Here is a 288,358-nt window from a genome sequence, read left to right on the forward strand (position 1 = left end):
TTATTGCCTCATGGCAAGAGGACAACTGCAGCTCTAGTCAACCTAAATGTTTCTCTCATAAGTTCAGAAGAAGGATTCTAGTTTGATGCCATCATGAACCCATATTATGCTTTCTCCGCTCTGCCTTTGCAGCATGTTGCCTTTGACCTTGAGCTTGTCCCTTCATGGTTGAAAGATGGCTGCAGCTGCTCCAAGATTCTCAGGTCAAACATCAATGGTGAGAGGTCAGAAAAAAGAATGTTCCTTTCCTAATTCCCCTTTCAGAATATGGAACACTTCCCTAGAAACCCTACACAAGGCTTTTCTTTATATATTGTTGGTTAGATATTCTTAATCACTAATAAGAGGAATAGAATTATAAGCATTGGATTGGATAAATAAAATATCACTCCCTGTAGGTGGAAAGGGACCTCGCCTTCCCTGAAGTATGTGGCCATCTGTTAATAAAAGGAATAAGGAGAGAAATGGGCAAAAAATTTTTTTGCCATAGAAAACTTCCCTTATCCTAGATATTGAACAAAGAGGGGAATTGAAGTTGCACAGTCCTGATTTTTTTTAGAGTTTTTTTAAATGAAAATACCCAAACATTGCAAATACTTTACAGTAAACACCTATATATCCATCATGTAGAATCTACCTTTACCATTTTACTATCCTTGTCTTATCACAATCCAATCATGTATCTGTTCCTTTATCCATCCATCATTTCATTTTAGTTTTTGGTACATTTCAAAGTAAACTGCAGACAATAATACACTTCATCCTAAATACTTCAGCAATCATGTCACTAGAGTTCAGTCTTTTGCCTGTGTTATTTTTCTTTTGGAATGCAATTTATATACAGTGAACTGCACATATTTTCAGTGCACATTCACTGAGTTTTGGTAAATGTATACACATATAACCTGTGTAACCCAAACAGCTATTGAGATAGAGACCATTAATATTACATGAACGTTCCCTTGGGATCTTTTCAAGTCCATCCCCACCTCTAGGCTTTCATAGGGAACCACTGTTCTGACTTTTTCCCACATAGATTAGGTTTTTCTATTCTATAACTTCATATGACTAAAATAACAGAATATTTTCTCTTTTACATAAAGCTTCTTTCAAACAGTATGACGCTTTTGAGATTTATCTGTTGTTTTTGTGTAGTAGTAGCTCATTCATTGTTACTCATGAATAATAATACTTTGTATGAATATACCACATTTTATGTTTCTACTACCCTATCAATGGGTATGTGGAGTATTTCTAGTTTTTGAAAGTTATGAATAAAGCAAGTCTGAAGATTCTTTTCTGATTCATTGGAATTGGTAGCTAGAATCAGAATTTGGTGGCTCATAAGGTAGGAATATGTTTAATTTTGTAAGAAATTGTTGGATTTTTTCCCCTAAATTGGTTGTACATTTTATAATTCCACTAATAATGTATTATGGAGTCAGCTTTTTGGCACTGTTTTAGAAATCATATAGCCTTGGAAATGTGGGTTTATTTCTGGTTCTCTATTCTGTTCTGTTGATCTATTTGTCATTCCTTATGCAGACGGCACACTTTCTTGAATAATGCTTTTTAATAGAAAATCTTGACATCAGAGAATATTAATCTCTGAATTTCTTCTTTTTCAATATGCTTTGGGTATTCTATGTTCTTCACATTTTAATATATATTTTAGAATTAGCTTATCAATGTCTCCAAAAAGCCTGTTAAGATTTTCATTTGGATTGCTTTAAATTTATAGATCAATTTGAGAGTAAATAAATTAAAAACATCCAATCTTTAAAAAAAAAAAAGTCTTTTTAATCCATTAACATGATACATCTCTCCATTTATTTAGTTAGTCTTTAATATCTTTTAGGTCCTCTTTGCAGTTTCCAGTGTAGAGGCATTAAACATCTTTCATTAACTTTATTTTATTGATTTTAATTTATTTGATTGATTTTAATGCTATTGTAAATGGAGTTAAAAAAAATCTTCTTCTCTGATTGTTTACTGCTAATTACAGAAACCAGAATATTTTTGTGTATGATCTTTTATCCTACAGCACTGCTAAATTCATTTATCAGGTGTGTAAGTTTTTTATAGTTTTTGTTTTGTTGTTTCACTGGGGCTTTTTATACAAACAATCATGCTATCTGTAAATAAGGGCAGTTTTACTTTTTATTTTCTAATTACATGGATTTTATTTCTTTTTATTGCCTTATTGCACTGGCTAGGATCTCCAGTAAAATATTACATGATGTGATGAGAGCTAACATCTGTGCTTTGCTCCTGATGTTACATAGAAAGCATTGAACCTTTCACAATTGGGTGTGATGTTAGCTGTAGGGTTCAGAGGCTCTTAATTAGGTTTAGAAGTTTTCTTCTATTCACAGTTTTCTGAGTTTTTCTCAGCAATGGAAGTTGAGTTTGGTCAATTTCTTTTTTTCCTGCACCTATTGAAAAAATCATACAAATTTTCCTCTGTTATTCTACCATTCTCATCATCATGGTTATCTGGGTCCCAGTGTCTCCAGGTTCCTGCTCACAAGAAGGGGAACAAATACAGGGGGGGTGCTTGCAATGGAATGGCAAAGGTCTACTTTCTATTGTGACCCCTTATCAGATGCCCACACCCAGCTACTACTAGGGAGCAAGGGAAAAGTGGTCCTATATCTCCATCTATAACTCAATTAGCACACAAGAGGGGAGAGCAGAACCTGACGGATAAGAGGAAAGAAACCATCTAGCTTCTGTTTGAATCTCTCCAGTGATGGGAAACTCACTAATGACTAAGCAGCCAACTTCCTCCTTACAAAATTCTGAAATGAAGTTTCCCCTTTGAGTAGGCCCAAGTCTGTCTGCTTATAGCTTCCCCCAATTCTTTTGAGTTTTATACCAAGACAGTTTATGTCACTTACATCAAATAGGTCCTAAATCATTTCATTCTAAAACAAGTGATGTTAGTCCACCACTTACAAGACCTCAAGAGCCTTCTGTTCCCTATCTAAATTAGCCCAAACCCTTTGGCCTGGTAGCAGTGGTCTCTGTATCAGAGGGAGAGGAATGCAAAGAGCCAGGCACACTGGGGCTTCATGTTATCCTAAGAGCAGGCATAGAGACCTCACAAGACAGCAGTGAAGTTGGCTACTGACCGAGGTCCAGGTCCCAAGGTCTGCATCTGTCATGGCAGTTTCTGCCTTCTTCAATTAAGTCAGCTTTATCTTCAAGCTGGTTTCCACTTAATCCTAAGATAGATGCAGTAGTTCTAGGAAAAACAGATAGGATACCCTCCACTCAACAGTATCTCTTTTGCCATTTTGCTATGTTTCCTGAAACACCATCATTCACTTTTCATTTCTCTGGGTTAAGGTGTGGCTCCTTCCAATGTGCAAATCAAGATTTAGATAAGACTAATAAATGTTCACATTGATTGATTAGCTGGAGGAATTGCAGACAAGCATGGCCATATTAGGTAATTCTCAGTAATTATAAGTTTAGTGTGATTCATTTTCTTTAAAAAATGAGGCTTAGAGACACTACAAGAGATTTGACTAATGCCACTCAGAAATTTGATAACAGAGCTGTGCAATCTGTGCTCCTTAACTTTAAATAGTGGGCTTGTATGTGCACATTTGTTCATTTGTGCTCTCCTTTAGGTGTATGGTTAATGTCATAGCTTGAGAAAGTGCTAAGAACAGGCCATGCAAACATCTTTTTGCTGGATGAGGGAATTCCCCATGACTAAAACAGCAACCTCCTCAGTTTTACTATGGAGTTGTGAGGTCAGACAGACCTCAAGTTTAATCCCACTTTCTTCATTTACTGATCTTTGGGAGATGATTTAGTATCTCTGAGCTTTAGTTTCCCCATCTGGACAACAGAGTATTTCATAAGCCAGGTTTTCTCAGTCTTGACATTATTGACATTTTGGACTAGATAATTTTTTGTTGTGGGGCAGGCTGAGCTGTATTAAACATCCTGTGTAGATGTTTAGCAGCATCCCTGGTTTCTATCCATTAAATACCAGTAGCATACCCCCCACACTCTCAAATGATGACAACCCAAAATAGCTCCAGGTATTGCCTAATGTCCCCTGAGAACACCACAGCAAGTATTAACTAACACATGTTCAAAGTCTTCACACAGTGCCTGGCTCAGTGCAACTATTCACAGGTGTTAGTGTTACTACCTCTTCCCTGATCCCCATACCCTTCACCCTTGGTCAATTCCATCTACCATCATTCCTCTATTTTGAGACCCTGTAGTCATGTCTGTGAGAGGAGAGATTTGCTGGGGTTGGAACAGACAATGGATCAGCTCTTTGAGTATGCTTCTTAGTCACCAAAATGGATGAAAATTGAAAGCACACCTGATGGTATCATTTTCAAAGCTGCCTCAAATACTGCATTTCCCTTCACAATTTAATGGACTCATTCACAAATTGCAGGTACAGCCAAAAAATAACATGTATTATGCTTGATAACTGTGATTTTATTTGTTGGGGAAGGCAGTGATTTTTTTTTTTAAACCCAGAAGCAAATGCATGGTTAAAATGTGGATTTGGGGTGCAACCAGTAGATTTGGGATATATTGCAGAGAAAACTAAGCCAGTATAAGGTCACTGATTGCTGAGTGTAGAACAAAAGGCCCACTGTAGAAGGATTTCAAAGCTCCTGATAAAAATGCAGTCCCCATGAAGTGGGGACAGTGAACATACAGGTACTGGTTTTGATTTTCAATGGTGGTGGAAGAAAGACCCACACTCAGGAGTGATTGAATTGAAGGCTACCTTGAGAAGTGAATGGCGTGGCGATCAGAGCTCCCAAGGTTCACAGGGAAGCTCTGAGGTTCAGCCTGCCGGGAAAATGGGTTTGAGGCCTGGGTGGGCATCTGGCTCTGGTCATCAAAGCAGAGGTATAGATCTGGGCTCATCCATCATATTCAACCCAGGTAGGGGTAGATCTGGGGTGTGATTTAGAAATCATGGTTGTGATGATAAAACTAGAAACCAGTTTGGAGGAAAAGCCTCAGGTAGTAGGGACCTGATCATAATCTGGACATCTCTGTTTTTAATAAATCTTCCTGGATGCAGACCAAAAAAAAAATCTTCCCAGACTCTCTGATGAGTGTGCTTTGTGTAAATCTCAGAAGCATCATTAATACTGGAGGGCTGTGTATTGGATAGCTACTTGGTGCTGGATTCAGCCAGCAGAAGGCCTTGATGACAACTACATTATCATACTTCAAATATGTAATTCCAGCCTTAAAATGCCTAAGAGGTATATATTTTAGTACTTATATCACAGATAAGAAAATTGAGTCTCAAAATAGCCAATGGTGATAAGCTATAAAGAGTAGATTCAAACTCAGTTCTGTTTTCTCTCCACCACACAAAAGCTATGCTAAGCCTGTCTGGTTGGGTGGGAAAGCCCAGTTACAACTAGATTTCAGGTAAGGAGAAGTTTGTTTCACGGGGATAATATAGCCACATCTATATATCCAGTGCCTCTCCATCCTGTGACACTGAGAGTCCGTTCACAGGGTCCTCTGAGGCTTCTCAAACCAAAAAGTCCCTGTGATTCCCAAACCTCAGTGCTGGCTGACTGCACACAAATTACCTAGGGTGCCTGTTCAAATGGAGATCCCAGGACCCTCCCTAGAGCTTCTGACCCAGTGGGCATGGGGACAGGGCACCTCTGGACAACCACATCTATGAAAAGTTCAGACAGATTGGATACCCCACCAGCTCCCATTCATGTCCTTTCCCCTCTGTGTGGGACACCTCTCGCCACCCCTCACCCAGCTGAGTCCTCCTCATCCTCAGTTCAACTCACTCCTCCAGCTGACTCAGCAGATTGAGCTTAGAGACCCTCCTTGTGCTCTCAAGGGCGCCCACCTCAAATTCTAGTTCCCATCTCAGTAGGTAGTAAACTGCATATTGAAATCATGTCTCCTTGTTTATCTCTGCTACTTTCTAGGACAGTGGTTCTCCACTGGGGGTGATTCTACCACATTTGACAATGTCTGGAGACATATTTGATTGTTACAACTCAGAAAGGGGTGCTACTGGCATCCAGTTGGTAGAAGCCAGGGATACTGCTAATCATCCTGTAATGCACAGAAAAGCCCTGCAACAAAGAATGATCCATTCCCAACTGTCAATAGTGCTGCAGTGGAAAAGCTTTAATATCAAACTCCTTCTCTCTATTTACTAGCTGTGTACCCCAAGCAGGTTTCTCACCTTCTCTGTGGCTGGCATCTCCATCTGTAGCATGGGTTCACTGAGAGCACCTGCATCGTAGCTGTAGAAGGATTAAATGAGTTAGTAAATGCAAAGTGCTTATAACAATGCCTGGGAGGCAGCAGGTCAGTGATGGTTCACTAGACACACAACCATATTCCAGTGGAGTTTAGGGCCTTTGGAGAGTCATAGCCCTGCTGACCACACTCCATGCAGCATCCACTCTGCTGGACTCAACCCCACCCTGTGAGGATCCTTTTCCTCTGTACCATGTTTACATTTCAAGCTCACCTGGCCAGTTGGGAGTTGGCCTTCAGTGGGTTTAACCTTGAACTACTGGTTAACTCCCCTCCAGAAAGCAAGGCAGGTAGACACTTAATCACTTCAGAGCCTCCATGGGTGGATTTATTTAGGTTATGTAGGCTCCTCCTTCCCACTCCAGGCCTGTTTGGAGGCAGATGTCCTGTGACCCCTCCCCCGGTGCCATGGGTGCCTCCAGCCACCTTCAAAATGTGCCCTGAGCCCTTCCTCGTCAGGCCCTTTGCTATAACCTGGTGATACAAAGCAAAATAAGACGTACCCAATGTTTGCCCATAGGAAACTTGCAGACAAGCTGATTACACCAAATAGGTGTTAGTGCTCACAACAGGATGCCTCCTCAGTCATCTAACTTCTAGAATCTGGGCCTGAAATTCTGGAGCTGAAAGTCTGGCTGGACAAGAGGATGCCAGCTCATATGCACTCCTACTGTGTTGGGTATACCACTGAACTTCATAAATATCACACTCACAACAGCTCTGGGTACAGTTGTTATTGTCCCCCCTTCACCACTGAGAAACTAAAGCTCAGAGAGCTTAAGTAACTTGCCCAAGGGAGAGGGACATGAGAGTGCCTCTCTTTCCACACATGACAGTAAAAATGACCCCTACCTCTTTGCCTACCTCTTCCTGCTCTTGTGTTTGAGCATCTTGGGGCCCTCCCAGGGAGGAACTTCCCACCATCCTTCTCTGTGCCTGGTGGTCACCCATGATCCCGTGTGTATGTCCGTTTAAGGATCATACCATCTGCCCCACCCCAGTCAGCCTCGACCATGCTGGCTTGGTCAGTTTGCTTGGAAGGTAGTCTGGCCCTTGCCTCCAGAGGTAAACTGCTTCCCCCCACCCACCTTTGCTGTTGATCTGGCTGGTTTGTTCAGTGCTCCGAACCTTGCAAATCATTGCCCAGGGTTGTCCTTGGCGCCGTCAAACCTGCTTATCTGACTAGGAAGCCTGGAGGAGCCAGACCATAAAATTAAATGAAATTATTGCAGTGAAATTATTGCAGTGACAATGAGGTGGAATTATAACTTGGAGAATGGCAAGGGAGGTTTATGACACCCCAATGCCTATCTATGAAGTCATTATTCAAAAGGCTCCTGTTTTCCCTAATGTCCAGGCTTAATATCGTCCTTTGCCAGCTACAGGGGAGCTTAACTGAGCTCTGCATAATGTTCTTCTCAGGTGAATAGAATTTGAACATTGGAAGGGTCTCTGTTTCAACTAGCTCAACCCTCTCATTATATGGATGGAGAAGCTGAGGCTCAGACTGGTGTCAAGGTCACCTCACTGTTCCAAGATTAGGTGAGTGACAGAAATAATAGTCAAGCTCAGATCCCTTGGTTCATAGTCTAGTGGTCCCTTTCCTGTCATTTTGGAGCCTTTTGTAATATTAAAAAAACTATCCACACACCACTGTGAATTAGTATTTAAACACAGACAGAACTAGGGAACAGGAGTAAGACACTAGGGAGTATAGGGCTGCAATGAGATCAGTGACATGAGGTTTCAACCATGTTCACTGTGTCACATTCTCTCCCTCTTCAAGGAACTTCCAGACTGAGCCAGACCTCAAAAACCTGCCCTGGCCACCCAAATCTTGCATCAATAAGCACTTTTCTTCTGGTGCCAATTTTTTTTTTACTGGATCTTAGGAGAACAGAAAGCATAAGGCACAGTGCCTGCCCTCAGTGAGTTCTGAGTCCACTGGGGAAACAAGCCAGTAAGCAAATTATCTCCTAAATGGATGCCATGTGCAAAGACAGAAATGTGCAGAGAACTGGGGGGACAGAAATGCTCACAAGAGTAGTTGTTATCTGTGGCTGTCTGGGGAAAGCTTCCTGGAAGAGGTGTTTCCTGATCAGGAAAGCGTTCTCGCCTGGTCTGACATGGACACCTCATTATCTTGAACTGTGGCTTTTCTTGCATAGTGTATTGCTTCTTTCCTTGGTATGATGGCCAGCATCCTGAGGAGTAGGACAAGATCTTCCCTTGTACATTTTTGGGTCGTCATCAGATCACAGCTCACATTCATATACCTTTAGGTGTACAAAATGGACAGATCAATGGTGCATCGTCATGTAGAACATGGTCTTGAGCTCATCGGATGTCAAATGGAGATGACCATGCTTACCCTGAAGGGTCATGGGACTTTAAATCCTACGAAACTCCTGGAATAGTTCTTGGCATAGAGAAGATGTGTGTTTGAGTTCTCAGGCACAGTTGTAATGTAACTTCATTTCATGGCAATAGGCATGCTGTTAGTTACAGTGCCTAATAGCATGTTGTCGGGGTCACAAAGTTTTTCTTTTTCTTTTAAGAAATAACAAGTCTGGAATCCTTTCACAAAGCTATTCTGGATTAATGGGAACAGCTGGTGGAGGAGCTGTCTGCATGGGGTGTCCCTGATGGCACTCGTTGAAGAGGAAGTGGAAGAGCAGCCTCTGTCTTTCTCCAGGCAATGAAATCCTGCTGTGGGACCTGGTGCAGTTAATCTCCACCAAGCTTTCTGGTTTCAGGGGATCCATGGTGAGACTTCAGTCCAGTGAGCTTTCAAACTTAGCTGGAATTTGTAGAAAATGCTGTGCATGAGATTTAATTCATGATGGCCTGGAACAGCTCTGACCAAATCAATGTCTGTGGAAGGAGAACTTGTGGGAAAAGCATGGATTTGAGTTGCGCTGGGTGGATTCAAATTCTAAACTAACCACACAGAGATAGAAAGATTCTGGCAATTCCTTAAGCTCTGAGTCTCAGACTCCTCATCTACAAAATCAGGATATAAACACTGACTGTGTAATCATTGTGCAGATTGTATGAGATGGCATGTGTACTTGGCTCACAATACCAATGGCCCCACTCCCTGTGTCCTCACTTACAAGGCTTGTCATTTCCTTACACCACTAACAATAAGTCCCTCCACAGGCTGGCTTGCAGAGGATCATCCCCGAGCCCAGTTTTGTACCAGGGCTTCTCTCACATGTCTCAGATGTGCTCTGATCCTAAGCTCTGGATGAGAGAGAGCACTGGGCAAGGAGTCCACCAGCTTGGCTTTGGAGTCCCTGTCAGCCTCCTCCACGTTGGCAGGAGGACCTGGACTCAGTATGTGCTCCTGGCCGCCCAGACATATACTAACACACACCAACACTTCTTGGCTTTTCTAGTCTCTTGCAGGGGAAAGGCACCAGTTAAAAGGGAATTTTCAGGCAATATCACAATTAGCTTTGAAAATGGTTAGGCCATTCCATTGCAAGAAATTTTAAAAAAGCTAAAAACCAAAACACAAAAACTTAATCGCTCTCCTAATTTTGAGGGTACTTTTGCTTTGGGACCCAAGATGGATGGTTCTCTTACCCTCGGCCATCTCTCCTCGGAGTTCAAGAAACTCCTTCGGTGAACATCTATTTTTCCCCCAGCGACTCTTCTAATTATTCCCTGAACCTGCCTTGGAGGGTTTTATGGTGTCAAGAGAGAGACAAGCAGGTGTGACTGAGCTACGACAGAGGAAGGCACTGGGTCAGGGTAACCTCCTAGTTCCCTTCTAGGACAGACTTTAGAGAAAGGCTCACCACCACTGAAACAACCAGAGAATTACAAATTTATTCATTTGGGTACCTTGGAGATGCCTTATGTGACATTCTGACCCAGTTTTTCAGGTAAAGAATAGTTCTACAGACAGGTGGTGAACATATGAATGAGAACAAACTGTAGGCCCCAAGTGTAGAAACTCTTTCCCAGCTTTTCTCCCAACACAGGTGCCCTCGCCTCACAGAACTTGTCTTTCACAAATGGCTTTTTTAGATCTCAGAAAGTCCCTAAAATTATCAGGTTTTCATTGCTTCAGTTATAATTATGAATAACTTAGGAAAAAAATGTTCTAGGAAAGGGAGAAGTAGAATTAGAGCTATCTGTAGGTTTCTTAAGGATGGTTGTGTGTTGGAGCAGGAATAATTCTTATTTGGGAATTATGTTATATGGATGACAGTCCCTGTCCTGCCTCCTTACTGGCTGGGGAAACTGGACATCTTTGAACTTTTCTGGGCTTCACACTCTTCATATATGAATGAGGGTATTTTTCACCTAGCCATATGTCATAGGGATTTACCTATGTCAAGACATTGTCTACTTTATTCACTTTAGTGACTATTAATGTATTTCCAAGAATCTATGTACCATAATTTATTTAACAATTCTCTTATTGATAGCTGTCTTTCATTTTCTATCCAAAACAATTGTCCAATGATGTAGCTTATCTATAAACCTATGGAAAGTTTGGAGAGCATTTTTCTAGAATAGATTCAAAGTAATTGATTTGTTGGTTAAATGACAGGGACATTTAATATTCTAATAGTTTCTACAAATTGTCCCCCAATGGTGTTGTATCTAATTACACTTTATCTGCCTATACAGTTCAATTTCCCACAGCATAGTAAGCTCTATGTTATCATGTCCATTTTAAAGATGAGGGGAACTGGAGTCAGAGAGGTTAAGTAAGGTTTCCAAGGCATTAAATTCTCCAACCGGGATTTGACCGAGGTCAGCTTCTGTTTGTTTCACTGTCCATGCTATACAGCTTCTCTCCAGGTCACTGGTTTTCATGACCCATGGAAAGTAAGAGTTCACTCATGATAGAATGAGAGAAGGCAGCAGGGATTCTGGAGAATACCCATTAGGACTGGAAAAATAACATCATGGGGGCCACATAAGGCCACAACTATCCAAGTCTTTTTTATTAAATATTAGATAAAAATAATATTTATGGAATATGCATAATAAATATAAAATAACACAACAAATGCCAACATATCCCCCACACAGTTTAAGAAACAGAACATTACCATGATCTTTGAAGCCCAGTGAGTAACTGTTTCTAACCCCATCTTCTCTTTCCCCAGAGGTAGCAACGCTACAGAATGCATGTTTTTTCTTGCATCTCTTCAGTTTAAACAACTACGGATGTGTCTGGAGCAAGGCCACCACATAATGCGTTAGAGCGTATGCACCGTGAGCTGCCAGGGCTTATTTGCCGACATGGTGCAGCACAGAGCTGGCTCAGCTCTGACTTGCAGCCCCCAAATAAAATAGTGCTTAGTGCTGCAAATTTTAAACTTTACTTAGATGGAATTGTACCATATGTACTCATCTGCAGCTTGCTTTATACTGCTCAGTGTACTCTTCTGAGAGTGAGTCACCAGATGCTCATGGCTGTAGTTAATTTATTTTCACTCTGTACAGTACCGTGTGGTACTAATGTACCAGTCTCTATGCATTCTCCTATCTTTGGGCATTTGGCTTAATTCTGAGGTTTTGCTATTATACAGTGCTGCTATGAACATTTTGTAGATATTTCCCAGAGCAATATGTATGCAAGTGCTTCCATTCAACCCCAGGTAAAGAATGCCTGTATCTTGAGAGTGCACAACTTCAATTTTACTAGATAATGCCAGATTGTTACCCCACAGCAGTAGATGGGTTTTTCCGAACATCCCTGCCAAAACTTGATTTTGTCAGACTTGGGAAATTCTGCCAATCCGATGGGTGTAAAATGGCATATGATTGTGGTTTTTATTTGAATTTTCCTAATTAAACATGAGTTGAACATTTTTTCATATTTTCATTAGCCATTGGAGTTTTTTTTTTTTTTCCAAAGTATTCTTTCAAGTCTTTTGCACATTTCTCTTTTGGATTATCTTTTTCCTGTTGATTTATAGCAGTTCTTTAAGTAATTTGTATTCTAATTCTTCGTCAGTTATATATGCTGCAAATATGTTTTCCCAATTTGTGGCTTGTGTACATTTTTACAATGGTTTCTTATGATGAAGAGAAGTTCTTATTTTTAATATGTTTACATTTATTTTTTTCTTTACGATTTGCCTTTTTGGAATCTTAAGAAATCCATTCCTATCCTGCAGTCATAAAGATAGTCTTCCATATGGTATTCTAAGATGTTTATAACCTCATGTTATACATTTACATCTTTAAAACATCTGGAATTAATTTTTATGTATGATATGAGGTAATACTCCAATTTCTTTCTTTCTTTTTTCTCCTTATGTGGATAACTGATTGTCTTAGGATAGATTAGAGAAAAGCTCATGCTTTCTCCTTGTTGTTATGCATCACATTTTTCATATGCAAAGATCTCTGTGTGTGGGCTTTTTCTCCTGCTTAGTCTGTTTACTAAGGCACCAGTGCCACACATTCTTAGTTATCATGACTTTTTAATAAATCAGGTGAGGTAGGACTCCTTACCAGGGTTCTTCTTTAGGGGTATGTTGCTGATTCTTCCTCCTTAGGTCTTCCATATACGTTTTAGAAACTGCTTGTCAAGTACCACAAAATAACTGAAGATTTGAATTGGATTTGCACTGAACTATCATTTTGGAAATAATTGGTATCTTTAAACAGTGCAGTTTTCTGAGCCATGAAAATGGTCTATTCATTTATTTGGATCTTCCTTTATATATTTTAGTATAGTTTTATAATTTAGTTTACAAAAAACGTAAGATCTTGTGCTAAATTTGTTCATAGGAACTTTATAATTTCAAGGTATTTAAATAGTGTTTTATTTAGTTATAGTTTTAAAATGTTTGCTGCTATTGTGTATATATTTAAATCAACCTACTGTGTTAAGTGTATTTTTTAATTATAATAATTTATCTACTTTAACAATTGCATTATCTACAGTTTCCTCTCTCCCTCCTTTCTCTCTCTCTTTCCTCCCTCCCTCCCCCTCCCGTTCTTCCTCCTTCCCTTCTTCCCCTCCTCTTTTCCTTCCATTCCTTTTTTCCTTCCTTCCTTCTCTCTCTCTCTCTTTCTTTTCATATTCTTTGTACTTCTTTATCTTATTGCATGGTAAATCACCAGCATAAGTTGACTAGAAATGGTAATAAGAGGCACCTTTCCTTTTCCTGTTCATAAAGGAAATGATTACAGCATTTTTTTTGTTGTTGTTTAGTATGATGCTTGTTTGAAGGTGTTTGTGGATATATTTTGCCAGCTTCAGAAAATTCACTTCTACTTTCAGTTTGCTAAGTATTAATTTTTAAAACATAAATGGAATTTTCTTTTCACCAAACAAAAATTCTTTGTTCTCTTTTAAACTGTTAACATAGAATTTACCTAACTGATTTCTATGTTAAATTACCCTGCATCCCTATTGACATATTGTATTACCTTTTCCATACATTTTGGATTCAGTTTGCTAACATTTATTTGAATTTTTTGCATAAATTCATGAAATGAGCTTATAATTTTGTTTTCTCATAAAATGAGTTGTAAATTATTTCCTCTGTTTTATCCTCCATAATATTGGTTTAAGATTATTTGTCCCTTGACAGAACTAATAGGGACAAACAACTGGAAACCTATATTTTCTTTGTAGAAAGACATCTAGCTGCTTATTTAATTTATCAAATATTTATAGGATTATTTACATTTTCTATTTCTTCTGGTGTTGATTTTTGTTATATTTTTAAGTAATTTGTCCATTTGATACATCTTCAAATTTATCAGCTAAAGTTAGTCATGAAATATTTTTACTTTGTGCAAATCTGCAGTTATATGCATTTGCTATTTCTAACACTGACTATTTCTTCCATTAATGTTACAAAGTATCTGTAAGTTTTTAATTGGATTACTCTCTGGTCTGTATTTCCTTCTTTCCATTTACATTGTAATCTCTCAATCTGGATTCTTTGCTCATTAAATTTCATTTTTTTTAGTTTTATAATATAAGTTATTAGGTTATATATTTCCCTCTAAATACTGTTCTAGCTGAATTCCACAATTTTGTTAAGCTATAGTTTCATTATTGATCAATTGGGTGTATTTTTAACATAACTATGTTTTATTTGATCCATAAATTATTTAAGCTGTATATTAAAAATAATTTTTGTTTATCTTTTTTATTGCTTTCTAATTTGTAAGAGTATAAAGATATATGAGAAATTCTAATTTCTAAAGATATCAAGAATTTTTAAGTTTATCTTTTTTGTTATTGATATCTAATTATATTAATTTTCTGATGTTTGAATTGTGGTCCTGTTGATCAATTTTTATGTGTTACATAGTTGCCTAATAAAGACATATTCTCTACTGGCTGTGTTAATATGCTAGCTAAGTGTGTTTAAGTTTACTAGTTGCATTATTCAAATTCTGTTTATGAATACTGATTATTTTTTCCTGATATATCTTTCATTAACTGTGAAAATTGTGTTAAAATCAATCGCTATGATTTTGTTGTTGATGATGATGATGGTGATGATGATGAATGATTTTTTTCTGTATAGTCCTTTAGTCCTTTCAATTTCTGCTTATTATGTTTTAGGCTATGTTGTGTGCATACAATTTTACAATTACTATATCTTCCTTGAGAATTTTTTATTTTATTTTATTATGTTATGTTAGTCACCATACAATACATCATTTGTTTTTGATGTAGTGATCCACGATTCACTGTTTTCATATAACACCCAGTGCTCCATGCAGTACATGTCCTCCTTAATACCCATCACTGGACTAACCCATCCCTCCACCCCCCTCCCCTCTAAAACCCTCAGATTGTTTCTCAGAGTCCATAGTCTCTCATGGTTCATCTCTCCCTCTGATTTCCCCCCCTTCATTTTTCCCTTCCTTCTCCTAATGTCCTCCATGCTATTCCTTATGTTCCACAGATAAGTGAAATCATACGATAATTGACTTTCTCTGTTTGACTTATTTCACTTAGCATAATCTCCTCCAGTCCCATCCATGTTGATGTAAAAGTTGGGTATTCATCCTTTCTGATGGCTGAGTAATATTCCATTGTGTACATGGACCACATCTTCTTTATCCATTCATCTGTTGAAGGGCACTTCAGCTCTTTCCACAGTTTGGCTATTGCGGACATTGCTGCTAGAACATTGGGGTGGATATGGTCCTTCTTTTCACTACATCTGTGTCTTTGGGGTAAATACCCAAGAGTGCAATTGCTGGGGCATAGGGTAGCTCTATTTTTAATTTTTTGAGACACCTCCACACTGTTTTCCAAAGTGGCTGTACCAACTTGCATTCCCACCAACAGTGTAAGAAGGTTCCCCTTTCTCCACAAGTTCTCCAACATTTTTTGTTTCTTGCCTTGTCAATTTTTGCCATTCTACCTGGTGTAAGGTGATATCTCAATGTGGTTTTGATTTGAATTTCCCTGATGGCTAATGATGATGAGCATTTCCTTGAGAATTAAACTTTTAATTGTTTAATAGTGATTCTCTGTTAGTGCTTTATGCCTTAAAGTCTGACCTTTGTACTATGATTGTAGCTATGCATTTGTTTTGGTTAGTACTAGCCTGGTATAATTTTCTGCATTCTTTGACTATTATTCTTTCTAATACTTATGACTTAGAAATGTTTCTTACAAATAGCATAACATTAGCTTTTATTTGTCTGGTTTAGAAATCTTTTTAATTCTTTAAATTTTGTTGCATTTATTCTAATTATTATTATTACATGTATATCTATTATCTTCTTGTGTATTATACATTTCCCATGCTTTTTTCTTTCCTTCCCCCCTTTTTGATTTTTAAGCATATTTTCTCACTGCAATATTACCTCTCTACTATTTTGTAACTGATTATTTCTATTTATTTCTTGTTCTGTTAATGGTTACCTTAGAAAATTGAGGATGCTTACTATCGTTACTTATCTACTGGATAATTCAAGAACTGAATAATAAATTAACTGTAATCTTACTCTTTACTTATGATATATTATTTTGGGTAAGAGTTTTAGATCTGTTTTATTATCCCTCTTACTCTTGATAGACAGTAATATTTTTGTCGTATATAGTCAATATCTGAATAAATTTACCTTCATATTTACCATTTTCTTTGTTCTTCATTTATTCTTACATCTCAGATCTTCCATCTGATTGCTTTAATTTTGTCAACTGAATAAACTTTGCAATATCATAAGTGAAGGTCTTTTAAGTACAGTGCTCGGTTTTTGTCTGAATCTTTCTTTTTCTTTCTTTCTTTCTTTCTTTCTTTCTTTCTTTCTTTCTTTCTTTCTTTCTTTCTTCTTTCTTTCTTTCTTCTTTCTTCCTTTCTTCTTTCTTCCTTTCTTCTTTCTTCCTTTCTTCTTTCTTTCTTTCTTTCTTTCTTTCTTTCTTTCTTTCTTTCTTTCTCTCTCTTTCCTCTCTCTCTTTCTTTCTTTAAGTTCATCTCCTTTCAGAAAGATATTTTTACTAGGTAAATTTATTTTTCTCATGGCACATTCGAAGTATTATTCCACTGTCTTCTGACTTCCATTTGCTTTTTGTCATTCCTTTATTGATAATCTATCTTTTCTCTGAAGAATTTTAAGATGGTCTCTTTCTCCCTTTGGTATTGCGCAGTTTCACAGTTCTATTTCTAAGTGTGGATTTAATTTTTTTTAAATTTTTATTCTATCTGAGATACACTTGCTTTTATAATATAAGTAGCAATGTCTTTTATCAGTTCTGAAGTATTTCACTCATAGTTTTTTCAGATATCACTCCCCATCTCTCACAGCACCCTTCTGGACCTCCAGTCAGACAAATACTAGACTTCTTTATTCTCCATGTCTTCTCATTCTCCTTTGTTATTTCCTGACTCTGATTTCTCTACTGCATTATAGAAAATGCCTTTAGATCTAACTTTCGTTTTATTAAATATCTCTTCAACTTCTAAAATTTTCTGTTAAAACCATCCATTAGGCTATTTAATTGTTATACATTCTTGGGCACCCTGGTGGGTGGACATTTTTAATAGTCTCTCATTATTTGTCCCTCTTCTCAAACACTATTTTTTCTTTGAACCCATTAAATACACATATTTTATATTCTTGCTGGTAATTCTGAATCTGAAGTCGGTGTAAATGTGTTACTTCCTGCTATTACTGCCAATTCTCAGGGTACATGTTTCGCGCATGCAGGCGCATGCGCGCACGCGTGTATATGTGTGTGTGTATTTTGACTGTGAAATCACAATCCTTGGCAGTTCATTTGGGGGAACTCTACCAAGCTTGTGTTGCATATTTGCTTTTACTGGTTATCTGGAATTGATATTTTATTTTATTTATTTATTTATTTTTTTAAAGATTTTATTTATTTATTTGACAGAGACACAATGAGAGAGGGAACACAAGCAGGGGGAGTGGGAGAGGGAGGAGCAGGCTTCCCGCGGAGCAGGGAGCCCGATGCGGGGCTCGATCCCAAGACCTCTGGGATCATGACCTGAGCCAAAGGCAGATGCTTAACGACTGAGCCACCCAGGCGCCCCTGGAATTGATATTTTAAACTGAGCTTTCAGCTTGAGTTTTTTCAGACCTCTCAGGTAGTGTTGATTGATGCTGCAATTTAAGTGAGAACAAGATTTTGTTAATAGATTTAGGATAGATTTTTTTTCTTCACTCAGTGCTGTGACTCAGACAGGTGTGTTTCATTGTTTTCCTTCCAGTAGATGTGGGCCTGAGTAAGTGGCAATCAGTGCAGAATATGTGTTTATTTCTTGTTCACACTTACAGTGAAGGTGTAGCACTTCAAGTTCCAGCTTCATGGAATTAGGTTTCTCACCTAGGCAGACTCCAGGCTTTGTATCTTGATCCCTGAATCCTGTAGTGTCATTAATGGGCACTTAATGTCCTCAAGGAGAAAGGTTGCTTCTGTGTTTGACTTAACTCTCTCTGGATTTCATTTGGCTTTTGGCATTTGAATTACTTTTACTTTTCTGCCAGATAGTCAATGTATTAAAAAAAAATCTCAATATTTTGTTCAGCATTTTTACTCTTTTCTTTTTCCTCCTCTTTTGGAGGGTTGTTAAGTGCTTCTATCCTCTCATAGTATCTGCAATACAAGTCTTGAAGTAGGTCTGAATTGAGCACTTACTATGTGCAAGACATTGAAAATCATAATGTGTAAATCTGATATCTGACCTCAGAGAGCTTATAGTCTAGCTGTAAGCAGTAGGAAACATACCTGAAGGAAGTAGTTAAAGAACAGCATAAGGCACGCTGAAATTAATTTCTGAGGTCTGCACAAGTGAATGTGAGCACTAACAGGGTTCAGAAGAGAGGCAGAAATCTCCTCTAGAGACGAAGCTGGAGAAAATGAGCTTGAAGTATGGGGAGTATCTCTATAGGCAGAATGGCAAGAAGAGAGAATATTCCTTGTTTGAGCAAAGACAATGTGAAAGACATTAGGAAGGAAGAATTCATATGACAGCCTGGCTTTGGTAGTGGGGTGTTGAATGGTAGATGCTGAGTGTAGTTGCTCATGGGCATAGGCCTGGACATAAGGCCAATGTGTGATTGTGAGCAGAGTTGATGCCCAGGGTGGAGAGTCTGAGTCTCTCTTGCAAGCTGTTGGGAGGAGTTCTGAATAGGAAAGCCACAGGAAGGATGGACAGAGCTTAGGGCACACTCTGGTGGCCCATGAGTCAAATCTAGCCAGAAGGTGTCTGGCAAACCTAGTCTGCTGAGAACATTTGATTATTTTTCCCCTTAATACTCATCAGGTTCTACATTAGAAATCCAGATGCATCTTTTCTTGAATAGTTGGACCCATGGCTTGCAGTTCTGTGGGCAGTGCCTGGCTGGGAAGAGCAGCACTTGCCCTTGGATTGTGGTAGGTGTTCCTGGCTCTCTAGTTCCCACTTCCTTTATTATCCAGCATGTGTTAACTTCCAGGCATTTCCATGGCTCTTGTTCTTCTAATAAATCTGGAATCGTAAGATATTCCTTATTTGTATGTCTCTATTAAAAGTGTGAAGATGAAAGGCAGACAGAGACCCAAGTGTTTCCAGAAAACTAGAAGAGAACATATTATCTTACCCAAGTGAAGACTATTCTTACTCACTTACACACAATAAAGTGTCTAGATCTAAAGATTACATCTTAAAATACAGTTGCAGGGAACAATCTGCATAATTTGTTTACATACATTCCTTTGGTCCTCCTGAATGAGACAGTGAGGAACTGGAAACAGTGGGGCAAAAAGAGGGTTGAGTCAGTCACTCAGGTGTGGCCTGTCAAAACCCTGTAAGAGTGGTGTCTACCCTTGAAGACAAGACAGAAGTATAGAGGCAGATGCACACCAATGACGATTCCCCAGTAGATGGAGTGGGATTGTCCCTGTGGGGATTTCCACCTCACAGGGCCCATCAGTAGTGAGTGCTCACTTCCAGATATGCAGTCCAGAGATGGTGAAAGCCTACCCAGAGCCAGACCTCTATTCCAGAGCCTCCCTCTGCCTCACATCCACAGACTTCTTAGGACAGCTGATTAGGGAAAAGGGTCTTGAACATTTGGAGAAGGAGTGGGGGGAAACCTGGGATGAAGGGGATTCTGGGCACTCTTCTGTGGATGATTCCCCTAAAAGGTAAAAGTACATACTTGCAAGTGGCTTGTCTCTGGAAGGTGTCACAAGGTTGGATATGGGATTCAATTAAAAAAGTCAAGTGAGGGTGGGGTTTTTCCTTCGCTTAATTTCAGCAGGAATGACAGACATGATTGCTGTGTGCAAGACACAGTTTTTCTACGGGGGAGGACAAGAAGGGAAAGTGCATTCATTGAATGCTACATGCTCCATTGAGTCTGTGTCACAGCCCTGGCAGTGGCTATAGCTGTCATCCCATTTGACAGACAAGCGCAGGGCTGGGCGGGACTCTGCACATAGAGCCCACATAAATGGGACCTCTCTGACACCAAATCATCCACTTTCCCCTTCCACACCCTGGCTCTCAGGGGATCTGCAGACCAAACTCAGGGTTTGAAAAGTGGTTAGGCACTTTGACTTGCTTGTGAGGACTGACTGAGTCAATTGCTTTACAATGGGAGAACTGCCCCCAAACTGCTAAAAAAATTGCCCTTTCCTCCCATTTTTTAATGCAGTTTTTCTTAAAGCCATGTGGCACACATTGAATATGAATATTTACTTTTTAGAAGATTGTCCTTGGAGGAGAGGAGAGGAGCTAGAGAGAGAGAGTGAAAGGCATAGTTGAAAATGAACTATATTTAATAGGAAACTAATCATTTAATGGGTGTTTTTTTACTTGGAGACTCTTCTGATTTATGAATATGTTATTCAGGAGCCCAGGGAAAGCCTCATGACTGGGCTCCTGCAAGCTTACGGGACACATTTCACAAAGAACAAATGTCTTTAATTAGGAGTGTGAATGTTAATGGAGTCCATAATTAGCTGTTTGCAATAAACATGCTCTGTTTGTGACAGTCTCAGGAAATCCAAGGAAGTGACATTGCCACCTCGTGTTTGCATGTGTATTTATTTTGTGGAATGAGAAATGAATCCTGGAGGAAGATTCCTTCTTCCAGAAGCTCAGCAGACTAGCAAACTCCTTTGTTTATTCTTTCCTAGTGTCAAATGTTTCATTCTTTCTTTATTCCATATGTTCATGGAGAACTTTCCATCTGGTCACTGGGACTGGTCACTCTTAGCTGATAAGGGCTAGCAGGAGGAAGGGAGTGTGCATCTATTAAATACTTACTGATTACAAGTCACTGCCCAGAGCTCAGCACAAAGTTAATCTCTTTTAATGTTTACAACAATTTAGTTAGAAGTCTGAAACTTCTAAAAGTATTTATAAGGGTTTGGTGTTGCCAAACTTTAATTTTTGCAGTTTTGCTGGATATCTCCTCGTGGTTTTAATTTGCATTTCTGCAATGAATAATGACATGTGCTAATTGGATATTAATATATCTTATTTTCTTAAGAATCTGTTCAAATCTTTTGCTCATTTTTATAGGGTTGTTTCTCTTCCTATTATTGAGTGTTAAGAGTCTTTATATATTCTACACACAAGCCGTTGTCAATTATGTGTTTTGTGAACACTTCCCATTTTGTGATTTGCCTTTTCATTTTCTTAACTATGTCTTTTGAATAACAAAATTTTCAGTTTTGATGGAATTTAATATATCTTTTTTATGCTTTTCATTTTTGTGTCCTTTCTAAAAATTCCATCTTTACTCCAAGGTCATGAAGATACTCTTTTACGTATTTTTTTTCCAGAAGCTTCACTCTTTTAATATTTGCATTTAAGGCAATGATCCTTCTTGAATAAATTTTGTGTATAGTGGGACACAAGGGTCAAGATTAATTTTCTTTTTATGGGCGTACAGTTTATTCCAGTGCCTTGGCACCTTTGTTGAAAATTGATTAATCATAAGTGTGTGGTTTTATTCCTGGACTCTCTTCTATTGGAACTCTGGACTCTATTCCATTTTTAATATTGGCTATTCTTGTATCAATACCGCACTGTCATATTATTGTATCTTTAAAGGAAGTTTTGAATTAAAGAAGTGTGTGTTCTCCTACTTTGTCCTTTTATCAAGATTGTTTTGTCTATTGTAAATCTTTTAGCTTTCCATATAAATTCTATAGTCAGCTTTTCTATTTCTATGGACTAGCCTATGAGGATTTCAATTGAGATTGCACTGAATCTGTATCAAGCTGTGGAGAATAGACATATTAACAATATTCAATCTTGTAATCCATGGCCATGTCATGCCTCTCCATTTAGGTCATCTTTAATATACTTTAGCAATGTTTTGTGTTTTGCAATGCATGGCTGTTGTACTTTTACTAAATTTATTCCTAAATATTTTGTGGTTTTCATGCAAATGTAGATGACATATTTTAAAATTTCATTTTTCATCATGTAATGGTATGTAACAGTCAGGGTTCAATCAGAGGAGCAGAATTGAAAGTAATGTAGAATGAGGAATTAATTATAGTTATTGGACTTTATGCAGTTATAGTAGGTTGTTAAGCAATGTGTAGAGCTGTTACCTCTGTGTCTGGTACAGGGCTTCAGTTATGCAGGGCTGGTGGTTGAGCAAGGAATATAGACATGGAATAGGAGAAACGGGATGATCCAGAAACTGTCATAACAAAATGGAACTGTCTGTCTCTCACTCCTTGGACTGAATTGTGTCACCTCAAAATTCGTATGTTGAAATCTTAACCCCCAATGTGACCATATTTGGAGATGGTCTTTTATAAGATAATTAAGGTTAAATGAAGTCATAAGTGTGGGGTCCTAATTTAATAGGATTGGTGGCCTTGTAAAAAAAGGTAAAGAGAGAGATGGGAAGGCAGCCATCTACAAGCCAGGAGAGCTCTCATCAGGAACTGACCTACTGGCACCCTGACCTTGGACATCCCAGCTTCCGTAACTATGAGAAATAAATTTCTGTTGATTAAGCCACTCAGTCTATGGTATTTTGTTATGGCATCTTGAGCAGACTAAAACAACATCCCATCTTTATGATTCAAATGACTTGAAGGATAAGCTATGCAGCTGCTCACACAATTGACCCAGGATTTGCAGAAGCTTGATAGAGATATTGTGCAAGCTGCAGAAGTTGTAGGTCCAGCTGTTGCTTCCTCCAACAAAGTAGATCAGCAGATAATTAGCAACATGTGTGAGCTCTAACAACCCCTTCCTTCTATTTCTGGGTATAAAAGTGGTACTCTTTCACTTCCATCTTCAAAATATCATATAAAATTATGTTGTAGTCCTTTAATGAGTTTAGCTAATTTGACATAGTACAAAGCCAACACATCTTTTGCTGCTAGCAGGCAGAAGTACAAAATAGGGTTTTATCTTGACACTTTATCCTATGACTTTTGAAATTGACTTATTTAAATTTTTAGTCTTTGTTGATCCTTTTGGACTTCACATGCATAACCATTGCTTCTGTTAATAAAGAAAATGTCGCTTTTTTAAATAAGTATGATCTTTATTTTTCTTGCCATATTGCACTAGGTAGCATCCACCCCCCCTCCCCCCATCCTAATACAATATTGAATGGAAGTGGTGAGGACAGATGTCCTTAGTGTCCTTGAACATACAAGGATATTATTTGGTCTTTTACCATCAAGTATAGGTTTCACATGATGTCTTTTTCAGATTAAGAAAGTTCCCTTCCATTTCTACTTGGCTAATAGTTTTTATCATGGGAAATTATTTAATTTTATCAATTTTTTCCATGTATTAAAATAATTATATGTTTTCTCATTATTTATTATATTTTATTCTCATTTGTTAATGTAAAGAATAATAGTGATTAATTTTATAATATTAAATCACCTTACATTCCTGGGATAATCCCAAATCAATCATATTGTGTTGTGTTTCTTAAAGATTGTGAGATTTTATTTGCTACTATTTTATTAAAGATTTTTGTATTCATGTATGTGAATGTAATTGGTCATTTTTTTATTGCTGTTTTTGGTGGTGTGGTAACTGTGTCAGATGTTGTGGGGTTATGCTGCCCTAATACATTTGGAAAATGTTCCTTCCTCCTTTGCTTTCTGAAAGTGTCGATGTAAAGTTGCTATTTCTTCCTAAATGTTTGATCTAATTCACTAATGAACTCATTGGGGCCTGAACATTTTGACTATCAATTTAGTTTCCTAATGTATATGTTTACTTATATTTTTAATAAATATTTTCTGGATATCTGTAAAAATATGCCACATATATTATATCTCTATATATGTATTTGCATATATGTTATAAATGTCTTAATAAATATGTCTATTTAAATATATTATTCCTTCTTTTGTCAGGTAAATTATGTTTTTAATAAATGCCAAATTTATTGGAATAGTGTTAATCATAATATTCCTTTATTATGTTTTAAGTCTATTTGCAATAAGTAGTGATATACCTTCTTCTATTCCCCAAATTTATAATTTGTGCTTTTTCTCTTATTTTTTTTTCTGGATAAGTCTTTAAGGGTTTTTATCAATTTTATTTATTATTTAAAAAAATTCTTTTAAAAGTTACATTAGTTTTTCTATTTTTTGTCTCTATTTGATGTATTTTTTGTCCCTTTTGCAATATTTATTTATTTTTGACAAAAATTGTATATATTTAAGGTATACAACATGGTGTTTTGATGTATGTATACATTGTGAGATGATCACCACAGTCAAACTAATTAATACATCCAGCATCTCACATAGCTACCTTTTTTTGTGTGTGTGTGATGAGAACAATTGAGATTTACTATCTTAGAAAATTTCAAGTGTATAAAATGTTACTGCTAACTACAGTCATAATACTGTACATTAGGTCACCAGACTTAATTCGTCTTATAACAGAAAGTTTACACCCTTGGATCCTTTGATCAATATCTCTCCTCCTCCTACCACCCTAGCCTCTGATATTCACTACTCTACTCTCTGTTACTATGTGTGGCTGGCTTGCTTGCTTCCTTGCTTGCTTGCTTGCTTTCTTTCTTTCTTCTTCCTTCCTTCCTTCCTTCCTTCCTTCCTTCCTTCCTTCCTTCCTTTCTTTCTTTCTTCTTCTTCTTTCTTCTTTCTTTCTTTCTTTTCTTTCTTTCTTTCTTTCTTCTTTCTTTTTCTTTCTTCTTTCTTTTTCTTCTTTCTTTCTTTCTTTCTTTCTTTTCTTTCTTTCTTTCTTTCTTTCTTTCTTTCTTTCTTTCTTTCTTTCTTTCTTTCTTTCTTTCTTTCTTTCTTTCTTTCTTTCTTTCTTTCTTTCTTTCTTTCTTTCTTTCTCCTTCCTTCCTTCCTTCCTTCCTTCCTTCCTTCCTTCCTTCCTTCCTTCCTTCCTTTCTTTTTGTTTCGGAGGTAGAGTTTAGTGATTCATCAGTTGCGTATAACACCCAATACTCATTAAGGAGGGCACTTGATGTAATGGCCACTGAGTGTGGCTTTTTTTCTTTAATACATATTTTTTAGATTCAACATATAAGTAGATATGTTATATCTGTCTTTCTGTGTCGGGCTTAGTTCACTTGCTATAATATCCTCCAGGTTTATCCATGTTGTTACAAATGACACAATTTCTTTTTTAAGGTTGAATAATATTCCATTGTATACTTCTATATCACGTTTTTTTATCCACTCATTTCTTGACAACACTGTTTGTTTCCATATCTTGGCTATTGTAAATAATGTTGCAATGAACATGGGAATGCACATAGCTCTTTGAGATAATGATTTTATTTCCTTTGGATGTATACCCAGAACTGGGATTGTTGGATCATATGGTGGTTCTATTTTTATTTTTTTGAGGAATTCCATACTCTTTCATAATGGCTGTAGCAATTTATATTCCCACCAACTGTGTAAAAGGGTTCCCTTTACTTCAAATCCTCACAAACACATTTTTTTGCCTTTTTGATAATAGTCATCCTAACAGGTAGGAGGTGATACCTCATTTGTAGTTTTGATTTGCATCTCCCTGATGATTAGTGATATTTCCATTTACCTTTTGGCCTTTTGTATGTCTTCCTTGGATGAATATCTATCTATTCAGGCCCTTTCCCATATTCTGTGTTGTTTTTTTGCTATTGAGTGTATGAGTTATTTATGTATTTTGGATATTAAACCCTTATCAGATATATGGTTTGCAAATATTGTCCCCTTTTCCATAGGTTGCCTTTTCATTTTGTTGATTGTTTTCTTTGCTGTAAAGAACCTTTAGTTTGATGTAGTCCACTTATTTATTTTTGCTTTTGTTTCCTGTGCTTTTTTTTTTTTTATCAATTCCAAAAAATTATTGCCAAGACTAATGTCAAGGAGCTATCACCCCATTTTCTTGTAGAAGTTTTATGTTATGCTTAAGTCTTTAATCCATTTTGAGCTGATTTTTTTGTGCAACGTGTAAGTTAGGGGTCCATTTTCATTATTTTACATGTAGATATTCAATATACCCAACATCATTTATTGAAGAGATTATCCTTACCCTATCATGTGTTTTTGGCATTTTTTTTAGAATAAGTTGACTGTATATGCATGGGTTATTTCTGGATGCTTTGTTCTATTTCATTGGTCTATGTGTCTGTTTTTATACCAGTACCATACTGTTTTGATTCCTAAAGCTTTGTAATATAGCTTGAAGTCAGGAGGTTTGATGCCTCCAGCTTTGCTCTTCTTTGTCAAGATTTCTTTAGCTATTTAAGGTCTTCTGTAGTTCCATAAAAATTTTAGGACTTTTTCCCCCATTTCTGTGAATAATGCAATTAGAATTTTGATAGGGATTGCATTGAATCTATATATTGTTTTGTACAGAATGGACATTTTAACAATATGAGTTCTTCCAATCCACAAAATAGGATATGTTTTATTTGCTTGTGTTTTCTTCAGTTTCTTTGATCTATGTTTTAAGGTTTTCAGTGTACAAATTTTTCACTGCCTTGGTTAAATTTATTCTTAACTATTTATTCTTTTTGGTACTATTGCAAATGGGATTGTTTTCTTAATGTCTTTTTTTTTTTTTTTAGGTAGTTCATTGTTAATATATAGAAATGCAACTGGTTTTTGTATATTGATTTTGTGTTCTGTAACTTTTCTGAATTTATTTATGAGTTTTAACAGGATTTATTGGGTGGAGTCTTTAGGGTTTTCTATATAGAAATCATGCCATCTGCCGATAGAAACAATATTACTTCTTGTTTTCCAATTTGGAGGCATTTTTTTTTTCCTTCCCTGATTTCTCTGGTTAGGACTTCCAGTATTATGTTGAATAAAAGAGTTGAAAGTGGACACCATTGTCTTGTTCTTGATTTTACAGGAAAAGCTTTCAGCTTTTCACCATTGAATGGTGAAAAGTTAGTTGTAAGCTTGACATATAGAGCTTTTATTATATTGAGGTACAGTCCTTCCATACCTAGTTTGTTGAGAGTTTTTATCAGAAAGGATATTAATTTTTTCAAATGCTTTTTCTGCATTTATTGAGAGGATCATATGATTTTTATCATTCATCTTGTTAATGTGGTATATCACATTTATTGATTTGTTTATGTTGAACCATCCTTGCAACCTAGGGATGAAGCACACATGATTATAGTATATAATTCTTTTAATATGATGTTGAATTTGGCTTGCCTGCATTTTATTGGGGATATTTACAATTTACAACTATACTTATCAGGGATATTGACCTTAATTTTTTATTCTTGTAATGTCCTCAGCTGGCTTTGATATCACGTAGTGCTGGCCTCATGAAATGAGCTTGGAAGTGTTTCCTCCTCCTCAAAGTTTTGGAAGAGCTTAAAAGGATTAATATTAACTCATCTTGAAATGTTTGGTAGAATTCACCAATGAAACCATCTGGTTCCATACTGATTTAATCTCCTAATTCATATTGGTCTATTTAAAATTTCTGTTTCTTCATGATTCAGTCTCATAAGATTGTATATTTCTAGGATTATATCCATTTCTCCTGAGTCATTCAATTTGTTGGCATATAATTATTCATAGCATTCTCTTATGATCCTCTGTAATTCTGTGGTATCAGTTGTAAAGTCTCCTCTTTATTTTCTGATTTTATCTTCTCTTTTTTTTCCTCAGTCTAGCTAATGTTTATCAACTTTGTCTATCCTTTCAAAAAACCAGCTCTTAGTTTCATTGATCTTTTCTATTGTCTTTCTAGTCTCTATTTCATTTATTTCTGCTCTGCTCTTTGTCATTTCCATTTTACTATTAACTTTGGGCTTAGTTTTTTTTTCCCTTTTTTTTCCCTTAGTTTTTTGAGGTGTAAACTCAGGTTGTTTATTTGAGATCTTTTTTTCCCTGTTAACATTTTAATTTTTTCAAGGTACCAGGAACTGTATATAAATGACAGTAGATCTTTGCTTCTTTATTTTTATCTAAATAAATGACTCAAGATGAATTCTCAAGAAAAAAAAAAGCTCTGTACATAAGGGGTTATATCTTCCTTCATCATCTACTTGGAACAAATAGTTGTGTTGCTTCATAGAATCAGGGAAGAGGTTGTGATAAATTGGAAGAGGTACACAGGCTGCTGTTATCATTTTACCACAAAATCACCTGCCAGGTTGGATGGGATACAGAGATTGAGGATGATGTGATTGAAGAATATAATAAACATGGAAGAGTTATTCATATTTATGTTGAAATCTTTTGTTTTCTTACACTTATTGCTATGAACTTCCCTCTTAGGTCTGCTTTTGCTGCATCCTATATATTTTAGTACATTATGTTTTCATTTTTGTTTGTCTCAAGACATTTTTTGATTTTCCCTTTTATTTCTTTTTTGACTCTTTGGTTGTTCAGGAGCATGTTGTTCAATTTCCACATATTTATAAATTTTCCAGCTTTCCTCCTATTATTGATTTCTAGTTGCATACCATTATGGTCAGGATAGGTACCTGATATGATTTTAATTTTCTCAAATTTGTTTAGATTTATTTTGTGGCCTAAATATGATATATCCTGGAGAATGTTCCATGGGTGCTTAAAAAGAGTGTGTATCCTACTGCTGTCAGATGGAACATTCTGAATGTTTGTTATGTCTCTTTGGTCTAAGATTTAGTTCAAATCCAAGGTTTCCTTATTGAATTTTTTTGACTGGGGTTGTTGCTGTACATTCCTGTAGCTGCAGGGGAGTTAACCATGTGTGCAATGTTTGGTGGCCAACTGCATGCACTTGTGTGGTCATGGGAGCCTGGGAGGGCAGTGAATATAGTGGCTGTGATGAGTCCTGGGGTTCAGGGTGTCCACAGCATTGGCTGGGTGGCTCTGGCAGGTTGGGGGAGACTCAGCTTGCTGGAGTCTGAAATGCAAAAACCTGTGGGACCCTCAGTGGCAAAAGCTGCAAGGGATCCTTGGCAGCTCTGTTGGTTATTGGTTTCTTTGGCAGCAGAAGCTGCTGGGATCTTTTGTGGAGTGGTCGTCTGGGGTCTGTGATGGAGTCCTCAATTTTGAAAACTGTGGGGATATTGCATTATCCACAAGGGCTGTTGAAGTCCTCAGTGGTGAAGGATGCTGGGGTCCTCTGCAGAGCAGGCCATGGGCAACCTTCGTTGCTCCTACTGCATGGCTGATACTGATAATCCCTATCCTTCTTTGTCACTGCCTCTAGACATCCTAGCTATGCCAGTCTCCCCTGTGTTCTGGGTGGGGTGCAGTGCCCCATAAGTTGGGGAAACTGCTCACTCACCCAGTAAAGGGAACTCTCTTGGGCCAGGGAGTTCCCTCCTGGCATTGAGCAGAACCAGCCTGAGGAATGGGATGATGCCAGCAAAATGAAACCCTTCTTCTTACTCTATTTGTGTGGATTTTCAGGTTTATTGCTGCATTGCATTCCTGAAGCTTCTTAAGTGGGCCCCTGAGGTTTCTCAGAGCTATTTTCATGAATAAAAATATTATTCATTCAATATTATTCATGAATAGTGTCTAATTGTTCTTTGTAGGGGGCAAAGGAGCTGGGATCGCCTGCTCCACTGTCCTGCTAACTCTATTTTATTAATTTCTGATTTTGTCTTTGTTATTTCTCTCTTTCTATTTAATTTGGTATAATTTGCTCTTTTTCCACCAGCTTGTAATGAGAATTTAGATTATTGACAATTAAACTTTCTTCCTCTGTAATAAAATAATTTAAAATACAAATTTCTCTCTATGCACTGCTTAACCTATAACCCACATGTTTTGGTGTATTCTTTAATCACTAATCTGAGATGTTTTCTATTTTTCATTTGATTCAAGAATTATTTATTATTACTGCTTACTTTTAAATATTTAGTGAATATATATATATAAATTTTTGTTTATTGTAATATAATTCTTTTCTGAGAACATATTCTGCAAAATTTCAATTGTTTTTAAACTTACTGAAACTATTACATGGGCTCTCATATGGTCTAATTAGGGAAATACTTCATGTGCACTTGAAAATAATGCTAATTCTGCAGTTGTTAGGTATAGCTTTCTAATGTAATGGTCAAGCTGTTTGGTATGTTGTTTCAGTCTTCTATGTCCTTATTGATTTTATGTCTGCTTGTTCTTTTTTTTTTTTTTTGAGAGAGAAGAGTGATCAAATCTCTATAATTTTGGATATATCTACTTCTTTCAGTTCTGTTGATTTCTGCTTCATGTATTTTAAAGCTTTGTAATTAGACATTTGCAGTTCTTTTTAAGAAAACAATGCCATTTATTTATTTATTTATTTATTTATTTATTTTTATTATTATGTTATTTTAATCACCATACATTACATTAGTTTTTTTTTAAATTTTTTATTGTTATGTTAATCACCATATATTACATCATTAGTTTTTGATGTAGTGTTGATGTAGTGTTCCATGATTCATTGTTTGCATATAACACCCAGTGCTCCATGCACAGTGTGCCCTCTTTAGTACCCATCACCAGGCTAATCCATTCCCCCACACCCTCCCCTTTAGAACCCTCAGTTTGTTTTTCAGAGTCCATATCTCTCATGGTTCGTCTCCCCCTCAGATTTCCCCCCCTTCATTCTTCCCCTCCTGCTAGCTTCTTCTTTTTTTTTTTTTTAACATAAAATGTATTATTTGTTTCAGAGGTACAGGTCTGTGATTCAACAGTCTTACACAATTCACAGTGCTCACCATAGCACATACCCTCCCCAGTGTCTATCACCCAGCCACCCCATCTCTCCCACCCCCCACCACTCCAGCAACACTCAGTTTGTTTCCTGAGATTAAGAATTCCTCATATCAGTGAGGTCATATGATACATGTCTTTCTCTGATTGACTTATTTCGCTCAGCATAATACCCTCCAGTTCCATCCATGTCATTGCAAATGGCAAAATTTCATTCCTTTTGATGGCTGCATAATATTCCATTGTGTATGTATGTATGTGTGTGTGTGTGTGTGTGTGTATATATATATATATATATATATATATATATATATATATATATATCTCACATCTTCTTTATCCATTCATCTGTCGATGGACCTCTTGGCTCTTTCCACAGTTTGGCTATTGTGGACATTGCTGCTATAAACATCGGGGTGCATGTACCCCTTGAGATCCCTACATTTGTATCTTTGGAGTAAACACCCAGTAGTGCAATTGCTGGGTCATATGGTAGCTTTATTTTCAACTTTTTGAGGAACCTCCATACTGTTTTCCAGAGTGGCTGCACCAGCTTGCATTCCCACCAACAGTGTAGGAGGGTTCCCCTTTCTCCGCATCCCCACCAACATCTGTCATTTCCTGACTTGTTAATTTTAGCCATTCTGAGTGGTGTGAGGTGATATCTCATGGAGGTTTTGATTTGGATTTCCCTGATGCCGAGTGATGCTGAGCACTTTTTCATGTGTCTGTTGGCCATTTGGATGTCTTCTTTGGAAAAATGTCTGTTCATGTCTTCTGCCTATTTCTTGATTGGATCATTTGTTCTTTGGGTGTTGAGTTTAAGAAGTTTGCAGTTTTTATGTTACCTTGTGAATTAACCCTTTTTGTTATCATGACCAGGAAAATACTCAAGTACCTTCTCTTGCTTCTCTTTTAAGAATTATCTGATTTATGCATCAGTGGAAGCACGACTGTAAACTCTAACAAAGAATCTAATACACATATTTCTTTTTCTCTGATAATGATCCTCTCTTAACATATACATTTCTGATAATAATATAGCTACACCAGCTTTCTTATGCTTATTATTTTCATGACACATCCTTTTTTTCCCATTCTTTTACTTTCACTCCATCTATGTCTTTATATTTAAAGTTTATTTCTTGTGATAAAATATAAATGTGTTTTGTTTTTATATGCATATGCCAGTCCGCCTCTTAATTGTATTGTTTAGTCTATGTATGTTCTATATAATTATTTAATTAGTTGGATTTAAGTTCACTTCCTTGCTTTTTCATGTGTTACATATGAGTTTTTGTTTTTCTCTCCTTTTGAGTTAATTATATATTTCCTTCAAATATTCAAATATACCAAATATTTTTTCACATAGTCAAAATTTTCAAGTATTTATTTCAAATATTTGAATTATTTATTCCATCTTCCATTTATAATGGCTTTTCAGCTATAATTTTATATTTATATATATATATATATATAGTTTTATATTATTATTGACTGGTTACTCTAGGAATTATAGTATATAATGTAATCTTATCAAGGTCTCCTTAGATTTAACATTATATCTTTTTCTTAAATATTCAGAACCTTATTACACTTCCATTCCATATACCACCTCTTATATTTTGTATTTTATTGTTATATATTTAACATATACATACACTCTCAACCCAGAAAGAAAGTATTATTTTTGCTTTAAACCATTAGTTTCCTTTTTATAAGAAAAAGTCTATTTTGCCAACATATTTATCACTTCTTGTTTTCATTTTCCCCATAGATCTTTCTATCTTTTGTCATTTTTCTTCGGCCTGATACAATTATTTTATTCTTATTGTTCAGATCTGCTTATGACAAATTCTGTCAGTTATTAAGTGAGAATGTCTTTATTTTTGCCAGATAAGGAATTAAAGAATATTTTGCTTACATATAGAATTCTTTGTTGACAGTTTTTCTCTTAACACTTTATAGATGTCATTCCATTGTCTTCTGATCTCATTTTTTTTCTCCTGAGAAGCAGTCAGTTATAATTTCTACCATTATCTGTGTGTAATGGTTACATTATATCATCTATTTATTTTTAAGATTTGCTCTTTATCTTTAATCTTCAGCTTTTTGACTCTTATCGATGCATGTATGGATATGCTGGCAGTCATTATGCTTGGTGTAGCATTTGCTGCAGGTCTCAGATCTATTAGTTGATGAATTTCACCAAATTTGGGACTTCAAAAATTATTTTATCATTTAGTTTTCTATTCTAATCTCTCTTTTCTCTCCTTTCAGAACTCCAGTTATATGTTTGTTAGACTACTTGGCGCTGTCCTAGAATCCCTGAAGTTTTGTTCATTTTGTTCAATCTTTGCTTCTCTCTTTTTACAATACAAAGTAGTTTTTGAGTTCATTTTTCATCTTTTACTTCCAATATATTGTTAAGTCCAACCAATTAGTTTTCTCCCTTTACATATTGTTCATGTTAGTTCTAGAATTTCCATTTGGTTATGTTTAATTTTCAATTCTCTGCTGACATTCCACATCTGTTTACACATTGTGTCTCATTCTTTTCTTTAAATCTGAACAAATTTATATTAGCTGACTTAAAGTCCTTTTCTACTAATTCCAACATCTTTATCATCTCACTGTTTATTGACTAAACTTTTTTCTTTGAACCTGGCTCATATTTTCCTATTATTTATATAAGTAGGATTTATTGTTTGATGGAAATTGCAAATTGTGCATTTTATGGAGTTTAGATTATATTGCTTTGCTCCCAGTGGTTTTCTTTAATATATATTTTACACAAATAAAATTAACCTTTTTAAAAATGTATAATTCTGTGAAGATTGACAAAAGCATGCAGGTAAGTAAACACCATGGCAATCATAATATAGAACATAATTTCCAGCCCCCTTAAAATTCCTTGTTCCTTTTTGTAAATGACTTTTATCCTCACCACCAGGTTCTGGCAGCCATTGGTCTATTTCTCTTTTCTATAGTTTGCCTTTACCAGAAGATCATAGAAATGGAATCATATGACTTATTGCCTTTTGAAACTGGCTTCTTTTACTTAGCACGATGCATATGAGATTCGTTTATGTTGTGTGTATTGGTATTTTTTCTATTTAATTGATGAGTAGTATTCCATTGTATGGACGTGCCACACTATTAGTTCCTTAGGAGAAATTTGAGTTTTACAAGTTTGGGGGAATTGCAAATAAAACCACTTTAAACATGATTGTACAAGTTTTTGTACAAAAGTTTCCATTTCAACTAAGGTAAATACCAAGAAGGGGGATTGCTGGACCATAAAATAAATCTATATTTAACTGTAAAATACTACAAAATTATTTTTCAAACTGTCTCTACCATTTTGCATTCCTCTCAAACAAATGTAAGTGTTGTAATAATTATACAACATTGTCAGAACATGGAATTATCAGAGTTTTTTCATTATAATTATTTTATCTTTTCTAAAGGTGTATAGTCATATCTCATTACGGTTTTACTTTGCTTTTCCCTCATAACTAATAATATTGATCATCTTTTTAACTGTTTTGCCATTCATATGTATTTTTGATGGTTTTTATTCTTATCTGATCTGCATCTATTAATAGGGTTGTTTGCTTTCATATTTTTGAATCTGTATAGAAACTTTATTAGATATGTGATTTGCAAATATTTTCTCCCAGCCTATGGCTTGTCGTTTTATTTTTCAAAGCACAGATGATATCTATCTTATCAATTTGTATGTGGTTTGAGAAAAGGTTTAATATTATTTTATTCTGCATATAGATATTTGACTGTTCCAGTACTATCTGTAAAAAAAAATATTCTTTTTCCAAGGAAATATTTTGGATCTTTGCAAAACATCAATTGATTACATATGTGTGGGGCTAACTTGGGACTTTTTATTCTGTTCAATTGGCCTATGAGTTTATCTTGCTTCTAATATTCTACTATCTTCATTAATGTAGGTTTATATGGAGTCTTGAACTGGTATTGAGACTCCTCTAAATTGGATCCACTTTTTACAAATTATTTTGGTGATTCTAGCTTATTTACCTTTTTTAAATTTTATTTTATTATGTTATGTTAGTCACCATAAAAAACAGATATATAGACCAAGGGAACAGAATAGAGAGCCCAGATATGGACCCTCAACTCTTATGGTCAAATAATCTTTGACAAAGCAGGAAAAAATATGCAATGGAAAAAAGACAGTCTCTTCAATAAATGGTGCTGGGAAAATTGGACAGCTATATACAGAAGAATGAAACTCAACCATTCTCTAACACCATACACAAAGATAAATTCAAAATGGATAAAAGACCCCAATGTGAGACAGGAATCCATCAAAATCCTATAGGAGAACATAGGCAATAACCTCTTTGACATCAGCTACAGCAACTTCTTTCATGATACATCTCCAAAAGCTAGTGAAACAAAAGCAAAAATGAACTTTTGGGACTTCATCAAGATAAAAAGCTTCTGCACAGCAAAGGAAGCAGTCAACAAAACCAGGAGGCAACCCACAGAATGGGAGAAGATATTTGCAAATGACACTACAGATAAAGGTCTGGTATCCAATATCTATAAAGAACTTCTCAAACTCAATATCATTTATCTTTTTTTAAAAAGATTTTATTTATTTATTTGACAGAGAGACACAGCTAGAGAGGGAACACAAGCAGGGGAAGTGGGAGAGGGAGAAGCAGGTTTCCCATGGAGCAGGGAGCCCAATGCGGGGCTCGATGCAGGGCTTGATCCCAGGACCCTGGGATCATGACCTGAGTGGAAGGGAGACGCTTAACGACTGAGCCACCCAGGCACCCCAATCATTTACCTTTCTATATATATTTTAGAATCACTTTTTCTATGTCTAAAATAGCATGCTGGAATTTTTATTGGTGTTGAGTTGTATATGTTGTTCAATTTGAAGATGATTGACTTACAATAGTAAGTCTTCTAATCCATTAGCAAGACATATCTCACCCTTTAATTAAGTTACCTTGATTTTTAAAAATAAGTATTTTATAGTTTTTACCATAAGATCTTATAAATTCTTATTAGATTTATATCTAAGTGTTTCATATTTTTGGCAGTTCTCTAAATGACTTTAAAATTTCTATTTCTAGTTTTTCATTGCTAGGACATAGGAATGCAATTATTTTTGTATATTGACGCTGTATCCAGCAACTAATCTAAATTCACTTATTACTTATGGTAGTATTTTGGTAAATTCTTTGCCATTTTCTACGTAGATAATTTGTCTGTGAATAGAGTTTTATTTCTTTCTTTACAAACTAAGCTGTTTAATTTCCTGTCGTATTGGGTAGTGTATCAATTATGATATTGAATAAGAATTGTTAAGTGTAGACCTTGTCACACTGTTCATATTAGTGGAAAAGCATTCACTCCATCCTTTTTTGTTGCCTCAAAGTCAACAAGAGAGAGAAATTCTAGCAAGTAGAGTGATACAATATTATGTAGTATAATCACATACATCCTATCATCATTGTCATATTCTGTTGGTTAGAAGTAAGTTACAAGTTATGCCCATACTTAGGTGGAAAGGATCCGGCAAAGGTATGAACGCTAGGAAATGGGGATCCTGGGGCCCACCTTAAAAGCAATCTGCTGCAGCAATTGTTGCTTTGGAGTTTATAATTAGTATCCTCTACTTCTAATTGTCTAACTATAAGTAACAATATTTCACATATAGTATAAGAAATTTGCAACAGCATACTTCTGTATTTAATTACTGGCCTTTGTGCTTGTTGCTGTCATACATTTTATTTTTATGCATTTTGTTTATTACACAATACTTTGCTATTATTCTTAAGCAAACTGTTACGTTTTAAAGAGATTTTTAAATTAAAAAAATATCTTTTTTTTTTAAACTCACATACTTATCATCTCTAGAGTTCTTCATTCATTTACACAGATCAAGCTTTCTATCTGGTATCATTTTTCTTCTGCTGAAAGGATTTCCTTTAACATTTTTTGAAGTTCAGATCAGCTAATGATGAATTCTCATGGCTTTTGAATGTCTTTGAAAGTCTTGATTTCACTTTTGTTTTCAAAAGATATTTTTGCTGCATCTAGTACAGTAGATTGTTTTTTCTTTCTTTCTACACTTCAATGATGTTGCTCTACTATTTTTTATCAACAAGGAGACTTCTGTCATTTTTATCTTTATTCTTCTGTATTTAAGGAAACGTTTTTCTCTGGGTGTTTTTAATATTTTCTCTTTTTCAGTGGTTTTGAGAAATTCAATTATGATATGCCTTGGTACAGTTTTTTTTTCCATATTTCTTGTGCTTGTGGCTCCTTGAAATTCTAGGATTTGTAGACTTGTGACTTTCATCCAATTTGGATATTTTGGGGCAATTATTTCTTCAAATATATCTTTTTCTGTTTCTGTCCTCCTCTCTACTTTTCTTTAGGAATTCAAATTACACATGTATTAGGCTACTTGAAGTTGTCCTACAGCTCACTGATGCACTTTTCAATTTTTTAAGATGGTTTCTGTGTTTCATTTTATACAGTTTTTATTTTTCTGTTTTCAAGCTCATTAAACTTTTCTTCTATAGTGTATGATCTGTTTTTAATCCCATCCATGATATTTTTTCATTACCAACATTATATTTTTCATATCTAGAAATTTGATTTGGATCTTTTATACATGTTCCATATCTCTGCTTAATATGCTCACCTTTTCCTTTTTTCTTAATCATATGAAATAGTTTTAATAAATTATTTAATATCCTTGTTTTCTAATTATGTTACCTGTGACACTTCTAGGTCTATTTCTATTAATTGAATTTTCACCTTCCATTAGCATACACACATGAAATAGTTTTTTTTTCCCCAACAGCTGTTTCCCAGCTATCACAGGGGAGATTAGATTGTAGTATTATCAGTGTTCTCAGAGAGCAGTGGGAGTGGAAGGGAAATAAAGATGATCCACAGTGAAGATCAAGAAAGATTTCCCAGAGTAGAATAACACTTGAGCTCATTTACCAACTAAAAGTAAGTATTGACAAAGGGGGAAAAAAGAGGAAAATGAAATTCCCAGTGGACAAAGCACATATGCAAAGGCACATGAATGAGAAATGAATACATTAAAGGAATATCAGGGAGATCCCTATGGCTGAGTTATGAACAGGGAGTGGAGAGAGATAACAGACTAGTACATAGGACCAGCTTGTGATGGGACCTGCACTTGGCTGAAAAGCATAAAATTTAATAGCATGGCAAGATCTGGGAGGTCTTAAAAATTGTGGTAAAATATAAATAATATAAAAATTATCATCTTAACCATTTTTAAGTGTGTAGTTCAGAGGCATTAAATACCTTTACACTGTTGTGCAACTATTGCTGCCATCCAACTTCAGAATTTTTTCATATTTTCAAACTGAAACTCTGTACCCATTAAATTCTAACTCATTTCTCCCTCCCCTCAGCCCCTGGATAACACTATTCTAATTTCTGTCTCTATGAATTTAACTACTCCAGGTATCTCATATAAGTAGATTCATACACCTTTTCTGATTGACTTATTTCACTTGGTGTAATGTCTTCATGATTCATCCACACTGTAGAATCGGTCATAATTTCCCTCATTTTTAACTTTGAATAATATTCCATTGTATGTATATCATACATTGTTTGTCCATTCATAGGTTGATGGACATTGGGTTGCTTTCACCTTTTGGTTATTTTGAATAATGTTGTTATGAACATGGGTGTACAAATGATGTGCTTCAGTCCCTGCTTTCAATTCTTTTGGGTATATACCCAGAAGTGGAATTGCTGGATCATGTGGTAATTTTATGCTTAATTTTTTTGAGGAACCACCATACCACTTTCTACAGTGACTGCATCATTTTACTTTCCCCTTAGCAATGCAAAGGGGATTTTGAGTTCTTCACATCCTTACCAAAACTTATTATTTTCTATTTTTAAAATTTTATTTTTTAAAATATAATAGCCATCCTAATGTGTGTAAAATAGTATCTCACTGTAGTTTCGATTTGCACTTCCCTAATGATTAGTGAAGTTGAACACCTTTTCAGGTGCTTATTGGTTACTGTATATTTTCTCTCCAGAAATATCTATTCAAATCTTTTGATCATTTTAAATCAGGTTTTTTAGTTGTTGTTTTTAAGTTGTAAGAGTTCTTTATATATTCTGGATATTAATGTCTGATCAGATAGTTGCAAATATTTCCTCCCATTCTATGTATTGCCTTTTCACTCTGTTACTAGTGTCCATTGATGTTCAAGAGTTTTTAATTTTGATATGATTATTATTTTTTCTATTGTTTCTTGTGCTTTTGGTAGCATATCCAAGAAATCATTGCCAAATGCAATGTCAGAAATCTTTTCTCCTATGTTTTCTTATAAGAGTTTTATAGTTTTAGGTGTTACATTTAGGTCTTTGATCCATTTTGAGTTAATTTTTGTATATGATGCAAGATAAGGATTTAATTTCATTCTTTTTCATGTGGTTACTCTGTTTCCCCACCACTGGTTGAAAAGACTGTCCTTTCCTCATTGAATGGTCTTGATATCCTTGTCAAAAGTCATTTGATGATATATGTGAGGCCTTAATTCTAGGCTCTCTATTCTATTCCATTGGTGTACATGCCCTTCTTAGGGCTGGTACCACGTGATTTTGATTTCTGTAGCTTTGTAGTAAGTTCTGAAAGCAGGAAATCTGAGTCCTCCAAACTTGTTATTTTTCGAGATTGTCTAGGTAATTCCAGGTCCCTTGAGTTTCTATATGAATTTTAAGATGGATTTTCCTATTTCAGCAAAACTCTCATTCAGATTTTGAGGGATTGCTTTGAATCTGTAGCTTTGGGTAGTATTTAAATCTTAACAATATTAGTCATGTAATCCATGAACATAGGAACTTTTGTTAGTGTATTATTTAATTTTTTTCAACAATGTTTTGTAGTTTCACTGTACAAATCTCTTGCCTCCTTGGTTAAGTTTATTCCTACATATTTTATTTTTTGATGCTTTTTAAAAATGGAATTATTTTCTTAATTTCCTTTGTGGATTGTTTATTGATGGTGCATGAATTTTTTTGTGTGTGCTCATTTTGTAGCTTGCAACTTTGATTTTTTTTTTTTAATCAGTTCTAACAGGTTTTGTGTATGTGTGTAATCTGTAGGGCTTCCTACATTTAAGATTATGTGGAGTGTGAAAAGTGACAGTTTTACTCTTTCTTTTCCAATTTGGATGCCTTTCATTCCTTTTGTTCTGCCCATTTTCTCTGTCTAGAATTTTTGATATTATGCTGAATAATATAGGCAAAAGTGGTTATCCTTGTTTTGTTCCAATTTTGGAAGGTTTTAAGCAGGTAATCCACAGAGGCATTTCCAAATTTTCTGATGATCACTCTGGTTGCTGAATGGAGGATGGATGGAAAGGGCAAGACTGGAGGCAAAAACACTAATGAAAGAGACTTTCAATAGCTCATATAAGGGTGCTAATTTGCTTAGAGGGCAGTACAGTGAGCTAGTGAGAGTGACACCAAGTCCTCACTGACCTTGAACATATATAACAGGGTCTGATGGCCAATGAGCCACCCATTGCCATAGATAGAGGATGGTTTGAGGTTGGATCATGCCACATTCCTCTCTACATTCTCATTCAGGAGAGGGAAAATTAAAATCAAAACAAAGACACCCAGGATGCATGTCTGAGGAGAACTCCCTAAGATCAAATGTTCTAGCCCTGTGGTCTCTTTGTAGGCAGTGCTGATAACATAGCAGAAATGGAAGGCTGTAAAGGAAGCAAAACTCCATCTGGACCACAATTGTCTCTTTTCACACCCTCTTCACGCCAATACTATCTATAGAAAGTAGGAAAACAAAGCTCAGAGAAGCTTTTGATCTCAGAGTTCCAAGAAGCAAGTGGTAAGAAGTCATTCTTTCATGTCCTAAACTGGGAGTATGAGTTTCTGACATCTGTCAGGAGCTAGTGGAAGGGAACAATGTACCATTTGTAATGAACATAAATATCTTGCATCAAGACTCCACCCCAAAACTGCTAGAACTCATACAGGAATTCAGTCAAGTGGCAGGATATAAAATCAATGCACAGAAATCAGTGGCATTCCTACACACCAACAACGAGACAGAAGAAAGAGAAATTAAGGAGTCGATCCCATTTACAACTGCACCCAAAACCATAAGATACCTAGGAATAAATCTAACCAAAGAGGCAAAGAATCTGTACTCAGAAAACTATAAAATACTCATGAAAGAAATTGAGGAAGACACAAAGAAATGGAAAAGCGTTCCATGCTCATGGATTGGAAGAACAAATATTGTGAAGATGTCAATGCTACCTAGAGCAATCTACACATTCAATGCAATCCCTATCAAAATACCATCCACTTTTTTCAAAGAAATGGAACAAATCATCCTAAAATTTGTATGGAACTAGAAAAGACCCCGAATAGCCAGAGGAATATTGAAAAAGAAAAGCAAAGCTGGTGGCATCACAATAACAGACTTCAAGCTCTATTACAAAGCTGTAATCATGAAGATAGTATGGTACTGGCACAAAAACAGATACATAGATCAATGGAACAGAATAGAGAGCCCAGAAATGGACCCTCAACTCTATGGTCAACTCATCTTCAACAAAGCAGGATAGAATGTCCAGTGGAAAAAAGACAATCTCTTCAAAAAATGGTGTTGGGAAAATTGGACAGCCACATGTAGAAGAATGAAACTGGACCATTTCCTTACACCACATACAAAAATAGTCTCAAAATGGTTGAAAGACCTCAATGTGAGACAGGAGTCCATCAAAATCTTAAAGGAGAACACAGGCAGGAACCTCTTCGACCTCAGTCGCAGCGCCTTCTTCCTAGAAACAATGCCAACGGCAAGGGAATCAAGGGCAAAAATGAACTATTGGGACTTCATGAAGATAAAAAGCTTTTGCACAGCAAAAGAAACAGTCAACAAAACCAAAAGACAAGCAACAGAATGGGGGAAGATATTTGCAAATGACATATCAGATAAAGGGCTAGTATCCAAGATCTATAAAGAACTTATCAAACTCAACACCCAAAGAACAAATGATCCAATCAAGAAATGGGCAGAAGATATGAACAGACATTTTACCAAGAAGATATCCAAATGGCCAACATACACATGAAAAAGTGCTCAACATTGCTTGGCATCAGGGAAATCTAAATCAAAACCTCAATGCGATACCACCTCACACCAGTCAGAATGGCTAAAATTAACAAGTCAGGAAATGACAGATGTTGGCGATGGATGCAGAGAAAGGGGAACCCTCCTACACTGTTGGTGGGAATGCAAGCTGGTGCAGCCACTTTGGAAAAGAGTATGGAGGTTTCTCAAAAAGTTGAAATAGAGCTACCACACGACCCAGCAATTGCACTACTGGGTATTTACCCCAAGTATACAGCGTAGGGATCCGAACGGGTACATGCACCCTGATGTTTATAGCAGCAATGTCCACAATAGCCAAACTATGGAAAGAGCCCAGATGTCCATCGACAGATGAATGGATAAAGAAGATGTGGTATATATATACAATGGAATATTATGCAGCCATCTGAAGGAATGAAATCTTGTCATTTGCAATGATGTGGATGGAACTGGAGGGTATTATGCCGAGCAAAATAAGTCAATCAGAGAAAGACATGTATCATATGATCTCACAGATATGAGGAATTCTTTTTTTTTTTTTTAAAGATTTTATTTATTTGAGAGAGAGAGAATGAGAGAGAGCGAGCACATGAGAGGGGGGAGGGTCAGAGGGAGAGGCAGGCTCCCTGCCGAGCAGGGAGCCCGATGCGGGACTCGATCCAGGGACTCCAGGATCATGACCTGAGCCGAAGGCAGTCGCTTAACCAACTGAGCCACCCAGGCGCCCCAATATGAGGAATTCTTAATCTCAGGAAACAAACTGAGGGTTGCTGGAGTGGTGGGGGCTGGGAGGGATGGGGTGGCTGGTTGATAGACATTGGGGAGGTTATGTGCTATGGAGAGTGCTGTGAATTGTGTGAGACTGTTGAATCACAGACCTGTACCTCTGAAACAAATAATACATTATATGTTAAAAAAAAAAGAAGAAGAAGAAGAAGATAGCAGGAAGGGAAAAATGAAGGGGGGGGAAATCAGAGGGGGAGACGAACCATGAGAGACTATGGACTCTGAGAAACAAACAGGGTTCTAGAGGGGAGGTGGGGGGGGGATGGTTTAGCCTTGTGATGGGTATTAAAGAGGGCACATACTGCATGGAGCACTGGGTGTTATATGCAAACAATGAATCATGGAACACTACATCAAAAACTAATGATGTAATGTACGGTGATTAACATAACATAAAAAAAAAAAAGAGCCAGGACCATTAACAGAGCATCTTGGGTTATGAACACTCAACAAATACTTCTAAAACAGGAGCTTGACAGGAAAAAATACATCTTGCAGTGACCCATTCCGGATGCTGGAATCTTTACTATAGTAATCAGGTAGTCCAGAAATTGAGAATTGAATTCTAGTCTTTCCAAGTTGAAAGCCCACACTGTATTCAGTGTGGTCCTGGAGTCTTTGACTGATTGTCCTATTCTGCTCTCTTTCCTTGTCTGTCTGCATGGTATATAACTTTTAGCAAATTTTCTTAGACTGTCTACAATTGCTCAGTGTTCCTCCATAATTGACATTCTTTTTTAAGAAAAAGTTTTACACCAACCAGTGCCTTTGGAAAGCGTTTGACACAAATTGTGTATCTCAGGAATGGTTTTATTTTATTTGTTGTTACTGTAGTCAAATGGTTTTCTTTCCTCTGGTGTGATGTTTTCTGGCCAGTTGCTTCTATTCTTTCTCTGTGATGTGGCCAAGAGAGAATTAAAATTCCTTTCTGAAAACTGGTTGGGAGAAGAATATCCCTTTTCTGGTTCAAAATGACTACTGGGAATTAATATGAATGTCATAGTGGTGCCTCTACAGCCCCATCAAACATGGGGCCTGACTGCTGCAGTCAAAGATATGACTTGTTTGTGTTTTGCTCCTGCTGTCAAGAGAGCTGCACCAGAGCTGGTCATTCAAAAGCATGTTTTGAAGCTTAGGCCCCTCATGTGCAAGGGAATTGAAAAGAGGTTGAAAGAGGCAAAAATCAGAAGAAAACAATAAGGACATCTCAAATGTTGGCCAAATTTATTCTTGGAGTAGTGATAGGGGGTACTGAAAATCCTTGGTGTGGGATAAATTTCAGATCCCTGCTAACCAAAAATCAAACCCAGAAGAGACATTATGGACCCTGGACATGAGAATAGTAATGTGTGGCAATTCCCAGAAAGGAGTTCCTTTTATATTCATGTTGATGTTGAAACCTCAGTGAGCATGTTCTAACAATAGTAGAAATTCATGTCTAAGCATTTTTCTCCCAGGGACAGCTTATCCTGTGAGCTCTGTTCTCTGTTGATTATGGCATTTGGCCTTTGAAAACTTGCATAGAAAAAGGAAATATGCAAAAGAAGGGGTTCTTTTTTTTTTTAATTTAAATTTTACTTAGTTAACATGCAGTGCAATATTGGTTTCTGGAGTAGAATTCAGTAATTCATCACTTACATACAACACACAGTGCTTATCACAACAAGTGTGCAAAAGAGGGGCGTTCCTCTCCTAATTTAATATTTACATGCCCTTGCCATGCTTCTTTTAAATAAATTATTTTTGCTTTACAAATACTTCTTTAATTAATTTTGTTTTTCTCTGAGAGGAAAAGTACAAAGCAGAAATGGCCTATGAAATACTTGGTGACCATTAGACACCACAAGACATCTTCTGAGCCTTGGATGGCTCTGGTTCTGATTTGACCAGGAGGTGTCAGAACCAACTGGTGCTGGGAATGAACAGTTTCAAGTCCAAAGGGGACAGCAATGGCAGAGAGAGGATGCCAGGCTCATAGACTCAGGAAGATGATATAGATGAGGGCTAGAATCCAGAAGGGAAAACAGGGACCAGAAAACCTGGCTAGAAGCCTAGAAACCCAAGAAAATGGAACAGAGATGGAGGTAAACATAAGCAGTTAACAAGGAAATTCACCATCTAGGCCGGTGGTTCTTAAGCCTGGCCACACATTGCAATCATCTGGGGAGTGCCCTGTACTTCATCACATCCCAGATTTTTTTTTTTCAGGTTATTCAAATAGAACTTTTGTCCTCATACTCCAATTGAAACTTCCTTGCCAAGGTCAATAATGATCTCCATATTTCCAAATTTAAAGAATACTTTTATTTTTTTCTCACTCAACTTAAATTCCAACAGAATCCTATCCAGTCAATCCTCCTTCTCTAAACTCTTTCTTCTCTTGGCTTCAGTGACACCATTATTGCTCTAAAAAATAATAAACAAAAAAATTAAATAAATAAAAATAAATAAATAAGTAAAGGCAACTCATTTTTAGCATTTATTGCTAAGATTTTCCTTCCTAGGCTTCTCAGTGTTGAAATGTTCCAGGATCCCATTTCTGTCTCTCTCTTTCCTCTCCATCTCTCTTTACCCTTCCCTTCTCCCATCCTTTCTTTTCCTTTTCTTTCTCTTCTCTTTTTATTTATTTATTTATTTATTTATTTATCTATCTCTTTCTACTCATACTCATGTCCTAGGTGACTAGATCCTCTAATCAATCAATGCCTATGGCTTCAAATACCATCCACACACTCACAAGACTTTAATCAGTCAGCATAGCCTAGATTCTGCAGTACTAACAGACAATTTCAAATTTTATTAGCTTAGTGTAACCCAGGTTTATTTCTTGCTCATGTTACAGATCCAAAGTGTTAACAGGAGTTGTTCCTCATTGTAATCATTCATGTTGGAGTCATCTTGATAGATGCTCCTACTATCACATCAGCTGTGAGAGGGAATGTAGTGAATTACACAGTCCTCTATGAAAGGTTCTGCCTGAAACTAAGATAGGTGCTGTTATTCCATTTTCCAGGTGAGAAACTGAGGCATCAAGAGGCTAAAGTAAGGGATAGAACTGGGCTATGAATCCAGAGGTGTATTACTCTCACTGGTTTATGAATGAGTGAACTAGGTCAAGGTGAAGTTGACACTTGCCTAGGGTCACACTGTACTCTGGATAAGATCATATACGCATATAACTCTAGTCTGCTTGACAACTGAGCCCACATTCCCCATCACACTCTACTATCGATCACTGGAAGTCTCATTCCTGCTTGTGAAGGAATCTTTATTATCTTCCACGAAAGTGAAGTTTTATAAGAAGGAGTAACTTACTAACAATAGCTAGTGTGTGCAGCTGTCTTACAGGAATCAGCTTACTTGTTCCTTGTTAACAGCTCTGTGGAGTAGATATTATTATTATTCTCATTTCACAGTGGGGAACTCTAAACTCTGATTGTAGAGAAATAAGTACTTTTGCCAAGGCTATGCAACTTGGGGAGGTGGAGCAGGATTTGAGGCTGGATAGATGACCCCTGACCTGATCACACACCCTCAGACAATGCAGCCATAATGTGCTTTTCCAACCTGATACGCATTAGCTGTTGAAATCCATCTCCTACCTCAACACTAATGGGTGCCTTATGATTGGTGTATAATGTGGTCCAGTCTTATAGGTTTGATAGCCATAGATATAGAATGAGGCCTGGCTGAAATCCCTCAGTGGTCAATTTTGACAGCCAGAGACCCCTTCTTCCAGGGCAGTGGATCCTTTGTAGGTATGTGGCAGGGGAATTGTATTGTAGGGGCAGCCAACTGTAGTGACACAAAATCCTATCTCCTAAGTTGATGGCTGGTTGGCCCTGTAGTTATCATTTGAGCAAGACTTCCCTAACCTGGAGAAGAAGGGTCTCTTGGGATCCCTACTACCTACATGCTCAACTCCTGAGCATGTCTGCAGGATGCTGCCTCCTTTAGCAGCCTCATACTCTGCAAATACCCCCACATGTGTCCTCCATGCTCCATCACACTAGAACTACCAGGCCTTCCTAAACCTTCCCCCTCCTTCCCCTGATTTCATCCCAGTCACTGCCCTGGAATGTTGGTTTTGCTCATCCTGAAGTGTGACCCTCTTTCTACGTTTCTGCCACTGCTTCGGTCCCATTGTCTTCCCACTATGTGGCTTTGCATTTGAATCCTGTATGGCACAGGGCAAAAGTACACCCTTTGGGGTCAGACATATTTTTACTGGAACATTGACTTTTCCACTTACCAGGTGAGTGACCTTGCATGTGTCTCTTCAGTTCTCCAGACTCAGTCTCCACACTATGAATTCAGGAAGTCATATTAACCTTGCTGTAGGTAAGACTATGTATAAAGGTAGCACAGAGTCTCAAGTACAAGTGGCTGATTCACAAATGAAGGGAAGGTGATCTTTTAGCCCACTGATTATTGACCAATAACTCCACAGCAAATGCACATTTACATATGCTTGTAAATGGATACATCTGTGTTAAATGTATTTAGTGAGGCTGCATATGCATACATGCCACTGCCCTGATGGACAAATCAATTCTCCTCCCTTCCCCACAACCCAGCTAAGTTTCCCCAGGAGCTCCCACTTGGCCTGCTAATGGGGAACTGAAACTTGCCAGTTAAAAAACTTAGCTAAATTTCTTTTGAGTAGTGTAATTTTGTTTAAACGTATTTCTTTAGGTCAATACTGAGACTCTCAGAATCTGTTCTGTCCCTTCTCTACCCCAAGATGGGGATCTGTGTGTGTGTGTGTGTGTGTGTGTGTGTGTGTGTGTGTATGTGTACTCATAGTGATGGGGGAGAGGCATGTATTTGCTTGGAACTCTTGTGCTGTTCTCTTTGTGCTAACTGCTCCTTGCCGTTTTGGTCACCGACCCTATTGTGGACATTTGCTGTTGCTTGGCTGGTTGTTTTTCTTACAGGATGGCCAAGGTGGGTGGTCTAACCTCTGTCCTCCTCAGGGTTGTGTGCACTCCTGAGATCTGTCTGTGACTCTCCTTAGTAACCTTTCACCCCTTAAGCTAATCAACAGCATGTGACATGTCTTCTACATGATTGCACAAGATGGTAAGAAATTGTGGTTGCTTATCACCCTATGTAGTAATTCTGGTGTGACGAGGGAAAAGGGAGTAAGGAAGAGAAAGCGTTCTTGTTTCAGGAAGGGCGTGGGTTAAAAGAGTTTGGGGGACCTGACACATTTTTTTTAAAGTTTATTGAGAGAAGCCAGCAAAACTCCTTTCAACCAAAGAGATTCTAAAAATAATAAAGGCCTTTTTATCCAGTGGGGTCACGTAAATTTTTTATTCCTTTTGGAATAAAGCAAGCATGTGAATTTCTAGCTCCTTTTAATCTGTCACTCATGTATCATATGTCAAGGGGCTGGCGCTGAAAAGTGAATTACATAATGAGTGAGTGGAAGACGTTTTTTCCCTGACATAAGTATGCCTTAAATTACATATTGTTCATCTGGTTTTTAAAATATGGACTTCTATTTTTTGTGGTTGTCAAATATGTCTTGAAAAGCCTATAATTTCTCAGTAAGGATCAGAAAAACTTTTCTGCATAACAAAGTGGAAGCTACTCTTTTGGTTCTCAAGGTACCACTATTTGGAGATTAGTGAGGTTTATTTGTGTTTCATTAATCATTATTGCTGAGGGTGAATAATCATAATAATAGTGATAATAATATTCTGTGTCACTCTGAACTCTCTGCCTAAGAGGTGCCAAGAGGCGGATGGACATGCATACTGAAACCTTACGTCTGGATACACCGTGTGCCTGGGTGGAGGAGCTAGAATCTAAACACGTGAGGTCAGAAGCCCATGAAGACAACCTGTGTTCACACAGCCATGATAACTGAGGTCTGACATTTCTGTTCACAGCAACATGCTGAGAAAGGAAGAGGAGAAAGCAGACTCCCATGCACAGGGTAACATAAAGTAGCACTTCCAGCATACTAAGAAGGCAACGGCATCACCTGTAATGGGCCCTGTGTCCTTTTATCCTCACAACAGTGCTGTGAGGCTGGGGGGCCACATGGATCCTGTGACTCCGGACAGGTGAAGTCACAGGCCAGGGTCAGGCAGATGGTGAGTGATAGAGCCCTAATCTCTCTCTGTCCCTCTAGGCAGTGATCACAGCAACACTCAGGAAAGCCTTACTGTTCCATTTTTACAGTGAGGGTTACAGAAGTTAATAAAGCTGTCTGGCATTTCCAACTTTATTTCTTTTTCTGGCATCTTCTACTCAGTAAGTGACAAGGCTTGGATTTCACCTAGTTCTGATTGATGCCAAGTAAACCAAACTTTGTCCTCAGGAGAAATCTGTCATGGAACATCAATATGTAAAAAAAATGGATAAAAGAGCATTAGTATATGCTCATTTTATAAATCTATATTATAATATTTACTTATAAAATTATCAATAGAACAATTAGTCTATCAAGATGATCATAAAGACTGGAAACAATTTTAGATATAACTAATAGTTTTACCTTAGCTTCAGCATCCAATTTATTTTTCAGTTTCCTGTTATTTGAAAGTCTCAAATATTAAAATATAACCAGTTGAAAATGCTAAGTTATTTTTTAGTAACTCTGTTTTTGGTCTTAGGTTATTTAAACCAATCTAAAAGCTTGGAGATTAGAAGAAGGGCAACAGGAGTGTTTTGTTTCAAAGCTGATGTCTTAACAACATTTACTACTGGAAATATCTTATACTCCTAATGATTTCTCAGCTATCTAATTTTTCATAACCAGTAGGAAATAATTTGAATATCATGTAAAGTTCAATAGTGCAGGTATATGAAATCTAATATTCCTCATTGTTTCCCTCCCAAATAGCAACTTCAATGTGAAAATGGTCAATTCTTTTGTCCTATGTTCTATGTGGATTTAAACTTTGATGTTCAAGTTCACCCTTCACTTTATTTGCTGCCATGGGTGTGGTGATGCGCTGACTTTGCATTTCCAGTCTGTAGAGTGCAGTGTTGCCACTTTGCAGTTGTTATTGCATGCAAGACTGCCATGCCGTGAGGGAGCTATGCCCAGCGTGCAGCTGAGTGTGGCTCAAGTGTGCTGAGGACTATATTCACCTCTACAAATTATGTCAACAGACGTGCTGCTCAGACTTCAAATGAATATCACTACAGAATGGATCTCTTTCTGGTTGGTGATTAAATTTCAAGAAACTCATATATATGGTTGCGATGGTAAGAGAGGATTGTTACCCTGAGGTTAACTCAGCTGTCTATGTGAGCATGTCATAGACTCTTGTGCAAAATTTTGTTACATAATATATTTAAGTGTTTAAGTTTTATTGCAGCATAACTTACACACAAAAATATGTTAAATGGAATGAGAATTGGGTGCACCAAAAGATGCCAATATACTGGGTTTTGAATAATGAATAGGAGTTCTGGGAGGGAAAGAAAACAGGGACCTATGTATTATGGTCCTCTAGATCCAGTGCCTCTGATGGGTTTCTAAGGAACTTTCTCTCCCTTTCTATTGAAGGTCTGTAATCTTCTATCATTTTGATATTCTGGAGTTTCAAAAAAATGTGTTAATGTGGGAATTAATTTTTATATATTTTGCTCAGTTCATGATGCATGTTTTCAATTAGGTGACATGCCTCTCTCTAGCTCTGGGAAGTTATTTCATTATTTCTTCAAAAATGTATCACCTCCATCTTGTGCTATCTTCCTTAGAGCACCTGCTTTGAAACTCCCTGTCTCTGTGCTCTCATCTCCTTTGCCTCCTTGGCCTGAACAATTTCCTTAACATGATTTTCCAGGCATTCTAATGAGACACTTTGGGAAAACCCATTTTTTTCCTTCTTATTTAGCCCATAGCTTGTTCTTATTCTTTTTCCATTTTTCAATAGCATCCAATTCCTTTAAAAACTAAATCTAATATTTTATTTCAAATTTCTAGGGTAAAAAATGGAGTTTTCAAGTTCCCTTCTGTTCCCTGAACCATCTGCAATGGCAGGTTTGTTTTTTAGCTAAGAGGATGGTCTGTACATTATTGTGCCTGTGGCTGGCAGGATATAATTCAAGGTGAATGGAGAGAGCCATTCATTACTTCTTTCTACTCACTCCAGCCCCTGCCCCACTGCTGAAATCAGGTGGGCTTTGCCCATGACTCCAGCAGCCACAATAGAAGTGTGTTAGATCTCTTGTCTACTGATGAGTGCCTTCTCATGGTTCCATGTTTTAATATAGATATATTCCCATTTATGCTTCTGCCATCATTTTATGGTCTTAGGAGAGAAAACAAAACCAATGTATGTACTTAGCCATCTGGAATACAAGTCCTGTTGTGAGATGAATTGCTAGCTGTGTTGTAAAAATATAAGGTAGATGGACATCTGTGATGGAGTAGGGGGGTGGAGGAAGGTAGTGGAGAAATGGTGTGAGAACTGAGGCTTGAAGGGCGATCAGTGTTACGAAGGGCAGGGAGTGTTTGAGACGGGTGGGATGGGGACTCCTTGGGGCTCTGTGGGTGATGGTGGGACAGGAGCAGGGACTGATGAAACAGGAGAGACATGACCAGCAATGATCTTGTTCCCCACATACTGATCCCTCTCCTGCATTTTGATTTGATTTAGTGATTTGGTGCTGACTGAGCTTCTTCCTGAAGGTAGTGGGCACAGCCCTGAGTCTGCAGCAAGGTCCTGGAAAGGGAGTCCCAGGCTGATTTGCTGCCTGAAGTACTTCATGCATTGCAGCTCCTTCACCCTGCAAATGCCCCATCAGAAGAAATGATAAAGCATGTTTTAAACATGATGACGGTATCCAGTGATAATTTGTGGTAACACATCTGGTGTTATCAATAGCTCTGCACCTGCAATAGAAACACAGTGGGATGCTGTTTGCAAATATGTAAAGTCTTGTCAAAGGATGCCTTGTGCCAAAGTAGCAGAAAGTAGCTTCTTTGGAAGTGCTTCTGTAGCAGTAACAGCTATTATTGATTACCCAAAACTTTCAGAGGCTTGACGGCATTTAATTATCACAATATTGTGGTATGTATTATTGTTACATATCAGATACCTGAGTTCAGAGGAATTAAAGCACAAGATCATGCACCCATTTCTCATGCGCAGAGACAGGATCTGAACTTATGCCTGCCTGACTGCTTTTCACTGTCCCTCTGGGTGCTCTACACCACTACCCACCACAACCCACACCAGCACTTCTTTGAGTCTTGCTGCCTATGCTTATTTTCTCTGTAGCATTAGCTGCTGTAATACTGGAAGTATCTGAGGAAATCAGGGCCTCGCTGATGGGTCCAGTGTTGTGGCAATCAGGGGCAGCTAGGTACAGAAAAGCCTCAACACAGCAAACAGGGACCTTTCAGTGCCATGAAGGGATCTGGAGAAAGTACTCACTGGGACCTGACTCTTGGAGTTCCAGTAAGCCCCAGTGTGGCCTGTGGTCTCATCCTTGATCCTTCAACATAGAGAAGAGAGACACTGAGGTGGGACAAGTGAGACATAAAGAGAAAGGGAAGATGTATTAAAAAGACTGCAAAAGACATACACCACTCCCCATCCCCAGTGGGGAGCTTTACTTTTTAAAAGAAACACACATGCAGTATATATATAACCATTACATTTCACCTGAGCATATATATATATATATATCCATCACATTGTACTTCTCATACTGCATTGTAACTAATTTGTGAGTTTGACTAATTGAGCATCACTACATGCCAGATGCTGTTCTAGGCATTAAGGATATAGCAGTGAGTGAAACAAACAAAAATCCCTGCCCTTGGAGAAAATGTATGTATATATGTATGTATGTATGTATTTACTTATTAAGATTTTATTTATTTATTTGACACCCAGAGAGCAAGCACAAGTAGGCAGAATGCCAGGGAGAGGGAGGGAGAGAAGCAGGCTCTCCGCTGAGCAGGACCATGAGATCATGAACTGAGCCGAAGGCAAATGCTTAACCAACTGAGCCACCCAGGCGCCCCGAGAAACTGTATTTAAACAATTATACAGGAATATCAAATGCCAGAAGAGAAGGTAGCTATAAATGATTATATAAAATTCCCCAGAGAGTTTTTATTAAGTGATGCCATGGACAAAGGCAAATATTAAACAACAGACTGAGTAAACACAAACTGCCACTCATATACCAAAGGTTTATGTGTCATATACACTTACCAACTTATTTCATATCACAGCACGTATAAAAGTGGATGATGTGAGTTCAGTAACCTGGGGTAAATGAAAGGGGTTGTGTGCAGCCCGAGGAACAAGGCTGCCTGAGAACCAAAGTTGTCCACATTTCAGCATGCTTATAATCCATGTGTGGCATATACTATTGTGTGCCATTTGACAAGCTCTGTACTCAAAGCTCCTACAAATTGAAAAATGGATACTCCAATAGAATAATGGGAAAATATGATGAATTCACAGAGAAAACACCAAAGCCTAAAACTTATATGAAAAGATGCTCAACCTCACTAATAGCTAGAGAAACGTAAATGAAAACATCTTTCCTGTTGCCAAAGAACATCACATATTGCTAGTGATGTTGGAGAAATAGGTATGCTTAATCTTCCTGATGGAAATGTGAGTTTAATATTTCTGGAAAACAATCTAGTATGATGTATTGAAATAAAAAATATGCCTATTGCATATAAGGGGAGCCTTTTTGTAATGTCAAAGGACTGGAATGAATCAAAATACAATCCACTAGGGACTAGTAAAATAAAGATGCACCCAAGTACTGGAGTCCTGTGTGGTTGGGGAATGTCAGGAAGCCCCACCTTTATACTGGAATGAAAGTGTCAAGACATGATGTCAAGATAAGAAAGCAAAGTGTGTGGGCGCCTGGGTGGCTCAGTTGGTTAAGTGACTGCCTTCGGCTCAGGTCATGATCCTGGAGTCCCGGGATCGAGTCCCGCGTCGGGCTCCCTGCTCAGCAGGGAGTCTGCTTCTCCCTCTGACCCTCCCCCCTCTCATGTGCTCTCTCTCTCTCCTCTCATCCTCTCTCAAATAAATAAATAAAATCTTAAAAAAAAAAAAAAAAGAAAGCAAAGTGTGGATTCCTTGGTATGTCCATGTGTGTGGATGTTTGTAAAGTCCTGGAACTCCAGGGGCCCCCACAGAAACCGAGTTTTTTGTGCATCTGTGTCCCTTCAGAAGGTCGGCGCTGCCACGGGGACGCCAGGTATGAGCACGGACAGCAAAGTAATGAGCCTGTTTTCTGAACCATCCAGGGAAACGGAGGAGGTTTGCTCATGCGGGCCATGTAGGTCAAGCCTTTTCCTCACTCCACTCAGACCCTCCAGCATCCCCGAAAGCCAGGCCCGCTTTTACAAGGAGGCAGCTTATCAGATAGATGCAAGATGCCTGTTCAGGGGCAGGCAGGAGATCCTTTATGGTTTTCTTTTTTTTTTTTTTTTTTCTGTATATGTATATATTTTGAATGTAGTTAACAGATAATTTTGGATCTTGCTTTTTAAGGTAACATTATAATGTACATAATTATTGTGATATTATGAACTCTTTTAAATAACATATTTATCTTCACAAGTTTGACAGTCACAAAACACTTTTCATATAAATTATCTTCTTCAATCCTGACCTCTTTATTTATTCTTCTCCTGAGGGCAATGCACAAAGAGAGAAAAAGTATTTTAGCCAATCTGCCTATTGATAATTGAGCAGTCCATTTGATGGCTACTTAAGGTACTTCCTTAATCTTTTTCAGTGAACCTCATCAAACAAGAATTTCTGACCCACAATAAAACTTTGACAGATACAATCGATATTCTAAAGTAGCAGATGCAGAAATTTACAGTATATTTTAAAACCTAATTGATTTATAAAACCACATGGAAGGATTACCAAGGAAATCAATTCCTGTAATTTGCTGGGAGACCGGTATGGTCTCCTGAGAACAGCCTGAGGGGGACCAGGAGTTTTGTCTGCAGGAAAAGGTATACAGTTAAGACTCAGATTCTAGGCCTGACTCTGCCACTGTGTGGTCCAGGACCTCAGCCCTGGTCCCCTGGTGCCTCATCTGTGAGAGGGGACTTTGGCATGATTGCCCACAGCTTGACATACATTTGTACAGTAGTTTAAAAGTGTTCTAATTGCTTTCACACACTTCGACTTTATTTTTTATAGTGGCCCTGTGAAATAGCTAGACCATGATTTAGCATTTACAATAAGAAAAAAGTTATGGGAGTGGCGCCTGGGTGGCTCAGTCGTTAAGCGTCTGCCTTCGGCTCAGGTTATGATCCTGGGGTCCTGGGATCGAGCCCCTCATCGGGCTCCCTGCTCCACGGGAAGCCTGCTTCTCCCTCTCCCACTCCCCCTGCTTGTGTTCCCTCTCTCGCTGTGTCTCTCTCTGTCAAATAAATAAAGAAAATATAAAAAAAAAAGAAAGAAAAAAAAAGCTATGGGAGGTCCAGAGAAGTCCAGAGGCATGCCCAGTGTTGCATGGCCTGAGCAGGGTCTCCTGGCTTCTAGGACTGCTGCCATCCTGAGCTCTGAAGACACCCAGTGCTGTTCCAGAGGGACTTCCCATATGGAAGCAGATGTCTGCTCAGCCTCCTGACCAACAGTTCCACCAACCCTACAGTGCAGACCCTCCTAAAACAGGGCCAAAAGACTAAGGCAAGCCTAGAAGGGAAAGGCAGTAGGTGAGAATTACCAAATTTCATGTCTCCGATGCAAATTTTTGCTTCTGGTAGGGGAGGGGCTTTCTCAGTCAAAATAAAAGTGAGATGAAATTTCAAAAAATAAAAAATCATTTACTGTTGACAACAACTTTAGATTTTTCTGTTGTTGCTTTTAATGTAAGAGGATTATTGAGATATAACCCACATAACATACAATAGACCTAATGTATAATCACATGGCTTTTGGTATATTCACAGAGGTGTGCAAATATCATCACAACAAATTTAGAACATTTTCATCACCCAGAACGATACCCTGTAAGCACTTTTAAGCACTCCCATTCTTTCAAACCCCCTCCCTCCCACCAACCTACGCAATTACTAATCTGATTTCTGTCTCTCTATTTGCATATTCTGCATATTGCATATAAATGGGATAATATAATATGGCATCTTTTGTGACTGGCTTCTTTTACTTAGCAAAACAGTATCAAGGTTCACCTATGCTGTTGCATGTATTTGTACTTCCTTTATTTTATTGCCAAGTGATATTTGATTTATGGACATACCACGTTTTATTTATCCATTCATTAGTTGTTTTCACTTTTTGGCTATTATGAATAATGCTCTTATGAACATCTGTGTAAAAAGTTTTTGTGTAGATATAGGTCTTCATTTCTTTTGGCTAATGCCTAGGAGTAGATTTGCTGGATCAAATAATAACTCTTTGTTTAATTTTTAAGGAACTACCAAACTTTTTTCCAAAACATCTGCACCACTTTATATCCCCACCAGTGATGTCTCAGTGTTCCAATCTCTTCACATCCCCATCAACATACATTATTATGTCTTTTTGATTATAATCATCCTAGTGGGTGTGAAGTGGTATTTCATTGTGGTTTTAATTTCCATTTTCCTGATAGTTAATGATATTGAATGTTTTTTTTTTTAATGTTCTTATTGGGCATTTATGTGTCTTCTTTGAAGAAATGATCATTCAAATCCTTTGCCTATTTTTAAATTGGGTTATTTGTCTTATTATTGAGTTGTAAGGGTTCCTTATATATTCTAGGTACAAGTCCCTTATTATAGGTAGCATTTGCAAATATTTTCTCCCATTGTATGTGTTGTCTTTTCAGTTATTTGATGATGTCCTTTAAGACACGAGGTTTTAAATTTTTATGAAGTCTAATTTGTCTATTTTATCTTTTGTCATGTGAGTTTAAAGTCCCAAATCTAAGAAGGGGTTGCCTAACTCAAAGTCATTAAGATCCTGTTTTATAGTTTTAGCTCTTACATGTAGTTCTATGATCCAATGATCCATTTTGAGTCAAGTTTTGAAAAGTTTAACTTTATTCTTTTGCCTATAGATATCCAGTTATATTAATACCTTTTGTTGAAAAGACTGTTCCAATATCTTTTTGGAAAATGAGTTTACCTAATCTGCAGGGGCTTATTTTTGGACTTTCAATTTTATTCCATTTATCTCTATGTCTATTCTAATGCCAATACCATACTGCTTGAACTGTGTAGTTTTACAGTTAGTTTTAAACTGGGCAATTTGAGTCCTCCTATTTTTTCTTGCCTAAAATTTCTTTGGCTAGTCTGAGTGCCTTACATCTCTGTACAAATTTTAGGATTAGATCATCTATCTGCATTTTTGCTGGAATTTTGATAAAAATTTCCCTTAATGTGTAGATCGATTTGGAGATTATTGCTACTTTAACAATGTTATATCTTCCAATCCATGAACAAAGGATATCTTTCTATGTATTTAAGTTTTTAAAAATTTATTTCAAAAATGTTTCTTAGTTGTAAGTGTATAAATCATACACTTCTTTTGTTAAATATATTCCTAAATATTTTATTCTTTTTGGGCCTATTGAATATAGAATTGTTCCTTTAATTTTTAAATTGTTCATTGGAAGTGTATAGAAATACAATTGATTTGTGTATGTTGATTTTGTACCCTGTGATTTTGCTGACTTTATTATTAGTTCTAATGTTTTTTTAGTGAATTTCTTAGGATTTTCAATATACATGAACAGGTCATCTACAAGTACAATTTTACTTCCTTCTTTTAATCTGGATTCCACACATATATTTGACTAATTTCCTTGATGGGAACCTCCAGCACAATATTGCAAAGCGGTAAAAGCAAACATCCTTGTCTTATTCCCGATCTTTGTGTAGAAGCATTCAATCTTTCATCATTAAGTATGATGTTATCTGGATTTTCATACATGCCCGTTATTAGTTTGAGGAAGTTCTATTCTTAGTTAAGTTCCTTTTTTTTTTTTTAAATCATAACGTGGTGTTCAATTTGATCAAATGGTTTTTCTGTACCTATGTAGATGATCTCCAATTTTTGTCCTTTATTCTATTGATAGGATATATTACATTAATTGATTTCTGGATGTTAGACCAACTTTGAATTCCTGGGATAATTCTCATTTGGTCATGGTGTATGATCCCTTTCATACGTTGCTGGATTCAGTTTGCTAGTAATTTGTTGAAGATTTTTGTGTCTATATTCATAAGAGATATTGATCTATGGGTTTCTTTTCTTGTATTGTATTTTTCTGGTTTCATACCAGGGTAATACTAGTCTCCAAAAAATGAGTTGGGAAGCATCCTTTCCTAGTCTACCTTTTTTTTTTAGAAAATTTTGTGAGAATTGGCATTGATTATTAAATGTTTGATAGAATTCACCAGTGAATCATTCTGGGCCTGGGATTTTTTTGCAGGTATTTTTAAAATTGTTAATTTAATCTTTCTTATTCCTAAATCTATTCAAATTTTCTATTTCTCCTTGTCAATTTCAATAGTTTATGTCTTTTTGGGAATTTGTCTATTAAACTTAAGTCGTACATCCTGTTGGTATTGTTTTGTTTTCCAATTTTCTAGATAATAAGTAAATGGTCTTCTTAAACATTTCACTACTAGGTTTAATACTTTCATCTTGGCTTGGGGTAGTGTGTATAGTTTCTGGAGTGAGACAAACCTAGGTTCAAGCTCTATCCCTATTCCTCTAGTTCTCAGGAGTGAACTTTAACTTCTATAGATTTTAGCTTCCTTATTCAAACAATAAAAACAGTGAGAACAAATGAGTAGCCAAATTAAGAGAAAAGAGGTTTGGAAAAATCCCCACAGTCCTCAACATGGTAGATTGCATTTTTCAAAGAAATTATAAAATTTTCTTTTTCCATATACTTTTATAGAACTTCCCACTCTGCCACCAAAATGTGGAATCTATTTCTCCTCTTCTTGAATCTGAGTGGGCTTGTGACTCACTTGTAATCCATAGAATGTGATAGAATTGATGTTGTAAAACTCTTGAGGTGTCTTGTAAGACATCTGAGGTCCCAGCCAACACATAACATCAACTGCCAGATACCTGAGTAAAGATGCCTCCAGATTATTCAAGCCCCATCTGTTGATTGATCCATACTAAAAGTCCACATGCTGTGTAAAGACAAGTCATTATCTCTATGCTACATCTGATTCTTAAACCACATGTGCATAATAAAATTGTTAGAAAAGATGATCAGTTTGTGGAAGAGTATGATCACTTCAAACGTTTTCTCTATTGTAATAACTAAAATAACAATTGTAAGGTTATGAAATTTCATGAATTGTGGGAAATATGAGGGAATTATGGGAGGAAGGTCCTGGTCTTTTGGTTTCCCTCTGTGTGCACAAGGTCATCCTGCTAGGATTCTTGGATGCCTCATTAGCCCCTCTCTCTATGCTCTTATTTACACATCAACCTCACCTGCATGGACATCTTGGAGGTTCACAGATAGAAAGGACTGGCTGTCACCTGGGGTCTCCTCTTGTCTGAAATGTTTTTTTTCCTCTTTGTCTCCTTTGCTTGTCCCTTCTCAGTTTCCTGATTTCTGAACATCAGTCAACTTCAGGGCTCATCTATTCTTTTTCTACACTTACATCTTTGTGGTTTCACCTTGTACTGGTGCTTAAAATATCATATAAATGCTAACAACCAACATTTTTTTTTAAAGATGGGGGCTGGCAGAAAAGAGATTTTGAAGATAAATTTTAGTAAGGTGGTTCTTTGCAGAGGTGTGACAGTTAAAGGAACCAATACAAGATGTGGTGGCAGCATTACCCCTGAGGCTAGAGGGGCACAGGGAGCAAGCAGGAGAGCCAGAGGCTGAGGGGTGGTGTTGATATGTGATTAAAGTAGCTCCTGGCAGGTGTTGTGGCCAGAGGAGATAAAACAAGAGAATGAGTAAAGAAATATCCTGGTGTCTCTCCTTTCTCCCTATGATTGCTATTCTCTCCACTACAGAATTTAACCAAAAACCTTGTGTTCTGCTCACCTCCTATTCACTCCATTGGTGAGAGTGAGATTTCCTGCCCTAAATGGATGAACACATGACACCTGACACTGGACAGGTGAGATTTACAGCAGTTTGAGATGGATGAGATGGATGAACACATGACACCTGACACTGGACAGGTGAGATTTACAGCAGTTTACGACTCATGTATATTTACAGCATGGGGGAGAAAGATAGTACTGGGAAGCAGGGCCACTCAGGGGTTATACTAGAAAATAGAGTGAATAAACAGGGTTTATGGGAGGTAGGCTTTGTAGTAATAACTAGGTGGTAACCCCTAATTCCCTTGGGAAGATATGATTGCCTTGTTTGAATAGTTCTGAGGGCAGGCAGGAAAACTAAGTCAGGTTGAGGACTGGGTTAAACGCAGTTGGTCTTGCTGGTAGAACTCTCTGAGAGGGGAGCATCATTGATGGTACAGCAGCATGGGCTGTCACCCCAATAGTAGGCCCCGCTCAAGTGAGCTTTATTACTACTCAGAGAGAAGGGGTTTTCAAATAGTAAATAATATTAATGCTAATATAAATCTGATACTAATGTTAATAAAAATACTTATTCATTTTTCAGCAAATTTACTAGGCATCTAGTAAATAGATGACTATGCTAGACATCTGGACTATGCTAGGCACTGCCGTGTGAATAAAACAAGATCCATGCCCTTGTGGAACTTATATTCAGTGCCTGTTGTGGGGGCTGAGAACAGAGACAAATTATGAGCAAGAAGTCATTATAATTAAATGCACTATTCAGTATGTTATATAGTGTAGCATAAATATCAGTGAATGGCTACAAGATGAAACAATACAAAGCAGAGTAGAGCAGGTGGTATGAGTGTGGGAGGCTGTGGGAGCAAATTCTAAATAGGTGGGTCACTGAGCCTTTGTTATGTGATAAGGGTCATACTTCTTTTTTTTTTTTAATTTTTTTCTTGTTATGTTAATCCCCATACATTACATCATTAGTTTTAGATATAGTGTTCCATGATTCATTGTTTGTGCATAACACCCAGTGCTCCATGCAGAACGTGCCCTCCCCAATACCCATCACCAGGCTAACCCATCCTCCCACCCCCCTCCCCTCTAGAACCCTCAGTTTGTTTTTCAGAGTCCATCATCTCTCATGGTTCATCTACCCCTCCGATTTCCCCCCCCTTCATTCTTCCCCTCCTGCTACATTCTTCTTCTTTTTTTTTTTCTTTCTTAACATATATTGCATTATTTGTTTCAGAGGTACAGATCTGAGATTCAACAGTCTTGCACAATTCACAGCGCTTACCAGAGCACATACCCTCCCCAGTGTCTATCACCCAGCCATCCCATCCCTCCCACCCCAACCCCCACTCCAGCAACCCTCAGTTTGTTTCCTGAGATTAAGAATTCCTCATATCAGTGAGGTCATATGATACATGTCTTTCTCTGTTTGACTTATTTCGCTCAGCATAATACCCTCCAGTTCCATCCACGTCGTTGCAAATGGCAAGATCTCATTCCTTTTGATGGCTGCATAATATTCCATTGTATATATATACCACCTCTTCTTTATCCATTCACCTGTTGATGGACATCTTGGCTCTTTCCACAGTTTGGCTATTGTGGACATTGCTGCTATAAACATCGGGGTGCACATATCCTTTCGGATCCCTACTTTTGTATCTTTGGGGTCAATACCCAGTAGTGCAATTGCTGGGTCGTATGGTAGCTCTAATTTCAACTTTTTGAGGAATCTCCATACTGTTTTCCAGAGTAGCTGCACCAGCTTGCATTCCCACCAACAGTGTAGGAGGGTTCCCCTTTCTCTGCATCCCTGCCAACATCTGTCATTCCCTGACTTGTTAATTTTAGCCATTCTGACTGGTGTGAGGTGGTATCTCATTGAGGTTTGGATTTGGATTTCCCTGATGCCGAGCGATATTGAGCACTTTTTCATGTGTCTGTTGGCCCTTTGGTTGTCTTCTTTGGAAAAATGTCTGTTCATGTCTTCTGCCCATTTCTTGATTGGATTCTTTGTTCTTTTGGTGTTGAGTTTGATGAGTTCTTTATAGATTTTGGATACTAGCCCTTTATCTGATATGTCATTTGCAAATATATTCTCCCATTGTGTCAGTTGTCTTTTGGTTTTGTTGACTGTTTCCTTTGCTTTGCAAAAGCTTTTTATCTTGATGAAGTCCCAATAGTTCATTTTTGCCCTTGCTTCCCTTGCCTTTGGCGATGTTTCTAGGAAGAAGTTGCTGCGGCTGAGATTGAAGAGGTTGCTGCCTGTGTTCTCCTTTAGGATTTTGATGGACTCCTGTCTCACATTGAGGTCCTTCAACCATTTGGAGTCTATTTTTGTGTGTGGTGTAAGGAAATGGTCCAGTTTCATTCTTCTGCATGTGGCTGTCCAATTTTCCCAACACCATTTGTTGAAGAGACTCTCTTTTTTCCATTGGACATTCTTTCCTGCTTTGTCGAAGATTAGTTGACCATAGAGGTGAGGGTCCATTTCTGGGCTCTCTATTCTGTTCCATTGATCTATGTATCTGTTTTTGTGCCAATACCATACTGTCTTGATGATGACAGCTTTGTAATAGAGCTGGAAGTGTGGAATTGTGATGCCAGCAGCTTTGCTTTTCTTTTTCAACATTCCTCTGGCTATGCGGGGTCTTTTCTGGTTCCATACAAATTTTAGGATTATTTGTTCCATTTCTTTGAAAAAAATGGATGGTATTTTGATGGGGATTGCATTGAATGTGTAGATTGCTCTAGGTAGCATTGACATCTTCACAATATTTGTTCTTCCAATTCATGAGCATGGAACGTTTTTCCATTTCTTTATGTCTTCCTCAATTTCTTTCATGAGTATTTTATAGTTTTCTGAGTACAGATTCTTTGCCTCTTTGGTTAGATTTATTCCTAGGTATCTTATGGTTTTGGGTGCAATTGTAAATGGGATCGACTCCTTAATTTCTCTTTCTTCTGTCTTATTGTTGGTGTATAGGAATGCCACTGATTTCTGTGCATTGATTTTATATCCTGCCACTTGACTGAATTCCTGTATGAATTCTAGCAGTTTTGGGGTGGAGTTTTTTGGGTTTTCCACATAAAGTATCATATCTGCAAAGAGTGCGAGTTCGACTTCTTCTTTGCCAATTTGGATGCCTTTTATTTCTTTTTGTTGTCTGATTGCTGTGGCTAGGACTTCTAATACTATGTTGAATAGCAGTGGTGATAGTGGACATCCCTGCCGTGTTCCTGACCTTAGGGGGAAAGCTCTCAGTTTTTCCCCATTGAGAATGATATTCGCTGTAGGTTTTTCATAGATGGCTTTTATGATATTGAGGTATGTACCCTCTATGCCTATACTCTGAAGAGTTTTGATCAAGAAAGGATGCTGTACTTTGTCAAATGCTTTCTCTGCATCTATTGAGAGGATCATATGATTCTTGTTCTTTCTTTTGTTAATGTATTGTATCACGTTGATTGATTTGTGGATGTTGAACCAACCTTGCAGCCCAGGGATAAATCCGACTTGGTCGTGGTGAATAATCCTTTTAATGTACTGTTGGATCCTATTGGCTAGTATTTTGGTGAGAATTTTTGCATCCATGTTCATCAGGGATATTGGTCTGTAATTCTCCTTTTTGATGGGGTCTTTGTCTGGTTTTGGGATCAAGGTAATGCTGGCCTCATAAAATGAGTTTGGAAGTTTTCCTTCCATTTCTATTTTTTGGAACAGTTTCAGAAGAATAGGTATGAATTCTTCTTTAAATGTTTGGTAGAATTCCCCTGGGAAGCCATCTGGCCCTGGGCGTTTGTGTTTTGGGAGATTTTTGATGACTGCTTCAATTTCCTTAGTGGTTAGAAGTCTGTTCAGGTTTTCTATTTCTTCCTGGTTCAGTTTTGGTAGTTGATACATCTCTAGGAATGCATCCATTTCTTCTGGGTTATCTAATTTGCTGGCATAGAGTTGCTCATAATATGTTCTTATAATTGTTTGTATTTCTTTGGTGTTGGTGGTGATCTCTCCTCTTTCATTCATGATTTTGTTGATTTGGGTCATTTCTCTTTTCTTTTTGATAAGTCTGGCCAGGGGTTTATCAATCTTTTTTTTTTTTTTTAATTTTTTTATTGTTATGTTAATCCCCATACATTACATCATTAGTTTTAGATATAGTGTTCCATGATTCATTGTTTGTGCATAACACCCAGTGCTCCATGCAGAACGTGCCCTCCTCAATACCCATCACCAGGCTAACCCATCCTCCCACCCCCCTCCCCTCTAGAACCCTCAGTTTGTTTTTCAGAGTCCATTGTCTCTCATGGTTCTTCTCCCCCTTCGATTTCCCCCCCTTCATTCTTCCCCTCCTGCTACATTCTTCTTCTTTTTTTCTTTCTTAACATATATTGCATTATTTGTTTCAGAGGGGTTTATCAATCTTGTTAATTCTTTCAAAGAACCAGCTCCTTGTTTCATTGATCTGTTCTACTGTTCTTTTAGTTTCTATTTCATTGATTTCTGCTCTGATCTTTATTATTTCTCTTCTCCTGCTGGGTTTAGGCTTTATTTGCTGTTCTTTCTCCAGGTCCTTTAGGTGTAGGGTTAGGTTGTGTGTTTGAGACCTTTCTTGTTTCTTGAGAAAGGCTTGTATTGCTATATACTTTCCTCTTAGGACTGCTTTTGCTGCATCCCAAAGATTTTGAATAGTTGTGTCTTCATTTTCATTTGTTTCCATGAATTTTTAAAATTCTTCTTTAATTTCCTGGTTGACCCATTCATTCTTCAGTAGGATGCTCTTTAGCCTCCATGTATTTGAGTTCTTTCCAACTTTCATCTTGTGATTGAGTTCTAGTTTCAAAGCATTGTGGTCTGAAAATAGGCAGGGAATGATCCCAATCTTTTGGTACTGGTTGAGACCTGATTTATGACCTAGGATGTGATCCCTTCTGGAGAATGTTCCATGGGCACTAGAGAAGAATGTGTATTCCATTGCTTTGGGATGGAATGTTCTGAATATGTCTGTGAAGTCCATTTGGTCCAGTGTGTCATTTAAAGTCTTTATTTCCTTGTTGATCTTTTGCTTAGACGATCTGTCCATTTCAGTGAGGGGGGTGTTAAAGTCCCCCACTATTATTGTATTGTTGTCGATGTGTTTCTTTGCTTTTGTTATTAATTGCCTTATATAATTGGCTGCTCCCATGTTAGGGGCATAGATATTTACAATTGTTAGATCTTCTTGTTGGATAGACCCTTTAAGTAGGATATAGTGTCCTTCCTCATCTCTTATTACAGTCTTTGGTTTAAAATCTAATTTGTCTGATATAAGGATTGCCACCCCAGCTTTCTTTTGGTGTCCATTAGCATGGTAAATGGTTTTCCACCCCCCACTTTAAATCTGGGGGTGTCTTTGGATCTAAAATGAGTCTCTTGCAGACAGTATATCGATGGGTCTTGTTTTTTAATGCAATCTGATACCCTTTGTCTTTTGATTGGGGCATTTAGCCCATTTACATTCAGGGTAACTATTGAAAGATAGGAATTTAGTGCCATTGTATTGCCTGTAAGGTGACTGTTACTGTATATTGTCTGTGTTCCTTTCTGGTCTATGCTGCTTTTAGGCTCTCTCTTTGCCTAGAGGACCCCTTTCAAGATTTCTTGTAGGGCTGGTTTCGTGTTTGCAAATTCCTTTAGTTTTTGTTTGTCCTGGAAGCTTTTTATCTCTCCTTCAATTTTCAATGACAGCCTAGCTGGACATAGTATTCTTGGCTGCATATTTTTCTCATTTAGTGCTCTGAGTATATCCTGCCAGTCCTTTCTGGCCTGCCAGGTCTCTGTGGATAGGTTTGTTGCCAATCTAATGTTTCTACCATTGTAGGTTACATATCTCTTCTCCCGAGCTGCTTTCAGGATTTTCTCTTTGTCTCTGAGACTCGTAAGTTTTACTATTAGATGTCGGGTGTTGACCTATTTTTATTGATTTTGAGAGGGGTTCTCTGTGCTTCCTGGTTTGATGCCTGTTTCCTTCCCCAAATTAGGGAAGTTCTCTGCTATAATTTGCTGCATTATACCTTCTGCCCCTCTCTCTCTTTCTTCTTCTTCTGGGATCCCATTTATTCTAATGTTGCTTCGTCTTATGGTATTGTTTATCTCTCGAATTCTGCCCTCGTGATCCAGTAGTTGTTTATCTCTCTTTTTCTCAGTTTCTTTATTTTCCATCATTTAGTCTTCTATCTCACTGATTCTTTCTTCTGCCTCATTTATCCTAGCAGTTAGTGCCCCCATATTTGATTGCACCTCATTAGTAGCCTTTTTGATTTCTACTTGGTTCGATTTTAGTTCTTTTACTTCTCCAGAAAGGTTTCTCTAATAACTTCCATGCGTTTTTCAAGCCCAGCTAGTATCTTTAAAGTGATGATTCTGAACTCTAGATCTGACATCGTACTAATGTCCATATTGAGTAGGTCCCTGGCATTCAGTACTACCTCTTGTTCTTTTTGTTGAGGTGATTTTTTCTGTCTTGTCATTTTGTGCAGAGGAGAATAGATTAATGAGAGAACAAAATGCTAGCAGGGTACCAACGTCCCCAGAAAATATACTCTAAACAAATCAGAAAAGACCTGAAGCAGTGGGAAAAGAAAGGGAAAGAGAGAAAAAAGAAAAAGAAAAAAAAAAAAAAAGAAAAAGATAAAGATAAAAACAAACAAAAACAGAACAAAACAAAAGAAAACAAAAACAGAATGTGATCAAATATGATCAGGCTGGTTTATAGATCAGTGCCACACACTAGATTTTGGGTGTATTTTGGTCTGTTAAAAGAAAGTGCCTCCGAAAATTTTCAAGAAAGAAAAACTCATATATGTACAAAAATAAGGGTTGATATGATGAAGGGATGGAATATGACTGTAAAGATGAAAATTATAAAAAATTTTATAAAAGGAATTTATAAGTTTTTTGAAAAAAGAAAGAAGAGGATTTAAAAAAGAAAAAGAAGATTAAAAAAAGGGAGAGAATGTGATCAGGCAGGGGAGTAGGAAAAACCATACACTAGAGATTTAAAGTATATATATATATATTTTAAAGATTTTATTTATTTATTTGAGAGAGAGAGAATGAGAGAGAGCGAGTACATGAGAGGGGGGAGGGTCAGAGGGAGAAGCAGACTCCCTGCCGAGCAGGGAGCCTGATGCGGGACTCGATCCAGGGCCTCCAGGATCATGACCTGAGCCGAAAGCAGTTGCTTAACCAACTGAGCCACCCAGGCGCCCCTAGAGTATATTTTGATCTGTTAGAAGAAACTATCTCAAAATTTTAAAGAGAGAACAACTTATATATATATGCCAAAAATAGGGGTAACTACTATGAAGGGATAGAATATGACTCTAAAAATGAAAAATAAAAATGTTTTTTAAAAAAGGGATTGATAAGATGTTGGTTGAAAAAGGGAAAAAGAAAAATTCAAAAAAAAAAAAAAGACAGTTAAAAAAAAATAATTAACTTTGAAAGACTAAAGAATCATGGTAAAAAAGCCATGAATTCTATGTGCAGTATTCCCCTAGCGCTGGAGTTCTGCCGTTCTCATTGATCGGTAAACTTGGTCTTGGCTGGCTGTTCTCGCTGATCTTCTGGGGGAGGGGCCTGATGCCGTGGTTCCCAAATGTCTTTGCCGGAGGTGGAATTGCCCCGCCCTTGCCCGGTCTGGGCCAAGTAATCTGCTCGGGTTTGCTCTCCGGAGATTTTGTTCCCTGCAAGCTTTCCATTCAGCTTTGGAGGCGGAGAGTGAAAATGGTGGCCTCCCAATCTCCACCCCGGAGGAGCCGAGAACTCAGGGCCCCGCTCCTTGGTGCACCCCCAGAGAAAAGGCGTCAGTCACTCCCATGTCCCCGGTCTCCGGCCGCACTCTGTGCTCACCCGGGCTGTGACCACGCGTTTCTATCTCTGGCACCCGACTCCGTGTGGAGTCTCCAAACCCAGCAGATCCCTGAGGTGCGCTCCCGTGCCCCTCCTCCTGGGGGAGGATGGTGAGTCTCCCCGGATCTGCTGCTTGTTGGGTCCCTGCTGGAGGAGCAGTGGCCCGACTGTGCCGCAGATCACGGTTTATGGCAGCCCCGAGCTGAGAGTCTGCACCTGGGCTCCGTCTCTGCAGCCGGCTTCCCTGCTCCAATACCTGGGAGCTCTGCCGCACTCAGGCACCCCCGGTCTTTGTGACCCCGAGGGTCCTGAGACCACACTGTCCCGCGAGGGTTCCACCCCCCACTTCGCCACCAGAGTGACGTCCCTCAGCGGAGCAGACTTCTAAAAGTTCCGATTTTGTGCTCCGCGGCTCTATCACTTGCCAGAAGTGGCCCACGGAGGCCCCTCCCCCGCCGTCTATCCTCCCGAATTTCACCTCGGATTCACTTCTCTGCACGTCCTACCTTCCAGAAAGTGGTCGCTTTTCTGTTCAGAGAGTTGTTGCTATTCTTTTCTTCAATCTCCTGTTGAGTTTGTAGGTGTTCAGAATGGTTTGATCCCTATCCAGCTGAATTCCTGAGAGGAGAGGAAATCCAGGTCTCCTACTCTTCTGCCATCTTGCTCCGCCCCAAGGGTCATACTTCTCTTACATTACTTAATTCCAAGAAAAATGTCCTCATTTAAAAATAGGAAACTGATGCTTAAGGGGTTGTAACTTGGAACAGGTGGCACAGCCTTGCACCTAAAGCCCATCTCCATATGATACCTTTAGTGAGTTTTGCTTTTATGTAATACTAAACAAACAAACAAGCATGGCTACCATTTAATGGGTCTAGCATAAAAAAATCCTATGAGTTAGATCCTGTTATTCTATTTTGCTGATAAGAAACTAAGTCTCAGAACAGTATTTTCCCACAGTCTTTTCCAAGTTCACACCAGTCCTGTAGATGCCTCTCACCCCTATCCAACTCCTTCTCATTTTACCACTGCTCCCTTGGCTTTTCCAAGAGTCTTCTCCCTTCCATCTCTCCTCCACAGAATTCCACCGGCTTTTTGAAAAGAAAATTTGTCCACGTCACACCTCTGCTGAGCAAGATGTCACTCAAAAGGCTTCCCTCAAGCCTTATGGTCTTCACTGACCTGGACCAGGCTAATTTCCTGGCTTCTTCTCTGGCCCTAGAAGCACACTTTCTTTCTGCCTTAAGGAACTATGTATAGTTCCTCAAAGTATTGTTATGCTGCTTCAGGTCTCTGTAACTTCACATGTACTGCTCCCTCTGTCTAAATTTCTCTTCTACTTTGTTGTATTGAGTGCTGCTTACTCTTTGAATTCTTGCTCTTCCTTTCAACTTCATCTGATGCCTACTTTCTGAGACTCATCTGAGTGGCACTGTGGGGTGCTTACGCCTGTGGTTTATGTCCTATTTTTTGTCATGCTCTTAGGGCTGTTGACTTGTCTGCCTTCCCCTCTGGATTAAGAGTTCTTGGAAGGTAGATAACAGTGTGTACTAGGACCTAAGATGGTGTGCACTCCAGTATGCAGGCTTAATAAGTGGTTTTATTAGAGATGGTGTGAACACAAAGCAGTACACCTAGACAAAAGAGCACCTTCTCTTCTTGCCTTGGAACCCTTTTGGGCAAATCCCTGTAAATTGTCTTTATGCTTTACTGTCTTATTCAGACACCTGGCTGCAATCCATCAGAAACTTTTCATCCATTAAATATAATTATATGCTTTGTTAGAATAGCCAGATGTTAAGCACAGTGCAAAGCAGATGGCATTTCATCTGATGGAAAGGTTATAAACCTATTTACATTGGCAATCAACCACAAATATTTAAAAGATGGGTGAAATGGACAGGCCTCTTTGTTGGTAAACTCTGGAATTATGGTTCCTCTCAGGAGAAGGGCACTGGTGAGTCAGGACTGGGGTGAATTGGATTCCTGAAGGGTAGTAGTGACCTGGCAAATTGCATTACCTGCTTGAGATATGTTTTTGGTGATACATGAAAGTCGTTATCCCAGGAAAGCCATCCCAATGTTCCAGATTTTTCAAGGATTTAGACAGAACATGTTTTAAATGAGATTCCCCCTCTGTCTCAGATGGGGTGCTAGCATTCACCCAGGCATCCAGATTGGAAATATGGAAGTCAATTAGTCATCTGGTTCTGACCATTTTATTACCCAAATATTTCTTAAATATTCTTATTTCCATGCCTATTACTACTGCCCAAGTACACATACCTTTATCACCTCTTGGCTAAACTTCCTCCAGAAGACTTTGTAATTATTATCCTCTAATTGCAGGCCTTCACTTTCTATTCAATGGCTAGCAAGATCTATCATCTATCTATCATCTGTCTATCTATCATCTATCATCTATCTATCTATCTATCTATCATCCATCTATCCATCTATCCATCTATCTATCTATCTATCTATCTATCTATCTATCATCTATCTATCTATCATCTATCTATCTATCTATCTAACCATGTTCTTCTTCTGTTTAGAGGCTTCCAATGGTTCCCTAACATCCACTGGATTAAGTCCTTTGGTATGGTACACATCATTGTCATCTGCTGACTGTCCAGTCTCTTGACCTACAAATTCTGGCCTGGAAATGTCAGATTCTACTAAACTGAATTACGTGTAGATGCTTATAGTCATTCTCTTGTTTCTAAACTGCATTTCATTATTTGTGTTGATTCCACTAGGAATTCCCTTTTCACTGCCCCCAACCCCCAAATAGTTCCATTTACTTAAATATATATTGAATATAGATATATTCAATTGAGGTGAAATAATTGAGGTGAAATTTGTGTCTGGCTTCTTTCATAATGATTTTGAGATTTATCTATGTTGTAGCATATACAAGTACTTTATTCCTTTTTATGGCTGAGTAACATTCCATTGTATGTATACACAACAATTTGTCTTTGGTTATAGGCATCCTAGTGGAATATTATTTGGTTTGCATTTGTTTAATGACTAATAATATTGAAGGTCTTCATGTGCTTGTTGACCATTTGCATATCTTCTTTTTTTTTTAAAGATTTTATTTATTTATTTGAGAGAGAGAGAGAGAGAGCATAAGTGTGGGGCAGGGACAGAGGGAGAGGGAGAAGCAGACTCCCCTGACCTGGAAGCTGGACATGGGGCTCAATCCCAGGACCCTGAGATCATGACCTGAGCTGAAGGCAGACACTTAACCAACTGTGCCACCCAGGCATCCCTGCATATCTTCTTTTGATAAATATCTATGCAGGGGTTTTTTTGCCCATTTTTTTCTTAAATTTGGTTGTCCTTTTGTTTTTGAGTTGTAGATTTCTTTACATCTTTTGGATTACCAGACACTAAGTAGATATATCATTTTCAAATATTTTCTCCCACTGTGTAGATTGTATTTTCACTTACTTAATAATTTTCTTTGATGCAAAAAGTTTTAAATTGTGATGAAGTCCTATTTATATACATTCTTTCTTTTGTTACTCAAGCTTTTGGGGTCATATTTAAGAATCCACCAAAAAAATCAAAGGTGATGTCATTAAGATTTACTCCTATGTTTTCTTCTAAGTGTTTTATAGTTTTAGAACTTATATATAAGTTTTTGATCCATTTTGTATTAATTTTGTGTATGGCATAAACTATGCTTCATTGTTTTGCATCTGGATATCCAGTTGTTCTAGCATCATTTGTTGAAGAAACTATTCTCTCCTCATGGAATGATCTTGGCACACTTGTTTAAAAAAGTCAATTAACCATAGGTATGTGCTTTTGTTTCTAGACCCTTAATTCTTCTCCATTTGCCTGTCTGTCTTTCCTTATGTCAGAACTGCACTATTTTAATTACTATAGTTTGTAGTAAGTTTTCAAATTGGGAAGTGTAAGTCTTACAACTTTTTTTTTTTGAGGCCTACAACTTTATTCTTCTTTTCCCAAATTGTATTGACTATTCCAGAACCCTTGCAATTCCATATTAATTTGAGGATATACTTTTCCATTTCTATACAAAATACTGCTGGAATTTTGATAGTGATTGCACCGAATGTTTAGATTTATTTGGGTAGTATTCTTGGACTTTTCTTCTTTGGGAAGCATTTGAATACTGATTCAATCTCTTTACTTGTTATAGATTTGTTCAGATTTTATACTTCTCCTTGAGTCAGTAATTTTTGCATTTCTAGGAATCTGTCCACTTCATTTAGGTTATCTAAATATTATGATGCAATAAGTCTGGAAATCAGATTCTCCTGTCACCAGGGTTAGCTATTGTTGATTGTTGAGGACCATAGTTATCCATTTGTTTAGTGACTTTTCCAAGCTATTTGAGAAGACCATATTCCTTGTCATATGTAGTCATTGAAGTCTCTGTTCCATCATCTCAGCAGTCAGTCAATGATCTGACAAAAATTTCCATAAATGCCTTGATGCCATAATACAGGTATGTCCCTTCTCTTCTGCCCCTTCTCATAGATTGGCTTTCAGTTGAGGAACTCATTTAATGCTAAGGCTGGCCATTCATTTTTTTTAACTAACATATAATGTATTATTTGTTTCAGAGGTACAGGTCTGTGATTCATCAGTCTTACACAACTCACAGCGCTCACCATAGCACATACCCTCCCCAATGTCCATCACCCAGCCCATCCCTTCCACCCCCCTCTACTCTAGTAATCTTCAGTTTGTTTCCTGAGATTAAGAGTCTCTTATGGTTTGTCTCCTTCTCTGGTTTCATCTTGTTTCATTTTTCCCTCCCTTACCCTATGATCCTGTTTTGTTTCTCAAATTCCACATATCAGTGGGATCATATGATAATTGTCCTTCTCTGATTGACTTATTTTGCTTAACATAATACTCTCTAGTTCCATCCACATCATTGCAAATGGCAAGATTTCATTTTTCTTGATGGCTGCATAATATTCCATTGTATATATATATATATATATATATATATATATATATATATATATATACACACATATACCACATCTTCTTTATCCATTCATCTGTTGATGGACATCTAGGCTCTTTCCATAGTTTGGCTATTGTGGACATTGCTGCTATAAACATTGGGGTGCACATGTCCCTTTGGATCACTACATTTGTATCTTTTTGGTAAATACCTCATAGTGCAATTTCTGGGTTGTAGGGTAGGACATTCATTTTTACCTTCTATTTATGTAGAGCATAAAGATCTGCTAGAGGCGCAAGCTAGTGTCCTCTCAGGGATCTTCTGAGCATGCACCTGGCCCTGGGCATTTACACTGTATTGTGGACTCCCAACATACATGGTAGCACTTCAAAGGCCTTACTCCCCTAAGCATATTCCTCCTGATCCTCCTCCTTTTCTAGCTGTTAAGTTTGTCTGTTACTTGCCCAGTGCACCACCCCTTGCCTTAGATGATCATATGTAGCAGGCATTTTAAAGTGCTTTCCACAGATGCTGCCTGGAAGGCCACTCCACCCCAAGGTAGTAAAACAAAGGGACACCTCTGTGCTAGTCCCTCAGGTAATCATCAGGCAGTTAAAATGCACAATCACAAATTTTGAGAAAAGGGTCTACATTGCCCCTCTAACACCAGCAAGTCACATTAGGAATGTGGGTCATCACACCTACTGATGTTAATGCTGAGCTGAGGAAGAGAGAATGGCAGGCAAATGAATAAAAATGCTACAATAATTTATTACCCAATTTTAGTAACCATTTTCTTCATTAAACACTCTTTTTCTTACTGTAAGTCATTGACTAGGTTCCAGTATCCTAAAAAAAAAAAAAAGTTGTTTCTTTCAGTTTTTGCCAGCTTGATCATTTCAGTGGAGAGACCAATTCCTGAAGCACCATACACTACTATTGCTGTGACATCACTCCTCATTAACTTTTAAAATCTACTAGGTGGGAGGGAGGCAAGATGGTGGAAGAGTAGGGGACCTTGTTTCATCTGGTCCCTTGAGTTTAGCTATATAACTATCAAATTATTCTAAACACCTATGAATTCAGCTTGAGATCTAAGAAAAGAATTGCTAGAATTTTACAAATAGAAAAGCAACCACTTTTTGCAAGATAGGAGGTGCAGAGAAGTGAATCTGAGGGGATATATCAGAAGGTAAATGGTGGGGAGATGGAGCCTCTGAAAGCCAGCTATTGGAAAGTGATATAGCCGTGGAGTGCAAAATCAGAACTTTTAGAAGTCTGCTCCAGTGAGAGATGTCCCTGCCTGAAAGGTGCTCAGGTGGTGAAGTGGGGCAGAATCCTAGGTGGGACAGTGTGGTATCAGGATCCCTAGGGACACAGAAGAATGGGGGTGCCTGAGCCATCAGTGTTCCCAAGAATTGGAGTGGGGAAACCTGCTATGGTCAGTGAGCCCAGGAGTGGGCTTTCAGCTCGCTTTGCCATAAAACATGAACTGCAACATGATCAGGAGCCACTCTCCCTGAGGGGATCCTGCAAAGGGCAGAAACACAGAGACCCTCCACCTTTCCCCAGGAAGATCAGTGTGGGTGTGAACCAAAGGAGTCTGCAGACTTTGGCGCAAACCAAAGTGAAGATTGCTTTTCCCTGAGGGTTTACTGAAGAGATGGGGCCTCAGTTTTTCAGCTCCAGGGCTGGAGGTCAAGTGGGGACATTTTTATTTTCATCCTGTGAAGTGTTGTGGAAAGCCTTCAGGGAACAAAAGCCACATACAAGAACCCAAAGCAGCTTACACTGAGCCCGGCCCCCTCGCAAGGGGCATTGCAACTCTGCCCAGGCAAAGACACCTGAAAATCAGTGCAGCAGGCCCCTGCCCCAGAAGACCAGCTGTAACATCAAGGGAATACCAAGTTTACCAAGCACAAAGAACTGCAAAACTCCAGTGCTAGGGGAAAATAGTATAGAATTCGAGTTTTTTTCTCATGATTCTTTTATCTTTCAGTTTAAAATTTACCTTTTCTTTTTTTTCTTTTCAACTAGTTTCCTATTTTAGCAACTCTTTGTTTTTAAGTCTTTTTTTAACTTCATTTTTATATTTACATTTTATACATATATTCTTCAATTTTGGCTTCCTTTTACAGCATTCAATTTTATTTTTGTATAGAGGCCAAAATACACCCAGGACCAAGTGGATCACCTTGTTTTGTCCACTTGGGAGATTATATTCTCTCTTTGTTCCCCCCCTTTTTTTCCTTTCCTTTTCTTTTTTTGGTTTCTGACTTCTTCGAATTTGTCTGGTGTGTATTTTGCTTGGGTCATGGTTGATATTTTTGATTTTGTTCTCTTGTTCATCCATTTTTCTCTGGGCAAAATGACTAGAAGGAGGAATTCACAACAAAGGAAAGAACCAGAGGTAATACTCTCTGCCACAGATCTAATTGGTATGGATATAGGTAAAATGTCAGAGCTGGAATTCAGGATAATGATTATAAAATTACTAGCTGGGCTTGAAAAAAAGCATAAAAGACACTACAGAATCTCTTAGTGCAGAACCAAAATCTAATCAGGCCAAAATTAAAAATGCTTTAACTGAGATGCAGTCTAAATTGATGCTCTACCAGCTAGAGTAAACGAGGCAGAAGAAAGAGTCAGTGACAAAGAAGACAAGATGATGGAAAGGAAGGAAGCTGAGGAAAAGAGAAAAACAGCTAGTAGACCATGAGGGGAGGAATTGAGAAATCAGAGATACTATAAAGCAGAACAATATTAGAATTATTGGGGTCCCAGAAGAAGAAGAAAGAGAGAGAGGGCTTGAAGGTATATTTGAGAAAATCATAGCTGAGAACTTCCCTAATCTGGGGAAAGAAATAGGCATTCAACTCCAAGAGGTAGAAATCCACCCCCCAAATCAATAACAATAGAACCACACTCCCACATATAACAATGAAGCTTACAAATTTCAGAGATAAAGAGAAAATCTTGAAAGCAGCTAGAGGTAAGGATTCCTTAATCTACAATGATAGACACATTAGATGGCAGCAGATCTATCCACAGTGACCTGGCAGGTCAGAAAGGGCTGGCATGATATATTCAGGGTACTAAATGAAAAAAACATGCAGCCAAAGAATACTTTATCCTTCAAGGATGTCATTCGGAATGGAAAGGGAGATAAAGAGCTCCCAGGACAAACAGAAACTAAAAGAATTTGTTATCACTAAACCTGCCCTGCAAGAAATATTAATGGAGATCCTGTGAGCAAATTGAGAGCCCAAAAGTAACATAGACCAGGAAAAAAGAGACAATCTACTGAAACAGGGCCTTTACAGGTAATACAATGGCACTAAATTCATATCTGTCACTAGTTACTCTGAATTAAAATGGGCTAAATGCTCCAATCAAAAGACACAGGGTGTCAGATTGGATAAAAAAGCAAGACCCATCCATATACTGTCTACAAGAGACTCATTTTAGACTTAAAGACATCCCCAGATTGAAAGTGAGGGGGTGGAGAACTATTTATCATGCCAATGGACATCAAAAGAAAGCTGAGGTAGCAATTCTCATATCAGAAAAATTAGATTTTAAGCCAAAGACTGTAGTAAGGGATGAAGGGGGATACTATCTCATACTTAAGGAGTCTCTCCAACAAGAAGATCTAAAACTATAAATGTTTATGTTCCTAACATGGGAGCAGCCAATTATGTAAACCAATTAATAACCAAATTAAAGAAACACACTGATAATAATACAATAATAGTAGGGGACATCAACACCCCACTCACAGCAATAGACAGATCATCTAAGCAGAAGATTAACAAGGAAACAAGGGCTTTGAATGATGCACTGGACTAGATGGAATTCACAAATATATACAGAGCATTCCATCCTAAAGCAACAGAATACACATTTTTCTCGAGTGCACATAGGATATTCTCCAGAATAGATCACATACTGGGTCACAAATCAGGTCTCAACTGATACCAAAATATTGGGATTATTCCCTATGTATTTTCAGACCACATTGCTTTGAAACTTGAATTCAATTACAAGAGGAAATTTGGAAGTAACTCAAACACTTGAAAGTTAAAGGGCATCCTACTAAAGAATGAATGGGTCAACCAGGAAATTAAAGAAGAATTTTAAAAAATTCATAGAAACAAATGAAAATGAAAACACAACTGTTCAAAACCTTTGGGATACAGCAAAGGTGGTCCTAAGAGGGAAGAACATAGCAATGCAAACCTTTCTCAAAAAATTAGAAAAATCTCAAATACAGAAGGCAACCTTACACCTAAAGCAGATGGAGAAAGAACAGCAAATAAAGTCCAAACCAAGCAGAAGAAGAGAAATAATAAAGATTAGAGCAGGATTCAATGAAATAGAAACCAAAAGAACAGTAGAAAAGATCAATGAAACTAGAAGCTCCTTTTTTGAAAGAGTTAATAAGATTGATAAACCCCTAACCAGATTTATCAAAAAGAAAAGAGAAAGGACCCAAATTAATAAAACCATGAATGAAAGAGGAGAGATCTCGACCAACACCAAGGAAACAAAGACAATGTTAAGAACATATTATGAGGGGTGCCTGGGTGGCTCAGTCATTAAGCATCTGCCTTTGGCTCAGGTCACAATCCCAGGGTCCTGGGATCGAGCCCCGCATCTGGATCCCTGCACTGCGGGAAGCCTGATTGTCCCTCCCCAACTCCTCCTGTTTGTATTCCCTCTCTCGCTGTGTCTCTCTCTGTCAAATAAATAAAGAAAATCTTAAAAAAATAGAAATCTGGGTTTAAAAAAAAGAACATTTTATGAGCAACTATATGCCAACAAATTAGGCAATCTGGAAGAAACTGATGCATTTCTGGGAACATATAAACTACCAAAACTGAAACAGAAAGAAATAGAAAACCTGAACAGACCCATAACCAGCAAGAAAATTGAAGCAGTTATCAAAATTCTCCCAACAAACAAAAGCCCAGGGCCAGATGGCTTCCCAGGGGAATTCTACCAAACATTTAAAGAAGAAATCATACCTATTCTACTGAAGCTGTTTCAAAAAATAGAAACAGAAGGAAAACTTCCAAACTCATTCTATGAGGCCAGCATTACCTTGATCCCAAAACCAGAAAAAGACCCCACCAAAAAGGAGAATTACAGACCAATATCCCTGATGAACATGGATATTCTCACCAAGGTACTCTCCAGTATTCTCACCAAGATACTAGCCAATAAGATCCAACAGTACATTAAAAGATTATTCACCATGACCAAGTGGGATTTATTCCTGGGCTGCAAAGGTGGTTCAACATTTGCAAATGAATCAACCTGATACATCACAGTAATCAAAGAAAGGACAAGAATCATATGACCCTCTCAACTGATGCAGAAAAAGCATTTGACAAAATACAGCATCCTTTTTTGATTAAGACTCTCCATAGTGTAGGGATAGAGGGAACATACCTCAATATCATAAAAGCCTTATACAAAAAACCCACAGTGAATATCATTCTCAATGGGGAAAAGCTGAGAGCTTTTTCCCTAGGGTCATGAACATGATAGGGATGCCCACTCTCACTACTGTTGTTCAACATAGTACTAGAAGTCCTAGCCTCAGGATTCAGACATAAAAAGAAATAAAAGACATTCAAATTGGGAAAGAAGAAGTCAAACTCTCACTCTTCACAGATGACATGATAATTTATGTGAAAAACCCAAAAGGTTCCATCCTAAAGTTACTAGAACTCATACAGCAATTCAGCAACATGGCAGGATATAAATGCACAGATTAACAAGTCAGAAAACGCCAGATGTTGGCGAGGATGCAGAGAAAGGGGAACCCTCCTACAATGTTGGTGGGAATACAAGCTGGTGCATCCACTCTGGAAAACCATATGGAGGTTCCTCAAAAAGTTGAAAATAGAGCTACCCTACGACCCAGGAATTGCACTACTGGGTATTTACCACAAAGATACAAATGTAGTGATCTGAAGGGGCACTCGCACCCCAATGTTTATAGCAGCAATAGCCATAATAGCCAAACTATAGAAAGAGCTGAGATGTCCATTGACAGATGAATGGATAAAGAAGATATATATATATATATATATATATTATATATATATATATATATATAATATATATATATATATATATATATATCTCCATCAAAAAAATGAAATCTTGCCATTTGTAATGATGTGGATGGAACTGGAGGGGATTATGCTAAGTGAAATAAGTCAGTCAGAGAAAGATCTCACTGATATGCAAAATTTAAGAAACAAGGCAGAAGATCATAGAGGAAGAGTGGAAAAAATGAAACAAGATGAAACCAGAGAGGGAGACAAACCATAAGAGACTCTTAATCTTAGGAAACAAACTGAGGGTTGCTGGAGGGGTGGGGTTGGAGGGATGCAGTAACTGGGTGATGGACATTGTGGAGGGTATGTGTTGTAATGAGCACTGGGTATTATATAAGACTGATGAATCACATTACAATACGTGCTTTCCTTAATACCCATCACCAGGCTACCCCATACCCCCACACCCCTCCCCTCTGAAACCCTCAGATTGTTTCCTGGGTGTTATACACAAACAATGAATCATGGAATACTACATCAAAAACTAATGATGTAGTGTATGGTGACTAACACAACATAATAAAGAAAATAGGCAAAAAAAAAAAATAATAATAATAAAATAAATAAATGCCTATCGATGCCTTGATGTGTACCAGGAAAAAAAGAAGACTGATAAATCATAGACCTGTACCCTTGTAACAAATAATACATTACATGTTAATTAAAAAATAAAATTAAAAAAACATGAAAAAAAGAAAAAATCAATGCAGAGAAACCAATTGCACTTCTATACACTAACAGTGAGACAAAAGAAAGAAAAATTAAGGAATCAATCCCATTTATAATTGCACCAAAAACCATAAGATACCTAGAAATAAACCTAACCAAAGAGGTAAAGGATTTATACTCTAAAAAATACAGAACACTTATGAAAGAAATTGAGGAAAATGCAAAGAAATGGAAAAAACATTTCATGCACAGATTGGAAGAATAAATATTGTTACAATGTCTATGCTGCCCAGAGCAATCTACACTTTCAATGCAATCCCTATCAAAAGACCATCGACATTTTTCACAGAGCTGTAACAAATAATCTTAAAATTTGTATAGAACCAGAAAAGACCCCAAATCACCAAGGGAATGTTGAAAAAGAAAACCAAAGCTGGGGGCATCACAATGCCTGACTTCAAGCTATATTACAAAGCCGTGATCGTCAAGACAGCATGGTATTGGCACAAAAACAGACACATAGATTAATGGAACAGAATAGAGACCCCAGAAACGGACCCTCAACTCTATGGTCAACTAATCTTTGACAAATCAGGAAAGAATATCCAATGGAAAAAAGACAGTCTCTTCAATAAATGGTACTAGGAAAATTGTACAGCCACATCCAGAAGAATGAATCTGTACCATTTTCTTATACCATACACAAAAATAGACTCAAAATGGATGAAAGACCTAAATGTGAGATAGGAATCCATCAAAATCCTAGAGGAGAACACAGACAGTAACCTCTATGACCTTGGCCACGACAACTTCTGGTTAGACACGTCTCCAAAGGCAAGGGAAACAAAGGCAAAAATTAACTATTGGGACTTCATCAAGATAAAAAGCTTCTGCACAGCAAAGGAGAGTCAACAAAACTAAGAGGCAACCCATGGAATGGGAGAAGATATTTGCAAATGACATTACAGATAAAGGGCTGATATCCAAGATCTATAAAGAACTTCTCAAACTCAACCCTCAAAAAACAAATAACCCAGTCAAAAAATGGACAGAAGACATGAACAGACACTTCTCCAAAGAAGACATACAAATGGCTAACAGACACATGAAAAAATGCTCAACATCATTAGCCACCAGGGAAATACAAATCAATACCACAATGAGATACCACCTTACACCAGTTAGAATGGCAAAAATTAACAAAACAGGAAACAACAAATGTTGGCAAGGATGTGGAAGAAAGGGAAACCCTCTTACACTGTGGGTGAGAATGCAAGCTGGTACAGCCACTCTGGAAAACAATATGGAAGTTCCTCAAGAAGTTGAAAACAGAACTACCCTATGACCCAGCAATTGCATTACTAGGTATTTACCCCAAAGATACAGATGTAGTAAAAAGAAGGGGCACCTGCACCCCAATGTTCATAGCAACAATGTCTACAATAACCAAACTGTGGAAAGAGCTGAAATGTCCATGGATAGATGAATGGATAAAGAAGATGTGGTATATATACACAATGGAATGTCACTCAGCCATCAGAAAGGATGAATACGTACCATTTATATTGACATGGATGGAACTGGAGGGTATTATGCTGAGGGAAATAAGTCAAGCAGAGAAAGTCAATTATCATATGGTTTCACTCATATGTGGAATATAAGAAACAGAGCAGACGACCATAAGGGAAGGGAGGGAAAGCTGAATGGGAAGTCATTCAGAGAGGGAGAAAAACCATGAGAGACTCTTAACTAGAGGAAACAAACTGAGGGTTGATATAGGGGAGGTGGGTGGAGGGATAGGGTAATTGGGTGATGGGCACTAAGGAGGGCACATGATGTGATGAGCACTGGAATTTATACACAACTGATGAATTATTGAGCACTACATCTGAAACAAATGATGTACTATATGTTGGCTAATTGAATTCAAATAAAAAAAAATCTACTAGGTGATTTTTTCCTCTATAAAACTTTCTCCAATTCTCCTGACAGTGAATTTTCTTTTTTTCCCAATACTACTTATATTTGTTAATATGTTTTTATTATTGCACTGATCATATTGTGTTATTATTTGTTGTCACATTTCTTTCTTAGATTGGAAGCTTCTTGAGAACAGGGATGAACTTTCACAAGGGCAATTGGCACTTAGAAAAGAGCTGGTTCCTGAGCAGTGCCTGGCACATACCAGTGGCTCAATAAATACATACTTGATTGAATTGTTACCAATGTCCTAGTTCATGGGGAAGCATATAAACAAAGAATTTTTAAAATAAAATCATTCAATTCAAAATAGCACAGTGCTCAAAAACACATTGGAAATATCACAATGAAGACTGCTTTGCTTATTTTTTGAGAGGAAATTATTTCTTTCCTCACAGTTATTTGTCTCTTTTGTGTTATAAATGATTCTGAGAGGGGGCTCATTTTATTTCCACATAAAGAAGCTGGGTAGAGAGAAGGCACTATAAGCCAGACTAGCACATAGGGGAAACTCTCATAATCTAGCCTATTCTATCCTGTGTGGATGATAGTCTGGCTTCAGTGAGAAGCCATAACAGATTTTCTTCTTCCTTTCCCTTTCTCTTCCTCTGGTCATTCTCCTCCTCCAACCCTCAAAATTTAGTCATTAAAATTTTATGGATTTGCTATGCGGTTTTCTAATTTTTTACCCTACATAATTCTCATAGGAGCATGATAAGTACACATAGTATCTTGGACAGCCTTTTGGTAGCCATGTCCTACATTTAGTGTAGAGGCCACTCACACATGGTGTCTAAATGAATGAGTGTGTTAAGGAGGAAGGTGGATGGTAGGTAGCATTTCAGCCTTTCTCTGGGTGAAATTCACCACTATTTCCTTTGTATACATATCTATACTGAATGTGTCTGTAACCATTGGACAAACTTAGTCTACATGGCTTATCTTCCTACAAAACTAAGAGCTCCTCAACTGAGATCAATAACCATGTATTATTGATTTTTATGTTTCTAGGGATAAAAAAAATTCATCCAAAAATATTTATGAATGGATGAATAGATATATTAGCATAACAAATTCTGGAATGATTTATATCAGGCAGAGAAATCTGGACTGGAAAAAGCTAGAAATAAAGGACATTGAGGTTTTTGAGTAGGAAGAGATTGCAATTCTATTCTGCAGCAAAAGTTATCCACATCACTCACTTGTCTCTTGGGAGGTCATAATACAAGTGGGCTAAACACTCACAATATGTCTTGAATTTTCACCAAAAATCTGTGGAATTTCACCAAAAGCCTGAATTGGAGAAATGATTCATTTTCTTCCTTTTCTGCCAGAAAACATTATAAATATACAAGACTCAGAGGTGTTTTCTCTCTCCCCTTAGTGGAATATTGCAGTGGCTTGCAAGCTACCTACTTGATTCCAGTTACACTAAGGGAGTTACTAAATGCCAATAAACATTGCTTTACTTACTTGCCAAATGTGAGGCCTTGATATGCTCTTTGTCAAGCTTGTTTGCAACCAGTTTGAACATACTATGTGGAGGTACACATCAGTCATCATGAGCTAACTCTTTTTTACTCTTGAAAGTATTTTAATTTAGGATGGCTTAGTCATCACTTTTAATAATCACCTCACATTATTTTAGAGTGAGAAAATAATTGGAAGATTGGAGACAATTTTGTTGCTATATATTTAAAAGCACATCAGATTGCAATTGCTGTGAGCTGCTACCTCTTGCTCTCTGCCCTGATACTCAGGGAGCCCCCTTTGTCTCACACCTGGAGGGAAATTCTCTCTATAATGCACTCTATGACTTTAGGCTTCTTTGTTTCTGTTCTGCTTGATTCTTTCAGAGAGTCTGAAGAGTTCCTTTGTGACCATCTGTACTTGATGCTGTATGAAAAGGAAGGAAACTAATGTTTTTTGCACAATTTCTATGAAACCTATACTGAAAATATCATTTAGTTCTTATTAAAAAGGCTGTGAGGTAGATGCTATGATCTTTTCTCCACAAATGGAAGAATCCAGATCAGAGAAATTAGAACATACCTTTCAAGTATTTTTGTTATTCTTCACCACCCCCACCCACCATGCACCCATTCTCTGCCCTTCCCTACCTTGCTCTGTGTCCTAGGAGGCTGGCCACTGTGGACCAAGTCAACTTGGCTCAGACATCTGCCAGTTTCCAGTTGGCATGGTTAATGGGAGGCACAACAGAAGACCAGAGGATGGAAGTAGAGTTTGAGGTATTTATTCAACCTGCTTTCTTACTGTCAGCTGTGTTTCTGGCAGTAGCTTCTCGTCTTTATAACTTCACCACCTGTCAGGCAGCTCCTCTTGGTCACTTGGGCTCAAAGGACCCTAATAATAGTAATTCCTCTCCTACTCATTCATATTTCAAGTGGTAATGACTTCCACATGTTGGTAGTCTCTGACTACCTCACCATCCTTGGGTTTCCTTATCTTAGCCCACATTCTATAAATTAAATTGTATTAAAGTATTTGAGCCATGTGGGATGGAGTCTGTTTTCTTTTGTAACCATTAACTATATACTCCCAGTACCTCAGCTAGTAAATATTGCATTGGAATACTGGAGACCCTGGTCTTTCTATTTTCCAAGACTGTTCTCTCCACTAGTGTGTGTCCTCTCATTCTTTAATCTTTATTTGAAGTGATTACAAGAGCCTCTCTCTGAAGGAAGACACTAAGGCCACTGAACCCTGACTTTGTCTCTTACCACAAACAGAGCTGCTAGTCACTAATACAGGTCAAATTAAGAAGCAGATATAGTATCTAACCAGAAACAGTTGAAAATTCAGTTGGGGAGACAAGAATAACATGAATGAAACAGAAAGAAGAAACATGAGTGATTACACAACATTGGTTTATGTTGCATTTCATTAAATTTTGTATCAGATCCATGCACCATACTGTCAGAAATCAGCTTAGTTGCTTTGTCTTTGGAGTATTTTTCCATTCAGCTTTGGCATTTCAAGAGCCAATGTTGCTCACAAGACATTCCTCTAAGTTACAGTTATAAACAAGTGTGTGTTTTGAGATTTTCTGCATAAATGGTCATATCATCCTGCAAACAAAGAATTTTATTTCTTCCTTCCCAATCCTTTCTCCTTAATCTACTGATGATCATAGTTTTTCTTACTTAGCCTGTTGATATGATGGGTTGCTTTATTATTATTTTTGAATGTTGATCCATCCTTCCATACCTAGAATAAGTCTCAGTTGTGGTATATAATTTTGTTTAAACTTTGTTAGATTTAATTTGGTAATATTTTGTTGATGATTTTTGCAAGTATGTTCATAAGAATTTTATATAAATGGAAATTCTATATAAACACACATATTTTGGAAGAAGCGTCCGCCTTCTTTTACTTAGCATAATTATTTTGAGACTCAAGTATGTTGTTGCTGTATTAGCAGTTTATTCATTTTTATTATATTTTTTAAACAGATAAATTACTTCTCAAAGAGACTTAATATCTAAGGAAAATAGTTTTTTTTTTTTTTTGTCCATGCATTTAACATTTTTATTGTTCTTCATTCCTTCTTGGAGGTACATGGAGATCCATTTGCCTTCTGTCTAAAGGACTTCCTTAAGTGCAGGTCTGATGAAAATACTTCTTTAGGTTTTGTACATCTGAAAAATTCTTTATTTGTGAAAGAGTATATTTTATTGAGTATAGAATTCTTGGTTGACTTTTTTTCTACTAGTGTTTTAGAAATGTTACTTTACTATCTTCTGGCATGTATATTTCCAATGAGAAGTGTGTTATCATTCTCATATTTATTCTTCTGTACATAATGTGTCTTATTTCTGGTTGCCTTTAAGACTTTTATTTATTTTCTACTGGTTTTAATAAATTTGATTATGTGTGTTGTTATAGTTTTCTTCATATTCTTGGGTTTGGGTTCATTGAATTTCTTGAATTTATGAAATTATGATTTTTGTCAATTTGGAAAAATTTCAACCATTCTTTCTTTAAATATTTTCCTTCTTTTTTCCCCCAGAAATTCCAATTGTACACTTTTTATGTATTTGAAATTGTCTCATAATTTCTCATGAAAAGTTTATTTTCAGTATCTTTACTCTCAGTGTTCCACTTTGGGTAGTTTCTATTTGTATTTCTTTAGGATCAGTATTCTTTTCTTCTAAAATGCTAATGTGCCTTTAACTTCATCCAGTGTATTTTAAATTTTAGACACTGTATTTTCATTCCCAGAAATTTGATTTGGATTGTTTTTATATTTTTCAGATCTTTATATATTTAAGCATTTATCTTCTTGAGCATATAGAATATAGTTATATGACTGGTTTGTTATCATTGTCTAATTTTATCATCTAATTTCCACATCTATTTCTATTGATTGATTTTTCTCATTATGGGTCATATTTTCTTGCTTCTTTGCATGTCTGGTAATTTTTATTGGTTTACAGACATTGTGAATTTTACTTCATTAGTTGCTGGATACTTTTGTCTTCATGTAAATGTTATTGAGCTTTGTTCTGAGATGCAGTTATGCAAACTGGAACGATGTTGATCTTTTCAAGGCTCACTTTGGAGCTTTGCAATTCAGAGTCAGAGTAACCTTGGGTTTTAGGGATAATTTTGTATCACGTCTGAAATAATACCCATCTGAATACTCTACATGATGGTTCATGACTTATGAGGTTTTTTTCTCTCTGGCTGTTAGTTTTTCCAGTTTCTGGCCGATATGAACCCTGGGGATTGCTCCCCAGATCTTTTATGGTACTTACTTAACATGGCCTTGGGTAGTTTCCTTACATGTATGTGCTGATCAGTATTTAGCTGGATATTCAAAAGGTGCCATCTGCAGATCTCCAGAGCTCTTTCTCTATGCTAAAAATTATAGATAACATGCCTCTCCAGACTTTCAAATATTTCCTCAACTGCCAGTATCTTCTGGATTCCTGCTAGTACTTACCTTTATTCCCCCCTCTCTCAGAGGAACCTGATATCTAATCTCTGAAAACCATTGTTTCTTTTATTTATGGACTATTTCTTGTTTTGCTAAAAATGAAACTGTTTTATTCATTTTTTTACTCTTTTTAATGTTTTCATTAAATGTTTTTATATAAGGATGGTGTCAAAATGCTTACACTCTGCAATTTTTAACTGTAATCATCACAAAAGGATTAGAATGGCAAAATAATTAGGTTATTATTAGTTTTGGATGATAGGACTTGGGTGGCCAAAACTGTGAGTGGAAAACCCATTAGAAAGCTAAAAGGGGATTCCGAAAAAGAGATGTTAAGTTCCTGAACTAGGATAGAGAGATTGGCTAGAGGGCTAGATTGGAGAGAATACAATGATGCAGGTCTTATTGGACTCCGTGACTAGGAGTATGAGATGAGGGACTGAAGAAAATGATTAATGGATTGAACAACTGTGTTGATAGTAGTATACTAGGTCTCCCCATTACAGTCTCAGCTAATAATCATACAATTTTATGTTTATATATTCTTGTTCTAAGTTTTAAAATTAAAGGTAATGCATCCACATGGTGTTAAAATGGATTTTTTAGTTCTTATAATATAAATAAACTTACATTCTCGAGTGCTCCTGATTTTTATTCCCTGTCTAATTATCCAGGGACAATAATTTTAAATATATTAGTCTGGAGATCTTCTGATGATTACTTACACATTATATAAGTAATATGTTCATATGGCTATTTAAATTATTTTTAATAAATTAAAGTCCATTAATTTTCTGTTATGATGAACAGTGATTTTACTCATGCCCTTCTCGCTCTCCCCACCCACATTTTCTTGCTTATTTTCTCCAATTTTAATTAGGTCATTCTTAGTTTCTCCACTGGCCACCTCTGAAGCTTCAAGCTACATCCTCTTACATCTAATTCTTCCCACCAATAGTACAGTGTTTCTTGGCTCATTAATTTCTAAGAAAATGTTGATAATATTTTTGGTTTTATTTCTAACATTAGTTTAGGTCCTATGCTTTTTCCAAGAAACTATTCTAAAATGCAGATGTGGATATAATATGATGGCTTATTATTATTTTATTATTCTGATTTATGAGAACATTGAATGCATAGGCATTCCATGTGGTATCCTCCAGTGCATCTAATTGAGTGGAGTTTCTTTTTTACTTTTTTAAGCCCATCATTTGTCATTAGTATATTACCAAGTTTATCAGATTCTAATGAACTTTAGTTATTTTATCATTCCACTATCTTTCTACCATAAACTTCCATATTCTTACTCTAATTTACATTCTTATTCTAATTTACATTATTCCTGAGCCTGCTTCATAGCTGCCTTCCTTTAACTTCCTTTAGTAGCTCTTCTGTGTTAAATCCATTCTTTCATGGATTACATATGCTTCTAATGAATTATGTAGTCTCTTGTTTTGCTGGAGTACTTCCTCAAGTAACTTTCCAATCAAGAATAGGAGAAGAATAAAATTTCTGAATTTTTGAATGTAGGCATGTGCTGTATTCACTCAGTATGCTATACTAATTATTTAGCTAAGTGTAGAAAGCTATAATGAAAATTATTTTTACTCTGATCATTAAAATCACTACTCTTTTATATTACAGCATTCAGTATTTCTGATAATAAGTCTGATGCCAGTAGGATTTTTTCTTTGATAGGATTTTTTTTTTCTTCTTTCAGGGGCTTTATTCATTGTATTTGGGAAATTTATAATGATATGTCCAAATAAAAAAATAATTTTTTTCTGGGAACTCTACAAATAAACTTTTTCATATGAAGTCTCAGGGTCTTGTTCAGCTCTGATAATGAGATGTTGGAATTCCTGGGTTGGTTGTCTTGTTCTCATATTTGCTTTTTTTCTTTTTACAAAAGTAGATTTTTTTTTTTACTTTAAAAATTATTTTTAACATCTAGCAATCATACTTACAATCTTTTAGTTCTCTGATCATTCATTTTGATGACATATCTTGTATCTAAGTTTTTTCACCAAAAAATTAATTAGAGAAGGTATTTTGTTATTTATTCATTTACTAATTTACTTTTGTTTATTCTGTTTCCTTTAGGGCCTTCTTTCTTCTTTCTTTCTTAAGATTTTATTTATTTATTTGAGAGAGAGCAAAAGCGAGAGAGGTCACAGTGGGAGAGGGAGAAGCAGACTGGCCGCTAAGCAGAAAGCCCAATGCAGGGCTCAGTCCCAGGACCCTCAGATCATGACCTGAGCCAAAGGCAGATGCTTTAACCTACTGAGTCACCCAGGTGCCCCTCTTCCTCTTTCTTTATGATCATGTCTTTCTCTCACATTGTAAGCTGTCCACAAATATCTCGTTATCATATGAAAGAATCATGTGGAGGATATAAAATCAGTATATTATTCATCATGCTTGGTGTTAAGTGGATTGAATTCTGCCACTAAGAGAAAAAGACTGAAGATTGGGTTAAATAACAATACCTATGTGCTGTTTATAATTATAATAGTAAATCAAAATGAAAGAGAATGTTTGAAAATGAAGGGGTGAAAGAGTCAGCAAAGAAATGCAAATTAGAAGAAAGTACATATAGTACTATAAATATTATATGGGTTATAATTTAAAGTTTTTAATTTTTTTATTATGTTCAGTTAGCTAACTTATAGTACATCATTAGTTTTTGATGTAGTGTTCAACAATTCATTAGTTGTGTATAACACCCAGTGCTCATCACAACACCTGCCCTCCTTAATACCCATCACCCTGTTCCCCGATCCCCCTACCCACCTCCCTTCTGTAACCCTCAGTTTGTTTCCCAGAGTCCAGAATCTCTCATGGTTTATCTCCCTCTCTGATTTCTTCCCATTCAATTTTCCCTCCCTTCCCCTGTGGTTCTCTGAGCTATTCCTTATGTTCCACATATGAGTGAAACCATATAATAATTGTCTTTCTCTGCTTGACTTATTTCCCTCAGCATAATACCCTCTAGTTCCATCCACGTTGATGCAAATGGTGGGTATTCATGCACTCCAATGTTCATAGCAGCAATGTCCACAATAGCCAAACTGTGGAAGGAGCCAAGATGTCCTTCAACAGATGAATAGATAAAGATGTGGTTCATATATACAATGGAAAAAAATTAAATTTTTAACACTAAAGAGGATAAAGAGCAATATCACACAATAGGATAATATACATAGACTGGTTAGAACAGAGCCTGGTGTGCAGTATGTGCTCAATATTTCTTGTTATGTTGTTATGTGTTATGTTATGTTATGTTGCTTTGTTGTTATTATGTATTGTTAAGTTATGTTATGTTGTGTTATATTATATAAAACAATTCTTATAACTTCTTGTGTGTTAAAGAGTTAATAAATTTAAGCTTTTGCCAATTTGTTTTGAAAATCTAAAGAGATATTGATGAACATACAATTATTACTGTGAAGGATTTCCATATACACAGTAAGGAAGTTAAAGAAGTAAAAATTATAATTAGGGTTCTAATATGGACATTTTGAATTGAAACTACTTCCCAATACCTTCTGCTAGAGTTTGAACACTAAACTTCCCTGTCTTTGGGAAAAGGAGAACTAATTTGGTAAGTAGGGGATAAAATTTGAAAAAGAGGCAAAAACTGTGCAGGTAGAAGAAAAAAAAATTTTTCCTGAGACTATAAGAAGCTGAGAGGTAAGGAGTGGAGTTAAAGGAGGGATGGAGGGCAGTATCAGCAAGGAATTTGAAGTCTTTCCTGAGACAGCTGCTGCAGATAAGAGACTTTCTACCCAGAAATGTCTCATGGTTGGAAGGGTCACTATTAAAGGTATTATTCCAAGAAGCCATGTGGTAGCTGATGTGCCATGCTTTGTCCTGTGTGATATCTTCCCATCACCTATACTCAGAGACTTTGACCATTCTTTCTTTCCTTGGCACCAGGTGATGACTTTACTTCATCAACACCATGCTACCTCCCTTTGCTGACAGACTGAAGAGGGATGTGTGTGTCTCTGTGTGTATTTTGAATCATCACAGTCAGTTAACAAAGTTTAGGGGAAGCTGCTGAATGACTACACTTTGGTGGGCTTAAAGACCCAAGCTTAGGAGCCAACGAGTGAGGGAATTGTTAATGCAATTGCTACTGCCCACCCTGTGCTTTTTACTAAGTATAACCATAGGAGAGTTTCATAAATGCTCTGTCTGAATTTCCTTGTGTGTAAAATAGGGATAATGATTTTTACTTCTCAGGGTTGGCATGGGAGTAATACATAGAATAATATATATAGGGTTTCTTATAGTCTGTCTGGAACCTGAGAGATGACCAATAAATCATAGACATTATTATACTGAAAGTTCTTAGTTTTAAAGACCCTGCTTAATCTTCATCAGATTTATTCTGATTTCTCTTTAAGTACTAATGACATAGACTCTCATCTCTTTCCAGAATGATGGTAATAAGTTAAATTTATCTTTCTATAGGAATGTTCTTGTGTTTTATGGTTATTAAGAAAACCAGCCATTTTTTTTGGCTCAAGTTCTGGTCTGATACTTGCATAAGTCCAGTGTTTACCTAAATATGTTCTCTAAAACACAGTACCACATGATAGTCCTTAGAAAAATTGTTTTCATGGTCAATGGGTATGAGTAATTTGTATGCTGCATATGACATTTTCCTTTATCCTGATTTTCTGGAGAGGCCCCGAACATGTAAAGACAAAACTTGTTTAGCCCCACAATTTTAAAACTACTTAGAATATAGAACTTATTTTCCTCTATGAAATATCTAATAACATTCTAAGGAGGTATTGTTCCATGGATCACATTTTGGGAAACACGTCACTAAGTAGAGCCAACGTTTTTGATATGCTTAATGGCAGCATCAGAGTCAGAAAGCAAGGTGTTGTGTTATTGGGTAGTGACTGCCACTAGCCAATACTTTCAGCTTCATGGTAGGACCTGATACTCTTGATCTACATTGCTTTGATTTCTTGCTTTTTAAGATGATTGATGTGTAAAATGATTTCACATTACTCTGCATGAGCAAAGATTTGTTCTGATGTTCCACTGGGAGTCAATCAGAAATCCAATTTGAAGTTAAGTCAATAAACTCCTGGTTCCTCACTATCCCTTATTTATTAATAGTATTAATGGGATCCCAAAGCCTTTCTTATTCTTTTCAAATCCTGCCAATATAAAGTTATACATCCTATATATAAGATCCCACTCTTTTCTAAGTATATTGCATCACATAATGCTCACATAATTCTATGGTAGTATCCAATTTAACAGACAAGAAACAAAGGCTAAGAGGGTTTCCAAAGCTTATTTATTGTCAGATAGCAAGTAAAGCCATAATTCCAATTACATATTTCTGATTCAACCATAACGTACTATTTTCTACTCCAAATCATACCCCTTCCGAAAAACCTTACGTGCTCACCTTTATTTGGTAACTACAAACATGCTGTACAACAAACTACCCAAACACTAAGTGGTTTAAAACAAACATTTATCCTCATGGATAAAATTGCTAATCTAGGTTGGGCTCTGCTCTATGAGTCTATTACCTTTTTTAGGGACCAGCAGGCTGGCAGGGGCAAGTTCCTTTCATGGTGATGTCAGAGATCCAAGAAAGTAAGGAAATCACAAATATGCTTTACAAGCTTCGATCACTTCATGTTCACTAACATTCCATTGGCGGAAGCAAGTGACATGGCCAAACCCAAAGCTAAGGGACAGGGGAGTTATACTCTGCTTCAATAATAGAGAGAACTGCAAAGCCACATATCCTATAGTGCAATATATTCATAGGTTTGGAGAACTAGGATGTGACATCTTTGGGTGTCATTATTCTGCCACAGTGCCATATATATGACATTCTATTAGGTGTTTAGTGGCATTTTAATGTGGTTTTAATTTGCATTTCCCTAATGATTATGTTGATCATCTTTATATGCGTTATTTATAATCTATTTATTTTCTTTGTTGAAGTGTCTGTTTAAACTTTTGCTAATTACATATATTAGGTCTATACTTTTCTTATTGAGTTTTGAAAATTCTTTATATAGTATGCATACAAATCATTTGTTGGATGGATAAAGTGAAAATATTTTTTCAAATAGGTGGCCTGTTATTTTCATTCTATTAAGGGTATCTTTCAAAAATCAGAAGTTCTTAATTTCAGTGAAATGCGATTTATGATTTTTTAAATTATGCTTTTGGCATAGTATTAAACTTGTGCCTAACTCAAGTTCACAGAAATTGTTTCTCATGTTTTGCTTTAGAAGTTTTATAGTTTTAGATTTTAATATTTAGGTCTATGGTCCATTTTGAGGTAATTTTTGTATAGCATGTAAGGTATGGATTAAGGTTTCATTATCTCTTTTTTAATTTTTTTGTTTCAACACCATTTGTTCCAAACATTTTTCTTTCTTCATTAAATCATCTGCATCTCTGTCAAAAATCAGTTTACAATAGAAGTGAGTCAATTTCTGAGCACTCTATTCTGTTCTATTTTTTCCAACAATGTCTTTGTTACTGTAGCTATATAGTATTAGGTAAAATGAATACTCCAACTTTGTTCTTTTTTAGAATAGTTTTGGCTATTCTAGTTCCTTTTCTTGTCCATATCATAGATTCAACTTGTCAATCATGTACTGAATCATGTATAGAATGTTGGTATATTGACCCTGTTTCCTGGGACCTTGGTGAACTCAACAAGTTCCAGTAAATTTTCAGATTCTTGGGAAATTTCTACATAGAAAATTATGTAATATGTGCATAGAAAGTTTTATTTCTTTTCTCACATATCTGTATCCCTTTCATTTCTTTTTCCTGATTTATTAAACCAAATGATACTTTTGATATGATGTTAAATAAAAAAAAATATATCCTTGAATTAATTAGCACTAGGTATTTTATGCAACTGATGAATCACTAAATTCTATCTCTGAAATTAATAATACAGTTTATGTTAATTAAATTGAATTTAATAAAAAAATATAGATATACATCCTTGGGCTGTTCTCAATTTTATAAGGAAAGAAGTCAATCTTTCACCATTAAATATGAAATTAAGTGTAGTGTTGATTTTTTAAATTTGTTTGTATGTTTGTGGATGCTCTTTATCAGATTGAGGAAGTCTTCTATTCCCAATTCCCAATCTTCTGGAACGTTTTTTTGTTGTTGTTGTTTTGTTTTGTTTGTTTCTTTCTTTATTTTTAAAGATTTTATTTATTTATTTGAGAGAGAGAGAGCACATGGGGGGGGGTGGGTCAGAGGGAGAAGCAGACTCCCTGCTAAGCAGGGACCCCGATGCAGGACTCCATCCCAGGACTCCAGGATCATGACCTGAGCCGAAGGCTGTTGCTTAACCAACTGAGTCACCCAGGTGCCCCTGTTTTGTTTTCTTTTAGTAAATGGGTATTGAATGTTGTCAAAGGCTTCTTCACATATAGATGAATTCATGATTAACTTTCTTTTGTCTGTTAATAGAATGAATTAAATTGATTGAATTTTGGGTGTTGAACCAGCCTTAAATTTTTGGAATAAATCTTTTTAATGAATTGTTGGAATTGATTTCTTATATATTGTTGAGGATTTTGCATCTTTGTTCATGTGGGTTATTGTTTTTTAGTTTTTTTCTTCTTATAATTCCATTATATCATTTTGTTATTATGGTAACACTGAACTAATAAAATATACTAAGAAGTAGTCCTGCTTTTTTATGTTCTAAAAATATTTGCATAGGGGAACCTGGATAGCTCAGTCAGTTAAGCTTTGGACTTTCGATTTCAGCTCAGGTCATGGTCTCAGAGTCCTGATACTGAACCCTGCATTGGACTCCATGCTGGGCGTGGAGCCTGCTTAAGATTGTCTCTCTCCCTCTCCCCCTTCCCCTCTCCTTCCCTTTCTCTTCTTCCCTCTCTTTCTCTCCCCCTCTCTAAAAATAAATAAAAATGTATTTTTTAAAGATTTTATTTATTTATTTGTGCACAGGTGCACAAGGGAGAGAGAGAGAATGGGCAGGGGGGAGGGGCAGAGGGAGAGGTAGAATCAGACTCCCTGCTGAGCAGGGAGCCCCATGCAGGACTCAATCTGGGGATCCTGGGATTGTGACCTGAGCCGAAGGCAGATGCTTAACTGACTGAGCCACCCAGGCACCCTAAATAAAAATATTTGTATAAAATTTGTATTATTTCCTTCTTATGTATTTGGTAAAATTTAATGTGAAGTCATCTGGGGCTGGAGTTTTCTTTGTGGAATGTTTTTACCACAAATTTAATTTCTTTAATATATATTTTACTGTCCAAATTATCTATGTCTTCTTGAGTAATGATAATATTTCAGGGCACTTTTTCAGTTCATCTAATGGGTCAAATTTATGAGTATGGAGTGTGTAGGATTTCTTCATTACCCTTTTAAATGTCTGTAGTATGTGTAATGATGGAGTGAGGGATGTGCTCTTTTCATTCTCAGTGTTTGCAATTACTGTTTTTTTAAAAATTGGCTAGTCTGGCTAGGGGTTTATCATTTTTTTAAAGATTTTATTTATTTGTTTGACAGAGAGAGCACGCACACACACACAAGCAGGGGGAGCTGCAGGCAGAGGGAGAGGGAGAAGCAGTCTCCCTACCCATCAGGGAGTCCAATGTGGGGCTCTATCCCAGTACCCCAGGATCATGACCTGAGCTGAAGACAGATGCTTAACCGACTGAGCCACCCAGGTTCCCAGGCATTTATCATTTTTATTGATCTTTTTAAAGCTCCAATTTTTTATTTTATTGATTATTTTTTTTGAAGGAGGAGGGGTCTCAATTTATTGATTTCTGCTAATATTGTTATTTAATTTTTTCTGTTTAGTTTGGGTTATTTTGATTTTTAAAAAAAAATCCTTAAGGTACTTTAATTACTGATTTGAGACTTTTCCTCTTTTGTTATATGAAGACTTATTAATGTTATAAATTTTCCTCTAAACACTAATGTTTTAGCTACATTCAACAGCATAAAATTTTTGATATGTTGCATTTTCATTTTCATACACTTTTCATTTCAAACAATTTTCTCATTTTCCTTGAGATTTCTTTTTTAACCATTAGCTACTTGAGTGTTAATTTACAAATATTTAGAGATTTCCCATATACCTTTATTTCATCTTTAATTCTGTTTTAATACAGGAACATACTCTACTTAATTTGAATTTCTTGTAAATTTGTTAAGGTTTAATTATTTGGGGCCAAGATTGGAGAATACTCCATGTGCATTTGAAAAGAATGTGAATTCTGTTCTTTTGGGATGAAGTGTTCTATATCAGTTCAAGTTAATTGATAACATGGCTCAGGTCATCTATATTCTTATTCACCTTCTGTGTACTTGTTCTATAAGTTTCGGAGAGGTAAGTATTGGAGTCTCCACTCATATTTGTGGGTTGTTTGTGTCTTCTTTCATATGTATCAGTTTATGGTTAATTTATATTGAAACTCTTTTTAAATGTATATGCATCTAGGATTTTTGTGTCCCCTTTGATAATTGACCTTTCTATCATTATATGATGTTCTTCCTTATATTTGTTAATATTCCTTTTTTAAAGTGCACTTTCATAAATATTAAATACCTTGTCCAGCTTTCTTCTGGTTACTATTTATACGGAATCAATTTTCCATAATTTCATTTCCAACTTAGTTTTGTATTTATATTTGAAGTGTGTTTATTGTAAACAGGTGCTCTTTTCTTAATTCAATTTATCAATCTTCTATTAATGATGTGCTTAGGCCATTACTATTTAATGTAATTATTAACAATATTGGGTGAAAATCTTTTATCTTGTTATATCTTAATAAGATATATCAAAAGTTAATATCTAGTGAACTATTTTCTATTTTTCCACTGTACTTTGTTTTATTTTCCCTTTATTTCCCTTTTCCTTTATTAAATGTTCATTTTTAATGATTGCATTTTATCTCCACTATTGGATTAGTGTTTACACCTCTTTGCAAAATTGTTTTAGTGATTACCTTAGGGTTTAATTTTTAATTAATCAGCATATTCCTTCAAATAATATTATACACTTTACTTCTGATAAGGTGTTTATTATACCTTACAATTATTAATCCTCATCTTTTGTGTTATTTTTGTCATACATTTTACTTTTACAGATCATATAATCATGTCAGGCATTGTTACTATTTTGGCTTTAAACAGTTACTTTTTAAAGATATTAATATAAGAAATAAATGAATTTTGTAATTACCTTAATTGATTTTATTTATAATACTATATCACTTTGTGTAGATTTACATTCTCTGTGGTATCATAATTGTTGCTGACTAAAGAACATATTGCATATTTCCTGTACTGTAGATCTCTATCTGAAAACAAAAATCTTTACTTCTCTTTCTGTTTAAAAAGATATGTTGCTTTGAGCACCTGGGTGGTTCAGTTGCTTAAGTGTCTGACTCTTGATTTCAGCTCAGGTCATGATCTCAGGGTTGTGCGATCAAGGCCCACCTTGGGCTTGAGTCTGCTTGGGATTCACTCTCTCCCTCTTCCACTGCCCCTCCCCCACTTTTGCTCTCTCTCTAAAATAAATAAATAAAATCTTCAAAAAAAAGATATGTTGGTTGGCTATATAATTTTGAATTAATAGCTTTTATTTTCCCTTTCAATACTTTAAAGATGTCATTTCATTTTCTTCTAAATTGTATAGTTTCTGATTGGAAATCTGCAGATATTCTTATCTCTCTTCCTATATAGGTAAAGTGCTTATTTTTGCTAGCTGCTTTTGAGATTTTCTCTGTATTGAATTTTCAGTATGTTGAATATATGTCTAGGTGTTTTCTGTTTTTGTTTTGTTGCTTATTTTGTTGGTGTTCAGTGAGTTTTTTCTGGAGCTATGGTTGGCCGTAGGTTTTTTTATTTTTTATTTTATTATGTTATGTTAATCACCATACATTACATCATTAGTTTTTGAGGTAGTGTTCCATGATTCATTGTTTGCGTATAACAACCAGTGTTCCATTCAGTACGTGCCCTCTCTAATACCCATCTCCAGGCTAACACATCGTCCACCCCCCTCCCCTCTAGAACCCTCAGTTTGTTTCTCAGAGTCCATAGACTCTCATGGTTCGTCTCCCCCTCCGATTCCCCCCTTCATTTTTCCCTTCCTACTATCTTCTTTTTTTTTTTTAAACATATAATGTATTATTTGTTTCAGAGGTACAGGTCTGTGATTCAATAGTCTCACACAATTCACAGCGCTCACCAAGGCACATACCCTCCCCAATGTCTATCACCCAGCACCCCATCCCTCCAACCCCCCACCAAAAAGCAACCCTCAGTTTGTTTCCTGAGATTAAGAATTCCTCATATCAGTGAGGTCATATGATACATGTCTTTCTCTGATTGACTTATTTTGCTCAGTATAATACCCTCCAGTTCCATCCAAGTTGTTGCAAATGGCAACATTTCATTCCCTTTGATGGCTGCATAATATTCCATTGTATATATATACCACGTCTTCCTTATCCATTCATCTGTTGATGGACATCTTGGCTCTTTCCATAGTTTGGAAATTGTGGATATTGCTGCTATAAACATCGGGGTGCATGTACCCCTTCGGATCCCTACACTGATATCTTTGGGGTAAATACCCAGTAGTGCAATTGCTGGGTCATATGGTAGCTCTATTTTCAACTTTTTGAAGAACCTCCATACTGTTTTCCAGAGTGGCTCCACCAGCTTGCATTCCCACCAACAGTGTAGGAGGGTTCCCCTTTCTCTGCATCCCCGCCAACATCTGTCATTTCCTGACTTGTTAATTTTAGCCATTCTGACTGGTGTGAGGTGATATCTCATTGAGGTTTTGATTTGGATTTCCCTGATGCTGAGTGATGTTGAGCACTTTTTCATGTGTCTATTGGTCATTTGGATGTCTTCCTTGGAAAAATCTCTGTTCATGTCTTCTGCCTATTTCTTGATTGGATCATTTGTTCTTTGGTTGTTGAATTTAAGAAGTTCTTTATAGATTTTGGATACTGGCCCTTTATCTGATATGTCATTTGCAAATATCTTCTCCCATTCTATTGCTTGTCTTTTGGTTTTGTTGACTGTTTCTTTTGCTGTGCAAAAGCTTTTTATCCTGATGAAGTCCCAATAGTTCATTTTTGCCCTTGATTCCCTTGCCTTTGGCGATGTTTCTAGGAAGAAGTTGCTGTGGCTGAGGTCAAAGAGGTTGCTGCCTGTGATCTCCTTTAGGATTTTGAAGGACTCCTGTCTCACATTTAGGTCTTTCAACCATTTGGAGTCTATTTTTGTGTGTGGTGTAAGGAAATGGTCCAGTTTCATTCTTCTGCATGTGGCTGTCCAATTTTCCCAACACCATTTGTTGAAGAGACTGTCTTTTTTCCAAGGACATTCTTTCCTGCTTTGTCGAAGATTAGTTGACCATAGAGTTGAGGGTCCATTTCTGGGCTCTCTATTCTGTTCCATTGATCTCTGTGTCTGTTTTTGTGCCAGGACCATACTGTCTTCATGATTACAGCTTTGTAATAGAGCTTGAAGTCTGGAATTGTGATGCCACCAGCTTTGCTCTTTTTTTTTTTTTTTAAACATTCCTCTGGCTATTCGGGGTCTTTTCTGGTTCCATACAAATTTTAAGATTATTTCTTCCATGTCTTTGAAAAAAGTGGATGGTATTTTGATAGGGATTGCATTGAATGTGTAGATTGCTCTAGGTAGCATTGACATCGTACTATATTTCTTCTTCCAATCCATGAGCATGGAATGTTTTTCCATCTCTTTGTGTCTTCCTCAATTTCTTTCATGAGTATTTTATAGTTTTCTGAGTACAGATTGTTTGCCTCTTTGGTTAGATTTATTCCTAGGTATCTTATGGTTTTGGGTGCAATTGTAAATGGGATCGACTCCTTAATTTCTCTTTTTTCTGTCTTGTTGTTGGTGTATAGGAATGCCACTGATTTCTGTGCATTGATTTTATATCCTGCCACTTGACTGAATTCCTGTATGAGTTCTAGCAGTTTTGGGGTGGAGTCTTTTGGGTTTTCCACATAAAGTATCATATCATCTGCAAAGAGTGAGAGTTTGACTCTTTCTTTGCTGATTTGGATGCCTTGGATTTCTTTTTGTTTTCTGAGTGCTGTGGCTAGGATTTCTAATACTATGTTGAATAGCAGTGGTGACAGTGGACATCCCTGCCGCGTTCCTGACCTTAGGGGGGAAAGCTCTCAGTTTTTCCCCATTGAGAATGATATTCGCTGTGGGTTTTTCATAGATGGCTTTTATGACATTGAGGTATGTACCCTCTATCCTTACACTCTGAGAGTTTTGATCAAGAAAGGATGTTGTACTTTGTCAAATGCTTTTTCTGCATCTATTGAGAGGATCATATGGTTCTTGTTCTTTCTTTTATTAATGTATTGTATCACATTGATTGACTTGTGGATGTTAAACCAACCTTGCAGCCCAGGGATAAATCCCACTTGGTCGTGGTGAATAATCCTTTTAATGTACTGTTGGATCCTATTGGTTAGTGTTTTGGTGAGAATTTTTGCATCCATGTTCATCAGGGATATCGGTCTGTAATTCTCCTTTTTGATGGGGTCTTTGTCTGGTTTTGGGATCCAGGTAATGGTGGCCTCATAAAATGAGTTTGGAAGTTTTCCTTCCATTTCTATTGTTTGGAACAGTTTCAGAAGAATAGGTATTAATTCTTGAAATATTTGGTAGAATTCCCCTGGGAAGCCATCTGGCCCTGGACTTTTATTTGTTGGGAGATTTTTGATGACTGCTTCAATTTCCTTAGTGGTTATAGGTCTGTTCAGGTTTTCGATTTCTTCCTGGCTCAGTTTTGGTAGTTGATACATCTCTAGGAATGCATCCATTTCTTCCAGATTATCTAATTTGCTGGCATAGAGTTGCTCATAATATGTTCTTATAATTGTATTTCTTTGGTGTTGATTGTGATCTCTCCTCTTTCATTCATGATTTTGTTGATTTGGGTCATTTCTCTTTTCTTTTTGATAAGTCTGGCCAGGGGTTTATCAATCTTGTTAATTCTTTCAAAGAACCAGCTCCTTGTTTCATTGATCTGTTCTACTGTTCTTTTGGTTTCTATTTCATTGATTTCTGCTCTGATCTTTATTGTTTCTCTTCTCCTGTTGGGTTTAGGCTTTATTTGCTGTTCTCTCTCCAGCTCCTTTAGTTGTAGGGTTCGGTTGTGTGTTTGAGACCTTTCTTGTTTCTTGAGAAAGGCTTGTATTGCTATATTCTTTCCTCTTAGGACTGCCTTTGCTGTATCCCAAAGATTTTGAACAGCTGTGTTCATTTTCATTTGTTTCCATGAATTTTTTAAATTCTTCTTTAATTTCCTGGTTGACCCATTCATTCTTCAGTAGGATGCTCTTTAGCCTCCATGTATTTGAGTTCTTTCCAACTTTCGTCTTGTGATTGAGTTCTAGTTTCAAAGCATTGTGGTCTGAAAATAGGCAGGGAATGATCCCAATCTTTTGGTACCGGTTGAGACCTGATTTATGACCTAGGATGTGATCGATTCTGGAGAATGTTCCATGGGCACTAGAGAAGAATGTGTATTCTGTTGCTTTGGGATGGAATGTTCTGAATATATCTGTGAAATCTATTTGGTCCAGTGTGTCATTTAGTGTCTTTATTTCCTTGTTGATCTTTTGCTTAGACGATCTGTCTATTTCAGTGAGGGGGGTGTTAAAGTCCCCCACTATTATTGTATTGTTGTCAATGTGTTTCTTTGCTTTTGTTATTAATTGCCTTATATAATTGGCTGCTCCCATGTTAGGGGCATAGATATTTACAATTGTTAGATCTTCTTGTTGGATAGACCCTTTAAGTAGGATATAGTGTCCTTCCTCATCTCTTATTACAGTCTTTGGTTAAAATCTAATTTGTCTGATATAAGGATTGCCACCCCAGCTTTCTTTTGGTGTCCATTAGCATGGTAAATGGATTTCCACCCGTTCACTTTCAATCTAAGGGTGTCTTTGGGTCTAAAATGAGTCTCTTGCAGACAGTATATTGATGGGTCTTGTTTTTTTATCCAATCTGATACCGTGTGTCTTTTGATTTGGCATTTAACCTGTTTACATTCAGGGTAACTATAGAAAGATATGAATTTAGTGTCACGTATTGCCTGTAAGGTGACTGTGACTGTATATTGTCTGTATTCCTTTCTGGTCTATGTTGCTCTTAGGCTCTCTCTTTGCTTAGAGGACCCCTCTCAATATTTCTTGTAGGGCTGGTTTCATGCTTGCAAATTCCTTTAGTTTTTGTTTGTTCTGGAAGCTTTTTATCTCTCCTTCTATTTTCAATGACAGCCTAGCTGGATATAGTATTCTTGGCTGCATATTTTTCTCATTTAGTGCTCTGAATATATCATGCCAGTCCTTTCTGGCCTGCCAGGTCTCTGTGGATAGGTCTGTTGCCAATCTAATGTTTCTACCTTTGTAGGTCACATATCTCTTCTCCTGAGCTGCTTTCAGGATTTTCTCTTTGTCTCTGAGACTCGTACGTTTTACTATTAGATGTCGGGGTGTTGACCTATTTTCATTGATTTTGAGCGGGGTCCTCTGTGCCTCCTGGATGTTGATGCCTGTTTCTTTCCCCAAATTAGGGAAGTTCGCTGCTATAATTTGCTCTAATATGCCTTCTGCTGCCTCTCCCTTTCTTCTTCTTCTGGGATCCCAAATATTCTAATGTTGTTTCATCTTATGGTATCACTTATCTCTCGAATTCTGCCCTCGTGATCCAGTAGTTGTTTATCTCTCTTTTTCTCAGCTTCTTTATTTTCCATCATTTGGTCTTCTATCTCACTGATTCTTTCTTCTGCCTCATTTATCCTAGCAGTTAGAGCCCCCATTTTTGATGGCACCTCATTAATAGCCTTTTTGATTTTGACTTGGTTAGATTTTAGTTCTTTTATTTCTCCAAAAAGGGTTTCTCTAATAACTTCCATGCTTTTTTCAAGCCCAGCTAGTATCTTTAAAATCATCATTCTGAACTCTAGTTCTGACATCGTACTAATGTCCGTATTGAGTAGGTCCCTGGCAGTCAGTACTGCCTGTTGTTCTTTTTGTTGAGGTGATTCTTTCCATCTTGTCATTTTGTCCAGAGGAGAATAGATGAATGAGAGAACAAAATGCTAACAGGGTAACAACATCCCCAGAAAATATACCCTAAACAAATCAGAAAAGACCTGAAACCGGGGGAAAAGAAAGGGAAAGAATGGAAAAAGAAAAAGAAAAAAAAAGAAAAAGAAAAAATAGAAAGAAACAAAAACAGAACAAAACAGAAAAACAGAATATGATCAAATATGATCCAGCTGGTGCATAGATCAGTGCCATACACTAGATTTTGGGTGTATTTTGGTCTGTTAGAAGAAAGTGCCTCCCAAAATTTTAAAGAAAGATAAAGTTACATATGTATAAAAATAAGGGTTTATACAATGAGGGGATGGAATATGAGTGTAAAGATGAAAATTATAAAAGATTTTATAAAAGGAATTGATAAGATAAGAAGGTTGAAAGAAGAAAGAAGGGTATTTAAAAAAAAAGAAAAAAATGGAGAGAATATGATCAGGTAGGAGACTAGAACAAAGCCATATACTAGAGATTTAGTGTATATTTTAATCTGTTAGAAGAAACTGTATGTCAAAATTTTAAAGAGAGAACAACTTATATATATATGCCAAAAATAAGGGTAACTACTATGAAGGGATAGAATATGACTCTAAAAATGAAAAATAATAATGTTTTTTTAAAAAAGGGATTTATACGATGTTGGTTGAAAAAGGGAAAAAGAAAAATTAAAAAAAAAGACAGTAAAAAAAAAATTAACTTTGAAAGACTAAAGAATCATGGGAAAAAAGCCATGAATTCTATGTGTAGTATTTCCCTAGCACTGGAGTTCTGCTGTTCCCATTGATCAGTAAACTTGTTCTTGGCTGGCTGTTCTTGCTGATCTTCTGGGGGAGGGGCCTGTTGCCGTGGTTCCCAAATGTCTTTGCCAGAGGCGGAATTGCCCCACCCTTGCCCGACCCCGCTAAGTAATCTGCTCGGGTTTGCTCTCGGGAGCTTTTGTTCTCTGCAAGCTTTCCGTACAGATTTGGAGGACGAGAGTGAAAATGGTGGCCTCCCAATCCCAGCCCCAGAGGAGCCGAGAACTTGGGGCCCACTCCTCAGGGAGCCCCCAGAGAAAAGCAGTCAGTCACTCCCGTCTCCCTGGTCTCCAGCTGCACTTCGTGCTCACCCAGCCTGTGACGGAGCATTTCTATCTCTGGCACCCCACTCGGTGTGGAGTCTCCAAACCCAGCAGATCCCTGCGGTGCGCTCCTGTGCCACTCCTCCCGGGGAAGGCAGGGGAGTCTCCCGGGATCTGCTGGTTGTTTGGTCCCTGCTGGAGGAGCAGTGGCCTGACTGTGCCAGGGATCACAGTTTATGGCAACCCTGAGCTGAGAGCCCGCGCCTCGGCTCCGTCTCTGCAGCCAGCTTCCCCGCTCCAATACCAGGGAGCTCTGCAGCACTCAGGCACCCCCAGTCTTTCTGTGATCCCGAGGGTCCTGAGACCACACTGTCCCACGAGGGTTCCACCCCCCACTTAGCCACTGGAGTGATGTCCCTCAGCAGGGCAGACTTGTAAATGTTCCGATTTTGTGCTCCACTGCTCTATCACTTGCCAGAAGCGGCAGATGGAGGTCCCGTCCCTCGTCATCTATCCTCCCGAATATCGCCTCGGATTCACTTCTCCGTAAGTCCTACCTTCCAGAATTCGGTCACTTTTCTGTTCAGAGAGTTGTTGCTATTGTTTTCTTTGATCTCCTGTTGAGTTCATAGGTGTTCAGATGGTTTGATCCCTATCCAGCTGAATTCCTGGAACCAGACGAAATCCAGGTCTCCTACTCCTCTGCCATCTTGCTTGTCTCTATTTGTGTATTTCTATTGGCTATCTCCAGTCTTACTGTGTCTTTCCTATCTGTCCCAGCTCTACTGATAAGACTGTCAAATGCATGGTTCACTTCTGTTGTAGTGTTTTGTGATTCTAACATTTTCTTTTAATTCTTTATTAGAGTTTTTATTTCTCCTCCAACATTACTGATCTGTTTTTGGATGTTGAATACTTTTCCTTTAGAGCATTTAAGATATAAAGCATTGCTATTTTGAATCTTGTTTCTCATATTTTCAAAATCAGTATCATATATAAGTCTGGTTGTGTTAGTTGCTTAATCTCCTAACATTGTATTTTTCCCCCTTTCTTGTTATAATGACTCATAATTTCTTATTGTAAGTTGCAAATCTTTGTATAGTTCAGTAGAGACAGATAAATAATTTTTTATCTGGAAATTGGCATGTTTTTCCTTATATTAAGCCTTTAGTATGGGGGTTGAGTATATCTATTCAGGAGTTGATCTGGGTTGGGATTTGCTGTTACTATGCTTAAATCAGTGTACTACAACCTAGAACCTCCTTTAGCATTCTCTTGTGTGGGGGCAGGTTCTGGTTTGCTAGATGGTTTCTAACTAAATCTATTCCACTCTCAGTTTTAGGTATTTCTTTTGTACTGTTTCAGGAAGAGACTTTCTCCATGCCTTTGACTTTATCCCAGCCATTGAACAGTGGTAACTGTTACTTCATTTTTGTTAGTTTTGTGTGGAGGTAGGGTGGAGTTGCTATGTGGTTTTATTAATTCACTGTCATTGTCTCCCTGGTTCTTGGGGCCTATTCCTTGCCAGTGATTCTTTCCTGCCCCTAGCTTTATATCTAGGCCAGCACTTATTTTTGCATGTCTCTCAGGTTATTTTTTAAATCCCCTTTCCTACCTGTAATAGGTTTTCTTCAGTTTGCAATGGTCAAGAATGTCATTCCATTTTTGGTTTTGCCCTTCTAGTGTTGTTTAACCTTTGTGCCATAAGAGAAATAGGGAGAGGAATATAAACAGGTCCTGTGCCTTTCCCACCACTACTTCTTTTCTTTCCCCGAAGTCTGTGACATGAGGGATACATTTAATCACTATCCTCTGTCTATCTATCATCTATCTATCTATCATCTATCATCTATCTATCATCTATCTACCTATCTATGTATCATCTATATATCATCTATAATCATCTATCATCTATCTATTATCTATCATCTATCTATCTATATCTATCTATCATCTATCATCTATCATCTATCATCTATCTTATCTATCATCTATCTATATCTATCTATTATCTATCTATCGATCGATTGGTCTATCTATCATCTATCTATATATGTGAGCATCCAGTGAAAACCATGGAGAAGCCTTAAAGTGCATATAAATATCTTTTGTTTTTATGGAACCTAGAGGTTCTATATTCTCTCACTAGGCCATACTCCTCATTGAATAATTAACTAAAATTATTATCTGAATTCTTAGTCTCAGAGTCCAGCAGCATCTGTCCCAGCTAAGCAAGTGCTTACATCCTGTATCTCCTTGAAGGTGACCGTCTTTTATTAGCTTTCAAGATAACTCAGTGTGAGGGATGGGGCGGCTGGGTGATGGACATTGGGGAGGGTAAGTACTATGGTGAGTGCTGTGAATTGTGTAAGACTGGTGAATCACAGACCTGTACCACTGAAAGAAATAATACATTATATATTAATTAAAAAATTAAAAAAATTAAAAAAAAAGATAACTCAGTGACCTGTGATGTTGGCTTTATGGCAGGTTAGAGAAGAGTTGCAAATCTTCAGATTTTTCAGGTTTTTTTTCTTCTTGATAAGGGTGAGAACAATATTCTTTCTAGCTTTTCATTGAATAGTTTTAGTAGAGAGTGACCCAATGATATTTTTGCCTCCATTTTCAACTAATTATAGGCATTTTAATAACCTGCTAATCTTTGTAAAGAAATACAAATCAAAGCCAATACCTTCAAATTATCAAATTATTCAGGGCCTCTCTACAGCCTTAGGGACAGCCCAGACATCTTCAGGGAATCACAATATACCACAGTCTAGTTCTCACTTCTTTCTAAGCTTTATGTGCAGTTTGTCCTCTAATTTATGAGCCCTCCCACTCCATTTATGCCTCTCACTTTCCGTATTTAAAGTGTGCTCTTTATAGACAATATATACATATAAGGCTGGGATTTGATTTTTAAATCCAATCTTATAATTTGTTTTTCAAATGGTAATTTGAGATTATTACATTTAAAGTGATTATTGTTACTAATATTGATAGCTAAAACAAATGTATCATCTTCTTAGTTCTTTTTTATTTGTTCCATTTGTCCTGCATTTCCTTCTATCTAACCCTTTTTGGAGCATTTTACAAAAATTTTATGTCCTTAATTGACTTATGCCTCTTTTAAAAAATTGTCTTACCTATTTTTAAATAATCTAATTCTACCTCTAAATAATATGATACAATTGCTTTTGTGACACAAAGATCTTCTTTTTATGTGCCAATACATTTTAATTAATTAATTAATTAATTTACTATTTTAAAAATATAATTGACATAAACATTAGGTAAGTATTAGGTATAAAATATGTTGATTTGATACATGTTATATATGTTGCAATATGATTACCTCCACTGTGTTAGTTAACATCTGTATCATGTCACATTATCATTTCTTTTTTGTAGTGGGAACAATTAAGATTTAGTTTTTTAGTAACTTTGAAGTTTATAAAACAGTATTGTTGTCTATAATCACTATGCTGCACACTAGGTCTCCAGGACTTCTTTATCTACTAAGCTGAAAGTTTGTACCTTAACTAAATTTCCCCCAATCCTCCACCCTCCCAGCCCCTGGTGACCACCATTCTGCTTTCCATTTTCACAAGTTAGGCTTTTTTAGATTCCACAGGTAAGTGTAGTACAGTATTTGTCTCTCTTTGATTAATCTCACTTAGCATAATTCCCTCAAGATCAATCCATATTGTTGCAAATGGCACAATTTCTCTTTATAATGGCTGAATAATATTCCATTGTGTTTATATGCCATCCATTGACAGACACTTAGGCTGTTTGCTTTTACTGGCTACTGTGAATGATGCTGCAATAAACATAGGAGTGCATATATGTCTTCAATACCCTGTTTTCATTTCCTTTGGATGTATACTCAGAAGTGGAATAGCAGAATCATATGGTAATTCTATTTTTAATTATTTTGGAAAACCTCATACTGTTTTTCATAGTGGCTGAACAATTTACCTTCTCACCAACAGTGTACTAGGATTCCCTTTCTCTACACATCCTTGCCAACACATTTAAAACATTTTTTATTATGTTATGTTAATCACCATACATTACAACATTAGTTTTTGATGTAGTGTTCCATGATTCATTGCGTATAACACCCTGTCCTCCATTCAATACATGCCCTCTTTAATACCCATCACCAGGCTAACCCATCCCCCCACCCCCCTCCCCTCTAGAACCCTAAGTTTGTTTCTCAGAGTCCATAGTCTCTTATGGTTCATCTCCCCCTCTAATTGCCCGCCCTTCATTTTTCCCTTCCTACTATCTTCTTTTTTTTTTAACATACAATGTACTTGCCAACACTTTTTTTTTAAAGATTTTTTTATTTATTCATTCGAGACACAGAGATACAGAGAGAGAGAGAGAGAGCATAAGCAGGGGGAGAAGCAGAGGGAGAGGGAGAAGCAGACTCCACGCTGAGCAGGGATCCCAATGCGGGGCTCGATCCCAGGACCCTGGGATCATGACCTGAGCCCAAGGCAGATGCTTAACCATCTGAGCCACGCAGGCGCCCCATGTCAACACTTTTTATCTCTTGTCTTCTTGATGATAGCTATCCTAACAGGTGTGAGTTGATTATGGTTTTGATCTGCATTTCCTTGATGATTAAGTGGTGCTGAACATCTTTTCATATACCTGTTGGCCATTTGGATGTTGTCTTTTGGGGAAAAATGTCTATTTATTTCCTCTGTCCATTTTTTATCAGGTTGTTGTTATTGCTGTTGAATTGTATTAGTTCTTTGTATATTTTGGATATTAACCCCTTATCTGATATATAGTTTGCAAATATTTTTTTCCCCACTCCATAGGTTGCTTTTTATTATTTTTTATTGTTTCACTTGCTGCGAAGGAATTTTTTAGCTTGATGTAGTTCATTTTATTTTTCATTTTGTTGCTTATGCTTTTAGTGTCATATCCAAAAATACCATTGTCAAGATTAATGTCAAGAAGCTTTTTTCCTATTGTTTCTTTTAGAAGTTTTATGGTATTAGGTGTTATAAGTCTTTAACCCATTTTATGATTTTTTTTCTTTAACCCATTTTAAGTTATTTTTTGTGAGTGGTGTAAGATAGGGGTCCAATTTCATTTCTCTGCATGTGTTAGCTAGTTTTCCCAACACCATTTATTAAAATACTATTCTTTGCCCATTGAGTATTCTTGGTTCCTTTGTTAAATATTAGTTATCCATACATGCAGGGATTTGTTTCTGGTCTCTCTTTTCTGTTCTGTTGGTCTATTTTGGTCTATGTGACTATTTTTGTACCAGTTCCATACTGTTTTGATTACTATTGTTTTGTAGTATAGTTTGAAATTAGGAAATGTGATGTCTCCCACTTTATTCTTTTTTTCTCAGGATTAAATTGGCTATTCAGGATCTTTTGTGGTTCCATACAAATTTTAGGATTTTTTTTTTCTATTTGTGTGAAAAATGTCATTGTAATTTTGATAGGGATTGCACTGAATCTCTAGATGGCTTTGAGTAGTATGGACATTTTAACAATACTAATTTTTCTGATCCATGAATACAAGATATCTATCCATTTGCTTGTGTCTTCTTCAATTTCTTTCAAGGTCTTAGAGTTTTTATTTTACACATCTTTCATTTCCTGGTAAAATTTATTCTTAAGATTTTATTGTTTTTGAAATGATTGTGAATGGGACAGTTTTCTTTACTTCTTTTTCAGTTGCTTAAATGAAATTAATATGTTTAATTGTTAATGTATAGAAATTCAGCTGATTTCTGTATGTTGATTCTATATTCTGTAAATTTACTGAATTTATTGATCAGTTCCAACAGCTTTTTGGTTGAATCTTTAGGATTTTCTGTATATAAGATCATATCATTTGCAAATAATGACAAGTTTACTTTTTCCTTTCACATTTGAATGTATTTTATTTGTTTATCTTGTCTAATTGCTTTAGCTATGACTATTACTACTATGCTGAAGAAGAGTGGTTAGAGTGCACACCCTTGTGCAGTTCCTGATTTTAGAAGAAAGGCTTTCAATTTTTCACAACTGAGTGTAATCTTAGTTGTGGGTTTGTTGTATATGACCTTTATTTTATTGAGGCATGTTCCTTCTATACCCTGTTTGTTGAAGTATCTTATCATGAAAGAATATTGTATTTTTTCAAATACTGTGTCCTGCCTCTACTGAGATAATCATACAATTTCTATTCTGTTAATGTGGTGTATCACATTTATTGATTTGCGTATGTTGAAACATCCTTGTATCCCAGTGATAAATCCCACTTGATCGGTTTGTATAACTTTTTGTATAATCCTTTAAATGGGTCAGTAAATTCAGTTTGCTAATGTTTTATTGAGAATTTTTGTATCTATATTCACCAGGGATATTGGTCTATAGTTTTCTTTTCTAGTAGTGCTTTATCTGGCTTTGGTATCTGGGTAATGCTGGCCTCATAAAATGAGTTTGGAAGTGTTCCCTCCTTTTCAATTTTTTGAGAAGAGTTTGAGAAAAGTTGGTAAAAATTCTTCTTTAAATATTTGATAGAATTTTCCAGGAAGCTATAATTATTATTAATGCTCCTTTACTTTGACCCTAGATTATAGTTAAGTGGTTACACATCATCCTATTACAGGGTTAGACTTTTCTAAGTCTGACTGTATATTTACCTTTTTTTTTTATCTCTAGGTAGTAATTTATTAAGGTATCACTTGTTTTTTAATTTAATTTAATTTTATTATGTTAGTCACTATACAGTACATCATTAGTTTTTGATGTAGTGTTCCATGATTCATTGTTTTCGTATAGCACCCAGTGCTCCATGCAATACATGCCCTCCTTAATACCCATATTTACCTTTATCAGTGTGTTGTATACTTTTGTATGTTTTTGTGTCACTGATTGGCAGCTCTTCATGTCAGTTTGAAGAACTCCTTTCAGCATTTCTTGCACAGTAGGCCTAGTGGTGATGGGCTCCTACATCAGCACCTGCTGCTGCTGCTTCTACCTCTTCTTTTTCTTCTTCTCTTACTCCTCCTCCCCTCTCCTCCTCCCCTTTTCATCCTCCTCCTGCAGTCCTCCTCCTCCTTTTTTTCCCTCTCCCTCTGTCTTAGAAAGTCTTATTTTCCTTCATATCTTTGCTGAATAGAGTATTCTTGTCTGTTTTTTTTTTTTTTTCTTTCAACATTTTGAGTATGTGATTCCAGTCTTTACTGACCTGTAGTTTCTGCTGAGAAATCTGCTGGTAGCCTAATTGATGTTACTTTGTAGGGTACAACACTTTTTCCCCTGACTTCTTCAGGATTCTCTCTTTATCTTTGGTTTTTGACAGATTGATTATAATGTGTAGGACAATGTTTCACATCAGTACTCTGGGTGCTCCTGCAGAGAAGTATATTTCTTTAGTCATATTCTGCTATCTAAATTCATATTTATTTTTGTTTCAGTGGTGTGCTAGAATCTCCTTTTCAGAAGGCTGGACTGCAGCAAATTTTCTCTTGTCCTTGGATATTTTTCCAGGTTAACACTCTCCATGTTATTTTCCTGACTGGAGTGAGAAGTGTTGGGGGCAGATTCACTGTCTCTGCTCGTTCTGCCACCCATAGTGAGATCTGTGTGCTTATTACTAGATGCACAAGACTCCTCCTGGGCCCCTTGGCATATGATGCTGGATCTCACAACTTCCACAGTGGCACCTTTATTCGTGGATAAATGTCTAATTAATTGTTAAAGGATGGGGCGAAAAGAGGAATGTCTTATGCCACCATGATGTTGATGTTACTTATCAGAATCTCCTAACAGTATTTCCCTAAATCTTCTCATCCACAACTTATGCCATTTTTGCCATATATTTCACTTTTATATATACTTTATTTTTAAAAGTTTTTATTTAAATTCTAGCATAGTCAACATGCAGTGTAATGTTAGTTTCAGGAATACGATACAGTGATTCAACAATTCCATACATCACCTGGTCCTCATCACAAGTGCACTCCTTAGTCCCCATCCCCTATTTCACCCATCCCCTCTCCCACCTCCCCTCTGGTAATCATCAGTTTGTTCTCTAGTTAACAGTCTGTTTCTTGGTTTTCCAGTTTTTTTTCTCTCTCTCTCTCTCTTTCCTCTTTGCTCATTTGTTATGTTTCTTAAATTCCACATATAAATGAAATCACATAGTATTTGTATTTCTCTGAGTGACTTATTTTGCTTAGCATAATATGACTTTTATATATACTTTAAACACAATACATTTTTACTACTTTCACCTTAAACAGCCACTTACCATTTAAATAAATTAAAAAATAGGAAAATGATTTTTATTTTACCTCCACTTATTCCATTTCTGATGCGTCTCATTTCTTTGTGTAGTGCCAGGTTTCTGCCAAATATCATATTCCTTCTATCCGAATACCTTTCTTTATCATTTCTTATAAAGTATGTCAGTCCACAATGAATTACCTCAGTTTTTGTTTGAGAACAACTCATTTCTCCTTCACTTTTGAAGTACGTTTTTACTGGGTACAGAATTCTGGGTTGATGTTTTTTCCCCAAAATTTTGAAGATGTCACTCCATTGTCTTCTTGCTTGCATTATTACCAATGATAAATCTTACATAATTAATTTCCTTGATCTTCTGTAGGTAATGTGCCTGTTTTCTTTACCTACATTCAACATTTTCTTTTGGTTATTGATTACAGCTGTTTGAATATCATATACCTAATTGTGGTTTATTTAGTATATATGTTGCCTATTGTCTTTGAGTTGTTTAGATCTTTGTTTTGCTGTCTGCCACTAATTTAGAAAATCTTGGCACTTATTTCTTCTTTCTCATTTTCTCCTTCTTTTTGGGGGGATTCCAATTATTTGTACATTTTGGATGTTCTAGCTTTGTTGTTTTACTTTTTGCTCATTTTTCACTTTGTGTTTCAGTTGAGTAATTTCTAGTGACCTGTCTTTAAGTTCTCTGATACATTTTTTGGTTATGCTGAAAACACTAATGTTTTTGTTGAGATCTTTTTTTTTAAAATTTCTGTTATTGTATTTTACATTACTAACATTTTCAGATTATTTCATTTTTAAAAAGATTTTATTTATTTATTAGAGAGAGTGAGAGAGAGAAAACATGAGTGGGGGAGGGGCAGAGGGAGAAGGAGAGAATTTCAAGCAGACTTGAGCCTAATGTGGGGTTCAATCCCATAACCCTGAGATCATGACCTGAGCTGAAATCAAGAGTTGGGCACTTAACAGACTGAGCAACCCAGGTCCTCCCAGATTATTTCTAATGGTTTTCATCTCTGCTGAAATTGCCTGTCTGGTTATTCATGATGTCTACCCTTTCTAATGGAGCTAGCTATTTCCTTTTGTAAGAGCAGCTGATGGGATTAATGGAAGAAAATCCTACACAAGTCTGTCATATGCAGGTCTGGTTCTTATTATTGCTTTGTCTCTTCTGGTTTTGTTTTTTCTTGCCTTTTGGCATGTCTCATATTTTTTTTTTTTGTTGAAAGTCAGACATTAAGTAAATATTTTTTTGTTGGAAGAGAAGCAAACTTTTTATTTCCTCTGATTTCAGTGTGTGGGGGTGGGTGGGTTGTGTTATCCAGTTGAAAGTTGAGCTGTGTGTGAAGTTTGTTGTTATTTTTACTGTCCTTGTGCATCAGAGGCTTCCATTTCTACCAGTGCAATGCTTTCTTTAGTGTTTGAGCTAATAAACCACACCATTTTTCTCAACGCCTACTGCCATTTTGGGTCTAGTTCTACCTACTTAGCTCTGTATCTTTACTTTGTACTCCATGTCAGATAAAATCTTTCTCTCATGGTACTCCTAGTACTAACCCACTTCATTTTTACTCAGTTCTTGGTAATGTGATGTTGGAAGCAAGGATGAGGGCATTCTGTGAAGTTATAATTAAGCTTTCCTCCTAGTCATTGAATCTGTGTCTTAGGAGTATGGTTCTCACAAGTTTTTCTAACTGTTCTCCAAGAGGTAATGGTGGCATAGCATGTATCTGCTCTCCTCTTCCATGAGTAGATTTTTTTTCCCCTATTCCCTTCCCCCAGCAGTAGTAGGTTTTCTCCAGTGCCCTCAAGCTGTTGTTTTTGTTGCCTTTTCTCCTGTACATTAATGTTTCTGTTCTGAAAGGAAGATACAAAAATGGTTGTGGATGGATATCAGCAATGCCTACATCCTCCAGGCAGCTCCGTGGGAAAGCAGTCTCAGGTTTCTCTGATCTTCCATGTGCGTCCCTGGTGGGGCTCTGGAGGAAAAGTTTTCAAGAGGGTGTGGACCTATAATTAAGAGTCTGTTTCTTGATTGTACAACTGAAATTAATATAATACTGTATGTTAACTCACTGGAATTAAAATAAAAACAAAATTAGAAAAATAAATAAATAAACAAATAAAAATAAAATTATAAGAAAGGGTGTGGATCTCTCTGTGTCTGTGGTCACAGGGGCTTCATGCTCTCACACTAGACCACATTCAGATTTTAGAAATTCATCAAAATTTTCTTGCTGAATTTCTTACTGGTATTATTGTGTCTTGCTGGGTATCTTGATGGGTCCTGTTTCTCTCTGTGGTGCCTTCTCCAGATTCTGCTTTTTTGTACCATGACCTGAATTCTCTAATGAATTCAAGAAAAGTAATTAAAGTTTTTCTAGAATTTTTTATATTGTAATTGTGACAGCAACATTCTTCTAGTTTTGTACAAATGATGCTGGATGTTTCTTCTTATTTCTAAATTTGGAGAGGGAGAAAATATATGGGAAGATAAATAATGTCATGCATTGTGCTAAATCACTTGTATTATCGAATTTAGTCATTAAACAATTCTATGAGGCAGGAACCATTATTATGTTATTACCATGCCTGCTCATGTTCTTAATCATTTTGTGTACTGCCTTTGCTTTATCTTGTGTCATCATCACACCAATCATATGAGCAAAGAAATCATGATTATCTTGGTGCTGTTATATGACCAGTACCTAACAGAACACTTAGCACAAAGTGAGTGCAGGATAAATGCTTGTTGGATAAATTTGTAAACACAGACCTCAGGCACTTATTAGATAATCATTATTACATTATCTCCATTTTCCTTCCTCTTCCCACATCACTGAAAGACTGGCATAGGATAAGATCTCTGCACTCAGAAATGCATTCATTCATTCATTGGCTGTGTGAGATTGAGAGGGTGGTGGGAAGGAATCCCAGAGGACGGGGCCTGGGCAGATGCCCTGACTCTCTTCCTACCACATCATTGGCTCCATTCTAGGAAACGTGCTCCTTCCCTTTGAGATGTGGTCTTTGATTACTTGACATTCTCACAGTCAAGTTTTCAGAGCTGCATTCTCTCACTTGCTTCTTCCCCCTCCTTGGTGTTTTGCTTTCTTTTTTTTTCTCATGACAGAACATCTCTGTCTCAACCTTCCAAAGTCCTGTGGCCTTACTTAAAAGCAATTTTATAGTATGAACAGGACCATCAGGCAAAGGTGTACACTTGTGATCTGCACAACACTGCATATATGGTAGTGAAATGCAGCCAGTGCTCTGCTCACCAAGACAGGTAGTGAGAATAGCTGCCATTTCTGCTGGGGAAAGAACATCTTGTCATATTTTCACAAAGGCACTCTGGGTTAATGACAACCCTGATCCTACATGAGGTTGAGCGTAACATGGGAGCAAATGTTAGCTCCTTCCCTTTGATCCCCAAATTTATAATAATTTATCCGAGGTACCCTCAGTCCCCTTCTGGTTGCCACCCTCTTCTATTTCTTGTATTTCTTCTCTCATATGCTTAGATTCCTCTTGTTTTTACCTCATTTCTTCCCCCTGTGCCCACCCTACCCCACTCCACCACACATAAGCACATAACCCCAGTCCTTGCTTTCCTTCTCCACCTCTATTTCGCTTTTTGCTGGTATTCTGAAACCAGTCCTGATGCCTGCACCTGCTCAGGAAATTAAAATGTTTAATCTTTTTTGGCTGCTATATCGCTGCGAGGCCAAACTGACAATATGCTAACTACAGACTCGCAGCTAAAATAACAGAATGTTTTGCAATCAGGGCTAGAATCACAGGTGGTGGATTCTTTTTTAGCTTTCCGAAGCCAACAAAGCAAAAGAAAATATTCCATACACCCTTTCTGCCTTTTAGCTTCCCACCTGCCTTTTCCATTAACCAGTGGCGGGAGAGCCTCTGAGGAACACAATCCAAGTCTTTGCTTTTTTGGTCAGAAATCAGAAGGGGGTGTGGCTATGGATCTCTTTGCCCCCTTCCACACCCTCGTTGCATTTTCTATCTCACACATGCTTCTTGTGAATAATCTCCCTTCCTCCTGAGGCATGCACCCAGGCTGCCACAGGTGTCAGAAGGTATCCTGAGCAGCTGTGATAACCAGACACCTGTGAGGCCTGGGGGTAGGGCCATCTGCCCACTGCCACCTGTCAGGCTTAGAGACAGGTTAGTACTCTCAGGGAAATCTGCCTCTCTGAAGGAGGCACACTGCTTCCAGGGGGGAACTTTTCACATAAAAGGAACAGGTTTGGAATTCATCTCTCGAAGAGATGATATGGCTTTAGGACTGGAGACAGGAAGGCCCACAGATGTCATGTGTTGAATGGTCCTGAAGGGACAGAACAGGGAAAGAAACTGTTACCACAGCTCCTTGAGTACACCAAGCACATCCCATCTCAGAATATTTGCTCTTTCTGCTCTCTTTGCCCTCAATTCATTCACATATTTGCTCAAAGACCACTTCCTGACCCTTCTATGTAAACATGCTTATGTCACTTTATATTTTTATAGCACTTATTGTTCCCCACCTCTAACTTAAACAAGTTGATCTATTTCTTTTGTTATCCTCTCTCAAATATTAGCTTCACATGGACAGGAATTTTGTTTTGCTAACTACCACATCCCCAGCACTCAAGAAACTGCCTGGTGAATAGTGGGTGCTCATTACATATTTATTAAATGTATGAATTTAGGGGGCATGTCAAGTTGGCCAGGCACCATGCTTGGTGCTTTACATATTTTATATTCAAATCATGTTGCTGAAAAAAGAGTTTATGGACACACACACTTTACAGATAATGTGACTGATGCTCCATGATGTTAGGGACAGCTGGGTTCTTTCCACAAGGACTTGATCTCTGGTATACTGACCCCAGAGCCTGCATCCACCAAAACCTGCTACTTTCTGAGCACTGACAATACTGAGTCTTCCTCCTCCTCCTCCTTACCAAGTCCTCAGCCTGTGACAGGAAGGACTTTCAGTTGGAGCCCTTAAACACTCTCTAGGATAGATAAGAATTTCTCGGGCTCTCTTTCTGAGTACTTTTCTGGTTGGAAACTTCTCACATCAGTGGCCCTCCTGGTTGACTTCCCACTATTCTCAGAACATTCTGATTGATGGAACCTCTCCAAGTACACCTGCTCAGCTTTTATCCATGATTCAGTGATATATAAACACAGATTTCACTTACAGAGTTCCACCAAATTCTCAAAGGAATCAAACATTAAAGCTCTTTTATCACTAATATTTGTTTTCTTCTTTGAGAGAGTTGCAGCTTCCTGGATCACAGTGTACAAACAGCACAGGTGAGCTACTGAGAAGGTTAACAAGCTTTTCCATACATCTTGCTGCTAGTGAGGATCATGTAAGTGAGCACAGGGATACTCAGTCCCTGAGGCTTGCATCTCAGTGATGGGAGTGATGTCCTTCTTCTGGAAGAAGCACATTCCCTGTCCTTTTTAGGTGCCAAACCCAGGATGGTACTCTGAGGATCTGCCCTGCATAGTTTCTTCAGGCTGTAAGCCTACTCTGTCCTGTACAGTGGTCGCTGCTCACTATGGCAGGTCCATCCTGCTGTTAGCTGATGATGTCATTTCTGAACCACTTGTCTATCCATCCCTTACCTCTTATTCCACAATTGCTCTCAGGTTGTTGAGCTTCTAGCCTCATTACTCATTCACCTGACTCCATCCTTGACTGGGCCTTCAGGCTCAATACTGTGCACTGTTTTTCTGATTCTTTGTGGCTCTTCCCATACCAGCAACATTGCCTTAAGCAGCCTTGTCCAAAGATGATCTGGTTGAGAGCCCGGTCTTTGGTTCTGTTCTCCCATGAGAGGCCCTTCCTCTGGTTATCCCAGATGCTGAGCAGGAACAAGACCTATTCTTCAGAATCTTAGATGGCTTTTTAACAAACAATCCTTTTGGATCTGATTATGGGTGCTCTGAACCCCTTAAAACAACACAAAGGTAACAGGAATTTCTGAAGCCAAAACTCTTATTTTGAGAAAGTTTTAGTACAGTTTATTTATTCAACAAGGATTTATGGATAACCTGGTATATATATCAAAGACTGTGCCCAGTGCTGGAGATGGAGATATACTAGACTCACCTTTCCTCTTGTGGAGCTCAGAGTTGTGATGCAGGTCATAGCAGATGGGGAGTGGAATTAAGAACGCTTGCCGATATCTGCGAGCCCTCTCTGTATTCAAGGTCCTGAAGGGTTGACGTGCTCCTTCTCATCTAATCCTCACAAAAGGTTTGTGTCCCAGAGTGTCCAACAGTTTTCAATATTCTTCTAGTCCCCAGCTGTCTGTCTTGCCTTGTCCAGTCCCTTCATGGATATATTTGTTGTCAGCTATTCTCTGTGGACCCACTTGTTGGTGACAGATGGAAGAGTGTTGTCCAGATGTCAGACAGAACGGGGCCAGATGGCTCTGCTCATGGGTGGCATCGGGCTGCACTGAGTTCATACTCCTCTCGGGGTGGAGTCTGGACCACCTCCTCCTCTCCTCAACATCTACGATGGCTTTCTGACTGAACGCCCTCCAGCTACTCCCTGCTGCACCTGTTCTGTGCAGCAGACTAAGTCATTTCCTCAGAAAGGAAGTCTAACACAGCACCCCACCCCAAATCTTTAGACGACTTTCAGTTTTTTCAGGATCAAGTCCAAAATTGATAGCTTGGCTTCTAAGGCATTGACCTATTTCCTCCTAATGCTTCAGCTTCTGAGCTGCCTTCTGCTCACTTCATTCCAGACCCATTGACCATCTGTGAGTCCTTGAGCGATGAGTTCTTCCCTGCCCTGGGGCCTTTGATCATATTTCCTCTCTGTCTGAAAGCCCTCTTCTTTCTCAGCCTAATTCCCACTCTCGCAGTTTTTGGTTTAAAACTGTCTTCTCTCACCTCCTTTCCCTCCTCTAAAATAGTTCAGACTTCCCATTATGTGCTTCTGTAGTACCTGATCTTTTTTGTTTCAGCCCTTATCATAGCTGTAGTTGTTCTATATGAGGTGGAATGGTTGCCCATCCTCTACTCTTCCTTGGCCAGAAGACAATCTATAATTAAAATAGTTGTTGCTGGTTATCTGAGCTTATGCCAATGAAAACTTTGGCTGGGCAGGAAAAACTTTCAATGCATGAAACTACAATGAGGGTGGCCTATTATTCTTAAAAAGGTGGTTAAGTGCTACTAATAGGAGGATTATCTTTACCCTCACATGGGGTTTTACTCTGATGTCTCTAAATATGTAGTAATTACTGAGTAATTACTGCTTGTACCCTGGAGTTGTTATATCACAAATTACAATGTAAAGGGAACGAGTCCATCAAAGACTTTTCATTGATGGGGTGGAACAAGATGGCAAAACACTAAATTAAAAAGGGAACATTGTCTCTTTCTTGCTCAGGAATACAGGGTTCTTCCTCTTCAACAGAATGTGAGATCAAGCAAAATGCCAATGAATGTGAGCCAAACCCCAAAACTTGCCTAATTTTGCAAAATGTAGGCATATGATTATAAGAAAGGTAAAGTACTTTTAGGAACAGGATGGGATTGCCAGCCTAAGATCTTTGAAGAAGGGGGTGTCTTTTTTACAAAGAAGAGGCATTTGTGGTATAGAGAACACCATGTGGTAAGGCTTGGAATAACTATAACTAGGACATTTATAGGTAGCAACAAGTTTGATAGTTTTGAATATGTGGTTGGGTATTTGGGCAGGACTGTCATGGTTCTGGGTTTGTTAAAATACAATCTTCTCTTGATCTATGTCTGAACTTTAGTGAGAACAAGAGTTTCCTTGAGTGAAATAATGCTATGATCTTGTCTGTCTCTCAAGACTTGATGATGAGTTCTTTGAGGGCAAAACTCATATCTTATTCATCTTTGTTACTCCAATACTCAACTCAAGGCTTGGTATAGAATAGCCACTTAATTAATGATATTGATTTTGGATAAGGGGACATGTAAACATTTTTCAGTGAGGAAAGGAAGAGACACTAAGAAGATTCAACAGAGAAAAGTCTCGATGTGGGTGGGAGGGGATGAGGTGATTGCTCAGGTGTGTGACAGGGGTTAGTCATAGAGAGGAGAAGGATATCTGTTCTGATTAAGAAGGCAAAGTGAAAGAAACAGGGGCACTTTAGGATAAGAGTGGTGTAGAAAGGGGAGGTAATTTGGATAGGCTTCACTTCTCTATAAAGTTGCTTCTTAACAAAGTTTTAAGTAAGAGATGTATGTGTGTGTGTGTGTGTGAGAGAGAGAGAAAGACAGAGAGACGGAGTGAGAACTCTGACTTAAGGGCATGAGGACAGAGCATCATGACACAGAAAGAAAACCAGTTAATCTTGTACTATGGCTCTGGCACTTATCTGTATGACATTGAATAAGTTGCTTAGCTTCTCAGAGTTTTTTCTTCTGTAAAAGAAGAAGAACTTAGCTCCCTAATTTAATGTGATGACTTAATTAGCTATCACAAATGAAATATCTTTGTTAACTCCTGGGCTCAGTCGTTAAGCATCTGCCTTCGGCTCAGGTCAAGATCCCAGGGTCCTGGGATCGAGCCCCGCATTGGGCTCCCTGCTCAACGGGAAGCCTGCTTCTTCCTCTCCCACTCCCCCTGCTTGTGTCCCCTCTCTTGCTCTCTCTCTGTCAAATAAATAAATAAAATATTAAAAAAGAAATATCTTTGTTAACTCTAAAGCATATTGCAAATATGTTTCTTTAAAATATTTAGGTTTAGTTTAGTTGAAGAAAGGAGTTTAATTCACATAAACAGTATGATGAATTAAGTATAAAATGTTGAGAAAACTAATAGAGAGCAGAATTATAGAATATCAGCTTGGTGCATTTTTAGAAATCATTGACACAATCTCCCATACTGTGTAATAATATTTAGCTATTGTAATTATTTACACATGTACCTCTATATGTCTTTCCCCATCCAGTTTGTGAAATCCTCAAAAAAGAGATAGTATCATACCTATCTCTGCATGTCAGCATCTATTAAAGTCTAATCTATAAGCTAATTGCTCAATACCTGTATCTTGAATTGATCTGTTGAAATCTCTTATTTTACAACTGGAGAAACAGGCTCAGATAGTTCAAGTGACTCTGCAAACCTAATGCAACTAAGTCATCTCACTGCCAGCGTAGTGCTTTTTTCTTTTTTCTTTTTATTTTATTTAATTTTTTTATTGTTATGTTAATCCCCATACATTACATCATTAGTTTTAGATATAGTGTTCCATGATTCATTGTTTGTGCATAACACCCAGTGCTCCATGCAGAACGTGCCCTCCTCAATACCCATCACCAGGCTAACCCATCCTCCCAACCCCCTCCCCTCTAGAACCCTCAGTTTGTTTTTCAGAGTCCATTGTCTCTCATGGTTCTTCTCCCCCTCCGATTTCCCCCCCTTCATTCTTCCCCTCCTGCTACATTCTTCTTCTTCTTTTTTTCTTTCTTAACATCTATTGCATTATTTGTTTCAGAGGTACAGATCTGAGATTCAACAGTCTTGCACAATTCACAGCGCTTACCAGAACACATACCCTCCCCAGTGTCCATCACCCAGTCACCCCATCCCTCCCACCCCACCCCCCACTCCAGCAACCCTCAGTTTGTTTCCTGAGATTAAGAATTCCTCATATCAGTGAGGTCATATGATACATGTCTTTCTCTGTTTGACTTATTTTGCTCAGCATAATACCCTCCAGTTCCATCCACGTCGTTGCAAATGGCAAGATCTCATTCCTTTTGATGGCTGCATAATATTCCATTGTATATATATACCACATCTTCTTTATCCATTCATCTGTTGATGGACATCTTGGCTCTTTCCACAGTTTGGCTATTGTGGACATTGCTGCTATAAACATCGGGGTGCACGTAGCCTTTCGGGTCCCTACTTTTGTATCTTTGGGGAAAATACCCAGTAGTGCAATTGCTGGATCATATGGTAGCTCTATTTTCAACTTTTTGAGGAACCTCCATACTGTTTTCCAGAGTGGCTGCACCAGCTTGCATTCCCACCAACAGTGTAGGAGGGTTCCCCTTTCTCCGCATCCCCGCCAACATCTGTCATTTCCTGACTTGTTAATTTTAGCCATTCTGACTGGTGTGAGGTGGTATCTCATTGAGGTTTGGATTTGGATTTCCCTGATGCCGAGTGATATTGAACACTTTTTCATGTGTCTGTTGGCCATTTGGATGTCTTCTTTGGAAAAATGTCTGTTCATGTCTTCTGCCCATTTCTTGATTGGATTCTTTGTTCTTTTGGTGTTGAGTTTGATGAGTTCTTTATAGATTTTGGATACTAGCCCTTTATCTGATATGTCATTTGCAAATATCTTCTCCCATTCTGTCAGTTGTCTTTTGGTTTTGTTGACTGTTTCCTTTGCTTTGCAAAAGCTTTTTATCTTGATGAAGTCCCAATAGTTCATTTTTGTCCTTGCTTCCCTTGCCTTTGGTGATGTTTCTAGGAAGAAGTTGCTGCGGCTGAGGTCGAAGAGGTTGCTGCCTGTGTTCTCCTTTAGGATTTGGATGGACTCCTGTCTCACATTGAGGTCTTTCAACCATTTGGAGTCTATTTTTGTGTGTGGTGTAAGGAAATGGTCCAGTTTCATTCTTCTGCATGTGGCTGTCCAATTTTCCCAACACCATTTGTTGAAGAGACTGTCTTTTTTCCATTGGACATTCTTTCCTGCTTTGTCAAAGATTAGTTGACCATAGAGTTGAGGGTCCATTTCTGGGCTCTCTATTCTGTTCCATTGATCTATGTGTCTGTTTTTGTGCCAGTACCATACTGTCTTGATGATGACAGCTTTGTAGTAGAGCTGGAAGTCCGGAATTGTGATGCCGCCAGCTTTGCTTTTCTTTTTCAACATTCCTCTGGCTATGCGGGGTCTTTTCTGGTTCCATACAAATTTTAGGATTATTTGTTCCATTTCTTTGAAGAAAGTGGATGGTATTTTGATGGGGATTGCATTGAATGTGTAGATTGCTCTAGGTAGGATTGACATCTTCACAATATTTGTTCTTCCAATCCATGAGCATGGAACGTTTTTCCATTTCTTTGTGTCTTCCTCAATTTCTTTCATGAGTATTTTATAGTTTTCTGAGTACAGATTCTTTGCCTCTTTGGTTAGATTTATTCCTAGGTATCTTATGGTTTTGGGTGCAATTGTAAATGGGATCGACTCCTTAATTTCTCTTTCTTCTGACTTGTTGTTGGTGTATAGGAATGCCACTGACTTCTGTGCATTGATTTTATATCCTGCCACTTGACTGAATTCCTGTATGAGTTCTAGCAGTTTTGGGGTGGAGTCTTTGGGATTTTCCACATAAAGTATCATATCATCTGCAAAGAGTGAGAGTTTGACTTCTTCTTTGCCGATTTGGATGCCTTTGATTTCTTTTTGTTGTCTGATTGCTGTGGCTAGGACTTCCAATACTATGTTGAATAGCAGTGGTGATAGTGGACATCCCTGCCGCGTTCCTGACCTTAGGGGGAAAGCTCTCAGTTTTTCCCCATTGAGAATGATATTCGCTGTAGGTTTTTCATAGATGGCTTTTATGATATTGAGGTATGTACCCTCTATCCCAATACTCTGAAGAGTTTTGATCAAGAAAGGATGCTGTACTTTGTCAAATGCTTTTTCTGCATCTATTGAGAGGATCATATGATTCTTGTTCTTTCTTTTGTTAGTGTATTGTATCACGTTGATTGATTTGCGGATGTTGAACCAACCTTGCAGCCCAGGGATAAATCCCACTTGGTCGTGGTGAATAATCCTTTTAATGTACTGTTGGATCCTATTGGCTAGTATTTTGGTGAGAATTTTTGCATCCATGTTCATCAGGGATATTGGTCTGTAATTCTCCTTTTTGATGGGGTCTTTGTCTGGTTTTGGGATCAAGGTAATGCTGGCCTCATAAAATGAGTTTGGAAGTTTTCCTTCCATTTCTATTTTTTGGAACAGTTTCAGAAGGATAGGTATTAATTCTTCTTGAAATGTTTGGTAGAATTCCCCTGGGAAGCCATCTGGCCTTGGGCTTTGGTTTTTGGATGACTTTTGATGACTGCTTCAATTTCCTTAGTGGTTATAGGTCTGTTCAGGTTTTCTATTTCTTCCTGGTTCAGTTTTGGTAGTTGATACATCTCTAGGAATGCATCCATTACTTCCAGGTTATCTAATTTGCTGGCATAGAGTTGCTCATAATATGTTCTTATAATTGTTTGTATTTCTTTGGTGTTGGTTGTGATTTCTCCTCTTTCATTCATGATTTTGTTGATTTGGGTCATTTCTCTTTTCTTTTTGATAAGTCTGGCCAGGGGCTTATCAATCTTGTTAATTCTTTCAAAGAACCAGCTCCTAGTTTCGTTGATCTGTTCTACTGTTCTTTTGGTTTCTATTTCATTGATTTCTGCTCTGATCTTTATTATTTCTCTTCTCCTGCTGGGTTTAGGCTTTATTTGCTGTTCTTTCTCCAGCTCCTTTAGGTGGAGGGTTAGGTTGTGTACTTGAGACCTTTCTTGTTTCTTGAGAAAGGCTTGTATTGCTATATACTTTCCTCTTAGGACTGCCTTTGCTGTATCCCAAAGATTTTGAATAGTTGTGTTTTCATTTTCATTGATTTCCATGAATTTTTTTAATTCTTCTTTAATTTCCTGGTTGACCCATTCATTCTTCAGTAGGATGCTCTTTAGCCTCCATGTATTTGAGTTCTTTCCGACTTTCCTCTTGTGATTGAGTTCTAGTTTCAAAGCATTGTGGTCTGAAAATAGGCAGGGGATGATCCCAATCTTCTGGTACCGGTTGAGACCTGATTTATGACCTAGGATGTGATCTATTCTGGAGAATGTTCCATGGGCACTAGAGAAGAATGTGTATTCCGTTGCTTTGGGATGGAATGTTCTGAATATGTCTGTGAAGTCCATTTGGTCCAGTGTGTCATTTAAAGTCTTTATTTCCTTGTTGATCTTTTGCTTAGACGATCTGTCCATTTCAGTGAGGGGGGTGTTAAAGTCCCCCACTATTATTGTATTGTTGTCAATGTGTTTCTTTGCTTTTGTTATTAATTGCCTTATATAATTGGCTGCTCCCATGTTAGGGGCATAGATATTTACAATTGTTAGATCTTCTTGTTGGATAGACCCTTTAAGTAGGATATAGTGTCCTTCCTCATCTCTTATTACAGTCTTTGGTTTAAAATCTAATTTGTCTGATATAAGGATTGCCACCCCAGCTTTCTTTTGGTGTCCATTAGCATGGTAAATGGTTTTCCACCCCCTCACTTTCAATCTGGGGGTGTCTTTGGGTCTAAAATGAGTCTCTTGCAGACAGCATATCGATGGGTCTTGTTTTTTAATCCAATTTGATAGCCTGTGTCTTTTGATTGGGGCATTTAGCCCATTTACATTCAGGGTAACTATTGAAAGATAGGAATTCAGTGCCATTGTATTGCCTGTAAAGTGACTGTTACTGTATATTGTTTGTGTTCCTTTCTGGTCTATGTTGCTTTTAGGCTCTCTCTTTGCTTAGAGGACCCCTTTCAATATTTGTTGTAGGGCTGGTTTCGTGTTAGCAAATTCCTTTAGTTTTTGTTTGTCCTGGAAGCTTTTTATCTCTCCTTCAATTTTCAATGACAGCCTAGCTGGATATAGTATTCTTGGCTGCATATTTTTCTCATTTAGTGCTCTGAATATGTCCTGCCAGTCCTTTCTGGCCTGCCAGGTCTCTGTGGATAAGTCTGTTGCCAATCTAATGTTTCTACCATTGTAGGTTACATATCTCTTCTCCCGAGCTGCTTTCAGGATTTTCTCTTTGTCTCTGAGACTCGTAAGTTTTACTATTAGATGTCGGGGTGTTGACCTATTTTTATTGATTTTGAGAGGGGTTCTCTGTGCTTCCTGGATTTTGATGCCTGTTTCCTTCCCCAAATTAGGGAAGTTCTCTGCTATAATTTGCTCCATTATACCTTCTACCCCTCTCTCTCTTTCTTCTTCTTCTGGGATCCCAATTATTCTAATGTTGTTTCGTCTTATGGTATCATTTATCTCTCGAATTCTGCCCTCGTGATCCAGTAGTTGTTTATCTCTCTTTTTCTCAGCTTCTTTATTTTCCATCATTTGGTCTTCTATCTCACTGATTCTTTCTTCTGCCTCATTTATCCTAGCAGTTAGCGCCCCCATATTTTATTGCACCTCATTGATAGCCTTTTTGATTTCTACTTGGCTAGATTTGAGTTCTTTTACTTCTCCAGAAAGGGTTTCTCTAATAACTTCCATGTTTTTTTCAAGCCCAGCTAGTATCTTTAAAGTCATGATTCTGAACTCTAGATCTGACATCGTACTAATGTCCGTATTGAGTAGGTCCCTGGCAGTCGGTACTACCTCTTGTTCTTTTTGTTGAGGTGATTTTTTCCGTCTTGTCGTTTTGTGCAGAGGAGAATAGATTAATGAGAGAACAAAATGCTAGCAGGGTAACAACGTCCCCAGAAAATATACTCTAAACAAATCAGAAAAGACCTGAAGCAGTGGGTAAAGAAAGGGAAAGAGAGAAAAAAGAAAAAGAAAGAAAAAAAGAAAAAAGAAAAAGATAAAGATAAAAACAAACAAAAGCAGGACAAAACAAAACAAAACAAAAACAGAATGTGATCAAATATGATCAGGCTGGATTATAGATTAGTGCCACACACTAGATTTTGGATGTATTTTGGTCTGTTAAAAGAAAGTGCCTCCCAAAATTTTAAAGAAAGAAAAACTTATATATGTACAAAAATAAGGGTTGATATGATGAAGGGATGGAATATGACTGTAAAGATGGAAATTATAAAAAATTTTTAAAAAGGATTTGATAAGTTGTTTGAAAAAAGAAAGAATAGGATTAAAAAAAAAAAAAGAAAGAAAAAAGGGAGAGAATGTGATCAAGCAGGGGAGTAGAAAAAAACCATACACTAGAGATTTAGAGTATATTTTGATCTGTTAGAAGAAACTATCTCAAGATTTTAAAGAGAGAACAACTTATATATATATGCCAAAAATACGGGTAACTACTATGAAGGGATAGAATATGACTCCCAGAAAGTGGTCGCTTTTCTGTTCAGAGAGTTGTTTCTATTATTTTCTTCGATCTCCTGTTGAGTTTGTAGGTGTTCAGAATGGTTTGATCCCTATCCAGCTGAATTCCTGAGACCAGACGAAATCCAGGTCTCCTACTCCTCCGCCATCATCACGTAGTGCTTTTTTCTAATCTGATCTCAGGAAAGAGGTGGGTCTTGAGTTTGGCTTTGATGAGTGAAGCATAAGAGTGAACAGAAGGAAAGCATTCCTGGTAGGAGAACATCTTTAGTAAAGGCACTGGGTAGGAATGGCGATTGCATGGTCAGAGGGCCTTTTGCAGTCTGGCTGCAATGGAAGGCACATGCATTTTTATGGGACTTTCTAAGCTTTTACAGTCCTGAGAAAAAGAATCAAGAAGCTGTCCAAGATAATAATATAGATCTTAATCATTTAGTAACTTGTCTAGTACTGAACTCTAAGGTGGATGACACTAGATTCATATAAAATGAACGTGTAATCAAACACATAAGATAAAATAAATGCTTCCTTTTTTGCCAATGTCTCCTTGGAAATACATCAGAAGAGACTCCATGATAATAATGAACCAAGGCGTTCTTAATTTATTTCAAAGGCAAATGACATTGTGTAACTTTGAAGTCACTAGGGGTCCTCCATTTAGTTTAACTGGCCTTAATGGAATACCCACTTACTCCAGAGAGAGAAATGAGACTCTAGTTCCTGACTTCTGTGGGTCTCAGACCCCAGTGTCACGCCTTTGTGTTGTGTGCTACCAAATTGGATAGTTGGACAGAATACATTTCAGGGCTCATTGAAATAGTCATGGAAGGCTTACTGGAGGAAGGGTGACTTTGGGAGAATCTACAGAAACTACTGCTTAAAACCCTTCAGTGTCTCCCTAATGGTGGCGTGCAAAGCCCTCCAAATCTTCCCTTTCTTAGCTGGTCAGTTTTGTCTTCCAACCTTTCCCTCTCATTCCCACACACTCCAGTCATACCTAATTGCTTTTGTTCCTTGAGCTGTTTCTTGATATTTTGCACCTCTGAGTCCTTAAACATGCTTATTTTTCTATTGTATATACCATTACCCTCCTTCTGGCTGGAGACAATGTCTCCTCACTGCTCAAGACCCAGACAACTATTCCTTTCCCATCTAAGGTACAGTTGATTGATACTGTCTTTGTTCTACTCTGTATCTTATACCACCTTCCTTATGCACTGATCTCACTGTACTACATCCTTTTTTATTTTTAATGAATTTTTTTTTGTATTTATCTCCAGACTGTGAGCTTAAAGATAAGTCTCCATGTATTCCTGGGGACTCTATTCCAAATCCTCAGTAATGATGCAATGTAGGTCATCTGTTTGTTGAACAAATGAATGGATAAAGGCATGAATAAAAAATGAAAGGTGAATAGTTGGATGAGTCCAGGAGCCAACAAGTTGCATTAGGTAGGATGCAGATGTGTTTGGATGAAAGAACTAGACAAAGCAACTCTATTAGCTTAAATGAAAATTGGTTCATGGAAAATTACTGTGGGAGTTGGAGGCCCAGGGTTGCACGGTTAAGCAGCTCCCTGATGTTGGCAGGACGTGGCTCCTTTTCCCTCTGCTCTTCCTTCTCCTGGCTCCCCCGTGTGGTTGCAAGTTGGCTGTCAACAGCTTCAGTGAGTCAGGCTTCCAGGTCCATATCAAGAGGGAGGAAGTTTCTCTTCTTTTTTTTTTTTAATTTAATTGAATTTTATTATGTTATGTTAGTCACCATACAGTACATCATTAGTTTTTGATGTTCTCTTCTGAAAGCTCTCTTAAGAGTGAAGATTATTTTCCCCAGAAGCCAATAGGTAAAAATTTTCCAGTTTTATTAGCCAAATTGAATTGAGTGGCCCCTCCTGAACCAGTAACTTGTGGGTGGGAGGCAAGATTTGCTGAGGAGTCACATGTTCTGCCTTAAAGTTCTGTGGAATTGACGTTGAGGAAAACACAGGAGCGGATGTTGAATGCCCACAAATAGGGCTATTTTAAATAGGAGAGGGTGGGAATTGGGGGTAACCACAGTGACAACAATGAAATGGAAAGGGTGAACCCAAAAGCCACTCATCATGTGGTCTGTGTTGACCCTGGCTGGGTTTGGATTTGGGGTTCTCTCTCACTGTCCTTTTCTTTATAAAAATAAAGTAATAGTATATCTATCTATATCTATATCTATATCATCTATATCTATATATCTCACATACATACATCTCCAAAGTTTAATCTGACCTTCTGTTCATAATCTGCCATCAAGGTAAAAGTGAAAGTACCATCTGCTTGTGTCTCTGTCAGTCTGCAGAAAGTGACTTACTCTCCAGAGAAGCTAATTTGCTGCTTTTGGAATCTGCATAAAATTTCTTTCAAGAGACACATTTGTCACTGTCTAATGCCTTCTCCCCACTCTGTAAAAAAAAATTACAAGTGTAAAAATCCTGCCCGACACAGGAAGTGTCAGCATTTGAATTCTTGATGCATTTGCTGGGACCAAAATTAGGGAGGTCCAGTATTGTGGATCCACACCATGTGCCAGTGATTTTTCCGTATTGTTACCCTTAATGTTCCCAGTGGTCACACTATAAGAGACCCAAAAGGGGCTTCATAGGGAAGGCACTTTGCCTGGTAAGCCAGGCATGTTAAAGACATAACCAACCTACCTTCTTCATCTGTCTCCTCATCTATGTGCTAAGGTTTTCTTTTGACACCCTTCTCTTCTCACTGCAGCATTTCTTTTTCACTTTATCACAGAAACACAAATGAAAAACAAACATGATCAAACAAACAAATAGCCTTTTTCCTGCAAAAACAAAAAACAAAAGAAACAAAATCAAACCAAACCACCATAGCCACCACTACCACCACCACCACCAACTACTGGTTTCACAATAAGAGCATGTAGCATGAGTTCAAAACTTTGACTGTATCTGGAATAGTTTTATGTTCATCTCACTGAATTCTAACAAAATTCAAATATATTTAAAATGTGAGGAAACCTGGGCACAAGAAGGAAATACTTCAGTTAAATATGCTCATCCTGGAGATGTGTGCTAGTTGGCAGGCTCCTTTTCCATTCCAGTCTTTGATTTTGTCTCCCATTAAAGGAAGAAATTCACTAATTTGACAAATACCCATTGTACTACAGGCTAGGTACTACTATAGGATTTGGAGATATAGCCATGGACAAGATCTAGCTGGACTTGCTTTATCAGAGTTTAATTTCAGAGGGAAAGATGGAGACTAAAACCATGAATCAAGATGTGACCAAGAGAATTAGAGCTGGTGATAATTGCTATGAAGAAAGTAAAACAAGCAGATGTGGTAGAAAGTACCCAGAATGAGGAACTAAGTTGGATGGAAGGAAAACCCTCTGAAAGAAGACATTTGAGCAGAGACCTACATGATGGGAAGGACCCAGCCACAGGGAGGTATGGGTTAGTTCTTCCAGTAAAGGGGCATCAAATTTAAAGTTTGGAAGTCTAGAGTGACCTTGGCTTGTTTGGAAAGGCCAGAGGGAGTGAGGCAAGAGTGGTGGGTGGCCTCTGAATTCCTGACCTTTATTCTGTGGGTCATCCTGACTCTAATACATAATTTAATTTTCCAGCAGTCTTACTTATATACATCATGGACATTTTAGAGATGCACAAGCCAGAATACAGAGCAAGTGGACTATTTGAGATGATGTAGCTAGCCAAGAGCAGAGGGAAGATAGACTCATCCCTCATCCACCTATAGGTGAGTGTGAGAGGGAGCAGTCCATGCAAGACCATCCTTTCTTCTGATACCAGATGCAAGTTTGGGGGTTCCCAAAACCAACTTTAGGTTCAATAATTTGCTAGAAGAACTCATAGAACTTACTGAAGGCTGTTACATTCATGGTTACAATTTATAACAGGGAAAGGATGCAGAAGAAAATCAGTCAAGGCAGGAAGCATAGAGGGCAGAGTCTAGGAAGGTATGAAATGTGGAATTTTCAGTTGTTCTCCTCATGAAGTCAGGATGATGTTTCTCTCCTGGCATTCATGTGTGACAATCCACATGGAGTATTACCAATTGGGAAAGCTCACCTAAGGCTTAGTGTTTGGAATTTCTACTAGGGTTCCATCATGTTAGGCATAATTGATGAATTGCCCACGTGGATGCCCTCAGTCTCCAGCCCCTCCAAAGACTAACTGATATTATATGACCCAAAGCCCTCATCTCAATCACATTGTTACTGTCTGGTGTGGTTGGTCCCTACCCTAAATCACATTGTTAGGCTATCCAATGTGACCTTGGTGTGACCCAAGATTCCCTGGCAAACAAAGATACCCCTATCAGGCACAGTATTCCAAGGGCCTAGATATCATTTCCCAGGGCAAAGGCCAGACCTTTTTTTGGGAAGTTTAAATTCTTGACTGCACAGAGAGCTACACATTTCCACTGGACATTGTTTCAGTGGTGTTTAGGCTTCTGGCACACACAACTGCTCTTCTTTTGGTCCTCTAGGACCTGTTGGATGGCAGGGGTGTGGTATGTGGCTAGACTGTAGTAAGCAGGTGCTTCCCTGCAGTGGTGGCACATCAGGGCATGAGTACCTTTTATTTATCCCAGATGGGACATTTTCTTGCCTTGTCAGGCTTTTGGGCTCCAGAGCAGACATGGGAGTCAGTCTGGGATCATGATGGAAAGCACCCTTGACAGGTTGTCCTCACACAGCACTCTGTTCAGAAAGGGCAAAGTGGAGGGGAGGCAATAAATAACGTTCTTTTGCCATCACTAAGGCAACTACTCTACTTCAATACTCTGAATCCTTCAGATTCCTTCAGGAGCCTCATTCCGTCTTCTGACCAAAAAGTTGTTAGCTTTGGTTGAGGGCAGTTGCATTGCTTGTGAATCCCCACTGGGCCATGATAATTCAGGCAGCCACCTTTCCATTATGATGACAGCTGGTTTCTGACAAAGAGAGTGTGGGAGCAGCACTGCCTGTGGAGCCACTTGAGATGAGTCCCTCTTCCTACTACAGATCTACGGTCTTCATGTTAGGGCCTCCATCCACCCATCTCACTCTGGTTTAAACATCTGTACCTGAAATGGCCTTTTTTTCCCACCCCTGCTCTCTCTTCCCAGATCTACCTAGGTATGATCCGATCTGAAATATCCCTCCAAGAAGCAGTGTGGTGGGTCACTTGGGATGAGGAGTCACACAGTAGTCAATTAAAAAGCCAAGTCTGCCTGTTGCTAGCTTCAGTCACTTAGGCAAATCACTTCAAATATCTGAGCCTCTTTCCTCCTTTAATAAGTGTCACAGGCTTTTTATCAAGTACACACAGTGCTTTAGGCAGTGATCAATACATTATTAGGTATTATTATTGTCATGGTGGCTGTTATGAGGGTTAAATGAGGGAATAAACTGTCATTAGTACATGACAGTTGCTCATTGCACATGTTTACTTTCTCACTAAAGTCTTCATTGTCCTCTTTGTCCAGTTCATCATGCATAGCAATTTGGCTGCTAAACACACACACACACACACACACACACACACACACACACACACAAAATCTCTTAACTCTATTATCTCCAACCATACAGCCTCCTTGCTCTTTCTCAAGTGCATCAAATGTGGTCCATTTTCAGACATTTGCCCTTGTATTATTTTTTGCTTGCACACTTTTTCCCAAGATAGCCATATGGCTCAACACTTTGCTTCATTTGGGGCTGTGCTTGCACACCAGCTCTTCACCTTGCCACCCAAAAGAGCAGCTTCAGCTATACTTTTTCTTCCCCTGTTTCCTTTTTCCTCATGGCGCTTTTCACTTCTGACATTATATTATATATCTGATTGTTTATTTTCATTCTCTTTCGTCAGAATTTAAGTTATACCAGGATGAGTTCTCTGCCCAGTATTTTAGCCTCTGTTCCTAGAATAGTGCTAGATATATAGTCGGTGCCCATCTAATATTTATTGAATAAACTAAAGGATATTTTCTTGGATTGTATTTTCATGGTTTTAATGTTTTGTTTACTCATACAGGCCTGGAGGACAGAGTCCTGGACTTAAGGGTTTCTGTCTCCTATTAAGTACACTGCAAAAACATTAGTTTATATCCCATACTCAATGAAGATATCTAGAATTCAATTGTATTCATCCACCCATCAATCTCTTTTTATTGAAAACAGATTTACTGGTGCCTATTTTTTACCTAGCCCTATGTTTGACTTTTAGGAATTGAAAGATGACTTTAATGTCATTCTGCTTTCAAAGAGCTTAGTCCAGTAAATTGAAATAATAGTGTATTTTCCATGGTGACAGTACAATATATATAAAATACATGCACATACATGCAATGGAAACAAATTTTTTAGGAAGTGACACTTCCTGCTATTGTCTACTCTATCCTTTTTCACTTTTCAGAAGTGCTGGTGGTAACTCACTAAACTAATTTTATGACTCATCAATGAGTTATGACCCATGATTTAAAAAATACAGCTATAATGCAACTTAGTTACTTTCCTTGATTGCATAAATTATTATTATTTCACAGACATCCCATGTTTGTCTTCCCCACTATGGTAATGATGGTGATTATGATACTATTACTCCTAATATATTACTATACACCAAACGCTGTTGTACATGCATTTCATGGATTATCTTGTTAAATCTTCATAACAAGACTGAGGTTAGGCTTAGTGTTAGCCCCATTAAACAGATGTGGAAAATGAGCCCAGAGAGATTACACAGTCATTTTATCTAAAATCTTACAGGTGGTGAGAGGTGAAGAGCTAGAATCTATTTCCAGAACTGTGTTTCAACCATGACACCATGTTGATTCTCTAAGGCCCCTGGTCTCAAGCAAGGACCACATCTCTTTTCACTCGTTGTATCGCATGGTTTGAAATCCCTGATTTCTCTGCTAGGCTCTTTCTCCCTTTTAGTGATATCATCTCTCCATCTCACAGTGTGGTATAATGAAGAATATATCTGATTTTTGTGCCCAGTTCCTGGCACAGAGCTTCAAAACCCCTCGGGACTTCTTGAGTTAAAGGAGTGTTTGCTATGCCAATCAGGTGACAAATGTAGATCCTTAGATACCTTCAGGATAGGGTGTGGTCATGAGAAAGACCTAGTTTGTAATTAGAGTTGGAACTTTTATCCACTCAACCTCTGGGTGGGGACTCCTTAGAGATTTATTTCAAACATGTGGCCAGTGATTTGATCAACTATGCTTATGTAAACGAAACTCTAATAAAAACTCTGGACACCAAGTTCAGTGGAATTTCCTGGTTGAACACATTAATGTGTTAGTTGGGTATTATGCCCTGATTCTATGAGGAAAAGGCACAAAAATTCTTCCTCCCACCCCAAGAACTTACCATATGCATCTCTTCATTTGATTAATCCTGATCTAAATTCCTTATTATAAAGCTATAATCATAAATAAGCACTTTAGTGTATTCTGTAACTCATCCTAGTGAGTTATGAAACCTGACATAAATTTGCTTGTAGGAACCCCTGAATTTATAGCCAGTCAGTCAGAAGTACATATGGCTCCCCAAGACTTGCAGTGGGTGTCTGAAGAGGGGGCAATCCTGTGAAGGACTGAGGCCTTATGGTATCTGACACTAACTCTGGGTGGCTTGTGTCAGAACTGATTTGCAATCTTCTCTGTTGGGGTAGAAAATGAATATTTTGGGATTTGTATCTGGCCAGGAAGGGGCGTGGGTGGCTTGGGATACCTAAAGCTTGAGGCTGGTGTCTGAAATGGGGACAATCTTATGAAAGACTTTGCCCTTAACTGTGGAGTCGGGTCTGTGCTAACCCTGGGTAGTTAATGTCAGAATTGAATTGAAGGACACCCAGTGGGTGTCAGAGAATTGTCAGAACACTCATGGGAACCCATAGGGATCTCTGTGCTTCAGTCTCTCATAGCATTAATACACACCATCAACTGAGAAGCTCACTTTAAAGAAGCATTAATGATTAATGAGACTTAAATTCTGAACACCACACCTACCACAGAAAAAATTACCACATAAAGTTCATGTTTCTATATGCATTATGTTAGACATCAGTCTGTCAACAAGTTATTATTTGGGGAAGGAAGGTCTTGTCAGGGACAGTGAATGCAGACTATGTAGGAACCAAGGGAATTGCAGAGACTTTGGAATGGAATATGCCTAAGCCAGTGCTCTGGATCTCCCACTTATTAGTGCTATGAATTGAACTCCCATCTTAAACTTTCTGGGCCTCAGTGTCCCCCCATCTACATCTACTGATGGTAGCAAAGTTTTAATAAATTTCATCATGTAATTATTTTCAAGAAACAGCCAACTCAGCATGCCATCCATCCCTTTCCAAGACCTCTTGGGACCATCTAATATATGGGTCAGGTGTCTTAACCACAAGAGGTACACTAAGCCTTGAAGTAACTCAATGTCAATTCAGGGGTGGTCCAATGGTCCCTGGAACTTCCCCTTCATCAGAGATCTCTCTGGTGAAGAGGTCTTGCAGGTTAGATTTCTAAGGCTCCTCTGTCTACAGATGCTCCTGCAATCACTTTTGGGTATTTCCTTCTCTAATGCATTATGTCCGTCCAACCCCCATGGTCAGCCACAGCTCTGCAAAGACAGGAGCTGCTTACCTATAAACTCAATGCTCAATGACACCAATATTCATCTGTTCGTCTAGGGGATTAGCACTGATTTACTTTCTTGTGCCCTGCAATCTTTTGTTCTTTCCTTTCCCAAATTACTGCAACTCCCTTCTTCCCTACATCACCAGAAAGTCCATTCTAACACCTCCTAGACTCTCCACCTGAACTACAAAGTTTTTGTGTTATTTTTTCAAGGATCCTCATACAGTGTGTGGCCATGAGGTTTCTGTTTATTCTTATTTTATTTTCATATCATCAGCAAAAGTGAGATACTGACATCTATTTTCCAGAGCTGTTAAGAATGAAATAAGAAAACATATATGAAGTGTGACTTATTGCTGGAATTTGATAAATATTAATTTGCATTATTGCTCCACCCACACAGAGACAGGAATGTATATCCTTCTGGTACAATTTAAGTGCAGGGGAGGTTTCTAGATTGTTAATGACTACCACACTCTCTCCTGTTTGGGTTGGTCTGCCTTATCACCATCCAGTTACATTGCAGAAAATCCAGGATTCCTTTTCCCTCTGGGTGTGGTCTGGGATTTTCAGTGCTTGGGAGACTTCCCTTCAGGGAAGTTTTTTCCTCTGGAAGCTTGGATTCTGGGTTGATCCTCACTATTTTAGAACAGCCCTTTCCTCTCTGACTACAAGAAGTTAGTTGGAGTTCACCTCATTTCAGAAATGCTGGTGAACATCCCCTACTACACCCTGCCCCACTGCCTGAGGTCTGAGTGGAGAGCACTGAGGAAAGGGGCTGAGAGTTCCCTTGTAAAACTCCACATATGTATCTGTGAGCAGGATCAGTGCAATCCTAATGGCAGTAAAGTGTGCTCAGCGGCCCTCTTGTACTTTTAGATCTTACATCTTGAGGCTCATTGTCTAAAGATGTCCCCTCTTTAGTGCTTCTGGAGGGGAAGAACTTAACACCTTTCCTGAGCTTAAACCCCCAGGAAGTGGCAGAATGGGTACCAGAACCCAGGGACCAAGCACAGAACATCAGAGCAGCAATGGGTTTTAGAGAAAAGGGATTCAATTGCCTTGTTTTCAGAAGATAAAACTGATTAGGGAGGTTATGAGCCTTGCCCAGCCACATAAGAAGTTTATAATGTGTTCTCAGCTGCTCTATTGGACTTTGTACAGGACCTAAAAGGCCAGCATGAACATTCGAGGCATCATGTACAGGCCAGGGGGCCAGCAATCAGCCTTGTCATCTTATGACCTTGCCAGCCTTGTGAACTTCAATCTTTGCCCCTTGGTATTTCCTATAATATTTTCTGAGGGATCGTGAGTGAGAATACAAGCCCAGGGTGGTGTTGCCCTTCATTGGTTTCCCAGCACATACTGCTTCTGCTCTCAGGCCCCACAGATCTACGAATTGGACCTGTTGGCACCACCCCTTCCAGGCATGCTGTCAGCTGTGTTGAAGGATGATGGTGAGGTGAAGAGAAAGTGTTGAAGTTAAAGACTCAAGAGCTTAGTACAAGTCCCAGCTGCATGGGGCATAGGTATACTAGCAGATTATTTGTCATTTCTCTGAAATTCAAATGTACCTGAGCATCTTGTGTTTTATCTGGCAATCTTAGTTGTGGGGAGCCTGGATAATGAGAAGAGATGGAAACACCCTCAGGCCCCACATGGTCTGTCCTACTGGGCTGTGATGTTTTCAGGCTTGAGAGATTCTGAGGTATGGGGAATGTCTAAAATGACCTGGATCAACCTGGGTAAGGATTCTGCAGCAACTCTAGGAAACTGGCCATTTTACCTGCCCTTGGAACTGGATGGGGGTTGGGTTCTGCTGGCTTATCTGGATGGACATCACTTTCACACTTTCTAAAAGGGAGCATCTAATGGGGGGGGCACCTGGATGAGCCTCATACCATAATCTGTTTGTATGCCCTCTTTTGGCCCAAACCATTTGACATTTCTGGTCCAACCAGTCATAGCCAGAGAGAAAACCTTTGCTGATCTACCCATGGGAGGAGGTACCCATGGGCACACTCCTCAAAAGGGGCTGACATTTAGCACTTTGTGAGCTATGGTGAAAATCCTTTTCTCTATGTCAGTTATCTGTAATCTAATGAGAAATGAAAGGAAGCATAATGTGAAAGACTTAGATGTCTATGTATATAATATAAGATATTATTATATAGAGCCCAACTCTAGAACCCAGAGCTATTGGTTTTAGATGTCACATATGCTGTTGGGAGGTAGACCAGGCCCCCCTGGAACACCCTAAAGTACATTCACAGAGAGCGGCCAGCTGTCTCCACTACTGTGTGAGGTTAGTCTCACTACAGGCCACTATTATTTACTCAGCTATCTGATGTTTTAAAAATCATAGTCACAGACTGAACATGTAGAGGTTAGTTAGCTTCCAAGTGGGCATCTGTTTTTTAAAATCCAGAAAATTTACCTTACAATTTCAATTTATGTCTGCTCTTGAAACATCACATCTGACAACTGTGGGGCCACATTTCCTCAAAGCAGGACTTGACCAGAGCTAAGTAGTGGCTGCCTCTGTAAATAGCTATCATTTCCCGTTGTGTCCACAGTCCCCACCACTCTTTGCTTATACTCAGCCCATCTTACCTGTTCACACTGACTGCCTGGCTCCATCCTTGTCCTACTTCAATGTTATCCCCCATTTTATGGTACCAGAATGCTGAGTGCAAGCTGAATCTAGGCAGTTTCATTCATTCTGAGTCTACCAGAGTCATTCATTTGTTCACTCATTCAACAAGTAAACAGTAGTGCTTGCATGCACAGAACTGTTCTAGATGCATTGACTTTATTTATTTATTTATTTATTTATTTATTTATTTATTTATTTATGTTAGTCACCATACAGTACATCATTAGTTTTTTTAATTTTATTTTATTATGTTATGTTAATCACCATACATTACATCATTAGTTTTTGATGTAGTGTTCCATGATTCATTGTTTTCGTATAGCACCCAGTTCTCCATTCAATATGTGCCCTCCTTAATACCCATCACTAGGCTAACCATCCCTCTACCCCCTCCCTCTAAAACCCTCAGTTTATTTCTTGGAGTCCATAGTCTCTCATGGCTCATCTCCCCCTCTGATTTTCCTCCATTTTTCCCTTCCTTCTCCTAATGTCCTCCATGCTATTCCTTATGTTCCACAAATAAATGAAACCATATGATAATTGGGGGTGCCTGGGTTGCTCAGTCAGTTGGGCATCTCCCTTTAGCTCAGGTCATGATCTCAGGGGTCCTGGGATCCATCCCCGCTTCCCCTCCCCACCCCTGTCAGGCTCCCTGCTCCCTGCTCAGCAGGGAGCCTGCATTGACATATTTAAACAGGAGCATTTAAACATGATTGGTCCATGCCTTCAAGGAAAGCACAATTTAGTTGGGAAGATGGACAAGCTGACAAACATAGTACAACATGACAACTTATTAAATGGAAATGCTTTATGGATTCAGGGGACAACTGATCCCAAAAGGGTGGACAGGATGGTCAAGGAAGACCACCAGCCTTTCCAGAGCAGCAGATTTGTGCTTGTTCTGAAAGACAATTAGGTCTGAGACAATTAGGAGAAGAAAGGGAGACTATTCCAAGCTGGGGAAGAACAGTTTCTGAAAGACAAAAGTTATTATTGCATATGTACAGGAATAGGCCAGTGTGCTTGGAATGGGATGAGCAAGGGGTTATAGAGGGACACTGACAGCATCAACTACAAATGAAGGAGCATGGAGAATAGGAAGGCAGGATCCATGGGGATACCTAGGCAGCCACCAAGCAGGTGAAGGTCCTAAATCCATGGGTATTGAGGATCTAGACCACTGGCAGAGACCAAAAGGACTTATCAGCAATGGAAGCAGCTGGGATATAGATGAACACAGACCCAAGACCATGCATGCCATCCTTAGTGTCCCCTATATAGCAACAGACTTTGGTGGATGGAGATAGATGAGCTGGGGAGAGACCTGGTTATTCTTCACCCCCAGCAGTGACGTTGGATGACTCCTGACAGTTCTCTTTCAGCCTCCAGCAGAGAGGGGGAGCACAAGTGAAAAAATAGACCATGACCCCACCCCATTCTGCATTTTTGGAGTCCAATGCCTGGCTCAAGAGAAGGGAAAACTTGTCATTCAAAATAAGATTAAAGTTTTAAACTGTTAGCTTACAATAACCAGAAGTGACTGAGACCTAAGGTTTACACAAAATGTCATAGAAGGATAAGAGGAGAATTTGACAGCCTGGTTGAAAGTAGTATTAGAGAAAATAGAGTGTTTACCTGTTTGGGCTCCATTGTCTACAGGTTGCCTAATATACTGGTTACACAAGATTGAACACAATTCATGACAGTCAGAAAGACTTATCTGAATGGCTGATCCTGATTCAGAGCCAGACAAAGATGGCTGGCACCGAGGGGAGTGAGGAACAGCCAAAGAAGGCCTGGGGCACATTGCCCCAGCAGGGTGCCTGTAATCAAGGGCATCTATCTTCCTATCAGCAGGTGAAGAAACAGCAGTAGAGTTCATGGCTTAGGCCAGAGGCAGGGCAGCTGACCTCACCCAGATGAGATTTCTAAGCAAAGAAGGCACAGAAAAGCAATGCAAGCAGGCAATGCAGGCACACTTGCTCTGCCCAACTCGTGGTCAGAACGTACCTGTGACAGGGCATGTGTCCATCAACAAGTGTTCTTCCAAATGCAGGCCAGCTGCTTTCTCATGTCCACAGTGACCATGGCTACATATTGATCAGCATAGCCATTATGTTTCCACTTATTCCCAATTACTGTAAATGAATTTCTGCAGAATCACAGAGAAGTGGAAAGAATTACAAAAGATTAACTCTCATTTAGTTTAACAGAATTGTCTAAATGCATAAAGCCAATGTTTCCTTGGGCTCACGTTTTTATAGCTCCTGCTTGGCTGCAATCCTTTTTTTCCTTTTCTTTCCTTCCTCTGCCCCTCTTGCTCTCCCTCCCACTCTATTGTCCCTTCGGCATCAGCCTGGGTTCTGCAACTCTGTCAGACACTTTGCAAGCCAGGAGATGAGAGCTTCCAGAGAGCTGTGTAAAATATATTTATGGGTGTCTCTGCAAATACTCCTGCTTAGTCATAAACGAGTATAAATGAAGCATGACAAGCAATTTGCTGCATGGAAGCTGATATTAATGACTTGACATATTCATACTTACTTGTACAATCAGTTTTTTTTTTTTGCTAGTGACATATTCTGTCCATAGCGTCTCATATTAGAGATACTCCTTTCCTCATATTTTAAAAAAATTTTTTTATTATGTTAATCACCATACATTACATCATTAATTTTTGATGTAGTATTCCATGATTCATTGTTTACATATAACACCCAGTGCTCCATGCAGAACGTGCCCTCTTTAATACCAATCACGAGGCTAACCCATTCCCCCACCCCACTCCTCGCTAGAACCCTCAGTTTGTTTTTCAGAGTCCATCATCTCTCATGGATCATCTCCCCTTCCAATTTCCCCCCCTTCATTCTGCCCTTCTTGTGATCTTTTTTTCTTCTTCTTTTTTTTTTTTTTTTAACATATAATGTATTATTTGTTTCAGAGGTACAGATCTGTGATTCAACAGTCTTACACAATTCACAGCACTCACCATAGCACATACCCTCCCCAATGTCTATCACCCAGCCACCCCATCTCTCCCACCCCCCACCACTCCAACAACCCTCAGTTTGTTTCCTGAGCTTAAGAATTCCTCATATCAGTGAGATCATATGATACATGTCTTTCTCTGATTGACTTATTTCACTCAGCATAATACCCTCCAGTTCCATCCACGTTGTTGCAATGGCAAGATTTCATTCCTTTTGATGGCTGCATAATATTCCACTGTATGTATATACCACCTCTTCTTTATGCATTCATCTGTCGATGGACATCTTGGCTCTTTCCATAGTTTGGCTATTGTGGACATTGCTGCTATAAACATCGAGGTGCATGTACCCCTTTTGATCCTACATTTGTATCTTTGGAGTAAATACCCAGTAGTGCAGTTGCTGGATCGTATGGTAGCTGTATTTTCAATTTTTGAGGAACCTCCATACTGTTTTCCAGAGTGGCTGCACCAGCTTGCATTCCCACCAACAGTGTAGGAGGGTTCCCCTTTCTACGCATCCCCACCAACATCTGTCATTTCCTGACTTGTTAATTTTAGCCATTCTGAGTGGTGTGAGGTGATATCTCATGGAGGTTTTAATTTGGATTTCCCTAATGCCGAGCAATGTTGAGCACATTTTCATGTGTCTGTTGGCCATTTGGATGTCTTCTTTGGAAAAATGTCTGTTCATGTCTTCTGCCCATTTCTTGATTGGATCATTTGTTCTTTGGGTGTTGAGTTTAATAAGTTCTTTAATAGATTTTGGATACTGGCCCTTTATCTGATATGTCATTGCAAATATCTTCTCCCATTCTGTCGGTTGTCTTTTGGTTTTGTTGACTGTTTCTTTTGCTGTGCAAAAGCTTTTTATCTTGATGAAGTCCCAATAGTTCATTTTTGTCCTTGCTTCCCTTGCCTTTGGCAATGTTTCTAGGAAGAAGTTGCTGTGGCTGAGGTTGAAGAGGTTGCTGCCTGTGTTCTCCTTTAGGATTTTGATGGACTCCTGTCTCACACTGAGGTCTTTCAACCATTTTGAGTCTATTTTTGTATGTGGTGTAAGGAAATGGTCCAGTTTCATTCTTCTGCATGTGGCTGTCCAATTTTCCCAACACCATTTGTTGAAGAGACTGTCTTTTTTCCATTGGACATTCTTTCCTGCTTTGTCAAAGATGAGTTGACCATAGAGTTGAGGGTCCATTTCTGGGCTCTCTATTCTGTTCCATTGATCTATGTGTCTGTTTTTGTGCCAGTACCATACCATCTTGATGATGACAGCTTTGTAATAGAGCTTTAAGTCCGGAATTGTGATGCCGCCAGCTTTGCTTTTCTTTTTCAATATTCCTCTGGCTATTCGGGGTCTTTTCTGGTTCCATACAAATTTTAGGATGATTTGTTCCATTTATTTGAAAAAAATGGATGATATTTTGATAGGGATTGCATTGAATGTGTAGATTGCTCTAGGTAGCATTGACATCTTCACAATATTTGTTCTTCCAATCCATGAGCATGGAACGTTTTCCATTTCTTTGTGTCTTCCTCAATTTCTTTCATGAGTATTTTATAGTTTTCTGAGTACAGATTCTTTGCCTCTTTGGTTAGATTTATTCTTAGGTATCTTATGGTTTTGGGTTCAATTGTAAATGGGATCGACTCCTTCATTTCTCTGTCTTCTGTTTTGTTGGTGTATAGGAATGCCACTGATTTCTGTGCATTGATTTTATATCCTGCCACTTGACTGAATTCCTGTATGAATTCTAGCAGTTTTGAGGTGGAGTCTTTTGGGTTTTCCACATAAAGTATCATATCATCTGCAAAGAGTGAGAGTTTGACTCTTTGCTGATTCGGAGGCCTTTTATTTCTTTTTGTTGTCCGATTGCTGTGGCTAGGACTTCTAATACTATGTTGAATAGCAGTGGTGATAGTGGACATCCTTGCCGTGTTCCTGACCTTGGGAGAAAGCTCTCAGTTTTTCCCCATTGAGAATGATATTGGCTGTGGGTTTTTCATAGACGGCTTTTATGATATTGAGGTATGTACCCTCTCTCCCTATACTCTGAAGAGTTTTGATCAAGAAAAGATGCTGTACTTTGTCAAATGCTTTTTCTGCATCTATTGAGAGGATCATATGGTTCTTGTTCTTTCTTGTATTAATGTATTGTATCACATTGATTGACTTGAGGATGTTGAACCAACCTTGCAGCCCAGGGATAAATCCCACTTGGTAGTGGTGAATAATCCTTTTAATGTAATGTTGGATCCTATTGGCTAGTATTCTGGTGAGAATTTTTGCATCCATGTTCATCAAGGATATTGGTCTGTAATTCTCCTTTTTGATGGGGTCTTTGTGTGGTTTGGGGATCCAGGTAATGGTGGCCTCATAAAACAAGTTTGCAAGTTTTCCTTCCATTTCTATTGTTTGGAACAGTTTCAGAAGAATAGGTACGAATTCTTCTTGAAATGTTTGGTAGAATTCCCCTGGGAAGCCATCTGGCCCTGGACTTTTGTTTGTTGGGAGATTTTTGATGACTGCTTCAATTTCCTTAGTGGTTATAGGTCTGTTCATGTTTTCTATTTCTTCCTGGTTCAGTTTTGGTAGTTGATATGTCTCTAGGAATGCAACCATTTCTTCCAGATTATCTAATTTGCTGGCATAGAGTTGCTCATAATATGTTCTTATAATTGTTTGTATTTCTTTGGTGTTGGTTGTGATCTCTCCTCTTTCATTCATGATTTTATTTATTTGGGTCATTTCTCTTTTCTTTTTGATAAGTCTGGCCAGGGGGTTTATCAATCTTATTAATTCTTTCAAGGAACCAGCTCCTAGTTTCGTTGATCTGTTCTACTGTTCTTTTGGTTTATATTTCATTGATTTCTGCTCTGATCTTTATTGTTTCTCTTCTCCTGCTGGGTTTAGGCTTTATTTGCTGTTCCTCTCCAGCTCCTTTAGGTGTAGGGTTAGGTTGTGTCTTTGAGACCTTTCTTGTTTCTTGAGAAAGGCTTGTATTGCTATATACTTTCTTCTCAGGACTGCCTTTGCTGTATCACAAAGATTTGAACAGTTGTGTTTTCATTTTCATTTGTTTCCATGAATTTTTTAAATTCTTCTTTAATTTCCTGGTTGACTCATTCATTCTTTAGTACGATGCTCTTTAGCCTCCATGTATTTGAGTTCTTTCCAACTTTCGTCTTGTGATTGAGTTCTAGTTTCAAAGCATTGTGGTCTGAAAATAGGCAGGGAATGATCCCAAGGTTTTGGTACTGGTTGAGACCTGATTTATGACCTAGGATGTGATCCCGTCTGGAGAATGTTCCATGGGCACTAGAGAAGAATGTGTATTCTGTTGCTTTGGGATGGAATGTTCTGAATATATCTGTGAAGTCCATTTGGTCCAATGTGTCATTTAAAGTCTTTATTTCCTTGTTGATCTTTCGCTTAGATGATCTGTCCATTTCAGTGAGGGGGGTGTTAAAATCCCCCACCATTATTGTATTGTTGTCAATGTGTTTCTTTGCTTTTGTTATTAATTGCCTTTTATAATTGCCTGCTCCCATGTTAGGGGCATACATATTTAAAATTGTTAGATCTTCTTGTTGGATAGACCCTTTAAGTAGGATATAGTGTCCTTCCTCATCTCTTATTACAGTCTTTGGTTTAAAATCTAATTTGTCTGATATAAGGATTGCCACCCCAGCTTTCTTTTGGTGTCCATTAGCATGGTAAATGGTTTTCCACCCCCTCACTTTCAATCTGGGGGTGTCTTTGGGTCTAAAATGAGTTTCTTGCAGACAGCATATCGATGGGTCTTTTTTTTTTTATCCAATCTGATAGCCTGTGTCTTTTGATTAGGGCATTTAGCCCATTTACATTCAGGGTAACTATTGAAAGATAGGAATTTAGTGCCATTGTATTGCCTGGAAGGTGACTGTTACTGTATATTGTCTGTGTTCCTTTCTGGTCTATGTTACTTTTAGGCTCTCTCTTTGCTTAGAGGACCCCTTTCAAGATTTCTTGTAGGGCTGGTTTCATGTTTGCAAATTCCTTTAGTTTTTGTTTGTTCTGGAATATTTTTATCTCTCCTTCTATTTTCAATGACAGCCTAGCTGGATATAGCATTCTTGGCTGCATATTTTTCACACTTAGTGCTTTGAATATATCATGCCAGTCCTTTCTGGCCTGCCAGGTCTCTGTGGATAGGTCTGTTGCCAATCTAATGTTTCTACCAATTTAGGTTACATATCTCTTCTCCCAAGCTGCTTTCAGGATTTTCTCTTTGTCTCTGAGATTCGTGAGTTTTAGTATTAGATGTCAGGGTGTTGACCTATTTTTATTGACTTTGAGGGGGGTTCTCTGTGCCTCCTGGATTTTGATAACTGTTTCCTTCCCCCAATTAGGGAAGTTCTCTGCTATAATTTGCTCCAATATACCTTCTGCCCCTCTCTCTCTTCTTCTTCTGGGATCCCAGTTATTCTAATATTGTTTCATCTTATGCTATCACTTATCTCTTGAATTCTGCCCTCATGATCCAGTAGTTGTTTACATCTCTTTTCCTCAGCTTCTTTATTTTCCATCATTTGGTCTTCTATCTCACTGATTCTCTCCTCTGCATCATTTATCTTAGCAGTTAGAGCCCCCATTTTTGATTGCACCTCATTAATAGCCTTTTTGATTTCGACTTGGTTAGATTTTAGTTCTTTTATTTCTCTAGAAAGGGTTTCTCTAATATCTTCCATGCTTTTTTCAAGCCCAGCTAGTATCTATAAAATCGTCATTCTGAACTCTAGTTCCAACATCTTACTAATGTCCATATTGATTAGGTCCCTGGTTGTCATTACTGCCTTTTGTTTTTTTTCTTGAGGTGATTGTTTTCTGTCTTGTCATTTTGTCCAGAGGAGAATAGATGAATGAGAGAACAAAATGCTAACAGGGTAACAACGTCCCCAGAAAATATCCACTAAACAAATCAGAAAAGACCTGAAACCAGGGGAAAAGAAAGGGAAAGAAAGAAAAAAGAGAAAAAAAAAGAAACAGATAAAAACAAACAAACAAAAACAAAACAAAGAAAATAGAATATGATCAAATACAATCAGGCTGGTGCATAGATCAGTGCCACACACTAGATTTTGGGTGTATTTTGTTCTCTTAGAAGAAAGTGCCTCCCAAAATTTTAAAGAAAGAAAAACTTATATATGTACAAAAATAAGGGTTAATATGATGAAGGGATGGAATACGAGTGTAAAGATGAAAATTATAAAAGATTTTATAAAAGGAATTGATAAGATAAGAAGTTGGTTGAAGGAAGAAAGAAGAGAAATTAAAAAAAAAATGGAGAGAATATGATAAGGCAGGAGACTAGAACAAAGCCATACACTAGAGATTTAGAGTATATTTTGATCTGTTAGAAGAAACTATATATCAAAATTTTAAAGAGAGAACAGCTTATATATATATATATACCAAAAATAAGGTTAACTACTATGAAGGGATAGAAGATGACTCTAAAAATGAAAAATAAAAAAGATTTTTTTTATAAAGGGATTGGTAAGATGTTGGTTGAAAAGGGGAAAAAGAAAAATTCAAAAAAAATAAGACAGTTAAAAAAATTAACTTTGAAAGACTAAAGAATCATGGGGAAAAAGCCATGAATTCTATGTGCAGTGTTCCCCTAGCGCTGGAGTTCTGCCGTTCTCATTGATCGGTAAACTTGGTCTTGGCTGGCTGTTCTTGCTGATCTTCTGGGGGAGGGGTCTGTTGCCGTGGTTCCCAAATATCTTTGCCGGAGGCAGTATTGCCCCACCCTTGCCATGTCCGGGCTAAGTAATCTGCTTGGGTTTGCTCTCGGGAGCTTTTGTTCCCTTCAAGCTCTCCATACAGCTTTGGAGGACGAGAGTGAAAATGGCGGCCTCCCAGTCTCCGCCCTGGAGGAGCCGAGAACTCGGGGCCCCGCTCCTCAGTAAGCCTCCAGAGAAAAGCAGTCAATCACTCCCGTCTCCCCGGTCTCCGGCTGCACGCCGTGCTCACCCCGCCTGTGACTGAGCGTCTCTATCTCTGGCACACAACCCTGTGTGGAGTCTCCAAACCCAGCAGATCCCCGTGATGCGCTCCCACGCTGCTCCTCCCAAGGGAGGAAGGGGAGTCTCCCTGGATCTGCGGCTTGTTGGGTCTCTGCTGGAGGAGCAGTGGCCCGACTGTGCTGCAGATCATGGTTTATAAGAATCCCGAGCTGAGAGCCCGCGTCTTGGCTCCGTCTCTGCAGCCGGCTTCCCTGCTCTGATACCTGGGAGCTCTGCTGCACTCAGGCACCCCTGGTCTTTCTGTGACCCCGAGGGTCCTGAGACCACACTGTCCTGTGAGGGTTCCACCCCCCGCTTAGCCACTGGAGCGACGTCCCTCAGCAGAGCAGACTTCTAAAAGTTCCGATTTTGTGCTCTGCGGCTCTATCACTTGCCAGAAGTGGCAGACGGAGGCCCCGTCCCTTGCCATCTATCCTCCCGAATATTGCCTCGAGTTCACTTCTCCTCATGGCCTACCTTTCAGAAAGTGGTTGCTTTTCTACTCAGAGAGTTGTTGCTAATTCTTTTCTTTGATCTCCTGTTGAGTTCGTAGGTGTTCAGAATGGTTTGATCCCTATCCAGCTGAATTCCTGGGGCCAGACGAAATCCAGGTCTCCTACTCCTCTGCCATCTTGCTCTTCTCTTCCTTTCCTCATATTAAGAGGAAAACAGCTTCCCAATAATTTGGGGAATTAGCCTTTTGCTTTCTTCCATGACTGCCCTCTTCAGAACCATTATATCCAGGAGGGACTGGTCCAAAGCAAATCTTCTCATAAAGTAACAAAGTTCTCAGGCTATTATTTAGGATACAGAGGGTATGATGATAAGACATAAAACAAACAGGATTTGAAAGACAATTCATGCCATGTGTTCATCTATGCTAAGCCCAGGGAAGCTCTGAGCTAGGGGAGAGCATGGCAAGGAAAGAGAGGGATGGGAGCCGGTGGGGCTCTGCCTTTGGCCTGTGCTCCCCAGGGTGGGTCAGGAGGGCCTGGAGAATTGAGAGGCACTCTGCTCCATTGAGACTAGACAGGAGGGAGGTGGCAGCCTTGGGATTTGCACCATATCCTGGTGGGATGAGGGATGAAGTGTGTCAGGATAGGGAAGTAATACAAATCAAGGTCCCCCAGGACTTTTCTCTTTTCTATTCTCAAGGTTATTTTAAGCACTGGAAGGGGAGTAGTGAAACAATGGGGTATAGTGATGACTGATGTATTTGAGGCTGGAGACAGAGGAACAGTGAGGAGCTACTGACATAACCCATTCATGAAATGACATGGCCGGAATGGGGCACAGCAGTGGGGATATCTATGATTCAACAGAAGGCCGATAGGTCTGTGTGTCTGAGAAGAGAGAGAAAAAGAAGAGGCAGGTGTGACATGAGAATGGCACAGGTGTGTCTCAGAGATGCAAACTTCTACTGGATTCCAGATCATCCCTCTCACCACCAACCTGACAGTATAGTTTCTCTTCTACAATAAGTTAGCTGTTTGACCTGAAACACAAATGCCATACAGATTAAACAGTATGAGTGTTTGGACTTGATTTTCTATAATTCCAGGATTGAAACAGACCTTGCAGAACCAAACTCAAATTGTTAGCTTTGCCCCTGAGGCCCTGAGGATTTCATAAGAATAGGAAACAAGAATCCCATGAATTATTTCCTCCTCAGGAGAGACCCTTCCCTCAAGCTATTTTATAATATCCTAAGAGATGGAAGGGGATAAAACAAAACTTCTCTTAGATGGTCAAAAATAAAATTAATTCCTATTCTCAGGATGAGAATGGACATTTCTCTCACTGAGCCCAGAGGCTGCTCTGCTTCTCCAGCCATTTGTGGAGGGTTGATTTACCCCAACACACATTCATCCAGGCTCCTCGTGCACCCTGCACTGTGCCTGGCACTGGTGCTTTGATTCTGACAGCAGCGAGCCTCAATGGGAGAGAAGACTTCCCCGCTGTAGTCTGGCACAGGCTGGGGCAGCCCAGCTTCTGGGGGGGGGGAAGCAGATATTGCACAAAGTCTTGACTATGATGGTTATAACAGGGTGGACAAGAGGTTATAGGGATTTCCTGGAAGAACAGAAAGAGTGCCATGAGAAAGGGAGGGAGACCAGAGCTTCTGCTTTCTGCTTGAGTTATGTTTATGACAACTCCAACTCTGACCAACAAAACAAAACAAAACAAAAACAAAAATAAAGAACTAGATACATTCTTTCTACTGGCCAGACTCCTCAGTGGATTACGGAGCACATGAGCTGGAGTATGTAGCCGTCATGATCAATCACAGTTACTTGAGACACAGCATATTCTCTCATGTGCCTTCTCTTATAATGTGAACTTTGTAGATTCTTTTTTTTTTTTTTTGGTTTTCTAGATTTAAGTGTTTTCATTATTAAAAATATATATACACATATATGTACATTTAAGTGTTTTCATTATTAAAATATATATTATAAATATATATAGTACCATATATATATATATATACGTATATAGTACTACACACACACATATATAGTACCATATATATATATACATATATAGTACCACACACACACACACACACACATATATAGTACCATATATATATGTATATATATGGTACTGCCTTGCAATTATTTGTATTGATGCTTTGTTTCTATACTAATTTGTAAACCACTCCAGGACAAGGACCATGGCATATTCATCTTTGCTTCCCACAGTCTCTGAAAGCATCATGTGAGGCACAGCTCTAACAGCATGGATCAGAACACAGATATAAGCAGGGAGACCTGGGCCTGCCTCTCGTTTTATCCCCTTGTTGGCATGTGACCTTGTGCAACAGACCTCAGATTCCTTATCCAAAAATAAGGGTACCAAGTAGCTATGTTATTGTCAGGATTGTCAGGCATTATTGTCAGGATGAAATGGCATGACAAGAAGTAAATAAGTTAACATTTGGAGCTTGAGAATTGATCCAAGACTGAAAACTATGTCAAATCTACAGCCACGATCTCCTAGTGATAAAGAGTGAAGACTCACTAGAGAGGAGGTGATGGGGAACAGAAAAGAAAAGGCAACTTCATAGGCACATAGGCTGTTGTCCTATTTTGAATTTGCCACTTTCTACTTGTAACTTCATCGGCATCATAATATCTGTATTTATCTACCACATTATTACACCCAATAATATACCTAATGTAGGTCTCTATCAAAGAAGGGATCACATGTATAACTGCTTACTCAGGTTGCACATGCTTCTTGTTTCCAAGCTATAAAACTTGTCTGTGAAGATCTAGGCTTACTTTTTATTGGAATCCTTCTGGCATTAATCACACACATATGATTAATGTGACACCATTGTCATATTAATGTAAGTTCTTTGAAAGTAGTAATTTTTGCCTGATTGGTTTACTTCTGTGTCCCCAGTACTGAGAACAATGTCTGACTTTCTTATGTGCTCAGCAAATATTGAATGAATGAGTGAATGAATGTGTGCCTGGACAGTTTTCGCCCAATCATAGCAGTTTCCTCAGATGCTAAAGCAGGTTGGATAAAGCATTGGTAGGGGCAGAGAAAATGAATAAAGCTCTGCTGTCCAATGTGATTGCTTCTTGCAGTTGAGTTAATTCAATACCCGAGGTATCTCCGGGAGATTATGTCAAAACACCTAGTTTCCGAGGCAGACAGGCAAGGCTCATAAATCTGCTCAATGCATTCTCTCCCTCTTTAACAACAAAAAAATTCATTTTGAGGTAAAATGTCCTGAAGGGGCCTTCAGTAATATGCATTGCTAAAACAGAGAGGGTCAAACATGTCACCTCAACACTGGGAGGCATATTTCATTGCTAGTTAGTGTCAAACATTATCTCATTTGTCAACAAAGCACTGGGGGAAATAAACACTACTAGGCAGGCACTGTGCAACAGGCTCTATTTTTAACCAGGGTGTATGTGTTTACAGAAAGAAGACTGGTTTAGCGATGGTTGTGTTTATCACTTCTTGTCGATGGGAATTCAATAGGACATGTGCTCAAACCCTGCTTGAGATATCATGAAGCTAACAGCTAATTAGTGTGCTCTTTCTAGGGATAATAAACAGTTATATTTCAATTACTCTTAAACAAATACCACAACAAGCACAGAAAACATGTACTTTCAAAGGGGTTACTTTTTTTTTTTTTTGTCTCACATACAACTGGGGGAAAAAAACAAACAAACCTGTGAATTATGCTAGGGAATTTGTTACTGACCTTATTTTGAAGAAAGCTTAAGGTCAAAGAGGATAAATACAGTACTTATAGGATGAGTATTTGTTTGTAAAGAAGGGGAAACAAATGGGTAGAGGATGTTAACTTTATTTTTACTTCCTGGTAGGACAAGTTGGTCTACCTTTTCATTTAAAAGTTTCATGTCATTCTTAAGCGTGTTCTGTTTTTTAAGAATGTTAGGAGTCAAATTTCATAGAAAATCTTGTTGAGTTTTTAGTTAGCCTTGGGCTTAATTTATAGATTAATTTGGATGATATTGTTTTTGAAATTCTTTCATGATTGTTCTAATATTTTACAGTTTCTTTTTTTAAACTCTGATTCATATAAAAATAATTTTGATACAAAGAATGAGGTAGGGACCCATATTCCATTACTTTCCAGAAGGTTAACTGTTTGTCCAAACACCATTTATCAAGTTATTCATTTTGCCCAAATGCTTTGACCTAACACTATATCTTATACTAAATTTTAACTTATTTTTGAACTCTCTTTTCCATTTCATTGATGTCTGTCTTCTGTTCATGTACCAATATTAAGATTATAATTGCTACACTTTGTAATAATCATCTTCAGAATTATTCTGGGTACACTTTTATCTTTATTTTTCCGTATCAATTGTTGGCTTAGCTTGTCTCCCTCTACTACCTCTCCTCCCCGTCTAAAATGTCAATATCATATAAAAATACATTGCAAGTTTATAGAGTTTTGACAGCTTTATAGATTTATATAGATTAATTTATAAATTTGTAAAGTCTTGATTGTCTTTTAATATTGACTTTTCCCCTCAAAAATAGAGAATGGTTTTCCATTCATTAAAACAATATTTTTTTTTTACAACTGTCACTAGTGTTTATAATTTTTCTTCATAGAACACTAGCATATTCCTCTTTAATTTTTATATTTTTATTCTTTATTGCTATTATAACTACAGTATTTCTCTCATTATGTTTTCTAAGTGGTTGATTTTTTATAGTGGTGAGCTATTGAATTTTATATGTTGATTTTTTATTCAACCACTTTATTGGGTTCTTTTTTGGTTCTTAATTGCGTTCAGCTAGCTCTCGTGGATTTTCTAGATATGCTCTATTATTTTTGGCAAATGACAATAATTTTGAATCTTTTCCAGTTTTATGCTTCATATTTCTTTCTCTTGCCTACTTGCACTGGCTAGGACCTCCAGAATGATAATAAAGAGAATGGGGAGAATGTCCATGTTTTACTCTTGATTTTAATAGGGGTGCTTTTAGTGTTTCATCACTAAGCATAATGTTGACTTTCAGCTCTATCTATTGGTACTTTATTAAGAGCTTTATTTTCACTTTAAAATCCAGAATTGGTATTGAATTTTATTGAATATCCTTTGGCTAGCAGCTACAGAAGTATGTATGCTTTTTTTGCTACTATGATATATATTTTGCAAAGCATTTGGTGGCTATATATTCCTGTGTTAATGTCCTGGAAGATTGCTTGTTAATATGTTATTTAGAATATTTACAGTGACATTTATTAGTGAATTTCGTCTATGTCATATATCATTCTATGTCACTGTGCTATTTTTTGTCACATTTTCATATCCATACTATGATAATTTTGTAAATATTCTTTGTGAACTTTTGGTCTTTATTTCTGGAAAATATGAAAAATAGATCACTTAAGTGCTTTCACATATTTCCTGTGATTATATTTGAGATATAGTTCATATAGTAAAGGGAGAAGGAATGTTTAATTCCAGGCCTTTTTTTTTTTTTTTTTTATTAAGTCACCCTAGTAGGTTCAAAATGGTATCTCATTGTGGTTTTCATTTGAATTTCCCTAATGACTAATGACGTCAAGCATATGTTCAAGTGTGTATTGGCTTTATATGTATGATCATCTTTGGAGATATGTCAAATGAAATGATTTGCCTATATTTAATTGGGTTGTCTGTTTTTTGTTATTGAGCTGTAAGAGTTCTGTAAAGCCACAAAGTCACTTTGTATACATATACACATATGATTTGTAAATATTTGCTCCTATTCCATGTGACTTTTTTTTTAACCTTTTAAAGTGTCCTTTGAATCACAAAAACTTTTAGTTTTAATGAAGTCCAATTTATCTCTTTTTTTCTTTTGATGCTTTTACCTTTGGTGTCACATCTAAGAAGTCATTGCCTAACCCAACGCTATGACAACCCTATGTTTTCTTTTTAGGAATTTAAAAAGTTTTAACTTTTACATTTAAATCTGTGACTCATTTTAAATCAATTACTTATGTGAGGTATGAGAAAGGGGTTCACTTTCATTCTTTTGCATGTGGATGTTCAGTTATCCAATCATCATTTGTTGAAAAGACTACAATGTCGCCTTGAATTGTCTTGGCATGTGTGTAAAAAGATCAATTGACCATAAATGAGGGGGTTTATTTTTGGACTCTCCAGTTTGTTGCATTGATCTATATATTTGTCCTTATGCAAGTACCATGCTGTCTTGATTACTGTAGCTTTGAAACCAGGCAATGTGAATCCTCCAAATTTGTTACTCCTTTTCAAGATTGTTTTTGGCTGACTTAGTTCCTTGAATTTCCATATAAATTTTAGGATCAGCTTCACAATTTCTGCAAAATGACTGATAGGGATTTTTATAGGAATTGCATTGAATCTATAGATAAGTCTGGGGAATATTGCCATCTTAACAATATTATTGTCTTCTGCCTTTAATTAAAGAGAATGAGAAGTCATTCTCTTTAATTAAATCTTTTAAATTTCTTTCAACAATGTTTTGTGATATTCAATATACTAGTTTTGGACTTACTTTTTAAAAGTTATCCCTAGGTATTTCATTGTTTTGGATGTTATTTCAAATGGAATAGGTTTATTCATTTTACTTTTAGATTGTTCATTGCTAATATATAAAAGTGTAATTGATCTTTTTGAAAGATTTATTTATTTATTTGAGAGAGAGAGAGTGAAATCATGGCTGGGAGGGACAGAGGGAGAGAGAATCTTAAGCAGACTCCTTGCTGAGCACAGAGCCCCACATGGGGTTCGATCTCACAATGCTGAGATCACGACCTGAGCCGAAACCAAGAGTAGGACACTTAAGCGACTATGCCACACAGGTGCCCCTAATTGATTTTTATGTATTGATCTTATATCCTTCAAACTCACTGAACTTGTTTGTTAGTTCCAATAGTGTTTTAGTGGCTGTCTCAGGATTTTTTATATATAGGATCATGGCATCTGTAAAGAAATATAAGTTTACTTCTTTTCCAACTTGGATTTTTTTTTTTTTAATTTCTTTTTCTTGCCTAACAGCATCTGGAAAAGTCCATAGCTAACATCATATTTAATGGAGAAAGACTGACTATTTCTCCACTAAGATCAGGAAAAGAGAAGGATGTAAACTTTTGCTGCTTCTATTCAATGATGCACTGGTGGCTCTAGCCTAGATACTGTGTATCAGGTTGAGGAAGTTTCCTTATGTTACTGTTTTGTTTTTGTTTTTTGTGTTTTTTTGGCATGTTTTGATTAGTAAATGTTTTGTATTTTTTCAAATGCCTTTTTTTGGTATCAATTGAGATAATCATTGGATTTTTGTCCTTTATTAATATGATGTATTGCATTGATTCATTTTGGGATATTAATTCAACTTTGAATTCTTGAGATAAGTCCCAGATGGTCATCATGTGAAATTCTCTTTTATGTTGCTGGGTTCATTTTGCTAGTATTTTGTTGAGTAGTTTTGCACCTATATATTAATAAAAGATAGTAGTCTGTAGTTCTCTTGTGATGTCTTTATCTGGTTTTGGTATTAGAATAATACTGACCTCATAGAATAAATTAGAAAGGGCTCCCCCCTTCTTTTACTTTATGAAGAGTTGGTGAATTATTTGTATTGATTGTTTAAATGTTTGGTAAAATTCATTAAAAATGGCTCATTCACCATATGGGCCTGTGTTTTTCCTGTCAGAAGTTTTTAAATTACTAATTCAATCTTTCTACTCATTATAGAATAGAATAGAGTACTCATTATTTCTTCTTGTGTCAGTTTCACTAATTTGTTTCTTTCTAGGAATTTGCTCATGTTATTTAAGTTAACTTCTTGGTATATAGTTGTTTATGGTATTCCTATAAAAGAATATTCTAAAATAATAATTTTTTTATATCCTTGAATGTTCTGCTTATTTGTCTTCCTCCCTTTGCCAAAGGGATCTTTGTAAGAAGGCACACCTTCAAACTTCAGGCATTTTACAAGATAGACTTAGCTTTCACTTCCTTCATGTGCAAGGCTTCAAGTCAGCCAAAAAGAGAGTGGGTCTTTTACAAAGCTTTCCTTGGGCATGTGCACAACTTTGTGCAGGAGCACAGATCTTGATTTCCAGGAATGTGTCAGAGCTTTTCAAGTTCCCTTTGGTTATTTTATTCTCTACCATTTCCTTTTATATTCCTGGCTAGGCTCTTGTTTGCCACAAGCAAATCAAGTCATAGTCTTAGGCAGCTGCAATGCTGTCAAGAGATTGATATGGCTTTGGTAATAACCTAAAGGTAGGGCTTTTTTCCCCTGATGAGCTGAGCCTTGAGTTGAATTGAATAGCCACACCACCTGTCAATAGAGATTCTCCTGGAGGCTGAAAGTTCAGACAACATATTCTTTGTGCTCTGAAGATGGTGCTTTTAGTGGAATTTAAGAGGTCAGTCATCTTGGTTGGCTGCAAGAATACCGAGATGAAAGGATATGGGTATAGCCCCAACTTTAAAGGTTACATATCTTTCTGTGTCATCGGGGTTCTGTAGTTTCTCCTAGATAAATGATTTTCAACTTTCTGTAGCTTTGGTTAATTTTTAGAGTTCTGAAATGGCTAATGGTTAATTTTGTTTTGCTAATTTTTTTTCATTGTTTTTGTGGGAAAGCAGTCCACTGAGGTCATCACTCCACTATTCTGGTCAATAACTCCCACTTATTTTTGATAGTTAAATTAAATCCTTATTGACAAAGCATATTGTCAGTATGTCCTCTATTGTATTCCTTATAATCATAAGTTACATCCATGGGAAAATTAATGCATTGTATGTTCAATTAATGATGTAATTTTAGTCATTAACTTGTCTGAAACTCATTCTTTAGATTCTTCAAGAAAGAATCATGAAAGCAACATTCCCTGTATTCTTGTATAGAAATAAAACTGTGCCTGTGACTTTTGTGCTTGAATATTAGTTTGACTGGATATCAACACACTTGCTTATATTTTATTTCCTTGAACATCTTACATAGTCTGTGATACAAAATGTTACTATCAAAAAATCTGATTGCCACACAAGTTTCTTTCTCTTACAAGTTATTTGGTCATTTGTCAAAAGATGCTTTCTTTGTCTGTGTTTCAATAATTTTAGTTTAATATGTGTTTGTTGTTCTGGGAAGATTTTCATGGGTATGTGGCATGCTATTCTACCATATAGATTCAAGTAATATTTTAATTCAGAAAAGTTTTCTTCAATTCTGTTTTCAGTATTTGTTTTATTCATTGCTTCTGTTTTTTTCTTTGGGAACACCACATCCATGTATATTGGATTTCACTGACCTCTTTTCAATATCTATTATTTTGTCTTGAATTCTTTTTGTTTCCACTTCATTTAAAAAAATAATTTCCTTTATCACAAAATAATTATCTGTTTTGCTTGTTTATCTTGTTATTGTATTCTTTTTGTTACTTATTTATTTCTGAAATGATGTATTTCTCTTTTTGTAACTTTCCAATATTCTATTGCCTCCCTTTTTAAATCAGCCTTTATAATCACCTAATCTTTTAGCATTTTCTGATTGTCATTTGTGTTGCCTATCTCCCTCTTAATTTCTCTTGGTTCTCTTGGTAGGCATATCTTTCTGGGGGTGTTTTCATTCTATTAAAGTTTCCTATATCTTTGAAGAGAGAAATGTATCAAGATAACTTTTGCAATGTTATTTCTCTGGAAATCCTAATTCTATTGTTTCTCAATGAGAAAAAAGTATAGTTTCATGCTGTTTGAGTCATGCTTTCTCTGCTTCTGTTCCTAATTATATTTGAATCTCCTTTTTTTAAAAATTTATTTCTATTGTTTAACGTGGGCTCTATCTCCAGCAGTTTCATCTCATGGGGGAGATCTATCCTAACATGGTTTTAGTTTGTAATTTTGGAGATTCGATAAAACCTCTATTGCTCTAGCATCAAGGTTCTCTGGCAGGAATCTGAATTGACACTTCAGGCTTCTTCTAAGTTTTGGCTGCTCTTCTTAGTCTGGTTGTCATACTTGGCAGTAAATTCTTGTCACTTTTGGGTTTGCCTGTTCTCATGGTAATGATAAACCCTGTTGTCTTTCTGCATATGGGTCTTATAGGTGTTGGTATTTTCTTGCTCTTGTTTTGGGATCTTTAGGGTATCTTCTCACTAGATTTTATTGTATATGTTGTCTTTATGTTTTTATTTAGCTTGCTTTGGTTACCGTGTGTGTGTGTGTGTGTGTGTGTGTGTGTGTGTGTGTGTGTGTATGTGTTAGGGGAATCAGGGAAATTAGAAAACTGTATTGCCATTCCCAACATCTTCTTGGAATCTTAATAAATATATTTTCATAACACACAGTTTGTACTATGTTGCTGTTTTATATATATTTTTAATCAGAGATCTTGTATCTTTTCTTGAGTTCTTGCTTCATAGAGACCATATAATAGTTCCTTGATTTCATAGAGAAATAGTGATCACAATTTTCATTATGTAGATTGTGTAATATGTCTGGGGTATATTCATTAATTGTCCAGGTGGTTTTTTCCTTTCATTTTTTTTTACTTTGAATATTTTTAATTGGTATGCTAATATTTTCTTAAGTTCTCACTCATATCTTAAAGGTGGTGGAAGAAGGAGACAGTAGAGAAAGTAAGATAAGGAAGTCTTAATGGAATAACTTTTTGAAAATATATAGTCTTAGAAAGATACTAGAAATATTTATTAAAGAAATTCAGTAATTTGAGGGACACTTACTTGTCCATAAAAAGCTCATTTATCCTCAAGCATGACTTTTCTGTAGAATAATTATAAAGCACTGAATAAAGGGATTGTGCGTGTGTGTTGGAGTGTGTGAGTACGTGTGTGTGTAATTCAAACTATACCCCTCTTGGCTTGACAAAGATCCAATAGCTGCAGACCTTTTTGCCACCCACAATTTTTCCTCTATCATTCCATGTCAACAGTGATTTCCCCCCCCCTTAATATCTGGTACCCTTTTGTTTAGCACCACATAATTTGCCATTCCATAAGTAAGTTCAGGGATGCTCCTCTAGACTGTTGAGCAACTTTTAATTTTTTTTAAAGATTTTATTTATTTATTTTTAGAGAAGGAGAGAGGGCAAGTGAGAGGGAGAGAGAGAGCATGAGCAGAGGGGAGGGGCAAAGGGAGAGGGAGAAGCAGACTCCCTGCTGAGCAGGGAGTCTGATGCAGGACTCAGTCCTGGGACCCTGGGATCATGACTTGAGCCGAAGACAGATGCTTAACCGACTGAGCCACCCAGGAGCCCAATTGTTGAGCAACTTAATTTTTTGTTTTTGTTTTTGTTGTTTCCATTCAAAGAGAAATTATTATTTTGTTCCCTGGGGTATAAAATACGTTTTGCAGACTCATAGTCTTTTTTTTTTTTTTAAAAATAGTCTCTACTCCCAATGTGTGGCTTGAACTCATTGCCAGGAGATTAAGTCACGTACTCTGCCAGCTGAGCCAGCCAGGTACTCCCAGACTTCTAATTCTTTTATAGACCCAGAAGAGACCAATATTTTCATTAGACAGCCTGTATCATCCTGGGTCAATATTTATAGTATTTGGCATGCTTTCTTCACATATTATACTTTGTATATTAGGTATTTCCTACTTTAATTGTAATGATCTTTAATTGTTGTTTTTCTTGCTTCCGAATGCATATCTAAAAAAATATCTTTATTCTGCTGTCTTAAACCAGGGTTATCAGAATATGTTCCACAAATAATCTTTCACTGTCAACACTACTGTTGGCTTTACCAGCTGTAGGAATCCTTATAACTTTTTTTCCTGTTATGGTTTTCATTGCCATGGTTAGGATATTGAACATGTAAAAGATTTATGCCCTTCTTATGAAATTTTTTTCTACTGTTTTAAATAAATTTGATGCATTTTTTTTCTCTTCTAGTGCTAGAGAAAAGTAGTCATATAGATTTAATCCAGGCTTTCTTTTTATTAATCCAATCATATATTTAAACCTTATATGTACAAAGCACTGGTGTAAGTGACAGACAAGAAAGTCTTTATCTTCATGGACCTTTGTTCTAGTGAGAGATGAAGACTATCCAGATAAGCCTACATGACTTCCACAGATCTCTGTGGTAAAGATTTCTTAAACTGCTCATCTTCACTACCTTCAAAATCTATTATTCCTTCTTTGAACTTTAGTCCATGAGGCTTTTATTTACACAGATACTAGTTTTCCTAAAATGCGGAACATTTTATAATGTAGCTCTCAGAAACAGATTGAATGTGTCAAGCTCTGAGGTAACATAGTTTAAACTTGTATCAAACACAGATTTAGAAGTGTTTGTACTGAATGCAAGTCTTTTTTTAAAAAAAGAAATACTGAAGGAAAATGAAGCAGGTTGTGTAATATAGGCACTTGGCATTAGCTCAAAAGAACATTTTACAAGCTGATTAAAGATAAACCCTGTACCTATAGAAATATTGTCTGCTTCCAAAATCAACCATTAATCAATATGTCCAGAGATTTCCAACAAAGTTTGCAATGAATTTAACTTTCCTTTTGTTCAAGTTGCTTGCATAGAATCAATGAAAACCAATTGCTCTTTGTCGGAGTTGTAAGATACCAAATACCTGAGAGTTACAGCTATCTTCAGTTAGCTGGTTAACTTTTAGTATTTTGGTTATCTTTTAATTTTAAATTTTATCTGCAGTGAAATCTTGCTCTGTATTTTCCTCCAGTGGCGTGCCCTAACTTTATGATTTCCAGAAGGTAAGAGTAAATCAAATCAATTATAATTAGTGCTCTTTTGAGCCCAGAAATCATTAGAGAGAGCAAGATGGAAACTTTTACCCGTCTATCCTGAATAGTCTGTCTGCTCAGTCCACATACTCTTGTGTGCCTGTTTTTATAACAGGCTCATTATCAAAGCTGGTAAATATACATTTAGCTTCAATTAATCCCTGTTGTTCAGTCTACTGTGTTTATCTTGTAAACTCCAGAGCTGAGCTGATTAAAAATTAGCTTAGGTGGGCATGTCATGATTTCCTTACCAACTTTTTTTTTTTTCCGCTGCTTGGATCCAAATTGCCCCTGAGCAGTCAGGCCTCATCTAAGCAATTAGATGTCATCTGTCTATGGTTGAAGAGGACATTATAGAAAGAGACACCAGGTCAGTGTGAGGACCGGGAAGTGCAGTAACCACAGACTGTAGCAAAAGTCAAGGTCCTAGGGTACCTTCCCTGGAAATAGATGGGCGTGGCATGCAAAAGGTTTTTGGGGCGTGTTATCCGAAGATAAACCTCTAATTAAGTGAGAAGTCAGAATTAAGCTGACCTGCAATGTGATCTCAACTAAGGCCACCGCCATGCCATGGGAAGCTCTCAAGCTGACACAACTCTTCATAGGGACAAGGCCTTTGTTTCCCTTTATCAGCTTCCGTGGTGGTGACATAAACTTGGACATGCAGTTCTCTATACCTGAAGGTAGTACCCAGTGATAGATACAGGGTCCAAAAGGCCTAGAAGCTGGGATGTGTGTATTTGGCCTCAGAGGAGGGATCTGCTTGGAGTTCCAGAGACTCCATTTCTGTCAGTAAGTTAGACAGGCTCAGGGTTAAGGAGTATAGAGTGTGGTTTTAATGTTACTAGAAGTGAAATGATTAAACAGTAGCACTGCTAAGCTTTTATGGCCATGAGGGAAGATTTAATGTTGTAATAACATCCATGTTTCTTCAAAAATAGTGGTTTTCAGCCCAGACACCACATAGGCAATGACTCTTCCCAAAAGAAAGTATGAACTACAACCCTTTGTATCATGAGAGACTAACAGATAACGGAAGGCAGAACAATAATTACTTGGGCAAATGGGCAGGGATAAAATTACATGGAACAAACACAGAGAGAGAAAAAGGTTTTTGTCTTTTCTGGGCATTAAAGTAAAGCAGGAAGCTGACATTTCACAGAACACTTGGGGGAATCCAACTATTATCAGTATTGATCATAATAGCTGGAGTCTGTAAGTAACATTTGGACAGTAAGAGCAGAGTGCTTGTAATAAGGATAATTACAAAATGTAATTAAAATACAAAACCAAGTCTCTTTGAAGATATTAGAGGAGTACTAAGCCAGCCAGGATTTAGAAGACCAAGATCTGAGAGAGAAGGAAAATACATTGAGATGGGTCCAACATTCTAGAGAGATTTTCTCACTGAGGCATTTTGACCTTTCATAGGTGACATGGGGCTGGGAAGCTCTGAAGCCAAACAGAAATCAGTGACTACTAGTTGGGAAACTGATGTGAGCCATATGCAGTCTCACTAAACTCTGAAATTAAACTTGTACCCAGACTCCAAGTCAGTCTGTTGAGGATAGACTGAGATACCAGAGTAAAGGAAAGTGATTTCAGATGTACACAGCCATCTCCCCACTCCTGCTCTCAAATAGTTTGCTCATCTTCAGGCAGAAGTTTTGAGAAGCAAGAGGAAAGCAACAGATTAGAGTGTAGGGAGATGATAGAGATTTTAGCAGCCTTGCTGGACTGAGGAGATAAACAGAAGTTCTAAACCCATGTAAGAAAAGGGTACAGGTAAACACCCCAACTTCCAGTGGGAAGATTAAGGGCAAACTCCGGTAGTAGGAGTAAAGATAGGAGTCAGCTCTCAGAAAACTCTGAAACCCACCTTCAAACAAGCTTACACAAGACTGAACTGAGGTCAGCTACCCAAAATAGATCATTTGTGGAAGGAAGATAGCATCAGCCTGAGCTTTGAGTTACGTGTACAATTTTTCGCACATACTGTGTGGCATTCAGTTAAAATTACTGGGTATAATGGGAGTCTGGACAAAATTTTTTTTAAAGGAGGGAGGAAAATACCATAAAAACAGGCACACATGAAACCTCGGTTACCAAAATTGTCAGAAACAGGCTTGCAAATAACTGTAATTAATATGTTCAACAAAATGGGTGGCAGGTAAGAGAATTTCTACAGATACTTGGAATTCACAAAATAGAAGACAAATGGAAGTTATAGAGATGAAATGTATAACATATGATTTTAAGAAGCCAATATACAAATGTAACAGCAAATTTAAAATATAGCTAAAGAGAAGACTGAGAAAACTACAAAATAGTCAGCAAAAAAATAACCAAATTAAAGAATGGAGAGAAAAAATAATGAAAATAGAGAAAAGACCATAGATGACACATGAGAAACAGTGAAAATGATTAATATATGCATGACTGGAGTGCCAGAAGGAGAGAGACAATGGGACAGAAGCAATATTTGGAGAGATAGTAGAAAATAATTTGCCAAAACCATTTAAAGACATCAAACCCCAGATTCAAAAGGATTTACAAACGCCAAGGAAAATAAATGCAAAGAAACATAGAACTAGGCACATGGAAGTAGGAATGCTAACAGTCAGTCACAGAGACAAGTTTAAATGAGATAGAGGAAATTGCATGATGTCTAGAGAACAAGCAGAAATTAAAAAGATAGAGACATGAAACACTATTTCAAAATGTTAACATAAAATATGTGCCTACATATAATTTTACATGCAACAAAATATTCCTCAAAAAGGAAGGTAATATAAATACACTTCAGACAAAGAAAAAACAGACAATTCATAACCTGATCTGTGTGAAAAGGAATTCTACAGAAGTTATTTGAAGAAAAATAATCTTAGATGGAAATATGGAAGCACAGAAATGAATAAATAGTACATATGGGGAAGGAAGGTAAATCTAAATTTATATTGACTATAGAAAAGTCTATTTTTTTTGTTTGTTTTTTGTTTTTTGTTTTTGTTTTTTCTCCTCAGACTGGATATAAAATTGTTCCACATTCAAATTCATGGGTTCCTCTCTTCTGCTCAACTTTGCTGTGGAGCCAACCCCCTTCATAAAGATTTTTCATTTCAGTTATTGCACTTTCCAGATCCAGAATTTCTATTTGTTTCCTTTTTATAAGTGTCATATCATTATTTATATCATAATTTTGTTTTTATTTTGTTCTTTTATTTTCTTTTAATTCCTTGTCTATGACTTTCTTTTGGTCTTTGAGCATATTTATGACAGTTGATTTAAAGTGTTTGTCCACTAAGTCTATTATCTGGGCTTCCTCAAGGATATTTTGTCAAATTATTTTATTCCTTTGAATGGGTCACATTTCCATTTTTGATGTGACTTGTCATTTTTTGTTGTTGAAAACTGTACATTGAATCTTATGATATGATAACTCAGGAAATTAGATATTTCCTCTTCACCTGGCTTTGCTGGTTTTGATTGTTGAATTCTGCAGCTGGTCATTTGTCTAGTGACCTTTTCAAACTATTTTTGCAAAGACTATACTCCTCAATGTGTGCAGTCACTAAAGTCTCGTTCCTTTAGCTTATGTTCAGCTAATTTTTTTAAATTTGTTATTTGTTTTTTCAGCTAATGTTTTGATAGAGATTTCCTTGAACCCCTGCAGCTAAAATAATAATAATAATAATAATAATAATAATAATAATATTAAAAACAAAATACTGCAACACTCCTTCCCTTGTCTTTCAGATTGTTTCTCTGCGTGACACTTCTTTAATGTTTAGGCAGGGTGTTTCCAATTCTCCCTTAGCCTTCACTTCATTCCTCTTACACTGAGCCTAGCAATAAGCCAGAGGTAAATGATCAGGGTCTTCTCAGGTAATTTGCAACACCTATGCTGCCCTAGGCATCTAGGTGACTTTCTAAATCCCCAGTACACACAGGTAATACTGTATGCCCTAATTTCCCCAACTCTTCCCAAGTTTTCATCCCTTGTTTTATAATCTACTGTATATTTTTTGTCCCAGGGAGTTGTGGGATTTTGTTCACACCACAATGTTTTCAAGCAATATCCACTGCTTTTCCACCCTCACAGTGTTCTGAGGTAGGTGAAACACACTTTGTGTCAGTACTTCAGGTAGCTCCCAGACAGGTTAGAACAGATGAACAGAATAAACTCTGAATAAGGTCTGTTCTGCTCCCTCTGGAACCAGGACCTAGGGTTCCACACTGGGAATGTGGTCTGCCATCTTCAATATTGTCACCAAGCTGGGAAAAAGTGGGGCAAAGACAAATGAAAACAGCACAAAGATTTCATATGATTTTTTATTTTTTTATTATGTTGTGTTAATCACCATACATTACATCATTAATTTTTGATGTAGTGTTCCATGATTCATTGTTTGCATATAACACCCAGTGCTCCATGCAGTACGTGCCCTCCTTAATATCCATCACCAGGCTAACACATCCCCCCACCGCCCTCCCCTCTAGAACCCTCAGTTTGTTTCTCAGAGTTCATAGTCTCTTATGGTTCATCTCCCCCTCTGATTTTCCCCCCTTCATTCTTCCCCTCCTGCTATCTTCTTCTTTTTTTTTTTTTTTTTAAGATATAATGTATTATTTGTTTCAGAGGTACAGATCTGTGATTCAACAGTCTTGCACAATTCACAGTGCTCACCATAGTACATACCCTCCGCAGTGTCTATCACCCAGTCACCCCATCCCTCCCAGCCCACCGCCCACTCCAGCAACCCTCAGTTTGTTTCCTGAGATTAAGAATTCCTCATATCAGTGAGGTCATATGATACATGTCTTTCTCTGTTTGACTTATTTCGCTCAGCATAATACCCTCCAGTTCCATCCACGTTGTTGCAAATGGCAAGATTTCATTCCTTTTGATGGCTGCATAATATGCCATTGTATATATATACCACCTCTTCTTTATCCATTCCTCTGTCGATATATACCTTTTTCTTGATTCAGTGCTTAGGCAGTTGCTATAAACCTTTCCTTGTTTTCCAGGGTTCCGACAAAGTTGATTTGGATGATTTCTGTTTGTTTTTCAATGTTTCTGTGGAGGACCAGGACTTTGGAGCTGCCTACTTTGCCATTTTGTTGACAACATTCTTTCTGAACTTAAAAATAATAATTCTAATAATTTGTATTTAGATTTTCTTGTATTTTACACATAGATGAACTTAGAATCTGACAATAATATTTTTATTATATATGTAGGTATATATAACTATATAATTATGATTATATATATCATACTGTGATACTACATATCTCACAGTACTGGCTAGAACTGCTGCTAAGATGCAGTATATAAAGTCTAGGGTAGGGGCACCTGGGTGGCTCAGTTAGTTAAGCACGTCCAACTCTTGGTCTTGGCTCAGGTCATGATCTCAATGTCTTGATATCAAGCCCCACATAGGGTTCTGTGCTGGATGTGGGACCTGCTTAAGATTCTCTCTCTCCCTCCCCTTCTGCCCCTCCCCACCCCAGCTTGCACTGTCTCTCTCTCTAAAAAGATAAATAAATAAAGTCTAGAGTACAAGTATTTCATAAATATCCTTAAGGATGGTCCTTGTATGCCTAATTTACTGAAACTTATTTGCTTTTTAATTGAGTGTGTTTTCAATTTTATGTAATGTATTTTCTACATACCATCATATTATTTCTTTTTTAACCTGTTAAATATATCAATATATTCTCCAATATTAAACTGTTCTTTGCCCCTTCCTTTTTTTTTTTCTACAATAACTTGCTGGATCCTGTTTGTTATATTTTGTTTTGTAATTTATATTCATATTCAGAAATATAATTGACTCATAATTATCCTTTATTATGCAGGTCTTGTCTTCTAATGTGTTACACCTCATATTAACAGTGTGTTAATGTGTTTTTTTTTTTCTTGTGAAATCTTTAAATACAGTTGAAACCTTGAACAACATGGATTTGACTTATGTAGATACACTGACCAGGGATTTTGTTTTGATATAGTACTGCAAATGTAATTTCTTTTCCTTACGATCCTCTTAATAACCTTTTCTTTTCTCTAGCTTACTTTATTGTAAGATCACAGTGTATATTACCCAATAACATGCAAAATATCCATTAGTCAATTATTTATATTACTAGTAAGGCTTCTGGTCAACAATAGGCTATTAGTAGTTAACTTTTGGGGGAACCAAAAGTTATACATGGATATTTGACTGCATGATGGATCAATACCTCTAACTTCTGCATTGTTCAAGGAGCTACTGTATTTGATATAATTTATTTGTGAATGCTTCCTAACAATTGACATTAAAGCTTTAGTATGTATATATACTTCATATAGACAAAGTGACAATAAAATTTGTTATTAAAACCAGTATACTTTATTTTTTTATTTTAATTCCAGTTACTTAATATGTAGTGTTATCTTAGTTTTAAATGTACAATATAATGATTCAATAATATTGGTTTTAGGTGTACAGTATAATGATTCAATAATTCTATACATTACTCAGTGCTCATTGCGTTAAGTATACTCTTAATCCCCTTTGCCCATTTCACCCGTCCCCCCATCCACCTCCCCTCTGGTTACCATCAGTTTGTTCTCCATAGTTAAAAATCTGTTTTCTGGTTTATTTCTTTTTTTATTTATTTGTTTTGTTTCTTAAATTCCACATATGAGTATTTGTCTTTCCTGACTGACTTATTTCACTTAGCATTATACTGTTTAGTTCCATCCATGTTGTTGCAAATGGCAAGATTTCATTCTTTTTCACATCTTCTTTATCCATTCATCTATTGATGTACATACAGGCTGCTTCCATAATTTGGCTATTGTAGATGATGCTGCAATAAACATAGGGGTGCCTATATCTTTTTGATTTAGTGTTTTTGTATTCTTTGGGTAAACACCCAGTAGTAGAATCATTGGATCATATGGTTATTCTGTTTTTAATTTTTTGCAGTACCTCCATACTGTTTTCCAGAGTGGCTGCACCAGTTTGCATTCCACCAACAGTGCAAGAGGGTTCCCCTTTCTCCACATCCTCATCAACACTTGTTTCTTGTGTTTTTGATTTTAGCCATTCTGGTGGGTGTGAAATGATATCTCATTGTGGTTTTGATTTACATTCCCTGATGATGAGTATTGTTGAGCATCTTTTCATGTGTCTGTTGGACATCTGTATATCTTTGAAGAAATGTCTGTTCATGTCTTCATGATGGATAAAAAATGGATTAAAAAATCCATTTTTAATTGGATTATTTTGGGTTTCTTTTGTTCAGTTGTGTAAGTTCTTTATATATTTTGGATACTAATCCTTTATTGGATATGTCATTTGCAAATATCTTCTCCTATTCAGTAGGCTATTTTTTAGTTTTGTTGATTGTTTCCTTTGCTGTGCAGAAGGTTTTCATTTTGATGTAGTCCCTATAGTTTATTTTTGTTTTTGTTTCTCTTGCCTCAGGAGGTAACTAGAAAAATGTTGCTATGGCTGATGTCAGAGAAATGACTGCCTGTGCTCTCTTCTAGGATTTTTATGGTTCGAAGTCTCACATTTAGGTCTTTAATCCATTTTGAGTTTTTTTTTGTGTGTGTGGTGTGAGAAAGTGGTTGAGTTTCATTCTTTTGCATATAACTGTCCAATTTTCCCAACACCATTTGTTGAAGAGACTGTCTTTTTCCCATTGTATATTCTTACCTCCTTTGTCAAAGATTAATTGACCATATAATTGTGGGTTTATTTCTGGGCTCTCTATTCTGTTCCATTGATCTGCATGTTTATTTTTGTGGACTATACTGTTTTGATTACTACAGTTTTGTAGTATATCTTGCTTTGTTGGGATTGTGATACATACAGCTTTGCTCTTCTTTCTCAAGATTGCTTTGGCTATTTGGGATCTTTTGTGGTTCCATAGAAATTTTAGGATTCTTTGTTCTAGTTTTGTGAAAAATGCTGTTGGTATTTTGGTAGGGATTGCATTAAATCTGTAGATTGCTTTGGTTAGTATGGACACTTTAACTATTTGTTTTTTTTTTTTTTAAGATCTTTTATTTATTTGAGAGAGAGAAAGAGCGAGAGAGAACACATGTGGGAGAGAGGGGAAGAGAGAAGAAGGGAGACGCAGGCTCCCTGCTGAGCAGGGAACTCAATGCGGGCTCCATTCCAGGACCCAGGGATCATGACCTAAACTGAAGGCAGACGCTTAACCGACTAAGCCACCCAGGTGCCCCTATTTGTTCTTAAAAAATAAACACAAAAAATAATATTTGTTCTTCCAATTCATGAGCATAGAATATCTTTACATTTGTGTTATCTTCAATTTCTTTCATCAATGTTCCATAGTTTTCAGAATGCAGGTCTTTCACCTCCTTGGTTAAGTTTATTCTTAGGTATTTTATTATTTTTGGTAAAAATGTAAATGAGATTATTTTCTTAAAATCTTTCTTTCTGCCTCTTCATTATTAATGTGTAGAAATGCAATGGATATCTGTACATTGATTTTGTATCCTGCAACTGTACTGAATTCATTTATAAGTTCCAGTAGTCTTTTGGTGGAGTCTTTAGGATTTTCTACATATAGTATCATGTCATCTACAAATAGTGAAAGTTTTACTTCTTCCTTACTGATTTGGATGCCTTTTTTTTTCTTTTTCTTTTCTGATTGCTGTGGCTAAGACTTATAACACTATATGAATGAAAGTCAAACCAGTGTACTTTTAAGAGTGAAGAAAGACACTATTAATATTTGCACTGGGACAATAGGCACAGATTAGAACATACATTAGCAAGCTGGGATCTATTATCATCTTTATTACAGATTTATTAATTATTTTTATTTTCTAAGTTTTTGTTTTTTCTTTTTTTTTTAGATTTTATTTATTTACTTGAGGGAGAGAGTGAGTGAGTGAGAAAGAAGAGCAGGAGCAGAGGGAGAGGGAGAAGCAGATTCCCTGCTGAGCAGAGAGCCTGATGTGGGGCTCAATCCCCAGTCTCCGGGTTCATGACCTGAGCCGAAGGCAGATGCCTAACTGACCGAGCCACCCAGGCTTCCCAAACTATTTTTTTTTTTAAAGATTTTATTTATTTATTTGAGAGAGAGAGAATGAGAGAGAGCACATGAGAGGGGTTAAGGTCAGAGGGAGAAGCAGACTCCCTCCAAACTATTTTTATTTTCAATTGGTTTTTAAAAATCATGATTTCCAGGAAGTTGTAATTGTTTTCAAAATTTTCTACTGAATCAGCAAAGAATTTGTCTTTGTATCATCTTAGCAGTTAGCATTGTCTGTGTGATCCTTTTCCTTCATTTTTCCCCATAATACATCCCTAGGTTTTTGCTTTGGGTTTGTTTATATGGAATTACAATTATTTACTCCTTTATTCTTATTAGTACTTTCTCTGGGCACGACATTCTGTATTTATGATTTTTACTTTTTTATTTTATTTATTTTATTTATTTTATTTGTTATGTTAGTCACCATACTTTGCATCATTAGTATTTTTTAATTCTTTTTTATTATTATGTTATGTTAATCACCATACATTACATCATTAGTTTTTTATGTAGTGTTCCAGGATTCATTGTTTGCGTATAACACCCAGTGCTCCATGCAGAACGTGCCCTCCTTAATACCCCTCACTGGGCTAACCCATTCCCCCACCCACCTCCCCTCTAAAACCCTCAGTTTGTTTTCAGACTCCATGGTCTCTCATGGTTCATCTACCCCTCTGATTTCCCCCCCTTCATTTTTCCCTTCCTTCTCATAATGTCTTCCATGCTATTCCTTATGTTCCACAAATAAGTGAAATCATATGATAATTGACTTTCTCTGCTTGACTTATTTCACTTAGCATAATCTCCTCCAGTCCCATCCATGTTGATGTAAAAGCTGGGTATTCATCCTTTCTGATGGCTGAGTAATTATTTTCACCAAGGACTTTGATGAAATCATTTAACTATCTTTTGGCTTTTGTTTTTTATGAGAAATTTTTGACAGTATAATTTGTCATCCTTTCATGTTAATCTGTTTTTCCCGTCTGATTACTTTCTTTTTTTCTTTTTTTCTTTCAAGATTTTATTTAAATTCTAGTTAGTTAACATATAGTGTAGTATTAGTTTCAGGGGTAGAATTTAGTGATTCATCACTTGCATATAACACCCAATGCTCGTTACAACAAGTGCCCTCCTTAATGCCCATCACCCATTTACCCCATCCTCCCACCCACCTCTCCTCTAGCAACCCTCAGTTTGTTCCATATTGTCAAGAGTCTCTTATGGTTTGCCTCCCTTTCTGTTTTTATCCTATTGTATTTTTCCTTCCCTTCCTCTATGCTCATCTGTTTTGTTTCTCAAATTCCACATATGAGTGAGATCATATGGTATTTGTCTTTCTGACTGACTTATTTTGCTTAGCGTAATACACTCCAGTTCTATCCATGTAGTTGCAAATGGAAAGATTTCATTCTTTTTTGATGGCTGAGTAATAATCTATCTCATATATATATATACACACACACACACACACACACTTTAGGGATTATCTCTTTCCCTGGGTGATCTGTGCTTTCTCTCTGCTTGTACTGATGTAGGTTTCTTATTGCATACATTGCTTGGAATTTGTTGACTTTCCTGAATCTGATGGTTTGGGTAGTTAATTGTCCTTTTGAATATTGCATATTCTCTATTTTCTCTATTTTCTTCTTCTGGAAATCTGTTTTGAAGTATATGTTAGCTGTTCTTTTTCTATGTTCTCTAACTTTTCATACCCTTGCCTCTTTGTGCTGCACAACAAATAGAATCTTCAGACCTGGTTTTATGTATTCTAGTTTATTGTTCATTAAATATCAATATATCAATAGTATATCAATAGTGATTGCATTTAATTGTATTTAAAATCTTTCTGGTAGCCTCCTAATTGAAATATTAAGCCCCTCCCGATTTAAAAAGAACACCACATCTTAAATATAGGTCATTAACAGTATGACAGATGGTCATACTCCTTGTGGTTCCTTCCAAGCATTACCCACCCTCCTCCCTATAGGTAATCCCTGTCCTTCTGTCTAACATAATCTAGCATGTTTGCCACTTTCTCAATTTCAAAATATTGGAGTCAATGCAGTATTCACTCTTTTGAATCTGTCTTCTTTCATTCAATATTATCTTTATGAGATTTATCATGCCACTACATTCAGCAGCACTCCATTATTTTTCATTGCTGTCAAGAATTCTTAGGTGTAATTATACCACAATGTATTTATTCCTTCTATGGGTAAAGGGCATCTAGTTTGTTCCAGATTGGTGCTATTATGAATAGTGATGCTATAAAGATTCCAGTCCTTTCATCTGTGCATATTCTGTTCATTTCTATAGGGGGTATATAACCGGGAGCAAGACAGAGTCAAACTTGGTTATAGAATTGGTGTATGTTTAGCTTTAGCATATATTTCAAAGTTATTATAGGAGTTCCAATTGTGCCACATTGTCACCAAAATTGATTTTGGCATTCTTTGTAATCTAAACTATTCTGGTTGGTGTGCAACTGTTGGGGCATTTTTTGCCCTTTTTCAGTTTTTGAATTTTATTTTTAAAATTTCTTCAGTTATTTTAAACATGCTTTTTTATGTTCTGTATTTGATAATTCTATTATTTGAAGCTTTGGCCAGTTGTTTCTGCTAATATATAATTGTAATGATTTTCTTACACACACAGAGACACATTTCAGATTACATGCATATTTGTTTAAATTTGTGAAGGTTGGCTGCCCTGCAGGGGTTCATTTCTTTGCTTCTGCCAGTTGCCCCAGACTTGCACTAATCAAGGGTACTTTAAATTAAGCTCTCTTCATTTGTAGTGACATTGGATTAATCATGTAAGAATGTGAAATTTACTTCTTCCCCCAAACTTGTGATTTGAAAAGCTCAAAGGAGACATTTTTTCCCCACCTATAGTCCAGTTTGAGAGATTAATCTTTTTTAATTTATTCATTTTAATTTTTCCATTTTCAAATAATGTAATTTCTGCTCTCCACCATTCACTAAATTTAAAGTTATTTGCCAGGCCTGTATTGATTCTACAATTCCAGTACCCAAACTTCATCTCATACTACCTCAAGGCCTTTGTGGTGTTTTTCAGTGGCCCACTGTCCATATTACAGAGAATGCCTGAGCTGAGGGCAGCCACAAATTTAGAAGATTTATAGCTCCTTGCTTGGTTTGGCAAAAAGTCTTTTCCTTTCATTTTTGCAAAGATATGTAGCCATTTTAATGTTTTATATTATATTTAAAATGAAATTATATTTCATTAAAAACTTTTGTGTTTTGCATGTTTTATAATGGGAATTTTTTTCTGCTTATTGTCAGAAATAGAGATCTCTATCAGTGTTCCACTTAGTGGTTTATTTCTATTCTTTCCTTTCCAATCTTCTTTTAGATGGACATTGAAACTTTTGACTTACTTTCATTTTTGTTGTGTTTCTTTTTTTTTCATATTTCTACCATTTATGCTGTGTTCAAGGAGTATTCCTCAGGCATCCAGCTCATTATTTGCTTTCAGCTGTGTTTGTTCTACCCTTCATCCCAGGTATCATTCTTGTTTAGTAAACATAATTTAAATTTTCATGATCTCTAGTATACTTTTTGGTTGTGATTATTTTTCTTATTTTCTGAGAATACTATCATGTTCAATTTTTCTCTATGATCTTTGTTGACATGGATTTTTTGTTTGTTTGTTTGTTTTTATTTTTTGAGTTCGTTTTTTATCCAAACTTTTGACTTTCGGCAAAATACTAGATGATTCCTGCTTTTGGGCTCATCTCTGGAGTTGACATTCCCATTGGCAATCTTCTGTGTCCGTGGAGTTTGTAGAGGGGCAAAGGGTGGGCTGTGGTGCTGGGATTTGCTTTCAGACATGTTGCTGGTAAAAGTAGGGCAGCCTCACGCTAAGTTATTAAGAGGGGAGTTGTCTTCAATCTCTTGGAAACTCAGGCTCCCCTTGTTGCCTCTGGCCCCTGGGAACTCTGCCCTGTCTCTGACTCAGGCTCTGAAACCCACAGATCTTACCTGGCAGTGGAAACCCCCACCTCATAACCTTGAAGTGGCTATGCAACTTTAACACATGGAAATATACTGTTTATTATCTTTTCTCTTTTTACCATTTTCTTGATAATGTAACAATCTTGGAACATTTTAATTACATTCACCCTCTTTCATCTTTTGTGCAATTGTTTTAGTGTATTTTAATATTCTCTATGTTTTTCACTATTGTTACTGCTTTATGCTTTTATGAATTACTTATATTTATTTATCTATTTACCATTTTTCTTCTTGCAAATCTGAACTTCAAACAGATGTAATTTTCATTTTGCCTGAAAAACTTCCTTTAGTATTTCCTTTGGTGCATGTTTACTCATAATAAATTCTCTGTATTTTTTTTTAACATTTGGTAAAAACACCTTTATTTCATTTTTTTTTTTTGTCAAGGATATTTTGCTTGATATAGAATTCCTATTTGGCAGTTTCTTTTCTATCATCATAAATTTAAGCATATCATTCTGTGTTCTATTGTCTTCTGGTTTTTATACTTTTTGTGAGGAAATTATTTCTCAGTTTTATTGTTATTCTGTGAAGGTCATGTCTTTTGCTGTTTGGTCTTCAGTAATATTATTATGATATTCCTGGACTTGGGCTTTCTTTATTGACTTACTCTATTTGGGCTGCTGTAACAAGACGCCACCTACTGAGTGGCTTAAACAGCAGACGTTTGTTTCTCATGGTGCTGGAGGCTGGAAGTCCAGGATCAAGGTGCTGGCAGATCTGGTTCTTGTGGAGACCTCCTTTTTTGGCTCACAGATGACTGCCTTCCCCCTGTGTCCTCACGTGGGGTACAGAGGAAGTTCTGGTCTCTTCTTCTTAGAAGGTTAATAATCACATCACGAGGACTCTACTTACACACAATTCCCTCCCAAGGGCCCCATCTCCAGATATTGTCACCCTGCAGGTTAGAGCTTCAACATATACATTTGTTGGGAGCAACACATTCAGTCCATAACAATTATAATTATCAATCTGAGCCTTGATGTATTTTGTCACTTTTCTGATATTCTCAGCCACTATCTCCTCAAGTACCCTTCCAGTATACTGCATGTCTTATGTCCCTGTTTCTATTGTGTATTTTTTTAAGTTAAATATTACATTTTTTTTAAAGATTTTATTTATTTGACAGAGAGAGACCCAGTGAGAGAGGGAACACAAGCAGGGGGAGTGGGAGAGGGAGAAGCAGGCTTCCCATGGAGCAAGGAGCCCGATGCGGGGCTGATTCCCAGGACCCTGGGACCATGACCTGAGCCGAAGGCAGATGCTTAATGACAGCCACTGAAGTGCCCCAAATTTTACATTTTTATATGCGATGATTTTTGTTTTAAGGTTGGACCTTGTATTTCAAAATATTTAGGGATAATTTGAGGCTTTTAATAATATTATATTTATTCATAGAGAACCTGTGTTTGTCCTGACAAATAGCTACGCTAAGGACAAATGCTTTAACATAATTAAGGATTAAGATGATTAAATGTTGGTGTTTATTTTCTGCAAGGGCTTGTCTATTTCAATTTTTTTTTTTTACTCCAAGGATGTAGTTTTACAAGTCCTAGTTATAAGCCTTTTCTGTTTACCAGATACTCTTGTCCTTGACAGTTCAGTCTCCCTCAGCCCCACGACACTGATGAAGCCCCATTCAGCTTCTCAGCCTCCCGGCAGCTGTTTTTGAAATCACCCACCCTGGGGAAAAGTGGTGCCAAACACTGAGCTTGCTTCTCTTGACACCCCTTTTCCAAATCTTGGTGGTAAATATTCTCTTTGTAGCCCCCTGATATATTCAAATACGGTTTCATAGATAGATAGATAGATAGATAGATAGATAGATAATAGATAGATAGATAGATAGATAGATAGATAATAGATATAATCCAACTTTTTAATTTGTTTTTTTTTTTTTTTGCACAGATTGGTCCCAAATACTCTAGTTTGTCACTGTGGGAAACACAACCTCAAAGGGGCTATGTTTCAGTCTCAAGACTATCACCAAACTGCAAAATATTTTGACCTTCTGAGTTTGCTTTTCCTCATTTTTTTCCAGTGGGAATCATTATCTGCTATGCTCACTTCATGGGAAACTGAGAAGATCATATGATGTAATAGATAAAAAGATGTTCAAACATGCAACCACATTCAGTACTTAGGCAATCTTCTCCCCAAAATGACAACTAATTGTGCTAGCATGTATTGAACTCTTACCATGTGCCAGGCAGTGGTCTGTGTAATTTATGAGTGTTTATGCATTAATCTTCACAGATGTTATTATTATTAAACATTTTACAAATGTGGAAGCTGCAGCACAGATCATTTAATTAAACAGTTAAAAGTCACGGGGCTAGCATCAGAGGTGCCAGAAGTCAACCAAGGTGGTATAGAACTGCAGCTCTTGTTAAAACGGAGAAAGTGAACTTACAGAATAGAAATACATGTGGCCAATTAAACTTATGAAAGTTATTATTTGTTCAATCAAATTTGAAATGCTAAAAAATTGGATACCATATTGGTGAGATTTTTAACAACATAGATATTTCATTCACTAGAGAATATGCATATTGGTGTAGTCTTTCTGGAGGGAAACTTTGCCGTATGCTTCAAAAGACTTAAAATGCTTATATAATCTTATTGAGTTTTGCAAGTTCTGAGACTATGTCCTAAGGAAGTTATTAGATACACTCAACAAGATGTATTAAGTAATATCACACAATGCTTTAAGGGACATGATTGAAATGACATTATTCATGTAAATATCTGTTAGATGGTAAACACTTAATAAGTTATTTTGTACAAGGATGTTAATTAAATATTATTTATCACAGCAAAAAAAAAATAGGAACAAGAATGATGATCTACAATAAGATAGTGGTTAAATACATTAAATTACATCCATATGTAGAAATATGATCTACCCTTAAGAATTCTATTTTCAAAAATATTTAATGACATAGGAAGGCATATAATATAATAAGTAAAAAAACCCACAAAATATAAAATTGTGGATACAGGATGATTTCTAAGATATGTCAATGTATATGTATATATGCATACATTTATTTATTTATTTTTAAAGATTTTATTTATTTATTTGACAGAGAGATAGAGAGAGAGCACAAGTAGGCAGAGAGGCAGGCAGAGGGAGAGGGAGAAGCAGACTCTCCACTGAGCAGGGAGTCCGATGCGGGGCTCGATCCCAGGACCCTGGGATCATGACCTGAGCTGAAGGCAGCTGCTTAACTGACTGAGCCACCCAGGCACCCCATGGTGTGCATACATTTATAATATATTATGTAATCTATATTTTTAACCTTTAAATTATTTATTTCTATTGGGTTATTTATCTCTGAGACGCTGTATTTTTATCTCTTTTCCTATTATCTAACTACATAGAGAAAGTAACCTCCCCCTAATATACCAAAGTGCTACTGAGAAATAGCTTGGAATAGAGGCAAGAGAGGGAATTTTATTTTTTTATTATTTTATTCTTCAGGATAAAAATTTTCCATAGGCAGTGTGCCCTAACATAAATTTATATATCTCTGTGTGTATATATCTGTGTATGTAGTAGTATTGAGTACAAAAAATGTTTGTCACGTATAATCCTACTAAATCATTTCAAGTGCATTGTAGCCTCTCAAATGTCAAATATTGTCCTTGAAGTTTCAACCTATTTGCAGTCCATACTCTTTGAAACTGAAGTGACAGATCTCTACCTTCCTGAACTTTCATCTGCATGACATCAGGCTGACAACTGATGGTGGGCGAGACTTTCCCTCATGCCTGTCTAAACACACAGCTTCTTTCCCCTTCTTACCTGCCCCCTTTTACACAGTTCCTGTTTGCTCTGCTGTAGTTTAAAAATTTTGGCACCATTGACATGTCTTTCTTCATACATTTAACATTGCCCACAGAGGTTGGCTGAAAAAAATTCCTATAACCTTTATAAGTGAACTGATTTTTTTTTTTTTTACATTTTTCTGAAGGCTTTTCCTAATGAATATCAAACCTGGATTCTCCCCATACTCTCAAGTTGAGAATATGGGTATGCATGTGAGAGTGTGTATTTGATGTGTGTGTTCTGCTCCAGCTATGACTGTGTACCCATTTCCAAAAGCATCTCATCTCAGTTAGTTCCTGATGGAGTGCTAGTCTACCACCAAACTGATCATTGTGTTCTTTGCTTCAGAAACTAAGAAAGGGAGCAGAGAACAACCTTGGGGAAATATATTATCCAAAATATTTCACTTAGTTGAATTGACAACCTTGTTTGTTTGTATTTCTTTTAGATTGCTAAGCATTTCTGGCAAATATTTTAAAAAGCCTAGCTCTTTTGCATTCATGTTGAACAGTTAGCTTTGGGTATTGTTAATTATTTATTAGAAAATGCTTTTCTCCTCCGATGTGTATATATCAAGAAGTTGTTTGTATGCATAAATGTGGCTGCCAGACCAAAATGTTTCCCAGAAGAATGTATGTCTGAGTTTGACTTTATATTTTGCATTCAGGGTATATTGTGGGGATGCGGAGTGTCATAGTTAGATGATTTTTCTATACATTCATCAATTCTATAGAATGAGGTACTTCTGTCTAGGATAGCTTTTGCTCATATTCAAAGCAAATATGGCATTAGTACTAGTGGGCATTAAATATCCCTGGAATTCCATTCAGTCTGTATCCCAGCAGGTTATTTGGCTGGTGGTCACTGAAAATATTCTTTAAGGAATCAGAAACTCAGATGATCCCAATAAAAGTTTAGTTTTTCCCAGGGGTTTTCTCTCCAGCATCCCAGAAAAGCACTTTGTGACTCCAGAGTCTGTGTCCTAGTGCCCTTTTACCACATCCCTTTGGATATATCAGCTCACAGAGAAAAGCAGCAACACACAGGACATCAGGGATTGCCTCTTAAGTGCAAGCCCTGGAGACAGCTATGTGGGTCATTTTTCTGCCCTGCTTGCAGTGAAGACCAGCCCAGACTCTGTGCAGAATCATTCTGGGGAAGGCAAAGGTAAAACATGCAAAAATTATCACTTAGAAGGTTTGTCCATAGAACGTGTGCAGATTATTCATTCCACAAATGATTACTAAGCTTACTCTGGCTGGTACCTAATGGAAAGAGTGAGGATGGGAGTCAGGGTGCTGCCTGCCAGGAGATCACAGAAGTCTCCTGCCACTTGTGAAGACGTAGACTCCCAGAAAGGACATGATTAAACCTCCAAATTGGTTGGTGGCAGAGTTGGGGTTAGAATCCAGGGTCCTGCTTCTCTTTCCACATTGGCCCTCCAAACAGTGGAAGACAAATTGGTCATTGAATAACTCCCAAGTGTAGCATCTTACACCCTCCTTCTCTGTGGTTTATTCCTCTCCCATACAAACCCCTTAATCTCCTATTCTAGTTAATCCTCATTCTTCATTTATTCATTCACTCAAATTAATATTTATTAAGCATCTATGTGTGACACAAATACTACTCTGTCCTTTTAAAATTTATATTTCGTGGTTTATAGTGTGTGTCCTCATAAGCTATCACAGATTTTTTAAAATGAGATATAAAAACAGAAGAAAAACTGCTTGAAAATAGCTCAATTAAATACCTACTTATGTTTCTATTGTCTCACCTCCTACTTAAAGCAATTTTATGAATTTGTGCTTTTCTTTGCTTATTTGGAAGATTGGAAATGCCGACTTATCTGGGTCCCCAGAACCTTTTTCCAAGTGTCTTTCTAGAATATATGTCTACTCCTCACCCCTCTGTAAAATTGAGGAGATTTCTCTCCTCAGTGACTGGCTGTGAGTGACCAGTTTAGCATTTTTTATTTTGTAAACGCTATAGCTTTTCTGTTTTCTGTTCTGGATGCTGTATTGGAGGAGTGCATTCCTGACCTCCTCTTTTGTTGTTCAGTTAAAGCCTTCTCACCAGCTCCTCAAACCAGTACTTATCTCCTGCCCTCCTACATCTGTTGCAAGGACTTTATAATGGAAAGAACATTGTGAGAGGAGCAGCTTCTGATACATCAGAAGAACCCTAAGAAGTTATTTCCTAAAAATAGGATGCTGTTAATACCAACAGTAAAGTGGAGCTTAGAAAAATATCCACTGTCAAAAGACAAAGGAAGGTGGAAAAGTGAATAGCAAGCTTTGGGTACACATACCCTATCATGTTACAGACAGGATGTTTCCCTGAAGAAATTGCTCACAGTATCTACAAATAATAAAAACTGGTAATAGTATCATTGGTGAAGCTAGAAGAAAGTTAATGTGAAAAAGACATGGGGAATTAATATGGATATTCTGTGAATTCAGGTAGCAAGCCAGACAAGCATGACTGGGATAGCAGAGAGACCTGGGCTGGCATCTGCCTCAGTCACTGGAGATGTGACTGGGAGCAAGTCACAACCTTTCTGAACTGTGGGGTCACTTAAATTGGAGTGAACTATTCACTCCTATTCACAAGCAGTTGGCATTCATCCAGAATTTGAGAGAGGGAGGGATATTCCAGGTAGAAAGAATGAGAGAACAGTATGTGCAGAGGCTCAAAGGCAAGGCAGGCTGGAGCAGACGCATGGGCTGTGTCTGAGGACTTGCTGGTGACCCAAGTAAACAGGTCTGTGCATAGAGAGAGTGGTGGGTGATGGGACATAAGTAAGAAGCAAAACACTTATCACAAAATTATGCTATGTTTGAACTTCTTGACAGTAGTAAGGTATTGAATTTCAGAGTGATATATAGAGTTTGCATTTTAGAAGGATTTGGGATATAGTGTGGAGATAAGCCAGAAGAGTTAAGCTGGAGACAGAGAAAGTGGTGGAAGGGCTGCTATAATGATGATGAGAGTCTGTCATGGGGGTTGGCAGCATCATTGGCAAGGAGAAGGTGTACTTAAGAACTACTCAGAAGGCAAGATTACCTTGACTCACTGACCAATTTTACGTGATGGTGAATAAAAAGGAAGAGTCCTGGTGAGCTCTCAGATTTCTCACTGATGGTGGTACCATTGACTCAGCTAGGAAAACTCAGTATGGGAGAAAGACAGGAATTTGATGGAGACTATTTCTGAATTGAGTGTTAAGCTTGAGACCTCCACTAGGTGGTGATGAAGAGAGCACTCAGGACTGGGGATATCAACTTGATAAGGACTCACCGGCAGTTAGCAGTGGCTAATGTGGTTACCCACTGGGGCTGTGCATTCTGAAGAGAGAGGGAGGTGGGGGGAAAGCCTGTAGGTCATCAAGGCAGGTTGCTAGCAGGCTGCAGTTACATCCAGGCCAGAGGGCTCAATGCAAGCAGAAAGTCAGATAGATATATAAAGTCTGGGCCAAGAGCTCAGACACTAATTTTAGAAGAGGCAGTGATTGCTCTGGTTAGCTTCATAGGAAAGGACAATGCTGAATTTTATCTGCAGGTTTCTTTCTTAGGAGCTATAAGTTCTTGCACTTTTTGCTTATTTAAAGCATCCACCCAACCATCTATCCATCATCTATCCACCCATCCCTCCATCATTCATTGGCCACCCAATGTGTGGCAAGCTTAGGGCTAAGAATCAGAGAAATAGTAATGACCATGTATGTTTCCTGTCATCTAGGAGCTCAGTCTGTGCAACAAGCTGCAGAGGTCAGTCCTTCTGTCTGCCAAGGAAAGGACATGGATCCTTCAAGAACCAGATCTTCACACCTGTCTAGGAAGGCCAAGAGGACTGAGGTAGGCTGCTACTCACCTGCTTAAAATGATTCTGTGACTCTCTATTGCCATGGCATAAAGTTACTTGGCTTGATACACATGAGCTTTCCTTGCCTTCCTGTGTGTCCTAAGCTTCTGTCTCTGTGCCCTGCACTTTACATTTTAGCAATACTGAACAGAGCATAGGATTTCAACCCAGGAAACTGTTTTCATTTTTATTTGTAATTCTTCCTCTTCTCATTTGTCTGAAAGACTCCTAATTTATTTTTAAAAACAGCATTAAGGAATCACCTCCTTTATGAAGTCTGCTAATAGTCTAAGCAGAAGTGACCTCTGAGTGTGTCTCAAGAATCAACCTCACTTTATTTCTTTTTTGTTGTTGTTGTCTGCAAAAAAACCAATTTATTTATTTATTTATTTTTAAAAATTTTATTATATGTTAATCGCCATACCTTACATCATTAGTTTTTGATGTAGTGTTCCATGATTCATTGTTTGTGTATAACACCCAGTGCTCCATTCAGTACGTGCCCTCTTTAATACCCATCACCAGGCTAACCCATCCCCTCACCCCCTCACCTCTAGAACCCTCAGTTTATTTCTCAGAGTCCATAGTCTCTTATGGTTCATCTCCCCCTCCAATTTCCCCCCACTTCATTTTTCCCTTCCTACTATCTTCTTCTTCTTCTTTTTTTTTTAACATATAATGTATTATTAGTTTCAGAGGTACAGATCTGTGATTCAACAATCTTACACAATTCACAGTGCTCACCATAGCACATATCCTCCCCAATGTCTGTCACCCAGCCACCCCATCCCTCTCACCCCCCACCACTCTAGCAACACTCAGTTTGTTTCTTGAGATTAAGAATTCCTCATATCAGTGAGGTTATATGATACATGTCTTTCTCTGATTGACTTATTTCATTCAGCATAATACCCTCCAATTCCATCCATGTCATTGCAAATGGCAAGATTTCATTCTTTTTGATGGCTGCATAATATTCCATTGTATATATACACCACATCTTCTTTATCCATTCATCTGTCGATGGACATCTTGGCTCTTTCCATAGTTTGGCTATTGTGGACATTGCTGCTAAAAACATTGGGGTGCACGTACCCCTTCAGATCACTACATTTGTATCTTTGGGGTAAATACCCAGTAGTGCAATTGCTGGGTCATATGGTAGCTCTATTTTCAACTTTTCGAGGAACCTCCATACTGTTTTCCAGAGTGGCTGCACCAGCTTGCATTCCTACCAACAGTGTAGGAGGGTTCCCCTTTCTCTGCATCCCTGCCAACATCTGTCCTTTCCTGACTTTTTAATTTTAGCCATTCTAACTGGTGTGAGGTGGTATCTCATATGGGCAGAAGACATGAACAGACATTTTTCCAAAGAAGACATCCAAATGGCCAAGAGACACATGAAAAAGTGCTCAACATTGCTTGGCATCAGGGAAATCCAAATCAAAACCTCAATGATATACCACCTCAACCTCACTTTATTTCAAATCACAGAGTGGCCACTTAAAGGAAATATGACCTTGGGCACAGTTACTTAAGTTCTCTGAATCTGAGTTTCCACTTCACAGTACCCACTTTATCAGATGGTTATAAGTGGAAATATATTTTAATTATATATGCAATATATTCATATGTAAACACATATCAAGTGTCGCCTAATAAGTGGATCCTTAATAACAACTTTTACTTTTATGCAGTAATAACTTTTTGTTTGCTTTTTACAATAACAACTTTTATAATTTCTTTAGGACCTCATGGTTTCTCCCATCATTGCATACATCATAGTCCCCATCTCCTCCTGTGGCAGCTAGTTTCCATGGTTCCTCTAAGAACCAGCCCTCTGCATTCATGCCTTCTGAATACAGAGCTGTTCCTTTAATTTGGGCTGGTTTGGGATTCACTTATAACCAAAAGAATATGTCATTAAGTATCTTTGGGTGACCTCCAGGGCTAGGCTAGAGGAAGACCTGTGCTTTCTACAACGATCTCTTGGAACACTGGTTCTGGAGGAAGTCAGACACCATGTATGATGTCTGAGTCTCTGAGTCCACCATGGTGAAAGAATCCCAAGCTAGCCATGAAGAGAGGTCACATCAAAGTGGAGATGCTTGTCCATCCCCAGCTGCTCTGCTGTCCCAGCAGAGAGAACAGATCTGTGAATAAGGAGGCCATCTCAACATCCAGCCTTGTCGAGTCCTCAGATATTTCCAGCTCTGTCCAACATCTGACAAGCAAAGATCAGAGGGATTCCAAATGAGAATTGCCCGCTGGAGCCTAGTGTATCAATCCAACAAACAGTGCAGAGATAGTGATCCATGGTTGTTTTAAGCTGTGAAATATTGGAGTCAGTAATAGAAAACTGGATCACTTACTTTCTCCAGAAAGCTCATCCTCAGGTTAGGTGGGATGTCCCTGCCCTGTGAGGTCCTCCTACAAAGCATGGGAGGGGCTACCACAGCATTTTTTGCTGTCCTGACCTACCTGTTGTCCTCCTGCTGATCTGTGTGTGCAATGGGGGTGGAGACCATGCCTGTCTTGTCTACTGCAGTACCTAGCAGAGAATGCCTGTCAGGTAAGTGGGATAAAACACTCTTTTAACTAAATATAATATTCACACTATATTGTAATTAGATGTTTCCCCCTCATTCATGAGCTCCTATGAGATAGGGCTCAGTAAAGTAGAATTAATCATTATACCTGCCATAGAAATTTGTTGTGAGAAAATGAAATGATGTCTATGAAACACTATAGGCTAGGCATATAGTCAGTGTTCAACAAATATTAAGTGACATATTACTGAGTCTGCAGGTTGGACACTGGGCCCAGCATGTAGTAGACGCTCATTAAATGCTTGTTGAGCTCAGCAAATCTGAATGGACCAAAACGGAGGAACACCAACCCAGTGAGGCCTAGAGAAATCTGCTTGGTGTGATACCCTCACCACCTTGGAAGGGTCTAAGATATGATCACTGGGGAATTTCCTTCCACTCATCCCACACGCAGAGATGGAATGAGGGTGAGAGTAGCCACAAATGCCAGGGTGAGGACATGTCTAAGGACATTCCTTCCTCCCAGGACTGATAGAAATTGACAAGAGTGTAAAGGGGAAGGCCCAAGAAAAGCATCATCCAAGGCAGAAGCAATGGAAAGATAAAAACAAGATAACAGATACAAGTCCTGGAGTGAGCTATTTGGTCAGGAAAGGCCATGGTCCTCAAAGCCCCAACTACTTTAGGCTCTGCAGCCACTCACTCAGTGTGTAGCCTTGGGATGAACCAAGCAAAATGACCATAGGCACCTTCTCAATCCACAATATCTCTACTTACCTCTCCTTCCACTTTCACTCTGAAAAGAGAAAACCTCAGACAGATTCAAGCAACTTTCTAGACCAACTTTCTGCCTTTCCTTCCATAGAAACAAAGTTGAGGAACTTTCTTTCACTCAGGATAAACCACTCTGATAGTGCCATGAGTGGATCTAGCTGGCTGGCCAACTATTTCCATAAGCCTCATGGCTCCAGCTTTACAGTGATCACTTCTAGTGCTTGTTGGTATGCAGCTGGGTCCATCCACTGATGCCCCATTCACCTCACCTGTCAGTCAGTCTGTAGGACTCTGAGGCAAAGGTAGTTGGTCCATCAATTTGTAAAGCTTGAGTCTCTACTTGACTGGCCTGGAAGCAGATTTTTTTTTTTTTTTTGCAAATACATTTATCATTTTATGTGACAAACTTAGACACAGTACTTATGATGTGTCAGGTACTATTCCAGTATGTAAGAAATATTAATTTACTTAATCTTCCTAACAATCCTATAAGTGGACATCATTATTATCTCTATTTAGGAATATTATTATCCCTGAGAGAAAATCGAAGCATGAAAAGGTTAAGGCTAAGAAACAGCAAATAAATGGCAAAACTAGAGTTGCCAGATTTAGCCACATAACTTTTATGACAACATATAACATTTTAGTGTAAGTATATCCCATACAATCTTCATTGTTTATCTGAAATTCACATTTAACTGGATATCTTGTATTTTATCTGGCAACCTAAGCAAAACAAAATGGAACCCAGGCAATCTGGCTCCCAAGCCACCTGTCTCATATCCCAATCTGAACCATGAGGCGCTGTGGTTTTAAAATTTTTAATTCTCACTCAGGGAACTGCCAACATGCTTTTTCTTGGCCCAAACAAACCTCAGTCCCAGAATTACCTCTACCGCCATTTGTTCTCAGTTGTTCATTCTGTACCGTGTGCTTCCGTTGTAGGCAACACTCTCATTAATGCAGGAGAATCCTTTGGTATATCATGAATGGACATTTATAAAGAAAACGGAGAGGCAATACTATCCCATATCTTTTTTCTGATTTGAGGCTTCGTTTCCATGGGGGCATAGGAAAATGGAACTCACAAATAAGAGAACGTGGAAAAAATTGCTCTCATCTCAGCTGGTCTTTTTCACGCCCTTAAAACAGAAAGGCAAGCATTTCTTTACCAAAGAAGGACGAGTTAGTGACATTTTCTCATTCTGCTGCATGTGATATTCACACTGATTCCAATTATGTGCAATGCAGCTTCCAAGAGTTCAACTTTAAAGGGCCACAGGTTTTCCTCTCAATTGGATGGAAACACTTTAAATCATTCCCACCTCATCCAGCCACGGTCATTGTTTTCTTTATAGCTAACTTTCTTCTTTCTTTCCTAAGCACAGTACAAAAGGTGGGAGGTTACTTTAAAGAAAGGCACTTATTTTTAACAATAAACCAAGATCAGTGGAGAAGGTAGAATTAGACAGTTCTGCAAAGTGAAAAAAAAATAAAGACATTACATTAAAAAAGTTTTTACAGAGAAAATGAAGAGTGTTGGCTTTTTAAAAATATACAATATACAAAATAAAACATGGTGCTTTATTTTTCTGAGGTCACTTCACATTTCCAGGCTTTTAGCACCTGCTTCAATATTAAGAACATGCATATCTCAGCAAGAAACATAACCTGTAATTTGATGAATATAGGTTCCTCTTTCTCCCTTTTTACGACATTGGTGACATAGTTCTCTGAATGGTCTGGTGGTATGTTACATAAGATTACAGGTATCTTATGAGAACTTCAAGGGTAACCCACATGTTCTGATGTTTTGTAGGGATTGGGGGCTAAAATTTTGAGTGAGGCTTTTCATGAAGCTAATCGTCTGAGAAGAACTTGAGGAGAAAGGTCTAATGATGTAAAGGATTGTACATGTGTTCATGTATGCGCATGTGTGTGCATACATGCTCAGGTATGCATGTCTGTGCACATGCTTCATGTGTATCTATGTGTGCGCAAATGTGTGTGGATGCTTTATGTGTGTGCATGTGTGTGTGTGGGTGTGCACACGTGCATGTGTGTGTATGTGTATGTATTTGGGAGGAGGGTGGAAAGATTTTCTAGGATAGAATGTCTCTTTTTTCACAGGAGATAACACATATTAGCCCTGGAAGTGAGCTAGCTACAACATCTGCTCAGCTATTCCTTTTTCTTCTTTTATTCAACTTGCACTTGCTTAGTGACTGAGCCGAGGATGCCTAGTGCTGCTTGCTACAGGTACTGAGCTAAACCAGAGCCCTTCTCATAGGGGCTGCAGAGGGAGGCCTTGGTGGCAGATGAGGGCTCAGTATATTTCTGCTAATTAATGCAACATTTGGTTGTCTCCTGCTTTTTCCCTAGACCACCGTGAATGAATGGGCTACTCTAGGAAGAGCCACAGTGCCCCCTCCTAACTCAGGGACAAGATGTGTTGAAACATCTGGAAGAGCTTTTCTCAAGATGTGGTTGTCCAACCACCTATATTAGAAGTCTGGGGGACATACAGGGAGCTTGTTAAGCCACCAATCCAGACAGTGTTGGGGTTCTGGGTGGTAGTGCCCATCCAGGGCTTAGAGCACTCTCTCATTCCCAGTCTGCTTTCCTGGTTCACCTCACCAGCTCCAGCAAACCTGCACAGGATCTGATACTCCTGCAGCATCCCCAAATCAATGGTGAGCTGCAAAGCATGTACATGCTTTAGCATCTCCTGCTGGTCAAGAGCAGCATGTCACAGGTGGCAGGGACTCAGTGAGGGGGTGTTGATGACTATGATATTGGCGTCTACTTTGTCCAGCCCTCTGACCTGCATCTTTGGAGGGGAGTTATTTGAGTGTTTATTTAGGGAGCAAGTATTTCTGAAGCACCTACAATGAACTGACACTGTGACTGCGGTAGGGGCAAGGGCACTGATGACCATGGTGGGCTCCACTCTCAAACTTTCAGCCAACAGAGAGAGTGGGGAGAGTGGGGCCATGCTGAGTTTAGAAGCACTCACTTCTGGCACTTATTTTGGAACATTTTTTTTTTTTTTTTTGTGGAGTTTGTCAAGTAGAATAGGTCACATAGAAAGAAGTGGGATTTGAAGTCACAGCAACATTGGTTGAAGTTCTAGGAATTCCCCTTAACCTTGGTCCACTGACTTTGGAGAAATGACAACTTCCCTGAGCCTCAGTGCCTGCATTTCACAGAGAATGACAGTGCCAGCTTCACATTGCTCTTGTGAAAATGAAAATGAGATTGGCGATGTGGAAAATGTAATGTGATGATCAGTTTCTGGCATATGGTGGGTAGTCTGGCCTAGTTAGCTGGAGATACACAACAGGTCACTTGAATGACAAGGGACTATGATAGGTCAGATAATGGCTCTCTATACGTGTCCAGATCCTAATCCCCATAGCCTGGGACTGTGTTACCTGGCATGGCAAAAGAGACTTTGCAGATGTGGTTAAGTTAATAATCTTTTTTTTTTTAAAGAATTTATTTATTATTTATTTGACACAGAGAGAGACAGTGAGAGAGGGAACACAAGCAGGGGTAGTGGGAGAGGGAGAAGCAGGCCTCCCACCAAGCAGGGAGCCTGATGAGGGACTCGATCCCAGGTCCCTGGGATCATGACCTGAGCCAAAGTCAGACGCTTAACGACTGAGCCACCCAGGTGCCCCTAAATTAAGAATCATGAGATAGAGAGATTATCCTGGATTATCAGGCATACCCAGGCTTAATCACAAAGGTCCTTGTAGGAGAAAAGCAGGAGGCTCAGAGTCAGAGACAGAGATATGATGACAGAAGCAGAGGTCAGGAGCACCTGGGTGGCTCAGTCAGTTAAGCGTCTGCCTTCGGCTCAGGTCATGATCAGGCTCCCTGCTCATCTGGGAGTCTGCTTGTCCCTCATCCTCCCCCTCTGTGCATTCTCTTTCTCTCTCTTAAATAAATAAGTAAAATCTTTAGAAAAAAAAAAAAGAAGCAGAGTTCAGAGTCAGAGAGATTTGAAAATGCTAAACCACTGGCTTTGAGGATGGAGGGAAGGGCCAGGAGCCAAGGAACACAGGCAACCTCTAGAAGCTAGAAAAGACAAGGAAACAGGTTCTCTCTCTGAACCTACAGGAAGGACACAGTTCAGCCAACACTTTGTTTTTAGCAAAGTGAGACACTGCTGGACTTCTGACTTCCAGAAACTGAATAAGATGTATCTGTATTGTTTTAAGCCACTAAACTTGTAGTACTTTGTTACATCAGCAATAGGAAACTGATACAGGGTGTTTTAATTCCGGCCCCAGGTATTGCATGCATCGGGAAATCTTTTCAAGTCTGAAAGATGTGAGTGGAGCTAATGCAGTTCTCAGTAGGTTAGATTTAGGATTACATGTTTGTCAACCTTAAACGACCTGCTTTGGGTCACTATAGGAGAGGTGCTAGTGGACGTCATCAAGAGGACATGACTGCCAGCTGACCAGTGAGCTGGACCTGGGCACTCAGAGGCTCCTCACCCCTTCCCCTGTCCTGGGAATGTGGGTTCCACTTGCCTTCCCCACTCCCAGAGACTGCTCCAAGGACACGGCCTTGAGATGGTGATGTGGTGCTGAGAATACATGCACAGTATATGTGATTGAACCCAGTTAGGGCCTCTTTATAAGCTTAAATATTTGGTGGACGTGTGTGGGAATCTACTTGCCCCCCAAAACAAGTCTCATAGGTGAGTTCTCTTGCATAATAAATCTGCAACCTACCGATCTGGAATGGCCTTCTTTCTTTAGTCTGTCCCCATTCTCCCAGTAGAGGGGCCAGTTTCAGATTTCACCTAGGAAGCTCCAGATGGGGCTTTAAACTAACAAGAGGGAAACTATATTTGGAAATGAATGCTCACTCAGGGCCCTCAGAAGCAGATCCATGACACCTGTGGGCAGGTGTTCAAAGGTAACATCTTTTGTAGCATGGCACATATACATACCAACTGAGAGACTGGGGGGCTAGTGCTCATAACAATTAAGCACTAGCACTAGCATCTCACTTGCCCGCCTGCCCTCCCTCCCCCCTTCCTCCCTCCCTCCCTCCCCCCTTCCTCCCTCCCTTCCTTCCTTCCTCCCTCCCTCCATCCCCCTTTCCCTTTCCTTCCTTCCTTCCTTCCTCCTTCCCTCCTTTCCTCCTTTCCTTCCTTCCTTCCTTCCTTCCTTCCTTCCTTCCTTCCTTCCTCCTTCCCTCCTTCCCTCCTTCCTTTCCTTCGTTCCTTCCTCCTTCCCTCCTTCCCTCCTTCCTTTCCTTCCTTCCTTCCTTCCTTCCTTCCTTCCTTCCTCCTTCCCTCCTTCCCTCCTTCCCTTCCTTCCTTCCTTCCTTCCCTCCTTCCCTCCTTCCCTCCTTCCTTCCTTCTTTGTATTTCGTAACAACCAATTAGTCAGCTTTGTGGTTCCAATACGACACCACGTGTGCATGGATACTTAACCAATTCCATTTTTAATGGCATAATGCTAAATATATCTGTGCTTATATAGACATATTCCTATCTACCAGTTTATACATTTTATTATACATACAATATGAATCCACTGTGTGGCATATATTTCTATTAAAAAGGGACCTCAACAGAACACAAACTCACAGCCATTACTTAAATTTTGACTCAGTAGCCTCCCCTTCCTGCAGTTCCAGAGGAGTTGTAGATATGTCCTTCAGTATACAAAATTGCTCTCATACACAGGAATAAAGCACTGGTGTGCATAGTATGAAAACCTGAAAGCAGGAAATATCTGGGTGCTGAAAACCAAAATACTACCATGGTCTCTGAAAGTAACAGCAGAAATGGCTTTTATGTCAAGTCTCTGATGGTTTTAAGGTTTAGATTCTGCTGGGATAGTGTGTATGTTGATGCTCTTCATTTCTGAGTGGATTTCCATTCTGTGGAAAGGACACCTGGATGGGCCAGTATGGGGTGGGTTCCATAACCTGGGCTGGATCCAAGAAATGATTTGTTCTATCTGATGGGAAAGCTTAGGTTGTTCCTAGAGGAGGAGTAGGTGATTTAAGTTGAGGAGTGGGTTTAAAGAGAAGATAAAAAACAAATGGGCAGAAGTTGTGGAACAGGAAACACTGGGGGGAGGGCATCTCTGTATACCAGTTGGGCACATTCAGAGGCCAGACACAGAGCTGTGGGAAACAGTCAACACTGGTGATACTTGTGACTCCTCTGCGTGGAGCACTGCCATGGGTAAGCCCTTTCCAAGCACTGGGTCTCAATAGGGACAATTGGTGGGCACCAGCATTAGCCACATTTTACAAATGAGGAAACTGAGGCATAGAGAGTTTGATTAATTGCTCAAGGCCACACGGCAGATGATGGAGCTTGTTTTCAAATCCAGGCAGCCTGGTTCTAGTGCTCCTGTTCACAATGTCCTAATCCTTCCCATATCCCTAATCTCACTTGCATTGGGGTGCTGCTACCTAGACCTCAGTTCCCCCTTACCAAGTCATGGCATTGGCCCTGCTGCTCTGGGCAGGGTGCCTTATGTGAGCTCTCTGGTCACTGAAGCTTGGCTTTCCTGTGGATGCTTGCTCTTCTGTCTCTTTGGGCTCTTGGCTCCTCTGCTTTCATGAATAGGACGAGCCAATGTTCCCACTTCAGCCCCAAGGAAATTGTTCCTCCTTCTCTGATCAGTTGATCCCTATCAGAATTGCCCAGACTCCTAACACAGGGATGATGGAAAAGGATTGTGAGGGGATGTGTGAACAGATCCTGGAGTTGGTCTTGGAAAAGGGACTTTCTTACTAGGTGCTGGCCTTGTGGTGCCAGAGCCTGTGAGCTAGTGGGATGCACAGTAGAGGATGAATGCATTTTAGCAAAGTCTGGTGCTGAGCAGGACTGCTGCTTTCCAGAGCCCAGATTTCAGCGTGGAGTTGATGGGCAGTGGAAACATTGAGCATTGCATATCCATCAAGCAGGGAGGAGCCAGATGCATGAGGAACTTTCCTCTCAGGAGGCTGAGAATTGAATGAGAGTGAGATGAGTACTCTTTCTTCAGGTGTGATATCAGTAACCTGCTGATTTAAAGGATAGTAATTGACTACCAACTGACTATGCCATGTACTGATTGTTTGGGGGCAAGTTCTCGAACCTAGTTGACCCTCTTTTTCCCTATTTGTACAGTATTAGTTCTTTTGGGTTATTTTGAACATGAAACAGGATGACTTTGTAATATCACTAAGTTTTGGGATGGTTTGTTTTGCAACAATGGATAATGGACCCGTGCTATAAAGGAAGAGATGACGAGTGCAGCTCAGTCAAAGGGGTAGATCTAGAAGCTCAAACAATGTCATTAAGATTCTGTCACTCTCTATCTCCAAGAGATTCTTCCTTTATTGTTCTTCATTATTAGTCAGATTCTCTGCATATGATAACAAAAATGTCCAAAAACAGCTCAGCCTTTTTTTTCTGCCAAGTTAGGAGCCCTTGTAGAAAGAGATTTCTTTCCCAGTAACTGCAGAAAAGCCCTGACCTTTGCTCTCCTTGACATCAATTGGGTAACATGCCCAGGCCTGGCCAATCACTGGGGCCTGGCAAAACCTCTCCTGTGTCCTGTGCCCATCCTGCTGCCTGGGCAAATTTTAACCCTACACAGCAACAGGAACTGAGATGAGATGGGGAAAGGCTGGTTCCCACAAATAATATTGAAATGCTATTATCAGGAAACAGACAACAGATGTTTGGAAGGCAGGTGAGCACTTGCTAGCTCCAGTCATTATTACTCAGGGTTGGGCCTGGGTTTGGGTTTGGTCCAGAGTTAAATCACATAGGGGTACCTGGGAGGTGCAGTCAGTTAAGTGTCTGACTCTTGGTTTTGGCTCAGGTCATGATCTCAGGGTCATGAGATTAAGCCCCACATCAAGCTCCATGCTCAGCGAGCAGTCTGCTTAAGACTCTCTCTCTCCCTCTCCTTCTGCCTCTCCCTCCTGCTCTTTCTTTAAAATAAATAAACAAATCTTAAAAAAAAAAAGAGTTAAATTACACAGAGTCTTTGACATAGACTCATGAATTGTTGTGTGGAGGAGACCCACATGAAAACAAACCAGCATAACAGAGGCTTGCAGGTGCTGTGCATATGCACAAAGGGGAAGGGGTCTGGTGACCTGAGGTGGGGACGTCCTCTGCAGCGATGATGTTCTAAGTTATCAGGTGGGTAGATAGCCAGGGGCACCACCTCTGCTGCAGAGCCCACAGTCTGGCAACTGTCTCTCCATTCTGGGTCCTTTACATGGGATTTTGCATGGCACAACGTGCAGTAACAGGAGTCAGTGTGGCAATATTGAGAAGGATCGCTCAGAGAATCACCTGAGAGCTGGGTAAAAATGAATTGCCCTTTTACAGACTCCCTAAATAATAAAATAAATCAGCTGGATTATTCAGTGATGGAATGGTCTGCTCTCTGGCAAGGGGGGTCCACAAGTTATTACTGGCTAACAATAGCTTGTTCAAGTGCTTGGGCACAGGAAAATCAAACTGTACAGGTCCTGGGAGAATCCGGTCATATGAAAGAGGGAATCCATTCCAAGTGTGAGCTATTAGTTCTGCTCTGAATATCACCATTATTAACTGCAGGGCTTTAGTGAAGTCTCCAACCTGCCGAATCTCAATCCTCATCAACTGTCCAGGAAAACGGCTGTGGTAGGTGCTAATTGGTGATTATAGGAAAGAATATCTTTGGACTGCAAAGTGCACCAGGTGCTAACAAGTTGTAATGACAGGCCTCCCCTGGGAGGCAGATGCTCTTTGGGTGAATGTGCTGGCTTCTGTAGAAAACAGTCTGTATCCCTTTTCCTTCCTGCCTGTTTCTCTGTCTTTTTTTCCTGCCCTCCATCCCCAATCCTCTCTCTGCCTTCCCCAGGGCTCTGCTCAAATCAGATGCTGACTACACCTTCTGACTCCTCCATCCTGAGCTTCCACGTGGGAGAAACTCCAATCTTGCTTCAGTTTCCGGCTCCACCAGCACAAGCTTTGTGACTTGGTCAGGTCACCTAATATCTCTATTTGATTTGATTTTCCTCAACCCCAAATTGAGGTGATAATTGATCTGACCTCAGAGAGTGGTTTACTGAGCACTGTGAAATGCAGCACAGTGCTAGGAACACAGAGACGTTTAATCAGGTCCAATTCCCATTTAACCCTTCCCTTTCTTTCCCCAATGTTTATGTCATCATTCATGACTGGATTATTAATTATAAAATGCTACACAGAGACATGACTTTATTATTAATATTATTTATTTTCCCTCATTATGTAGTATAACATTTGGCTCATCACAGATACTCATTAAATAATTATTAAATGAATATGGATGTCCATTTCAATAATACTTGTTTTTAAGGCCCTGTTAATTTCTCTCCTCCAGGAAGCCCTGAGAGATTTCCTTGGTGTTTCCTACATATATCTGTGGCCACTACATTGTTTTGTTATCATCAATGCATGTGCTCCCATGTCTGTTTTCCAGGCATGGAGCTCTCCCTCTGTGCTTTCTTGTCTCTTTCCTCACAAGTGGTCTACATTTTGCCATTTTCCCACTGAGGTGTTCTTACCCTCTGTGGCTTCTCTTGGGTTTGAATGTCCATGCACCTGAAAGCTGCTTCGTGATGAGGTTGTTTGTGATGTTAGTTTAGTGATGGAGGGGGAGGAGCATGTTGGTTTGCAAGGGAAGTGATTGGAGGCTGCCAAAGACCAATGGAGAGGGGACACTGAGATAATTCCAGGGAAGACAGGATGCTGGAGAAGGTGGATGGGTTCACAGGAGGCCTGGACTGAATCTTGAGATCTCATCAGCCTAGAAAGAGCAGACTCTGGGAACATGGGAATTATATTTTGTAAAGACATAGGGTATTCTTAATATAGCATGGATTCATTCAAATTAAGAGACCTTATTTGAAATTCAGAAGGATACCTTTACAGACCATTGTATATATTATATTATATTATATTATATTATATTATATTATATTATAATATTTATAAATTTTTTCCACGTCAGGGAGGGAGACATGAATTAAGGTCACAACCATACACTTGATCACGATCTGACTTATGATCTCTCATATTCAGAAGTGTCATTTCTGTTCATGTCATTTGGTTTTCAAAACAAAATTAAGAGATTGTGATTATCACCTTGCATAGGTGAGAAAACAAAGACTCATGAAATAATAACCACTGCAATTTTTATAGAAACCAAACCTTTTGGTGTAGCCCACAGCATGTACTATCTCATCAAGATGCAACAAACTTGTGAGGTATATATAGTAGCCTTATTTTAGATTTCTGAAAATTAAAAAAAATTTAAAAAGTGAATTATTTTTATGTCTGAAGTTACACAGTGGTGGAGATTATCTCAGAAAATTGAGGAGCTAGAATTCAAAACTCTACCAATTAGATTTTGCCATATGGCAAACCACCTCAACATGTAGTGGCTTAAAACCGTTTATGTAGTTTGCAATTATGCGTATGAGGCTAAAAATTTCTTGGTCTGGATTAAAGCCTGGTTCTGCTTCCTTGAGTAGATTCCTACTCTTAGCTTTGCCTTCTCAGAAATCTTTTCTGTACTGTAAAAAATGGTCCATGTCACAACTGGGTAACTTTGTCAGCCTAAGTCTTGTCTGTGGAAAGTTAGGGGACAGGGGTCTTCTGGCATTTTGAAAAATCTCAGTTCCTTTTTGTCCAAGCCATTGGCCCTTTGACTGTCAGAACTCTTTAACAATTGTGTGGACTTTCTATGCTTCAGGTTGTACTCCAATCCATTTGGTAAAAGCCACATGCATGATTGTTTGAGGCATGCTTCCCAGCCTTACAAATATTTATCCTGGTTTATTCCCAGATATCTTATTCTTGGTGTGATTGTAAAGGGGATTCTTTCTTTAATTTCTCTTTCTGCTGCTTCATTATTAGTGTATAGGAATGCAACAGATTTCTGCACATTGATTTTGCATCCCACGACTTTACTGAATTCATTTATCAGTTCTTCTACTTTTTTGGTGGAGTCTTTAGGGATTTCTATATAGAGTATTGTATTTACTAAAAAAATACAAAACACCAATGCAAAGGATACATGTACCTCCATATTTATAACAGCATTATTTACTATAGCCAAGATATGGAAGCAGCCACAGTGTTCATCAACCGACGAATGGATAAAGTTATGGTGCATATATATAATGGAATATTACTCAGCCATAAAAAGGAATAAAATCTTGCCATTTGCAATGACATGGATGGAGCTAGACAGTATAATGCTAAGTGAAATAAGTCAGTCAGAAAAAGACAAATACCATATGATTTCACTCATATGTGGAATTTAAGAAACAATACAAACAAGCAAAGGGGAAAGAGAGAGAGAGAGAGACAAACCAAGAAATAGACTCTTAACTATAGAGAACAAACCGATGGTTACCAGAGGGGAGGTGAGTGGGGGGACAGGTGATTGGGATTAAAGAATATGCTTGTTGTGATGAGCACTGACTAATGTATGAAAGTGTTGAATCACTATATTATATACCTGAAACTAATAAAACACTGTATGTTAACTAAACTGCAATTAAAAAATAAAATAAAATAAAATAACAAGTAATTATCTTGGGGTTAGCTTTTTGTAAGAGCAAACCCTTAAGATGCTTAGGAGCATCTTTGTTTTGTTGAAAGGATCTACTAGGCACCATGGTAAATCTTTCACAAGTCTTAACAAAGGAACCTACAGCCACATTTTGTTTTGATTGTTGGCCCAAGACCTCACATCACTTAGAATTTTTTCCCACTTGGGGACTAAGAATGAGAATGATCTTATTTTCTCACCCAACAAGTGTGGGTTTGTCCGTATACCCTCTATCCTCTTCTTGCAGTCTAAATGGTTCTTTCTTCAGCTTATTCCTCTTATGATATTTTATTGGTTTTGCTGCATCCAACTGACACTACAGCATTCTGTCTGGAGATCTCCTTAGCCAAATCAAAAGTTATAAACTACGTGCTCTATTCCTCAACTTATTCCAGGAAACAGCTTTGCAAACTGCTTTACTGTGCAGAACGTGTCATCATTTTTCTAGCTGCTCTAGTAGTTTCCTTATCAGTATACCAGCCTCCACTAAAAGTTTGCTCCCCTTGCTAAGGGTTTCCCTGCTGTTTTTCCTGGGTCCATCCATGGCCCAGTTGCAAAGTCAGTGCCAATGTTTAAGGGTTTGTGGCCAGCGGTAGCATCCCACTTCCTTATTAATTCCCTTCTGCTGCATTACAAACCACCCTAAAGCACAGTGGCTTAAAACAATAACCATGTATTTAGCTTACACATTCTGTTGGATACCTGGACAGTTATTTGGTTCTCTCATGTGTCTGAACTGAGATAGTGGGTTGGCCAGTTGTTGGATGGTCTAGGGTGGTCTCATATGTCTGGCAATTGGCTGAAACAATAAGGGAGAGAGGGCAACACAGGTATCACTCTCTAGTAGGCTTCCTTAGGCTTTTTCACTTGGTGGTAGCTCAGGCATTCCCAAAATAGCAAGAGGACAAACTTCACCAAAAAATTATTTTTCATACCTCTGCCTGTCTCATGAGGGCTGATGCTCCATTGGCCAAAGCGAGTCACGTGGCCAACCCAGATTCAAGTGCAAGAAAAGCAGACCCCACCTTCTGATGGAATGGCATGAAATATGGCCAGTTTTTCAGTCTACAACAAAACCTTAGTTGACTTGAGTCAACAGCCTAGCATTTAATCCCTGTTCCACACGGCTTCAAGTTAAACATCTCACTAAAATCCACATAGCCAACGAATCTCCTAGAAAAAAAATATGTTAAATTTCAAATACTAATTAATACTTACAGCTAGTTAAAAGTAAAATGTAATTATCTGCAGGGGCACCTGGGTGGCTCAGTTGGTTAAGCGGCTGCCTTTGGCTCAGGTCATGATCCTGGAGTCCTGGGATCAAGCCCCACATCGGACTCCTTGCTCAGTGGGTTGTCTGTTCCTCCCTCTGCCCTTTACCCTGCTTGTGCGCTTTCTCTTAAATAAATAAAATCTTTAAAAAAATATAATTCTCTGCCTTAGATCATTATAACTGCATAATGATGAGGGCAGTGAGATATTTTGGACAGTAGGAGAAGAAAGTTCACAGATTACTATAGGATTTACTGTTTCAAACTCTTCTGTAATTCCAATGTCAAGGCAAAAAAAGAAGGAAATTGGGATGGTGAATAAAAGTATCAATGTGTTAGAAAAAATAGATGGTTCATCTCAAGGCATATAGAGCTTGGTTTAAATTCTTTTAAAGGAGTAAGAAGGTTCATAAATCCAGGGCAATGTAGCAAGGTGTCTTGCTTTATTCCATGTCAATTTAGTAACCATAGCACTTCACACTTCATTCACACTTGGCAGTTTGCACAGCTTCTTATTTTCATTCATTCACTTAATTTTCAAAGTGCCTGATAGTAGTGGCACACAGTATTATCACCATTTCAAAGATTGTTGAGATTCGCCCAGGTGCCCAAAATATCTGTGTCAAGGTAGGAAGAAAAAAGAGAAAGGGACCATGATTGGAGGAAGTAGAGCAGAGGTTGATGAGCATTGGCCAGAGGATGAGCATTAGAGTAGTCAGAAGATGACTTGAGAGAATTAATACTTCAGAAGGGCTAGAACTGTGAGTTAAAGATGGCTTTGGGGATCAGGAATTTACTGTTTTTTTCAGACATAAGTTTCCTTAAGGGCAAGAAGCCAAAGAGAGATGAGGCCGGAAGTGAGAATGCAGGAGGCAGAGGAGAGCACGTGGCCACCTGAGCTGCTGGATGCTCACATGCAGCTTCCCAACTGTAGCAAACAGTTTCATAGCTCAGAATTCTGGGTTCTTTCAAAAAGAAAATGTTAGGTCTTGGAGGGCTAGCTTTCTGGATATGTGAAAACAATTAGAAGATAAATTTCACACATGCAGATGAGATATTTACATCAGTAAAGAGGTCGTTTGTGCATAAGCAGAAACAGCCTTTTAAGATGAAAGTGTGACAGTGGGAACATGCATTTTGCACCAGACTTTAAGTGCAGCAAACACTTTATGTATAGGGCTTCACTTATTTACTTGTTATTTTATTCATTCAGTAAATGTTAAACGCTATTATATGACAAGAAATTTCTGAAGCATCAAGAATATATGGATGAATAAGATCTCCACACTCAAATAGCTCATGGCTGAAGGCAGTGTTGTCCAGTGGAAATGTGATGCAAGGCACATATGCACTTCCTGGCAACCTTCCAGAAACTCACAGCTCATCTCGGTTCAAACTAGTCATATTTTCAGGGCTCAGTACCACGTGTGGCTCATGACCAGCAAATTGGACAGCACAGATCTGAGTGGGGGGCACAGGGATATAAAAATTTGAAAAATCTCCATATAATTTGAAAACTCTTATGACAAAAATTTCACATAGTACAATGAATGGAGGCATGGGTTTTAAACTCCTAGATTACCCAGAATGTTAATCACAGGTTCCTAGAGTGTCCCATGTATTTCTGGGCTGGAGGAAAAAAAAAAAAAGACTATTCCATTTTTTTTTAAGATATTATTTATTTCAGAGAGTGTGTGTGTGTGCGTGAGTGCATGAGAAAGGGGAGGGGCAGAGGGAGAAGCAGACACCCTGACCTGGGACTCCGGGATCATGGGAGGGCTCCGGGATCATGACCTGAGCCAAAGTGCACACTTAACCAACTGAACCATCAAGGCACCCCGAACTATTTCATCTTTTAATAAACATGAGAAATGCTTCACGCTATACCCTCTCTTCAAAATTCAAAATGCACATTTATATATTAAAAGGTCTTAGAAGCCCTGCAGAAATGACCTTCAGTATGCTCACCCCAACATTTTCTCACAGTTATTGACAGGGGAACCCCCCCACATATTTATAAATAACTGTGAGAAACACTTTGGAAAAAGCCTATTTAAAGAATGTGAGCTCTATTTAATAGACTTATTTTGGGCTACTGGGGGTTCTATTTTGACACTGGTCAATATCTATGTATATTTTTTTCTCCTGAAATGTCTAGTTCAATTTTCCTGCCATGGGGAAGTCTAGTGAACATACTTTGATCCTTCCAGGAATCTGTACCTAAAACACACAGCTTCTTCTGTCTAAAATGGCCTTCCTCTCTTTTCCTTCTGCTCTTAGAAAAATTCCTTATTATTTTTCAAGACCCAATCCAAATATCACATTTCCTCAGACTCTTTCCCTGACTCCTCATGGCAGAAGTAAAGTTCTCTGTGTATTCAAAACAGTTGCTATAATTATCTATGTACAAGTTTAACTTCCTTAACACAGGGAAGGGGCCCAGTCTAATCTCTCTATAGCCCTAGAACCTGGCACAGCTCCACACATACACTAGGTATTCCCCAAATTTGTTATATTTTGCCCCCACTCATTACATATATCCTATTAATGAGGGGCACTCAGCTAAGTTTTTTTCCCGTAACTCTATTGAGATATTGACATATTACATATGTCATATATGACATATAACATATATAAGCTCAATGGACAGTGTGAAGACTGGATGCATGTATATATTGCAAAATGATTACCACAATAAGGTTAGCTAACACCTCCATTCTTCCAAATAATTATGATTTGTGTGTGTATGGTGGTTAACATTTATGATCTGCTCTCTTAAAAACTTTCATGTTTATAATACAGTAGTGATAATTCTAATCACCAGGCTGTACATTAGATCCTCAGAATTGGGAGTTTCCAAACTCCTTTGACCAATATTTCCCCAGTATCCCCACTCCCAGGCCCTGGCATCTGCCATTCTACTCTCTGTTTCAATGAGTTTGGCTTTTTTGTGTGTGTTTGTTTTTTGTTTGTTTGTTTTTGTTTTTTTTTCCTTTTTTAAAAATTTTATTTATTTTTTATTATGTAAGCATTTGTAAACTTTTTTTTCCTATTTATTTATTTATTTATTGGCTTTTTAAAATTTTGGTTTATTTTTAGTATCAGAAATTGCCCCACTCTTTGCACTTCCAGGGCCCATTCCAGGCCCTGTGAGGGCACAGTGAGGCTTGACCTGGGCAGCAGGGCAGCCACTGCCTTCTGGCGGTTGGAGCTGTGAGGTCACCCACTCTTTCTGCCTAGCCCTTCCCTGGCCCCTGGCATGCTGGCTTGACTTCAGTCCTCCTGATGAGGCTCCTGGTGTATTCCTGACTCTTTAGTCCTGGCCTCTACTTGGCCCTGATGAGGAACGGCTAAGGCGTCAACTCCGTGCATTGCTTTGACCTTTGTCAAAGGTCAAAGGACTGACTCTAGTCCAGTTGCCTGACATCCTGATGTGCAGCTGACCTCTGCTCTTCTGACCTCAAGACACACCTCACTCAGGACCATCTTCTCTTCCCACCACCAGACCCCAGCAGCTGTGACCACAGACTTGCCAAACATAATAAAGTGCCCAGAAGTTCATGGCTCCTCCAGTTCTGACTCCATTCCCTGGGTCTCTGACTCTCATTTTGTCCCTTCATCCTGTGAACAGACCATTTTCAGACCTCTCTCCACTTGGATACTGTCAGCTTTTTGCCTTAATTTACTATAACTCTACTGGGGTATTCTTTATCCCTGATCTATCTTGTCATCTCTTTCCAGTGTGTTCTACTAATGTATTGTGGTATCCACTTCAGATCTTCTTGGAATGAGGTAGAAATTACATAGTAAATGGCCTTTTTCCTTTTATCCTTTTTCATACACTAGACCTGTCTTAGGGAACAGCCCCTGACAGTCCTGTTGAGTGGATTCAGATAAAAAAAAAATCAGGAGATAAACACATCCAATTATTTTTCTGTTTCGCATGCGTAACTTCATTACAAAGCAGGAGCAAGGGGCTTTTGGATCCTGGGTCTTTGGTTAATAAAAACTACACATCATTGCTTCAGGAATGTGTCATCAAGCGCTGCCCTTTGGGCTGCAATGTTATGAAAATGAGAATTGTTTAATTTACAGCCTTTCTTACACCAGCCTTATAGATCTGAAAAATTAATTACCAAATGTCATATTTTACAAAACTAGGTAGAGAAAGGGAGGCAGATGAATGCGAGAACCAGGCACCCTTTTTGCAGTGACATCTCAAAGTCCAGAGAGAACAAGCAACTGTCTGTGTGGCTCCTTCCCTGCTGCTGACTGTCATGGCCCTTTTCCCCTTGGTACTGGAGCTTGGAGCAGGGAATGAGTCCAGCGGGCTGGCTGTGTGGCATTCTGCCTCCCTCCTTAACCAGCTGGATGCCACAGGCAAGGTCCTCACCTCTTTGAGACTCAGTATGCCCATATGCAGCATAAATGGATATTACCATCTACCTTATAAGGTTCTTATAAGAATTAAATGTGGAAACATATATAAGAAGCTCCTTGCTAGAGGGAGATCCTAAGAAGTGTTCAGCAATTATCTCATGTTCATTTTGGAACTGGAAGATAGTGAGAGGTAATTGCACTCATTCTCTCATTAGACAGGTGGGGAAAATGAGGTGTAGAGAGGAGATATGAGCTAAGAGATATGCAGGTAGGGAACCCAGGCCTGGGTTGGACTGGACTATAGTGAACAGTGCACCTACAGTCCCTTTGTCTATTGTGATGACCATGCAGTATCACTGTTATAACTCACTTGGTCTGGGTATTCACATCATCTTGCTTGTCCCTCCTGGATCACTACTGGAGCCTGATGGCTGGGAAGCCAGGTACATTCCCCATCTCCTACAGATGGGGCTCAGGAATCTGCAGCTGCTGTTGGGGCTGGGGTATGAAGGAGGAATCTCTCAGTGTTAGGGTATGTACCTGTGATTTGTAAGATCACCCTATAGATCTTGGCTCCCAGTTACGGCTCTTTAGTAGCCCACCTTCTCTAATTTTTACTCTTCCATTTAACCATTTTCATAAGCATGGCCACTGTCTCAGAATGGCTGAGTCTGGAAGGTGGCTAGTCACAGAGACAACCCTGAACCATTCCTATCTCCTGATCTCCTAACCCCAAATGTTGAAGATGTACCAGATCCATTCCTCTTTCTTGTTCTAGGATGAATAGCATTTTTTCCTGGTGAAGATCCCACTCATTATCTCAGGCTGAGATGGTGCCTTCCTTCTAGGAATAATGTGAAGGTGATGGTCCAGACATCTGGAGAATGTAGGAGCTCTTTCACTTCTGCCACTTAAGATGGAGGAAGGCTTCATAAAGTCAAATCAATAAGAATGGGCAGAATACACCTAAAACTGAAAGAAAAGTGAAACAAATGAATTTAATTATGTTTTAAATGAATACCCTAAACACACAGGGGAGAAAAGAAAAAAAACAAGAAAATAATTAACTGTAGTAACTAATGGCCACGGTGTTTGAGTCTGTGCTATTGATCTCTGTATGGGGGTGCAACACACAGACATGAACTTTTGAGTAAGTTTGCTTATTTTAGTTTTATTTTTAGATGTAATATAGGGTTGAGAAAATAATTAAATATGTTGAGGCTGTTGGGAGCCAAGATACTCCCTGTGGAAGAAAGGACATACAAATATGGATGGGAGGTGGATTAGAATTGAAGGTATTGGTGTGAACTCAAGATTTCTAAAATATGAATAATACATTTGCACAGATGTGCTTATGTTTACATATATGTATACATATGTATATGTGTGTGCACATGTGTATTTATATGTATGTCTATTTTTATGTGAAAAGTATGTAGCTGTTTCCTATCTCTGTCTGCTGAGAGAGCCAAGAAGTAAAACCATCCTAGCAGCAGTGAGCACACTGGTGTCTAATATCATCCCCATTAAAATGCCAACAGAGAAATTGGTGATCAAGCCTGGTCAGGATACATACAAGATGAGCTTGGAACATCTAGTATGCCAGAAAGTAAGAAATGTTAAAAAATGTTAAAAAAATAGTGGACGCATATTGCAAGGACATAGAAGGGACTTCCACAGGCCAAATATGGGATAATTTGAGAATCAAATAATTAAGTAGAGTATTGAATTGTAATCCATTTAAAATAGGAATGTATGAGTCAGCGTTGGTGATAGACTGAAAGACTGATGGATAGACAGATGATTGAGGAAGCATTTTGCAGTAGAATGCTAAAGGTCATCCATTAAAGGTGGAAATATTGCCTAGAATTTGGCAACTAAGGATGGTAAAGATTGCATCAGGCAAGAATCATCAATGGATGCTAAATGTAGGAAAATTTTGATAAGAAGAAGGATATTTTCATGGTCTTACAATGTCTCCCAGCTGTCTGCTTATTAGTTGTGAGGAGGGGAAAAAACAGTCCTTATGTGGTAGAGAAACTGGGAAACTCCCTGTCTGGGTGATCAGCAGTCACATCATCTCTGAAAGACAGATGAGTGTACAGATGCAGTACCCCGAGAGGAACACGACATCAGCTGTGCAGCACTGCAAAAATACAAAACCTGAATCTTATTGTGAAGAAACCTCAGACAGATCCAGAATGAGAATAGTTGTGTTTAATCAAAAAGGGGAGATTGTATTCTTCAAAAATGGCAATGTCATAAAAGTCAAGGACAGACAATGGAAATGTTATAGATTAAAAAAATTCAAACAGATATGACAACTAAATGGAGTACCTGACTATTGTCTGGATGCTGAACTAGAGAGGAGCAATGCTATGAAGGACGTTACTAGGCCAACTGAAAAAAATTCGATCAGAACAGTAAGTTAAGTAAAAGTACAGTACTCATAAATTTACTGAAGTTGATCATGGTACTGTGCTTGCATAAGAGCATATGCCTATTATTAGGAAATGCACACTGAAGTATTTAGGGGACAAAGATTGGTGTATTTAACTGACTCTCAGGATTTCTAAAATATGTATATAGATGTGAACATGTATGCTTATGTACACCATGTATATGCACATGTATGTATATGGTAGATAGATGATAGCTAGATGGATATAGATAAATAGAAGATAGGTGATGATATATAGATGATAGATAGATGATAGATAGATGATAGATGATAGATAGATACATAGATAGATAATAGATGATAATAGATAGATGATAGATAGATACATAGATAATAGATAATAGATGATAATAGATAGATATCTATTATAATAGATAATAGATAAACAGATTTAAGCAGATGATAAAACAAGGTAAAATGCTAAGAACAGGTTGATCTGGCACATAGGTATTCTTCACTGCTTTTATTTTTGCAATTTTTCTTTAAATTTAAAATTATTTTCAGGGTGCCAGGGTGGTTTAGTTGGTTAAGTGACTGCCTTCGGCTCAGGTCATGATCCTGGAGTCCCTGGATCGAGTCCTGCATCGGGCTCCCTGCTTGGCAGGGAGTCTGCTTCGCCCTCTGACCCTCCCCCCTCTCATGTGCTCTCTCTCTCTCATTCTCTCTCTCTCAAATAAATAAATAAAATCTTTAAGAAAATAAAATTATTTTCAAATTAAAGTAAAAATGATGTTTTTGATTTGGTCTATGTGGAGAAAGCAAATGAGGACCTTGGCTCTTGTGAGGAGCTTGTGATGAAATGGAATAGAGATAAAAAGAACCCCCAGGGAAAGGGGAACTGGAAAACAACTTCCAGTTTTTCACATTTGCCCCACGTCACATCTCCTTCTCTTATATAAACATCATGCAAAGTAATGAGTACATATTTCCCAGCTCTGGACCCTCTTTGAGTCACACTATAAATGTCAGAAATAATCCCATGCTTAACAAATCAAATCTATTCTGGCATTTAATTATATCCTTTTGTTCTTACAAATCACTTGTGCTTAGACATACTTTAGGGGAAGAGCAACCATAAAACAATTGACCATTTGCTCTTAAGTGTAGAGTCAGACCAAATGGGACTCTCACCAGCGGGGATTGTGGCATTGAAGGAAGCTGGAGGTCAGGTATCAAATACCACAACTCCCAGAGTGAGCTTCAGGATGTAGAGCTGGGGTCTTTCTTTTGCAGTCAAGGTCATTCTTGCCAGTAGAATGTTCTCCATCCCTGTGATTATCTACTTTATCTACAAGAATCTCACCAATAAAGACAAACTCTACAGACTATGTCACTTTGTTTTAAAATTTCTTTTACACTTTATCTTAAACATCTCAAGTGACATTCATTTTAAGTTATAGAAAAGCAAGTTTGTTTGAAAATGTTTTAAATTATTTTGAATAATTTGAATAAGAACTGAAAGAAAGTATATCCTTACATACCCCTTTCTGTAGCTCTATCTCTTTCTCATATGTGTGTATACATACCTATTAATTCATGCACACATGTGTCTGTGTGTGTGTTTGTGTGTGTGTATGTGTAAAGTTTCTTGACACTTTCACAGAAAGAAGCACTCTGGCCCTTCAGGGTCAGCATTTGCTCCTTAGGTGAAGAGGGGTTTGCAAACTACCTCACGGAGAATCTCATATAAACTAAGTTAAAAAAGGACCCCCATTTAAACAAACACGAGAATGATATGATGCTTTCCTGACAATCTCATGTATCACTCACACTCCATCAACAGATCTCCAGAGGAGCTAAGGAGGGTTAAACTAACAGTTGCTTTATGCTCAATAATTCAAAGGCAAAATTAGACTCTCCCCACAGAGTAAGATTTCGGTGGTGACTGGGGAAAGCCCGCTGCTATGCCAGATCTCCCTCTCTCTTCTGCAGGGTTATCCCCAGAATTCTTCATCCAAGGAAAAGCTAAACTTTTCTCACCTCACAATTTGAATGAAGCAGTGTTGGTTCCAACAGCTCCAACATATACTTAAACATAAACCTCTCTGCTTCTCACCTTTAAGCCAGGCACACACATTTGAGTTGAGCTCTGAGATATAGGGAGGAACTAGGGCTTCATTTTAAAAAATCAGCTTTCCCAAATCCAAACCAATCAAACTCCTAAGATTAAGGATGATTTTCGGCTTTACTAATAAATCCTATTTTCATCAGATGACTTGCCTCCAAGTTTAAGTCCTAATGTGAAGCCAGGCAGCTTTACCTTAACATGATAATACCCTTGGAGCTATTTAAGTTCCTACGGCTGCTTGCCTCTACACGAAAGGGCTGAAGACTGCCATGCACCCAATGGATATTAGGTTTGTGCTTATGATGTCTAATACACATGCTGTCAGTGAAGAGCAAAGACAGATAAGATGGACTTATAGGACTCCTACTTTGGTGGAGGAGGCACACATGTTAACTGATAAATAACATACAACCTATTACGTGTTAAATACAACTAAGTTATAAGCCAAATTGAATGGAAGATGACAGGAAAGACATATGTATGTACCAAAGTGACTCGGGGAACATGAGCAGGCTTTCTGAAAGCTCCAGAGGAGTTGCTAGGTGAAGAATGTGAAGAAAGAAGTTCCCAACACATATACAATATGAGAAAAGCCACAGGAGTGGCTTGAGGAAGAGCATGGGTGGTTTGCCTCCAGTGGAGAATAGCTGTGTGCCTGAAACCCGGGGCATACTGTAGAGTGGCTGGGGATGAAGCTGGGAGAGAGATGCAGAGTGTGAATGGCCTCAGGTCCTAATGAAGAAGGATTGTGTCTATTAATCATGTGGGTTATTGTTTTATATTCTGTATTTTATAATGCTTTGCATCATGAGGCCTTGCTGACCTGGGAGAGACTGCCCCCCAGGGATAGCTAATTCCTAAAAATAGTAAACTACTTGCCTATGAGCATGCCTTTGATATACAATCAGTCAATGCCAAGTTCACACTACTGCCTGCCTCCTTTTATCAGCTCCTGTAGCCCAGAATGCTGTACCTCTTCCCTAAATCAGACAGGACAGCTAGGGATGACTCCATAGCCCCGAGCCTGCTGAAATTATTCAAACTATCCAATTCTAAACCGACCCAGCAGCTGACCCGACTTCACCCATTCCTTCTTATGAAAACCACAACAAACCCTCTTGCTCATGTTCCCTTCTTTTTCCTTCTGCTTCCCGACTGACCCTGGTGCTTCCCCGTGTAACCCTGCATACTGTGGCATGGCTCCTCCTTTTAGGAACTGTGAGTAACAAACTATTGTTTCAATGGCAGTCAACTTCTGATCTGCTAACCTCACCATAACTGAAATAAAAACAAAATTCTGGGTACATTTTAAAACAGTGCCCTGAAGGCAAACGTAGGACAAAAGAGGCATTAAAGTAAGTATAGTTGGGCGCCTGGGTGGCTCAGTCGTTAAGCGTCTGCCTTCGGCTCGGGTCATGGTCCCAGGGTCCTGGGATCGAGTCCCACATCGGGCTCCCTGCTCGGCGGGAAGCCTGCTTCTCCCTCTCCCACTCCCCCTGCTTGTGTTCCCTCTCTCGCTGTGTCTCTCTCTGTCAAATAAATAAATAAAATCTTTAAAAAAAAAATAAAGTAAGTATAGTTTATGATTTCTTTTAGAGGAAGGTAACTCTAATAATACTTGGCAGAATCAGCTAGGATGAAGGAAGACTCAGGCAGGATAACCAGTAGAAGGGAGTTATAATCATCAAAAAGAACAATAATGACAGCTGAAGGGGATGGTGGTGGAGCTGGAAATGCTTCTGAATATAATCAGTCACTATGATGAATTTTGCTTTCTTGTATTTTACTTCTGCGGTTATTCTGTCTTCTTACTTTCCTATCAGCTATCTTTTCTTGTTAGAGGGAAAATTTCTAAGAAGATTACTATCTTCTCTAATTTGTCATTTCCAACTGGGCATGGGCTAGATTGTCAAATACTCAAGTTTATTAGAAAGTAGCTAAGAAAGAGTAAATAGATTACATGAATGAAGGCCTGAGGAATTCTCTTATAAACAAAATCCATGAGTTAAAGTATATAGAAATATTGGGATCCTTTTTACATTTTCAGAGATTTATGTTTGAGCTAATTTCTAGGTTCTTGGAGGTCTGAATATTTCAGATAGATAAATATTATCTGGATAAGTTGGAAGGCTGAAAGATTGTAAAGGTTGGGAATATTATACAGAGAATACATTTCTTTGTTTCTGGTCACAGGACAGGAGCAGGCTTGGCAACAAAATGTTCTAGCCCCATTGCAGATGTTTCACTTCCTGTTAAACCACATGGATTCATCTGTCACATGTGGTACAAGTCCCAGTTAAGAACCCACTAGCCGAAGCCCGAGTATAATGATAAAAATTAACCATGGACAAAAATGAGAGCTGATCTACTGAGCCCAAAGGCATTCTAGCAATGATTTTCAGTACAGAATAGGGGAATAGTGGGAGATGCAGAAGTAAAAAGAGGTATGTGTTTGAGAAAAAGTTGACTTCCCAGAATGCAAAACCTTTGCCTCAGCTCACATGTTTTTATCTTACTGCCTGGGCTTCAATTTCTTTAACTTAAAACTTGGTGGAAAAATTCTGTTACGGTGTAAGAAGTAACCTAAGAGTACTTAGAGACTTGAGGTCCCATTTTCAATATGGACTGATTTTATTGTGAGAACTGTCCTCAGGGATATTCATGTAAAAGTGTCCCAGTGGTGGCAAGTGGGCTGAACTCCACTGGAAGGCATGATATCAGAGAAGACCCATGGAATGATAATTTCCAGGATAAAGAGGAAACCTACATTAGAAATAGTCAAGAAGGAGTCAGAGGTATGTATGGTGGGTCAGGCAAATGTATAATGAAAATAATGAGTTATGAGGTGAATATCTGGGAGAACGAAGAGTTAGAATAAGATATGAAGTATACACTAGACTGTGTCACTGAGGAGCCACTTTGTAAACAAAGGGTGCAACTTTATGTTGATCTTTTAGTAAGTATAATAATTATTACATTTGTTTTGTCCTACTTTTTGTAAGCCTTGGTACCAGGTCTTTTGCATGCATTATGTCTGATTTTGAAAACAATTATTATCCTCTTTCCAAAAGAAGAGAATACTAAAATGCAGAGAGCAGATTAAAATGCCTATGCTTATGTGGGTAAGTGAAGGAATGGAAGCTTTAAAGCATAGTTGATCCATAACTTTGTCCTTAATGAGTTTTGTGGGGTACCTCCCTTTGACTGTAGGGATGGATTTGGCTACTTGAAGACAGTACATTGTCCAGGAGCTAAGGAAACAAATTGAAAAATAGACCCATTTTACTCCTGGAGTGACTTAATTTTGTTGGAGAAATCAGATTTCCCACCTTAAAAGAATAATAAAACAGCACAGAATTAAATATACAAAAGAGTTAAGGAAGAGTAAGATCATATTTGAATGGAGGTGGGGGGACTAGATATTAAGCAGGTAGAACTTAAGTTGGGCCATTAAGGAAAGTGAAGTCTGGCTTGGAATTATGAGGAGGAGATCCTGGAGGTAGCACCCTTCCATAACAAGGAAGAAAACTCAGCTCTAGAGGAGGGGAATGGTTTTCTCTCTATGCTAAATCCGTTTTACATGCTTCCTTTCTCACCATCACAGATCCACCTGCTCCCCCCACCCCCACACCCACCACACAGAAGGTGTAGGAAGAGGAATCTGATTGATTAAAGTTCCAGAACTTGAACTGGGCAGCATTTCATGGTTGGCAAGGCTACTGTGCATCAAAAGGTAGCTATGTTCTGCTCCCTCATCTTCCACATGCTCTCTTCCACTTCCTCTGTTCCCCATGAGGGATGATATGTGGAATGATGGACTTGAGGTCACCCTTAACAGGCTCACAAATCTTTCTGTTCCCAAATTATTTTTTTTAAGATTTTATTTATTTATTTATTTGAGGAGAGAGAGAGAGCACGCACAAAGGCAGGGGGAGGGGGAGGGAGGGGGGAGGGGCAGAGGGAGAAGCAGACTCCCCACTGAGCTGGGAGCCCATTGTGGGGCTCCATCCCGGGACCCTGGGATCATGACCTAAGCTGAAGGCAGACACTTAACGACTGAGCCACCCAGGTGCCCCAATAGCTCACTTCTTTACAGAAAGTTTAGACTTCTAGCCTAGAGGTAGAGATTGCTACCACCCCCTTCTTCAAATATTTATGGGGCTGCTATTGATTCAGTCTGGTTCTGCTCTTTCTGATGCAGAACTTGAATACAGTGCTTCCTAAACCTCAGAGACCCTTCAGATCATCTTGTTAGAATGTGAAGTCTGATTCAACAAGTAGGGTGGGGCCTAAGTTTCTGCATCTACAAAAAGCTCCTGGGTGATACAGATGCTACTGGTCCATGAACCTCACTTTCAGTAACAAGGCTTTAATTCAACTCTGAACACTGTACTGGAGCCTCCTCCTGTTCCTTGAATTCCTTCATTCCAAGCTTCTAGCTCCTCTGGTTCTGCTCCTAACAACCAAGCACTATTTTCTTCTTCTTACATGTATGCTTTGAGCTTCAGTTTCTTCCATTCTTTCTATACCAATGGTTTTACCTCTCTCTCTTTTGCTGTTCATCACAATATCCAATATGCTGAGTGAATGAAACTTTCTTGTTTTCTAGGTACTGTTTTTAAATTAGTATTAAAAAAATATATTGGCTAGGAGATGGAATAGACCCAAGTGCTAGATATAATTAATTTTGACTTCTAAATGAGAATTGGTCTTCTAACCTTATGAGTTTGGTATACACTATTGTCTTGCCAGCTAAGGCATGTTCTTGTCTTCTCAAGAATTGTTCTCATAATCTACCTTACTTAAGTTGCCTTTTGACATCTTGGGTTAACCATCTTGTTTCTTTCTAGCCTTTAGGATTTTGTGAGATTGAGTCAGTTCTTAGGATCTCCCAACATCCTCACCCTGGCCCCTTGAATAACTTGTCTCTTCCCAAAATATTGAGAGAAAGGCAGCCAAATATAGGCCAGTCATTTTAGTAGTAATTGATGAGTACCAACCATATCTTACAGAATCTATATCCTGTGATGTGTCCCAGTTCTATCTGTGGTTATCCTCCAAGAAAGATCTTGTACCCAAAAAATAGCATCAAAGTTATAGTTTAATGGAACTAGTAGAGTATAAGCTAGTTCCTTCATTGCACTGGAGCTACTTCTGTTGTTTTCTTTCTTGAGGATGCCTGGCTTTATGAATGCATATATGTGAATCTTAAAAGAAAATCATAGTCTGGAGGCTGGTGGTATAAAATTAGCAAGACTCCAAGGCAGAGAGTGAAAAAATAATTTTCAAAACTTCATAGCCTGAAATTTCAGTTAGCAGCAAATCCCCTTGAGGAAGGAATTTATCTTCATCTCCAAGCCATACCTAATTGCCTCTTTGTCATCCTCTGATTAAAACCAGCAGCAATTCGACCATCTAGGTGTTCTATATATAACAAGGTTTAGATACTGGCTTGGCAGAGCAGTGTGGTTTTTCAAAGGCTAATAAGGTTGAACTTGGCATCATCTATCACTAATTTCTGGCTTTATTCTTGGCTCCCTTTTCATGATCTGCCACATTTAATTTACTGTTTTCTTGCTCCAGATGACACTGATGATGTTGAAAGTCAGTGAGGCAGGTGGGGGTGGGGGTTGGGGGAACTGTGGTTAATAAATATGGTTATAGCAGTCTGGTGTGTATCTGACCTTTATCTTTCAAATAACCTGTGTAAATCCAGACCAGTCAATGAACTCAGATAGATGACTGTGTTAAGGGAGACAATGAATTCGGCAAGCAGATTCTAATACAAGGAAAAATTGATATGGTCGTCCAGTCCACACCAACCAGTTCTGCAGTTTGTCTTAAGAGGCTTCCTTGTGTGATGTTGAGTGACTAAGACTGGTTGCTAATGGGAATGGATGACCAATTTTCTGATAGGGAAGGATGATGAATACTTGATTTCAGAGGTTATTTTCAGAAGAAGGGAGGATGGTGTTAGTGCCGTGAACATCAAGAAATGTGTTATGAGTGTTTTTCTAAAACTGGGTGAAGAAAGCAAAACCTGTATACCATGCCCCAGATGGCTCATAAAGAAAAATTTAAGAACCTGATGCCATCTTTCTTTAATAAGGAAGTTGTTTAGTTCATTACAGCTATCACATTCATACTAATTTCTCTTGACTGTTGTTCCTAGAGTTCTTCCATCCAATTATGCTTCCCAGCACAGCTTTTGGCTTAGGTTTCTATTCTAGTTTTAGCATCTTCTATGCATTGAATAAAGATTACAAGCTCTACTCAAGGTTGTATAGAAACCACCCCTGCCTGATCCAGTCTCCCTCCTTATGATCGAAATAGATTCAGACATGACACAAAAGGAATGCACAGAAAGGTGTCCCTTTTAAGTGTATCAGTTTCTGTCCCCATTTTCCAGTGACTTCTGTTTTTAGACTATTAAAATATGCTCCTAGTTTATTATTATACACAAAGCTATAGACATTTATTAAAGCAAAACTTGCTGTTATGAAAGATGAATCTGTAAATCTCAGTGACAACACAATAGAAGTTTATTTTTTATTCACACAAAGTCCAAAAGGAGGTGGTAGAAGAGAGAGGATGATCCTCACAGTATGTAGGACCCAGACTAACAGAAGCTCTGCCAATTTAACAATGTGGCTTATTGGGGATTACCCTGGTCTTTGAGAGAATCTAGCAGATAAGGGAAGGAAAGAGTAGTGCATGCTGTAGGAAGATTTAGTATGTAGGACAAAAGGACAGATGAAGTCAACTAACTTCAAGTGAGGCTCTGGTTTTAGCTGAATTGTGTACCCAGGAAGAATGAGAAGCAATTTAGTAAATAATTGGCCAGTTATTGGCACATGCCTACTCAACAAAAAGAGATCTTGTCTGGAAGTCAGAAGGATTGAGCTCTACCTAGTTTTGGTTTTGCCACTAACTTAATACATAATCTCTTCATTTGGTTAAACTCTCCTAATGACGGATTTTCATACTGACAATAAACTACAGTGTCTGGTCTCTAAAAAATTTTCTGATGCTAATAGGTTATAAATTTATATTGATAATTACAAAAAAGAAAGGAAGATCAATAGATAGCAAAAGGCAATTGTTTTTAGTTGTTGGTTACTATTATTTTTTTTGTCCTATATCTTAAAATTGATCTTGGATGATACTTTATACCTACCCAAAGCATTTCAAATCTCCCTATATATTATTGGATATGTCCCTATTATTTGGGTTGTGTACAGTCTAAATGCAGTTTTAGCTTATCTCAATTTATTGATCTCTTTTCCATTTTGGTTAAGTTCCTGAGCAACATATCCATAAGAATGGGAAATGAACTCCAGAATGTAAATAAAGATTCTAATATGAGATGGGGAACACAGGTAATTACTAATTTAGATAATTTTAACAAGGTAGCTATTTTCCTCCATCATCATATGCATATTTTTTCTGGAAAAAATTATAAAATTTAATTCATAAGATGTAGTCACTACTTCCTTACTCCTAGCCACTCATTAACACCCAATAATTTGTTTATGTAACCATCACTTAAGTATTAATTGTTCCCACTTCTTCAACTCTTCTGCCATAAATTTTCAGGTCCATGAAAATAAATCTACACTATACATTCTTCCAAATCACTGTCATAAATTGTCAAATATTCTATTGCCTGATGATTATTTTCAAGTTAATATCTCACAAACCCTTCAAATTCAGCATATTAACAAGAAATTTGTCATTAATTCATTATACATTAATTAATTCAAGAAATACTCAACATAGTTTTTTGGTTTGGGCCATGAAACAGTAACCAAGATCAGACTTACTCTTCTGCCATTAGAAACAAAAAAAAAATAAGCAAATATACAAAAACAAATTTGTCAAATGGTGCATGGCTATGATCCCAGAGAGAAGGAAAACAAATAGGGTCAGCCCTCAGAATGTCCCATCTTTATATTGAGGGCATTTTTCTGGACCCTGTATGAGGGAAGGAAACATAAACAGAACTGAAGAGTTTTGCTAAGTTGAGTGGGTAGAGACTTTCCACGAGGGAAGCTGAGGTGGATGACATTTGTGGGACAGAGTACCAAAGAAGGGAAATATATGCAGAAAAGGCTTCAGAAATTTTTATAAATTGTCTTCTTGATTATCTGTCTGGAATATAATCTGCACATTTATAAGTAGAAATTCCATGAGTCAGAAAAAGAACAATTTTTTTGAGGTTACAAATTAAACAATTCTCAGAGTTTCCATAGTGTTGGGAGATGTCTGAATTCTCTCTGGCTAGAGAAGATAAACAACACTAATGATACTGCATAATACATAGAAATACTAAATAAATAAATAAATAAATAAATAAATAAATAAATAAGTAAGTAATTTATTAGCAGTCTGGCTAAAATAGTACTAGGTAAAGGCTACACTAAACCCATTTTAACAGAGATTAAAACAAGAATAGGTCAACCTAATCCACAAATAACTTAATCTTCTGATTAAGGAAACTTCAGCACTCTTTAAAGGGACACATCGAATTCCAGATACTCAACAACAGAACAACACAATGTCTAGCACCCAATAAAAAGTATTAGACATTCAAAGAAGCAGCAAATTGTGACTCACAAGTAGTTAACATTCAGTCATTAGAAACAGTAATGGGGTTAGCAGATGAAGAATTTAAAATAATTATAAGGATTATAATATGCTCAGAGATTTTTAAGGGCTTATTTTTAGAGCACTTTAAGGTTTATAGCAAAATTAAGAGGAAGGTATAGAGATTTCTCATATTCTCTCTGCCCCCACACCTATATAGTCTCTCCTATTTTCCTCCAGCAGAGTGGTACATTTGTTACAACTGATAAACCTAGACTGACATATCATAATCATCCAAAGACCACAGTTAGATTACAATTAACTATTAGTGTTGTACATTCTGTGGGGTTGGACAAATGTATAATTACATGTATCCGTAATTATGGAATGATACAGTTATTTTTGCTGCCCTAAAAATCCTCTGTGCTCCACAAGTTTATCCCTCCCTTCCCTCCCCGACCATTGATGATTTTACTGGGTCTATAGTTTTGCCTTTTTCATAATGTCTTATAATTGAAACCATACAGTATGTAGCCTTTTCAGATTGACTTCTTTCACTTAGTAATATACACTTAAGTTTCCTCAGTGTCTTTTCATGGCTTGATAGCCCATTTCTTTTTGATGCTTAATAATATTCTATTGTCTGGGTGTACCACAGTTTATATATTCACCTACCGAAGGACACCTTGCTTGCTTCCAAGTTTTAGCAATTATGAATAAAGTTTCTATAAACATCTATGTGCAGGCTTTTGTGTGGACATGAGTTTTCAACTCTTTTGGGCAAATTCCAAGGAACTGATTATTGCTGAATTGTATGGTGAGAGTATATTTAGGTTTGTAAAACAAAACAAAGCAAACAAAAAACAGTCAAAATGTATTCCAAAGTGGCTATACCATTCTACATTCCCACTGGCAATGTACAAGAGTTCCTGTTGCTCTACTTTTTCATTAGCATTTTGTGTTTTCAGTGTTTTGAATTTTAGCTACTTTAATAGGTCAAAATTGTGGTATCTTATTGTCATAGTGGTATCTTATTGTTGTTTTCATTTGCATTTCCCTGAGGACAAATGATGTTGACCATCTTTCCCATGGTTCTTTGCTATCTATATAATTTCTTTGATAAGGTGTCTGTTAAGGACTTTGACCCATTTTAAAAATCAGATTGTTTTCTTATTTTTTGTTTTTAAGAATTTTTTGTATATTTTAGATAAAGGTGTTCTTTATCAGATGTGTCTTTTTGTAAATATTTTCCACCAGTCTGTGTCTCGTCTGCTCATATCCCTGACATTATCTTTCATAGAACAGAAGTTTTTAATTTTAATGAAATCCAACTTTTAACTAATTATTTCATAGATCATACCTTTGATGTTGTATCTAAAAAGTTATCATACCAAAGATCATTTAGGTTTTCTCCTTTGTTATCTTTTAGGAGTTTTACAGTATTGTCTTTTACATTTAAGTCTGTGATCCATTTTGAGTTAATTTTTGGGAATTATATAAGATCTAGATTCATTTTTTTTCCTTTTTTGAATGTGGATGTCCAGTTGATCCAGCACCTTTTGTTGAAAATACTATCTTTGCTTCATTGTATTGGCTTTGTTCCTTTGTCAAAGATCAGTTGACCCTATTTGTGAGGTTGCCCATATTTATTATTTGAATATATTTATTTCTATGCTCTCTATTCTGTTACATTGATCTATTTGTCTATTTTTTCCATCAATACCACACTATCACAATTATTGTAGTTTTTTGATAAGTCTTGAAGTCAGACAGTATCAGTCCTTCAATATTGTGTTGACTGTTCTGGGTCTTTTGCCTTTCTATGTAAATTATAGAATTAGTTTGTCAATATCCACAAAATATCTTGCTCGAATTTTGGTTGGGATTATATTGAATCTATGATCAAGTGGGAAGAACTAATGTCTTGACATTACTGAATCTTCCTACCCATGAACATGGAGTAACTCCCCATTTATGTAGTTCTTATTTGACTTTATTCATCAGACTTTTGTAGTTCTCATTATATAGATTTTTTAAAAAAATATTTTCTTAGATTTATACCTAAGTATTTTATTTTTGGGGTGCTAATGTAAATGGTATCATGTCTTTAATTTCAAATTCTGCTTCTTTATTGCTGGTATATAGAAAAGTGATTGACTTTTGTATATTAACCTTGTGTCCTGCAATTTTGCTACAGTTCCAGGAGTTTAACAAGTCTATTCTTTCAGACTTTCTATATAGACAAATATGTAGTCTGTGAATAAAGAATGTTTTATTCCTTTCTTCCAAGTGTGTATACCTTTAATTTCCTTTTCTTGTCTTATTGTATTAGCTAGAACTTCCAGTATAATGTTTGAAAGGAATGGTGAGAAGGGACATCCTTGCCTTGTACCTGATCTTGGTGAGAAAGATTTTAGTTTTGCACCATGAAGTATAATATTTTTTAACAAGTTGAAGAAGTTTCCTCTATTCTTAGTTTGCTAAGAGGTTTTATCACGAATCAATGTTGGATATTGTTTTTTTTTTTTTTTTAAAGATTTTATTTATTTATTTGACAGGGAGAGAGACACAGCAAGGGAACACAAGCAGGGGGAGCGGGAGAGGGAGAAGCAGGCTTCCCGCTGAGCAAGGAGCCCGATGTGGGGCTCGATCCCAGGACCCTGGGATCATGACCTGAGCCGAAGGCAGATGCTTAACGACTGAGCCACCCAGGCGCCCCAGTGTTGGATATTGTTAAATGCCTTTTCTGTGTCTATTGACATGATCATATGATTTTTTTTTATTTAGCTTATTGATGTGGTGGATTACATTAATTGAGTTTCAAATTTTGAACTAGTTTTGCATGCCTGGAATAAAAGTCACTTGGTCATGGTGTATGATTTTTTTTTTTTTTTTTTACATTTTTAGATTCAATATATTTTGTTGAGTTTATTTTAGATCTTTCTTTTTCTTAAATGTTGGCATTGATTGCTAGGAATATCCCTCTTAGGCCTATTTGGATGTATTCCGTAAGTTTAGGTACATGTATTTCCATTTCTGTTTGTCTCAATATGTCTTATTTCCCTTTTGATTTCTTTCACCCATTGGGTTGTTCAGATGGTTCAACCTCCACATATTTGTGAATTGTCCAGGTTTCTTCTTGTTATGGATTTCTAGTTTTATACCATTGTCATTGGAAGATATTTGATGTAATTTCAATCTTCTTTTTTCTTTTTTAAATTAAATTAAATTAAATTTTAATTTTTAATTTAATTTAATTTTTAATTTAAACTCAGTTAGCCAAGTTTGTGTGCTTTGTGTGTTTGAGAAAATGTGTATTCTGCTTCTGTTGAATGAAATATTCTTTATGTGTTAAGGTCCATTTGGTCTAAAGGCTAGGTTCTAATGGTTCCTTATAGTCTTTCTGTCTGGATGATCCATCCATTGTTGAAAGTGGGGGTGTTGAAGTCTTTTACTATTTTTGTATTGCTGTCTCTTTTTCCCTTCAGATCTGTCAATAATAGATCAATATATTTTGGTGCTCCATTGTTAGGTTCATATACATTCACTACTGTTATTTCCTCTTGTTGAATCAATCCTTTTATAATTATATAATGACTTTCTTTATCTCTTATTACAGTTTTGACTTAAAGCCTATTTAGTCTAATATAAGTACAGCTAACTTTGTTCTCTTTTGGCTTCCATTTGTATGGGTTATCTTTTTTCTACCCCTTTACTTTGAGCCTATTTGTATCCTAAAGCTGAAGTGAGTGTCTTGTAGGCCGCATATAGTTGGTTCTGTTTATCTTATTTTATTTTATTATATTATTTTACATTTAATCACTCTATGTCTTTTGATTGAAGAAGGTAGTCCATTTACATTTAAAATAATTATTAATAGGTAAATACTATGCCACTTTGCTTATTGTTTTATAGATCCTTTATTTTCTTTCATTGTCTCTTGTTGTTTTCTTTTGTAATTCGATCATTTCCTATAGTGGTATGTTTTCATTCTTTTCTCTATCATTTATGTATCTTGTATGGGTTTTTGCTTTGTGTTTTCCACAAGGCTTACATAAAACATGTTTATAACAGTCTATTTTAAGCTAATAAAGACTTAATTTTTTTGCATACAAAAGCTCAACAGTTTCACTCCACCATACACTTTATGTGTTTGATGTCACAATTTATGTATATTTATACTGTATATCCATTAACAAATTAATGTTACTATAGCTATTTTTAATCTTTTGTTTCTTAAACTTTATGATAGAGTTATAAGTCATATACATATTATCATTACAATATTAGTGTATTCTGAATTTAACCAGATATTTACCTTTACCAGTGAGTTTTATACTTTCATACGATTTCTTGTTACTAGTTAGTATTTTTTTATTTACAGCCTGAATAACTCCCTTTAGCATTTTTTGTAAGTCAGCTCTAGTGGTGATAAATTCTTTCATCTTTTGCTTGTCTAGGACTGTTTTCATCTCTCTTTTAATTCTGAAGGATAGCTTTGTCAGACAAAGTATTTTTGATTGGTAGTTTTTTTTCTTTAGCAGTTTGAGCATATCATCTCAAAGGTTTCTGCTGATAAATTCACTTATGGTCTTGTGTGGTTTCCTTGCATCTGATGAGGTTCTCTTCTCTTGATGCTTTCAAAATTTTAATTTTGTCTTTTGAATTTTATTTTTAATTGAAATATCGTTGACATACAGTATTATATTAGTTTCATGTGTACAACATAATGATTCAAGAATTGTGTACTTACAAAAAAAAAAAAGAATTGTATACATTGCAAAATGCTTACTACAATAAGTGTTTTTACCACCTGTCACCATACAAAGTTATTACAATATTATCAGCTATACTTTCTATGCTGTACTTTTTATCCCCATGACTTATTTATTTTATAATTGGAAGTTTGTACCAATCTCCTTCACCTATTTTGTGTGTCCCTACACCACCCCTCTCTGGAAACCGCCAGTTTTTTCTCTTTATTTATAAGTCTGTTTCTGGGTTTTTTGTTTTGTTTTGTTTCGTAGATTCCAGATATAAGTGAAATTTCACTCATATGCTATTTTTCTTTCTCTCTCTGACTTATTTCATTTAGCATAGTACCCTTTCAGTCCATCCATGTTGTTGCAAATGACAAGACTTTCTTCTTTTTATAGCTGAGTGATATTCCATTTTGTGTATATGCCCCATCTTTTTATCCATTTATCTATCAATGGATACTTAGGTTGTTCCATATCTTGACTATTGTAAATAATGTTGTAATAAGCATTGGAGTGCATGTATCTATTCTAATTAGTTTTTTCCCCCTTTGGATAAATAGCCAGAAGTAGAAATATGGGATCATATGGTGTTTCTATTTTTAATTGTTTGAGGAACTTCCATACCATTTTCCATAGTGGCTGCACTACAATATATATATATATATATATATATATTTTTTTTTTATATATATATATATATAAATATTCCTGTTGAACACAGATGCAAACATTCTCAACAAAATATTCAAAATTGATTTATAAAATATGTTATAATTAATGATCATTCATCATGATCAAGTGGCATTTATTCCAGGGATGCAAGAATGGTTCAACATTTGCAAGTCAATCAATATCATATACCACATTAACAAAGTGAAGGTTGAAAATCATGATTATTTCAATAGATGCAGAAAAAGCATTTGACAAAACTCAACATGCATTCATGATAAAACCTGTCAAAACAAAGGTGTAGAGGAAAAATGCCTCAACATAATAAAGGCCATATATGAAAAACCCACAGCTAACATTATTCTTAATGGTGAAAACCTAAAAGCATTTCTGTAAGATCAGAAACAATACAAGGGTGTCCATTCTCACGACTTTTATTCAACATAGTAGTGGAGGTCCAGACCACAGCAATCAGACAAGTAAAGACATCAAAATTGCTAAGAAAGAAGTAAAACTGTTGCTATTTTTAGATGACATGATCTTATAATAAAAATACTTAAGTTTTTTTAATCAAAACTATTAGTACTAATAAATGAATTCAGTAAATTTATAGGATAAAATACAGAAATCTGTTGTATTTCTGCACATCAATAAAAATTAGCAAAAAGAAATTAAGAAATCTCTTTCTTTGATTTTTAACAGTTTTATTATAATGTGTCTTGGTGTAGTCTTTTTTGGATTGAACCTGATTGGGGGTTTTTGTGCCTTATGTAATTGGATGTCCGTATCTTTCTCAAAAGCTGGGAAATGTTCAGCCATTAATTTCTAAATGAGCTTTCTGCCCCTTTCTCTCTCTGTTCTAGTATTTTCATAATATGTATATTGTTTTGCTTGGTAATGTCCTATAAGTCCTGTAGGCTTTCTTCACTTCTTTTAGTTCTTTTTTCTTTTGTCTTCTTTGAGAAGAAGAATCTTTCCAGATTTTATTCACTTTTTAAAGATTTTATTTATTCTTTTGATAGAGAAAGAGAGAGCAAGCAGGGAGGAAAGGCAGAGGGAGAGGGAGAAGCAGATTCCCTGCTGAGCTGGGAGTCTGATGTGGGACTTGATCCCAGGACCTGGGCATCATGACCTGAGCTGAAGGTAGATGTTTAACCATCTAAGCCACCTAGGCACCCCCACTTATTTTGATAAAAAAAGAATTTTACCTGCAGTGGGGAGCTGCTGGAGTGTGTTGTGGCCCTGGGTCTATTGATATGGGGAACAAAGTGCAGGAGTGGTGGAGGCTTTCAGCCCAGGATGTATAGTGTCTCATTAGGTCAGGTATCTGGTGTCTATGACACCAACAATTTATGATCTTTGGGGGAAAGAGCTGCAGGAGTTCTGTGGTGGCCACAAGAGGTGTTGAGGTTTCAGCTGCACCTTTAGGTCCAACAGCATGGGGCCAGGGTAGGTGTGGTGGTGTCCAGTCCTGTGGTGTGCATATATTCACCTGCAGGGTCTTTGTGGTGGCAGGGGCTGGCTGCAGGCACATATACAGTGGCAAGGGCCTGGACTAGCCACAGGGGTAGGGCCAACTGCAGGCACATGGACAGCTATGTGAATCTGGGTTGTCAGCCTTCCGTTGCATGGCTATAGGGACTAGTCAGAGTCCTGTCATGGCAGTGGGGGCTGGTGATGGAAGTCAGGTTTGGGTTGATGCCTGAGCAGCTAAGGCCTACCCTGTTGGTGTGCACCCATGCAGCTGTAGTCGTGACTCATAAGCACAGGCATGGCAGTGGAGGTATATCAGAGTCTGGCCAGCAGTGTATAGGTTTGTTGGTTGCAGGGGTTAGCTGTAAGTGTTAGCCTGTTACAAGAGTTGGGATCATTTCCCAGTGCATGAGCAGCTGCAATGGCCTTGTCTGTCAGTGTGCATTCATGTAGCTACAGAGGCTAGTTGTGAATGTGTACATGCTATCGGAAGTCCATGATTGGAATTGAGGCCAGCCTTATTCAGGTGACAGTTGCAGTATCTAGCTATGGGTGCACACAGAGCCAGTGGCAGGAATTGGGGCAGGATCCAGGCTTGCAAGCAGTTGCAGGGGCCTTTGCTGTGAGCATGCACTTTGTGGCTGCAGAGACTAACTGTGAGTATGTACATGACATTGGAAGCCAGTGGCAGAAGTCAGGGCTGCTGGCATATAGGTGCACAGCTGCAGAAGCTAACTTTGGGTATGCATGGTAGTGCTCATCAGTGACAGAGCTGGGGCTGGCTCTGGGGTCCAAGCAACTTGGGTACCTGGGCTATTGGTGTGCACTTGTTTGGCTGCTGGGACAACCATAGGCACACATAAGGTGGTAGGCATCAGCGACAGAGCACTGTGCTGTCATTATACACACTTGCAGCCATTTAGGCTAGGTTTGACTACTAGTGTGGATCCTGGGGCCCAGGAAATCCACAACAGTGCTGCCTGGGGTGGCTCCAATGTGGGAGGGTGGGAGTCAAGAAGATCTCAGGCAGCTGGAATCTGAGATTTCAGTATATCGTGGGATCATCAGTTGTAAACTCTGAAGAGGGTCTGTAGCAGCTATGCTGGTTGTTGGTTTCCTCAGTGGCAAATGCTACTAGGGTCTTCTGTGGAACAGTCTCCTGGGGTTCATGATGGGGTCAGTTATGTTAACTATGGGCCTTCCAGGGTAAGTGAGAGCTACTGAGATCTATAGTACAGGCCACTGGGAACTGTAGTTGTTCCTGCCACAAAGCTAATACTGGTAAACTCTGAATTTTTCCTTGTTCTTATCCATTTCTAGACCTCTCAGCTCTGTTGAGCTCTTGGTGGGGTAAAACTGAAGAAGGTTCTTTGTGCAATGCACCAAAAGGCTGGGAAACCTGGTCTCTCACTCTGCTCTCCTTTTCCCAGTGAGGGGAAATCTCTCAGGCTGGGGAATTCCCTCTTGGCTCTGAGCAGTGCCAGCTTGGGGAATGGGAGGATTTAAGCAAAATGAAAATGTTCTGGGGTACCTGGGTGGCTCAGTCATTAAGCAGCTGCCTTCAGCTCAGGTCATGATCCCCAAGTCCTGGGATGGAGCCCCATGTCGAGCTCTCTGCTCAGTGGGGAGTCTTCTTCTCCGTCTCCCTCTGCTGCTCGCCCTCACTCATGCTCTCTCTCTCTTTGACAAATAAATAAATAAAATCTTTAAAAAAAAGAAAGAAATTGTTCTCCTACCCTTATTCTGCTGTTATTTTGTTTTTATGCTCCAATGTGTTCTGATGCTTTTTAAGTGGACTCTTGAGCTCCCCAGAGCTACTTTTGCTCATAGATAGCTGTCAAATTTTTCTTTATGGTGGGGATTAAGGTTGAGGTCTCCTACTTTGCCAACTTGGTGATGTCATTCTCTTCTTCCATGTTGAAGGATAATTTTGTAGAGTACAGAATTCTAGGTTGGTGGGTTTTTAAAGTTTTTTTTTCCTCTCTCAACATTTTAAATATTTCTCTCCACTCTCTTCTTGCTTACATGGTTTCCGAGAAGTCAGATGTATTTCTTATCTTGTTCTTCTATATATAAATTGTTTTTTTCACCTGGCTTCCTTTAAGATTTTTTTTTCTTTTTAATTTCTGATTTTCTGTAGTGAAAGCAATATGCCTAGGTATATTTTTTTGGCTTTTATTCTACTTTATGTTCTCTGAACTTCCTGGATCTGTCATTTTGTGTCTGACATTAATCTGGGAAAATTAACAGCTATTATTGTTTCAATTTTTGTTTGTTTGTTTCTTCCTTTCTCTCTTCTTCTGGTATTATTATTACACATATGTTATACCTTTTTGTAGTTGTCCCACAGTCCTTGGATATTTTGTTTCTTTTTTCTTTCTTTTTCTCTTTCTTTCTTTCTTTCTTTCTTTCTTTCTTTCTTTCTTTCTTTCTTTCTTTTTTTGTCTTTGTTCTCTTTGCTCTTTCGTTTTGGAGGTTTGTATTGATACATCTTTCAGTTCAAGGATTTTGTATTCAGTCATATTTATTTTACTAATAAGCCTATCAAAGGCATTCTTCATTTCTGGTACATGTTTTTTATCTCTAGCATTTCTTTTCAGTTCTTTCTTAGGATTTCCATAGCTTAGCTTACATTGTTCATCTGTTCTGGCATGCCTTCTACATTATCCATTAGAGTTCTTAGAGTATTAATCATGATTGTTTTAAATGCCCAGTCTGATCATTTAAACAGTCTGACATGTTTTTTTTCTAATGTTTTGTCTGTCCCTTCAAACTGTAATTTTTCCTTTTGGTATGGCTTGCTACTTTTTTCCTGATAGATGGACATGCTGTGCTGGGTAAAAGGAATTCTATAAATAGGCCTTTACTAATGGTTTGGTGAGATATGCAGGAGGGGAAATGTTTTGTTGACCTATGATTATAATTCTAAACTGTGAGCTTCACAGAGTTTCTCAATGTTTTATCCTCTTTAAGTGGGACAGAATGGCTAGAGTGGGCTGGAGTTGAGTGTTTCCCTTGGAGTTGGGTGTTTCCCTTTTCCAGATCTGTTAGGCTCTGGTTAACTCATTTCCCTTGAGAGCAGCCTTCATTAAGAACAGCCTGGTGATGGGTATTAAAGAGGGCATGTATTGAATGGAGCACTGGGTGTTATACGCAATGAATCATGGAACACTACATCAAAAACTAATGATGTAATGTATGGTGATTAACATAACATAATAAAAAAAAGAAAAAGAAAAAAACAAAAAAAGAACAGAGTTATCTAGCTTGCCTTTTCCTCGCTCCCTCCTGGAAGGACAAAGGGATGTTTCTCTAACATTTACTGTGGGAACCTGGTAGAGATTCTGGAGGTAAATCTCACAATATTGTGCAGGTCCCCCTATGTTTGGGTTCCCTTGGATTTTTAAACTTTCAATCTTGTCCACATTTTAGCCTCCAGCAACTTACCAATTACAGTTTCATTTTTCCTATCCAGGTACTGGTTTCCACAGTGGTTTACACTTGTGAGTCTAAGTTGGTAAGCCTTGGCTCCTTGTGTTCACCTGTCTCTCCAGTCTTGGGGGCAGTGGCTTTGTTCTCTGTCTTCCCTTCTCTTGCAGATTTAAGGAGTGTATTGATTTTGCAGTTAGTTTAGCTTTTGCTTGCTAGAATGTTATGGTGAGTTCCAAATTTTTTGCATGCAGAACCATCTGCTTAGAGATTTAAAAACAAACATGAACATAAAAAGAAACAAAATAGAAGATATCTGAAAGTGAAAAATAGTGATTAAATGCTTTTCTGAAATTCAAATTATAAATTATGGAGAAAAATATATTAAATGCTACAAATAAGAATGTCAGTGAATTTGGAGACATAGGAATGCATTTTATGCAAAAATGCAACACAGTGGAAAAATAATAATAATAAAAAAACAGAAATTGGTAAAACAGAGAAAAAAACATGAGAAAATGGAATACTTCAATAACACAATAAACCAACCTGATCTACTTGATATTTATAGAACACTATAACACAGAAACACAGAAAAACATCTTTTCAAGTGAATATGGGAAATTCACCAAGATAGATAATGTACTGGTACACAAAAGAAGTCAAACAAATTTAATATGATTGAAGTCACGTGAAATATATTTTCTGATTACAGAAAAATTAAAAGATAAATGAATAACAGAAATATATCTAGAAAATCCCCCAGTAGGTAGACATTAAACAATGCAATCCTAAGCAATTCAAGGGTGAAAGAATTAGAAAATAGTATGAACTAAACGAAAATAAAAACAAAGCAAATCCAAATTTGTAAGATGCAGGTAATGTAGTGCTTAGAGATAAATGTATAGCTCTAAACAACTATTAAAAAGATAAATCTGAGATCAATGAGCAAAATTTCAGTCTCAAATAACTAGAAAAAGACTTTCCATTTTGGCTTAGGACAGGTTCTCAGGGTCGTGGGATCAAATCCCACATCAGGCTCACCCTCAGCAGGAAGTCGGCTTAGGATTCTCTCCCTCTCCCTCTGCCCCTCCCCTGGCTAACTCTCCCCCTCTCTCTAAAAATAAATAAATAAGTCTTACAAAAATGTTAAAAAATAATAAAAAGATCAACAGAAATGATGAGCCTTTAGCTACATTCATAAGGCTAACTCTCCCCCCCAAAATAAATAAATATTACAAAAAAGTTAAAAAAATAATAAAAAGATCAACAGAAATGATGAGCCTTTAGCATACATTCATAAGACAAATCTTTATTATTATCAGGAATAAAAGAGGAATCATCACATCACACAGTACAAACATTAAAGGACAGTAAGGGGTTGCTATGAACAACTAAATGCCAGGAACGTATTATAACAATGTAATGGAAAAGTGTTTTGAAAGACAAAATTACCAAAATTAAACAGGAAGGAATAGAAAATCTGAGCAGCACAGCATCTATTAAAAAATTGAGTTTGTATTTAAAGGTCTTTCCACGAAGAATATCCAGTCTCTGCTGGATCAAGTTTGGTCAAGTTTGTCAGACTTGTTAAAAAAAATACTACAGGAGGATTTTCAGAAGACAGAGAGATAGAGCAGGGAAGAAAACTTCCCAAGCAAGGCATTTTGTAGGCCAGTATTACTTTAATGCCAAAACTAGACAAAGACATTAGAAGATAAATTATAGAAGAGCTATTATACACACAAATATATTGTACTCCTAAGCTGGGAAGCTAAATGCTTTTAACATGTCAATTACTGTCAAACTGAACTCTGTTTCCAACAGAATACTAATTATAATCCAGTTTTTGTTGTTGTTGTTGTTAAAATTTGACTGACCTAAAGTAGATACAAAAATCCCTGCATATTAAATTGATTTCCTAGGGCTGCCATAAGTCCACAACCTGGGTTGTTTAAAACAACACAAATTTATGCTCTTCAGTTCTAGAGGTTGGAATTCTGAGATCAAGGTGTTTGGAGCTCTATGTTTCTTCTAGGACTCTGGGTAGAACCCTTCCATGCCTCTTCCTAGTTCTTGGTTGTGGCCAATAATCCTTAGTGTCTGGGCTTACAGCTTCATCAGTCTAGTCTCTGTATCCATCGTGACATAGCCATTTTCAAATCATCTTCTCTCTGTTTGTGTCCAAATTTCCCCTTTTTATAAGAATACCATTCATATTGGATTAGGGTGCACCCTAATGACCTCAAAATAGCTTAATCATCTCCCTGCACATTTTCAGACCACAATGCTTTGAAACTAGAACTCAATCACAAGACGAAAGTTGGAAAGAACTCAAATACATGGAGGCTAAAGAGCATCCTACTAAAGAATGAATGGGTCAACCAGGAAATTAAAGAAGAATTTAAAAAATTCATGGAAACAAATGAAAATGAAAACACAACTGTTCAAAATCTTTGGGATGCAGCAAAGGCAGTCCTGAGAGGAAAGTATATAGCAATACAAGCCTTTCTCAAGAAACAAGAAAGGTCTCAAACACACAACCTAACCCTACACCTAAAGGAGCTGGAGAGAGAACAGCAAATAAAGCCTAAACCCAGCAGGAGAAGAGAAATAATAAAGATCAGAGCAGAAATCAATGAAATAGAAACCAAAAGAACAGTAGAACAGATCAACGAAACTAGGAGCTGGTTCTTTGAAAGAACTAAGAAGATTGATAAACCCCTGGCCAGACTTACTAAAAAGAAAAGAGAAATGACCCAAATCAACAAAATCATGAATGAAAGAGGAGAGATCACAACCAACACCAAAGAAATACAAACAATTATAAGAACACATTGTGAGCAACTATATGTCAGCAAATTAGATAACCTGGAAGAAATGGATGCATTCCTAGCGATGTATCAACTACCAAAACTGAACCAGGAAAAAATAGAAAACCTGAACAGACCTATAACCACTAAGGAAATTGAAGCAGTCATCAAAAGTCATCCAAAAACCAAAGCCCAAGGCCAGATGGCTTCCCAGGGGAATTCTACCAAACATTTAAAGAAGAATTAATACCTATTCTTCTGAAACTGTTCCAAAAAATAGAAATGGAAGGAAAACTTCTAAACTTGTTTTATGAGGCCACCATTACCTGGATCCCAAAACCAGACAAAGACCCCATCAAAAAGGAGAATTACAGACCAATATCCCTGATGAACACGGATGTAAAAATTCCCACCAAAATACTAGCCAATAGGATCCAACAGTACATTAAAAGGATTATTCACCACGACCAAGTGGGATTTATCCCTGGGCTGCAAGTTTGGTTCAACATCCACAAGTCAATCAATGTGATACAATACATTAATAAAAGAAAGAACAAGAACCATATGATCCTCTCAATAGATGCAGAAAAAACATTGGACAAAGTACAGCATCCTTTCTTGATAAAAACTCTTCAGAGTATAAGCATCTCAATATCATAAAAGCCATCTATGAAAAACCCACAGTGAATATCATTCTCAATGGGGAAAAACTGAAAGCTTTCCCCCTAACGTCAGGAACATGGCAGGGATGTCCACTATCACCACTGCTATTCAACATAGTATTAGAAGTCCTAGCCACAGCACTCAGACAACAAAAAAAATCAAAGGCATCCAAATCAGCAAAGAAGTCAAACTCTCACTGTTTGCAGATGATATGATACGTTATGTGGAAAACCCAAAAGACTCCATCCCAAACTGCTACAACTCATACAGGAATTCAGTCAAGTGGCAGGATATAAAATCAATGCACAGAAATCAGTGGCATTCCTATACACCAACAACAAGACAGAAGAAAGAGAAATTAAGGAGTCGATCCCATTTACAATTGCACCCAAAAGCATACCTAGGAATAAATCTAACCAAAGAGGCAAAGAATCTGTACTCAGAAAACTATAAAATACTCATGAAAGAAATTGAGGAAGACACAAAGAAATGGAAAAACGTTCCATGCTCATGGATTGGAAGAACAAATATTGTGAAGATGTCAATGCTACCTAGAGCAATCTACACATTTAAAACAATCCCTATCAAAATACCATCCACTTTTTTCAAAGAAATGGAACAAATAATCCTAAAATTTGTATAGAACCACAAAAGATGCTGGATAGCCAGAGGAATGTTGAAAAAGAAAAGCAAAGCTGGCGGCATCACAATTCCGGACTTCCAGCACTTTTACAAAGCTGTCATCATCAAGACAGTATGGTGCTGGCATAAAAACAGACACATAGATCAATGGAACAGAATAGAGAGCCCAGAAATGGATCCTCAACTCTATGGTCAACTCATTTTCGACAAAGCAGGAAAGAATGTCCAATGGAAAAAGGACAGTCTCTTCAACAAATGGTGTTGGGAAAATTGGACAGCCACATGCAGAAGAATGAAACTGGACCATTTCCTTACACCACACACAAAAATAGACTCCAAATGGTTGAAAGACCTCCATGTGAGACAGGAGTCCATCAAAATCCCAAAGGAGAACACAGGCAGCAACCTCTTCGACCTCAGCCTCATCAACTTCTTCCTAGAAACATTGCCAAAGGCAAGGGAAGCAAGGGCAAAAATGAACTATTGGGACTTCATCAAGATAAAAAGCTTTTGCACAGTAAAGGAAACAGTCAACAAAACCAAAAGACAACCGACAGAATGGGAGAAGATATTTGCAAATGACATATCAGATAAAGGGCTAGTATCCAAAATCTATAAAGAACTTTTCAAACTCAAGACCCAAAGAACAAATGATCCAATCAAGAAATGGGCAGAAGACATGAACAGACATTTTTCCAAAGAAGACATCCAAACGGCCAACAGACACATGAAAAAGTGCTCAATATCCCTTGGCATCAGGGAAATCCAAATCAAAACCTCAATGAGATACCACCTCAAACCAGTCAGAATGGCTAAAATTAACAAGTCAGGAAATGACAGATGTTGGTGATGGATGCAGAGAAAGGGGAACCCTCCTACACTGTTGGTGGGAATGCAAGCTGCTGCAGCCACTCTGGAAAACAGTATGGAGGTTCTTCAAAAAGTTGAAAATAGAGCTACCATATGATCCACCAATTGCACTACTGGGTATTTATCCCAAAGATACAAATGTAGGGATCTGAAGGGGTACGTACACCCCGATGTTTATAGCAGCAATGTCCACAATAGCCAAATGTGGAAAGAGCCAAGATGTCCATCGACAGATGAATGGATAAAGAAGAGATGGTATATATATACCATGGAATATTATGCAGCCATCAAAAGGAATGACGTGAATGGAACTGGAGGGTATTATGCTGAGCGAAATAAGTCAATCAGAGAAAGACATGTATCATATGACCTCACTGATATGAGGAATTCTTAATCTCAGGAAACAAACTGAGGTTGCTGGAGTGGTGGGGTGTGGGAGGGATGGGGTGGCTGGGTGATAGACATTGGGGAGGATATGTGCTATGGTGAGCGCTGTGAAGTGTGCAAGACTGTTGAATCACAGATCTGTACCTCTGAAGCAAATAATACATTATATGTTAAAAAAAAAAAGAAGAAGATAGCAGGAGGGTAAGAATGAAGGGGGGAAGTCGGAGGGGGAGACGAACCATGAGAGTCTATGGACTCTGAAAAACAAACTGAGGGTTCTAGAGGGGAGGGGGGTGGGAGGATGGGTTAGCCTGGTGATGGGTATTAAAGAGGGCACGTTCTGCATGGAGCACTGGGTGTTATATGCAAACAATGAATCACAAGTCTTGTTTTTTTGTTGACTTGTTTGTTTGTTTGATCATAAATGGATAGTTAATTGTTAGTTGGATAATGCTTATATAGCTTTTGACAAGACAATATTGATTTTTCTCCAGTATTCTGCTAATGAAGTGAATTGTAATGATTAGTTTTCAAATAATAAACACCTTGAATCCTTGGTTTCAATACAACATGACCATAATGTAATATCTTTATATATATATTTCTGACTTTCATTTGCTAATGATGTGTGTTATGGGTTGAGTTTAGCCTCTGAAAAAGATGTATTGAAATCCTATCCTCTAGTACCTGTGAATTTGTCCTTATTTGGAAATAGGATCTTCACAGATGATTAAGCTATTATTTTATTATGTTATGTTAATCACCATACATTACATCATTAGTTTTTGATGTAGTGTTCCATGATTTTTTAAAAAATAGTGGCAGATCAACTGACATCCATATGTAAAAAAATTAAAAGAAACAGTGAAATTTGACCTTTTCCACATACCATCCATAATAATTAGCTCAAAATGGGTTATAGGTTTAAATGTAAAATCGCTATGAATATTTTTTAAAATCATACAAGAAAGTCTTTGAACATGAAGAAGTCAGAAATTTCTTTAGAGAAGAACACTAAAATGTAGATAATAAAGTATTAAATTGTACTTCACCAAAATTAAGATCATCTGCTTTTCAACATAACCCAACTATATGCTACTTACAAAAATATAACTTCAAATTTTACATAGGTAGATGGAATGGAAAAGGGTGGAAAAAGATATGTCATGCAAACATTAATCAAAGAAAAGCAGGAGTGATATATTGATATCTGATAAAATGTACTTCAGAGCAAAGAAAATTACTAGATACAAAGAGGGACTTTAATAATGATGAAAGGATCAATTCTCCAGAAAGATGTAACAATTTTAACTATTTAAACACCAAACAACTGAGCCTCAAAATATATAAAACAAAAACTTAAAAGCTAAAACAGGAAATCTGCATTTATTGTTGGGAACTTCAACCCTCTGCCTCCTCTCCCCACTACCTGCTGTCCCAGGAACATACAACTGCAAGGCAGAAATCAACAAGGATATAGAAGAACTCAGCAATACAATCAACCAACAGGATCTAATTTACATATATGTAATACTGCTCTCAATCACAATAGACCATATTGTTTTGGTTCCCATGGAATTATCAGAGATAGACTGTATCTTAAGCCATAGAACAAACCTCATGTACTAGAAGATCTACCCACTACGAGTAGGCAAAGATAAATGAATAAAAGGCACAGATTAGAAAGGAATAATAAATAATCTTTAAAAAAGTTATAGATGACATAATTGTCTTATAAAAATTTTTAAAAACCACTAGTACTAATAGGTGAATTAATAAGATCATAGGACACAACTCAACCTACACAAGCAATCACATTTCTAACAACAAATGTGGAAACTGAAATCAATAACACAATACCATTGATATTTACTGCAAAGGAAAGGAAATGTCTAGGTATGCATTAAACAGAATGTATAGGATCTTTATTTTGAAGGTTACAAAACAGTAATAAGGGAAATGGAAGAAGATCTACATACAGAAGGAGATATACCACATTCATGGAATGGAAGACTCCATAGGAAAAATATCAACATAGTAAAGATATCAGTTCTCTGCAAATTATCTTCATTTTTCAACACTATTTCTATTGAAATCCCAGCAAGTTTTTGGTAATAGACATGGAGAAATTTATTCTAACACTTATATGGAAATGTATAGGTGGCTCAGTCTGTTAATCATCTGCCTTTGGCTCAGGTCATAATCCCAGAATCCTGGGATCCAGGCCTGCATCTGGCTACTTGCTAGGCAGGAGGCTGCTTCGTCCTCTCCCTCTGTCTGCTGCTCCCCCTGCCTGTGCTCTCTCTTTCTCTGTCAAATCAATAAATAAAATCTTAAAAAAAAAAAAGAACAGTCACTTCACAAAGGAAAATATATGAATGTTCAATATGCTTCTAAAAATTTGCCACCATCATCAAGGAGAAGCAAATTAATACCACAGTAGGGGAGTGCCTTGGTGGCTCACTTGGTTAAGCATCTGCCTTTACTCATGTCATGACCCCCCAGGGTCTTGGGATGGAGCCCCAAATCAGGCTTCCTGCTTAGTGGGAAGCCTGCTTCTCCCTCTCCCTCTGCTGCTCCCCTTGCTTGTGCTCTCTTGCTCACTCTGTCAAATAAATAAATAAAATCTTGAAACCACGATAGGATACCACTACACACATTCTAGAACAGCTAAAACTAAAAAGTTTGAAAGTAAAAGTGGTAAACTTCTAAAGCAACTGATTCTCATACTTTCCTAATGAATAGTAAAATGATGCAATCACTTTGGATACTATTTCACAAATTTATAATATATAAATGTTATCTTAAATATATTAAATGGAAAATTAACATATTAACTAGCAATTGGAGTCCTAGATATTTATACAAGGTAAACAAAATGTGCCCATGCACAGACTTGTACTTTTATGTATTTGACAGCTTAATATTTTTTACATCTTTATTTTTAATAGACAAAAATTAGAAGCAATCCACTGCTTATCAACAGATGAATGGATAAACAAATTGTGGTGATTTCAGACAATGAATATTCCTTAGCAAAATAAGGAATAAACTCTCCAATACACACAGCAACATGGATGAATCATACAAACATACTGAGTGAATGAAGCTGATATAAGGGGTACATACTGTGTAATTCTATATATAGAAGTTTCTAGAAGATCTGAATTTGAATTGTAATGACAGAATGCAGTTCAGTGTTTGCTTGGGACTGGGAAGGGGTGGGATTGACTGGGGAATGGCATACGGAGACTTTTTTAGGGGTAATGAAAATGTTTTTGTTTTGATTATGGTGGTGTTTACACAGATGTGTCAAATTCATCAACTTCCATTTTTTAAAATTGATACAGCTTACTGTATGTAAATTATGGCTTATAATAAAGGTAACCATTTTAGGAATAGAAATGAAGTATCTAATTTTCTATATCAATGTAGGGGAAAAGGAAAAATAAGTAAAACTAAATTATTTCAACAGAGGACATTAAAAAACCCAATTATTATAAAAATCCAGTTTGGATTGAAAGAGACTGCTCAAATCCTATGTTTACCACTTCTTAATATGGGTAAATTACCTAATACATCCAATTCAGTTTCCTCATCTGCTTTTATGGGCTTAATAATTATACTTATCTTGAGGGGTTGATTTAAAAACTGAATGAAATCATGAACATAAAATGCTTAACAATGAGTATGATATAAAGTATTCAATAAATCCTAAATATGTTTATTAGTATTGTAATATTGAGAATAGTTATATTTCTTAAGTAAATCTTTGAGCCTCTCCTTGTACCATGTTAATGTTCTTCTTAGGGATTCACCCAAGATGCCTCTCTGCATTTATTTGCATGCTGATTTGCTGAATTTCTCAGTCCCTCATTGGGATGTGAGTTGCCTGCAGGCAGATACCCATGCTTGCTTTGCGCACTGTTGTACCCCAGGACCTGCATCTCCCTGGCCCCGTGGTAGATGCTCATTGTCCCTTTGTGAATGATTACCTGGAGTTTCCAGGAGCACAGAGAAGAGCATCCTCCTGTTTCCTTTCTGGGCAACTTCAATTTTTAGTCTCTTTCATGCTCAGTTACTCTCATTCTTACTGTGAAATGAAAGACCTAGTCCCCAGAAAGGAATTTTAGGTTTTGATAAGCATAGCCTCATGGCTTTCTTGGGGGCAGGGTGGACACAAGAGCCTTTTTTTTTTTTTTTTTTTTTTGTAGTCTTGTTGAGTGTAAGTTCGAGAATACAGAAGGTCCTGGTCATGGGAGGCATGTAGGGGCAGTGTGCCACACCAGGGTATTTGGGAATTCTTGTATTTTACAGAACCTCCTGTAGATAGCTGGTTTGTTCCCCTTTATTGCTTCAGGAATTCACTACTGTTTGCTGTACAGACACCCATTTTTTATAAAATCTCTTAATCAAACCTTTCTTTGAACTGTCCATAGTTCATATCTCTAATAAGTTGTAAGTGTCACATATGGAGGTCCTTATAGGATTGAGTCTTTCTACATAACCCCTACTTTTCTTTTATTGGTGGAGAAAATGTCTGGGAAAAGTTCTAAATGTTGTCTCACATCATACAGCTAAATAGAGACAGAGCAGAGCAAGAATCCAGATATCTGAACTTACAATGTACAGAACTCATGATACGGTGAACTTTCAACCGACATGGGAAGTATTTTTTTTTTTTTTTTGGCTCTGAATGCCTCCCACTCCCCAACCCTTTTGTTTTTATATCTGAACTGTGCATGTTGTATGCCCTGGGATATGTCCAAATTCAATATTTTTATCTTCCAACATTTATGCTGGACACGATGCTGAGCATAGTGCTATTTATACAGATGTTATGTGCCTAAAGATGCTCACTTAATATTGATGAATGCATAAAAGAATGATGGTCTCATTTTGCTTATATTGGCAAATACACTTTGGGGGGCTCTTTGGCTTACCTTTAAAGTTTAGACGTCTACAAAAACATCTTCTATAGCTCTGACAAATAAATGCTTATTTTCTTTAAAAAAAGATTTTATTTATTTTAGAGAAAGAAAGAAACAGAGTATTGGGAGGGGAGGGGAAAAGGGAGAGGGAGAGGCAAACTCCCCGCTAAGTGGGGAGCCCAACTCGGGGCTCAATCCCAGGAACCGGAGATCATGATGTGAGCCGAAAGACACTTAACTGACTGAGCCCCTCTGGTGCCCCAATAAATGCTTGTTTTCAAGGGACTTTCATTTAGTTGTCTCTTTTCCAAAAGGAACAGCGGTAGTTACACGCATAGATGTGTGCCTAATAAACTATTATTCTATCTTCCTCTGAATTCATAACGCCCATCTAGCTGCAGCTTTGGCCCTCACAGAAGCCAATGTGATTGTAGGGAATTAGTTTTTATTACGCTTGGACCAAACACAACAGGTTTGAAAGAGTTATTGAAGTCTGTGGAGAGCAGAACTGTGTACCTTTCCCCTCCCCTCCAGAGATTATCCAATAAAATGGATTTTCATTCTGCACAATAGCCAGAACTGTAGACCAGGAGCCTCTATCCCCGCTGTCCTCCTATTCTGGTGTCCAAAGGGCTAAATCTCCTCAGAGAACAATAATTAAGATCCTCAGGAAGAATCAGGCAGGCAGGAGCAACAATGGAATTAGGGAGGTCTGTGATTTGGTGGGGTGGGGACATCCAAATCAACAGTGATTTTATTTAAATAAGCCGAATTACCCTAACAAGCTGTTTTTCAATTTTAGCAGCCCTCGAAATTTTATCTTCTTAACTCCATCCGAAGTATTGCATTCTGCCACTCGAATGAAATATTAGCAATAGAAGCACCATTCTAGTTAGTCTCCATTCAACCCCAAACTTTAATAGAAATAACCTGTCGGCTTTGATTGAGTGTGATATCACTATAGGAGCCTTGAATTTAAACTGGGGGGATAAAGAAAATTGCATAGTGTGTGAAGCCAGTTTGACTAAAATGGAAATTTTACTTCAGTCCCATCTGGCTGTCAAAAGGCCACTTCTAATACTTTCACAAAGCAATTTACCTTCACAGCAAAAAATAAAAAATAGAAACTGAAAATGCAAAAATCCAAACTAAAGCAAACTAAACAAAACCTAGATCTTCTTTGCAAAGTTCGAACTTGGGTTCTGCATTGTCTCTCCAGTGGCTGGGATGAGCCCAACCTATTGGACTTTCCTATCAGGCTCAGCTCTCCTTTGTTATTGAGCACATTCAGTTTTCTTGGATTTTAAAACTTAAAAAAAAAAAGACCAAAATATCCCAAAATAGAAACTCCTAAATAATCTGTCAAATACTTGAATTAAAACTCATTCCACACTGGCTTCAAGATTTTGAGAAAAGGCAACATGGGGTTTGCTATGGGCGTTTAGCTGAGTTGGCAAAGGATGTGCATGCTTGGGGGACCTGTGGGCCACATTCCAGATCTGCTGGTAGTCCTAAGGGGCCATCTTACAACCAGGGCTGGAAATCTCACTACATATTCCTTAGGAAAAATTTGCCAAAATTGATTTGCTAAAGGAAAATGCCATTTCGGTGACAGTTGTATATGAACACATGTAAGTGTTGGGAGTTCTGGTGTATAAGCAGAGGAACCTGAGGGTTCAAATGGGAGGAATGGGGATATTCTGATTGTACCACAAAGATTTTTTTAATTTAAACTTTTAAATTGTCTTACTGAACAGCACAGACTGTCTGATTGAATCGTCTTACTGAATGCTCTTTGATACTCTATTCCGCTGTCCATTAAAAATCTATGCAGAAATATAAAGAAGACTGTAGATGTGATGTTAGAGACACTTCATAAACAGACTCTGCCTTTAAAAATAGAATGTTTGACTAAGCAGAGAATCAGAGGAAACAAATCTCGTTGTCTGGTAGGGGAAGGGCAAGGCCATGAATGCTATCTGACGAGTTCTCGGTGGATCAGTGCAAGAAAGCATGTGTTATATCTATACCCGGTCACCTCTGGGTGATCAGACAAACAGGCACCGCCCCCCCCACCTCTCTCTCACGCGCGCGTGCGCAAACACACATGCGCGCGTGCACACACACACACACACTCACACACAGACACCCCAAAACACAAAAACAACCTAGGACATCTTTACCTCTTCTTACCCTGCAAAGCAAAATATAGACCACAGGAACAAAATACAGAATCGTTGAGGATTTGTCTCTCAAGCCCTCAGGTCTGGATATTATCTCAGCATGTCTTTATAAAGCAATACATAAATGAAGAAAATAAAAATTTGAAAGCAGGTATTGTTCTACATCCATTTTACAGATGAAAAAACTGATGCTTGATGCTTAGGGAGGTAAACAACTTGCCCAAGATTGAGCGGCTGATAAGTGATGGAACTGAAATAAAACCTTTGCTTCTTCTGTTCCACAATTCGTGCTGTTAGTCCAAGGCTTTGCTGCTGTTTCCTGGAGGTTCTTGTGCCGATAGCAGCACTGGTATTTTCCTATCGAGCGACATCCAGAGTTTTGCACAGAATGACAACAAGCTTATTCTTTCATTTGTCAGGGTATCCTCTGATCACTTCTCACTTCCTTGTCAAAACTTACATGTCCAAGCCTCCATTCTCACAAGGCTATCCTCCCTGATTTCCAGTGTCAGACATATTTTTTACATTAGCACATCTGAACTGAAGTACCGATATCTGGTAACAATATATCACAGTCATATCTTAAATTCACTTTTCAAAAAACTCTTTTAGTTACATCACTATGTTTTAACAATTGATTTTTTTTCCTCCTCTCCTTACTTCATTAGCTCTTAGGTTAGACTTCATGTTTCTGATTTCTTCTCACAGTATTTACTTTTTCAGCCAGCACGTACTCCTTAGCTATGTTCAGCACCACTCCTGTCTCTGTGTTAACATTAGTTTCCATGTCCTGCATATGGCTACACCCTACGTGGAATACTGCCCACATATACTCAATCTTTTAAAAAGCTATTAGCTATCCAAAGCGATTTCACATGTGTTCTTTCACTTAATTCTTACAGAACCCAGTGTTAGAGGAATTACTATTACTTATTTTACATATAAGGCTATCAAGAATTGAAGAGGCTTGAAAAGGCAAATTCACCATGAAGCTTAAGCTTTAAGGCTCTTCACTTGTGCCAGATCCTGTGAATGCTGGGGGCTTGTGGGAGCTGGCTTGTTCCAGGGAAGAAGAAGCCAGGCTACCATCAGGAAACACTTCTATATGAGAATTCCTGGTGTCTCAAGGAAAAAGAAAAGGGATTAGACCATCTAAAGCTTCAGTAATATGTTGTGATTTCCCAACTCATTCTTAATAAATAATTACATTTATATTTTAATTTATATTTGCTTTCATTTTACTTAAAGATGGCCCACTAAAATGTATATACCTAAGACCACAAACCTGGATGCAAATGTAGGGATCCAAAGGGGTACGTGCACCCTGATGTTTATAGCAGCAATGTCCACAATAGCCAAACTATGGAAAGAGCCAAGATGTCCATCGACAGATGAATGGATAAAGAAGAGGTGGTATATATATACAATGGAATGTTATGCAGCCAAAAAGAATGAAATATTGCCATTTGCAACGATGCGGATAGAACTGGAGGGTGTTATGCTGAGCGAAATAAGTCAATCAGAGAAAGACGTATCATATGACCTCACTGATATGAGGAATTCTTAATCTCAGGAAACAAACTGAGGATTGCTGGAGTGGTGGGGGGTGGGAGGGATGGGGTGGCTGGGTAATACACATTGGGGAGGGTATGTGCTATGATGAGTGCTGTGAAGTGTGCAAGACTGTTGAATCACAGATCTGTACCTCTGAAGCTTCCTGCTCCAGGTATCCTGTGGCCCTGTCGTTCCTGCAGACTTCTTGGTGCCCAGGCCCTGTGGTCTCCCCACAGAGTTAGGAAGCTCCTTGTTTCTGTCTAGCTGTGGCACACTTGATCCCTTGGGCCTTGGTACAACACCACATGTGCTCAGTGTCCCACACATTTCCTTATGAAAAAGTCTTCTTCAGTTTTTACTGATGGAAATCCATCTCAAAACTCAGGCCTTGTGAATGGTCTGAGCTAGTGGGATAGAGTCTATGCAGTCCCTTCCATGGCTCCATCAGTCTCTCAGGTGTTCACCCACTCAAAGCCCCTCCGCCTGAGGCCTCTTTCTGGGGTGCAAGATGATGTCTGAATGGTTGGAAGTGATCAGCTCCTTGACCAGGCCAGACTCTGAATCCCAGAATCTCTGCATCTGGGACAAAATTTCTGCAGTGATAAACCATCGGTAATGAAGAGGTTAAAATACAACATGGTCAACAATATGGAGTGCACATTAGACCAAGGTTGCTGCTCTAGTTATGGCATTGTGGCAAGTGAGTCAGCATTACCTTCAGAAAGGGCAAGACAACAATATGCAATCAGAAAAACATGGAGTTGGGGACAGCCCCAGGGCCGGGTTCAGCCTCTCCTCTTCCAGCTATATGAATTTGGGCAAAGATTACGACTCTTTTAGCCTTTGATCCCCCACCTAAAAATGAGGACAATCATACTCAGCTCCTCATATTGTGAGAAAAGAAGCAATGAACATACAATACTCAGCACACTGTAGATACTCAACTAACACTGTCACTCCCTCTCCAGTCATTTTGAAAGGATTTATAATCCAATGAGTGAGACAAAGCAATACCTAAATCTTACTAATTAAGATTAAAGTATTTTTATAAAGAGTAAATAATGTCTTTGCTTTAAAGACTCAAATAGAAGGCAGGAAAATGTTCTCCCTCAATTAGGGAGAGGTTTACTATACCAAATCATTAGTAAAATTTGAGTCAGGAGAGGTCTCAGAGAGTTTCTGACATATCTCCTCATTTTAAAAGCCATTAAAAATTATTCTAAAGAGTTATAGTTAATGTTCAGGCCTTCCATAGCAGTTAGAGGCCTTTCCAGAGCCATCAACCCTCTGTGTTACTTTCAGTGAAATATTTAAAGCAAACAGCACCACATGCTATGATGCTGCTCAATTATGCCCCAGTCATGATAAGGGTCCATATGGGGCCCCCCCATATGCTATAATGACTACCTGGGTGCTAATTTGTGACTCATGTGGAAAGCAGAAGAGGGGAGTTCTACATGGATTTGGTAAATACTTTAGGAGGCCCCAATGGAAGACATCTGAAAATGCTATTTGGAGAGAGTGAGGACTGAGAAAGATATCCTTTTGTACTTTATGGCACATAATACCGTTTTTTATGTTTTTAGAACCATATAATGACTTTTCTTTTCAAGAAATCCATCACCTGTTTGATCATTTACACTCTGTTTAACGGGAATGAAGAATCCTCTAAATGCTATAAAAAATTGCTCAATTTTAGCTGAGTTTCACCTAGAATGATTTATTTTCCTTGTTCTTTTAGCAGACATTTTTGTTTTAAACTGCCGGTCTGCCATGCACTTTGTTTTGTACCCACAAAAAGATGAAAAAAGGGAAGCTGAGAAGTATCAGTTGTTTCTGGGTTCAGTGTCATCACGTTCATTGCCAGACAAGATAGGATATGAACCTAGGTCAGGAAGGTTTACGTTGTGAACACTAACCACAGTGAAGGACTACCTTCTCCTTTGAGAGAAAGCTGGGGGTTAGTATAATAAGGAAGGGAGAGAGATAGAAGGAAAGGAGAATAAAATAAACTGAAATATATGCCCCTGAAGATAAAGCTTCTGAGTCACCTTGGACAGGTCACTTAAACTATTTCCTCTGTATCTATATAAAATAAAGGTAATATGTTATTAAAAATATTTTATGAGTATAAGAAATAATATAGATAGGTTGTTTAAAGACTAGGGAAAAGATAAATCTTCCTTTAAATTAATCATGATGATGTAAATTTCACCAGCACAGGGTGATGTCAAGAGCACTCCAATGAAGATCAGAGGGCAGGGTCATTGAGCTTGTCTATATGGTGAACAGGCATCATGTTATAGTGGAACAAATGGGAATTTAAAGCCAAAGATCATCTATCACTTCTTAGCTTGGGATCTTTGGGAGAGGCAATCAGCTACAGGCCCTAAGTCTCCCTGAAACCTCCTAACTGGGTGAGCCGAAGATGCAAAGCTCTGACCTCTCCCCACGGAACCATTTCCCAGGGTCATTTTTAGTGAATAACCTTGAGGGACGAGGTCATGTCTCTTTTGGAGACAGAGCAGATTTGCTTACTGCTTGCTGTAAAATGGTAGTTTTTCTGGGCCCAGTGTTTTTCATCTGTGATACAAGCCCACTGCATGCACAGCATCCTTCTGAGCTCATGGCAGAACCTGGGAATGAGAGGAACCAAAGTAAATTGTGCTGCTTTCTATGAGATGGAGCCCACTTTGTTATAGCACAGCCGGAGCACTCAAAGAAAAGTGTTCACGGAGTTCGAAGGGAACAGCCACCATAGGCCGCTGCCTGGCCTGAGTGGTTTACGTTAGCCATTTCCAGCCTGTCCTCCTGCTTTAGGTTGGTCATATAGTTACCTTGTCACTGATTCCGGCAGCTGCTTCAATTCACCAGAGGGGACGACAGCAATCCTACTTCTAAAAGAACACCACAAGGGCTTACGTTCACGATGCCTTGAAGAGAGCTATGCATAATATGCTGTGCGTAATAAAGTTCTTTGTCTCTGATCCAGGAGTCTTGTGTCTCCTGCCAGGATCCCTTAAACAGTAATGGGTCAACTTACTAGCTGGTAAGCTGGACAAAATCAAATCCCAGACTTCACAATGTCCTAGATCAAACTATTTTATTCCTCAAAATTTTGATTTGCTCATTTGTAGAATATATACAATAGTAGTAATCTTGAAGGATTAGTATGAGTATTTATATGTTATTAAATGTTAAAGGCCTGGTCTAATTCCTAAGCATCTGTTGAGTGGCTGGGTCCTTTCCAAGGCCTCCAAGCTGTGTAGATGTTGCTGTACCATTACTATAGCATGTTCAGAGCCACAACACCTAACAGAACTTGATTTCTTCTTTTTTTCCATGTGTAATTTTCACCTTGCCATTGGACAGTAAGAAGCTTGAGAACATTTTATAACCCTGATTGAGCTAAGTTCATTGTCATGAAGATAGCTAGTGCCCAGAAAGCAAATATTTCAGCATCACTTGATGGACATACACCCCTGCCCTTCAGATAAGGCCTTTAGCTTCCTGCAAATCGTCCATAGCACAGAATTGATAAATAAAACCTGTTTTACTGTCTCACTGGTTTTTCTTGGAGTCAATGCCATTATCAATGTATTTATAAAATTATGAATGTTTGAAACCATGAATAAGATAACTCACATTTGTTGAATGCTCCTTGTGTATCAACTACTAAATGCACACACCTCATTTTAGCCTACCAGTAATTCTTTAAATATTTCTCTAATTCTTTTACGGACTGGGAAACCAAGATTCAGCAAGGTTGAGTGAGTTTCCCAAAGTCACAGAGTTGCTAAGTTAGATAGATTGGATTTGAATCCCAGACAATAAGACTCTATAATTGTGTTGTCCAATATGGTGGCCACTAGTCCTATGTGGTTATTTAAAATAAAATTAAACAAAATTAATAATATTCCTATTTCATAAAGGCTATGAGCACCAAGAAATTTTTCCAAGGTTAGAGTAGTAGCAAGTGACAGAACCAGGATCCAAACCTAGGACTGTTGATGCCAAACTGGTGCTATAGGTCGGTCTCTATAAGTATATGGCTTCCCTGTTCTTGGGATGTGTGACTGTTTCAGTTTGTTTTTGACATTCAGCCTCATTCAGATGAGCAGCTGAAGCTCTAGACTCGAAAGAGCCCCAGGGACTAGTCTTATTTAATTTATCCCATTTTATGTGAATGGAAAGCAGAAAATGCACTGTCTTACAAATAATTGATGACCAACAAATGTTTGTTGAGGTGAATTATCATCCTTTTCATTAACTGATATTATTATAGACATGAAACAGAGATATTAGACAAAAACAAATCTGGAATCTTTGGATAAGAAAGCTGTCTCACAGCTGACATATTTACAAATATGGGCACTAAATATTTCCCCTGGGCTGAGTGAGTGCCCAGTGAAAGATAAAGACAAGGAATATTACAGAAAAGCCAGAACAGTGAGTACCAGCTATGGATAGAGAATAGTCAGGACAACCTCAAGACATGGGGGACTGATTTGGTTTTTGAAGGGTGACTGGACTAGAAGTATAAGGTCCTTAGCAAGGTGAGACTCTGCTTTCCTTTCTAACCAATTTCCTGACAACTCAGCATATTTAAAGCTCCATATTGCTTACCATTTTCACACACATTTGGCACTTCTTGCTTACCTGTGTGCTTTTGTTCTTACATTCATCCTACAGATAAAATACTCACTGTCTAGTTAATTCCTAATTCTTCCTCACAAGTTATCCCTTAAGCCATGCATAATCCCCATAGGACTGCTTAGTCACTCTCCTTTGTACTACTCAAGAATCCTGGGCATACCTCTAAAACTTCACTTATCTGATTTGTTTACACTTCTATTCTCCCTGGATCAGTTAGCTTTTGCTGCTTAAAAAATCACCTCAAAACTTAGTGGCTTACAACAACAATCATTTATTATTGATCATGAATTTAAGAGTCAGCTGTCATTCTACTGATCTGAACTAGGCTTGGCTGACCTCAGCTGGGCTCACTCATGTGTCTGAAGTCAGTTTGTGTGCAACCTGGGGTCTGGCTGATTAAAGATGGCCTTACTTACATGGCTGTTGGTTAGGGGACAGAAGTGTGCCATTTGTCTCCCCCAAACTCAGTCTGCTAGCCTAGGCTTATTGCTATGCCAACTGACAGAGTTCCAAGAGCAAGAACAAAAGTTTATGAGACCTCTTAAGGTGTAGGTTTAGTAATGCCATGGTGCCACTTCTGCCACATTGCTTTTGTCAAGACTCAGGACACCAGACACAAAGGGTGGGAGTGATGCAAATTGTATTGCAAAGAAGTGATAATTGAGACCATTTCTGTAAATGACTTACCATACCCCATGGTATCTTCCTCATCAAGAAAAATAGGAACTGAGTTTTACTCATCCATCCATGTCCAGCATCCCCCAGAAATTAGGATTTTGTGAATATTTTATGATAGATGCTGATGAGTGGAAAATATTAGTGAAAACACTCCAGGCAAATGGAAGTGGGAAAGTAGAATAAGTGTGTTGGTTGTCACCATGGAAAACAGTTGCAGTAGAGGAGGACTTCTGATTCTTTTACTATCAGGCCAAACCTGGAAATACAGCAATCTTATCATCTTCCTCTTCTCCCATATATTCCATCATTCTCTTCATTGACATCCAGCTCCCCAAACACACACACACACACACACACACACACACACACACAAACACAAAGATATTTCTGATGAGAGATACGAGGTTCAGAGGATACTCCTGATAAATGCAGTCTCTTAATTACTACATAGATCTTTGCCACTAATTATATCTTCTCTCTCCAAGGGTTAACTGGGCTGAATAGGTGTGAAATTTGACAACCATGTCACCTCATGAAAACATGTTCTTTCATTGTTCCTCTAAGTCTCTTCTTGCTTCACCCTCCTCTCTACAGCTCTCACTTGAGATCAGAGTGTAGGGACAAATCCCAAGGAAGAGGATGCTGGAAACATGAAGATGGAAACAAGTGGTCAAATACAGGGTTAAAAGCCAATATGCCTCAGTCAAGGGCAATTTACAATGTATTAAAATTCTCTCACAAAAAGATCTACTGCAAGATGTCTCTGAGGATTTCATTTTGTCCTTGACCAGAATTTCCTCTCCTTGGAGGAGAGAGAGAGGTTGGACCACAGCTATTCTCAAAAGAGTTTCCCAAACTATATTTTATTAAGTATATTATATTAGTATAATATATTTAAGTATATTTATATTACATTTAGTATTATGATCCGATGTAGGGGGAAAGTTTCCATGTTCTAAAATCTTTGGGACATTTTGAGACATGCTCCAAATTATATATCTACTTTGTGGAGATTAATATGGCATTCTATTGGATGTTAGTTCACCACTGAAAACTAAGGTAGAATATAGGCATTTCCTTTGAAACATATTTTAGAAAATGATGTTCCAGTTTTCAAAGGATGTAAGGAAATGATAGAATTCTCATGTATGCCTAAGAAATTACTCCAAAATTTAGTGGTATAACAACCGTTTATCATGTTCACAGGTTTTCTAGGTCAGGATTTCAGACAGCATATCAGCAATGGCTTGCTTCTGCTTCATGATATCTGGGATCTTGAAAGACTCAGAGCCTGGGGACTGGAATCATCTTAAAACTCACTTACTTATATGTCTAATGATTAATACCGGCTATAGGCTAAAACTTCAGCTGGTGCTGCTGCCCAGAATACCTACTTGTTGTCTTTCCATATAATCTGTGTCTTCACACTCCATGGAGACTGAGTTCCCAAAGCAGGCATCCTGGGAGAGCCAAGGGTAAGCCATATAACTTTTATGACTTAGCCTTGAAAGTCATGTGGTTTCACTTCTGTTAACATTCTATTCATCAAGGTGGTCACAATCTGCTGGTTTAAGGGGGGGAAGAAATTGATGGATGGTGGCAAGGCTCTAGGAGAGCATGTGGTACTGGAAATATTGATGTAATTTTTTTTCTTTTGAAAAATATAATTTTTCATACTAAATATGTGTGGAAGGCTGCAAGGATATGAGCCTAATAAGAGAAGAGAATTTGGATAGGAATGTAGTGGGGAGATATGTTTAGAAATGGAGATTAGAAAACATATTTTAACTGGTCCATATAAACCATCAGAGAATACATGACACCAGCAGACTATATTATCACAATGAAACGACCCAGCGTTTGGGAGTTATGAAGTCAGACAAATGAAAATATCTTTCCCAATCTCTACATAAGGATGTTTCACTGTACTATGTTTCACCAGCAATTCAAAAAAAATGCTACTTTGAAGCACTAGTCAGAAACTTCAACTAATGACTGTGATATACCTGGGAGGTTGGATCTGTGACATATGTGCTGAGGTATGAAGAGAGTTGTATCACAAGTATTATATTTAATGAAAGATATTGAATATTAACATATGATAACTTTAGAAATATTACATAATATAAACTTCTCAAGTCTTTAGCAACCATTGAGAATAATTAGTCATGGTTAACAAAGACCCTCCAGCTTTCAACTTGTTTTAGGAATGTCTTGATGTTTTAGAGGAAATACATGCTCCCTCAAACTCTGATTTTACTGGGAATATCCAGTGCCTGGGTGAGGTTTTATTCTCTGTCAATCTATACTCAACATTGCTGGGAGCCAATGGTGCCATGCTGGACATCAAGGGCTGCCCTGGGCATGAACTCTTTTGGAGCTTTTTTAAAAAGTTGAAGAGAAAATGCATCTCTTCTCTTTTTTGTAGTGCTGTGTTGTTGGAATGGCCTCAAGTTTTGATAGGATGTTTAGTAAAACTGCAATTCCTTAAGCATTTATCCATGGAACTGTGTGAGAGACATAGTCACCTGAGAGTAAAAATATTGCTCTTAAAAATTACATCGATCTTGGGGTTGTGAGTTCAAGCCCCACAGGTATAAAGATTACTTAAAAAAATACATCTCATGGTCTTCTGGTTATGCCAACATGGAGTCATCCATCCCTCTCCTTATAACTAAAAAAACAAAACCAAAACCAAACCATAGGCATAACACAATAATCCAGCATGGAGAGTCTCTGAAATATAGAAAGAAGAAAATAGGCTGCTTTGGGACTTCCCTTAGAACCTGAGGGACAACAAAGTGGTGAGTTCGCTGGGTCTTTTTATTGCCTCCCATATATGACAGACAGAGTGCTGAAGAAGCCTCAAATCTAGAACCAACAACAGGCATAGAAAAAAAAAATGTAGATGCAAAAAAAGTTTGTTTCCCTCAGCCAAGAACAAGAAAGGATGGTCTAGGGAAAAAAACCAAAAAAAAAACAACAAAAAAAACCCCCAACTTTTTTTGAAAATACTTTACTTCAAACACCAAGGGAAAACCATAATCTTCAGCCCTGGCAAATTCATTAGGGATGAGTAGAAATTTGATCTTCCGGGGCGCCTGGGTGGCTCAGTCATTAAGCGTCTGCCTTCGGCTCAGGTCATGATCCCAGGGTCCTGGGATCGAGCCCCGCATCGGGCTCCCTGCTCTGCGGGAAGCCTGCTTCTCTCTCTCTCCCACTCCCACTGCTTGTGTTCCCTCTCTCGCTGTGTCTCTCTCTGTCAAATAAATAAATAAAATCTTTAAAAAAAAAAAAAAGAAATTTGATCTTCCATATCACCTCCCCACCACTCATGGAAGCAGTGGCTTGCTCCAGATTTTGCTCTGGATATTGTCAGTGAGGCTGAACATCCTTTTTCTGGCAAAAGCAGTTGGCCATGATCTGATTCCCATGCAGGGAAGTGCTGGTGAGGCTGATTCTTACTCCCTACACAACTGGAGTATGCAGAGCTCTGATTGTTCTATGTTCTATGTTCTGTAACAATGACTGTGTCAGTGGGGTCCATCAGTGAGCAGAAATGCCTCTCCCACCCAGGAGCAATGGTACTTGATAAGGAGGTGTGAGATGAGGCTGCTAATTACTAGGCTTCACCCTCTCTGCTCATGCCCCACCATGCCAGCAGGACCCAGTGGGCAGCTAAGAATATACAACCATGCAGACCTCATTCAACAGCAACAGGAGACCTGCTTACTGAACAAAGAAGAGTAAGTAGAATCCAGAGTTTCATAACATAATATCTAAAATGACCAGGCGATAACTATAAATTATTCATACAAAGAGCCAGAAAAATCATTCACAGACAAATACCAAGATGAATCAGAGGTTGGAATTACCTGACAAGTATTTTAAAGCAGCCATCATAAAACTGCTGGAACATGCAATTATGAATTTCCTTGAAACAAATGAAAAATTAGAAAATCTCAGCACAGAAATAAAAAGTTATAAAAATAAACCAATAGAAATTATATATCCAAAAAGTAAATAACTTCTCACTCATAAAATGAACAAACAGACAAACACACAAAAAGCCTTATGGGGGTGGGCTGAATAGTAGAGTGGAGATGACAGAAGATAAAATCAGCGAACTTGAGGATAGTTTAATGGAATTTTCTAAGCTGGACAACATGGAGAAAACAGACTGATAAAAATTGAACAGAGCCTCTGGGACCTGGGGGAGAATATCAAAATACCTAACATCTGTATCATTGGATTTCAAGACAGAGAGGAGAGAAAGATTGAGGCTCAAAAAGTATTAAAAAAATAATGGCAGAAAGTTTAGAATTTGGCAAAAGACAAAAACCTATAGATTCTAGAAGCTGAACACTGTACCAAAAAAGATAAACTCAAAGAAATTCAGTGCAAAAGACATCATAATTAAACTCGGACAATCTAAAGCCAAAGACAAAATCTTGAAAGTACCAGGAATGAAAAGACAAATTCCTTGGTGGGGGGTGCCAATTTGAATAACAGCAGATCTCTCATCTGACACAGTGGAGGCCAGTAGGCAATGGGATCTTTTTCAGGAAATAATTGTCAATCACAAAATCCAAAAATATTTTGCAGTAATAAATGGAAAATAAACACATTCTTAAATGAAGGAAAACTAGGAGAATAAGTAGTTAACACACCTGCCTGTAAAGAACTGCAAGGGGAAGTTCTCTAGACAGAAGGTACAAACAGAAGGCCACTAGGCACTTCAGAAAGAATTTTGAAATGGATTCCTATGGGATAAATATAATAGACTTTTAAAATTTTATTATATTCAGTTAGCCAACATTGTACATCATTAGTTTTTGATGTAATGTTCAATGATTCATTAGTTGTATATAACACCCAGTGCTCATCACATCACATGCCCTCCTTAATACCCATCACCCAGTTACCATATCCCCCTACCCCCTCTCTTCTGTAACCCTCAGTTTGGTTCCTGGAGTTCAGAATCTCTACTGGTTTGTCTCCCTCTCTGATTTCTTCTCTTTCAATTTTCCCTCCCTTCCCCTGTGGCTAACAGACACATGAAAAATGTTCAACATCACTTGCCATCAGGGAAATACAAATTAAAACCACAATGAGATACCACCTTACACCAGTTAGAATGGCAAAAATAACAAGACAGGAAACAACAAATGTTGGTGAGGATGTGGAGAAAGGGGAACCATCTTACACTGTTGGTGGGAATGCAAGCTGGTAAAGCCACTCTGGAAAACAGTTTGGAAGATCCTCAAAACGTTAAAAATAGAGCTACCCTATGACCCAGCAATTACACTACTAGGTATTTATCCTAAAGATACAGATGTAGTGAAAAGAAGGGGCATATGCACCCAAATGTTCATAGCAGCAATGTCCACAATAGCCAAATGTGGAAGGAGCCGAGATGCCCTTCAACAGATGAATGGATAAAGAAGATGTGGTTCATATATACAATGGAATATTACTCAGCCATCAGAAAGGATGAATACCTACCATTTGCATTGACATAGATGGAACTGGAGGGGATTATGCTAAGTGAAATAAGTCAAGCAGAGAAAGACAATTATCTTATGGTTTCACTCATATGTGGATCATAAGGAATAGACTATCTTTATCATGATTTCATTAAATCATATTTGATGGTTGAAGCAAATCATAAAACCATCTGGCACTCAATATATGAAGAGGAAATACTTAAGAAAGTTCTATTGCAGTAAATGAAGAGGGCAAAGAGACTTCACAGGAAGTAAGTTTTCTATAGTTCACTTGAAGTAGAAAGACATCAATACCAGGTCTCTGATAAGTTATGTGAAAATATTGTATTACCTTGAACAACCACTAGGAAAACTGTACAAAGTGTTAGACTAAAAAACACTATCAATAAATCAAGTTCTTCTTCAAAAAAAAAATCAGAAAAATTGATAAAACTCTAACAAGGTTGACAAAAGTACAAAAAAATGGAATACACAATTCACCAGTATCAGAGATGAAATAAGGGACACAGGGGATATCACAATAAATCCATCAGTCCGGAAGGAGGTAATTAGGAATACTGTGAATAACTTCACACTCATAAATTTAACAACTGAGAAGAAGTAGACCAAAAATCAAACAAGAAGAAACAGAGATCCTTGATAGTATTTTAATCACTAAATAAATTGAATTTGTAATTTAAAGGTTCCAAAAAAAGAAATCTCCAGGCCCAGGTGGTTTCATTATCAAATTCTACCAAACATTTAAAAGATTAATACTAATTTTATTACTAAGAAAATAGAAGGGGACAATTTCCCATTCATTTTATGAAGCTAGCATTACCCTGATAACAAAACCATACAAAGATTATAAAAAAGATAACTATAGACCAATATCTCTCATGATTTTATACACAAAAATCATCAGCAAAATATTAGCAAATCATACCTGATCTACAAATTAACTCAAACTGGATCAAAATTGAAATTTAAACCATAAAACTCTAAACCTTTTACCAAAAACAAATAGGAGGACAAAGTCTTCTTAGAACAACACCAAAAAACATGGAAAACAAGCAGAATTTGGTAAATATGATATCATCAAAATTAAAAACATTTTCCCTGAAGAAAACCTTGTGAAGAGAATGAAAAGACAAGCTTTAAACTGGCAGAAATTATTTGCAACCATTTATCTGACAAAGGCCTAATACCTTTAACATATAAAAACTTTCATACCTCTGCCATAAAAACAAAACACACAACAAAAATAAACCAGTCCATTTAGAATATGCACAAACAGCATGAAGAACCATTTTGCCAAAAGGGGTATACAGATGTCAAATATGATTAAACATCATTATTCAATAGGAATATGTATATTAAAGCCACAAATGAGATTATCATTGCACACTTACCAGAATGGTTAAAATGAAATAAATAAGTTAATTAATTAATAGTGACTACACCAAATGCTGGCAAAGATGCTGGATCACTCATTCACAACTAATGAGAATGTACAATAGCACAGCCATTCTGGAAAACAGTTAGACAGTTTCTTAGTAAAACCAACCAGGCAACCACCACATGACCCATAATTATACTTTTTGTCCATCTATCCAGACAAATGAAAACTTACGTTCACACAAAAAACAGGAATATTTGTAGCTACCTTATTCATAATAGCCGCAAAACAACCCAGAGGTCCTTCAGTGGGTGGATGGTTAAACAAACTGTGGAACGTTACTCAGTAATAAAAAAGGAACAAACTACTGATTGCATGCAACAACCTTGATGAATCTCTAGAGAATTCTACCAGGTCATAAAAGTCAGCCCCCAAAGGTTACACATTGTATGATTCTGTTTATAGAACGTTCTTGAAAAGAAAACATTGTAGAAATGTAGAATTAGTGGTTGCCAGGGGTTCAAGGAGGGAATGGAGTTCAGAGTTAAGTGGATGTAGTTTATAAAAGGGAAACACAGAGGATCTTTTCAGTGATGGAAAGGCTCTACATCTTGACTATATCAATGTTCATATTCTGAGTGATATTGTACTACAGTTTTGCAGGGTGTTACCATTAGGGGAAATAGAATAAAGAGTATATAGGATTTTTCTATATTATTTTCTACAGGTGCATACACACTTTAATTATCTAAAAAGAAAACATTTAGTAACCACTTCTCCCCTTTTAAAGATGGAGGTGTTGTTTCTAGTTGTACTTGGGATATTTGCATCCCCCTTACTTTGTGTGCATTCTTCCTAAACAAACCTCTCAATTTCTTCACAAGTCATCTTGAGAGGAGCCCAGCTGTGCATGTGCGTGTGCGTGTGCGTGCGTGTGTGTGTTGCGTGTGCACATCAACAAATACACCTTGCATACATATGTTTATTATATATCTTGCTGATACAAAGTTGGCACACAATTATTATATACACATAATGGCATACAATTAAATATACAGTACCCTATACTGTAAACTCCATACAGCAAATCAATTTGCACAGAATGCATTATTGGTTTTTGCTAAACTCATATCCACAGCCAACCTATGGTTGCAACTAACAAGCAAATGTAGTTCCCACAAGGTATTGGTTATTTTGTTTATGTTAACAAGAAGGATGCAAAAGTAAAACAATGAAAACACACTGGAACTTCACTCATTTGCAATGACCTGAGTGAGTCCGTATTATCTGCTGATTCACATAATGATTTTTTAATACTGGAAGAATGTTTTCTAAATTTGTGTGCTATTTGCAATGGAACAGCTACAGAAACAACTTATTTTGAAATTGAATCTGTATTATTAACCTTTCTCCATAACTTTTTCTTTTTTTTGGTCTAGACAAGGGTCAGCAAACTTTTACTGTAAAGTGTCACAGCATAATATTTTAGGCTTTGCAAGTCAGGCAATCTATTGCAACTACTCAGCTCTGCCTTATGTCTGTGGTATTGAAAGCAGCCATAGACAATACATAATTAAATGGCCTGGCTGTGTTCCAATTAAACTTTATTTACAAAAGCAGATGGGATGTTGGATTTGGTCAATACCCATTCTGTGTCAAACCTTGCTCTAGACCAAGAGTGAGCAAACTTTCTGTAAAGAACCAGGTAGTAAATATTACATATATTACATATCTATCTATCTATCTATATCTATCTATATCTATCTGTCTATCTATCTATCTATCTATCTATCTATCATCTATCTATCTATCATCTATCATCTATCTATCATGTATCATCTATCTATCTATCTATCTATCTATCTATCTATCTATCTATCTATCTATCATCTATCTATCATCTATCTATCTATCATCATCATCATCTATCATCTATCTATCTATCATCTATCTATCTATCTATCTATCTATCATCATCATCTATCTATCATCTATTTATCTATCATCTATCTATCATCTATCATCTATCTAATCTATCATCTATCTATCTATCATCTATCTATCTATCTATCTATCTATCATCATCATCTATCTATCATCTATTTATCTATCATCTATCATCTATCTAATCTATCATCTATCTATCTATCTATCTATCTATCTATCTATCTATCTATCATCTATCATCATCTATCTATCATCTGTAAGGTCTGTGTAGCACGTTCTCTGTTTTTAGTTTATAACCCTTTGAAAATGTAAAACTCATTCTTAGCTTGCAGGAAAGATTTGAACCACTATCGTAGTTTGGCGATCCCTGGTGTAAAGAGTCAGCAAAATAAACCAAGACTTGATTTGTACAATTTATCTATTTCACTGCTGCAAATAATCCCATGGCTGATTTTAAACTATTAATGTGATGTCACTGAACCCAGAGTTGGGAAGACATGTATACAAGAACAGCATTATATATATTTCTGCTATATAGATAATAGATATCAATAATCTCAAGAGCATAGAAAATAGATGCAGTAAAATCATTAGAAAAAGATGACTTTTACATGTATCATATGATCTCAATGATATGAGGAATTCTTAATCTCAGGAAACAAACTAAGTGTTGCTGGTGTGGTGGGGGTTGGAACGGATGGGGTGGCTGAGTGATAGACATTGGAGAGGGTATGTGCTATGGTGAGCACTGTGTAAGACTGATGAATCACAGACCTGTATCTCTGAAACAAATCATACATTATATGTTAAAAAAAATAAAAGAAGATAGTAGGAAGGGAAAAATGAAGGGGGGGAATCGGAGGGGGTGATGAACCATGAGAGATTATGGACTCTGAGAAACAAACTGAGGGTTCTAGAGGGGAAGAGGGTGGGGGGGATGGGTTAGACTGGTGATGGGTATTAAAAAGGGCACGTATTGAATGGAGCACTGGGTGTTATATGCAAACAATGAATCATGGAACACTGCATCAAAAACTAATGATGTAATGTATGGTGATTAACATAACATAATAAAATTTAAAAAAAAGATGACTTTGAGTATGTATCACCCTTGTTTTGAAAGGATTTAATTACAATTAAATTTATTAAAAAGTATATATATAATATATAATATATTAACAATTACAATTAAATATAAATTTTAATTCATTTAAATTTATTAAAATGGAATTAAATTTAAATTTCATTATAATTATAAGCTGGAGGTGGATAGATTCTTTTTTTTATTTTATAGCTTTATTGAGGTATAATTCATATATAAAAATTGCACATATTTAAGATATATAATTTGATGGGTTTAGAAATATGCATCTACCCATGATGCTGTCACCACAATCAAGGCTGTTGAATCACAGATCTGTACCTCTGAAACAAATAATACATTATATGTTAAAAAAAAAAAAGAAGAAGAAGATAGCAGGAGGGGAAGAATGAAGAGGGGGAAATTGGAGGGGGAGACGAACCATGAGAGACTATGGACTCTGAAAAACAAACTGAGGGTTCTAGAGGGGAGGGGGTGGGGGGATGGATTAGCCTGGTGATGGGTATTAAAGACGGCATGTTGTGCATGGAGCACTGGGTGTTATACGCCAACAATGAATCATGGAACACTATATTGAAAACTAATGATGTAATGTATGGTGATTAACATAACATAATAATAAAAAAAAAGAAAAAAGGATATAAACATACCTATTCATGAAACCTTCAAAAGTTTTCTAACAACATTTATAAATGAATATGCTCCATCTAAGGAAACCAAAAAACATAGAAATTTATGAAACAGATGCAAAAGATGGTGGTGGTGGTTTTGATGTGAGGAAAGTTAAAATTACACTACAAATGATTTGTTATTATATGTAGTAAAAATGTCTTTAAAGAGAAAGTTTATTTTTTAATATATATTTTTATTTTATTATGTTATGTTAATCACCATACGTTACATCATTAGTTTTCGATGTAGTGTTCCATGATTCATTGTTTGCGTATAACACCCAGTGTTCCATTTAATATGTGCCCTCTTTAATACCCATCACCAGGTTAACCCATCCCCCCCTCCCCTCTAGAACCCTCAGTTTGTTTCTCAGAGTCCATATTCTCTCATGGTTCGTCTCCCCCTCCGAATTCCCCCCCTTCATTTTTCCCTTCATACTATCTTCTTTTTTTTAACATATAATGTATTATTTGTTTCAGAGGTATAGGTCTGCGATTCAACAGTTTTACACAATTCACAGCGCTCACCATAGCACATACCCTCCCCAATATCTGTCACCCAGCCACCCCATCTCTACAACCCCCCACCACTCCAGCAACACTCAGTTTGTTTCCTGAGATTAAGAATTCCTCATATCAGTGAGATCATATGATACATGTCTTTCTCTGATTGACTTATTTCGCTCAGCATAACACCCTCCAGTTCCATCCACGTCATTGCAAATGGCAAGATTTCATTCCTTTTGATGGCCGCATAATATTCCATTGTATATATATACCACATCTTTAACCATTCATCTGTCTATGGACATCTTGGCTCTTTCCACAATTTGGCTATTGTGGACATTGCTGCTATAAACATTGGGGTGCACATACCCCTTCATATCCCTACATTGGTACCTTTGGGGTAAATACCCAGTAGTGCAAATTCTGGGTTGTATGGTAGTTCTATTTTCAACTTTTTGAGGAACCTCCATACTGCTTTCCAGAGTTTCTGCACCAGCTTGCATTCCCACCAACAGTGTAGGAGGGTTCCCCTTTCTCCGCATCCCCGCCAACATCTGTCGTTTCCTGACTTTTTTTTTTTTTTCCAATGATAAAGTGCTTCACTTTTATTTATGCAAACTTTAGCTGCAGGAAAATGCCAGAACAATTTGGAATTGAAACAGTGCAGAGGCCAAAAACAAAATTCATTATTTGGACACTTACAGGCTAAGAAGCCACTCTCCCCACTTATTCAGGGCCTCTGAGAAGGAGATTAGTAGCCAATTAAGTAATGACATCTTTTCTTCCTCATCCTACCAGCATCCCAGACACAGACTACAGCCTGGTGACAAGAACCCCTCTCTCCGCAGACCCAGCTTCCCGCACTGGAGCTCTTCAGCCACAGCAACTCAGGCTGTGAGATGCCTTGCCCAAGAACAGATCCAAACAGGCAGCCTAGCATCAGTGGGTGGCAGAAGCACCTGACAGAGCTCTTTCCAGAAATGCTTTTTCAAGTAGTCTGGCAGGTTGTACAAGCCCTTCTTCTAACTCCCCGTGTGCCGTAGGCATCAGTAATTCCTCCTTGGGGAGATTTTGAAGGCATTTCCTGACTTGTTAATTTTAGCCATTCTGACTGGTGTGAGGTGATATCTCATGGAGGTTTTGATTTGGATTTCCATGATGCCAAGGGATGTTGAGAACTTTTTCATGTGTCTGTTGGTCATTTGGATGTCTTCTTTGGAAAAATGTCTGTTCATGTCTTCTGCCCATTTCTTGATTGGATCATTTGTTCTTTGGGTGTTGAGTTTGATAAGTTCTTTATAAATTTTGGATACTAGCCCTTTATCTGAATGTCATTTGCAAATATCTTCTCCCATTCTGTCGGTTGTCTTTTGGTTTTGTTAACTGTTTCCTTTGCTGTGCAAGAGCGTTTTATCTTGATGAAGTCCCAATAGTTCATTTTTGCCCTTGCTTCCCTTGCCTTTGGTGATGTTTCTAGGAAGAAGTTGCTGCGGCTGAGGTCGAAGAGGTTGCTGCCTGTGTTCTCCTTTGGGATTTTGATGGACTCCTGTCTCACATTTAGGTCTTTCAACCATTTTGAGTCTATTTTTGTGTCTGGTGTAAGGAAATGGTCCAGTTTCATTCTTCTGCATGTGGCTGTCCAATTTTCCCAACACCATTTGTTGAAGAGACTGTCTTTTTTCCATTGGACTTTCTTTCCTGCTTTGTCAAAGATTAGTTGACCATAGAGCTGAGGGTCCACTTCTGGGCTCTCTATTCTGTTCCACTCATCTATGTGTCTGTTTTTGTGCCAGTACCATGCTGTCTTCATGATTACAGCTTTGTAATAGAGCTTCAAGTCCGGAATTGTGATGCCGCCAGCTTTGCTTTTCTTTTTCAACATTCCTCTGGCTATGCGGGGTCTTTTCTGGTTCCATACAAATTTTAGGATTATTTGTTCCATTTCTTTGAAAAAAGTAGATGGTATTTTGATGGGGATTGCATTGAATGTGTAGATTGCTCTACATAGCATTGACATCTTCACAATATTTGTTCTTCCAATCCATGACTATGGAACATTTTTCCATTTCTTTGTGTCTTCCTCAATTTGTTTCATGAGTATTTTATAGTTTTCTGAGTACAGATTCTTTGCCTCTTTGGTTAGATTTATTCTTAGGTATCTTATGGTTTTGGGTTCAACTGTAAATGGGATCGACTCCTTAATTTCTCTTTCTTCTGTCTTGTTGTTGGTGTATAGGAATGCCACTGATTTCTGTGCATTGATTTTATATCCTGCCACTTGACTGAATTCCTGTATGAGTTCTAGCAGTTTTGAGGTAGAGTCTTTTGGGTTTTCCACATAATGTATCATATCATCTGCAAACAGTGAGTTTGACTTCTTTGCTGATTTGGATGCCTTTTATTATTATTACTATTTTTGTGATTGCTGTGGCTAGGACTTCTAATGCTATGTTGAATAGCAGTGGTGATAGTAGACATCCCTGCCACGTTCCTGACCTTAGGGGAAAAGCTCTCAGTTTTTCCCCATTGAGAATGATATTTGCTGTAGGTTTTTCATAGATGGCTTTTATGATATTAAGGTATGTACCCTCTATCCCTATACTCTGAAGCGTTTTGATCAAGAAAGGATGCTGTACTTTGTCAAAAGCTTTTTCTGCAACTATTGAGAGGATCATATGGTTCTTGTTCTTTCTTTTATTGATGTATTGTATCACAATGATTGACTTGTGGATGTTGAACCAACCTTGCAGCCCAGGGATAAATCCCACTTGGTCGTGGTGAATAATCCTTTTAATGTACTGTTGGATCCTATTGGCTAGTATTTTGGTGGGAATTTTTGCATCCATGTTCATCAAGGATATTGGTCTGTAATTCTCCTTTTTGATGGGGTCTTTGTGTGGTTTGGGGATCCAGGTAATGGTGGCCTCATAAAACGAGTTTGGAAGTTTTCCTTCCATTTCTATTGTTTGGAACAGTTTCAGAAGAATAGGTATTAATTCTTCTTGAAATGTTTGGTAGAATTCCCCTGGGAAGCCATCTGGCCCTGGGCTTTGGTTTGTTGAGAGATTTTTGATGACTGCTTCAATTTCCTTAGTGGTTATAGGTCTGTTCAGGTTTTCTATTTCTTCCTGGTTCAGTTTTCGTAGTTGATATGTCTCTAGGAATGCATCCATTTCTTCCAGATTATCTCATTTGCTGGCATAGAGTTGCTCATAATATGTTCTTATAACTGTTTGTATTTCTTTGGTGTTGGTTGTGATCTCTCCTCTTTCATTCATGATTTTATTTATTTGGGTCCTTTCTCTTTTCTTTTTGACAAGTCTGTCCAGGGGTTTATCAATCTTGTTAATTCTTTCAAAAACAAGCTCCTAGTTTCGTTGATCTGTTCTATTGTTCTTTTGGTTTCTATTTCATTGATTTCTGCTCTGATCTTTATTATTTCTCTTCTCCTGCTGGGTTTAGGCTTTATTTGCTGTTCTTTCTCCAGCTCCTTTAGGTGTAGGTTTAGGTTGTGTATTTGAGACCTTTCTTATTTCTTGAGAAAGGCTTATATTGCTATATACTTTCCTCTTAAGACTGCCTTTGCTCCATCCCAAAGATTTTGAATAGTTGTGTTTTCATTTTCATTTGTTTCCATGATTTTTTTTTAATTCTTCTTTAATTTCCTAGTTGACCCATTCATTCTTTAGTAGGATGCTCTTTAGCCTCAATGTACTTGAGTTCTTTCCAACTTTCCTCTTGTGATTGAGTTCTAGTTTCAAAGTATTGTGGTCCAAAAATAAGCAGGGAATGATCCCAATCGTTTGGTACCATTTGAGACCTGATTTGTGACCTAGGATGTGATCTATACTGGAGAATGTTCCATGGACACTAGAGAAGAATGTGTATTCTGTTGCTTTGGGATGGAATGTTCTGAATTTATTTGTGAAGTCCATTTGGTCCAGTGTGTCATTTAAAGTCTTTATTTCCTCGTTGATCTTTTGCTTAGATGATCTGTCCATTTCAGTGAGGGGAGTGTTAAAGTCCCTTACTATTATTGTATTGTTGTCAATGTGTTTCTTTGCTTTTGTTATTAATTGGCTTATATAGTTGGCTGCTCCCATGTTAGGGGCATAGATATTTACAATTTTTAGATCTTGTTGGATAGACCCTTTAAATAAGATATAGTGTCCTTCCTCATCTCTTATTACAGTCTTTGGTTTAAAATCTAATTTGTCTGATATAAGGATTGCCACCCCAGCTTTCTTTTGGTGTCCATTAGCATGGTAAATGGTTTTCCACCCCCTCACTTTCAATCTGGGGGTGTCTTTGGGTCTAAAATGAGTCTCTTGCAGACAGCATATGGATGGGTCTTGTTTTTTAATCCAATCTGATAGCCTTTGTCTTTTGATTGGGGCATTTAGCCCATTTACATTCAGGGTAACTATGGAAAGATAGGAATTTAGTGCCATTGTATTGCCTGTAAAGTGACTGTTACTGTATATTGTTTGTGTTCCTTTCTGGTCTATGTTGCTTTTAGGCTCTCTCTTTGCTTAGAGGACCCCTTTCAATATTTCTTGGTAGGGCTGGTTTCGTGTTTGCAAATTCCTTTAGTTTTTGTTTGTCCTGGAAGCTTTTTATCTCTCCTTCAATTTTCAATGACAGCCTAGCTGGATATAGTATTCTTGGCTGCATATTTTTCTCATTTAGTGCTCTGAATATGTCCTGCCAGTCCTTTCTGGCCTGCCAGATCTCTGTGGATAAGTCTGTTGCCAATCTAATGTTTCTACCATTGTAGGTTACATATCTCTTCCCCCGAGCTGCTTTCAGGATTTTCTCTTTGTCTCTGAGACTCGTAAGTTTTACTATTAGATGTCGGGGTGTTGACCTATTTTTATTGATTTTGAGAGGGGTTCTCTGTGCTTCCTGGATTTTGATGCCTGTTTCCTTCCCCAAATTAGGGAAGTTCTCTGCTATAATTTGCTCCATTATACCTTCTGCCCCTCTCTCTCTTTCTTCTTCTTCTGGGATCCCAATTATTCTAATGTTGTTTTGTCTTATGGTATCGTTTATCTCTCGAATTCTGCCCTCGTGATCCAGTAGTTGTTTATCTCTCTTTTTCTCAGCTTCTTTATTTTCCATCATTTGGTCTTCTATATCACTGATTCTTTCTTCTGCCTCATTTATCCTAGCAGTTAGCGCCCCCATATTTGATTGCACCTCATTAATAGCCTTTTTGATTTCTACTTGTTTAGATTTTAGTTCTTTTACTTCTCCAGAAAGGGTTTCTCTAATAACTTCCATGCTTTTTTCAAGCCCAGCTAGTATCTTTAAAGTGATGATTCTGAGCTCTAGATCTGACATCGTACTAATGTCTGTATTGAGTAGGTCCCTGGCAGTCGGTACTACCTCTTGTTCTTTTTGTTGAGGTGATTTTTTCCGTGTTGTCATTTTGTGCAGGGGAGAATAGATTAATGAGAGAACAAAATGCTAGCAGGGTAACAACGTCCCCAGAAAATATACTCTAAACAAATCAGAAAAGACCTGAAGCAGTGGGAAAAGAAAGGGAAAGAGAGAAAAAAGAAAAAGAAAGAAAAAAAGAAAAAAGAAAAAGATAAAGATAAAAACAAACAAAAGCAGAACAAAACAAAACAAAAACAGAATGTGATCAAATATGATCAGGCTGGTTTATAGATCAGTGCCACACACTAGATTTTGGCTGTATTTTGGTCTGTTAAAAGAAAGTCCCTCCCAAAATTTTAAAGAAAGAAAAACTTATATATGTACAAAAATAAGGGTTGATATGATGAAGGGATGGAATATGACTGTAAAGATGGAAATTATAAAAAATTTTAAAAAAGGATTTGATAAGTTGTTTGAAAAAAGAAAGAAGAGGATTAAAAAAAAAAGAAAGAAAGAAAAAAGGGAGAGAATGTGATCAGGCAGGGGAGTAGAAAAAAACCATACACTAGAGATTTAGAGTATATTTTGATCTGTTAGAAGAAACTATCTCAAGATTTTAAAGAGAGAACAACTTATATATATATGCCAAAAATACGGGTAACTACTATGAAGGGATAGAATATGACTTTAAAAATGAAAAATAAAAATTTTTTTTTTAAAAAAGGTATTGATAAGATGTTGGTTGAAAAAGGGAAAAAAAATTCAAAAAAAAAGAAAAAAAGACAAAAGAAAAAAAGACAGTTAAAAAAAATAATTAACTTTGAAAGACTAAAGAATCGTGGTAAAAAAGCCATGAATTCTATGTGCAGTATTCCCCTAGCGCTGGAGTTCTGCTGTTCTCATTGATCGGTAAACTTGGTCTTGGCTGGCTGTTCTCGCTGATCTTCTGGGGGAGGGGCCTGTTGCCGTGGTTCCCAAATGTCTTTGCCGGAGGCAAAATTGCCCCGCCCTTGCCGGTCCGGGCTAAGTAATCTGCTTGGGTTTGCTCTCCGGAGCTTTTGTTCCCTGCAAGCTTTCCATACAGCTTTGGAGGCAGAGAGTGAAAATGGCAGCCTCCCAGTCTCCGCCCCGGAGGAGCCGAGAACTCGGGGTCCCGCTCCTCAGCGAGCCCCCAGAGAAAAGCAGTCAGTCACTCCCGTCTCCCCGGTCTCCGGCCACACTCCGCGCTCACCGGGCCTGTGACCGCGCCTTTCTATCTGGCACCCGACCCCGGGTGGAGTCTCCAAACCCAGCAGATCCCCGCGGTGCGCTCCCGCGCCTCTCCTCCCCGGGGAAGAAGGTGAGTCTCCCCGGATCTGCGGCTTGTTGGGTCCCTGCTTCCAGAAAGTGGTCGCTTTTCTGTTCAGAGAGTTGCTGCTATTCTTTTCTTCGATCTCCTGTTGAGTTTGTAGGTGTTCAGAATGGTTTGATCCCTATCCAGCTGAATTCCTGAGAGGAGACGAAATCCAGGTCTCCTACTCCTCCGCCATCTTGCTCCGCCCCCTCTATTTTTAAATTTTTGAGGCACCTCCACACTGTTTTCCAAAGTGGCTGTACCAACTTGCATTCCCACCAACAGTGTAAGAGGGTTCCCCTTTCTCCACAACCTCTCCAACATTTGTTGTTTCTTTCCCTGTCCATTTTGGCCATTCTAACTGGGGTAAGGTGGTATCTCAGTGTGGTTTTGATTTGGATTTCCCTGATGGCTAATGATGATGAACATTTTTTCATGTGTCTGTTAGCCATTTGTATGTCTTCTTCAGAGAAGTGTCTTTTCATATCTTCTGCCCACTTTTTGACTTGATTATTTGTTTTTTGGGTGTTGAGTTTGAGAAGTTTTTTATAGATCTTGGATACCAGCGCTTTATCTGTAGTGTCATTTGCAAATATCTTCCCCCATACTGTGGGTTGCCTCTTTGTTTTGTTGACTGTTTCCTTTGCTGTGCAGAAGCTTTTTATCTTGATGAATATCATCCTCAATGGGGAAAAGCTGAGAGCCTTTCCCTTAAGACCAGGAACACATCAAGGATGCCCACTCTCGCCACTATTCTTCAACATAGTACTAGAAGTCCTAGCAACAGCAATCAGACAACAAAAAGAAATAAAAGGTATTCAAATTGGCAAAGAAGAAGTCAAACTCTCTCTTTTCACAGATGACATGATACTTTATATGGAAAATCCAAAAGACTCCACCCCCAAATTACTAGAACTCATCCAGCAATTCAGTAATGGGGCAGGATACAAAATCAATGCACAGAAATCGGTTGCTTTCTTGTACACTAACAACGCAACTGTAGAGAACTGTAGAGAACTCGGGGTCCCGCTCCTCAGCGAGCCCCCAGTTTTGTATATAATGCAAAATTATTACCACAACAAGGTTAGTTAACACATCTGTAACCTTACACAATTACATTTTTGTATGTGGTGAGAACATTTAAGATCTACTCTTTGAGCAGCTTTCAAATATATAATAAATATTGTTAACTGTAGTTGCCATGCTGAATAATAGATCCCAGAACTTACTCATAACTGTAAGTCTATACCCTTTGACCAACATCACTCCTTTTTCCTCACCACCCTCCCTGCCCCCACAGCCCCTGATAACCACTATTCTACCTCTGTTTTTATGAATTTGATTTTTTTTTTTTTTTAGATTCCACATATAATGATATCATACAACATTTGTCTTTCTCTGTCTGGCTTATTACACTTAGCATATTGCCCTCAAGGTCCATCCAGGTTTTTGCAAATGCTAGGATTTCCTTCTTTTTTTATGGCTAAATAATATTTTGTGTATGTATACATTTTTCTTTATCTCACATTTTCTTTATCCAGTCATCTGTCAACAGACACTTAGGTTGTTTCCATGTCATGGATATTGTGCTATGAACAACATGGGGATGTAGATAGTTTTTCTAGATAGTGATTGCATTTTCTTTAGATGTATGCCCCAAAGTGGGACTGTTAGATTATATGGTAGCTCCATTTTTAATTTTTTGAGGCATCTTTATCCTGTTTTCCAATAGTGGCGGAACCAATAATTTACATTCCCACCAAAAGTACACAACAGTTCCCCTTACTCCATAACCTCACCAGGATTTGTTATCTCTTTTCCTTTTAATCTCTTTCCTTTTAAAATTCTAACAGGTATACCATAATATCTCCTTGTGGTTTTCCTACTGATTAGTGATGTTGAGTGCCTTTACATGTGCCTGTTGGCCATTTGTCTGTCTTCTTTGGAAAATGTTTATTCAGATCTCCTGTCCATTTTTAGTTTTTTTTCCATTGAGTTGTATAAGTTCCTGAGATATTTTGAATATTAATGTCTTACCTGATACATGACTTGCAAATATTTTCTACCATTCCAGAACACCTTTGTTCTGTTGTTTCTTTTCTGTGCATAAGCCTTTCAGTTTGATGTAGTCCCACTTATTTATTCTTGCTTTTGTTGTTTGTGCTTTTGTTGTCTTGTCTAAAAATTGTTGCCATGACCAATGTCAGGGAGATTTTTCTCTATATTTTCTTTTAAGAGTTTTACAGTTTCAGGTCTTACATTTAAGTCTTAATCCATTTCAAGCTAATTTTTTTTTTTTTTTTTTTGTGAGTGATGTAAAATAGGGGCCCACTTTTATCCTTTTGCATGTGTATATCCAGTTTCCTCAACACCACTTACTGAAAAGACAATGTTTCTCGCATTGAGTATTCTCAGGTCCCTTGCCAAATATTAGGTGAGTGTATATGTATGGATTTATTTCTGGGCTCTCTGTTATATGTGTCTGTTTTTATGCCAGTATTACATGGTTTTTGTTATTACAGCTTTGTAGTATAGTTTGAAATGAGAAAGTATGATACCTCCAGCTTTGTTCTTCCTTCTCAGGATTGCTTTGGCTACTGGGGTCTTTTGAGGTTTCATACAACTTTTAGGATTGCTTTTTTCTATTTTTGTGAAAAATGCCATAGGAATTATGATAGGGCTTTTTTTGAACTTGTAGAGTTCTTTGGATAGAATGGACGTTTTAACAATATTAATTCTTCTGATCAGTAATACAGGCTATCTTTCCATTTATTTGTGTCTTAAATTTCTTTCATCAAATTCTTATAGTTTTTCATGGACCAATCTCTCATCTCCATGGTTAAATTTATTCCTAAATATTCTTTATGATGCTCTTGTAAATGAGATTATTTTCTTTATTTCTTTTTCAGATATTTCTGTTAGTGTATAAAAACAGAACTGATTTTTGCGTCACTATTTTGGGTCCTGCAACTTTACTGAATTTCTTTATTAGTTCTAACAGTTTTTGGGTGGTGCCTTTAGTGTTTTTTTTTTTTTTTTTTTACATATAGGATCATATAATCTGAAAATAGAGACAATTTTACATCTTCCTTTACAGTTTGATTGCATTTTTTTTTTCCTTTATTGCTCTGGCTAGTCTAGGACAATGTTGAGTAGTAGTGATGAGAGTGGACACTGTTGTCTTATTCTTGATTGGAAGAAAAGCTTTCAGCTTTTCACTGTTGGTATATTAGCTGTGGGTTTTTCATATATGACTTTTATTATGTTATGTTCTTTGTATACTCAATTTGTTGAGGTCTTTTTTCATGTAAGGGTGTTGAATTTTGTCAAATTATTTTTTGTATCTATTAAGAGGATAATGTGATTTTTAACCTTCATTCTATTAATGTGGTGTATCCTATTTACTGATTTGTGTATGTTGAACCATCCTTGTATCTCAGAGATAAATATCATCCATTATGGTGTATAATCCTTTTAGTTTGAATTTAGTTTGCTAGAATTTTATGAGAATTTTTGCATCTATATTTATCAGGAATATTGTCCTTTAGCTTTCTTTTCTTGTGGTGTCCTTATCCGGTTTTGGTATTAGGGTAATGCTGGCATCATAAAATGAGTTTGAGAGTGCTTTTTTTTTTCAAAGGATTTGAAAAGGATTTGCATTATTTTTTCTTTAAATGTTTGGTAGAAACACTCTGAGACCATCTGGTCCTGGGATTTCTTTCTTAGGAGGTTTTATTTTCTGCATTCATAATGTTTTAATATCTGGGGCTTCAGTGACTGAAGAGGGACTGTCCCTCTCAGGGTTAGGTAAATTCCTAAAGATGGCAAGTGATGTGCCCAGGAGTATACCTTTCACATACAGACTAACCAGTCCAGAGCTTATAAGCTTCCCACCCCATTTTCTTTATTGGACTCTCACACTCCAAGACAATGTTCTCTTTATCACTCCAGCCAGGGACAGGTAGCACACAACTAGGGTGAGCATCTAAGCCCAAGAGCATGTTGAAATTATTCAACCTAGCCAATCCTAAGCTTGTTTAGCTTGCCTTGCCCTTCTTTTTCCAGGAAAACCAAAATAAAGCCTCTTGCTCACATTTTCCCCTTACTATCCTTGACTCCTGACCAACCCTGGTGCTTCTCAATGTAGTCTTGCATGATACAGCATGATCCCACCTCTTAGATATTGTGAGTAACAAACTATTTTTTCCAATTATAGTCATCTTTTGATCTTTTGGCTTCATCATACCTAAGTAAAAATAAAAACTACATTTTAACACTTCCTCACACTTCTTTTTACTAGCAGAATTCCTTCTACTATAGAAGGTTATAATGTTATTTTTTTTTTCTTTTTCAGTTTCCTTGTTAGAGGTAGCCATGGGATCCAGTTCTGGTCAATGAGACAAAAGAAGTCTTTTACAAGGCTTCTGGAAATGTTATTCCTATAAAAAGCTTGAAAAGAAGTTATTCTCTGCTCCTTTTAGGCTTTAGTGTGTAGGCCAAACACAATTATGTTTGGATGTGATGTTTTAAGGTGAAGTTGCCATCTTGCAAACAAGGAGAAACATATCTCAAAATGAAAACCAAACCATTGAGGATTATGGCAGAAGAAGGAAAGAAAGTGCCTAGGTTCCAGCAGATAATATTGAACCTCTACATTTTTGTACCAGCCCCAAGTATAACCTAGCTCAAGATGATGTATTATGTGAGACAATAAAATCCCTACAATTAAAGCCAATTTTTGTAGCATATTCTGCAACTTCTACCCAATGACATCCTAAATGGCACAGTCTGCTTTTTGGAAGATTATAGGGTTTTCTCCAAGATAATTAACATGGTACTTGATTTCTCAATTGGCTTCTAATCTTTGTGTGCTTTTCTGCATGAACAGAATCCCAGAATCTCTAGAAGAAAAAAAAAATCTGTAAAAAAGGTAAACTCCTAATGCAATATTTCTGTTGTCCATAAAAATAACTTCTTATATGTTCCTAACTTAGGAAAAAATAGAAATTTATACAGAATGAAAAAATATGGCTTATTATAGATGGCTATGAAGGAGTTAACTACTATATGAAGTTCTCTTTATATCTTGTGCTTTAATGTGTCAGGAAATAAACTTTATAAACTTATAAGTTAAAAATGTCTCTAGCAACACTAAACTTAGATGTATAGATTGAAGAGGTAACTATTGTGTGGTGGTTAAAACCAGAGTCCCTGGAGGCAGATGATCTCAATTTATAATCCTGGTTTAGCATCTTACTATGTGTAATATAATGGGGAAAGAACAACTCAATTTACGTCCGTTTTTTAAAAATTTTAAATGGAATGATGGCATAGTACTATTATATATATAGTGCATATATACACATATATGTGTATGTATAGTATATTTATAGTGTGTGTATGGTATCCCTTAGGACCATGCTGCAATCTTAGTAAGTGCTGATTGTGTTAGTTATTATAATTATCAGATATATTCACCTGCTATTCATCTTTTTTTTGTCCTAGTCATCAAGCCAAGATAAGACCCTTCAAGAAATGCTGGTAAAGTATCTTGTCATCTTTGAAGAGAGAGAGTTTGACTTTTTCTTTGCCAATTTAAATATCTTTTATCTCTTTTTGTTGTCTGATTGCTGTTACTGGGACTTCTAGTACTATGTTGAACAATAGTGGCGAGGGTGGGCATCCTTGTCGTGTTCCTGATCTTAAGGGAAAGCTCTCAGCTTTTCCCCATTGAGAATGATATTTACTGTGGGCTTTTCATAGATGGTTTTTATGAATGGATAAAGAAGATGTTATCCATATATACAATGGAATATTACTCAGCCATCAGAAAGGATGAATGTCTAACTTTCGCATCAACATGGATGGAACTGGAAGAGATTAGCTAAGTGAAATAAGTCAAGCAGAGAAAGTCAATTATCATATGGTTTCACTTATTTGTGGAACATAAGGAATAGCATGGAGGACATTAGGAGAAGGAAGGGAAAATGAAGGAGGGGGAATCAGAAGGGGAGACGAACCATGAGAGACTATGGACTCCAGGAAACAAACTGAGGGTTTTAGAGGGAAGGGGGTGGGGCGATGGGTTGGCCCAGTGATGGGTATTAAGGAGGGCATGTATTGCATGGAGCACTGGGTGTTATAAGCAAACAATGATCATGGAATACTACATCAAAAACTAATGATGTACTGTATGGTGACTAATATAATAAAAAAAAGAAATGCTGATAAAATATACATATTCCAGAAATACCATTTTCTTTATTAGTTTGATCTTTATATTTGGTCCGTGCCAACTTGATCTTTTACCTCACAGCTTAATTTTTTTTTTAAGCAGGAGTATTGATATCAGCCCCAAAAGTTCAATAATTTGTATAGATAATGTTTTCCCTTGTTGGTTTTATTTAAATGTCAAAATATTCGTTGCACTGAATTCCAGCTCAGGGAGAAATAAAAAACTAAAATGTGCTAGACTAATCTGAATACACCAGAACCAGGCTCCTGGGAATCACTCCTGCACATTTGCAGCAAATTTTCTTACAATAAAACCAACCTCTAAATCACTGTCCTTTTACCTATTATGTCACCTTAGAGAACCCTTGACTATGTGACCGTTACTATTACCAAGCACCTACTATACATCAAATACTATGCGGAGTGTTTTATCTGCATTAGCTGATTCTACAAGAAGCTTATGTGGTACATGTAGTTCAGGGGAATCCATCCACTTGTAGCTAATAAGTGGTAGAGCCAGGATTAGAGCAAAAGTTTATTTTTGTCCCCAATTTTTTCCCCATGTAATCCTACTAACTTCCATAGGTTGAAACATTCCTAAAATAATTTTGTTATGATTTTTTTTGTAGCAAATACACAACATAAAATTTGCCATTAGTGGCATTTAGTAAATTTACAGTGTATCATCACTACATCTGGTTCAAGAACATTTTCATCACCCCAAAAGGAAGCCTGCTACTCATTGTCAGTCTCTCCCTGTTCCCCCTTCCCCTTATCACTGATAACCACTGATTTTCCTTCTGTTACTGTGAATGCTCCTATTCTGGATATTTCATATAAACTGAATCATACAGTTATTTAGTGGCCTTTTAAATTAGAATTCATTTGAAATATAGAAAGTCTATGAGACTAAGTTATTGAACTTTAGCTTATAAGGAACTTTAAAGATACCTTAATAAAATAATTTTGATCTTGAGAACATCACTTAATTTACATTATGGAAAAAGTTGCCAACAATGCATGAGATTTGGAAGAAAGAGGCTTGAATCTAGAATCTATCTTAATTATTTGCTAGGGAAATAATTCAAGATGACATTCTGGGTCTACAGACCAGTCAGTCTTTACCATCTTGAGGTCTAATCTTAGAATGTTTCTCCCCAGTAGTCTATGTTTTAAAACAAGTCTTAACTCAGGTAGCAGCCCCTGGGTAGCACCAGCCCTCTTTGACTTGAGAAAGAGAACTAATTCCACAAATAATATTAAAAATAAAGAGGTGATTAATTATATAATATGATTTTGGGGTCATCATAAGACCTGTGCCACCCTAAATATATTTACAGTCAGATTGCCCACTGTATCTAAAAATTTGACTATTAAATGCATCACTGAATCCATTGAATAAAGGTATTGTTTCCAGAATGTCACTGCTAAACTGTGCTTGTCTTGTCTAGTTGTTAATATGCTCTTTAACTTTGTGCCCTGTGAATAGACCATTTTCAGCTGAGTGTTAGTATCACAACACCATATCTACAATCAAGTTCTGCCTTTCCCAGGAGAAATAGCATGACTTTGCTGCCTGACTTCTGAGCATTTCTGTCTGAACATCTTGGCTGCTACCAGATGAAGTCATTGTGAGATGTCCATTAGGCCTAGTTTGCACTGTTACACTGTTAGTGGCCAGGTCTCAGCTTCCCTCAACTCTGGTCTCATCCCTTCTGGTTTCCTTCTTTTATTTACTGTGGTGGATGCTGAGAGAGTATAGCAAATCCCTTAAGAGCCTGGGCTGTGGCACCTGCAGCGTGTAATCTCTGGCCTTCCACATACAAGCTAGGTGACTATGGGCAAGTTGCCTTACCTCTAACACTGTTTCTCACTTGTACGGTGGAAAAAGGAGATTTTGTTCCAGATCTTTCAGCTCTAGAAAGATGTAACACATTTTACCAAGATGTGCATCCAAATGATTAATTTAATAGGGGTTTTGTGTTTAAACTGGCATCCAAGCAAGATTGACTGGGCCTTCAAAGGACTTGTACATAAAAACCTATAAGGAGTGTTTGTGAGTATGAAAAAAGAAAATGATATGAATGCAGTGATAGCTAATGTTCACAACACATGCAAGAGATAGAAAATACTATCCAAATTAAATGGTGAGAAAATTAAAGCATAGAGAAGTTAATAGGCCCAAGGTCAATTGCTGGTCACCAATAGGACTAGGATTTGAACCAAGCAAGTTTAGTTCCAGAGCCATGCTATCAGACATATGGCCTTTTTTGCTTGAACAGTTCATCTAGAAAAGGATTTCAATATGGCTTATGTTATTACTGATGGTAAAACTAGGTCCAATGGAAGTCAATAAAGAGGTCAATTTTTGCATGTTCTAAAAATGCTAACAATGAAACTGTGGTACACCATGAGGAAATAAATTCCGAAGCAATAAAGGTGTTCAAGCAGAGATTGGAACATAATCTTTGGGGACTGCAGTAAAATGTGTTCCTGCACTAAAAGTGGCATATGAGTTTTGATAAATCTTGGGTTTCTTCCAAAGATTCCATGAATGCAGACCTCAGTATTCTGGAGTAGATCTGCCATTTTCTGCAGGATTCCATGTGCACAGCTCTCTGCTGGAACACTCACATACATCAATTCTAATCTTCAACCTAGTTCTGAAAAAGACTGCTGTTATTCCCATTTCACAGAGGGAGATATTGGTCTCAGATATATACATAATTAGTAGTGGTGGATATTATCTCAGGCTTTCTAATTCCAAAGCTCATGCTTTTTTAAAGCCACTTTTGTGTTATATTGAATTTCTCAACAATAGCCCCAAAATGAGGCATTTGTGCAGGAGGATTTGCCTGATTCATTCCTTACTGTGTTCTCTTTAATTGTTGTAATATTAATGTAGATGAGGGTGGTGATAGCATTTATAATTGTAATTTGAATACCACCCTAATTGGCTTTTATTGCTGCTTGGGAATGGGTCAGGGTTGTACATGGAATATTTAAGTTGAAATGTCGTTTCCAATACTTAATAGAATCCAATTAGGATTTTATTGATTAATTAGTGTCTACATGAAGCATTCTATTTTCCAAAGGCCAGTAATGTGCCTGACTGTTCCCTAAATGTTAACATATTCAGATAATTATAACTGCATCATACTTGCTGCTTAGACCGTTTGAGTTATTTGCCTTTACTGAGGTTTCAGATTCAAGTAAAGCAATCTTTTAAAGTAAAAATTATATTTAAATAACCTGAAATAATCATTATAGAAAAGCTCTCTTAAACACTCATTAATTTATGGCTATAAACATGAGACCACCTTTTACATAGAAGCACATTTTCAAATGTTTTAAAGGTAACAAAGATGAATTGTTACAAGGTGAGACTATGTAGCCAATGGGGACTCTAAAATGTTGCAGTGTTCTAGGGTCAAATGTATTGCTTAAGGAATTTCAAATTTCAAATGATAGTACAGTGGCATGAACGAGAGATGCAGGTTTAAAAATCAGACCAAGTATATCCAACAAGTGGTGTTTGGTAAAATCCTGTCTCATGTCACTTAGTAACTGCTATTACCACCTGTTTCTTTGAAATGCCTGAAGAAATTCAGGTGAGTAACTGGAAGAAGTTAGGAACAGGCAAAAATACATTAAGCAACTTTGGTTTGTTGGACCAATGCCTATGCACTGGGTCAATGGTTGGGTCATGAATGGACAGACAGGCAAAAGGTATGTGAGTATTGTTATGGGGCAAATTAAAAGAGTGATGTTATCTGGGACACAAGTCTCAAACTGTACTCTGAAGGAAATTAAATCACTGATGCTTGGAAATATTTTCTAGTTATTTTTAAAAGCAATATTGAACATTTACTATGGAAAAATATTTTGCCAATTGCACACATATGTGGGAAAATAAATGTTCCTAATATCCATGGGCCAGGCACTCTACCATTTACATTGCAATACAACGTACTATAACCACATAAGGTAGTATAGTTATCCTCATCTTACATATAAAGATAATAACTAACTTAGAGAACAGGAAGTAACTTGCCTGAGATCATTCAGTTATGTCCAAATTACAAAGTCTGTCCTTATTAGAACTATCTGGGAATAATAATAATAATAATATTAATACTAAAAATAAATCAGCAAAATTCTGGGGCCATGCCTTTCCAGTAGAAACACAATCATTGGCAGTGGGATAAGATATCTACAGTGTATTAGGGTTCTCCGGAGAAACAAAACCAACACTATGTATATGCACGTATGTATGCGTGCACACACACACACACACACACAGAGGTTTATTATCAGGAATTGGCTCACACAACTATGGAGGTTAACAGGTCCCAAGATCTGCAGTCAGCAACCACAGAGAGACCCAGACAGCCTGTGGTATAAATTTCCCGTCTGAAAGCCAGAAGCCTCAAAGACCCAAGAAGAGCCAGTGTTAACCTTTCTGTCAGAAGGCAGGAAAATACCCTTGTCCTGGCTCAAGAGTCAGGCAGAAGTTCCCTTTTACTCATGGGTGGGTCAGCCCTTTTTGTTCTATTTAGGCCTTTAATTGATTGGAGGAGGGACACTCATCTTGGGGAGAGCAATTTGCTTTACTCAGTCTACAGATTCAAATGTTAATTTCATCCAGAAACACCCTTACAGAAATAACCAAAACAATGTTGGACCAAGTATCTGGGCACTCCATGGTCCAGTCAAGTTGCCACATAAAATTAACCATCGCATGCAGTTTTGGAGATCTCCCTAGGCAATTTAGATTCAGAAAGGTCTGAAACCCCTGGAATACACCTACCATCATATTAAGCAATTCTTAAATTGGATTGCCCTTTGAAATCACTTGGGGAGCTTCAATAGTTGTTAATGCTTTGTTCCAACCCCTAGAAATTCTGATTTAATGAGTGTGATTCTAACATGTATTTAGGACTGAGACCAAGGCTCGAGACCTTGTTCTGGAATGCAGCTGCTGACCCTCTGCTCCCAGCTACCAGGCATTGTGGTCTTTCTGCCCTTCTCAGATGGCATGTCAAGGCTCACTGCATACTGAGAAGTGGCCAGGGTCAAATTATATGCACAACTTTTAGACTTATACAAGGAGAGTCCTGACATATCTTTTGGCTATCTCCATCCCATTGCAAGGGGAAAGAGCTTCCCCAGAGGGAATTCAGGCTTATTTACCTTTTGCACAGAGATAAGAAAAATGTTCATCTTTACCCTTCAAGTCAATACTTTATGAGTTGCCACTGACATTGACACGCTAGCAAATAGCTGCTCCAGAGAAATTCAGGAATGGCAGTCATTGTTTCTAAACTGCATTTCATAGGTTTTCCACATCAGCACACTTGCTGAGTGGAGAAATTGCATGCCATGGCATTTGCTCGTACTATATTTGCAGTGGCTATACTGAAAGAGTATGTGTTTGAACACAAGTAGGGAGAGCAGATCAAAGGTGCCTGGATCATACCTATCCCACCTTCAGCAAGAAAAATTCTCAGTAATTTGTGCATGTCATGTGCTTAACAATTGTGCATTAATAACACACACTACTTTTAATAACACAACCTACTTTTGAGCATCTTCTATGTCACAACTGTGGACCAATGCTGTGAGTAGGCTTTGAGTATGAGATGGGTCTCTACTCTCTTAGGAACATACAACATGTAATGCAGCATAGACAAATTCATGTGAAGCAAGTAGAGAAAGGACCTGATAGCATGTGGGAGCCATAGGGATAGAAAAGATATAATTGAACATTGTTTAACAGAACTTGGACTTAGTTCAAGTGCAGATCAGGACATGCTAGGGAGAAACAGTGAAAGAACCTTCTAGGCAGAGCATGACTTGAGCAAAAATCTGAGATTAGGGAATAAAGACAAGAGGTGGGCAGTGAGGAGACTTGCCTCTGGCAGAGAAGCCTGGAGGAGTTGGCCAGACATGGCGTGTATATATATTTTCCAGAAAAAATAGAAGAAACCCATGTTAGTCTGTACCTATCTCTTCCATTACTCAATTAGTCGTTCTTATATTGGTCTACTTACTTATTTTTACCCACCTAGAGTGCCAGTTTATTTTTAGAAAAGATAGTTTCTTATTAATGTGTATATTCTCACGTCTAGTTTAGTATCTAGCATAGACTCAACAAACAAATGCTAAGTGAATGAATGAATTAATTAATGACCTAATGAGTGGATACAGGATGCAAGTAATTTGCTTTCCTTTTCATATACATCTTGAGTGAAAACAATGGTTTAGGAAAAAGTCAGTTTTTATAGCAATACTGTGTTTGTTATTGCATATGCCAGTTATAATTATTAATAGAGATAGTACATTTGTATACTAGCCACTCACTATTTTTTTTTTTTTACTTATTTAAAAAGACAACAAAAATTAACACTGGACTTTGGGTTGAATTGCAGATAAAACTCTTGTTGGCTTGGGCGCCTGGGTGGCTCAGTTGGTTAAGCAACTGCCTTCGGCTCAGGTCATGATCCTGGAGTCCTGGGATCGAGTCCCACATCGGGCTCCCTGCTCAGCTGGGGGTCTGCTTCTCCCTCTGACCCTCTTCCCTTTCATGCTCTCTGTCTCTCATTCTCTCTCTCTCAAATAAATAAATAAAATCTTTAAAAAACAAACAAACAAACAAACAAAAAAACTCTTGTTGGCTTGTCAAAGCTTCTGCCCCAGGAGCAGTGAGGCAATGAAAAGATGTCTAAGACAAATTTTAGTTTCTGAGGTCTTCCTGAATTATATTTCATATGCTTTGGTTTATTCTACTCTTCTTACCTCTTCATTATAAACAGAAATTTCTCCACTTAAGCATTGGGTAAACAAAGATGAGCAAGACAATGGCACCCAGTGGGGGTGGGGGAAGGTGTCAGTCAACAAAGAAGACAGCACACAAAAGATTTAAAAATATTTTTGTTTTAAATGAGGTAAAATTTACATACAATGAAATGCACAGGCCTTAAGTATACAATTCAACAAGTTTTAGTAATGAGTATGTCTGTATAACTAACACACAACAATCATGGTATACAATATTTCTATCAACCAAGAAGTTGGACCCATACCTAGTGGGTATGAGGTGGAAGTAGATTACATTTCTTTTTTTTTTTTTTTTTTTTACTATTGGAAGACATTATTTATTAAGAATTACTATATGTCAGACCTTTAGCTAGACAGTTTATACACATTTTTTAAAAATTTTATTATGTTATGTTAGTCACCATACAATACATCATTAGTTTTTGATGTGGTGATCCATGATCCATTGTTTTCGTATAACACCCAGTGCTCCATGCAGTACGTGCCCTCCCGTTATGATGCTACTTTATTTTTAATTTTTTAAAAAATTATTTATTTATTTACTTGTCAGAGAGACAGACAGAGAGAGAGAGAGAAAGCACAAGTAGGGGAGCGGAAGGCAGAGGGAGAAGCAGGCTCCCCACTGAGCAAGGATCCTGACGGAGACTCTATCCCAGGACCCTGGGATCACAACCCGAGCTGAAGGCAGACACTTAACCAACTGAGCAACCCAGGCATCCCTATGATGCTACTTTAAATGGAATAATTTTTCCTGTAGAGAAAGGACCTATTGCAGTTTCCAAGTATTTCCTGCCAGTATTTAGAAATACACTACCTTGCAATCTTGAAAAATTTACTTATTAGTTAAGAAATTTGTTTTCTTTGTTTTTAGGTTCCATAGAGTTTTCCACCTATGTAATCCTGCCATCTGTGGATAATAGCAATTTCACTTCTTTTTAATATTTATTCCTTTTTTTTCCTTATTGAAGTTGTTAGGATATACATTACAATGTTGATTTGAAGGGGTAAGAACAGATACCCTTGCCTTATTTCTGATCTTTTGGGAAAATGTTCAAAATTTCACCATTAAATATAATATTAGCCATAAGGTTTTTGCAGATATCCTTTATCATATTGAGAAAGTTCCCTTCTGTTCCTAGTTTTCTGTTTTTTATCATGAATGGACATTGATTTTTTATCAAATGATTTTTCTACATCTATTGAAATAACTTTTTCCTGCTTTATACAGTTAATGTGATAAATTGATACATTTTTGAAGTATAATCAACCTGACCACCTGGGATAAACACTGCTTGGTTATATAATGTATTCTTTTTTTATATATTGCTGAGTTTGTTTGCTAATATTTAGTAAATTTTTTTATTGTTGTTTTTATTCAAAAGAGTATTAGTCTGTGATTTTCACTTTTTTATGACTTTTTCAGGTTTTGGTATCAAAATTATGCTGGCTTTTCAGAAAAAAAAAATGTGTAGGATTTTTCTTAGGTTTAGTACTATTTTGCTCTTAAATATTTAACAGCACTATCCAGTATAAGTATTTTTGTGTTTTCTTTGTGGCAAAGTTTTTAATTATGAATTCCTTTTTCTCTTTCTTTCTTTCTTCTTTCCTTCCTTCCTTCCTTTCTTCCTTCCTTCCTTCCTTCCTTTCTTCCTTCCTTCCTTCCTTCCTTCCTTTCTTCCTTCCTTCCTTCCTCCCTTCCATTTCCCTTCCTTTCTTCTTGTTTTTCTTTCTTTTTTTCTTTTTTACTAAATATAAGGTTGTTTAGATTTTTTTTTTATTTCTTATGAGTAAGTTTGGTAATTTGTGTTTCTGAAGTAATTTGTTCATCATTGGAGTTCTCAAATTTAATTACAAGCAGTTGTTGATAATCATTATTTATTTTACCTTTACTGTCTGTAGGATATATGGAGATAATGTTTATTTTATTCCTGCTTATGATAATTTTTTTCTCTCTTTAAAATTTTGATCAGTTTTGCTTGGGAGTTTTCATTTTATTAATGTTTTAAAAGAACAACAATACACTGAATTATGCTCTTATTTTTATTATCTTATTTTTTCATCCTTCTTTGGGTTTAACTTCCTTTTTCATTTCTAGCTTCTTAAGATAGAAATAGAGATTGCTGATTTTAAAACATCCTTTTCTTTTCTAAAATAAGTATTTAAAGCTATAAAATTCCCTCAGGTGCTACTTTGGCTGCATCTCACAAGTTCTGATATGCTGTATTTCCATTACAGCATGAGTTAGAGTTAGTTAAAACATTATTAAAAAATTAGTTAAAAACATTTCCTAACATGTCTTGCAATTTACTTTTTACACAATTATTATTTTCAGGTATCCTGTTTAATTTCTAAATATTTAGGCATTTTTCTAAATGTGCTATTGTCACTAAATTCTAAAGTAATTATGTTGTGGTTAGAACTTTTGTAACCGACTTGTTTAGAACTTGTGTTAGAACTTGTTACGACTTGATTATTTGCTTTTTGGGTGTTGAGTTTGAGAAGTTCTTTATAGATCTTGGATACCAGCCCTTTATCTGTAGTGTCATTTGCAAATATCTTCTCCCATTCTGTGGGTTGCCTCTTTTTTTGTTGACTGTTTCCTTTGCTGTGCAGAAGCTTTTTATCTTGATGAAGTCCCAAAAGTTCATTTTTGCTTTTGTTTCGCTAGCCTTTGGAGATGTATCTTGAAAGAAGTTGCTGTGACTGATGTCAAAGAGGTTACTGCCTATGTTTTCCTATAGAATTTTGTTGGATTCCTGTCTCACATTGAGGTCTTTTATCCATTTTGAGTTTATCTTTGTGTATGGTGTTAGAGAATGAACAGACAATTCTCTGAAGAAGACATACAAATGGCTTAAAGACACATGAAAAAATGTTCATCATCATTAGCCATCAGGGAAATTCAAATCAAAACCACATTGAGATACCACCTTACACCAGTTAGAATGGCAAAAATTGACAAGGCAAGAAACAGCAAATGTTAGAGAGGTTGTGGAGGAAGGGGAATCCTCTTACACTGTTGGTGGGAATGCAAGTTGGTACAGCCACTTTGGAAAACAGTGTGGAGGTGCCTCAAAAAAAATAAAAATAGAGCTACCCTATGACCCAGCAATTGCACTACTGGGTATTTACCCCAAAGACACAGATGTAGTGAAAAGAAGGGCCATATCCACCCCAATGTTCTAACAGCTATGTCTGCAATAGCCAAACCGTGGAAAGAGCTGAAATGCCCTTCAACAGATGAATGGATAAAGAAGATGTGTTCCATATATACAATGGAATATGACTCAGCCATCAGAAAGAATGAATACCCAACTTTTATATCAGCATGGATGGGACTGGAGGAGATTATGCTAAATGAAATAAGTAAAGCAGAGCAAGTCAATTATCATATGGTTTCACTTATTTGTGGAACATAAGGAATAGCATGAAAGACATTAGGAGAAGGAAGGAAAAATGAAGGGGGAGAATCAGAGGGACATATGAACCATGAAAGACTATGGACTCTGAGAAACAATCCAAGGGTTTTAGAGGGGAGGGGGGTGGGGGGATGGGTTAGCCCGGTGATGGGTATTAAGGAGGGCATGTACTGCATGGAGCACTGGGTGTTATACAAAAACAGTGAATTATGGATCACTACATAAAGAAAGAAAGAAAGAAAGAAAGAAAGAAAGAAAGAAAGAAAGAAAGAAAGAAAGAAAGAAAGAAAAGAAAGAAAGAAAAGGAAGGAAGGAAGGAAGGAAGGAAGGAAGGAAGGAAGGAAGGAAGAAAGAAAGAAAAAGAAAAGAAAGAAAAAGAAAATAAAAAAAGAAAAAAGAACTTTTATTATGGAATATTCCATTTTATGATTTGTTGAGATTTATTTTAATGTCTCAATATGTAATTTATCTTAGTGAGGATTCCAGATGCCATTGAAAAAAATTTACATTTGTCAGATGTAATGTTCTATAAAGCCTAATAATGACAATTTGATTAACGATGTTGTATCAGAACTTGTGAGATGCAGCCAAAGTAGCACTTGAGGGAATTTTATAGCTTTAAAATACTTATTTTAGAAAAGAAAAGGATGTTTTAAAATCAGCAATCTCTATTTCTATCTTAAGAAGCTAGAAATGAAAAAGGAAGTTAAACCCAAAGAAGACATCGTTATTCAAATTTCCTTATTATTTTCCTATTGTTTTTATTGGTTACTGAAAGATTGAAATGACCTAGAGGCCACTGCTCAACTTAGACCAATTAAATTGAAATCACTGGATACTAGCCCTTTATCTGATATGTCATTTGCAAATATCTTCTCCCATTCTCTCAGTGGTCTTTTGGTTTTGTTGACTGTTTCCTTTGCTCTGCAAAGCTTTTTATCTTGATGAAGTCCCAATAGTTCATTTTTGCCCTTGCTTCCCTTGCCTTTGGCGATGTTTCTAGGAAGAAGTTGCTGCGGCTGAGGTCGAAGAGGTTGCTGCCTGTGTTCTCCTTTAGGATTTGGATGGACTCCTGTCTCACATTGAGGTCTTTCAACCATTTGGAGTCTGTTTTTGTGTGTGGTGTAAGGAAATGGTCCAGTTTCATTCTTCTGCATGTGGCTGTCCAATTTTCCCAACACCATTTGTTGAAGAGACTGTCTTTTTTCCATTGGACATTCTTTCCTGCTTTGTCAAAGATTAGTTGACCATATAGTCTTAATCTCAGGAAACAAACTGAGGGTTGCTGGAGTGGGGGGTGGGGTGGGAGGGATGGGGTGACTGGGTGATGGACACTGGGGAGGGTATGTGCTCTGGTAAGTGCTGTGAATTGTGCAAGACTGTTGAATCTCAGATCTGTACCTCTGAAACAAATAATGCAATATATGTTAAGAAAGAAAAAAAGAAGAAGAAGAATGTAGCAGGAGGGGAAGAATGAAGGGGGCGAAATCGGAGGGGGAGAAGAACCATGAGAGACGATGGACTCTGAAAAACAAACTGAGGGTTCTAGAGGGGAGGGGGGTGGGAGGATGGGTTAGCCTGGTGATGGGTATTGAGGAGGGCACATTCTGCATGGAGCACTGGGTGTTATGCACAAACAATGAATCATGGAACACTATATCTAAAACTAATGATGTAATGTATGGGGATTAACATAACAATAAAAAAATTTGAAATCACTGGATATGCACTCCCCAACCCTAAGTAATTATAATGTGTCAGTGGGGTTGAAAACTACCATTTTAGAGAAAAATGAAATTCTTACTGATGCTATATTTGTTGACAGAAATGACTTCTATAATTATGTTGCTTATATGTGGGCAAAATAGAGATTTAAACTTTGCTTATAACTTATTTATAGTTCTTATAGGACTGTAAGACCAGAATAAATATAAGAATTACATTAAAGACATGAAACCAATATTCAAATTAACAAAATTAATTTCATGTCTTATGGATTATGTTTTGCTAAAACAATATTGCTATTGTTGGCATTAATAGTGGAAAGATATGGCCTCAGATTCTGTTCTATAATTAATCTGCTTTTAGATTTTGAATTCAGTAATACTTATGTAGAGATCTTTCCTATAAGTATGTTGTACTAAATTGTATGGATAAAAACATTATTAGCTGGTTAAAATGATCATTTTCTGTCCTTAACCAAAATTTTGCCAGCAAACAATTCTTGCAGGCTAATATTAATGAATGCTAAGTCCAAATCTTAGTATTTGATCTTTTTATATGACAGATTTTTACTTTTTCTTTCATTAATTTGTAGAACACAAAAGTGTTTTTAATAGAAAGCAAAAACACCATATATACTGAAAGAGTTGCTCCCTATTTGTTGTGTATTCAGCTCCCTGCTAACCATTGTTCCTTTCCTTGGCCATTAAATGTGGGATCATTTTAAGGCCTGCCTAAAATTTCCAGAATACTGGCCAAAAAAAAGTTCTAAGGCTGGTGCTTGGAGGTGATATACTAGTAAAACTTTGGCAAGAATAAAACAGTGGTAAGAGCAAAGTAATGCATCAACTCTGTATCAGTTCAACTAGAGAAGCAGAAAGACTATTTTAAAAATAAAGGGGTTTATTGCAGAGGATTAGCTTACATAATTGTGAGAGTTGGTTGAATTGTGTCCAGAAGACTATTGTCTTTGTTTCTGAAACTAGAGCTTGAAGTCAACAGACAGACATGCAGAAAGGAAAGATAGGGGTGCCAGGATGGCTCAGTCAGTTAAGCATCTGCTTTGGCTCAGGTCATGATCCCAGGGTTCTGGGATTGAGTCCTACATTGGCTCCATGCTCAAGGGGGAGCCTGCTTCTCCTTTTCCCTCTGCCCCTCCCCCCTGCTCATGTTCTCTCTCGCTCTGCTCTCTCTCTCTCAAATAAATAAAATCTTATTTAAAAAAAGAAAAAGAAAGGAAAGACAGATGGAAAATGGGGGAGATCAAAGGTAGGTTGGACCTGCAGCATGAATTGAAATCTCCAAAGGATGGACTAATATCTTCATCAGTTCTTATTGTCTCCGACTTTGGTGCTATGGGTATTTTTTTTTTATTTTTTTATTTTAGAGAGAGAGTGCACATGTAAGCCAGGTGGAGTTGGGGGAGGGGAAGAGAGGCAGAGGGAGAGAATCTTAAGCAGGCTCCATGCCCAGCATGGCTCCCCACTTGGGGCTCTATTTCATGACCCTGAAATCATGACCTGAGCTGAAATCAAGAGTTGGAACCCTGAGATCATGACCTGAGCTGAAATCAAGAGTTGGAACCCTGAGATCATGACCTGAGCTGAAATCAAGAGTCAGACACTTAACTAACTGAGCCACCCAGGTGCCCCAATGCTATGGGTATTCAGAAACTTAGACCTTTCATCATAGAGCTAAGGACACACATGTATTCTAGGAGTTGGGAAGTAAAGGCATTATCTTAAAAACTGAGAAGACCTTAAAGTCTTGGGTCTAAATTGTATCATAAAGTGGTCATAAAATGATTCTGAATACAGTATTATTATTTTTTATATTACCAATGAAGTAAAAACAAAGCAATTAAAACTATTGTTTCGGTTGGAATTGTTATAACAATTGCAGACCCCAGTTTGACAAGCAATTGCTTCATATTATCAATACTACTTTAATTCAGACAATAAGCCCAATAAGCAATTTCAGATTTCTGTTCTGTGTTGGGAAAAGTGATAAGATCTGGAGTTGCAGAATTAAATCATAGGCTCTGTTCACAAGGAGCACCCATAATCCAAGATCAATAATCATGTGTTAACAGAAAGTTCTATGGTCAAACAACAACATAGGATCCGGAGTTTTGGGAAAGGTTTATAATTTCTGGGGCTTTGCTGAAACAAAGTCGAGTGGCCATCCATCTCCCTTTACTCAATTACCACTATGGCCTAACCAGAGAGCTACTTGAATGGATAGCCACTTGTCGTTGTTTGTGTGATGAATATCCACTCTGAGATTCTCCCTCTGTTTCATCAGCTGTTGTCAGGGGCTATTTGTGTACCCACTTGCTTAAAACTGAAAAATGGGAGCTGGCATTCTAACAGTTTATGGTAGGTTTTACATGGAGAATAGTTAAATGTGAAATAGCCCCTTTAGGTTTTGTACAGCATGATTTTGTCTCCATTTGGCATTGATGATGTCTGATTCTTAGACTATTTCTCCAGGAGTCATTGAGTTTCAGTGGACTTGCTAAGGTAGATTTTAATATGGCAAACTGCTTCCACCCTTTTCATTAGAAATTTGTCATCTGGCCATAATCATGTTAGAAGGACTGTTTCTTTCAGTTTTTTCCCTTTTATTCTTTTTTAAGATAAAGTTTTTATTTTAATTCCAGTGTAGTTAACATACAGTGTTATCTTAGTTTCAGGTGTACAATATATTGATTCAACAATTTCATACATCACCCGGTGCTCATCACAAGTGCATTCTTTAATCCTCATCACCTATTTCACCCAAGTGCCCACCAACCTCCCTTCTGGTAAACCATCAGTTTGTTCTTTATAGTAAAGAGTCTGTTTCTTGGTTTGTCTCTCTCTTTTTTTCTTTTGCTTGTTTTGTTTCTTAAATTCATATGAGTCAAATCATATGCTATTTGTCTTTCTCTGGCTGACTTATTTTTTTTAAAAAGATGGTATTTATTTGTTTGAGAGAGAGCAAGAAAGTGGGAGGAGGAGCAGAGGGAGAGAGACAAGTAGATTCCATGCTGAATGTGGAGCCTGATGTGGGGTTCCATCCCATGACCCTGAGATTGTGACCTGAGCCAAAATCAAGAGTTGGACTTGCCACCCAGGTGCCCCTCTGGCTGACTTATTTTGCTTAGCATTATAATTGCTAGCTATATCCATGCCATTACAAATTTCAAGATTTCATTCTTTTATGGCTGAATAATATTCCATTGTGTGTGTGTGTGTGTGTGTGTATCTCACCTCTTCTTTATCCATTGATCTATCCATGGGCTGCTTTGATAATTTGATTATTGTAAATAATTGAAATGAATTGAATTGGATAGTATTTTTGTAGTTTTGGGGTAGATACCCAGTAGCATGATTACTGGATTATAGGGTAGTTCCATTTTTAACTTTTTGAGGAAACTCCATACTATTTCCACAGTGGCTGCATCAGTTTCCATTCCCACCAACAGTGTAAGGGTTTCTTTTTCTCCATATCCTCACCAACACTCATTTCTTGTGTTTTTGATTTTAGCCATTCTGACAGGTGTGAGGTGATATTGTGGTTTTGATTTGCATTTCCCTGATGATGAGTGATGTGGAGCATCTTTCATGTATCTGCTGACCATCAGTATGTTTCCTTTGGAGAAATGTCGGTACATGTCTTCTGACCATTTTTTAAATTGAATTATTTATTACTTGGGTGTTGAATTTTATAAGTTCTTTATATATTTTGGATACTAACCTTTATTGGATATGTCATTTGCAAATAACTTCTCCCACGTAGTAGATTGCCTTTTAGTTTTTTTTATTATGTTATGTTAATCACCATACATTATATCATTAGTTTTTGATGTAGTGTTCCATGATTCATTGTTTGCATATAACACCTAGTGCTCCATGCAGTGTGTGCCCTCTTTAATACCCATCACCAGGCTAACCCATCCCCCCACCACCCTACTCTCTAAAACCCTCAGTTTGTTTCTCAGAGTCCATAGTTTCTCATGGTTCATCTCCCCCTCCGATTTCCCCCCCTTCATTTTCCTTCCTGCTATCTTCTTCTTCTTCTTCTTCTTCTTCTTCTTCTTTTTTAACATATAATATATTGTTTGTTTCAGAGGTACAGGTCTGTGATTCAACAGTCTTACACAATTCACAGTGCTCACCATAGCACATACCCTCCCCAATGTCTATCACCCAGCCACCCCATCCCTCCCAACCCCCACCACTCCAGCAACCCTCAGTTTGTTTCCTGAATTTTTTTTCTTTTTAAAAGATTTTATTTATTTATTTGACAGAGAGAGACACAGCGAGAGAGGGAACACAAGCAGGAGGAGTGGGAGAGGGAGAGGGAGAAGCAGGCTTCCTGCGGAGCAGGGAGCCCGATGCGGGGCTCGATCCCAGGACGCTGGGATCGTGACCTGAGCCGAAGGCAGACGCTTAATGACTGAGCCACCCAGGCGCCCCTGTTTCCTGAATTTAAGAATTCCTCATATCAGTGAGATCATATGATACATGTCTCTCTCTGATTGACTTATTTCGCTCAGCATAATACCCTCCAGGTCCATTCACATCATTCCTTTTGATGGTTGCATAATATTCCATTGTATATATGTACCACTTCTTCTTTATCTGTCATCTGTCGATGGACATCTTGGCTCTTTCCATAGTTTGGCTATTGTGGACATTGCTGCTATAAACATCAGGGTGCACGTCCCCCTTCAGATCCCTACATTTGTATCTTTGGGGTAAATACCCAGTAGTGCAATTGCTGGGTTGTATGATAGCTCTATTTTAAACTTTTTGAGGAACCTCCATACTGTTTTCCAAAGTGGCTGCACCAGCTTGCATTCCCACCAACAGTGTAGGAGGGTTCCCCTTTCTCTGCATTCCCACCAACATCTGTCCTTTCCTGACTTGTTAATTTTAGTCATTCTGACTGGTGTGAGGTGGTATCTCATTGAGGTTTTGTGCCAGTACCATACTGTCTTGATGATTACAGCTTTGTAATAGAGCTTGAAGTCCAGAATTGTGATGCTGCCAGCTTTGCTTTTCTTTTTCAACATTCATCTGGCTATTCAGGGTCTTTTCTGGTTCCATACAAGTTTTAGGATTATTTGTTCCATTTCTTTGAAAAAGTGGATGGTATTTTGATAGGGATTGCATTGAATATGTAGATTGCTCTAGGTAGCATTGACATCTTCACAATATTTGTTCTTCCAATCCATGAGCATGGAACTTTTTCCATTTCTTTGTGTCTTCCTCAATTTCTTTCATGAGTATTTTATAGTTTTCTGAGTACAGATTCTTTGCCTCTTTGGTTAGATTTATTCCTAGGTATCTTATGGTTTTGGGTGCAGTTGTAAATGGGATCGACTCCTTCATTTCTCTTTCTTCTGTCTTGTTGTTGGTGTATAGGAATGCCACTGATTTCTGTGCATTGATTTTATATCCTACCACTTGACTGAATCCTGTATGAGTTCTAGCAGTTTTGGGGTGGAGTCTTTTGGGTTTTCCAAATAAAGTATCATATCATCTGCAAACAGTGAGAGTTTGACTTCTTCCTTGCCGATTTGGATGCCTTTTATTTCTTTTTGTTGTCTGATTGCTGTGGCTAGGACTTCCAATACTATGTTGAATAGCAGTGGTGATAGTGGACATCCCTGCCATGTTCCTGACCTTAGGGGGAAAGCTCTCAGATTTTCCCCATTGAGAATGATATTCACTGTGGGTTTTTCATAGATGGCTTTTATGATATTGAGGTATGTACCCTCTATCCCTATACTCTGAAGAGTTTTGATCAAGAAAGGATGCTGTACTTTGTCAAATGCTTTTTCTGCATCTATTGAGAGGATCATATGGTTCTTGTTCTTTCTTTTATTAATGTATTATATCACATTGATTGATTTGCGGATGTTGAACCAACCTTGCGGCCCAGGGATAAATCCCACTTGGTCGTGGTGAATAATCCTTTTAATGTACTGTTGGATCCTATTGGCTAGTATTTTGGTGAGAATTTTTGCATCCATATTCATCAAGAATATTGGTCTGTAATTCTCCTTTCTGATGGGGTCTTTGTCTGGTTTGGGGATCCAGGTAATGATGGCCTCATAAAACGAGTTTGGATGTTTTTCTTCCATTTCTATTGTTTGGAACAGTTTCAGAAGAATAGGTATTAATTCTTCTTTAAATGCTTGGTAGAATTCCCCTGGGAAGCCATCTGGCCCTGGGCTTTTGTTTGTTGGGAGATTTTTAATGACTGCTTCAATTTCCTTAGTGGTTATAGGTCTGTTCAGGTTTTCTATTTCTTCCTGGTTCAGTTTTGGTAGTTGATACATCTCTAGGAATGCATCCATTTCTTCCAGATTATCTCATTTGCTGGCATAGAGTTGCTCATAATATGTTCTTATAACTGTTTGTATTTCTTTGGTGTTGGTTGTGATCTCTCCTCTTTCATTCATGATTTTATTTATTTGGGTCCTTTCTCTTTTCTTTTTGATAAGTCTGGCCAGGGGTTTATCAATCCTGTTAATTCTTTCAAAGAACAAGCTCCTAGTTTTGTTGATCTGTTCTACTGTTCTTTTGGTTTCTATTTCATTGATTTCTGCTCTGATCTTTATTTTTCTCTTCTCCTGCTGGGTTTAGGGTTTATTTGCTGTTCTTTCTCCAGCTCCTTTAGTTGTAGGGTTAGGTTGTGTATTTGAGACCTTTCTTGTTTCTTGAGAAAGGCTTGTATGGCTATATAGTTTCCTCTTAAGACTGCCTTTGCTGCATCCCAAAGATTTTGAATAGTTGTGTTTTCATTTTCATTTGTTTCCATGACTTTTTTATAATTGTTCTTTAATTTCCTGGTTGACCCATTCATTCTTTAGTAGGATGCTCTTTAGCCTCCATGTATTTGAGTTCTTTCCGACTTCCCCCTTGTGTTTGAGTTCTAGTTTCAAAGCACTGTGGTCTGAAAATAGGCAGGGAATGATCCCAATCTTTTGGTACCGGTTGAGATCTGATTTGTGACCAGGATGTGATCTATTCTGGACAGTGTTCCATGGGCACTCAAGAAGAATGTGTATTCTGTTGCTTTGGGATGGAATGTTCTGAATATATCTGTGAAGTCCATTTGGTCCATTTAAAGTCTTTATTTCCTTGTTGATCTTTTGCTTAGATGATCTGTCCATTTCAGTGAGGGAGGTGTTAAAGTCCCCCACTATTATTGTATTGTTGTCGATGTGTTTCTTTGCTTTTGTTATTAATTGGCTTATATAGTTGGCTGCTCCCATGTTAGGGGCATAGATATTTACAATTGTTAGATCTTCTTGTTGGATAGACCCTTCAAATAGGATATAG

The 288,358-nt window shown here is 37.7% G+C and overlaps 1 long non-coding RNA gene across 2 annotated transcripts; it reads left to right on the top strand.

Annotated features, from left to right (window-relative positions):
- Window positions 1–49,932: 49,932 nt before the first annotated feature.
- LOC144381604 (uncharacterized) lies at window positions 49,933–228,144 on the top strand. Of its 2 annotated transcripts, XR_013447078.1 has the most exons (4): window positions 49,933–50,076; window positions 181,424–181,539; window positions 225,646–225,687; window positions 227,881–228,144. It is a non-coding gene; the product is annotated as an uncharacterized LOC144381604 (long non-coding RNA). The 2 variants fall into 2 exon arrangements; XR_013447077.1 differs by lacking the exon at window positions 225,646–225,687.
- The last annotated feature ends 60,214 nt before the right edge of the window (window positions 228,145–288,358 follow it).

Source organism: Halichoerus grypus, chromosome 4 (assembly GCF_964656455.1).
Source record: "Halichoerus grypus chromosome 4, mHalGry1.hap1.1, whole genome shotgun sequence".
Taxonomy (NCBI): domain Eukaryota; kingdom Metazoa; phylum Chordata; class Mammalia; order Carnivora; family Phocidae; genus Halichoerus; species Halichoerus grypus.